Source organism: Semicossyphus pulcher, unplaced genomic scaffold, assembly GCF_022749685.1.
Source record: "Semicossyphus pulcher isolate SPU_LCO1_2020_fin unplaced genomic scaffold, fSemPul1.0.p SCAF_23, whole genome shotgun sequence".
NCBI lineage: Eukaryota > Metazoa > Chordata > Actinopteri > Labriformes > Labridae > Semicossyphus > Semicossyphus pulcher.
Window position 1 is genome coordinate 5,844,525 of NW_027211697.1, and position 216,597 is coordinate 6,061,121.

The 216,597-nt window shown below is 39.1% G+C and overlaps 12 protein-coding genes across 17 annotated transcripts; 7 read left to right on the plus strand and 5 right to left on the minus strand.

Annotated features, from left to right (window-relative positions):
* Window positions 1-18,902: 18,902 nt before the first annotated feature.
* Window positions 18,903-36,177, plus strand: ppl (periplakin). The gene is made up of 22 exons (XM_069674056.1): window positions 18,903-19,159; window positions 23,082-23,181; window positions 23,899-24,053; window positions 24,365-24,485; window positions 25,601-25,726; window positions 25,863-25,904; window positions 26,198-26,359; window positions 26,451-26,558; window positions 26,843-26,938; window positions 27,049-27,171; window positions 27,308-27,454; window positions 28,579-28,730; window positions 28,834-28,943; window positions 29,226-29,383; window positions 29,522-29,700; window positions 29,884-30,022; window positions 30,874-31,067; window positions 31,825-31,975; window positions 32,086-32,169; window positions 32,278-32,394; window positions 32,855-32,947; window positions 33,041-36,177. The coding sequence occupies exons 1-22, from the start codon at window positions 19,110-19,112 to the stop codon at window positions 35,711-35,713; spliced, it is 5,280 nt and encodes a 1,759-aa protein (XP_069530157.1). The 5' UTR covers window positions 18,903-19,109; the 3' UTR covers window positions 35,714-36,177.
* Window positions 36,178-38,044: 1,867 nt separating this feature from the next.
* On the plus strand, window positions 38,045-54,452 carry glyr1 (glyoxylate reductase 1 homolog (Arabidopsis)). 2 transcript variants are annotated; one of them, XM_069674285.1, is made up of 16 exons: window positions 38,045-38,102; window positions 39,470-39,506; window positions 39,619-39,698; window positions 39,791-39,929; window positions 42,754-42,864; window positions 44,526-44,609; window positions 45,877-45,930; window positions 46,359-46,409; window positions 46,555-46,628; window positions 46,825-46,924; window positions 47,937-48,047; window positions 48,157-48,258; window positions 48,524-48,686; window positions 50,435-50,614; window positions 50,776-50,900; window positions 51,300-54,452. In XM_069674285.1, exons 1-16 carry the CDS (start codon window positions 38,065-38,067, stop codon window positions 51,372-51,374), a joined length of 1,524 nt encoding a protein of 507 aa, XP_069530386.1. In that variant the 5' UTR covers window positions 38,045-38,064; the 3' UTR covers window positions 51,375-54,452. The 2 variants fall into 2 exon arrangements, with proteins under 2 accessions (XP_069530386.1, XP_069530387.1); XM_069674286.1 differs by lacking the exon at window positions 44,526-44,609.
* Window positions 54,453-55,515: 1,063 nt separating this feature from the next.
* Window positions 55,516-66,294, plus strand: rogdi (rogdi atypical leucine zipper). Its single transcript, XM_069674884.1, has 12 exons — window positions 55,516-55,642; window positions 57,514-57,585; window positions 58,306-58,388; window positions 58,717-58,771; window positions 58,876-58,956; window positions 59,976-60,071; window positions 60,183-60,281; window positions 60,589-60,702; window positions 60,783-60,832; window positions 60,997-61,123; window positions 63,090-63,191; window positions 64,037-66,294. The coding sequence occupies exons 1-11, from the start codon at window positions 55,556-55,558 to the stop codon at window positions 63,129-63,131; spliced, it is 906 nt and encodes a 301-aa protein (XP_069530985.1). The 5' UTR covers window positions 55,516-55,555; the 3' UTR covers window positions 63,132-63,191; window positions 64,037-66,294.
* A 358-nt stretch (window positions 66,295-66,652) lies between these two features.
* On the minus strand, window positions 66,653-70,332 carry smim22 (small integral membrane protein 22). Of its 2 annotated transcripts, none has more exons than XM_069674372.1 (4): window positions 70,297-70,332; window positions 69,086-69,196; window positions 68,283-68,353; window positions 66,653-67,458 (listed from the first exon to the last, which is right to left on the minus strand). In XM_069674372.1, exons 2-4 carry the CDS (start codon window positions 69,189-69,191, stop codon window positions 67,411-67,413), a joined length of 225 nt encoding a protein of 74 aa, XP_069530473.1. In that variant the 5' UTR covers window positions 69,192-69,196; window positions 70,297-70,332; the 3' UTR covers window positions 66,653-67,410. The 2 variants fall into 2 exon arrangements, with proteins under 2 accessions (XP_069530473.1, XP_069530472.1); XM_069674371.1 differs by having other exon boundaries at window positions 69,086-69,199; window positions 70,297-70,328.
* Window positions 70,333-71,956: 1,624 nt separating this feature from the next.
* cog1 (component of oligomeric golgi complex 1) lies at window positions 71,957-84,906 on the plus strand. Of its 2 annotated transcripts, XM_069674370.1 has the most exons (16): window positions 71,957-72,302; window positions 72,726-72,973; window positions 73,401-73,582; window positions 73,797-73,973; window positions 75,047-75,203; window positions 75,959-76,169; window positions 76,352-76,715; window positions 77,167-77,621; window positions 78,317-78,463; window positions 78,556-78,717; window positions 79,441-79,565; window positions 80,411-80,519; window positions 80,725-80,834; window positions 82,386-82,467; window positions 82,775-82,797; window positions 84,704-84,788. In XM_069674370.1, exons 1-15 carry the CDS (start codon window positions 71,997-71,999, stop codon window positions 82,781-82,783), a joined length of 2,844 nt encoding a protein of 947 aa, XP_069530471.1. In that variant the 5' UTR covers window positions 71,957-71,996; the 3' UTR covers window positions 82,784-82,797; window positions 84,704-84,788. The 2 variants fall into 2 exon arrangements, with proteins under 2 accessions (XP_069530471.1, XP_069530470.1); XM_069674369.1 differs by lacking the exon at window positions 82,775-82,797 and having other exon boundaries at window positions 84,704-84,906.
* A 1,731-nt stretch (window positions 84,907-86,637) lies between these two features.
* On the minus strand, window positions 86,638-101,942 carry rgs9a (regulator of G protein signaling 9a). The gene is made up of 17 exons (XM_069674617.1): window positions 101,874-101,942; window positions 99,072-99,168; window positions 96,557-96,607; window positions 96,340-96,446; window positions 94,729-94,780; window positions 94,457-94,515; window positions 93,803-93,879; window positions 92,807-92,888; window positions 92,586-92,648; window positions 90,520-90,549; window positions 90,219-90,280; window positions 89,872-89,985; window positions 89,396-89,511; window positions 88,676-88,763; window positions 87,919-88,057; window positions 87,439-87,521; window positions 86,638-86,794 (listed from the first exon to the last, which is right to left on the minus strand). The coding sequence occupies exons 1-17, from the start codon at window positions 101,940-101,942 to the stop codon at window positions 86,638-86,640; spliced, it is 1,446 nt and encodes a 481-aa protein (XP_069530718.1).
* A 1,683-nt stretch (window positions 101,943-103,625) lies between these two features.
* gna13b (guanine nucleotide binding protein (G protein), alpha 13b) lies at window positions 103,626-130,131 on the plus strand. The gene is made up of 5 exons (XM_069674062.1): window positions 103,626-103,908; window positions 116,938-117,167; window positions 119,613-119,663; window positions 121,458-121,658; window positions 122,656-130,131. The coding sequence occupies exons 1-5, from the start codon at window positions 103,626-103,628 to the stop codon at window positions 123,025-123,027; spliced, it is 1,137 nt and encodes a 378-aa protein (XP_069530163.1). The 3' UTR covers window positions 123,028-130,131.
* A 1,958-nt stretch (window positions 130,132-132,089) lies between these two features.
* Window positions 132,090-138,437, minus strand: slc16a6b (solute carrier family 16 member 6b). Its single transcript, XM_069674451.1, has 6 exons — window positions 138,211-138,437; window positions 136,483-136,730; window positions 136,196-136,339; window positions 135,396-135,524; window positions 133,824-134,747; window positions 132,090-133,723 (listed from the first exon to the last, which is right to left on the minus strand). The coding sequence occupies exons 2-6, from the start codon at window positions 136,712-136,714 to the stop codon at window positions 133,452-133,454; spliced, it is 1,701 nt and encodes a 566-aa protein (XP_069530552.1). The 5' UTR covers window positions 136,715-136,730; window positions 138,211-138,437; the 3' UTR covers window positions 132,090-133,451.
* Window positions 138,438-141,875: 3,438 nt separating this feature from the next.
* Window positions 141,876-158,415, minus strand: wipi1 (WD repeat domain, phosphoinositide interacting 1). Of its 2 annotated transcripts, none has more exons than XM_069674218.1 (13): window positions 158,072-158,415; window positions 155,254-155,336; window positions 153,536-153,702; window positions 152,994-153,090; window positions 151,115-151,212; window positions 149,059-149,151; window positions 148,284-148,354; window positions 147,856-147,963; window positions 147,512-147,676; window positions 147,236-147,343; window positions 145,411-145,547; window positions 144,518-144,618; window positions 141,876-143,521 (listed from the first exon to the last, which is right to left on the minus strand). In XM_069674218.1, the coding sequence occupies exons 1-13, from the start codon at window positions 158,188-158,190 to the stop codon at window positions 143,471-143,473; spliced, it is 1,398 nt and encodes a 465-aa protein (XP_069530319.1). In that variant the 5' UTR covers window positions 158,191-158,415; the 3' UTR covers window positions 141,876-143,470. The 2 variants fall into 2 exon arrangements, with proteins under 2 accessions (XP_069530319.1, XP_069530318.1); XM_069674217.1 differs by having other exon boundaries at window positions 153,536-153,705.
* Window positions 158,416-160,362: 1,947 nt separating this feature from the next.
* On the minus strand, window positions 160,363-167,559 carry LOC138603113 (actin-related protein 2/3 complex subunit 1A-A). 2 transcript variants are annotated; one of them, XM_069674787.1, is made up of 10 exons: window positions 167,439-167,559; window positions 166,538-166,694; window positions 165,810-165,914; window positions 165,180-165,402; window positions 164,811-164,918; window positions 163,691-163,897; window positions 163,314-163,389; window positions 162,566-162,756; window positions 161,066-161,156; window positions 160,363-160,544 (listed from the first exon to the last, which is right to left on the minus strand). In XM_069674787.1, the coding sequence occupies exons 2-10, from the start codon at window positions 166,599-166,601 to the stop codon at window positions 160,539-160,541; spliced, it is 1,071 nt and encodes a 356-aa protein (XP_069530888.1). In that variant the 5' UTR covers window positions 166,602-166,694; window positions 167,439-167,559; the 3' UTR covers window positions 160,363-160,538. The 2 variants fall into 2 exon arrangements, with proteins under 2 accessions (XP_069530888.1, XP_069530887.1); XM_069674786.1 differs by having other exon boundaries at window positions 166,538-166,699.
* Window positions 167,560-168,289: 730 nt separating this feature from the next.
* prkar1aa (protein kinase, cAMP-dependent, regulatory, type I, alpha (tissue specific extinguisher 1) a) lies at window positions 168,290-180,681 on the plus strand. The gene is made up of 11 exons (XM_069674703.1): window positions 168,290-168,344; window positions 169,973-170,160; window positions 170,778-170,945; window positions 173,941-174,032; window positions 174,118-174,179; window positions 174,267-174,313; window positions 174,913-175,071; window positions 175,258-175,318; window positions 175,450-175,571; window positions 177,564-177,645; window positions 177,932-180,681. Exons 1-11 carry the CDS (start codon window positions 168,338-168,340, stop codon window positions 178,102-178,104), a joined length of 1,161 nt encoding a protein of 386 aa, XP_069530804.1. The 5' UTR covers window positions 168,290-168,337; the 3' UTR covers window positions 178,105-180,681.
* A 735-nt stretch (window positions 180,682-181,416) lies between these two features.
* Window positions 181,417-190,462, plus strand: LOC138602696 (pyruvate dehydrogenase (acetyl-transferring) kinase isozyme 2, mitochondrial-like). Its single transcript, XM_069674230.1, has 11 exons — window positions 181,417-181,546; window positions 183,181-183,322; window positions 185,728-185,799; window positions 185,904-186,091; window positions 186,252-186,341; window positions 186,896-186,973; window positions 187,338-187,414; window positions 187,551-187,649; window positions 189,020-189,130; window positions 189,222-189,335; window positions 190,319-190,462. The coding sequence occupies exons 1-11, from the start codon at window positions 181,417-181,419 to the stop codon at window positions 190,460-190,462; spliced, it is 1,245 nt and encodes a 414-aa protein (XP_069530331.1).
* The last annotated feature ends 26,135 nt before the right edge of the window (window positions 190,463-216,597 follow it).

A 216,597-nucleotide genomic window follows, 5' to 3' on the forward strand; every position in this document is an offset into this window, starting at 1 on the left:
TTCAGGACACCCCTCTACACCTGCAAGTCTACAGTTCTTCCATGTCCCCACAAAGTTAGCCTAAAACTTGCCAACCTCTACCTCTGCTCCAAGAAAACGTTTTCAAACCTTGACTGGGTTAACTAAAATTCGGCTGAGTAGAATCCCCTCACATCACATGTAAAATCAACATCTGATAGAAAAAGAATGCAAACATTCTGTTGTTATATAAGGAATCTTCCTCGATCATATCAAATATGAGCGAGACGGACAGTCTGAGATCTGAAATTCATCATAAGGCAAATATTGGCCTGATGGTTCTGTCCAGCCAAAGCATCTTGTGCCAAAAGCACAATATGAAATTGAATTGGAAGAGACAGAGATAGAAAAAGAAAGGAAAAATGTTTGCACAAGGCAGTACACCATCTGTCGCACAGACTTAACATCCTGTACAATCTGTGTTGGCAGCAGTATTGTGTTACTCATGCTCCATGTATCTTTGTTCAGATGTTTCAGAACACAGAATAAAATTTAGGAAGCATAAAAGCAAATAACTATAACAACTGGAGATTTTGATATCTATAATACTTCAGATAAACACCAACAAATCAAAATATTCTCATCTGTAATATCATGTAGGCTAGTGTGCATATATACATTTTCTTAAACCACACACTAACTTCAAAAAGGGAGTTGGATTAGGGACCACTGACAATCGAGGAAGAGGTCCGGGCCTGCCTCCCTTTGTCCCAAACCGTCTTCAAAATTTCCCATATTGGTTCTGCAGGTAAACAACATTCCCTTCCTCTTGGGTCTCTGGACTGACTTATAAACCAGATTGGTTATTGTGAGCAAAAATCACTGAGGCACCAACTAGGGCAGCAGTTTTCCTGAGGATGTCACAGGCTTTTATAAAATAACAGCAACCTCATCATGTGTGGCCCTGAGGTTGGGCTTAGATACCACTAGGTGGATCTGTTCTCTCTTAAATGCAAGGAGAGTGTTATCTCCTTAATGCCACCCTCTCAACTCACTTGTTTTTATTTTCAGACATTAAGATGATGATGAGAGGATGGAGCCGAGCAGGAGGGCTCTCACCTCCAACCCCAGAAGCCCTCTGCCTGCCAGCTAAAGCTGTAGCTTCCACAGCAGCAAAACTGGATGCAGAGCAGCTGTCAAAACCTCCCTGCAGCTTTAGTGGGGGGCCTACCACGAGGGAAAGCTGGATTTACTGAGCTGCCCAGCCTTCTCCAGAGCATGGCCACAGCAGGGCTGCCAAACCTTTTCATGCTGCTGCCTCTAGCAGGAGACAGCACCTCTGCCAGCCATTATATTTTAAATTAATGGCGGAAATATTACATGGTGAATTTTTTCCTGCACGGTACACTCTGATGCTCAGGTTGCATCAGATGTGCAGTTAACATTATAAGTTTCCCTACTGGGTTGGAGGGGGATTCCCTTTTCCTCCCCATGTGAGGTGGATAAGGTAAATTAGTGTGTCCGATCTTCCTCAGCCTTACGCTTCCTTGCCAAATGGGAATCCTCTAGCCTCACACTGACAGCCAAAGAGTTGTCCTATTGGTTGACTGCCTGCCGTCATCCTTTGCTTTTGGAAACTTGAGCAGAGGATACGTAAGTTGGTAAAGGTTGCCCCCATGTTGACTCACCCACTACAGTGTGGACTTGTGAGCAAGTTACATGATATCCTGCATCCATGTTAGCGATGTTTTCTGCAGAGATAATCATGAGCGACAAGGGTTTGGTTCAAAGCCTTATGCCATTTACTTGTTCAGTGTTTCTGTGAGGGTACAACAGGCCCACTACTCTGTGCTTCTATCCCCCTTAGGACCTTTAAATGGTAATCGATGGTCTTACAGGTCTGTCATTTGATGCACTGGTGAGGGGGACCCGGAGCAGCCTTTCTGTCCTTCCATCATCACCTATTGTTAACTTTCTCAGGTCGAGGATATTCTTCTTCATGCTTCACACCTTGTGTCCATTGCATGCACACTTCTGTTACGTGGCGCGTACAGGGAGGTTTAGGAGGTCCAATCATTTGTCTGCCATGGGGGTCGGGTTGACCCAAGTCAAACACACCCAAGATGTTCTGTGACTGAGGTGCAAGCAGGTGCATGCTGGGCAAAGCAAAAGTGATTCATGCTAAATGCACATTCCGGGATTTCTACATTTGCTGTATTGCTGTTAAACTTCTACCTTCAGTGAGGTATGAGTGCAGAGCCTCCTTCAGCTCACAATGTTTGATAACTTGCAAAGTGCATTGAAGAAGGAACAAGAAGCTAGGCACAACTTAAAGGCAACATTTGATCAAACTACAGGTATAAAAAGCAAATTCACTGTTTTTATTTAATTTATTTAAATGTATTTATTTTGCCAATGAGACTGAAGAGACAGAGGCTGAACTGAGCATCTGCATGTGGGATAATTACAGAGGTTTTTTTGAACTGTAAATCATGCAAAACTAATCCAACCACAAAAGGAAATGTTCTCTTGTGTACTCTAAATATAATTAATATCCATTACATAAGAAAAAAAAAGTATATTACATTGCATTAGAAACATACAGTATAAGCCTGTTATTTAATTGCTGCCAGCATCATGGTCCTTTTAGCAGTTCATTTAAGATTCTATTGTCCTATGATAATTGCTTCATTTACAACTAAAATGTAGTTGTGAATAGTTCACATCATGAAATAAGGTTATGAATTCACACTGTTTAAAAATATTCACATGCTCTATCTGTGTATGCTAACCTTATGCTACCTATGCTAAAGATAATAAATTGAAACTTTACTTGTATTTGCTGTGATTTTGTTTAGATCTTTAGGTAAATGTTATATGTATTATTATAAAGATTATATTTCTGTGCAATCATACAGACGAATAATCCTACTTAATAGTTTCTTGTTGCAGATTTATAACTGTGATTCCATTTAGGTCAGATAAAGACAAGTACAAACCCTGTTACAGTGACCAAGTAGCAGTTGCTGCCTTCTGTCATAAACATCTGTCATCAGATGGAGAAAAAATGGACAGAAAACTGCAAACAAAGCAAGATCAAGACTGCTACCTTTCCATGAAGAGAAAACACTAAACAACTCTCAGGATGAACATGAACTCTAATGCAAAGAAGAAAACGAGAAGATAATTAGGCCGGATGAACAACAACGAGGATGGCGATTACTTTAAAAACGCTTTTTTTCTTTTTTTTTGCAAATGATTAACACCATTCAATAAGACCACAGACATCAAACCACACACCAACCAGCGTGGTCACTGTTACACAGTCTACATGGCTTCAACAACATTAAATGCACCATTGAATTATTGCTTTCATTTTGCGTGATACATTTGCAAGCACATGGCTGACACTGTATATTCCAAAGATGAATCATTTGCCACCCTGTAGCTTCCTGTCTTTACCACCCTCTGCCAATGCCCAAGTTACAAACAAATGTATATTTATTTAAGGATAAATGGTAAATCATGCCAATTTAGAAGTCACTGGTGTTTTCTGATTTTTATTTTCTTTACTAGATTACGACAAATAGACTTGTATATTGGCAGTAGTAAAATTTTAACAAAGAAATTCCTGCGAAACAGCACGATGTAATTGCAAGCCTTTTAGAACATGTCACATATGTGCATTTCCTCCATGGTACTGAACTTAACCTGTGATATATATTAATGTCATGTAAAGTGAAAGTTCAACACTCTGCACAAACATTTGAAAGCAAATCAGACAAACTGGCGGCTCTCCTTAAAACAGCTTTTTCTCAAATGATTATGAAGCATGCATCCACAGCACTGCTTGACTCTACCTGAGCCACACCTACCTTGTTTTTATTGTGGGATTCATCCTTAGAGGAAACAGACCCAGGTCTACGTCGTGGCAGTCAGGATTAAACTCTAGGGCTCCTGAGACATAAATCATAAAGTAGTCCCAGAGCTCAGGTAACTTCTTTGAGGAGAGAATCATGAGGAAAACTTTAGGTATGGGTCTGTTTGGCGGAGAAATGGCTGGAGAAAGACAGGTGCCATGCAGATATGGTGCACCCTGCAGTATTATATCACCTCCCTTCAGCTTGAGCACTCCAGCCTGAGCCAACCCTAACAGTCTACTCAGCACATACATTTAGCTGACTGACTTCTCCCCTCCGGACAGAGCACAAGAACAAAATGAGATTGACCTCTTCAAAATGCCCATGGGGTAACGCACACCCCATCTCTATTTGTCTTTTTCTATTTGGAAATGCTCGTATGATTCCTGGCACAAGTTGTTTAGTAAAAAGTAAATGTATTTACTATTTGCCTCTGAACATTGTGTCATGTAATCCCATTGCAATGGCATGACTAAAAGAATAATGATACACCAGTCCTTATGTAGCCTATTTCTTAAAAAGGTTTCATCCTGCTATTTAAATGTTCTTAACTTACTGTAGGCTACAAATGGTGTAGACATATTTTTGTAATTTAATAAATTTGTTTCATCTACAGAGTTTTATATTCAGTATTACTGAAACAAGGAACAGTTGCAGTAGTAAAGGTTAAGGCAAATCTGAAATAATTTAATCTAACTTTCTTCTATTGTTGTTACTAAGTAGTGAAATTGCTTAGGAAATTGCAGAGTAGATAAAAAAAAATACACAAAATATTTAGATTAAACAAAAAGCAAAACCCACACACATACCACGTGCATCCCTTAACAAGTTAAAGGGAGTTATATCTAAATAAATGTATATTTTCAAAACCCAATTATATTGCATTTTCTCTGTTTATAAAAGCACATTAACTTTAGATCCCAACTGATTACCTTACCATATGGACAATGTTAATGGGCAATATTTTGTCTATTGTTTTTCAGCATATATTCGCTCAAGGAAGAACAAGGGAACCACATTTTATTAAAAGAACAGTATTGATTATGTGTGCAGGATCCATCAGGGGGACCATATTGATTTGGAAGGTTTCAGTCATGCTTTAGCGGAAATACAGGTTCGTATAATCAAGTTGTCTAATGCCAACTGTTTTTCCAAGAGCGAACGCCAGATTTAACCCAATTGTTTTCACGTACCAGTAAATGAGCGACAGTCCGTCGAAACGCTCAAGCTCTCTCCCCCGCTGTTTCAGCAGAGACATATCCCAACGTGGTGAATGTGATCTGCCCCCACTGCTGCTAAGTTTCAGAGTAGAAAAAGAGTAACCCCGTCCCAGAGACGCATCACTATGCCCGCGCTCCAGCTGGCCTCGCGCGGTGAGGCTGAGCGTCGTGCCTTCGCTGACAGCGTGGATGTGTCAGCATTCATTCCCCTTCAAATCAATGAGACAGACACTGCTCGCCGGACAACGGGACGCTCTGATGGTCCGATTCTAATCTGACCGACACGTGGGCTTTTTCCTGCTGACTGACCTGAACCCATCCGTTTGACAAAATTTCAATGTCTCCTCAGCCGCACCAGAGTTCCGACAGTTACTGCACAGCAGGAGAAAGTCAGGTCTGTGTGATGAAGACCCACAGTGTTTGACTCCTGTGAATCAGTGCTGCTCAGTAGGCTTTATAGGCTACATTAACAAATTACACCACCAGGATTCAAACATAAATATAAGCACTGCCATGCTCATTCATTGCAGGGACATCTATTGTATTACAGTGAAAGGATATATTTCTTCAGAGAGTTAAATGAACTTACATGTCCATGGTTAGAGAGAGGACATGGCAGCCCCCCTTGTCAGAAGAGAGCATTACATCGTGGACGAGACAACTGCTACTTTGAAGAATCACAACTTTATACTTCCGCGAGAAATGTAAAGGCATCGTTACCTATAACAACTAGAGAACGTACTCAACTTTATAAATCAAAATTTTAACTGTGTATCTGAGATGTTGTTGTTTACTTTCCAGATAATTATGAATTAACGAATGGTAACTTGCATCATGATTTAGTACCATACATTTTGAAGTAGCCTTGCAATATCAACTTCTGTCAAATCAAATGAAGAAAGTGCAACTAAATAGTTTTACAACAATGTCTATTTATTTTTTTTGCCGCAGGGAACTCTCATAATATAACAATAGTAATAATAAATACGGTATTGGTAGAGAAACATAGCAACTGTTAGTAGGTTGGGGGGTCATTTAAATGTATGTAAATGTAAAGTTATTACAAAAAGTTGTGATCCTCATTACCTGGTTTATGGCTTTATTTTTTTTATCTGAAGATGAAAGTCATATTGTGAGCATATTCATTCTATTATCCTTTGCATTTACAAAAACCTACATTTTTTGAGAATTTACAGCTACCGAAAGAAAAAGGTGGGTGGGGCCTACCCAAAAAAGAAAATGATGTAATGTCAATACATGCCAGAATGATCTCTGTTTGGGAGGTTGAAAAAATTGGATTACATTGGCTTGAAATAGAGGCCATAATCTGTAAACCCTTTCCCCCTGTAACTGTATTAGACAAGCAAGTAAATGAACTGCCTAAGGACAACATGTTAATAACAAGTATAGTAAAGACATGGAAAAGATTAAAGAAAATGTTTAAGGAAATCATCACCCCTTGAATGCACTTACAACACTGATGGACAACCCAGATCTATCAGTGGAGGGTGCAGGACCAAATGTCAAGTCATGGCAAATTGCAGGTTTAAAAAGGGTTTATGATCTTTGCGGTGATTGGAACTGTGAGGAAGCACCAACTACCTCACTAGCTGTTTGCTAAAACCCCTCTTATGACAAGAAAAGTGGACAGATTCACACTCACAATTTTCTTTGTTTTCTTTAATTTATGTGAAATGGTTTCAATATTAATTGATACAAATAGCTGCACTCTGCATTAGTATAATTTAAAGCAAGTTTTTTAAAAGTATAATGAAGACATGCAGTAGTATAAACAATAACCTTTTAGAGTTTGAGTCCTTTGTGGAAGCAATCTTGTGCTGGTGCTAAAAGAGCAAGCACGCCTCAACTACAGCCCTTTTAGGGGATGGGTGAGTAGGTGGGTTCTCTGATTTTATTGGACAAAGGATGAGTGGCGAAATTGACAGCCAATTCAGGTAAATACTGAATGATCTTGAAATTATTTTCTTTCTTTGAATGTGTAATATATATGACTATATGGTGACGAATGAAACGAGGTTTGTTGGTATAAGCAAGCTAAGAAAAACAATGTATATTTGTGTTTAACCATGTCAACTGGATTTTCTACAGTCCTGACCTGATAGGCCAGTTTGAACTGGCAAGGCGGCTCACATGTTATATATGTGAGTGCAATGAGCGAGTGTGGACTGGTTTAAGAAGAGCAGCACCAGAACTGTTTGAGCTGTGTAATGAATGTAAAGCATTGGAGTTTTTTTGGTTCATGTTTTGAGAGTGAAAATAAAAGTCTGCTTAATTTTTTGTCTTCCTGAAGTCTCACTATGCTTACCTGCACCTCACTTTGTAATAGGAACTTTAAAACATTTGAATTTTTAAGAGATCAGTACAATTTACCTCCTGAGGATTTTTACAAATATTTACAAGTCAGGCATTGTGTATTTAAGAAGGCAAATATCCTAAATGTCTTAAGTGGTTCTAACATGTTAGAAACATTCTTCCTGAATCATCCAAAGCATGAACACTTTATATCAAGGTTTTATTCTGAGTTACAGAATTTAAACTTGGACAAACTTGCACTGCTAAGAACATCATGGTGTACACTGCTACATGTGGCAATAGATAAAGACACATGGGAAGAAGTTCTGATGTTGCCCTCGAGGATTTTAATATGCAATAGATATTGGGAAATGCAATATTTACATCTCTCCATATATTTACAATAAGTTTACAACAGGAACCTCCCCAATTTGTCTCTGGGAGTGTGAAAAGATGTAATTATTCTGGAGGGCAATATGTGGACAAATAAGTACAGTAACAGGGGAAAAGCTGCCTCCTAGCCCACTTGTGTACTTGGAAGTCTACTGGATTCTGAAGGTGCAAAAGGAAATAATTCAATTTATTTTAATGTTGGCAAGGAAGGCTATAATGACAAAGTGGGTGGGAGATGAATCTCCCTCTGTTATATTGTGGAAATCTCTGATATCTGATGTTCACTTTAGAGAAGTTGAGATACTGTATTAGAAGAAGGGCTCATCTTTTTAAAAGAAAATGGGAGAAACCTTTGAATCTTCTAAATATTAAGTGCAGTTTGTAACAAAGATAATTAAGGGCTTAAGGATTGTTCTGCTAATGTACAACACAACTCTTTTACATCTGTACTATGCTGGCTTGATGCGTGCTGGATGTGATTCTTGGACCAACTATGCAAAAGTTTGTAAAAGTGTACTGAGCTCTCTAAAAAGAATGTTAAACAAAAAAGTCCTATTTTTAACTGGCCTGCAGGTGGTGCCACAGGAAAGATCAGAAGGTGAGCAAAGTAGTAATGCTTGGAAAACATGAGGGGAAATACTGGATCAATCTTTCCTTTAGCAAACACTAGCTGTAGACTAACTGTAATAAAAAATATAATAGGAAGTATATAATGAAGGAGCTAAAGCTCAAGCTGTCACACAGAGGCAATGGTAAAGAAAGAACGAGAGCAGTTTGAGTCATAAATAAATACAGCTTCATTATTATTTACATGTTTTATAAATCAATTTCACTTCTTTTCTGATCAGGATAGAAGGCTCTTATCTTCTTTCTCATTTCCTTATTCTACTCTACTCCTCACTTTCAAAATGGCCCTTTCACACCAGGTGTAACCTGTTTGATAGTGCATTCTGTAGGTGTCATTGCAGTGAAGTAATTTTCAATGAAAAGCAGCACATTAACATTGTTAATCAGGCTGCAATGTGGAAGAAAGTGTCCTCCCCTTTCTTCTTCACCCTGAGGGGCTGCAAGAAACAGGAAATAAAATGAATGCCCGAAAAAGATCAGGCCAAGAAAGTACACAAAAGCAGGTGCAATTATGCGCACACACACATACTCACACACTACTCTCATGACATACCAGTTAAAGGTGTGGTTCATTCAGTTGAGACGGTGACAGGTTTCAGGTGTACAAAGACAGGGATGGGAATTTTAGGAATCTTATTTGACTTTTCACACTTCACACTCAATATATTTATATGATTTTCACCAAGGTAACACTACTGAAGTTCCTGGGATATGGTCACAGCTGTAAAAAAAGGACAAAAGTCTTATCCTGGTTCAGTTGCCCGGTCACCATAAACATATACATGTACTGTAATCAAGCCAGAAGAATTTTATGTTATTTCTTCACATTTAACAGTTAATTAGTTAAGGAATATTAATCCACGGTTTCCTAATGCAACAATTTATATGCATCGGGTGGCTGGATTTCAGTTACATAATATACAGTTACAACTAGTTCTTTTTTATAAAAACTGGCCACGTTTCGGAGTCCATCTGATCCCAAATTATCATGATGATCTATTAAGTGTGAACTTCTCACATCTTTGTTACACCCTGCAATAATTCATGCATTCCATCACCATGAGTCGTACATTAGTTATGTATTACTTCAACATATATGTATATTTATTGTTAAGTGTTACCGATTTATTATTAAATTTATATAGAATATAACAAATTGTCTAGTAATGCCAGCATCGTTTTGTGTGGTGTTGATTTGGCCACAGACTGTAACCAGGAAAGGCTAACGGTCCAGACAGACAGAGCAGCAGTTTCCTATCAGAGGGGCTTTGCTAGGTTTTGTGGGCTTTATACTCTGGGGTTACATCTCACATACACCAACACACACACATCACATACAAAACATGCTAATCCCATTTCCTGTAACTAAAGAGGATGCTTTGTCTTCTCATAGATTATTTTTTATCTCTATTGTCTTATTTTTCTAGTGAATAGTATTTTATTGGGCAGAAGACCAAATGCCACAATACAATAAGGATCATTTTCATTCAATATTGTTTAGGCTTGTGTGGTTTGACAATGTCCTAATGTTAGATGTAAGTCATTCACAGTCAAGCAGCCACAGGTAGCGCAGTTAGCAGAGGAACAGTATGGCATGAATTGGTTACAGGTCAGAGGTCAGTGGAACATGCAGGAACGCCTGACAGGGATGTTGTAGTGCTTTGGGTGCAGTTGTCTGGGTTCTTCAGAAGTGTGATGTTACATACATGATGGCAGCAAAGGACAGCAGGTTGTCCAGGTTGCTGTTTGAGTTGGAGATACCACCAAGTTCTGAATGGTGACAACAAATTTCATAAAAGACAAAAACCACTGTGTTTCCTGGTGTTCATACTACAGACAGCACTACATAAAAATGTACCTGCACAAAGCAGAGGGCCATAGTTTACAGTATGGTGTTCAGTTTATTAATTGTTCCGCAAGGTAGGGCAAATCATGGAAATGCAAAATAACCGATTACTTTACACTGTGTAGGGGAAAAGAGTCTGCTCGTTCACCTTTTAAAGACAGCCCTGCTTTGTTAACCAGAGCCCATGCTGTTTGTAGTATTTAAGGGCCCTAAAATTAACTATAAAAAGTTTACTATATAAAGTAAATATTAGAGACCCCCCTCCAGTAAAAAAATATTTTTTTAACCTTGTAAACATCTCTATGTAGTGTTTTTCATGTGCTACCAGACATATCAGGGACAACATAATCAGTCATCGCCATGACTGAGCCCGACTGCTTTTAAATTGCAGTGTACCAAGGGCAGGCTGAACAACATGTTTTCAGATTGGCAGGATTTAAGACGTCACAAACCTAAGTAGCCAATCCCGTTAATGGACAGGGTGACTTATGCATATCATGATGTGTGATCTATGGCAACCACTTCGGCGATGAGCGAGCCAGCTGTAACTGTCATCGTAATTTTTGCAAACTCACTACTGACTACTAAAGTTAACGTTACTACGGTGGCAGAGACGTGTTTTGTTTTCGCGACGGAGGGGCCAGTCGGAAATGCGCATAGTGGTTGGGGACTATGCAGATGTAGGAATTTTTAATGAGGGAGAAGGAGGAGATGCTTTGGGAGGATTTTTAAAAGGTAATTAAACTAACTATTTACAGCTGTGGCCATACCCCATGCATATGCTCACCTCACCTAAGAACTGATAACTAGGCTAATGAAGCAGTGGCCTTGGTATCTACAGGAGTCTTTATTGAGTAGATCACATATTTCAGGGCAGGGTGGAGTAGCCTGGTTGCCAACAGTCTAATTATGCTAAGCAGCTAAGGGTTTGGCTTGGTTTTGATGTCTATGTGAGGGAGTGATTGTTGTATAAAGCCTGCATCTGATCGGACTATGGAATGTGTATTTCATGGTAGAAACATGTTTGTTTTAAACCTGAAGAGTGGGACACTCCTGTCATTGAAAGGATGTTGTTGCACACACCCTTCATCTGCTTATTGTGAAACCATTGTATTGCAAACAGGTCAGAGAACCTGCTGCTTAAAAAGGTCTAGTTCACCCAAAATAATAACATCATTTCTAACTTTCTAACTTTAACTCCCTTGAGTCCTCAGTGATTCAACTGTGTAGGTGAATTATTTAGATTTTAGATTATGTACAAAAAATAACTACATTTTATCTTGTGGCCTGTGAGTGTTTCAAGTATTTTTTCTGTAACTTTAAAGCAACCCAAGGCTCATGATCACGGGGAGGTGGGAGTTCAAAAATGTCAAGTATGGCAAAGCAATGTTTCTAAAACACACACAGCATCAAGAGCAATGGTACACAACAAAACAACATTTTTAGTCACCACAAAGACTCCAACAGTGCACCACCCAGTGCAACAATGTATCTAAAGCAGAATGTGTCGTACTTGTCATACCTGCTGTGACCCACCTCCTCCTAGTAATTCAACTCTGGTGACAGAGACGCACCTTAAAACTATCATAGTCACACCTCCGTGGGGAATGTGGACTATGTGCCAAACAAAGGCATGTATACACCTCCTTTTTCTCCATGTCATATCTGCATACATTCATCCGCATAGTATCTCTGCATCATAATTGTCTATCTAAATTTTCAGCATGTCTCTCATCTGGCTGGGTTCCTATGGGAATATAGGGTCTACATGAAAGCTCTGTGGAGAAGACCAGTCATGCTGAGAATGGGTGCCATCTGGATAACTAAGGATAATTCAGTTCCCCTACTGGGAACTGAATGAGGAAATAGTGGTAATGCATTAAGATAGTACTTTATTGATCCCCAGAGGGGAAATTTGGTATTAAATAGTAAATGGACTGTACTTATATAGCACTTTTCTAGTCTTACAACCACTCATGTCACACACTACATGTCACATTCACCCTTTCACACTCACATTCACACACTGATGGCAAAGGCTGAAGTGCCAATCTCCAATCAGATCTATACCCATTCATACCTGATGGCTATGCTACCGAGAGCAATTTGGGGTTCAGTGTCTTGTCCCAAGGACACTTCAACATGTGACTGTAGCAGTAAGGGATTGAATCCTCAACCTTCGTACTGAGAGACATCCAACTCTACCACTGAGCCACAGCCACCCATTTTGTCTTATTACTGGAATTGGAACTGTCGTGTGACTTTTGTTTTTACTTTGCAAATATAAAATATTAAAAATTTTGTATCAGTACTGAGAGTAAAGTGATATTTTATACCTCCACCTCTAGTATCGTTATGAGGCAATATATCAGCCTCCGCTGATGGCTCATTCATGCCTGGGCTCACAATCAGAATGCTGTTGTACCAGTTCAGCAGTACAGCCAGACATTCCAGTCATGGTAGAGTTCCTGGGTCAGCCTCCCTGACAACACCCTACTGGAATGTTTCACCTGTCATGACCGACAGACCTCTCAGCTGCATCAGCATTACCTTAAGAACGCCTCGGCAACTTTCGTATAAATGTATACAAAATGTATGAACATAATTAAACTGGATCATGCTGTGCCGATAGATAATAATAAATAATGAGGCTGAAATTAAACGCAATGATACCTGGAGATGAACAAACATTTTTTGTATTATGGATGCATTATTCTCAATATTGCATTTATTTTGTAAAACAGATTTGATGGTACTAAAATAAGGTAAATACAGATGTTATGCCTTTTTCACGCTAATGTTCTGGGTCCAAGAGTTAAACCCTTGAAGGAGCACATCTGATACATCAGACCTCAACTTTGGTGGAGCCTGGAAATCATGTTTTTTGACCATGTCTTTGTTGGGCCAACCACAACTTTATATCTCATATGTTACAGGTTTAATCTCCATTAAACAAGCCTGGAATTTTCATAAACAAACCAAGATGGCTGCAACTGATGTGTTACATTATGAATCTGCTACCTCGTCAGCAATAAACAAATTGGAGGAAAGTTCATGTTACATACAAATGGGAAGTGTTTTGGTTTTGTGGGCTTTATACTCTGGGGTTACATCTCACATACACCAACACACACACATCACATACAAAACATGCTAATCCCATTTCCTGTAACTAAAGAGGATGCTTTGTCTTCTCATAGATTATTTTTTATCTCTATTGTCTTATTTTTCTAGTGAATAGTATTTTATTGGGCAGAAGACCAAATGCCACAATACAATAAGGACAATTATCATTCAATATTATTTATGCTTGTGTGGTTTGACAATGTCCTAATGTTAGATGTAAGTCATTCACAGTCACGCAGCCACAGGTAGCGCAGTTAGCAGAGGAACTGTTTAAGTATTATGTTGACTTACAAGCCCTATGAATTGGGTTTTGGAGAACTATCTTCCCATCCTAGCAGCCTAGCACTACATAGGTTGACTGGTCGTAGTGTCCAGGAGCAAATTGGTCTCGCAATGCCAAGCTACCTATGGTTTATTATGGATATAATTCAGACTAGTCTCACTCATGTACATTTCTCCTCAATCTCAACATCACAAGAGAGGAAAAGGAAGTTAAAAGGGAATTTCTGGATTAATTTTCATTAATAAAACATGCTAAATTGTGACCGGATCAGGTCTTTACTCCCAAATACCCTTTTACCAGTTTAATACACCAGTCAGCTTATTGTCAGTGATAATATTATTCCACACATATTAGCTTTAGGTTGCATTGTGAGCTGCAGTTCTTTTGCCTGATGTTAATGTTTAAGCAGGGAACAAAGTGACCCTTCTTTACTCCATCAAACCCATTGATTCTCACCCTTCTATCAGTAAAGGAATGCAGAGGGAATTTGGTTAGCTTCAACCCCTGCCAACATCACTGTTGGTTTCGGATGACATGTCATGAGAAATGAAAAAAAAAAAGGTCTTATGCAACAAAACTTCTGTCCATTTGTTAGGATTTGAGATTATGTCTGTCTAAGCCTGTGCTCAGTGGAAGCTGCTCCACTTGATCTTTTCTGTTTCTTGCTGTTTGTGTTAAACCTGTTGTATTTACTACTTAAGATGTCTTTGGACTAATCTCTCATCTATCTCCAGATGAACACCCTGGGTACACCCTGGACTGATCGCCAGTTAATCACAGAGCTTACACATAGAGACAGATAAACTTTCACGCTCACACTCACACGGACGGGCAATTTAGAGTCACCAATTAACCTAACAAGCATGTCTTTGGACTGTGGGAGGACCTGAACCTTCTTGATGTGAGGCAACAGTGCAAACCACTGCACAACCGTGCAGCCCTCCTGTCATCTCATTCTGTTCTTATGCATATTGAAACTCACTCTCTACTGGGCCATACACGGGTCTGTATGTGACTGACCCAGTAACTTAGTGAGTGAGTGAGTGACGGTACTTTCACAGCCGTAGAGAGAGAGAGTTGTGACATTGCGATGGCGGATCATGGAGCATATTGGACCTCAACTGACGTGACTCTTCGTCTATACGGCTCTGGATACTTTGTTCGGGGGAGCTTTGTGCAGAGCTGCTCCTTCGCTGCTCGTCCACAGTCCTAACTTACATCCACAGCGTGCACCTGCTTTCAAACACGTTGTCAAACTTGTTTACATTGACCTGATGCGGTCAGCCACATACTAGGTTTTGACCTAGTCTTGTTTGGGTAGAACTTCAAGCTTTGGTCATGTTATAGTTAGATTATTTTCAATTTCATTCACAAATCCAAAACTGAGCACACAAATCTGAGTGAAAATAAATCTGTATTAAGGGAACCTAATGAAGAAAAACATTTTGTTGTTTCGACCTCTTCGCAAGATTGTGGAGGTGGCCAATCCCATTTTGATTGACTTCTGCCTAACTCAATGGTGGAGGTGTTAATCAGTGAAGTAACCCCTAGAAGTATGATTGAGTCATCGTGTCAGAATTACGTTAGCTGAGATGCCCTTATTGTCCACTTGTTTGGGTTCTCTATGGGTACTCCAGCTTCAGAAATATATCGGTCATGTAATCCATCATAAACGTGTGCTTGCATGCATGTGATTGGCCAGCATCTCTGCTGGATTACATCACTTTGTGTTGAGGCAAAAGTTCAGCCAGGTTCAACTTATTTTGCCGGATGACTTTGCTTTGTTGGCAGCCCTGCTGTGAAAAAAATCAAGGGGCTAGGTTTTGTCACTCAGGGCTACTGTCAATCTGAACAGGCCTTCAAATATAAACAAAAATAAGCCTACTAATGCCGTACTGATCCCCCACATCACTTTGTGTAGATTTGTGAAAGTTTGCCAGATCCAAATCATTTTTTTGCATATTGAGATCCTGTAAGAATGAAGGCATATTGAAGATAAAAGAAACACTTATTAATACCAGGTTTAAATGCAACAAATGTGATCAGATGTGATGATGAAATCATCATTATGAATACAAAAATAGATCTGAGCTGGAAGCAGGTGGAGACAGAGTTTGATTTTACAACTCACAAAGCTGTCAAAGACCCCTGTCATTTAAGCAAATCTACAACATTACTCAATTGCTTAACAGAGCAATGAGTCAGGGGACCTGTTGTTTGTTGTAGTCTGAACTTTATTTAAACTCAAGCTTTCTGTAGTCAAATGTGAAACTATCATGAATTCTGGGGTCACTGACTTACTATGAGAACAAACAAGGACACTTGCTCAAATGGTCAGACACATGAACTAACCCTTACACTTTGAATAAGATTTGTATGTGAGGAAGCAAACATGGAAATCTTTTGAATAGGTTTAATTTTCAGGAATGCACTTACAACGGGCATCATTTTATATCAATTACTATTTGTCTTTGGACACCTTTAAGAAAAATTCTGTGGATTTGCGACATGCCATGGAAGAATAAAAGATCAAACTTAACACTAAATACAGCTGATTTCCTTCACTAGACAAGGGTACATGGAAAGACACACAGACACCATTGTGTGGGATCACAACCACAGTTGGTTGTTCCGCGCTTCCTTCCAGCTGATAGCAGCCTTTCCTACCATGGTTGAGAGGTCATGGCTTTAAGCCGAGATGTTGAATCACACTGATTCATTCTAAGAGGGATGGAAAGAATGACCCTGTTTGAAAAACTTTCCACCCTGGGGAGTCCTTTGAAAGTTTGAAATTAGTAAAGCACTAAAATTCCTAGTGCCCACACAGGCCAGGTCTACATTAAAGTAGGTAGTTTGTTGTACACAAGGGGATGTTCAAGGCAAAACACCACAATGAGGTTTTGCCTTGAGTACAGGTTCTAGTTAGAATATGAAAAACCAACCTTGATGTCAATTTAAAGGGTTATCAGATATGAAGACGCTGCAAAAAAGTCTATACTTTTTTTTGACATTATGTAAAGGTCACTATTTTTAGTTTGTAGGATGTATGATTCTTTCCTCTAAGAATATGGAGAAGCACTGAGCTTCCCACAGTTAAACACAAGACGCAGGGGCAGTGCTTTGTGGGTAAATTGCAACAATATAACATCTTTTTTTTTCTTTATCTGGTAGGTAAATATTTGCACTACAAAGCTCAAGTTACAAAGTAATTCACCAGGAATGTGTCCTTGCATCTCTTTGATTGGCCAGTGCAGTGTACAGCCAGATGACATTTCTTTTTGGTATGGTGAAAGTTGAAAAATTTTCTCAAAGAACAACCCGAATATGTTTTTAGCTGGTACTCTCTGGCTCTGGAGCCCAGCTCTGCACATGCAATGGACCCAAATGGCTGAATGGTTGTTGTCACTCTGTGCCAATGCCAACGATTCAACTTAATGATCATTCCAGTTAAGACTGTTGCTGGCTAAAAGACCTCAAGGGGCTGTGCTGGTGGGTTCTGGTTAGATGATGGAATAGGAAAGGACAGTGTCAGTATTAGATCCATAGTTTTAAAAGCCTTACAGATGCCCAAATACTCTAAATTGTTTTTTAATGTGAGAAAGAAGAAATTACTCTAGATGAGATTTGTTATTTATCATCCTGCATGTTTTTGATTGGCATCCTTTTGTGAGACATAAAAGGCACATGCCTGACAATGAAATATGAGCCAGGGCTTGGACTGAAGACCCACGATGAAGATGAAGTTGCATTATGGGAAATGTGGAATCCAGTTCATTTGGAGCTTGACTCATAGGGACTAAAAGTTGAGATATCTCAGCCTTGTTTATTCAATTTTGACCAGTTGTTTTGGAATCTGCCTCTTGTGAGTTCCTCCTCTTTGTGGAAGTACAATAATTAATTGCTAAAGTTCTCCCTTGAATAAAGCTTAAGAGTGCAACCACAAAGCCAGCAATTTAAAAACACATCTTTTTGTCTTAAAACGGGAGCGGATCACATCGATAGCTCCATTAATCACATCAAACTACCTTTCTCTGTAAGTCTTATGAAACTAGCTCATTAGCTTCAGCTTGTGGAAATCTTAATGCACAATAAGTAGATAGGTATGTAGGTTGGTAGACAGGCAGGTAGGGTGCTCATCCTATGTTTGACTTATTACATGCCTGTGACTGCCACAGACACATTTTTCCGGAGCATTTCATCTATTGATTTTGTTGGAATGTGAACAAAAGCGCAACAAACACAACAAAACATAAGCTACCTAACCTGCCTTTAATAAACCCAAGGAGGGCCAGCAGTGTCACAGGGAGGGACACGTGCACTATCATGCACACACAAAAGAAAACAAAGAATAGAGAAGCTCGGATCACATCACACACAGAGGGTGTGACTTCATTCTCTGCTCAGGGCACTAATACTCCAATGCATGTTTACATAGCAAATAGTTGTTTAATACAAAAATTATCTTCTAAGTCTCATTAATAGAACATTAAAATGTAATGTCAGGGCACTGCCAAGTTTTGTTGATGTGTTGTCTAGTTTGAAGCCCCCTTACTTCAGTTAGAGGTCTAGTTCACCTGGACATCCTGTGAAGAGACTTAATATCACAGTAACACACCTAACACTGAGAGAGATACACACACATGGAAAGACACAGACAACATTCAAATAAAAGGACACAATTCAGTCTGACTGGTTAAGTCAGTGTAGATCTTGCTGCCACACCCTCAGCTACAAAGCAGCTCACCCACCCATCCACCTACACGCACACACACATACACAGAGCGAGTGAGCGAGAGAGAGACTGATGAGGGCGTACCCATGTTGGTCGATGGATTTCATAGTTTATCCGATCTTAATAAAATCTAACATTGTTTAATACTTTTAATATTAGCAGTTTTACAATCTATAATGCTAATAAGTCTACCAGTCACTAGTTACACAACAACACACTAGCATGTAAAAAAAACAAAACACTTTTACTGTTAGAAGCAAAAGTTTTTTTCCAGGCACACAGACACCTTTTATTATGTATGTATGTATGTATGTATGGTGTCATCCTGATACAGTATGTATATTTGCCTGAATAGTATGTGTGTTTGCCTGTGAATTCCTAGGAGCAATGCTAGAGGGCGGGGCCTGGCTCTGTGGCCCCTCCTGTCTTCTGCTGGCTAACAGGTAGGCAGCCTCGATGCGAAATCTAAAAGTGAATGTTCCAGATCATGAGTCCAGTGCTACTGGTAGCCCACGCGAGGGGAAGCTCCGACATTAAGAAGGCTGTGTGAACATATCTGACAGACCATAGCCCACACACAGGGAGGATCGGGACGAATAGAGGACACGCACGCACACACACGCAACTGAGGGTCACCTGTCTTCCTGGGATTGCTTTGTCGTCGGCGGCTGCTGACAGGTGATCTGTCACCATGTTCAAGAAAAGGACCAAGTCCACCCCTATAACGCAACCAAAACCAACGTAAGTAGGAGACTCTTAAAACTAGTCATGGCGTTTTCTGGACACATTTGCTGTGTTTTTGAATCCTACGGAACGGTTCTGTTGTTGGCCAATTCTTTAGTGCACCTGTATAATGTCAAACACCATTTAAAACGACTTTAAAGTCACCTTGCCTCGCGCCGAAGTTACGTACCTTGATCAGTGACTTATACGTGTAGCCTACTACCAACTTTACTCTGTCCTTCAGTCTCTCGTCATTGAAATTTTTTTTAGGCCTATTAAATCTGTATCATGTTATCATTATGTTTTATCATTGTTCTGTACGATCTTCTTCCATCAAATTCAACGGTGATGGGTATAAAGAATAGTGTGTAATGATTCATTGATGAAAACTCCATACGTTTTATATTAATAGCCTAATGGCAAGTAAGCGAACATGTGACTTCATTTTTATTTTTCTTGACGGAGTATGGTCCAAAATCTGCTCTTGCAACAAGAGAACGAGGCGTTCCCTATCGCAGACTCACTTGCTGCATACAAATGACTAAAGGTTGACTGTTTGCCAAGTGAAACTATCATTTCTGGCGATGATTATAGATAATAGAATGTTTAAAAGGAATTTAGTGTGCTTAAAATGACCTGTGTTTGCATGCACTGAAAAGTTGTAAATTAGGTTGTACAACGTGTGCTTTAACTCAAGTTAGGGTGTGGTTGATAGGCAGTGCAGTAAAGTGGTAGTAACTGGTTCGATAAGTATTCTGCTGTTCAATGAAAGACAATGTGTGAGGATTCTTTAGCAGCCTCTCCCACAATGTCACTGCACCAAGCCCTCTGCTGATCAATTTGAGTCTTCAAACTGCTTGAGTAGTCCCACCCTGGAAATGATGAAGTTCATATGTTGAGGCTGTAGTTTGTTTATTGATCATTTTCCCTGGCTTGCTCATTTCAACCAAATGTCTCTTCTTCAACAAGCAGGAGGAATGCCTTTAAAGGCAAAAGAGAGCATAATTCTCCCTGTCACTCAACAGGTATCAGGGGGTAAGGGGCCTCAATCATAACACCCTTTGGCGTTGAGTACCAAAAGATTCACTAATCTGTTTTTCACATCATAATCTTTCGTGTAAGGTGTGGTCTTGCCACTGTCACACCTGCCGTCAAAAGCAAAGGAATGTCCTTTTTTTCCTTCATTGGACCTTTACTCTTTATGGTCTTTGTACTTTGCTGTGCACTGGCATTGGATATATTTGAAGGCCCTCAGTTGAACTAGTCCATACTTAACTATTGATTGCTTTTCATTTGTGTCGCTATTATTGGTTTTTACTCATCAGGAGTCAATGAAGATGCCAAAGTATAGATAAGTCATTATCGTACTTCTATTCCATGATAACCACAAACAGACAGTGTTGGAATCTCAATAATGCAGCTCCACCCTTTTTCAATCTCCTCATGCTGTTCTTTTTATTCAGGTTTTGGTTGGTTCATGTTAAAAAAAAAAAAAAAAAAGAGAGAGAACTAAGCTTGTACCTGGCAAGCTGTCAGCGTAAGCCAGCCTAATGACAGCTTCAAGTTGAAGCACAAAATCAACAGTCAGAACCCCAGAGCTGGGGATTTAAAACAAATATTGTTATTAAGCATTATAATACAATATTTAACCTTATAGTAGAGCTCAGCTGTTATGCTCTGTGAGAAATGCTGCAGAAAGGGCAGAGAGTGTTGCAAACTTGAGAGTAGGGGCATGCTCTGCTGGACTGATAACACTAGGCAAGTGGGATAATCTGACACGGCCATGTTGCTGCAGATGTTTTGCTCAGGCTCTACTTTCTCTTTTCTTGCTATTATTTAGGAGGGGTGGGATCTTTTTAATGTCAGTGGCAAAAGGCCAGTTGTTCCATAATCTGTCCTTTTTATTTGCAAAATGGAGGCAGAGCAGGCAGCTGATACAGAGGCTCAGGGGTTCGCTGTGATGCTCACTGACAGCAGCAGCGCTCCACACCCTCTATGACATAGTGCTGAAGCTTTCTGGTTTCAATTTGACCCTCTCCCTATGTAAACATCTGATTTTTGTTTCTCAAACTTATGCTCCAGTGCCAGTTCTTTCCCAGAATCAACATTACCACACTCAAAACACTGAAGTGGAACCAGTGGGCCTCCCTGAAAAATGGAAAACATATTTGGAGAAGAAAATACATTATTTTACAACACTTATTAAAAAGTACTATCCTGGGAATTGTCTTGGTTTCCAGAATACTGCTGATCAATGCTCCTTGTTTTGTAACATAAGGCTGTCTCCACATGAACACAGTCACATCTAAACACACAAAAGACCAAGGCAGTGTGAGTTTTCATCAGAATTTTGGAACAAAAAAATCTCTCCCTTTTTGTATACATGTTCTGCAAAGCAAGTTGTTTTATCCATTTAATAACAGGTAAAGCAATGTCACATGTGTCACATTTTACAACAAGCTAATGTTCTTGTTGGCCTCATGCATTGAGTCTTGCAGAAGCAATAAAAAAAATAAGAAATGAAGAACACATGATGTCTATAAAGGAGTGTTTTGCTATCACAAGGTATTGTTAGTTTGGCAAACTGTGAAAACAACTGAAGAGATCTGTACATGTTTGGTATCATTAGCTTATGTTCTAACCTGACAGAAAGTCCCTCGGGGTGTTTTTCATTTTGATGGGCCTTGACAGATAAAGTGCAAGCTGCTCCTGCAGAACTTTACAGTATGTGCAAGTTCAAACTTGTCCTGAAATTGTTTCATATCAAAAACAGCAGGGGCGTTGAAATTAAAGTCTGTGTCCAGTGTGCATTTAAGGAGTTATGTAACGTGTGTACAGATGTGATTGGGTGTGCATGTGTGTGTCAAGAGATGGACGGTGGATTTGAATTGACATGAACTCTTGCTTTGCTTTGCTTCGTGTCTTTCATTGACACACCCACACACACAACATACCACTTTTCATAGACAAGACCAGGATTGCGATTGCCATTGTTGTAGTTCATATTTAACATTTGTTGATTATTAAAAAGGAATAGTGTGGTTGGGAAAGCTAGTATAAAACACTCCACTCTCTAAACAACTACTGTAGTGCTATCTGTTTGTAAGTGACCTTAAAAATTTTTGGTGATCTGAGAGATGGTTGGTTCCATTGCTCCCTATTACCTCTGTACACACTCCATGTAGTGAGTTGCACCATGCTTAGCCTGAGCACTTGAACATGCACTTTTGCACACATGACGGTGAGTGATAGTTGTCACGGTGATTGGACTAGGTGTGTCCAATCCAAGATATGAGGCTTTGACTTGCTGGGCTAGTTTTCTTTACTCAAGCTGTGTGTTGACACCTGCTTGGGTGTGTTCAGTGGCCTTACCTGGTTCATTTAACTCAGAGAGCACAGCAGTGACAACATGGAAACTGTTCATTGATTACATACAAATTAAATCCTATGTTTTTGGGTATGTGTTGCAATATATTTTTATGTCTATGTTCATGCTTCATGTTACTATTGTGAGTCAGATCAGTCAGTTCCAAGTCTGTCAGTGGTTTACTTTATGATTCTTAAAATGATTCTCTAAAATATTTGGGTCATATTGGTAGAATAGTAAATAGAAGCATTCCGATGATGGCTCGTCAAGTCATTAATGGCTATAAAACTAGCTCAAAGCTATAAAACTCTTGTAGACCTATGTACTGTATGACAACATCTCATATCTCATGTAGCTCAGACTCAGTTTGCCTTGAGCCATTTGGAACAAATACAAATCGGAAGTATCCTGTCAGAACAACCTGCTTTACAGGCAAACGTGTATGTATGACATTAAAAGTTAAAGACGTGTTATAGATATGATGTCTCTTTTGGTTATTAAGGAGGGAAACAGTGACAACTTGTGGATATAACAGACAGTATCCAAATTCACCTCTTTGTGTTTTTCTTCCAGGGCTCCACACTCAGAGCTGGGCGCTCTGGTTGACAGGTTGCAGAAGAATGCTGATAAAGTGGAGAATTACATCTCAGACGTCGAGCAGAACCTTAACAAGGTACTACCATAAAATAAGGTTTTTAAAAGGCCTATTGTAATACAGACTGATCTCCAAAAAAACAATAATATGCAGGTAAATTGAGGTTAACAGGCCACCATTATAATTAATTGGTGTAAGGGTCTTGTTTTAATGGTGTAATCCATGAGAGATTTCTATGTTCGTTCTTGTTCTGTTCGAAGATAACATGCAGTAATTAAACTAGTGTGTTTACATTTCCAAAGAATGTGGTTGAGGTCCAAAGCCTCTATTTATCCCTTACACTTTTAACCCTGATCCAACAACACAATTAGAAAGTTGTGTGTGGAGGAAGACTGGATATTCTCGAAAGCTCCAAATTGCATTTAGTCACAACAGCATCAAAATCTTATTTTGCAGCAAATTTCAAGGGATACATTTAATTCTTGTTGTTGACTAAACCCATCCCGCATATTCCTTTCCACTTTGAAACATATCATATTATTGAAGACACTTTAACTTCTGTTTCCCTTTTCTTTCAACTCAATAGCAGAATATTTTAAAAGTGGCTCGTAGTTCCATACAATGTTCTCTTGACTCATTGTTAAAATATGCTTTTATTTTTTAGACAGTAGGTAAAATGGAGGGAAAAAAGCAACTTCAGGCAAAAACCCTCACCTTGTGGGTTTAGTGTGCTGCTGTTTGACATGAAATAGTGGCCACCTTTCTTACATTTCTCACAATTTTTTTGTTCTGTAGGATGTGAGCAAGATCAATGAGGGGAAGCAGCCACTGTACCAGGATGACACCAACAAGAGAATCCTTAACTGTCTGGAGCTGCTCGATGGCTTGGATGAGGAGGCAGTCAAGGCGAAGAGCCTCAAGCATCCACAGGCTGAGATGATAGAAAAAGAGTGAGTAGTACTCAGCCCCTTAACTTCTACTAATGCTTAAACCCTATATTATGCTACATGATAAAATACAAAAACTACAATATCTGAAACAAGTCATATATGATAGCGTCAGAAAGCTGCACATGACAAAAGCCAGACAATATATATTGTAAATTCTCAAATATAAAATTTATTTTGATGGCAGCAAAATCAGGCCTTTGTTTAGAATAGGAAATAAAGAAAAAACTGAAACTACTTTTGTATTAAGTGTTACAAAAAACATTACGAATCATATTGTGTCTGTGTGTGTGTGTGTGTGTGTGTGTGTTTAGCATGAGGCAGCTGCGTGAGAGAGTAATGAAGCTTAAAGAGGACCATGCCCATATCTACCACCTGGTCCGCACTGAGGGGAAGCCCAGCATCAACTGGGGCAACATGATGGATGAGAAACTGGTAAGAAGCAGAGAGCCACATAAATGACATGAATGTCTATAATCTGTCAAGAGTTGTTGATTCTGGTTGTAAATTATGAAACCGTATAATGCATAGATGAAGTAAGCATTTTGTAAAAATACATCATGATTTTTCTTGTGAAGTAACATGTTTTCTAATATATTTTTCATGTAATGTATACATATTTTGGCAAACTTAATGCACCAACTACAACCACAGTTATTTTTACAGTAGATAAGACTCTTGGGTCAAATGTCATTTACAAAACAGTCTAGGTCTTGATCAGGTCTTAAGTTACTGCCAGTACTCATGGGCAATTCATGTAGAAACATTAAATGAAACCTGATGCCAAACTGATGTTAGAAATGTATATTAATAAGGAAACAAGAACGGCTTAAGGTAACGCTTAAATGTTGTATTTTGTTCTTGTATTTTTCACCTGTTTGAATATGTAATAAAGGTAATATCGATTCATTGAGTTTATTTTGGGGCATTTTGCCTTCAATAGAAAGTGATATTTGAGAGATGACAGGAAAATGTGACAGAAGAGATGCAACTAATGTCCCCAACACCCTGAAATTGAGGATGTTGCAATTCATCTTGTTGTCTTAGCGCATATCAAGCAGCAGATGGCATCAATTTTCAGAAAAGGACAAACCCACTACTACCTCGCATAGTTGGATAAAACAGAGTTCCATGTGAATAACTGCAATCAGATGTTGTGACTTCAGCTTGTTTTGCTGCCACCAAGTGGCTAAAGTCAATTAATGCATGTTGAATAAATTAACATTACCAAGCTACAAGACAACTGGTTCAATCCGAGGACATAAGGGGTATTATCAGAAACCTGATCAGTTGGCATTAGGTCCAAATGTGAAAAGTAGCTGTTATGTAATGAACAAATATTTGCCTCTCTATATATTCTACTTGGCCATTTGGAATAATCATTTCGACAAGTATTTCTTGACTTTGGAAGTATTTGAACAACTAAACCATTTCATCCTGCCTCAAGTCAAATCTTTTTTTTTTGTTTGTTTCTTTTTAGTTGTAGTCAGACCAAACTGTTAATATGTTTGAGAGTAATGTAAAGCTTACTGTTTTGTCTCCTTGCCCAGGACAACCTGAACAACAAAGGCTTTGGCCAGGACCTGCCATCCGTGGAGAATGAAGTGGAAGAACACAACATCTTCCACAGCGAGGTGGAGGCTCTTGCTCCTCACATTTCCAGCGGTGGAGACAGGGTAAAAACAAAAAACTAGAGGAAGAACTTTATGAGATTAAGCATTTTCAGTGGTGTGCAAAAGCAAAAGTTTGCTACATTTCTCACTGGCCCATTCTCTGGCTTGTCTTTTGTCTCTCTCTTTTCTGTTCCTACAGGAATATGTCAGTGGCCTCCAGTTGAAATACAACAAACTGCTGGTAATTAATCCATACAGACAAATATACATTTCCAAATACAAAGACCCTCTTCATCCCTCATTACCAGCCTGCTTTTAAGCCATTTTAAGAAGATCCTCTAAATAGGACTTTTACTTCAATTCCAAAGTTTTACTTACTTAAAAATAATCTTATTTTTTTTTGTTTTTTCCCTTAATATTTACATCCAAATAAATTGAAGTTGAATTATTAATTTAGCTTAGCGCACTATATTTCAAGGAATCCAAGTTATCAAGGTATCTGCTTGTTGTTAAGTTTTTCCTTCCCTCTGTTAGGCTAGTTCCAGTGCTAGGCAACGCAACTTGCTGAGCTTACGGGACTACATGCAGCGCTGCACTAATGAGCTGTACTGGATGGACCAGCAGGCTGAAGAGAGGATCAACTATGACTGGAGCGACACCAACCTTGACTACCCTTCCCGTCAGAAGCAGTATGAGGTAGCTGATGGCCAAACACAAAAGCTGCGCATTGAAAAAAAGTACATAGAATATTATCACAAATCTTATCACATCTGTCTTGCTCCAACAGAACTTTATCAGTAAATGTTTGGAGACTAAAGAGGCCACTGTCACCAAGCTGAATGATGATGGGGACAAGCTGGTTGTTTCTGACCATCCAGGGAAGAATGTGATTGAGGTACAGGCTCAAACAGATAATTGTTTTCTTTTAATCTTTACTTAAACTTTTTGCCAAATAAATATCTGGGCATCTTGAAGCATATAGTGCCACTTGGGGTCCTTTCTTTTGTCCCTTGTCAATGCTTCCTCTTAGACTACTCATTCATTAACATTTTCTTTTGATGCTATGCCGATAACACGTTTGCCACTTGAGAATTATACAACACTTTGATTAACTTGTTTGAATGTACTTTAAACTTTGTTTTTTCTAATCAAATGCCCACATACATTTGTTTTTGTCAGGCTCATATGGAGGCAGTACATGCTGACTGGAAGGAGTACCTGAACCTGCTCATCTGTGAGGAAAACCACCTCAAACACATGGATGAGTACCACAAGGTTAGTAATAGAGGGCTAGGCAATCACATAATTTTAACCTGGATATGACATACTCCCTTTTCAACTTGTAAAGCTCATCAGTGTCTTTGTGTATCTGTGTTTTTGTCCAGTACCACAAAGAGGCGCGTGACACTCAGGACCTACTCAGGCGGCTGGATACAGAAGTCAACCAGAAGTACAACCCAGAGTTCAAAGATGTGTATCAGATGGAGGGTCTTATCAGGGAGATGGATGTGAGCATTTCTTTATCTGAACATTGATTTATACCTTCAACTGTACCACAACTCTGATTATACCACTGACTCTTTCTACAACACTGGATAACATGCTTCCTTCAATATGTGTGCTTGTGTGTGTGTGTATCCACAGGACCAGTCCAAAGCCATGGAAAACTTTGATGAACGTGTCCAGGCTCTTCAGAAGCGCAGTCTGCAAATTTTGCCCTTGAGGTACCGCCGGGAAACCCCCCAGAAGCTGCTGCCCATTGAGGCTCTGTGCGAGTTTGACACAGATGAGGTATGTAGTATATGTTGAAAGCTGATATTAGAGTGTAGTTGCCATTACATTATTGCACTTAATGTTTATTCTCCCCACAGGCAAACCAAGTCCCTTGTGCCTAAGCTGCAACGTTAAAGTTGCCACTAAAAGACTTGTTTCATCACAGACTTGTTTGTTGGGCCCTGGTAAAAACAAAACCTTGTGAACGATGAACACTGCAGGAATCTTAACCATTACAAGCAGTAGAGCACTGAAAATACATGATCTGGTCTATGTGAACAGCAGCTTGTAGGCTAGCAGCCTCTCCTGATGTGCTGCATCCACATAAGAGGGTCAGAGAAAACACTGATTTTTAGTACGAAGGCTTTTGTTCAGTATGAAAACATCCACTCTCCTTTTATTGTAAGAGACTGACTGACATGGGATGTAAATGGACTGTACTTATATAGCGCTTTTCTAGTCTTTGCGACCACTCAAAGCTGCTTTTACACTACATATCACATTCACCCATTCACACACTGATGGCAGAGGCTGCTAAGTAAATTGCCCAACTGTCAATCAGATACCACATTCAATTTGGGGTTCAGTGTCTTGCCCAGGGACACTTCGACATGTAGCCCAACGGAGCTGGGGATCGAACCTCTGACCTTCCGATTGAAAGACGACCGACTCTACCACTGTGCCACAGCCGCCCCGAGATGTGCATTGCTTTAGCAAATATGACTCATGATAGATAGTCTAGAAGTGTATGATCTGAATTTTCCCCATGGTTTGGTGTTTAGAAAACAAACAAAAAAACCTATTAAATCATAATATTTAATCTCAATACCTAAGAATCACAATAGGTATCAAATCAGGATCATGATAGTAATAAGCATCCCAGCCCTGGTCTCTACCTTGCCTTCGTCACGACAGTCGGCATGCATGAGTCATAACTGAGTTTTTAAATGGAACTGCAACTTAAAAAGGCTTTCAGAGCTCTGAAATGAATGAATACATTTTAGTATTCATTTGAAATTTAATTTACTGTACTAACTACAAACTAGCTGCGAGCTTTTTAATGAAAGCTATGTGTTTTTGTGTCTCAACTGTGGTGATTTTAAAGAATATTTTTTTCAATTGTATTTGTTGCACATGTACAGGGACAGATCTTGCGTGGGGAGAAGTACACTCTGCTCCGGAACAATGGGAATAAATGGGATGTAAAGGACGTAGCTGGACGTAAACTTACTGCCCCTGCTGTCTGCTTCATAATCCCCCCCACCGACCCAGAGGCAGTTGCCACCTCTGACAAGTGAGTGTGTATGAAAATCTGTACAGAAACATTTACTTGATGACAAACGTGATTGCATTATCCCAATGCAGCTGTAACAGTAAGTTATATTGTGTGCTTGCAGCCTGGCTGGTCAGCAAAAAGCTGTCAAGCAGAAGATGGCAAGCAGTAAGGGAACTCTGCTGAAACGCTTCGATGAGCTGAAGAAGCAGAGTGGGGCTGGCCCTGCTACAGGTACAGGAGGCATTACATTCTGCTGTATATGCACATGTGCTTATTGCTAAATTGTGTGGCTCTATCTGTGTCAAAATCTACTTTCATGATCTCAATATTCTTCTGATACCATGCTTTCATTCAGCTATGAAAGGTTTGCATGAAGTCTCTTAAATTCGACATGAAACTAAACAATTAGGTGCTGGGCTTCAAACAAAGATTTCATAGGAAATCATATGTAGAATATAGATAAAGTCAAATGATGATGCTAATCATATTGTATGTGACTGGGTGTGACCTCAGACAAGGAAGAGCAGCAGTGCCGCCAGCTGATGGCCGGTCTGGATAAGGTCGTGAGTAATCTGGACAAACAAGAGAAGGCCATTTATGCCCGAGTGCGCCCGCCATTGGAGCAGAATAGGCCTCTGCAGGACAGCGCTGACCGCCTGCAGGATATGAGGGTAATGCCTTCCACTTCATTTGGTTGTTGGATTGAACCAGTGTTTACACAACCCCTGTTTCTCTTAATTAAGCTCAAAAACTAAAAGACAATGTATTTATGCATTTTGCAACTCACTGACCCATACATTTCCCTTCAGGACATTGCATCTGCTGTCAGTAAAATTGAGCCAGAGAAGTCCTCTAAAGTACAGGAAGCAAAGAACTTCTTGGTCTCAAACCCCAATTGTGCAAGTGCTCCTCAACTCTACAGTAAGGTGGATGACACCAACAAGAAGTACACCAAGATTGAGCAGCTTCTTCAGGTTTCTCAGGACAAGTAAGGGAGCTGATATACAGTATACATGGCGTTTCATCATCTGTGGTAGATGTGATTGCTTTGAATGCTGTATTTCTCAAGCTTTTCTGTTTCTAAATCATTTTTCAATCTACTTTAATTTGCTTTAAATCAAGTTTGTTTAAATGACATGCATTTCTACTAACCTAATAATTGCACATTCAGGCTGAAGAATTCCAACCAATTGGAGACTTCCCTTCAAAATGGAAAGACCTTACTGTCCACCTATGAGAATAAGCTAGCCAGGGAGGAGGTTGCTCCAGCTGACATATCATCACTTGAGAAGACTCAGCGAGAACTTGCTGTAAGATGGCTTTCTTATTCTTTGGCACAAATTCTAATTTCCCACTATGTTACTGGTATGGAGCAATTCAATGATCAGCATGCCTCGATCTTGACTGATGTAGCACACAAGGACATACATGTATGCAAATGAACAGGCAGATACCAGAATTAAAAAGGATACATACAACCGGAAAAATGTCAAAGCTACTCCCCCAAAACTGCATGTGTCACTTTAGGTGTAGGACAAGTCCAGTATAGAGTGTTGAGGAGAAAAGTGCAGCAGATTATTGTCTTCACTAACTGTGACAAACTTCCTTCTCTGGCATTCTTGTGTGAAAAGCTTGATATCTTTAGATTTTATAAAGAGTCCACTCAATGAGCACAATTAGTTCATAGACTCAGGTAGGCAGGCAGGTAGGTAGACAGACAGGTAAGCCATCTAATCATTTTATTTCAGTCAAAGTGAAATGATTGAACAGACTTATTAAAGGCCTCTGACAACCAAAGATAGCACTTTTTTAAACTTATTTTAGCAGAGCAAAATTCAAAAGAAGAATTGAATTATTTTAGTTGAATTAAATAACTTGAATTAAATATAGACAGATTGACACACATTCATTGACACAAAACAAACTCGGGGCCAAGTGACAATTGGGGGGGTCAAAGGGGGCCCTTAACAAATTCATAGAGCAATGTCCCCTGTGTATAAAAGTAAAAGAGGGGTGCCTTTAACCCCAAATATACTGTTTGAGATGTGAGGAATTATCGCTTGCATTTTAAAATTAAGAAACTGTTAGATGCAAGGGAGAAAATTCTACTTAGGGAGAAAGTCTCCCCACACTTCTGACTTCTCCCTTCCTACTCTGGTAGGATGTTGGATCAGACCTGAGGTCCAAGAGATCTGTTATTGCTGAGACAGAGCAGAACCTGCGTTTAGCCAAAGGCAGCTGCGACGACATGACCACCAAATTCCATGAGCACTGCCCAGACATTGAGAGGCAAGAAGCGGACGTCCAGAAGCTCAATAAACGCTTCAACAACCTCAACAGGCAGATCGACACTAGGTAAGAGGGTCAGGACATGTACATTTTTTTAAAGTTTAGAGTGGGTACCACACAGCTCAACTTCAGTGCAGATTGTGGTCTTAATAAATCATTAGCAACTACATGTCAAACAATCTGCATATGAATTAGAAACTTTGTTTCTCAACTGGATGAAAAGTTAATTATCCAAGAGAGAAGAGTGTGTTTTGTTTAATTGTACTCTGTCAAATATTCAATAACTGCAGTGCGGTATTCTTCAGGGCAGTGGTATACAACCTCTCTTTTATTCCATTTTTTCAAAGATCAAATGTTGATGCAAGGCTGTCTCTGCTTATGATACTGCAATGTATGTATCTGCACAAACTGCCAAGGACATAAACAAAATGCTGGAAAGAGTTCATGGTAGTTTCAAAACATGTTTCTGAGAACAGGCAAGAGAAAACAATTAAACATGTAATACTATCCATCCCAACTTAATTACTGTTCAGCAATTTGATCAAGCACCTTAAAGAGTGTAATACTATCCAGCTCACTCAAAACTGTACTGCATGACTTCCTCTTCTGAGAGGGACAGTGTGTAAGGGGTGTAAACAAAGCTGTTATGAATGAGACTGGAAGAGTGGCATATAGAATGGTCCAGTACATTAGAATGGGGATAATAAATTCATAAATAAACAGGGATTGGATTAATCCACTTGGATTTGTGAATCAATAAAAGTTGGAAGAAATAGTCACATCACAAAAACACTTCATAATGGTCTCTTTCACTGTGTTGCAGGTCTCAGAGCTTGCAGAGAGCAAAGATGTCTTACAACAATTACCGCAATGATTATGACAATCTGAACAGCTGGTTGTCTCGTGTCCCAAATTATGATCCCCGTGAAACTGATGACACAAGACAAGTGGAGACCAAGCTAAAGAATCAGAGGGTAAGACATGAGCATTAGGGCAATTCATACTCTGCCTATTTTCTGGTGTAGAAGAAAAATCTGTCAGTGTTGCTGGAAAAAGAGAATAACAACCTATCTGTTCACTACAGAACCTGCTCTCCGATATTGCAAGAAAGGAGTCTGACTTAAACAATGTCTCCAAAAATGCCCAGCTCTACCAACAAGCTGTCAAAGTAAGTCTGTCTACGCAGAATATCTGCATAGATTTGTCCCATATCACTACCTTTAATTTGAGGCAATTCAATAAGATAATGGTTTTTATTACCGGTTCTCCTTTATAGGACTACGAGAATGAAACTGAGAAGTTTAGATCTATCCTTGACCTTGAGGATGGACTTGTGCCTCAAACATACAAAAGAAGCAGACTGGAATCACCTGCATTAACAGTCAAGGCCGAGGTGAGGCACATCAGCAAAACTTTCATGAAATAAAAAAAAACTTTGTACTTTCTATACTTGACAGTAGTGAAATAAGTTGTTTTTTGACAGTACACAGCAAAGACATAAAACTTGTTTTTTATCCATGCGTTCCACCAGGTGGCTCAATAACATATGCCAAATAAAAATTAAAAAAACAGGTACACAGCCTTTAGTGGCTCTTGGGAGCTTTCTAGTCTCACATTACTTTTGACCCATTAAGTTCATTCAGTCAGATATCCATGTTTATCTACAGTTTTTTTTTGTTTTCATTTTGTGGGACTGATAAGTAAGAGGTGCTCCCACTTGCTCTAGAATCTAGAAAACAGACACATTTATGTTCACTCACATAAACATAAAGGTTTTCAGTTTTTCTCTAATCTTTTTTTCTTCACTTATGACAAGACTAATATAACTTGACATGTTATTTAAATGTGTACAGGAAGCTGCCATTGAGGCTAAGTTTACTGAGGTGAATGCTGTGAACAGGCAAAGGCTGCAGAATCTGGAGTTTGCCCAGAGTCTTCTCAACCAGGTGAAATATTTTTTACAGGATGATGATAAGAATGATAATAATTGTATAAAAATGACATTGAATAACAACAACAATAACGTTTTTTTTCTATAGCAACCGGAGACCCCTATGATCCAGGCAACAAATGTCCAGTCAGTCAATGCATCTGCCCAGGGAGAAGAGCCTTGGAGAATCAGGAAGCAGCTTGAAGATGAAACCCAGAGGAGGGAGCAGCTGGAGAAAGAAATTGAGACTATCCAGACTGATATCTATGTCCTTGAAGGACAGAAGCCCCAGGACACAATTGTCAAAAAAGAGCTGATTAAAAAGGTTCCTGACCCCCAACTGGATGAAGAAGTCCATAAGGTACAGCAGAAACTCTCAGAGGAGCGCCGCACTACTCATGTCCTGGTAAATGACCTTGAGGTGCTCAAGTTGAAGCTGCGTGGCCTTGAGACTGAGGTCAAAGAAGGGGCACAGCAGTACACAGTGAAGGAGGTCCTGCGTATAGAGAGAGACCGTGGTCAGGAAGAGGAGGTGCGCAAGCTTCGGGAGGAGCTAGATGAGCTAAGAAGGCAGAAGTTGATGAAAGACAATGAGCTCATTCAGATACAGAAGCAGATAACACTCCTGGCTGAAGAGAAGAACAAGGAACAGGAGGTTATTACTGAGGAGGAGGTGATCAAAGTCCAAAATGATCCCCAACTCGAAACAGAGTACAGGGTGCTCCTTGACAGGAAGCAAAAGGAAATGGATGGCAGGAAGCAGCTGGAGGATGAACTACAATTTCTTCAGGAGAAGCTACGAAGGATGGAGAAGGAGAAAGCAATGGCAGAGGAGAAAATTTCTATCAAGGAGGTGCTGAAAGTAGAGAAAGATGTTGTCTTTGAAAGGGAGGTAGAAAACCTCAGGAGGCAGTATGAAGATGAGAAGGCCAAGCGAAGATCATCACAGAGAGAAAGGGCTGATCTCCAGAGGAAAATTACCAGCCTAGAAGAGGAGAAGTCCAAGGTGGTTATTCAGGAGAAGATGCGCGAGATAGTTCGCCCTGACCCCAAGGCTGAGAATGAGGTAGCCAATCTCCGACTTGAACTTGTAGAGCACCAAAGGCGCTATAAAGATGCAGAGCTCCAGCTTAGATCCCTGCAGGATGAGTTGACAATGCTGAGGAACAGAGGACCTCAAGTGGAGGTTAAAGAGATCATCAAAGAAGTCATCAAATACAAGACCGATCCACAGACTGAAAGAGAACTGGAAAGACTTCGCAATGAGATCGTAGATAAAACCCACCAGACCGAGAAATCTGAGATGGAAACTCGCCAACTTCGTCTTGAAATTGATAGATGGAGGGACACTAAACCCCAAGTGCAGACTAAAGAGGTGGTCAATGAAGTGTTGCAGTACAGAGAAGACCCCAAGACGAAGGAGGAAATTGAAACTCTCAAAAGGAAACTGGCTGATGAACAGAAGAAACGCCTCGACCTTGAGAGAGACCGTTCAGCCCAAGAAGAGAAAATCAGACTGAGGAAAATGGAACTGTCCCAGATCCGTGAGAAAGTTGTTCAGCAAGAGGTGGTCAAGATGGAAGAAGATCCTCTCCTCAGGTCAGAGTGCGACTCCTTCTCACAAAACATCGGCAATGAGCAGAAACAAAAGGAGAGCCTAAAAAATGAGCTCTACCAACTGCAGAGACAGAAGACTGACTTGGATCTGCAACTGGAAGAACTAGAGCGTGAGCGAAGGGCAAGGCGCGATGCAGAACTGGAGATCCAGAGGCTTCGCGTCAGACTTAATGAGCTGGAGATCCACGACAAAGAGAACCGTGAAAAAGTCACTGTTAAACAGAAGGTAGTCCTGCAACAGGATCCACAACAGGAAAAGGAACACTCCATCCTCAGACTACAGCTTGATGAAGAGAGGCACAAACGCACTCTGCTCGAGAAAGAATTGAATGCTCTCATCCAGCAGCAGCTTACCCTAGAGAAGATCGATGTTAAGGAAAGAGTTGTCCGCACTGAGAAAGTCCAAGTTGAGAAGGATCCAGAGGCTGAAATTGAGATTGATAACCTAAGGAGAACTCTGGAGGATGAGAAAAGAAGAAGGCGAGATCTGGACCAGGAGTTGGCCACCCTAACTTCAAGGTTCTCCGATATGGAGTTCTCCAACACCAAGTCATCTAAAGAACTGGACTACATCCGTGATGAAAGTAGTCGACTGCAGCAAGAAAACCAAAGGCTGCAGAATGACATCCGCAAGCTTCGGTCTGAGATTGATATCACCAGCAAAGAGACTAGGCTTATCACTGAATCCGCTCCAAGGGAGGATGGGAAAAACCTTGAGTTGAGACTTGATTCCCTACAGAGGGAACTAGGAGAGCTGAGAAGCATAACCTCCCAGAAGGATGACGAGATTGAGAAGCTTCAAAAGAACCTGTCGGCAGTGAGAATGAAGAGGGAACAGAGGGAGAGTCACCTCCGTAGGTCTATTGTTGTCATTGACCCGGATACAGGCAAAGAGATGCGTCCAGAGGAGGCCTACAAACTAGGGCTGATCGACTGGAAGATGTTTGTCAACCTGCAGAGTCAGGAGTGTGACTGGGAGGAGATCACAGTCAAGGGCCCCAAAGGAGAATCCTCAGTTCTTCATGACAGAAAATCTGGGAAAAAGTTCTCCATCGATGATGCGTTGCGTCTCGGCCACATCACAAATCGAGAGCTTCAGCAGTACAACAACAAAGAAATCTCCATCCAGGAATTTGGTGTAATGGTGTCGGGGCAAAACAAGTGAAAACAAACATGCTAAAAGGTGTATTTTTGGTTTGATTCTTCAATATTTCCTCTTTTTCAACTTTTTGTTTAAAACCTTGTGTTTTGCTGCACCTTCATTCTGACTTTAATACTACGGTGACTTGGCATTATTTTTTACTTTAACCATGCTTCCTAAATGCACTATATATTTATTTTCTTATGCATATTCAATAAAACTTTACTGGTATGATTAAATTGATTGACATTACTATCTACATTGACATTACTAACAGCCTACAGCTACATGGCATTTTATATATTGGTAAAAATGTGCTCAAGTGAACTTCAAATTCTTACAATGGGTACTTTGGTTAACATTTCTTTGGTTTGATATTGTCATTGAAATTCACAAGGGTAAAAATTGTTATATTTTTGTGGGGGTTTACTCAGGTTAATCTGATGTGTGCTCTGTACGTTTTAATAAAAGTCTAATTAAACTGGAAAGATTTTGTTGCTCTTTGTGTAATCTTACTCTGGTAAAAAAAAGAGGTAATTTTTTATTATATTACAAGGAAAAATACATTTTAATTATGTGTACTAGTCCAATTTTTGACGTCCAATACAAAGCATTCAATATCTGACTAGATCGTTGGTCAGAAGAACTCTAAACTTGAGTGATGACAGGGCAATAATAGAGCTCCTGTGATATCACTCTCAGGACATCATAACAATAATAATAACAATAATAATAATATATATGTATATACATAACAAAACATAATCTGTAATCGCAATGTTCCTGGGTTCGATTCCAGCCAGGCTATATTCCATATTATTCCCCATTCTGCCTTCTGTTTTCCTGTCATCTCAACTTTCCCCTGTAAGGTCATAAAAAAAAAGTTTGAAGTTCTTCTCTTACATAGGCTACTGCCTTTTATTTATTGCAGTTGGCCCACAACAAAACAAAACTACTCAAAATAAATCCCATATATAAAGGTAGAATGTAGAATGCATAGAATTTTGTGATTTTTAATATAGTGACTGTATATGGACCAAGACAACATTTATTTTAGGAATATCTTAAACGTGTTATTGTTTTGTAAATAAAAACAAAAAACACAAAAAGAACATACAATGTCCAAAGACATGCAAGTTTGGTTAATTGGTAACTCTTATATGCTCCTGGACTTAAAAGTGAGCGTAATTGGTTATTTATCACCACGTGTTAGCCCTATGATTGACTGGACCATGCAGGATGTACCCTGCCTGTGATGTCCAATGTCTGCTGGGACCCGTAAGTCTCTAATAATAAGCGGTAGGCCTATTAAGACTTCATGTATTGATACTTGGATCAATTCAAAAATTAAGTCTAGCAAAAATTCTTATTTACCACCATAAGATAATGTATTGAAGTAAGTTATAAGAACAACTTAGGTCTGGAAAATATCAGGGGCCTTTTCACTCATGTTGCACACAGCAGGAGATTTACTGTGCCAGATGCATGCTGAGGGATGGCACGTCAAGCAGGTCGGGTAAAAAGCATATGCTCATCCTGAAAGAAAAACTTGCAGTTAGAGTTTAGAAATTGTAAAACTAATATTGATATGTAACTTAGATTGGAGGCAGTTAACCAGGATAGCTTTGGTTATAACAATTGTGCAGTTGGTTTAGGCTGTAGTGATTGGGCCCAATGAGATATCTTTTCATTGGGCCCAGAATTCCTGGCGACGCCCCTGCAAAGACGTGGTCTGATCGCACAAGAGAGCTCAATCAAACATTATTCGACTTTGTGTTTGGTAGCTTGCATGGTTAAAGTCCGTTTTATGTCCAGGTCATCTTATTCGAATTTGAGTGTTGTCTGAATAAATTAAGGGGGTCTGTGTGCTGTTGTTGAAAGGTACAGAAAATCGTAGTAAATTGATCATTTTAACCTAACGTTGTAAAACTGTTATTTTCTTGAGGTCAATGAGGAACATAATGTTAGACTTCTCAACAAAATATATATATATATATTTTAACGGATCCACATTAGATTTAATTTGAAAACTATGACTAAACTGAAACTTTTTTTCAACATTATTTATTAATACAATTTTTATTGATTGTTTGTAAAATGGCTACTTGGATCACAAATGTCTTGTTGTATTTTGATTTCCTACAGCATCAGTTTTTGGTTTGTTAACATTACCCTGTCTTTATTCAAACTATTCAGTGTTTGTATAGCCTATATTGCCTGTCGTATGTGTTGCAAGAGACTACTTTTTACCATCATGCAAATTCATAACAAACACAGAAGCGGATGTTACAGAGGAAGGGCTTGTCCTCACATGTGATTAGTGGGTGTGTTGTCTTTTCCCCTCATTCAGTGCGACGTTATATTAATGTTGTAAGATGGCGACGGTGCATCTGAGGATCGGAGACCTAGTGTGGTGAGATAACCTTTAAACACAGCCGAACAACTCCGTTTCTCCTAAATGATCTTGCAATGTATAGAATAGTGGTGTATTGGTTAGTTAAACACTAATGTTTCACGTTGTTGTTGTTAACCAGACGTAATTTATGTAAGTTAACGCCTACTAGGCTAGTTGATGTTAACCTAAACAAATTGCTAGCAAAGCTGACTCAGCCAGCAGCCGTCGTTAGCTGCAAGCTAGCGGACAAGCTAAAGACAAGATTTAGAAACTGAACGATATACACTCACAAATCTATATATTCTATCAGTTCAATTGTTGCGCCGACGCGTTTCTTTACAAAGTTCCACTTTCTACTTCTAACTTTACAATGTTGTAGAAATGTTGCGTTGTGTGACGAGCTTTGCTAGCACCGTAGCTTAAACGGATACCTTAACTTACTGTAGGTACGTTAGCTTCGCCTGTGCTCGGTTTCCGTGTCATCTATTGCAACTGTTTCTCTTTGCAAAAGAAAAAAAACATAGGTTATTTGAGTAGTTTATTACCCACATTCATTTACAAATATTGTTGCACTTGTGTACGTTTGACCCGATCAGTCCGCGAATTAACTTAACGTAAACGTTACACCAGCAATTGAAGCAGCGACCATTTGTTTTCTCTTGCTACATCGTTACGGCGCCCTAACCTGCTTCTGGACTACATTGTTTCTAAACATTGCCAACTGTCAGTCCACAATAAGAACTGACACATGGTAACGGCAAAGATACATTCAATTTCCTGTAAGACAGTTGTGTGAGCAGTAGTTGTTGTTAGTTGAGTTAGTGTTGCATATCTCAAACTGCAAAATCATGTTACGTATCAGGAGGAAATATTTGTACAGTTCATGAGAACACAATGGCAAACAAGGAAAAACTAAATGATCACGTGGAACTCTTACAGTACTGACTGTAAAAACACCACTACATATTCATTTATTAACACATCTGACAGCTTCAACAAAATAATACATCATGGCTTACACTAGATTAGTTCTCTGAACTTTTTTTGTGTGATACTGTAAGGTTTTTGCTACTTGGCTGTATTCCAGTATATTTTATTTAAAGGGGGTCAATTTTAAAGTGTAACTTGTGTCACCCAGAGTTTGATACAGATACAGAAAATAACTATGATAGCCAATGGTGCAGTGTTATTATAATCTTGAATATTTTAACAGCTGTAACAATTTGCAGGAAACAAGAATTATTCATCCAGACATTTGCTACCAGTTTCTGTGCTTGACAGCTTTTGTTACTCTGTGATGAGGCCATATTTTGGTTAGTAAAAGTGAACCTATTGAATACACATAAGACGCATATCATGCCTAAATACATTACCTTTTCTTTCAGGGGGAAGCTTGGTCGTTACCCACCATGGCCAGGAAAGGTGAGAAGTAAAAAAACAAAACAATGGGAGGTCAGCAGCGGAATAGTATTTCCAACACTTGCAATACAAATCATACGCTAATCTTGGACCGCTATATTTATTTTCATTTCAGATAGTAAGCCCTCCCAAGGATCTGAAAAAGCCAAGAGGGAAAAAATGCCATTTTGTGAAGTTCTTTGGAACTGAAGACCAGTAAGTCCAGATTTAAAGTACCAGTTCGAACCAACCTTGCATTTCCTTCTATATCAAATGTGTAAGAGATTTCTTTATGTGTGCCTGTCCAGTGCCTGGATCAAAGTAGAACAGCTGAAGCCCTACCATGCCCACAAAGAGGAAATGATCAAGATAAATAAAGGAAAGCGTTTCCAGCAAGCAGTTGATGCCGTGGAAGACTTTCTAAAGAAAGCAAAGGGGAAAGAGCAGGTGAGGGATTTTTCCTTTCATCCTTTAGCCATCCTTGCATTTGTAATACAGAAAACCAAATAACTTGATTTTTGAATCATTAACAATTTTTATTCACTAGATAAAGAATGCAAGTACGATGGGTATATCATAAAGGCAACGTATAATACTGGAAGAACAAGATTACTCTGTACTGCTATCAAGTGAGAAGGTTATTAGGCTGGAAATTATCAAGGAGATATTCAAAAGAAGGTGCGCCACATAGTTTTGGAATTAAATGACTAAGCTTTCATCAAGATTAACACCTTTTGATACTTCGTTACTTTTCGATACCTCATGTTTTAAAACGATACAATATCAGTTATTTTTACATTCAATAGTACCCAAAAGCACCAAAGCTTTAAAAACAAACAACAGATCTGCAAGAGAGGGAGCAGCTGTGGTTGACTGACAGAAAGTAAGTGAAGAGCGAGCGTCGTTATGTAAATAAAGCAGTGAAACAGAGAAATAAGAAATTATTTGAACTCCCTGTCACGTGTCATAAAGATGCAAAAGTTACGACAGTGTCTGTTGCAGACAGAGCAGAGCAGAGTGACAGCCCTGTCACCACGATTTAATTTAGTCCCAACCTGCAGACTGTTGGCTGAGCTCCATGCCACTGACCAGCGATTGACGTTCAGAAATGTCCCAAACGCAGCAGAATAACAAGTAAAATAGAAAGGAATGGAAAGTAGGAATATTTTATTATATAATAATATTTTTTTATTATCCTGCTCATTAAACCTTTCATTACTATTAACAGTATGTCACACAAGAAGGTGTGTGTTTAGTGCCTTTTTTTCTGGACCAGCACTGTGTGAAGGTGGCAAGTTAAAAACAAGAAAATGACCTCATTATATTTTCTTAGGACTTCTATTTTTGTTGCTGTGGTATTGAAACCATTATTAAGTATCGTTTTCTTTTTTTACTAGTACATCAGTTTTAAACTCTGGTATCGTGCCAATCCTAGACTGTTTGAAACTCAGATCACAGATGATAATAACAGCCACTATAACTAAAGTCTACGTGGTAAAATGCAAGGTTTAGTCTGGTGTGTCTGCTCTCAGTGACATTTTTGTCAAAGAGAAGGTTTGACAATTAATATACGTTGACGTTCCATTATGGTCCTATGATCATGTGTAAATTGTCATCTAAATAAAAAAATTCTGACAACAAAAATTATGGCAAAATCCCTGTTCATGGGTTGTTTTCCCTTACCTTTCCCCTTTTTAATCATTAGATTAAAAAGAAAAAGAAGACATGCCTTCTCACAGTTTGTGTCAATAACAATTATATATGTTGTTTGATGAGAAATAATGAAATTCCTTTTTATGGCTAGAATTAATTTTAGCCATTCAGTAACATTGTCTTCTTCAAGAAAATGTGAGTTCTTTCGACAAATAAACACTCTCATTTTGTGAACATTTAAGATGATTTTGCACTCATTTTAGCACAAACAACCTGGTGTTTCCAAGATAATGTTTACCTTAACAACAATGTTTACACCTTTTTTAAATGCTTATTTGTTAGATAAGAGTTCTATTGAGGTAAACTTGACACATTTATAAAGTCTTTCAGTTTTTAAGCCAGTAGAAATATCTTTCTGCCAAATCCATTACAGCATAATAAAGCATTTTAAAAACTAAAAGCAAGTAAGACTCAATCTTCATGTAAAACCTTTGTCAACACAAACACCGACTGCTCTATAGGACTTCTGTGCGCTGAACTATAATGTAGTACTTCTCATAGTTTTAGGTGAGTGAACAGTGATGAGTGTGCATCAATTAGTAAGTATTTTTTGTTACCTTTAGGTTACAGAACGCACCAGTCACAAAAAATCAAGATGCAGAATAAAGCGTAATATAAATGCTGTTTGAGTAGTTGTTGCTGCCTTGAGAGGCAACAGGCATTTATTCAGTCACCTGAAACACAAGTATGTGGTACTAGTTTGGAAAAAAGACAGGAACTCACACACCTGCAACTTGCATATTACCTAAATATTGACTTATCATATTACATTGCCCAAGTCAATTTCATCACACATGGATTAAGATGTCTGATGTCTGAAGCCGCTAACGCTAACATGTACTTATGGCCTACATGAGACTAGACTTCATTTTTATTTCAAAGAAAATTAAGCAGGAACTGCAATAAGGAGCATGTGAGTGATTTTATCTATCAAACAGCTTCCTGGAAATGTTACAAAGAACCGTTATTAAAATAACCACAAAAAAGGCACCGGAAACATGTTAAAATAAAAGCATTGCGTACAAACAATGGGAGTCAGAATGCTAGATCGGGCAGATGCACATGCAGTGTGAAACCGGCCATTAATCATGATTTTATTATATGATGTTATGTTATTTTCCAGTATAAAAATAATGTTAGCTAAGCTGGGAATGTTATGTACTGGTGTATGTAAAGATATTTTAAATTAACAAACCAACATAATTATTTTACCACAGCACAACCAGAACAAACAGAGCTGTGGGTCATGCTTGTTTCAAGCAAAAACCCTGGTCAGATCAAATTTAGAGTTCATTAAGTGAGACTTTTCTCAACTCATCCTTCTCAAGAAGTGAAATAATTCCAGATGTCACATTCAGTGTTGGCAAATGTTTATTCAGGTGGACACATGGTCTCTATGGAGGCCACCTGCCAACCAGAATTAGTGTATCTGACATTTGGGAAATCAGTTATCCCTGTTGCTCACTAAACAGCTCAGACATTAAAGAAGTTGTCAGACTGCTAAACACTTTGTTGAAATGGAAAAATAGCATATAGTAATAATATGTGTTTTTAACAGAACTCAGACAGCAAAGGAGAATCAAAAGGAAAGAAAACACCCAACAAGCCACTGAAAATACTGGAGGAGGAGGATGAGGATCTCAGTGCCCTGAAGGACCCGTCTGAGAAGGTAGTAGACCACTGACAAGTTAAAAACACTTCATTTTTCCAAGCCCCCATCATTTCTTAAACTATAATCTTTCAAACTTCAGCAAGAATAGGCCTACAAATGATTGTACATCCCCTGTTTATACATCTCAACCAGTAAACAGTCAATTGTAGCTTAATCTTTTGGCCAAATGAATAATCCAAGCACGTAGGCCACACTTGGGCCTTCAACAAGAAATCAAGAACTCTACCCACCTTTTTATAAAAAATGATGGGAAAATGTTGCTGTCTTAAAATTTCATGGAGGGGTTTTCCAATGTTACACTGATAGAATTGTGGAATAGGTTTGGCAATGCACAACCTGTTAATAAGCCCCTTTTTCTACAGTGTTCTCCCCGGGAAGCTCCGCTGATGCACAAGCTTTGTTTGTTTTATTTTACACTGAACCAACCAATGTCATTATCTTGCTGTCCAAGTGTATGATTTTACAAAGAGTGCTGGTGTTCTAGGAGACAAAAGAGGAGTGACATGTAAACTAACAGAGCAATGTCAAACACACTTCCAGGACTGTCCCATCCTGCTGGATCCCCAACTTACACAGACAGGGGTAACAGTCCTTCCTTCATCAGGCTGTGTAAAACTGATTAAGTGGTGGAAAAGATGCTTTGTTATATAAGCTGCTAACAGTAATTATCCTCTCTGGTGGAAATATTCCGAGGTTGCAGAGAGAGACACCTTGTAGGTCATGTTGACAATAAAATAGCCAGTTTACCGGCAAACGGAGAAGAGAAGAATGCTTTGTATCTCGCCTGTCAAGCTATTCCCGTTTCAGATCTGCGGTTGCCTTTAGTACTCTTTATATGCTGATACATACTACTGCACCTGATAACCAGTATAATTTAAAATCACCCCATTTGTTGACAATTACTACACAAATTTACAGCAACCATAAATGAAATGAATTCTGCTGTCACTAGCCATCACTGAGACTGTGTCTGTCCAAATCCCTATTTGGATAGAATTAAATGATTGGATGACCTACCTGCCAGTCTACCTACCTACCTACCTGCCTACTTACGCACACTCATCTACCACAAGCTAGAGAGCTAGTTGGACAATGTCTGAGAAAGATAGTTTGACACAGTTAGTAATGACAACGATGCGCTGTGTTCATCTCCTCAACAAGCATCTTTCAACTAAAACACCAGACTCATGTTGGCTGATAAAGGTTTGGTGTGGCGCTGAACTAAAAAAAAAAAGAGGGAAAAGGTCTCAAAGCCTCTTATTGAACAGCCAAATCCAATGTTTGATAAAAGTTTGGTATATCCCTAGTTCAGTTTCAGGTACGGTTTCAAGAACGGTCTGCGCTTACTCATAATTACAAGAGCAGTAAACTAGACTCCTTTTGATAAGAAAACAACAAAAATTTTCCAATTAGAGAACAAAATAATAGAAAAAAGGCTCTCGTTTCTTTTTTGTTTTTACAGATTTTATCTTTTAAAATAGGAAATAAATTCAGACATAGGTACACAGGCTCAATACACTTCTGGAGAATGGAATTTTTACATTATGACTTCAATACAGTCACCTTTGTTTGCAACCCTAAAACATCCCCCACTACAGAAGACGTTGACCTACATCAAAAGGGTGAAGCAGTTCATATGTGTCTCTCTCCTCCTTAAGGACTTAACTGACTCTGATCCAGAGCCATCCACTATTGAGAGGCTTGGGGCTGGACCTTGCTCAGGATTCAAATGGGAAAGCAGTGTAGGTGAACCCCCCTTCCCCCTGCCAACAAGCCTGTCTTGCCTTGCTGTTTGTTCTTCTACCTGACCTTGACCTTTGGCTTCAAACTCCAACAACTGCAACCCTTCCCTTCTGACCTGTTTGGTGCTCACTTTTGACTGCTGAAACTGTTTGTTTGGCGTGTGCTGTTGTGGTGGTCACCAACTCTGTATGTGGAGGCTCCATAGGAGGCTTAGGTTTGGTTCAGTTGTTTCCTGCCACCAGGGTTGATGACCACTTGGAATATAATGCTCTTAAATCAGTACAACAACTATGTAGGTGAATGGGTGTGTAACGCAACTGTTGAACGCAGAATAAATGTTAAGTCATAAACTGTTGAACTTTATGTTAGTGGAAACATATTCACACATATCAAAAACAAGAGTGAAGCTAGTTGTTGCTCTTGTTTACTCACTTTACAGCTCACCAGTTTGGAATTCATAAAACTGCATTATGAATTTTGACACCAGAGTGCAAAAAGCATAAATTTACATAATTATATGTAGTCAACATTCACTGGGAAACTTTGCATCTCCCTGATTTGTAACCTTCTGAATGCAGTTGGTGTGGCAATACGATTCAGTCATCCTGATTTAAATAATGCTGACATTTCAACCAACTACAATACTGAGAACATTATGATAATAATCTTCCTGTTGTAAATGTGATGTTTATGGTTGCTGCTTTTAGAAACCGGATAAACATATCTTTTTGGAGGGCAAAAGCAGTTGTAAAGGAGTACTCATTGTATTGTACAAAATGTATTTGTTTCCACTAACATTAAGAGAATCAGACCCTGACTGCCTTTGTGGGTTAAGTTGGTCATATAACTGTAACGAGTTGTAAATCTGTTCTATTAGTTCTTCTGAATTGCAAACTTGCGTCATCCTGCTCTGTATTGGTGTAAGTATTCTAAGAGCCAACCAATGGGAATAACATGTTTTAACATGAATGATTTGTGCTACTGTTGGGGTTTTCATAATTTTTCCTTTTTTTGCTGTATTGTATAGTATTAACCAGAATTGTAAAATATATCCAGGGAAATAGGAAATTAAGAAGTTTGATATGGTTTTCATCAATACCAATCCCGGCGTGAATTGGATTTTTTTTTAGGCCATGGATGGAATCGCATTCAAATGTCTCATCAGAATCTCTAGAAAGTCCTGTGCTGTGTAGATGCTATTTTCTCTGCCAGAGCAGTACATATTCAATGAGAATCCTGTCTCACTGAACTTTTCTTCTTTTGCAGCCTGTGAAGGACGACCCACATTTCCATCACTTCCTACTCAGCCAGTCTGAGAAGGTAAGAGGGAGCATAATTTTTTCCCCCACAGTAGTTATAGACTTTGGTTTCAAATTGTCAATTAGCTTTTCTTATTTAGCTTTGTGTTGTGTTGTGTTCTCCTCTAAAGTCTGGACAATGTCCTGAGATTCAGTCCAAACTTGCCCTTTCACACGTACCACACAGCTGGAGATTGGTTGTATTTCCAGTCAACTACTGGAGATACTCTGTTTGGTTTAGTTGAGGGGTGTCACTTGTGTAGAATGTGCAGGAAGAGGAGGGGGACTCGTTTGTAATGGTGACTGTTTTTGCATTGATTTCATGACTAGAGTGGAAACAATATTCAGGCAACTAAAGCAAGCAGCCACTGTCATACACTTTTTTATCTGTGTCTTGTATGTAGAGTATATTGGTTACCTGTTATTTGAAGGTTTCCCCTCTGCCTACAGCCGGCATCATCAATGGAACCCATTAGCAAGCGCCTGAAGATCATCGAAGAGGTAACGTAACTAGTGAAAGTAAAACAGTCAACACATTGCAGCTTTTATGGATTTTTTTAACTTCTAACTTTAACCTTTAGAAAATTACTTTTTCTATATAGAATTATGTGGTCACTGAAAAAAAATGTTGCTTTTGATTATTCAGGACACAGGGTCAACATCTATCCAAGCAGCAGACAGCACAGCCATCAATGGCAGCATCACACCAACAGATAAAAGGTATTAACTCATACTCATTGCAGCGTGGCAGAATACCATTATTGAAATGACTGACTGAATTTATCTGAAAAACAGATCACAAGGTTAACAGGTAGGATAACTGTTAATGATATAATAACATCTGGACTTTTGTTCTTAATTTCAGCTCTGGCTTGTTTGTGTTTTGATTGTGTTTGTTTTAAATTTTGCCTTCCAGGATAGGGTTCCTGGGCCTGGGACTGATGGGTAGTGGTATTGTTTCCAACCTTTTGAAAATGGGTCACGTTGTCACAGTGTGGAACCGCACAGCAGAAAAGGTACTATTATACAACACACAGTGAATGTCACACAGGCAACTACATCATCCAACTCATAATCAGGGGTGCTGTAAGTAAGTCATAGTTGGGGGTGCTGAAAGAAGAGTCATTTACACGAAGAAAGTAATAAAGTAAAAGCATATAATATCATGCAAATATGAAGTGTAATTGTACGGGTATTTGTAAGTTAAAGCAGTTCTGGTTCCTGATTGGTCGGTACCAAACATTTCATTTTAAAAACTCCTGGATAACACTGCTGCTAATGTTAATTAATATCAACCGGGGAAAAAAAACTGAACATAGCTGGAAAAACTCATAATGCAATAAAACTGAAAACAATCCAACAAAAGCATGTATAACTGCTTTAGTGTCTCTGGCAACTAAGTCACAGGTCTCATGTTTTACCTGTCAGACCTGTTTTGTCACCTGTGATGTCAAAACATTGAGTTAATTTGATCCCAACATACAGCATGTGTCTCCTGTCAGACTGCTGTGAGCACTTTCAGCTGTAGAGTCAATCACGTTGATGGTTGTACCACCTTCTGGTTTAAAAGTGTTTTAGTCGTCTTCACTTCCAGTTATCACTGTATCATAGAGCTTTAGAGCAGTCAAGCAACTGATATCATGCTGACTCCGTTTCTTTAACCCTCCTCAGCTGCTATCACAGTTACTTTAGAGGTTTAATGTAATTTTTAAAAACCTGTATAACACTCACAGCCTACCATGCTGTTGTTCCTGCATAGCAAACCACAAATAGACACAAGAGCAGAAAATCATAGCAATGCACAAAATATGTATACATGTGGAACTGATAAAATCATTTTGGTGTAAGTGTTTCCCAAATAGAGGCATTGGTAAAATGAATATATTTATGGTGGAATTGATCAAAGTTTGGCAATAAGTATTTGATTGTTAATCAAACTAATGGAAGCATACATTGGTAAACCATAGAAGGATTTTGTGGGTGAGCGTGCTGCAGATTGCCTACAAGAAAATGCTTTCTGTGTTCCAGTGCGACCTGTTTATCCAGGAGGGGGCAAGGTTGGGCCGGACTCCTGCAGAGGTTGCTTCAATGTGTGATATCACTTTCTCTTGTGTGTCGGACCCAAAGGCTGCCAGGGATGTGAGTACCAACTTAACAACTCTAAATGGCGTCCTGCAGAAATGTGAATCACAGGCTTATGGGTAAAAAAAAAAAATCCGTCTGTGTATCTGTGGTTGTTGCTCTCCAGTTGGTGATGGGACCCAGTGGAGTGCTGCAGGGCATCAGGCCGGGCAAATGCTACGTAGAGATGTCCACTGTTGACCCAGAGACCATCACAGAACTCTCACAGGTATACACTAACACGCACAAAAATACCTACACACCATAGTAGTCTCAATTATTGATTCGTCTAAATGACCTTAAATACACAGGATAAAATCGTGCCTAATTAAAAAAGGCAGAATATTTAAGCTTTCCAACAGAAACAATCCAAACCCTCAATATTACTGTGACTTGTCTTCTCCTCCTGAAATGTATACAGTAGGAGCTGCTATCAGCATTGGAGTACTGTTAGTATTTCTGTATTAAATCGTAATTGAATATTTGAATGTTAGGTGATCACGTCGCGAGGAGGACGTTTCCTGGAGGCTCCAGTTGCAGGAAGCCAGCAACTCTCCAATGATGGGATGCTCGTCATCCTGGCAGCTGGTGACAGAACAGTCTATGAGGATTGCAGCAGCTGCTTCCAAGCAATGGGCAAGACCTCCTTTTTCCTGGGTATGAAAAGTACACAAGTTGGCTCACAGTTCAGTGTGACACGTGTTCAGGGTTTGATCTTAGATACGCTCACCTCCGTTTTAACAAAGATGAACCTGAAAATCCTCTTAGCTGTGTCTTCGCTCTGAGCAGTTTCCAGGCAACCAGCAGCAACTCCAAGCACTTACTGTTCCCAGCCAAAGAAATTTCCCATAAGATAAGATTGAAGGGATGATCAGTGAAGGTTTTCCCTCAACATTATTAAGGCAATTTTAACTTACTTACTGTCAGAACAAAGATTATGTTGTGATTGTTGCACCAAGCCCAGACATCAAGAGTTGGAGCTGTTGCATGCTGGCATGTCACAGGCATTACCTCCAGACAATCTGGAGTAACTACGAATAGAAGAAATGAAAATATACAATATAGATCACCCAACCCTAGCAAATATTTGTTGTAGAACATTCACATTTCATTTTTCAGGGTCAGGACATTTCTGGAAATTTCTGGTTATGTAAGTAGTTGAAGTTTGTGTAGTTGAAATATGTTCATAAAAATCCCAAAAGATAAATTTAACGCAAAATGGGTTCTTGTACTGCTAATTTATAATCAAGTGCTGCAATGCATTACTGCCAAAACATCAGTAACATAATAAGTAAAAGGAAAAAGGCAGCTTAACAGACTGCCTGTGTTGGCACATATTGTATGCCAGCTGTAGCCACAGAGCTCACCAGTCTATATCATCCACTGTATGTAAAGTCTACTTTTGCTTAACGTCTGTCTAATGAGACAGCACTCCAAAATTTAATCCTTTTTGTTGTGCCCTTTTGTCACTATATAGACCTTCCTGGGGTAAAATTATAGAAAGGTTTTGAAAATCACAAGTAAAATGTATGGGAACCATGATTTTTACGCTTTAGTTTGAAATAGGGATTACACAAATGAGATATGATGTTAATGTTTAGAGGTGCTGTTTCCTTCTTTTTCCCGGTCTTTGTTCTCGGCCAATCAGCCATTTTATCAGCCACATTTATAACAAATTTCTGTTCTTCTGACCGATCTTTTTTATCTAACTCCAGCCAAGAAAACAAACAAGCCCATTTACAAAAATGTCTAAAACTGTTCTTTCCCTACTTTTCTTTATGCAATTAGATTGTAATTGTGCAAATACGGGAGGTTCCTTTTCTGTGGCTGCCCAACATGAGTTAATACAGGGCTATTTAAAATAATGCATTATTTGGATTAATAAACTCTAGAAATAATTACAACAAAAATAACACTGATTCATCACACTATTATGCCCGTTGACCCCATACATCAGAGCAAGCGACTGGCCACAGATGCTTTTCTTTTTTTTTTTTATCTGTCCAAAAGAGTGCCATCGGGGATCGTTTAATTAATGGACATTATCCACTTGCTCGTAACTCCTAAAATACCTCACAAGTGAGATCTACACACATGCTCATCAGAGAAACAGAGTGATGCTGTCTTGTGCGTCGCTCCCGTAATTGCACTGATTGAGGTGTGACCTCCTGGTAATTTAAATCACCTTAAAAGAAGCTGATCTCATTCAGTAACCCATTGATCATGATGATTTCGATATGTAATTAATGACAAGCCTCCCCCACACGCAGTTCACCGGCTGCTCGGTAAACTGAATCACTGGTGAAAAAATGAAAAATTCAAAAACATGCTGCTAATGAGAAAAGTAAAAAAAAATGTCACCGCTAATGGGTCTTTGTGTTTTTTTTGTGTGTGCGTGTTATCAGGGGAAGCAGGGAATGCAGCAAGGATGATGTTGATCCTCAATATGGTGCAGGGCAGCTTCATGGCCACCATTGCAGAGGGGTTAACTCTGGCCCAGGCCACCGGCCAGTCACAGCAGACCTTCCTAGACATCTTGTGCCAGGGCCAGATGGCGAGTACCTTTGTGGACCAGAAATGCCAAAGTAAGTTAGGACAGATGAAGTTTAAAGTCATATTTTTACTGACTTACCTGCACATGCAATTTTTTGTCTTTCTTTAACAGAATTTATTAGTAAGTTTTCTTCCCTTTATTTTAAAAGCTTGAGGATGGGCTTATAATATCTATTCTTCCTGTGCCTTACAGATATTTTACAAGGCAACTTTAAGCCAGACTACTATTTGAAACATATTCAGAAGGACCTGAGGCTGGCCATTTCCATGGGCGATATGGCCAACCATCCAACCCCAATGGCTGCAGCTGCCAATGAGGTACAACTGTGTTTCAAGGATTATCAAAGAGTTATGAAATGTGAATGCATTGCAATCATTGCACATCCAGGGGAATTCCTTATTAGACAAGCGGCTTCAGAAAACACCAGAAGTAACGCAGCGACTTGATGAATGTGCAGTTAGCATAAAAAGCACACTGAAGACGATGCTTTTTCCATTTACACCACACAGATGTTTGACTGACTTAATGAATGAATGTCAGATGTCAGAAATTATGTTTTGAAAAATGTAATATAAGGTAATGTAATATACCGTATATCGTGATATTTTATAACAATAAATGAGTAAATGCTAGGACAGCAATGTGAGTGAAGCATGTGCAATATAACTGAACTCTTATTTATTTTATTTTTTTTGTCCTTTGCTTGTTCTATACAGGTTTACAAGAGGGCTAAGGCACTGGACCAGTCAGACAATGACATTTCGGCAGTCTACCGGGCCTACATTCACTAGAGCGAGTTGCGACATCTCCTCTGGACCACGCATACTTTGAACCCTTATTATTTCTCCTTTATCATGTATTAAGTTGTTTTAATTTTAAATTCTAGCTGTTTTATTTCCTTTTTGCACCAGCGCCAGCCATGTTATTTGCCCACAAATCATGACATAGTATTCCCCTTGTTAAAGGCAACCTTGAGCATTGCACTGACTGTAATGAGGGTATAATGGCTGTATGAGTGCTCCAAATGAGGTTGTATTACTGCAGTGCTGCAGTTGGCTGTAGGGGAAGTTTGTGAGGTTTCTGAAATATAAAACCGCTAGTAGTGGTTCTGGCTGTTTGGTAAGGATGTTGGTTCTAGTGCCACTGTGAAGAGTGGGGCGTCCGGCTCAAGCCAGACAAATTGCTGTCAGGTTTAGTGGATGCATAAACCCTAAATAATTTTTTTTGTTTATGTGCAAATGATGAGTTTATTTAATTGAGTGTGATCTTTGCTTTTCTTTTAAATGCCCAGAATTCTATAAGTGAAAACACCAAGAACCTGCCACTGCATTGCCTTAATATTGTAACCCCTTGAGTCTTTCCATAATAGATGTATTTATTTATGTTTCTTTTTAAGTCTTCGTGGCGACGTTTGGCATGGCTTGTTTCTGTATTCGTTGAGATGATTTATGCTTTTATGTTGGTGTTAATGATCTTTCTTAAACAGGTTATGAACAGAACAACAGTTGTGTTGAGGCCTTAAAATGCAGTAATTGGTATTTCTCTTCAAGATTTGAGATTATTACATTTGAAACCCTTCATTCTTGTGCTTGGAAGAGTTCTCGTTTCCATATTGTTTATCATTTTTTATAGTTCTCTTAAAGGCACAAATCTTTTTGAGTTTTGTTTTCACTGGAGGTTATAATTGAGTGCAGACGTCAGTTGTGTTTCTTTTTTTCTGGTAGTCAAAGATAAAAAGTTGTGGCTGGGTTTTGAAGGAACATTTTAGAACATAGGGGGGGCAAGTACAGGAATAACAAAACTAAAAGTTTTAATGGAGTACGTTGTGGGAAGGGGTTATGAGACTGCAGCTTATAGCTGTAGAATAAATACATGATCTGACTTTAATTTGGATCTTATTATTGATTAACTGCAATATAAGTCTAACCCTTATATACATACACAACTCAGTTAAGCTAACCTTTTTGTTACATTTCCATATTTACCCCACCAGGGCCTACAACTAAATATTAACATGAATTCAGTTGTATTTATTTATTCCTTCATTGGCCCCAAACAGACTTCAGGTCAAAAAAAGGGGAGGGACATTAGGTGATCACATAACAGGTCCAACATGTATGAAGAATCTACCATAACCTTTTATCAACTGATAACAAGTTATGACAGCTTCTTTGTATATGTTGGCTGATAATTAACAAGAAATGTCATTAATAGCTAAAGATATAAGAGATGGTTGGAGTCATTCAAACGATGTCTCCCTAGCACCATTGTCTATCAGAAAGCTCTGACTAGTTTACTTTTAAGCTGTAAAATGTCCCACTTACTACATATCTTTGTCACACAGCTTATGATGGGACAATGTGCTCACAAATAGGCATTTTGTTTCAAATCCTATTTTGACCTCTCAAAAGATGATATTTGTGTCAGCTTAAAAAGGTCAGCAGGCTCTACTAGGATCCATCTTATTGAAGTCTAATCAGGTCAGAATGGGTGGGTTTCAGGTCTGTGTTATGCGTAATGCTTAAATAGGTTCAAGGACACACTTATGGGATCTCATATATCATGATTGCAAAATCAATTGTTAATCAACAGGAAAAAATGTAATGTATAAATGCTCTGTTCTCGTGTATTTTCTTATTTTATCGGGAATCGCCACAATCTGGAATTATACCCGTGATTGGTATGGGGAAGTTTTTATATGGTCCATTTTTGGATTTTGACCCATAAAGAACTCTACTACCTATCTAAAATTATTCCCTACATAACGCATATGTGGATGCAAATGACAATACCAAAAATGCCAAAGAAACATGGCGATGATGTACGTTCACAACCCGAGGTGTTGCGTACCTTAGAGGATGAAACTGTAAAGTTCTTACATCTGTGTTCTAAAAGAAGCACAAATCAAACAAGATAGCTTTAATCTGTTGGTTCTAGTCAAAGCGCGAGCCTGAGTTAGTTTTGGCTTACTGCAGATCTTAGGTCTGTGTTTCAGTGTGTTCTACCTGAGATGGTATTCTGTTGGATTTGACCAACAGCTCCATGGAGCTAGAAAGATATGTCTTCTACACAGTTGGGTTCTCATCCATCCCAGATGGTGACAGGAAATACCTGCAGAAATTATTGAATCAAGATGGCAAATTTGTGAGCAAATCTGTTTTTTGAAAATCAAAAGTAGCCCAACTGTGACCATCTTGGATGTGACTTTGATAGACTTAAATAGAGCAAGTTGTAGCAACAAGTCCTGCTGTTCTTTCACTGGAGATCATACATGAAATTAAGATTAAAATTCACATGAGGAGTGTTCAACATTGAAAATTGATAGTTCCATTGCAGGAATAAAGACCTAGTTATTTTGTGTTTTTAAGGTCCAAGGTTTTTATCAGTTTACACTGTAAATGAATGAGTTTCTCAAACAGAATCATTTTATTGCATGTAAAAAATCCATTGTCCCATGTTGTAAGGTTTTCTGTTTGCCAAATTGTGTTTGTTTTAATTTAGGTTCCCCTTACACACTCTAGTGTAAAGAACTGTTAACAGAAGACAGATGTAAATAGTACATTAGGCCGAGTAGGGTTTCTTTTATATCGACAATAACTCGGATTTATGAGAGCAGCAACTTTTGGTTTCCACAGAGTGACTAACATCTGTGTGTCTTATTAATGTAGGTTCAGTTTAAGTGTTAATGGTTTATTAATATGTGGCTTATATAATCTGGTTTATTATCACATTGAAATGACAATGAGTTGGATTCTGTCAATGGAAGGAGGGGCAACTTGTTTTGGGGGATATTTATGATTTTGTGTACATGTGGAAATATCAAGACTTTTGTGCTGTTAAATAAATTCTCTCCTGATTACTGACATGTATACATGTGTATTCACTTATCAAGCATAATCTTGTTTTTTAACATAATTTAGAGTATTTTATCTATTGAACTAGAGAATATTACAATGTTTCATCTAAATGCCTCAATAAGGTAGTCCACCTCTGAATACCTTCGAAGTTCTGCAGAACTGAAAAGAGTTCACCCTTGTTTGTGATGATGTAATTGAACCAACTGACTAAAGTATGAGCCGATTGAGTGTATAGGTGAGTTGAATGTTTATGCCAATAGTTGATGGAAACGTACGTGAGGCAGAGAGGGAGTATGTGTAAAGGGAGGCTGATAAGAAAGAGCAAGAACTACTGTAAATACAGATACAATTTGAGCACGATTAATTTGGGTTGTTCGTAACATTACATGTTAACATTGTAAAGATGTACATGTAAAATATGTTATGAATGTATGATAAGATGTCTTACATGTTAAGGCTCTTAGAAAACGGGAGTATCCGAGGAACTCATGAATGCAGGGTTATTTAAACCTTCCCGCGAGTCACTAACTTCCTCCTTACATCTCTCTAGCTGGCTTGTCACGTTGGGCAGAAGTTGTATTCCCAAATAGGAACTAGTAGGTGGGGTCTATTTAATAGTGAATGTGTGACAAGCCTAATGCTGCGTTCAGTAATCCTCGTAAAGTCAAAAATCCATTCCCTGTATTATAAAGATAGGCTCGAAATGAATAACAAAAAACTTAATTCGTCGTATAAATACATAAATACATGTTATGGTATTTTATTTTTTAATATAACAAGAAGCATGCGACTGCTTTGAGCCCCAGTGTTTTATGAGAAATTGCACATGCAGCTCAATGAATACTTCAAATAAAAGACAAAACTATGTAGAGCTAAGATGTTTTTTTTTTTTAATCACTGCTTCTATACTACTAGTCCCATTAATTCTGCATGTCAGCATTTCAATATTTTTCATTAATATTTCCCCCTGTTTTTGTTCATTCATGTGGGCTCTCGCGTTATTTCCGACCGCACGTAAGAGCAACAGATCCTCCGCTAAGCTAGCGGGTAGTAAGACACCTTCATCCCAGGGAGAGGACACTGTTTTATCTTAGTGATCGAGAATTTCATTCTCTATGCTGCACAAAATGCTCAACCCGCAGAGATCTTTGTCTGAGCTGCCCAAGATGTCCGCTGCCAGTCAAGTGGAGAGAGCTGTTTTGGTAAGCTGTTTTTCCCTTTGCTCTGCAGCACTGCGCATAGGCAACACAGAAACGCAGTGCTGTTTGGCTGTATGGGTTGCTGATTCACTGACTGACCCGTTAGTTAACATTACATCTATAAATAACTGTTGTAAATTATGTTGTAGAAGAATATTGCTGGAAGTAAATAACGCGCTGTTAGCTGAGAGGGACAGTAGCATCCGCGCGCTACAATGCAGGTGCTGAAGCCAGGGTTTGCACTGTCACAGTCATTCTGATGATGTTGACAATGGGCCTGGTCAATGGACCAAAGCAACAGCCTGTCACATAACTGGGTCTAAAGACTGCCATGAAAAGTGGCATATTGACATAAAACATTTCATATGGAAACATCAAATTCTACAATAAAAAGACCTGTAGCAAGCTGTTAAAATGAAGGGTATAGCAGTAATTAAATAAATAAAGATGACATATTATTATGTGAGTTTTTATATCATAATACATTATTTATTTATGTAATACTTTGGGTCTACACATTCAGTGGTCGTCAGGGCTATCTGAGGAGGGAAAGCTCTCAGCTCTTAGTCCTCAAAGCAGGCTTGTCTGTTTGGCACTGTCTCTTTTGCATTTATATTTTATATTTTCACTTATATTTGAGTTGTTGTTTGCATTTGGTATTATTTTTATTGTACTGTGTTTTTTGGAGCTATCTTGCACTATGATTTCCTTTGGGATTAATATATTTCTTATCTTATCTTATCTTATATTTTGAAATAGCTGTGATGCAGGCCTTCTACACTGACTTGCTTGGAAATGAGTCCTTTTCCATATGTTTAACTTGGTAAAGTAAAAGCTTTGATGAATTTGTTAACAAGTAATTTTCTGTTAAATTGGACTGCTTTATATTTAGTGTACCCTCATCAACACTTGTCCCAGACAGTGTTAAAAGAACTGAACATTTGATACTTCTTTATTGTGCGATATTGCATTATTTTTGTTATGTCAGAGCCATTGTTGTGGCACAAATTATTTTGTGGACTACAATATTGAAGCTCCGACTTTGGGACCTTAGCCGTTACCATCTTGTTTTTTGGAGCCAGGAGTGGATATATTTTGGACAGGAGGTGGAGCAATGCTTGACCTCTATTCTGGTCAGTCACTGTGGTAGCGACTCGACAATCACAGGAAGTTGTGCCCTAAAGCACACCTTGCTTTATTGTCTACTTTACTTTAAATGACACCATAAGTTACAAAATAAACACCTGGCTGTGTTGAAAAAGTTTTGAGACTAGACATTAAGACTTATAAGGAAAATGTGTAAGTTAATACAATTTTTTTTTTTTTTTCCAAACATTGGAGTCCCTTCTGACAACATGAAAGACAGCAGGTTGTAGGTACTCCAGCACTGGCTTCATGTTTGAAACCAAGAGGGTATGCCCAACCGTTTTTTTGAACAGTCTATGTATGAACCTTATAAACGGAAAAAGGAATGTGCATCTGTAATTTGCAACTATTTCTCAACACTTCTCAAGCTGAACAAACAATATAGAGTATGACTATAAAAGTAACATCGTGCTGTATTAAGGGTTGCAACACACAACATGTAGGGGATGTAATAAAAAAAAAAGAGATGTTAACAGCAGAGAGATAAGTTTGACATGATAGCAGTGCATAATATGAGAGAAGGGAGTTGTACAGACTGAGGAAGGATCTTCTGTGGTCTGGCTACTGCAGAGAACCCCCTCTGAAAGCAAAGTCAGCTCTGAGTTTTCTACAGGGTCTCAGTGTTCACAATGGTAGTTTTGATTTTCTTTATTGTTCCACCCTATGTCCCATGTGTTTGTTTTTCAAAGTCATGAAAGAGTTACATCTTTATTTTCTAATTTTTGTAGGAGGAAGAATTCAACTGGTTGCTTAAAGAAGAAGTTCATGCTGTCTTAAAGCAGCTCCAGGATGTCCTTAAGGTAATAGTTACACTTTTATGTATGTAGCTGGTTTTAGGGCTGATTTGGTTGAAATCAGTTTCACAATATTATAGGGTCATCCTTCCAATTTAACAAATTAAGAAGTGTTGAGTTGTTTTTGTTAGAACCACTCAGCAAGAGGAAACAGTTGTGTAATGTCAACTTTAAGTCAGGAGGATCTTTGAGAAACATCCTGATGTCATAATGATAGTCGGATGTTTAGAGAATCTTTGGCGGATGTTACTGACATGGATCTGCTGTGGTGAAATTATGCTCTGAAGATAAACTAAAACTGAAAGTGCATCTATCTTCTGTTGCATTCTTACTATGTTATTTCATGCAGACATATAAACATGTACAACCCAGTGATAATGTTATTTTACTACCAAGGTGCCCTTTCCGAGTATGTTAGTTTTCCAAAGTACAGGACTAAAAGCTCTTGTGAGGCAGCGTTTAGTTTTTCTGCTATGAGATGCTGAAGCAGTCTGAGAGCTGCTGGAAGAAACCTGAGAGCAGCTGGAAGTTTCTTTAAACAAGAACTTAAAATCTTAGAGCTAAGAATGGTTTATTGACATTATTTACTTAATTTTAATCATGTATCTTTATCTCTAGACATCTACAGAAAATCCATTGCATTATAACCCAGTCCCAGCAGCAATGGATTCTCATTAGGTGTTTTACACTTGTAACAGGATTATAGTTCTTTTTTGCCATCAACAGGAGGCATCAAGGCGCTTTTCCATGCCAACGCCAGGTCTGGAGAGTCAGCTTAAACAGGAGAACTTCATCCTCGGCAGCTCAACGTAATACTCCAACTGTTATAATTTTTCTTCTAAGTATAACTCTTGTAATGGTCTGTAATGGTTAAATGGCGACAATAAATGCATAACAATGGTTAGCTCATGTTTATTGAAAGCATAACAATGTCTTCCTGTGGAGGAAGTGGCTGTCAGGTGCTCACTCATAAATGGTTTGAAATATGCTGGGACACTGTGTTCATGTTAAAATCTTTTAGATCAGGTGTTCACCTTCAAACGCAGTAAAGCCTCCTCTACTGCAATTTCTCTTTGCTATTGTTCCGAATGGGGATTGGGAATTTGGTAATAATAAATGTCATGTTTTGTTTTGCAGCATGGATCAAGTGAAGGGGGTGCTGACTATGCAGGGAGAGACTCTGACTCAGGCTGTGAGTTTGTCTACCTCTCATTGACACTGTATTCTCTTATGTGTAAGTTAAACATTGATTTAAGATATTGTGTCCCTTGTTAATGTTTCTGCATTTCTTTACAGGACATAAACCTGAAGGTTGCAAAGAGCAGCCAAGTGCTGCACTTTCAGTTCAGAGAGGACAAGCAGTGGAAACTGCAGCAGGTACAGTTTATCAGTGTTTAACTGTAACAGAACAATGAAAACACAACAAACAAGTTTTCTAACAATTTGTCCATTACAGTGGATATTTTGACTGAGACAGTGTCAAAATATTAGGGAAGGGCATTTTAAGTCATTTGCATATTCAAGTACTTAGGAAACTATTATTAAAGAATAACTAGGTATTGTAAAAAGGAAGCACCGGTTTGCCAACACCATATCACTGTGGTTTCCATGGACACATGCAATAGCATCATTTTTCAGCACGCCTCCGCTCCTCACCATCTGCTCTGAGGAGAGTTTGAATTCTCATCCCATAAACCAAAGAACTCAGTGTATGGAAGTGATTTTCTTTGTTGCAAAAAAACCTCTGCTGGTATACATTCTACAAATATAATCCAAACAATGTCTACTAAAAGCATGAATTAATTAATCATAAGTAATCAATTAGTAATCATGTTCTATGAATGAAATATTTGTAAACCATCAGATGTATGAAGCTGTCAGCTGCTTTTTGATGTCACTGCAGACATTTGGGATGGGCCATCAGTGTTGAAACAGCCCTGTATTCTCCACATTGGAGAGATCTTGAAATTGAATGTTTGCTAGAATGTTAATAGCTCACTGCAAAAAGTCAGCTCTCAAAAACAAGAAAAAAAGCAGTTCCATGGAAAATATGATTAAAGTTGTAATCTCGAAGATCTCAGTTGTGTTCTCTTTGGCGGCACCTATGGCTATAGACAGCAATTGCTCAATCACCATTGTGTCAGCTAATTTGGCGATAGATAGTGGCTGAACAGAATAACTAGTGCCAAAGAGCCCACAGATATCTTAAAATGAATGCGGCCAACTATATGATTGAAGCAAATAAATAAATAACTGATGCAGTCTGCCATACTTTCTTATCTCAACTTTAAATACAACATGTTGCTTTTTCTAAGCAATTGAATTTAATGCTTCAATCCTATCTTACAAGCCTTTCTCAAAATTCCACCTCTCTTTAATCTCTGTTCATCCATCAGATCCAGGATGCCCGGAACCATGTGAATCAGGCTCTCCAGTTGCTGAGTAGCCATGATGAGAGCTACCACTTTAAGACAGGAGCTGAGGTTAATAAGGTCTGTCTCTTCATGGCTACCACGCCCTGTTACAGGCAGAACAGAACATGGATGATATTGCAGCTTTACTGTTTCAGTGACACCAGCTTCATATTCCTCTTATTGCTCTAGCTCATGGATGCAGTGATGCTCCAGCTGACACGAGCAAGAAACCGCCTTACCACCCCGGCCTCCCTGACCCTGCCTGAATTGGCCACCAGTGGTCTGATGGTAGAGGACATAACACAGTACACTCTACACTGCTTTTACACACCATAGTATGACTGAAACACTTTCCACGCTTTTGGGGGGAAAATTGTTCTAATAAAATCTGATAATGAAGGTGAAAAATATACCAGCCAATATTTATGTTTATGATATGATGTACAATGTAAATGTAATGCTCATATGGTTCAAATTAATTTAAATATTAGGTACAAACTATATAGTTAGAGAGTTAATGATATTCAGCTGAGTGGCAGCAGGACCAACCTTCAGACTGTGTTAACCCTTTCTGTTTGTCTCCTTCCATCACCAGAAAATGTTCAGTCCTCCCATGCCCGGGGATGTGATGGTGAACTTCTACATCAACTTAAGCAAACTCTGTCTGACTGTCTACCAGCTTCATGTGCTGCCTCCTAACACCACTAAGGTTAGAACTTGCAACTCTGTAACACTATATGAAGCTACACACACAATCATGTCACTCATGTTTTTCTTTCATCTTGATAGAATTTTAAGCCTGCTGGAAGCTCAGTATTGCACAACCCCGGAGCAATGTTGTAGGTCTTTCCTTTACCTTCATCAATATCTTTCTTTCTTTCTTTCTATATTAAAAAAAACGATTGAAGTATTTAAAAAAAGAAGTGTTTGTATTCAGGAAGTGTATCTTGAGGATCATTCCGAACTCCAGTCGCTCTTTTTTCTGAACATTTTTCCCCCACAGCGAGCTCAACAGCAACCGGTTTGAGGTGAGCCACGTTCACAAGGTCGAGTGTGTGGTGCCTTGGCTGAATGATACGCTGGTATTCTTCACTATCTCCCTGCAGCTCTGTCAACAGCTCAAGGACAAGGTGGGTGTCTCTCCTGGAAGATGGCTTTGGAAGTATAAAAATATGATTTAAATACATACCCACTTGTCATGTCAGGATGAATCCTGAAGTGACATGACTTTTTAAGGCTGCACTTACCAATAGATTAACTACATATTTGAGCAACAGAGTTGCACTGTTGGAAGGGCTGCTGGATCTCCAAGATTTCTCTGGTGATCTTTTCCCCATTCTTTATTTACATTTCAAGATATCCTATAGTGGTAGCCTCAGTGTCACTTAAAATAGAAAATAGGTTCCCCTGAATGATGACATGTCCTATAAGTGTTCTGTAATGGACACAGGTTCTGTCATTTTAGCTGGTAGACGAAACCAGTCAGAGGTGCAAACAAGAGCAGAATTTAAAACCTGTTTTCATTGCAGTTTAGAACAAAAGACAGCTTCATAGTTGCATGATTTCATTAGTGAATAATTAGTGTTGCAAGAAATATGAAGTATGTGGAGCCAATCACAAGGGTCAATATCAGGAAGGGTCCAGGCACAACATAAAAGGTCAGTATTGTCAAAAATATAAAAATTTATACAGTGCAAGCATTTTATTCTGTATAAGTGGGGATGTAAAAATAACACCTGTGGTCACTGATAATGTTTATTCTTCACAGCAGGACAAAATACAGTTTGGATATTTTTAGGCATGTTGCATTCTGCAAGCAGGTGTCTGTATCCTGTTAAAGATTGTTTATGAAAAAGTAAATGTAAAAGAAGCTCCACTCTGTGACAAAACGATACAACTGCAAGTGTTTTGTCTTATTGTCCGATATAACTTTCCTTCTCATTATCAATAATTTAAGGTTATTGTCTTGAACCAGGGCCTCCTGTAAAGAAACTCATGAAAAATTAGGTGTGCTAAAGTTTGAAAGTTACAGCTGCTGTCAAATACATATTCAATCATTATTCCGACAAATCATATTGGACTGTGTATTGGCAGTTTCCCAGTATTAAAGGACATGGATCGAGGTCTTGGCCAAAATTACTCATCACTCCGAGACTAACATTGAGTTGAGCACAGGATTCCAGAATTATCAAACTGGCCAAGTAAACATATACTCAACTATAGAAAACTTAATGCTAAGGACCTCTGACTTTACAAAGTTGTTGCTAGTGATAGGTTTCCCTGAGACTAGATTTGCAGTGGAGAGAGTGTTCTAAATATCTCCTTACATTACTTACAGCAATGCAGTAGTACTTTTGGCTGACCCCCGGGGTCAGCCCTATAAATGGGTCTGTATGTGACTGACTGACTGAGTAACTGACTTAGTGACTGAGTACTTTCAGAGCCGTAGAGAGAGAAAGTTGCGACATATTGGACCTCCACTGACGCAAGTCTTTGTCTATACGGCTCTGGATACTTTGTTCGGGGAGGAAGGTGGGGCTGCTCCTCCGCTGCTCCTCCGCTGCTCGTCCGCTGTCCTCACCTACGTCCGCAGCCCTCACCTGCTTTCAAACACGTTGTCATCGGCCTCATAAGGACAGTCCTTGTAACACAAAAGTGCATATTGACCTGATGCGGTCAGCCACATACTAGGTTTTGACCTAGTCCTGGTTCATTACTCCAGAAATAGAGCCCAAAATAGACATTAAGTGGTTTCAGTCAAACATTATTTCTAAGCTAACACATGAATTTAGTTTACTATTGATAGAAAAGGGACCAAAACACAAGCACCCAGAGAACGATGTTTTTCCCGGGAGTTGGAGAGGAGGAGGAGAGAAACTGAAACAGAGCTAATTGAGACTTAATATATTACACATAAAAAAGAAATGAATGCAGCTTCAAGGTTGTCCACAAGGGATGTAGTAATTGTCAAACTGTGTGTCTGATGTGTAAATGGATGTGATGAAACAACTTATTGATGGCCACATGCCTGAATAATATTAACTTTGCATGTGTAATTGTGTCTAACTATGCTCCTCTGATTTCCCATCATTGCAGATATCTGTCTTCTCAAGTTTCTGGAACTACAGACCATTCTAAACCTCCTGTCCACCTTTCCAACTTCCAGTGAACAGTCAGAACCAAACTCAATACACAAGTGTAAGGGACATCCTGCGAAGGTTTTTATTTCTTTACATATTTATTATCCATTCGTTGAGTTTCAAGTGTTGCATGATTAGCTGAGCAAGCCAATCAAACCCCAAGAGATATCAATGTTTGCCATTCCTAGCTTTGTTAGCCCAGCTAACCTACATTTCTCTGATGTGTATTGCATCCCAACACTGACTTAAATCTTTCAATGAATGAATGTTGCTGATTTATATTTTTGTTTGTTACATAGAAGCAAATTATTACTTAATGAGTATTTATCTGGCTGGTTCCTATCCCAAAGTTTTGACACACTAATTTTATCACTCAGGGTTGGAAGACTAAAGAGCACTAGGAGTTTTTTTTTCTGGAATACTTTACACATTGAAAGTTTCTTCATCTTTTTACATTCCCTCCTACTTTCCTTCTCACAGGCTTCAAAAGGGCATCCATTTTTTAAGGCCAAAGTCAATTTTGTAGTCTTGGTTAGCACTACTAAGGCAGTGTATAGTGTACTGAGGCAAGGTGGAGCTTTTGTTAGGTCTGAGAAAATTACTAATGTGACATCACATGAGGAATATTTAGTTGTTTTTTTTCTCTGGGGTTTATCAGTGGATGAGTTGGTAAACCTTTATCATCCCTCCATCTCATTTTACACTGAAGAATAGTAAAGAGAACCAAGATGCTCCTGTGAAAGTCAGATGAGAACTTTTTCTACTCTCACGAGTTAGATGTGTCTTGATCAGGAGCGAGAAATATTCCCCAAATCTTAGGAAGGCTGCACATTTGCTAATCCAGCTCAGACCTCAGTTCAATCTCCAGCTAGCTCCTAACAACTTGATTTCACTTATCCTCAGCCGAGACTACAAAGCACACCAGGCTACAGAACCAAGAAGCTCAATTGAGGGTAAGAGTACGCCTTGTAATAGGGTAATATAAGGGTCCGATAACAATCCTACCACAAAGGAACCATTTCAGAATTTATTTGGGGCCTGACTGAGACCACTTTTGCTAGATCATCTTAGTTTGGTTGTTTTGATCCGCACCTGAGCACAATTTTGTGCTCAGATCTGCCAAAAGCATCTTACCTAGAGTGAAAAAGAATCTGAATGAGTCTGGACTTAAGAGTGCAGGTTTGAAAACACCCATAGTTTGGTTTGAAACTGGAAGTGTGGAGTTTGAAAGAAGTGAGCATCTACTAGGAAAAGAGGTCAACATTGTTGAGTCGCAATATGTGGTGTGAAAGATCCATAAACCATATAAAAGAAGCCGAAGTAGCCATTGTGAGGTCGACCACTTATTTGTTTGCCATTTTCACCATGGCAGTCTATATTTTTTTGGAGCCAGAACTTAGCTTATTTGAACAACAGTGTGGATAGGAATTGCTACACCTCTACCCTGGTGAACAGTTCACCGTGGAAGCATCTTGTTATCACAAGGAACCAGGCTCTACAGCGCACACTGCTGTCTTCTATTTCCCCCTAAATATGACCCCTAAATGAACATTATGATGTATTGAAGAACAAGAACTAACAATAGAGCCAAAAACTCTTTGGGAAAATGGTTGTTGAGGTAATAAAGCAAGTGAGAATAAGGTTTAATTCCATAGCTACTTCCATAAAATCAGAGTTGCCCCCTGCTGGTCATTATGTGATGACACTACTCACATCCTTTAGAAATAGAGGCACTGTTAATCATAGTATTTGTGTCATTTCTTTCATTTCAAAATCAGTCTTATATGGGTGCTTTTAGGTCATGTTTAAAGGACTGTGGTGCACAGTATATTGACAATTTAATATGACAAAGGGAAGTTTTTTAAGAGATAATTTATTGTATTAGGACATTCATTCCCACTGTGGTCTTTTAGGGTATACAGACACGTTTTTTCCTCATTCACTTAGAATAGAGTGTAATTTGTTGATGGTCCTGCCTCAATGTTGTACTTTCTGGACACATTCCTCATAGGGGTTGTCCCATGTTAAAAAAGGAGGTGCTTGAGGCACAAGTCATGTCACAAAGCGCTGTCAAACACCTCACACACTGCTGAAATCTGATTCAATCAATCAAAATATATGCTGCAGAACCAGAGATTTGGCCTTATTTACACTTTCTTCTTCCCTGTTGGCATCTACATGGCATCTATGTTACCCACAATGCAACATGCCCATCACAACAGCTGGATTTGACATTGGCATGTGGTATCATAGTAGTGGCTAATAGCTGATGTGGGGCTGGCTACAGAGGTCTGGGAAGCTCACTTCATTCTAATTCCACTTAACAGATTTGTGCCATTTTCAAACTTGTAGTCTTCAGCCTAGAATGTTCTGACTCTAGTAACGTCACCTAGGAAATATCTTAGTTCTCACAAAGCTTTCTCTGGAGAATGTAAAGACTCTTTGTATTTTCTTTTACATAAGCAGTAGTAGCAATGAAACACACTTCAGTGGCAGGCATCTTAAGGGTTCAAGGGTTCTGGGATTACGCCACGTAGGGAAATAACACTCCCATGATTAAAACTTGTGAGCATTCATCAATATAGTTGTATAAGAGTTTGTTGTGGGAGTAATAAAAAAAACTGTGCAATGACAACATAACAGCATATCCAGTAAATAGGTTTAAACAATGTTGGGTTTTTTTTGTAATTGTTTTTCAGGCAGTCTTGTGTTAGTAAGTGTGATGTCTGATATATATCAGCTTTCAAAATATTCAGTCGTAATTATGAGCTGTTGAAAAAACTGGTAATTACAATAAGTGCGCATTGACTTGACATTAGGGAAGTTTAAATTAGAGCTGGACCAGTGCTTTCTATTTTCTTTTTTGTTTTGGTGAAAATGACGACAACTCACATTCCTTGTTTGTTATTACAAAAATGCGTCTCAATAATAAGCTACTTGTCATGTTTGTTGATGTAATTTTTGATTTCAAGTGTTTGTCAGCTAAATGTTAATATTTATTTTACACTGTTTGCACATATTGATTCCATGTGAACCTAATCCAATCATGAACAAATGACTTCATTCCAGTAAGTGTTATCTTTTTTGAAAAGCTGTCTATCATATAAGATGTGGAAATTATTTATCTGATATCTCTGCAATAAATATATTCTTAACAATAACATGTTAATGTTGAACTCTTTTGTTATGAGCTCTTGTTGTCTCTATGGATACAATTTGTAAGGTGTGGTCTTACACAATACAATATGTAGAGTTTCTGTTCTCCCCATGTCTGCATGGCTTAGTTTAGGTACTCCGGATTACACATGGAAGTTAGACATTGTAATTTAGAGGTTCCAAAACCTGTCTGTCCATATGTGAAGTCCCTGTGACACACAACTGTCCAGGATGTAATCTGCCTCTTTCCCAGAGTCAGCTGGATAGGCTCTAGCGCTCTCGTGAACCTCTAATGATAAGCGGTGTAGCTAATGGGCAGATGGATAAAGAGCTTGCAGAGGTATAAATTCTTTATTTCCACAATCAGTATTCAATCACATGTAAGGAGACACAAGTTCAGCTACCTTGGTCCAGTTCCCTTAAAGTCAGACTATGACTACGGTTCAGCTCAACATCGGAGGGAAAGTATTCAGAGTTTTACTTAAGTACACATACCAACACCACTTATCAAACACTGCTGAGTTTCACTGGAGGAGTTAAACATTAAAGAGGTGTTGAAGCCTTAAAAAAAATGGGGCAGCAGCATTTTACTGCCCTATGTGAGCCAGTTTGGACTGAGCCTGTTAACCTGCCTGCTGTCCTCTGTACAACAGAATCAAATCTTTTTCCTGTTTTATGATTTAAGCCTTAATTGTGTACTTTGTCCTCTCTAAAATAATTTATTTTTCTTTGAAAGTTACTCCAAAAGACATGGCATTATGAAAAGGAATACACCAATGTATAAACATGTAGCAAAGTTAACATTTTTAGTATTTTATTTACTTGTAAAACTTAAAAAGGTACACATACTTTCAACGTGCAAAATAGGAGGAAGTGATATTAAAATTTACAGAGCCATAAAAACACAGGCAGTTACAGCTCCTCTGTGGTATCATTGCAATAAAACACACATTAGAGTGACAGTCAACATGATCACAAACAGCAAATTAAGCTAGATGTTAAAGGGGTAATGACAAGCATTTCATTCTGTACAGGTTGATTCAACTTGGTTACAAACTGGTGGCTTTATTGGCACCGAAGTCAAACTGGAAGACTCAGGTCAGATCACTGATGTTCAGCTGTCAGGGTTCCAGAGCTACATTGTCAATGCCAACCTTATGTCTTCGAGGCTGTTGAGATAGCATAAGGTATATGTTTTATATATGATGCAGCTATTTATATCAGAGTACATAGTCCATAATGACTTTATATTGATCCTGTCATGAAGTCAAAAGAACTGAAACTGAGCCAAATACTCAGTTTGCTATAAGGTGGTTAGATGTGTGCATGACAGGTGCCAGCGACATTTGCAGGAAATGAGAAGGTAGATTTGCTAAGTTTTTGTGAGGACTTAAATTATTTACTGTTGTGGTGACAGGTATAAAAATCATGGCAGAACACAGCTGACCTCAGAAACCTCAGACTCAACAAAAAACTATTGTCAGTTGGGCATACACATGTATATTTCATAGATACTTTACCTAATTTGAAAGGAAAGACTAAGATCTTCTCTTTTTACTTTTATCCTTTATTTTTCCTCTTTTTACAGTTGGTTCTGAGATACATGAATGAATATGTTGCAGGTCATTCTTGGTTATGAATGGTCTCTCTATAGACTCTGGCTATGATGGCTGTGTCCCTCATTTACTTCTACCTAACCCTAAAACAGACACTCAGCATTGTACTCAATTGGGAGAAATCACACTCCAGTGATATTCCCATCTAGACAATTCAATTTGTACATTGGGCCATTGTTAGCTAAAAACTAGTGTTTACGCCATAGAAACTGCTCATATGCTCCACTGAGGAATTTTGAGCCATTTACACTCAGAATGCAGATATTTCATTGGAACATTCAGGGGTAAATATGGAAGATATTGAATGATTTTAGACAGGTGACATTTTCAAACAATATTCAGAAAATAAATATAAGATGCGTTGAAGCACTGAGTACCTTCTCATTGTCACAGCAACAGCAGCAGCAACAACGTATGAGGACCAGAATGATGAGCAGCAGAACCATACCTGACAACACACACACACACACACACACACACACACACACACACACACACACACACACACACACACACACACACACACACACACACAGCACAACAACAGCAGACAAAGTGCAAGTTGGAAGTTTTCAGAGTACATCGTCACGTTTGTGCACGTGCTGTGTGAACGCATGGATGGAGAATATATGTGGAATTGTTGCATAGAGACGAAAATTAATTTACATCTTTAATTTCTTGTAAAATAACCAATGGTGAACACACAGGGCCAGATGTGGACAAAAAAAGCTTCACCTGTCTTTGTGCTCCTGTTTACCTTATGAGTCTAATGTGAATTCAAGACAATAAGAGAACAATATTTATAGGACAGCTTGTATGACGGCATCTGCCCAGATTGCAGAGGTTATGCTTTGTGTCTCAAGATGAACTGACCTGATGTTCTTCTCTTAACTGGTGTCAAACACAAAGAGTCACATTTACCTTATATTGAATGTATTATAATTACAAAAACAAGCAACGATGCAGCTTACTAACAATACTATAAATAAAAAGTGTAATAATAGATATTGAGACCTATATCTTTAGAAAATCTCACAAATTATGAAATTCTACATAAATTACACGTTTTCATTCATTTTCATAAGGCAACATTGCAAGTTGATTGATACCTATAGATCTTGAAATGTAAATAATTTCTACCCATACATAGGTATAATCCATATCGTTCTCTTTCACTCACCGATGAAGATGAAGAACACCGCGAAAGAGGCAATGTCCCAGTCAGACTGGAAGAACTGCTTGGACTGCAGTCTGGAGACCACATCGTTGAACTGATCCTCAATCATTCTGTCTGCTTTTAAAACATGCACAAAGCTTTGTTTTAAGACACAAAGGACATAGGACACAGACATTTGACTAAAAGAGACATAAAAGTCCCAATGTTGAAAAAAAAGATTTTTATTATTATTTTCATGCCATTTGAATGCAACTTTGGAACAATCTTGTGAATATGACTCTGTTGTTCGCCAGAATCCTACTTTTTGTAATTGAAGTATAGGTTAGAGGTTCCGATTACTTATGTGTAAGTTGAGATGGACTTTAGATGTTTACAAACCTTATTATAATGCAAATTCTTACTAATACTTCGATTCGTTGTTAAACCCTTTATTTAGGAAATTGAGAGTGAACTGGTTTATTTGTGTTTTTAGTAAATTTTAGTGTTTTATTTTATTTTATTCTTTTACTGTGATTTGGGTCAGTATACATTTGGTAAAGTATAATAAAATCTCAAAGAAGAAAAGGGGGAAATGACAAGCCCCCAGCTGTTAGCTTCCATCCAATTTAGTTACAGCTAGTTTAAAAGGCCTTTGTGAGAACACACTATTAACATGTCGTATAAGCTCTGGTGTATATTATCAAATAAATAAATAAAAATGCTGAATTCCTTTAAGCTATTTTTTTAATGTAACATTGTGAGCATTTTGAATTTAGCCATTATTAATGTTATAAATAATTTATTTGCTTTTTCTATGACAGGTCTGACTATTGGGAAAAAATCCTGTTTATTGTAATATAAAATGTAACACTGGTATCTGACATACATAACGTTTAATATTATCTAAATTGGTTAGCTACAATTGTATCATATGTTTTATATGGGCTATTGTGTTGTATGTCACCTTAATACACTTTCTTACACAAAGTACCAGAGTAAATTCTCTGTATCTTACTGTCCCAAATAAAACAATGCACCTGTGCTGTGTTAACTATAGGCGGAAGCATTAGACATCATTCGAGCACTATTGTTTCCGCCTTAATTTACTTTACATTACATTACATTTACTCAAACAAATTAAGGTTAAATGTGACAATAACATTTGAATGAACAATTATCCAAACATATTCATTATTCGTTCGTTCTGTATGGAGATCATTTTAAGGGTTGCTTACCCGTAAACGGTGTCGCTTGTTTCCTTCCGGGTACGAAGTTCTTCCTGACAAGGCGCACCTGTACTGACGCACTGAGTGCGGTGTGTGTGTGTGCTATGATGTTGTCCTGAGTTATAAGGCCAATGCAGACTGATGAAGAGGACGAACGAAACCAAACTCCAACTAGAATAAAGCTATCTAGGTAATAATAACTCTCTTATGTAGGACGTTCCTGTACTTTGCGAGGTTAGTTTATGATCAAAATAAAAATTATCATAGTAAGTCATCTCATCAATTTAGTATCACACAGTTGGGAGTTAAAGTTGATCCGATTTTAAAACGCTTACCATCATATACCTGCCTTATCAAAAAAATAGCTTAATTTGAGGGAAATTGACTCAAATTATTTTATTTAGCTACACTAAATTGATAGATTGATAGATTAATTAGCCTAATTATGTCTAATTTATGAATAAATTCTTTATTGTCCTTGGGACAAAATACATTTTTTTAATGTTAAGTCTAAATTGTTGCCAGTTCTTATTCCCAACTCATCAAATACAAGTTGGGAGTATGATCTAGGTACCATTCGAGCATCAGTTTGGCACATGCAGTGCTCCATGGTCACAATAGCTATGATAATTAGGCAATATCCATTTAGACCTTCATAATAAAGTAAAAGATACAATAATAATAACAATAATTTTGTTAGTTTTCCAAAGCTTTCCGACCAGCAATAATCAGTCTTACCTGGTTAACTTTAGGCACCAAAGCTAGGCAACTTAGTTAGATTTAGATAAAAGATCATGGCTTTGGGGGTTGCATGGTGGTGCAGTGGTTAGTGCTGTCGCCTCACAGCTAGAAGGTTTCTGGTTTAAATCTCGGTTTGGAGATGGGGGTGCGTTTTCTCTGTGCATCATGCATGTTCTCCCTGTGCAAATGTGGGTTCTCTCTGCCCTCCTGCTTCCTCCCACAGTCCAAAGACATGCTTATTATATATAATATAATTGGTTGTCATCTGCAACCTTGCCTATAATGGAAGCATATGTAAGATGAAAGGAAATGGCCTGAGCATAAAAACTTGCATTCCTAAATGCAAATTCTATCTTTTAGTCTTAGTAGGCTATAGGTTTTGATGACAATAGTGCAAAATGCAGCACTAAGATCTAAAACGGCAAGTCCAATGTTTGCACTTGGTAGGTCATTCAAAATGGTCACCAGTGCTGTCTCTGTGCTTTGATGTACTCTAAATCCTGACTTGAATAAACTATCTATGCACTGTGTCATTGTCATAAACTGACAGTCTGTCCATACAACAGCTTTTTCATCAAGATTCCCTCTCAAAACGGACAACTATAATTCCTTTCATATTTAAAAATACAAATAAAAAATCAGACCAAACTACAGGTCCTAAGCTACATTAAACACATGTACATCTCCAACACAATTGGATCATCATGCAATTTCGGGCTGTTTTTAGCAATGAACCAACAACTATAACAAGCTCTGTTTAACAATTTGGAAAGCTCTGATTGGCTCAGCAGTGTGAGTAGGCGGTACCCAACCTTCACGGAAATGCTACCGGACAGACAGCTTTGGTGGCCAATAAACACATCATACTAAGTTGTCGTCGCATATTTGCTTACGTGGAGGCAGGATGTGTACCTCCCGGTCTTCCGGGTTGAAGTTCCTGCTGCAGCTGGAGTTGTTTTGGATTTACAATGGCTGAGGACCCTTCGCTATCTCTCCGGGTCTCGGAGATCAAGGACCCTGCGGTTCTCTTTGAGCGCTACAACACCGATGAGATTCGCCGAATCGAACGCAAAGTCCGCGGAGAGATCGAGCAGAAGAAGGAAGAGCTGAGGCAGATGGTGGGGGAGCGGTACCGGGACCTGATCGACGCTGCCGACACCATTGGAGAGATGAGGCAGTGCTCGGAGAGCGTCGTCCAGTCCATGCAAGATATGCACCAGTACTGCCATAGTCTGAAAAGAGGCAAAGCCAGTGTGGACAGCAGCAGACAGGAGGTAAACAGCGTACCTAACTGTATTTGTCGTAACTTCACACCAGCGTCAAATCCGGATGACCTCCGTCATCTTAGGAACTCCAAACCTGATTTTAAATTATTGCAATTCATCACTATGCAAATAAACACACCTTTTCGAACTATACCGTACACTAAATGCGACTACAAGCAAAATGCTGAACAATTCGGCATGACAAGATTGCTGAACTGTCCTTAACTGTCCATAAAATCCTTAGTTTAAGAAATGCTTTAGCGTCTATTCCCACACCTCTTCGGAACCAAAACACACAGGAAAAAGAAACAAGATACACAAAAACACATCTAGTATAGCACATGTTCAGCAATATTCTATCACACTTCTTTTTCTTGTCCTCTTACCATACTAAGCTTCAATATAAAATGTTTCTGTGTATTCCTGTTGTAGAGCCAGAAGCAGTGGCAGGATAAATTCTACACCATGGCCTCCCAGATTAAGCTCCTCCTGGAGATTCCAGAGCGTATCTGGAGTGCCATGGAGGCATCCCAGTACCTCCAGGCCACTCAGCTCTACCTGCTGTGCTGCCACCTGCACAGTCTGCTGCAGCTGGAGGCTGCTACAGGAGGCCACTACAGCCCCGTCCTGGCTCGTTTCCCAATTCTGGTCCGACAGGTAGCCACCACTGGTCACTTCAGGTACTGGATGTTTTCTTACTAGATAGAAGATTTTGGGCAGACATAATGACACTATATAAAATTCCTGCTTTGGGTAAGGTGATTTTAAAGGTGAAGCTTCAGAATAGGTCTGCCACTATGAAGACTTACTTATTAATGAGTGTAAGTAGACCAAAACAGATCCCCTGAGTGATGTCCTGGAAGTGGACTGAGCAGGGACTTTTTTCATGTGTATGCCTACATGCACAGTGATTAGGATATCACACAGTGTCATGCAGGTAAATAGTCAGTTGAGTTCCGGTGTGTCAAGCTGTCTAGCTGGTTCATCGGTTGTTCCAATAAAAACGTCTAAAGTATGGAATAACATCGTCAGTGTTAATTTGTCAGGCAGTAACCTGAACAAGTGAAAGCTATGTCATAGATCATAATTTAGTCTGTCCCTTTGCAGGTCCACCATTCTCCTTGACAGCAGGTCTCTGCTGCAGGGCCGGGCAGTGTCAGACCAGGCCATTGCTGAGGCCTTGGTGTCCACCATGCTTTTGGAGGGTAGCTCACCACGTCAAGCCTTGGCTGACTTTTTGCTGGCTCGGAAGGCCTCTATCCATCAGCTGCTCAACCAACCACAGCATGGTATTGTACCATTTATACCACCTGTCTACACGGCTGCATTTTCATATAAGAGTGTCCAAGAACCATTTTTTTGCGAGAAGGCATGAAATGTTTGACGTAGATTTTACCGTTAAGCAGTAGAAAAATGTTATTTTGAGTATAATTGTTTTGTAAATGTCTAAGTTAAGTAAAAAGTTCCTATCAGAAATGCATATGAAATGTCCTTTTGTTCCAGGTGCGGGGATCAAGGCCCAGGTGTGCAGCCTGGTAGAGCTGCTCGTCACCACTCTGTTCCAGGCCTATGCTGTCTTTTACTTGCCCCCAGAGGGAGGCCCCAGGCCAGGGGAGGGAATCCTGAGCTGTGGGATGCTCTTCTCCATCCTGGAGATTGCCACCTCAACCACACCTGCAGGTAAACTGCGTTGATGTCCTTCAAGTAAGGTTACATTTAGTGAACAGGCCTCAGACTCTTTATTTTCCATTGAAAACGGCTGGCACAGCCACTACATGTCTCATGTTCATATTCTGTTATTTTAAGATTAAGCTAGGGTACCCGAAATGCCATAATTCATGTCAGTCATATTATACATGAGGAAAGACAGAAAACAAAGCTATTAATTTTTTGTTTTTTTGTTTAAAAACACTGAAATGTTTGTATTTGCATAGACAGAGGAGATTATTGTTTCAGTGCTGTTTTTTTTTGCTGATCTTAATTGACATTTTGAGCTAGATTTCCCATCATGCTTTGGGGGATGGGAGACCTACATGGCAAACGGTGGGCGACTCCACTTGTTACAAGAATTCTGCAAGTGAAAGTGGCCCAACCTTTTACACGATGTATTACCTCAGTAAACATTTTTTTAATGACTTTCTGATCCCAGCCTCTATTATCCATTCTTTGTCAATACAGCATGATGTGTATAATGTTAAATTATGGTTCTATTTAAAAATAAAAAATAAAAAAAAGGGATTGAGGGGCGTGGTTACTTGTGATTGACAAGTCGCTACCAGTGCAAGAATAGATCAACAAGGATAGAGTCCTAGCAATGAAATCACTCGTCCAAATATGGTCCCTTCTGGTTCCAGAAACACAAGTTTGGCCAAAATGGCAATGTGTGTGACGTCATGGTGGCTACGTCACTTTGTTATATACGGTCTGTGATCTGAGGCCCTTATGTAAGCCAACATTTCTTTACATTTTTCTGAATCAGAATCATAAAAAGTCATTTTTGCATATGAGCGGTTCATGTTTGTACAGTTAATAGAAAGAAAATTTTAAAACAGACAGAAAAGGTGTGTTTTGATGCGTCCGTTGGATTCAAAGGGTTTAAATACAGTTTTGTCTTAAAATGCACCTTGTGGGTAGTTGGAAAAATCCAAAGTTAGAATCAGGAGCCTTTTTAAAAGAGATTTCAGTGTATTCTGTTGCACAAAAACTTCAGGATAAAGAGAAAGCGTGGCCATTAATCCAGTTCCTCTCCTCAGCTAAAGGCAAGAGGGTGATGCAGGAAGAAACAAGTACAGGCAGCTGGTTCAAGTACCTGCCTCCCTCCATCACTGAATTCCAGCCCACTCTTCGCACCCTGGCTCAGCCAATCCAGAGAGAGCAACTCAGGGACACCCTGCAGCAGTGGATTGAGACGTAAGCTCCAACCATTCAGGACACAGCTTGTGGTTTTCGTATTCTCTCTGTTTCTTTTTGTCTTAGGTGCTTTTCAAAGTTTTACATAAATGCTTGCACTTTACTTTCTGTTAATTTTTGTTAATGTTCATTTAATAATGTGAAAAAAACAGCAGTTTTTGACAATGTTTTCTATGTCACTGAGGCACAGCTGCAGTTGTTTTTTTCCACCACTTGCAAACATTTGACATAGTTGCGGCCCGGAAGAACCGCAGACTAATTCAGCATAGATGAATACACTTCTGCTAGTATTGCAAACTACCTGCAAACAACGACAATGGCATCTAAAATTATGAGTGCAGAGGATGAGGATACAATTTCGCGTATTTTGGAATACAGCTTATATTCAGCTGTATTTATTTCAGCCAGGACTGCTTAAGAAAGGCAGCCAAGCGAGGCAGGCTCCTGCTCGCCGCAGTGCATCCTTGACAATGTATGCACTGTCAGCATGGTTCCATAAGCAGGAGATGTATGCTTTTTAGGACAAAATAGCATACACTGACAAATGTATTGCTTCAATTGATTACATTTACCATGGAGAATATTTCATGATCATGGTCATATCTGTTTAAGTTAAAGGTGTACATAGTTTTAATAATATTTTATTATCGTTTTTAATTTCCTTTTTTTAGTTGTGACTTAATTATGAGTCCTAAAACAACATTGATTGATTGATTTCTGTTGTTAGCTAATTCAATCTTTTTCTTTGCTCTTAGCTGTAAGGAGGTTATCTGCCGTGGCGTTGGCAGCCTTCTGGTCTATGTGAAGAGCCTAAAGGGGTTAGCAGCCATTAGGGACGCTGTGTGGGACCTCCTGTCCACTGATTCCATTAGTCAGCACTGGAGCACTGTTTGCCAGCGCCTGTTGGAACGCCACCTGGCTGTCTGGGATGACTTCCTGCAACAACTCTTTCTTCAGCGCCTAAAGGTAATTTCACTATTATAATCGCATTATGCAGTTTCCAACATCTAAACAGGTCCTTCCGACTTTGTATAGATTAGTGCCTCCTTTTGCATCTCATCTCAAAGTAATGACAGGCCGACTTGCCAATCCAATAAGTATTTTATATACTGTAATATTCCAATGCTTCCTTCCTCCCATTCCCCAAGGCTATCACCAAAGAAGAAACTGAAGCCATCTCGACAAGCTCCGTCCAGCTCCTCACCTCAGCTGTGAGGGATCTGGAGGGCCAGACTATCCATTCTTCTTCATGCACCAGTCCTAGCTTCAGCCGTGGGGCCCAGTATGAGGTAGATGTGGCCTCCTTTCTGTGGTCGGAGTCCCCGGGGGACCTGCCGAGTGATGCAGGGTGGGTCAGCGTGAGCCAGCGGGGGCAGCAGCACCAGAGGAGCAGCCTTGCCATGAAGACCCAAGCCCTGACACCCTGTGTTCAAAACTTCTGCTCCTCCATGGATGCTAAGCTAAAAGCCAGGCTGGATGACCTGCAGCACTACCTTCCTTCCCAGGACACAGGTGAGGGTAGTTCAAACTTAACTATTGTGTGATAGTCTGCTTAGGCCAGTGTAATGTTAAGAAAGACATCCTGCTTAACGGTTAGTGGGTTGTTAGTCCTTATCTGGTCTTCATGAGGAAGTCAAGTTTGTAAAGTTCCAAATAACTGTTATTAATCTTGTTTATGATTAAGTAGCCTGGGGTCATCATAACTGTGTTCCACTGGAATTGAAGAGGCAAACTGCAAAATTCACTACTCTCATAGATAAAAAATAGTACAGTGTCTTGAGCTCCATAAATGAGTCAATAAGATCAGCATAGGATCACACACTTCAGTGTGTTTGGCTCCTGCACTGTACTGTAGACTCTCGTTCAATGTTAAGAACAGCTATTCAGGAATGTATACAGAGCCAATGTCATGCCAACACCCTCAATAATGCTAAATGTCTATCTTTCATGCTTTCCTTGGCAGGGTCTGACTCCATGTCGGTCACTATCACCTCCTCTGGGCCTACATCTGGCACGTCAGCGTCCTCCTTTAATCGCTTCACCGACTCACCGGCAGTGGAGGAGGCTTTACGTGAAGGCTGCCTGGCCTGCATCCACAGCATCCTGTCCTCGATTCGCTCTGAACTGGCCGCAGTTTCACCGAACCCCAGCCCAGACCACCTCAGTTCAGTGCTTTTCATGGCCAGACTGTGCCAGTCCATGGGTGAACTCTGCCCCAACCTCAAGCACTGTATCCTGGGAAAACAGACTATGTCAGAGGCCACTGCGAAGGGGACACCAAGACAGGGCAAGAAACTGGGTAAAGCCAAGGCGGCAACAGAGGTCAGCCCTGCCCAGGCCAAGTGGGCAGGACTGAAGGAAGAGCTTCTTAACTGCAGCATGGAGGCCTACCGCATCTGGAGCTCCGCCCTCTCCAAAGTCAGATACTGTCTGAAATGTTCATGTATAACAATTTTATGTGTTGGAGGGAGTGTGAAGTTTGTTTTGTGTTAACAAAAGTAGAATCTAGGTATCTGACAGAGACTAAGACAGATTGCAGTGCGGGATAATAAATAGACTTTGAGCATGGATGTAATTATTTGGAACAGAATAATTAACAAAATTGATCCAAGCTCTATAGTACTTTTTCAAGCTTGATTCAGTGTATAACTGTGACTTAGGTTCAAGGGTCAAGCAGACTATAACTACAGATGTACCATCTCCCCCTCTGTAAGACCATTTGTAGGTCACATGATATCACAAGATTTCCCTTTTTAATGCACTTAGGAGCTCCAAAAGCTACTACATGGACCTATGAGACTAAACAGTTGGTTTACATTTTTTTTTAATTGAAAATCTGAGGTAAGCCTTCAACTGTCGACCTTTACACCAAACATCACTGAAATTTAGTTGAGTTACCACCCGATATTTTCATATTTTTTTGTTGGTATAAATTATAACAGTGGAGCCCAAACAGCATTGAAACAAATCATGATGCCTTTTGAAAAATTGCTGTGAACTGTGATTAACCAATACCTAAAATCTGCTCTTAGCCTTTGCTTTAATATTTCAGTGTTTGAAAAATATATTTGGATGGCTTCGAGGCCTGCTAACACTAGTTGGTGTTGTGACAGGTGCTGCTGGATAAGTTTGGCACAGCGCTGCATGCTGAGTCTGCCGGTGCCATCCTTACAACAGCGACAAACTGGGAGGATCTGGAGATCCAAGAAGAAGCTGAGTCGGGAAGCAGTGTTACCTCCAAAATCCGTCTTCCTGTCCAGGTTAGCTGCTTAACACAGACTGTAAACCTAGACAGAAACAAATATTTTTGATTCTCTGAATTGATCTAATGTGAAAACTACTTATTCTGCAGCCATCTTGGTTCGTGCAGTCACTGCTGTTCCAGCTCTGTGTGGAGGTGAACAGGGTCGGGGGCCATGCTCTGCCCCGGCCCACCCTGCAGGAGCTTCTGCAGGCCTGTCACGCTCAGGCTCTGAACTTCTTCCACAGCCTCACACAGCAGGCCCGCAACAAGGTAAATCACACTCAAACGCACACACGCATACATGCATACATGCACGCATACACTCTCTCACTCACTCACTCACTCACTCACTCACTCACTCACTCACTCACTATGGTGACACACATTTTATTTTAAGCACCAAACCTTTAAATTTCTTTGATCTGACGTGACCACGTCATCATGTCAGGTTTTAGGATCGGGATCGGCAGTAACATCAGTGGGAGCTAATCAATGGTGCCTTAAATAATACTGGATTTTTGTCACTTCTAAAATCCCAGGAGAAACTTAAATAGCACAGACCACAAAGTATCTCTGATAAACCTCCTAAAACTTCTTCCAGCACACCAAACTCTTCAGCTGCTGCAGCAGGTAAAGAGGCTGAGCAGCGGGTTTTTAGCCATTGGGCCATGGCTAATGTTAAACCCTGAAACCTTGAATAAGCATTGACATGGAATTAAAACATTTGTTGTGTCACCTAAAGTTTTCTGAATTATATTTAAATATTCAAATTCACATTCATTTTTTTTTTTAGCAAATATGCCTCCGTGTCTATTAATATTATAATCATAATGTGCCTAATATAATACTAATATACAGAAGGGAGAGAGGGGCACCAGCAGAGGAAAATTGAAGAGAATCACCATGAAAGAGAAAGGAGGGCATGAAGGAGTGGACAAAGTTAGAATTTGTGAATTTCTCTGTTTTATTTCTCTCTGTTCCTTCGTCCTACAGGAGGCCGTATTCCCAATGACTCAGAACAGAGCCTTGCAGCTGTTGTTTGACCTTCGTTACCTCAGCACCACACTGGGCTGCAGACTGGAGGAGGGCAAGAGCTCCCGATCCCACCAAGACCCCAGGTACCATGCTTTTGTCACAAATTCATCAATTGCAGCCATTTGGTGTAGAAAACTCACCTGCATTAACACTTTTTTTTTTAAAAACGTGGTCGAATTCAACTCAGCCTCGTCTGAGCAATTGCAATTGACAGAAATATAACAAGAGAACCACACATTTATATTCCAAAATAAGCTTTAAAGATTAATTTATAGATGTAATATAAAGTGCTTTTTGTGCTCTTTTACGAACAGTATTACAGTCTGTAGTTATGATCTTCATCACTTTCTAATCATTCTAAAATCTGGGAATTAAATCATATAAGCATAACCATTAATTAATAATCATCGCCTCCTGATGTGAGAAGGTGTGTTGAAACAATGTCTCTGTGGCTTACCTGTCAGGCACCTGATCAGGATGTACAAATGTCAACGGTTCAAACCCCCCTGATGGTCAATAATATAGCAATGCAGCCATGCTGTCTGTTAAAAAGTGCTCGTTAACACACACATGCCCACCATAAATTAAGAAGACCAAGAGTTTTGCTTTTGCTTTATGATTAGTTCTTGGGATATGCTTGATTAAATTATCTTGAGCCCATGTTCTTAAGAGGATCCTTGAGTAAACATCTAGTTTTAGGATGCCCATTTTTTCTGATCTTTAAACATGTATTCTAGCATGAAAAGTAACTGGAAAAAAATGGCTGCCACAGAGAATTTGATCCATGGCATTCCAATATCAAACGTCTTTATTTAGGTGCCACACTTGCCTGAATTTGGTATTTTTCCCCAGCTTTTAAACAAATATTTTTATTGTTGATATTCTCTTTTTATGTTAATCCTGACAACGTCCGATGTGTGTCCTCCAGATTCCACGAGGTTTGTGATTGGCTGGAAAGTTTCATCGACCCATTTGACCTGGACGTGTTCACACCTCCACTCAACTCCAACCTCAATCGCCTTTCCCAGAGGACCTCGGTACTTCAACAGTGTAGTTTTAGCTTTAACAAAGAAGCAATAGCACCACCACCAAGTATAACACCACTGTTCACATTTGATATATAGCTATATACATAAGATGCTTTTATTTTACAATATCGCCCAGATATAACAGCAAAAACAATTAATTGGGTAGCTTTGTTTCCTGCTGTTGTTCAAAGGTTGACATGAGGCTGTTTTTCAGGTGGTCCTGGGGCTGCTGACAGGCTCAGAGAAACAGTTTTCCTTGCGGAGCAGCAGTGTGAACTCCCAGGAGCCTTACAACATCCTGCCACTGGCCAGCAGCCAGATCAGGTTAGTGGTGAACACTAGAGTACTCTGTGGAATATTAATGACTTATTAAGTGAGATCATAGGACATATAGCCTCTAATGCCCCATAGTCCATATCACTCGGTCTTCAGGGGGGCATCCAGTTCCTAGAAACAAAGATCTGAGCAGAGCTTGAAATAAGTCAGTGGAATACGGTAAAGAAAGCAACGGAATCTTGTCAGCTTCATTTAATATGTCTGTAACTGCCAGGACTCCAATCCTGAGAAGCAGCTCAGCTTAGTTTTGTCAACCTAATGTTTAACTAAAGCTTTAACTGCTACCTGAAATAATATGAGCAACAGAAGAATATGTCTTGCACATTGAAATTACAGCTGTATCTGACTGAATTTACACCATATCTTCTTAAATAACTCGCAAACTACTTGAAAGTCTGATTAACTAACTAACTTATGTTAATCTATTGCAATCTATTATATTAATCTTAAACCTTCTCCACTAAGTAATTGCAATTTATATGGAAGCTTATATGCAAGAGGGAAGTGAGAAAAAAAAGTTTGGCCACAAATAGCATTTATACCATATGTTTTAAACAGGATTGACAGCATTACAAAATGTTTTCCCACCTGTGTCACAGTGGAGATTTTTTTTTTTTTTTGCATTTTGTACATGACATTTTTTGTTTCATTTAATCCAAGCCACATTTGTTTATGTAGTAATGATACAGTTCATATTTGCTTCATTTTAAGAAGTAAGGGTATTTTCTAAGTCCCTAAAGGAGAAATTCATCCTTTAGTTTACTTAAAGTGAGAATCTCAAAGTTATCAATTTTTCGTTCTATTTGGCGGGTTGGCTCCCTTTGTTATGATTGTAACTCTTGATTTTCCTGGCTGACAGTCGCTTTCATTTTTGGTATGTTCGGCTACATCTGAGCGTTGACTTTGTTTCTTTTTCTTTGGAATTTCACTTATTTTGGAAGTTGTATCTGTAGTTATCGATCTTTTCTCTGTTTGTTCAGCCATAGCAGATTACCGTTTACTCACTGTGTACGATTGCTGAGATGGAAAAAGCAGCCGCCTAGCTCTGCCTACCCTCTCTGGTAGACCAACTACTGCTGAGTGATGGAAAACGTGTCACTAACTGGGCTCCGCTTGTGATCTTTTTCCGCAAATGTCGCCACAGACACCCAGTCCATAATAATACTATATACTGCAAATGCAAAGGCTTTCATCAGTAAATTATGCTAGATAGATAGTGACTCAATAGACATTTATTTAAATAAAAATCTTTGAGATTATATCTTTAAAATGTGGTATATTCCAATGGATGGTGTAGTTACTAAATTATCAATTACCACATCTGAAATGAGTAAACTTTCTTTAAAACCAAATTTCCCATAAATGACAAAATTTCAGTATGCATTGAGGTTCTAATGCCAACTTTTACTTGTGACAGTATGAGGTTGACACAGGTTTATAAGGGATATGTTCATCTGTACTACGAATCAGAGGTCATTATTGCAAAACAGTGTTTCGACTTATCTCCCATCCTGACCCTGACTGTTCTGTCCTCTGTAGGTTTGGGTTGCTGCCTCTCAGCATGTCGAATGTGCGTAAATCCAAGTCAGCCTCCAGGAGCTCTGATGCTCCTCTTCAGCCGGTGAGTAACACAGCTGGGGTCTGAGGCGTGTATTACGAAGCTAGTTCAACATACCCAGGATATGTTTTTGTTATCTGTCAACAAACCCTAACAAAAGCAATCACGTTAAGCAGTCACATGACTGATTATTGAATCGGACATTCTCTGAGGACTCATGCTCTCTCAGGCCTCAGGTATCTGAAGCTGCCCTGAGTCTGAGTTTTAGTGTTTTGTTTAATATCCTGACAATCACAGAATGTTTTCATTTCTATGTTTCATTGTTGTGTTCTGGGTTAATGTTGTCTGTTAACACCCTCTGCCCTCCCAGCGTTTTTGAGTGCGAGAAAGCAGGCAAGTTCACCAGTATGGGTTTGTTTTGTGTGTGTTTTGGTTGTGGTGTGAATTGTGCCATGGTTTATCTTTGGTGCAACTGCAGTATGACAGTACATATGTCAGATGTGTTGAAGGTAAAGAATGCTGCTCTCCTGTGTTCTCACTAATCTCCCACATTCTGCTTGGGCTCATTGTATAGCTCATGATAAGACTAATAACTTGAGAATTTCATTGGGAAGCAGCACAGTAACAACTTACGTAGACAAATCCCATCTTGCAATGCACACAGTATTACTAAGTCTGTAGAACCTTTTTATACAAAGAGTCCCACAAACTGTTAAGGCCTGTCCCGTTACTGGCTTTGCTTTTTTTTTTTTAAATTTTTTACACTAAACCAGACAATTAAGGCATATAGCTGCCCGGTTTGTGATCTAACACAGCACTCTGCTGTTACTAAAGCAAACAGGTGGCATGCAACTCCTCTGCTCCGACGGGACGGAGCTCCCAGGCCTCGTTGTTGCCTTAATTCACAGACATTTTAGGTAGCTGTAGGTTAGCTGTTTATGTCTTCATCTTAGTTTTTGAATAGTTTCTCAGTGCTTTTGGGTCGCACACATAAAATATACTTAAAATATTACACCCCTATCCTATCTCTCCGGCTAAATCAAACCTTTTAGAATAAAGGCGGAAAATTCTGGCCATCAACAGGCTGTGTAAAAGGGGCTTGTGTTAAGATCAGCAGAAATTTAAAAAAGCAGATGTCTCAGAGCAGCTCAAGTTGGGATTTGTCTTCACTATCAAAGAAACACTCAAGAAAGAACATTTTGGGAAGAACTTTAATTTGCTGTCTTACTGACTCTTACTTTGTACTGAGCTTGGCAAGTTGGTTCTTCCTACTTCCATTCTTTGTGCTACGCTAGATCCAGCTCTCTGGAAACAGTAAAAGTAGTCCATAGTTTATATCTGCTTTAGAGCTGCTTAAAGTTCTCGCTGTCTTTACATAATGCTAAAAGTCTCCTTTTAATAGACATACTCATGCTAAAGTGTTAGTCTTTAATGTTTCCCTAAATGATTTAACCTTCTATAACCTTTAGCTCTAGGACTTATAGCATCTAGAACAGCAGCTTATTTAGAATATTGAAGCGATAGCATGGAGCACCTGATCCAGACTGTCATGCTATGCATCATAGTCCTGAAATGACATTGGAGGTATGCAGGTATACCTAGTCAACCTTAGAGCTACATGACTGACTTTTTCAGGCAAACTTTTTCAAGGTCTCACATAATCCGCACTTACTGGATGGTCTTTATAATATTTTTAGTGACTTTTAATTAAGAAAAAATGGTTGCCAAGCAGATCACACTCATTACACCAGCAAAAATCACTCAAAATGCAAAATCAAAATCAAAGCTTGAAAATGGAGGAGTTCTCTTTTACTCACAGAATTGAGTTGCTACGCAGCAATGCCCTCAGTGCTGCCTTGGTGGCTTTAAGAATTCTACTAATTAATGTGGAAACACTTTAAACATTTCTGTTTAAAGGAAATCATGTTCTCATTACTTTGCAGCCACCTGTTATTGAAGACTGTTTTTTCAACATCCTTCCCCTAATGAGATTTATGAGACATAGAAATTGAAATATCCACATTATAGACCGTATATAAGAAGTAATCGCTATTGATGTCACCCACTAGTTTGTTTGAAGCACTTCTAATTTACGGTTTATGGTCCAGTTTCAATGAGATGGCTATCCAGGAAATGGATACTTAGTATGATAGTCCTGGATCATGGCTCTTTGAATCATGGCCCTGGATCTACCAGGGTCAATGGGCAATGGTGTAAGGTTGTATTACTTACTAATTTTGATGAATAAGTGGACAATCCACTAAAACTTTAACAAACCAGTTGTTTTCTTTCTCTCCAGCAGGAGGACAGCTTCCGGCCGGGCAGCCTTTTCAGACAGCTGGTGGATCAAGAAGAAGACACGGCCGCTCCTTCATTATTCAAACTCAGCTGGCTGTCTGGCATGGCCAAGTAACCCTTTTCTGCTGAAGACTTTTTATTTGACTCTACAGAAACTTTGTAAAAACAGTATTTATAGTAAAAATAATTTTGTCTCTTGAGAAATGCATCTTGTGTGATTTATTTCGAATGAAACTAAACCGGTGTTTTTATGGAAATGAGTGAAGTGAAATTCATGTGTTTGCAAGCACGGAGGTATGGTCATTGTAAGCATGTCTGCATGCTCCTTTTAGATTGCAGCAGTTCAGCCTCACACAGCCAGTGGGATCACTGGGAGACTTGTTTGTTCAGTGGGTTCTGCAAATTTTACTTCTTTTTTAATCCAAGATGCAAGTAAGTCCCCTCTCTTAACCGACTTGACTGCATCTTGCAATATGTCTTCATTATCTCGGAAGCCAAAAATACATATTTTAGAAAAACATGGGCAAGGTGAGGTAGCAATCAAGAATGACTGCATTGTTAAAAGCAAGAATGTCAGGACCTTTGTTGAAGAGCTATAGTAATTAAGTATTTCCTTTTAAGTACAAGGACTTGTGAAAGACGGATTAATAGAATGGTTACATAGATATACTCTATGGCTATTGCTATATTCCTGCAATGAAACCAGCTGTATTTGCTTGTTTTGACCCTTGCTGCCTGGTACACAGCCTGCCTTATCATTTCTCTTTAAGTCTCAAGACAATTCTGAGATTACTGTAATATCCTCATATCATCGGCCCAGGACATTACACTGCTGTTGCCAAAGCTAAGTCCTGCAGTAAACAGATCTTGTTGCGTACCATTAGTGAAATGCCCCTACATGCAAACATCCCTTATACATTTCATTAGCTGTAGTGCTGTCAAAAAAATCTTTGACACATCTGTGAAATAATTCCCCATCACTGTAATAATTGTTACAACTACATTTGACTAATCGTTAAATAAAGTGAGTAAGTAACTTTTCAAAAACCCTTTCCAAAATGCACACAGCACATTGAAAATAGTCAGCAGTGGTTGATATTTTACACTGTAGAAAGTTATTCAGAGGACACACGTTTTTGTGTCCTGATTAAACACAAACACAATAAAAGTTTGCTTCATCTTAATGTAATTTATTAAATTTGGTCAAGTAACCACATTATTATACTGTACAAACCTCCAATAAAGAAATTAGTTCTCTTTAACTTCAGTGTAGCGGCAAACATCTTTAAATATGATTGGTTACATAGTTTGGAATGAACGGACAGCTTTTTTAGACAGTGGTACACACAGCAATGACCATTCTATTTTAGTACATATTGCAGCAACAAAATAATAGACAATATACACAATAATGAGTCACTTTACTCTCTCCCCAAACTGTTATTTGTATTCATTAATATGCATGAAAAAGTCTATCTAAACAGAGAAACAAAAGACCATCAATAGGCTTGGCTCTGGACAAAATGGCTAATCTAATATTTAATAAAAATAATTCTGTTGTTTTAAGATATTTAACATGATATTAATTTGATGATTTATTGACACAAATTTCGACAACCACTTTACTTAGAGAGACACAACAAACCTCCAGCATATCTTTGGAAATACTGTATCACTTTCTACATACCAGGAAGAATTTTATGTAATATGTAACAACCTAACTCTGGGAATGACTTGAAGTACAAAATATACTGATGATTACATGGATGGATAGACAATGACGGATAGTTTTGAGTACTTGCTACAACAGATGACATTTATTGGCATGCCACTGAGGAGTAAAGTAAATCCTTCTGTACACTATGTATAGAAGGAGGTGGCTGGTTCATTTGCACGTACATGACACACACAAAGACTCACTTTCACTGTATACCTCTACTTCTTCCTGTCTATTTTGCTCATCATGGCCTTGACATCGACAGGAGCAGCGGCAGCAGCAGCCTTGGCCTTTTCCTCCTCCTCCTGCTGCCAGAGGACGATGGGATGGATGCCAAGGCCTCGGTTCTGAGCATTTTGCTCCAGCTGGGCTTGGCTTGGGTGGAAACAGAAACATGATGAACTCAAAATGATTTTGAAGCCTTTTTCTTCAGGGAGTGACAGTGTTCTTACAGGTGGCTTTTAGTGCATTAAAGAAGTATTTTCAGATATATGTATGTTCATTGTGCAGCCAGTTTTACTAAACAACAAAACAACATTTTAGATATGTATCTATTTTTTTTAGATGCTTTGCCATGCTTTTGCAATAGAGGTGAATAGAATTTCAATAGTTGTTCCCTCCACATTGAAAGATTACAAATTCATTGTCAACCTTTCTTCAAAGAAGCACAGTGCACACTTCTCTGACTAATCCACAAGCTAAAAGACTCATTCAGTATCTTTCTAAGCTGCAAATTCCATCGACATGGTTTTATTTAGGAGCTCTGCCAGAATGATTTATTTCTAACGCACTCCAATTCCAGCTACAACTCTCTTGTTTAAGCTGAAATACCCCTTTAGGTGACTAATGCCTGTGACATATTCATTGTTTGCATAAATGGGTATCCAAGTGTGGTGAGAAAATATTTTTATACAGTAGGTGTACAAGGATGCAAAAACGAACACATGGGTGGCAAGTATTTAATTATATGCAATGATTGCTAATGTTATAATAGGGATCAGATGAATTTAGGCACTAACCTGAAGTTATGAGGCTCCGGGTTCTGAACCTTCTTCTGGATGTCTTTGTACACTGGTGACTTGAGGTAACGGAAGAAAGTATCCTGTACCAATGAAATCACAAGAGACTGCAGGTGACCAGCTTCACTACATTACAGTGCCTTTGTCTCAGTTTGACTATTCATTGTCTGGTTGCATTTACACTTTGAAAATAAAACTTGTTGAGTAACATTTTACATTATATGACTTTTGGTCAGGCAACAAAAAATGAACTAATGCTTCATGTTGTTGCTAAATGTTTTTTGCATGAAAGTCCCGTGTCTGTTTGTCCCAATCTGTTGCCCCTGACCACCATCCCTACCAGGTTTTTTGTGTCAAAACAGAAAGCAACAGATCTTCAGATTAATGACTCATCACATACCAGGTATGATTTAACCACCATTGAAGCCCTCATGAATTACAGGCATCGTTAGCCACAGGGTTAATAATTGACAGACCCACCTTCTTCATGAGCAGAAAGACGTGTGTCTGGGCGGCTTCCAGCACGTAGCGATGCGGATGCTCCAGGCCTTTTACTGTCAGACCCATTGTCCTGCCATCAATGTTGATCCAGCGTGGGGCACCAGGGGCCAGGAAGGTCCTGATCGCACAGATTCTCAAGTTTAATATCATATCAATATTACACTGCATGGGTGACATTTAAAATGGTAAATGGACTCTATTTATATAGCACTTTTTCTCTAGTCTTATGACCACTTAAAGCGCTTTTACACTACATGTCACATTCACCCATTCACACTCACATTCACACACTGATGGCAAAGGCCTAGGTGCCAGTTTCCAATCAGTATCTATAGGCATTCATACACTCAAAGCTATTGGAGCAATTTGGGGTTCAGTGTCTTGTCCAAGGACACTTCAGTAGCACTCAGGGATTGAACCCCCAACCTTCTGATTCAGAGCTGACCGACTCTACCACTGAGCCACAGCCGCACCCTTTAAAGCAGGGTTAAGCAGGGTTACCAAGCAGAATGATAGCCATAGTTTAGGTACCCTCATTTCTCACTCAGCGTTTGACATCGAGGGTTTGTGTTCTCAAACTATTTTCTACCAACCACCAAACAAATAATGCAACCAAAGTTAGAGTTTTGTGTGGAACAGAGGAAAGATCAAATATTTGTACATGTGAAGAGTGTTTACAGTAGAGTATCACACACTCACACACACACAGAAAAAGAGTCCAATTTATTTGTCTTACTTGAAGATTGTCTCAGCTTTTGTTGACATGGAAGATGCAGTTCCCAACTTAAGTTCTTCAGCTGCCTCCCAAAAAGCCAAGTTCTCCCCTAGGACACACGCACACAAACATAAAGACACATACATTTGAATACTAATATATATCAGTCTTTTCAAAGCCAGACTGTGGCACCCAAAGACTTTGAGTTGTTATATCATTTAATGGAGGAGCCTGTCCTTTCTATGCTGTTTAAACTCATTTTGTGAACTGAAGGAAGACCTTACAAGGACAGTTGGACAACTCTCGCAAGGAACACAAGGACAGCTAAGCTGCACTATTAATTTTTAGGTGCTGCTCATGTCAAATTGTTTGGAGTGGAGATGTCATATGAAAAAGATTGTTTTTCCTATTGCCAAGAGAAACACTGATTTGTGCCTTGATTCTGTACCTTATATTAATCTTTTCTGCATTTAAGAACTGTAGAAATCAAACATCACATCTCTAACATGGAGAGCATATCAAAGTTTAGAATCTAAAGGGGTAGCCCAGTATTTGTCCTCGCTCTACCCTCCTGCAACCCTGCCTCCTCATATCGGACAATTACATTCGGGTTTGCTACACCTTGTACTTCATTCATCTTATCTTAATATATATATATATCTCATAATTTGTAGAACCCTTTGTCCATTTAGTGTTAGCAAAAGCACTATACACAAATCAGTGAAAATAAAGGTAACATACCGCTGAACTCCTTCTTCAGAAAGATCTTGAAGTCGTCTCTGCCTCGCAGGTCGCTCAGAAGCTCAAAAAAGCTGAAGGACCAGCGCTCCACTCGCATCTTAGTGGGGACATCAACTCTAGACACAAACACAGGCGGAGTCACCTTTTTAACACTCACTTGTAATACATGTGTTCTACAGTCTCCACATTTCACTGTTACAGAGAAACAACCTGTTTGGATTCTGAAATAAAACTCAATTTATCTGATCTCTGCACATCATTCAATCATTAAAAATAATGAAATAACTTTCACACATCACAATATTGGTTTATGAGATGATGGCCAGCACATCACCTCAATCACCATTTATTTTAAGTCACCTGGAAAAAGATCATGATTTAAAATGACATTTATTCAACTGCATATCTCTAAGATTATTACTTTTAGTATCTTGAGGATGAAGCCAGACAGAAAGAGAGAATGCATCAGGCCTCACCTTCTCATGTTGAGAGTCCAGTATGAGTCATTGTCAGTTTGCCAGGGGTTGCTGGGTAAACATGGAGCCAGGAACGGGTCGTGGTTTTTATAGGTCGTGATGTACTTGACCAGTCTGCAGAAACAGAATCATAATGAGACTATTTGAATCCACAAAGCCCCTGTCAATGTTGGCAATCTGGTCGAGCCAATGATCACTGAAACTGATCACTATTTCCTATTTCTGTTCTTGTAATAACAAGATCTGTGATTTAATTTAATTTAAGTATAAGATAATATAAGAATATGCTTAAATTAATTTCAATCCCTGAAAAAGTTTCAAATAGATAAGAAATCAGAGGAACTTACGCTCCAAGAGACACGCTAGATTTGACCTTTGACCTCATGATGGCTTGTTGATAGAACATGTTCTAAATCAAAAGAAGAAAAGAAAGAGAAAATCATTGCTTTTTGTGAAATTATCAATGTAATTTGGCTTCCAAAACAGAAAAAGCTTGTTCACTCTTGATGCTTTTAAAGGCTAAACAGCTTCAAACCATCAACTATAAAAATTGGAATTGAAAGTTGTGTATGTTTGGGCTGCTATGATCAAATCAAAAATAAGTACGTGTATTTTTAATTCTATAATTTATTAAATACTATCACTTACCATGCGTCTGTACTGGTCAAAGCTGATTTTCTGGTAGACAAGAAGAAAAAAGTCAGCACATTGTATATACTGTAGGTATAACAGAGGATGTAGCATCCTGATGCTACCATATAGTTGTCACATCTATAGAAAGGTACTGTAAAGGCTACTACTGATAATGCAGAAACAGACAGGTGGTAATGCAGGGTAAACAGTCCTTCCAGGGTAAAAGAATTTTGAATAATATTTCATACAAAAATCTATATATTGGCATCGCCTTTTCAGGAAAAAATGACAAAATATTTCATAAATCCTGGCGATCGTTCTGTGTAATTAGTTCTAGTTAGAGTAAAAACGCTTTAACAAAGGTTAAGGTTTTATATATGACCATTGCATTGTAGTGCGAATAAAACAAAATTGCAAGCCCTTAAAAATAATGTTGTGTCCAGTTGATTTCATATCAGTTAAAACAATTACAAAATCCCTTCTTCCTGGAGAGACTGACTAAAGACTACATAAAACATTTATATGGGTGTAGTTTACATACAAGAATAACAATCTGGGTAAATGTACACAATTTTATTTTTAACGCTTTATTCTCTTGTCTTCATCAGTGTAAGGAGATCTGTTTGAGAAGAGAAAAAGACAGGACAAAAACAAAACAAAGAATGAAAAGGATTCTCTTTAAAAGAAAACACCATATGCAAGTTCAGGTTGAGCCAACAATTCAGTATGCCAGTAGTGCTCCTCCCACATTACAGCATGATTACTATATAACAATAAAAGTTTATCATGTGTTGGGTGAAAGTGTGTAGGGGTTTCTATATTTAACAAGACCCTCCACTCTGACTTAAAACTGCTGTGTCTAGTGTCCACTCAGGTCTGTGTCCTAGGCAGGGACTGAGCTAAACATACCCATACACGCACACATGCACACACACACACACACACACACAAACACACACACACACACACACACACACACACACACACACAGGATGAAACATAGCTTCAGCCAGATTCACACAAAAGTCTGCCTGTTGGGGATGAAAAGTATGGTAGCATAGTAGTCAACACTATAATTTCACTATTGTCTCAGCAGCAACTACAGTGTATACAGGTAGAGCAAAGTAAAGTGCTTCAATGGAGAGAAGCAGTTACTTTTCCCTCTTCAAGTAAACAACTTTGTTAAAGTGGGAAAGAAGATTGAACTTAAGCTTTCTAGGATTTGATAATCATCTTAGGTCAAATTAGTGCTCCTGCAAACAGCTAAACCAAAAGGATAAGGGAGTAGAATCTGCTGGAACTCATTTGAAAAACAAGTTCTATAACATATGTAACATTACTACAAGTTTTTTTTTTTAACAGCTTGAATATTTGTGCACTGTGTGTCTTATTTTTTTCTTTGCAACTGGAATTTCCCCATTGTGGGATAAAAAAAGGTTTATCTTACCTTATCTTATTTTATTTTATCTTATCTTATCTTATTTCACATTTTACTACAAGGAATAACTTCAGTGTTACCAGATACAGCAACACAAGAATGTCTTACAGGTTTATGGCCGTAAAAATAAAAACAAAATATTTCAGCTTTGTTTTTGTGATGTTGTTTATAATCAGTTTAGCATTAAGTACTACAGGACCAATATGCTCTTGTATGGAGGAGAGGTCCACAGAGCTTTTTACAGTGTTCTTTTGTTGCTATGTAAAAAGTGTGAACTGTTCGAATTGATAGATATAGCCTGTTGTACAAATAGTTCTACATCCCTTATTTTGTTTTACCAATTATTAATGACACAGCACAGATTTTTTATTTCAAATCTAAAAAACAAACTTGCTTTGTTATTTGTTTTGAGTGTTGTAAAAAGTGAGATGGATCTGTGTGAAAATGAACGGTAAGAAGTAAAAGGAGAAAAAAAGGAAGGGGAAAAGAGAAAAGAAAAGGAATGTGAGAGAGGGGAGATTTTTGTCTCTAAGTGGAAATGTCTATAGAGATTATCCGGCAGAACTACAGTTAATGCTAAGCTGCAGGAAGTCAGTGTGTGTGTGTCAGTGCGTGTGTGTGTTTGTGTATACTGACCTGTTACCTCATCTGTGTTAGGATCAATAAGACGCTCTGGGCCATCATCCATAGCACTGTGAGTACGACGCTGGACAATGCAAAGGGAAATGTACAGTGAGTATAGAACTAAGTTTAAAGAACTTCCTGATACGTGTGTGTGTGTGTGTGTGTATGTGTGTGTTTGTTTAAAACATAACATTTCCTGTAGCCAGCAGTGTAACACACAGCAGAGTGACACACACTCACCGGTGGCCTGTTCACTATCCAGTAAGCCCTCTCCTGGCAGTCAAACACAACACGATCTGGCTTCTTCCTCTCCTTACCAGCCCTAACACACACGTACACGCGCACACACACACACACACACACACACACACACACACACACACACACACACGTGAAGACAAACAGAACAGTGGGAAGAATGGATATATTCATAAAAATTCTCTAGGGTTTACAGATTGCAGATTAACTGATTACATTAGAAAGATGGGGCAGGTTCTCAAAAATGTAAAAAATATAATGTATTTAATGTATGGGTAAATGTACAATGTTCATATAAACAGTTGACAAATAATGTTGAAACACCAACATAAAGTGTCTTAGTAAGATGTTGGGCCACTACTTGCCACCAGAACAACTTCAATGCAACTTGGCATTGATTCTAAGAATTTCAGAACTGAGGGATGAAAACATTCTTCCCAAATATATTTTCTGAATTCCTCATAGGCGTATCTGGGTTGAGATCTGGTCACTTTGAACATTATAGCATATGATTCACATCTGTTTCATACTCAAACAAAACATTCCAGGAAAGATCACTCCCATCAGAATAAGAAAGTATTATCAGAAGATAAAGGTGATCACTTTATATTGATTTTTTTGACCTAAACAACAAGTGGACCCAAACAATGCCAGAACAATAACCCCCATGATGTAAGAGAGCTTCCATAGCCATTCACTCTTGCGGGTCAAACAGTCAGGTTTTTGCTTTATTTGTCAGCCGTCTGTATGTAAGTAAGAAAACATGTACACAAAATCAAAAATCTGTGCCAATTATAACTACATGTTGGGGCTATAGTGGCTACAGAAATGCAACACAGAGATAGCAAAAAATATGACTCAGCATGGAATGCTCGTGTTTTCTCCTTCAAGTTCCTGATGCATGTGTGGCTTGTATTGGGGGCCATGTCCCCGGGAAAGGAGTGAGGTTCAATACGAAGCTGTAATGGTTTCACCTACTTGTACTGCTCAGCAGCCTGCATCACGATAAAGTCCCACTTGTGGTTCAGCCATTCGTGGAGGTGGTTGTAATGTGCCTGTTTAAACACAAATATAGCAACAGCATGAAGCAGCAAGTTGTAAAGATCACTCCAAACAGATGTTTCAGAAAAGAAGTATAGCGAAGACACACAAATGCACGTGATTCAAGTGAGAAACTTGTGTTATGTAAATATTGCCATAAAATGCACTCAAGCTGAAGTAGTTGTTATTTACTTATGCAACAAACATTGAAGGGAGAAAGTGAAGGGAAAGATCATATTATTTAATAACCCAGACCAAAAACTAAACAGTCAGGATATCTTGACATATACTGCAATAGTCTAATAGGATTGTTTTATTTGACCATTTCAAAAAACATAAATAATGTGAAATGTTATCAATGAGCTTACACTGAGCTCATAGATACATATGTGAAAGTAGGTTTCAAAGAGCTCTCTTTATGTGGGAATTACATTGGAATACCACTGAGTTATCAATCTTGTCTGGCTGGTCTCCCATGATAGGTCATGGACTAGTACCCAACCTGTAGTGTCCCTTGGATCCTTGTCCAGGATATATTCTGGATGAAGAGTGTAGTGAAGTCAAAAGATATCATAGCCCATGTGCACAAACCTGTTCATAGGGTTCCAGCATGCCTTTCTTGCGAATGTTCCTCTTTGCCAGGTAAATGGCTAAAGTGACAGCCAAACAAATGTATTACTAATGACACACATCACAAAAAGAAATATAAACAATACAAAGAAGTCTGCTTGTTAGCAATTTTATTCACAATGACTGATATGTTTCATATGTGAGTCGAAGACAGGATTGGTTGCTGGCTGCAGGAACAGCGAGAGACTATAAGCCCCGGCAAAAGATACACCGATATAACATATTGTACCCACCATAGTCACTGTCCTCTGCAACCCATTTCTGTGTAGGCCAGAAGTATGGGGTCTGAAAAAGTGCAGATAGGAAAGACAGATTTAGTGATTCGATGTACCCATAATCTGAAGCTCTTTACACAATCACAGAACTTCCAAAGACTTCTCCATTCACACTGCGTTTGCACTTAAGCTTTGCTTTGTTTGTTAAATAACTATTATGTGCTGTGTAAGTGTTGCACCCCCAAAATGAACTGTCCAAAACACGTCCATCTTCACTGTATGTAACTTTTATTAAAGAAAATGCCTACAGCTCAACAAGCATGTTTCCTTTACACATAGAGCATCTCTCCCGAGCTTCCCTTACAGGGTCAGTGCCTTCTTCTTAAAAGATAAGTACAGCATTTTTTTTCTCTTTCAGGTATGTACTGATTCTAATGATATTAAAATATGGATCATCTCATGTAAATCAAATAATTTAACTTGACACACTGATAATATAAAAATCAGCAAGAAATATAAAATAACTTTTAGTGCGCTAAAGTTTAGGCTTGAAATCAGGCTTTGTTCACTTATTTTAGTTAGTAATAAACATACTTAACATTGTTTATCAGATTTATGCTTTAGGAAGTTCCCTGACTTTATGAGAATTACGAAGAAACATGATTTTGAAGTGATGGAATTTTCAGATTCAGTTTTTACAACATAGTCCATATGATTTTTAAACTGTCACACACACACACACACACACACACACACACACACACACACACGCATACACACACACACACGCCATCTATAATAAAAGTAAAAGTCTTCTTTGTGATCACACCCTGTACCCAAGTGTACCACAGATGCGCCATGGGAGCCTGTCCCCGAAAGATATAAAAAGTACATTTGGCACACTTGACCAAAAATTTACAACAATAAAGCCCATAGTGTCAGGTCTAGTTAGAGTCAGGTCTAGGCTCCAGTTTGTGTTTCAGATTCGGCAGTCCCAGACGGGGCTCAAAGATGCAATCCTATCTGGATGCATGAATGAAAAGAACTGATCATGTGGAGTCTGGTTAGATATGATAATAAAGCAATCATGCAAAATTAACACATTTATGGATTCCATGTCAAAGCGGGTACATCCTGCAAATTTTCTGCCAAATGTCACCCTGGCGTGGATTGACAACTCTTTGTCTAACACTGAATCAACATTTTAAAATGTAGAAACAGATGTATTTAAAGTAGTCTAACTCTCAGTTCATTTACAGTCTCATTATTTATTTGCAATTGTAAAATAATTGAAATATTTTAATATAACTTGAAAATATGTTTTAAGTATATTACTTTGACTTGTGTCCTCTCCCATCAAAAGGTTTCACCAGGAAATATACACATACTACCTGATTTTATTATAGAACCCCACAGTGCTCCAAAATCTCCTCCTAAGTGTTCATAAGAGCTCACTATAAGGTCACCAAAACACCAGCAACAAGCTGTGCAGGAACTAGTGATAATGACATGCTGTTGTTGCCTCACCACAAGTAGTGGGTTTATCTTCAGTAAAGGAAAGTCCTCTCAGTGAAGCGCATCATTAATTCCAATAATGGCAGCAAAGAAGAAGATAGGATTTCTTTTTACCTGGAAGCGGTAGAGGCTGGTGTCGTTGCACATGACCAGCTTCTTATGATTCTGCAGGGGGTAGATGTAGCCATAGGCCACTAACATGGTGCCAAAGGCCTGAGCCTCTGGAACAAACACAGGAAGAGGAAAAGAAAGGATGAGGCCATAAACAACATGGGGTTATGTCTTATTTTGAAAAAAACTGACATGTTTAGTAGTATTGTGAGTATTGTACCTTCTGCAGTGTTATTCATCTTATTGACAATCCATGCAACGACATCATGACCTGTGTGGAAACACAGAGCTGAAATACTGCAAAGACACTTGATGAAACTGACTCAAGTCTCATAATGGTTGTGTATCTCTTTGATGCCTATTAAAATTACATTATACTGTAAGTGCATATTTAAGGTCTCTCTCACTCTCACTCAGGACCAAATTATAATCTTGTGACCTCAAATTCCTCAAAATACTTGTGTTTTACAAAATTGTGGCATCAAAATAGTCAACAATCATTGTTTTTATAATGTTTTTCTTCAGGAGTTTAATGCTTCAGGATGTTTGGAGTCTGGATTGGGGCACAAGAATTAGGCCCTTATGCATTAGTGATCTTTTGTTTTGGAAAAGCTAATTTCTTATCATTTCCCTGACCTTTAGTCTGTTATTTAAATCTCTTGTCAGTTATCCAAGGACACAGGTGACAGGACAGGTGACAAAAAAAAATATCCCTTAAACCTGTAGTCAAGTTTAAAAACAAAAAAACAAAAAAACACTAATGACATATTTTTGTGTTAAAGGGCTGCAGACACTTCAATAAAAAAAAAAAACTTTTAAAGGGGACATTTTAGATATGCAATCAATTTTCTATTATTCTAATGTGAAGAAATGTAGAATGTTCTAAAAGAAGGCAGCCTGAGGTGAATGACAATAGGTCGATTTCAACAAAAGCAAGGTTCTACGAAGAAACCTGCAGCTGTTCTGAATGGCCCATTACAGAGGCTACCTTTTTCAAAATGTAATTCCGGAAAAACATGCAATTATGCAGTTTTCATTTTTTCACTATAAATAATAAACACCTCAAAAATCCATGCAAAATATGAGAATATCCATTTAAAAGATATGGCCGCTTTAATTATGTAGAAAAAATTCATGGCACATACACACCCTCAAACACTGGTCTCATGCAGCACTTCAGATGTAAACAGATATTATTTTCTTCATAAACTTTGATCCAGTCTATAGAATTATATAGATGTGTTTTTGCACTGTATAGTCAGTACGGCCTCCTCTACAATTCAGTACCCCATGTCGCTGTTTCACAAGCTATTGTAGCGGTCAACTTAACTCGACCAGTGTTTGTGTGGTTTTCCTGGAATAGAGATGTTTAATCTAAAGTGGGGAAAAGGACAAACATCCTAGCTCAGCTTGTTTCCAGGTGCCCGGCCTATTTTAAGTTAAGGATTCTTGTTCACCATTCAGGAGGTTTTCCCTGGAAGCTAAATCATCTCCTCCTCTCCAGACAGATGGACCCGGTAATTGCAACCGGTAAAACAGTGAATAAAGCAGCTTCAAGTTAAAAATCAGTGTTTTTCTGAAGCTCTTCTGAAGGACTAACTTTAGCTCAGCTTAAATCCCATATAAGTTTAGCGTATATGGTTAAAATATATATTTATATATATATTTATGGTTGCTGATGTATGATGGAAACAATAAGAATGTGTATCTTGTGCATCTTGCAAGTAAAACATGAGTCTTACACAAGCTGATACAGGAGTCAAGTGTAAACTGAAGTGTAATGAAAGGAAGAAACAGTCAAAACTTTGTACAACCAAATCTGATTTGACAGACAGAATTCTGAGTCAGGTACGGCATCAAGGATCAAGAAGAGTAAAGTTAATAATGTGCTTCAACCAGCTTTCACTGAAAAGCAAAGTGGCCATCATGACATCAGGCAAAATGGATAGGATGATGGAAGGACTTAATAACCCGGCATCATCAGCCAGTAGACATGACAACACCAGTGTGTAACTACAGGTAACAATCATTCCACATGAATCACACAGTTTGGCCTTTGCTTCACCTTATCATTTTGTAAACTCTTACTCTCAGCAGAAGGTGCTTACACTGACAGCACCTACGTTCACATGGGAGGTTTGCCCAGTGCATGCTGACCTTTCCCTCACTGGACTAAGAGCGGATTAAAAAACCACTTTGGTTCCTAAAGTACTGGCCAGATCTCATCCAATTGAGGGCTGCCTTATTTATCCTGGGTTAGCAGCTTAGACAGCGAGGCAGGCATTCAGTGTCTTCACTCAGTCTGTGCTTCAAAAAAGTTTTAGAATTACTGTCAAGGGAATTTATTCTAGACTTTTATGTTATATTTTATCTTGATTTTAGGAACTTAAAAATACCTTTGTCAGGACACAACATTAAGAGACAGGGAATGAACAGGGACATTGAAGTTTAAATAATAACAGGCTGCTTTCAATTCAAGGCTTCAATCAATCTAATGTGACCAGCACACCACACCAAGTACACACAATATGGAGTTTTAGTTTCCTTTTTTCTATCTATTATTGTATGCATTAGCTTGTTGAACAAATGAACATAAATATGTTTGGAAATAACAGTATGCTGTCTTTAATATAGAACAAAATGTTTGAAGGAAATCATAAGGAAAAAATCCTAGATATGTTGAGGGGAAAAAACAAGTTTTGTAAATAACTTTTGTTTCTATGTTTCATTCTTACCAGAGATGACGTGTGGGATTGTAGAGACGTTGAGTTTCTGCTCTGAGCCCTTGACACCACTTTTTGGGTCCTGCATCTCCACCACAATGGCCTCCAACTGAAAGCAGAAGGACAATTATCCAAAAGGAGTTTTAGTTCAAAATACAATTTTGTAAAAATGTTTTTTCTTTACAAATTCCATTTCAAGTTTTATTTGATAATGCCAACTTTGATTATGACACATTACATTTCTTGATGCAACTTTTTGTAATGCCACATGTAATTTAATTTCGAGTTTCGTTACAGTTGCCATCTTCACCTTTCAGCCTATCACATGCCTTCTGCCTCAGCAAACCTTTGTAGCTCAACTACTACTAACAGATTTAACCAGTCAGCTCCTGTTAGCTAGCGTAAATATGCTCTATATCCAAACTTTAAATATTACAATGTATGCCAATGGTGTGAAAGTTTATACACTTTCTCCCTATCTGCTGTACCTGACCTGATTACCTTTTCCATTTGAGTGAAAAGACAAAGGACCTGCTGATGATATACTAAAGGAGCTGGGCAGTGGTGAAACCCACATAACAATGGAAATTACTCTGAGTATTCGGCTCCTTCTTGGTCTTCCTCAAAGCACACTATTTCGCCCAGAAGGGCATGGTTTTGCAGAAAGTTGTAATTCACATTTAGTTCCACTATAAATGAATCCTGTTCAATTTTAGGTCAGGTAAAAGCAATTTGAATCTCTGAATATTTTTTTTAATCTCCAGGATGTCTAAGTGGTTGCAGCTGTGCCAAAAATAACATAACCTTACAAGAAACACAACTGGATCAAAAAAGTGTATCTACATAAATTAATGACCTTCATTTAACAACCCTTGAGTTTTTGATTTTGCAAGCTAAATCAAACAGTGACAAGGGGACTCAATGGCAGCTGATGAGAACTGGCATTAGGCATACAAAACTCCTAAGGCCTAAGGGAGTCCTGTCTTCTCAAATACCCCGGAGAAACAACAATAAGTTTGTTATTCTATGTCAACCAACCCCAGGCTGCTGCTGTAAATAAACATTGTATACAAAAAACGTTCTTTAACTGTAGTTTAGCCTAAGCATAAAGAGGCAACTCATGCTAGCTAGCTAGAAAAACTGGGTTGATAGTTCTAAATTGACAAGCTAGCTGCCTCCTCACACAGTCTCCTTACTTTGAATTAGTAATGCTCTCACTTCTGCCTAGTTAGATAGCCAAGTAGGTAAATAGCAGCTAAATAGTAGTAAGCTAAATAAAGATGTTGGCGTCTATATCCGTCTGCTGTGTTTATGAGCAGCAGCAGCAAGGTGGTTGATTCAAAAATACTTTGAAATTGAAGCTCTATCAAACAGGTGCTAGCTAACTATTTCAGGTAGCAGTAGCAGCCTGTTGGCTCGCAAGGAAGGGGGTATTGGCTGGCAGTGTGGTTACTACACCCATTCCTTGATAAGTGATATTATAAAATACATGATTTAAGTCAACTGAAATATTACACTTAACCATTTTCTTAACATCTGATTAGCGTTAAGGATACAATGAGGTACTAGCACTTCAGTATTTCTAATTTTGTACTACTTCATACGACAACTCAAGTGGGAATATTGTCATCTTTACTCCACCATATCTATTTGACAGCAGTAACAGCTATTTTGCAAATCAGTATTTCACATAGAAACATGATCAGCTTCTAAAATATGATGCCACGCTATCTGTATAACAGATCTGTATCTTAGTTGTTATTGATAGTTTAACTATTCATGTAAAATACTGAATTTTACCACCTCTTTTAAGTAGTTGTGGACGGAGCATTATTTACATGTACAGAGACATAAGATAAGTTTGCTTTCACTGTCCCAGACATCATACATCCTAGAAATCCTTCCTCATAGGGTAATGCTTCTCACTCGGAATGCTGCATCCTGCCTTAAAATTTTGATTTGAAGAATTCTTTTTTGACTAAAAACTAATTTGGAACTTTTGCAATTCACTTGATGAATCTGTACCTTTGGTTTGATTGGCATTAAATTATGATCAAACTGTCCAACCTTCTACCCGGGGCCAGCTAAAGACATAGAGGCAGTCACCTATGGTGCCACACTGTATGGGGCAATTATCTTCAGCACTCACCCTGTGGCCTTGGGCCTACTGAATCACAGATGTGGTGATAATCAGTACAACAGCACTTCATCTCATGTGATATTGCTTAACTACAATTAGTATTAAGGCCTGTGTTATGTTCTGCACACAGTGATCTAAGTTAAAGATTATATATACAAATAGTTACTGATTTGTAATGTGATTTGGATTGTATCCCATCTATCTGCTATTATTGTTATTTAATGAAATAATATTTTTTATATGTGAACATCCTCATCTGCAGGTGGACCAAAGACCTCAACCCACCCTTAGTTCAGCAGTAACACCTGGCAGCAGAGCAGAAAAGCTAATTGGCTTTAAGTAGAATTAGAGATTATCTTTAACAAGCCCCTGCTCTTCTGGTGGCACACAAAGCATGTGCAAATCTCATACACACATACTCAATTAAGTCTCTTCTGTAGTCCTACCTAGAAAAAGGAAAACAATATTTCTGAAATTATTCAGTAGAGGATATTTTATGGCGAAGCATCTGTGCTTTAACTTTTTGGAATGTAAATGCCTGTATAGTTCGAAATGTTAACTTAGCTATAAAATAACTTTTACAATCACTGTGTTGGAAATGATCAAAACCTCAACATTTCTGATCTAAATACAACAAAATAAAAACAATGACAATGATGATGATATTCACTCACCTTTTTGAAGCAGTGTATACGGGGACGGAAATGTTGTACCCGGTCTGGACGGACTGTTCTTATTGTCATATTTGCAGATGACTGAAGACCAAATCAGATGTAAAAAACCCCTTAAAATTAAAAATCTGTGAAATATTCCAGTTATAATATCTATAGTTTCTCACAGAGAACTTTGTGCATGCAGTGGACTTGAACACACTGCTCCTGTGGGAAATTGTAAGACAGGATGAGAGGGATAGATTTATCCACCAATCAGCTGTAAGAAGACTCTGCTCTCATCTCTGCGTTTGAGCTACAGCAAGCAGCTTGTTAGCATAGCAAAGGTTAAGAAGATGAGAAAACTAGCATAGGCTAGTCCAGCCTTAACACAGCCACCTCAGCTAGAAAAAGAAAGCATATTTCCTTTTATAAGTTCCTCATCATTGACCAGGGACCACCTAGGGTTCCTGTGTAAAGTGGTTTGTGAAATTTTTCAGGTTAATTTTCATCCTCAAAACAAACCCTGAATGGCCAAGATTGTAACCTATTTTATTAAACACCATTGCTTTGTTTTGTTTTGTTTTATTTTTTCGGTATTAATCCTTACTTTTAGTTTCTTACCCACACAGAGATTGGTTTTGTTTTCTGTCCAACTGACCCAAATATACTGAGAGATGTTGCTACAGGAATCATGCGACCCGCCCAAACATTGAAGCGTGGGCGCGCTCCTGTACTTTACCATGAGCGTGCCTCGCCCTCCAATGTATCTCTCACTTGTGCTGCGTTCACGAAGATTGGAAAAACTGCGATTTCATTTTAAAGCAAATACACGAGGCGTTCTAACCATTCATGTCACTGACGAAAAGGGCACCGTATTCAGCTAAGTTTTCTGCAATATTCCAGCAAGGGATAGACCTGAATATCATTCGTTTGCTTGATTAAGTGATGACACTGTGCTATTTTACATGTTGTGTATGTGAGTCTAGCCAGAATTTGAGTTACTGGAGAAATCATTGTCTTTTTTCTTAAAGTACATTGCCTCACATCAGTTGCACATGATAAACATTTCACATTAAAAGTTTAGTTTTTGTTCAGCATTTTAGACAGGATTTCAATGGTTAAACTACACCAACCAGCATTCGGTACATGCAATCTAATGTAATGCAGTACAAGAGTTTTGACATGAATACAGTTTTACATTTTACATACATTATCATTTAAAACTGGATATTATAATATCTGTAAACACAAATTATGAAGTCCTATACTTAAAATGGCAGAACAGAAATACCATAAGCATAATACAAGAGTAAAACATTCAAAATGCATTCAAAATTATTTACAGTTACAAGATATAAAATAAACAAAGAAATAAATTATAGGGCTCGCTGTCAGAGAGGTATTTATTCAACGACATTATAAACCGGTAGTTTGCAGTGGTCCTAAAAGTTTTTCTTTTCCATTTACATACAGGCATTTAAGAAACACCTTGCAATAGAATGCACACCACCACCACCCACTATCAGCTCAATAATAAACATGAAGTGGAATGATTGCTTTTCTGACAGTGTTAACAAAAACTAATTAATTGTAGGCTAAATAATATAGAAACTGAATGTACAAGTGTAGCCAATAAAAGGCCGGTGACAGACCACAACTGAAATTTAAAGTTAAAGTTACATATAAGATAATTCCTACGTCACTTGAATGCAACAGCGGACTGGAGTGAGCTCAGACCTCCTCGCTGTCTGTATCGATGAAGTTGTTTCAAAGATGGCGGATTTCCTGCCGTCCCGCTCCTTCTTATCTGTATTTTTCCCTAACTGTCTCCTCACAAGCGGCGAGGTAGAACAGTTGCGGAAATCTAAAGAGATAGATAAGTGTATTAATAAAGACAAGACTTATGTAAAAAGGCTAGTTAAGATCTTATTGCTTGGAGCAGGCGAGAGCGGAAAGTCCACTTTCCTCAAGCAGATGCGCATTATCCATGGACAGGACTTCGACCAGAGGGCTAAAGAAGAATTCAAAGCCACGATTTTTAGTAATGTTATAAAAGGTAAGACAACATTGAGCACCCATTGTATCCCACATGTTGACGCTGGCTTATGTATTGCTCAGTTACTTTAGGTTTGAAAGAGTATTGAGTGGGAAGTTGTTAGCCATGCTAGCTGCAGCTGAACCGATTGCAGGGGCACTTTTCTGTGTTCGACAATGCTAGTGTGGTAAGCTGGTTAAGCGACCAAGAAACGCCCGTGTTGTTTGTGTTTGTCTACATGGTGGGGCTGAAGGGGGCGGTGGCGCGTGCAGTGGGGGTCTTTTTTGTCTTTATTGAGGGACTCTCAGATGTTAATTTTCATCTTTCGTTACGCTAAGTCACACAAAACGTAAGTTGAACAATGGTTTTGACATTGTCCCGCTTTCCTCGTGGCTGCACTTCATACGTAAACATGCCACCCTGGCTCGTATGGAGAGAACATGACACCAAAATCCTTTGAAAAATGTGCCTGTTTACTGTAAACTTTCCATCATCAAAAAACAACATGGGCAGTCCTCTCTAACCAAACTACAACATGACTTAACCTTTCCTAAAGAAATGACACATTAGCAATTGAAAACACCTCTGTCAGTCTGGTACGAAATTTACTGAAAAGCAATTATCGTCTGTTTAAGTTCATGTACATATCTTTCAACGTATGTGTTTGAAAATGTAAAATGTTATTTCGTAATGAATGAATTCTGGTTTCTCCGTTTCAGTCCACCTTTCTGTGATGTGTTTATGAAAAGTGGGAAAATTTGTGATCTAAGTAGTTTTTAGCTGTCGTCTAAAATTGACAGCATTACTTCACTTAGCCGTGCTGTAACTTTCAAGTTTACACACAAATTCATACTACAGTTCGCTGGGTTATCTGCTTAGAAACGTTAAGTTGCTAATGAAGGTGTGCATTGCTTTGGGATGTACCCACAACAACACACGTTGTATATGGAACACTTGTCTTTCGGTATTTACTCAAATCCCTGTGGAGGGCAACCACATACAGACACTGTTGCAATACAGTGCATCAGATTTACCCAAGAATATTTAAGTAAACCCATCTTTTTGAGTAGTTTTATCTCAGATTGTGTGTGCTTTTTGTTTATGAATTTGCTCTGCTGGGGAAATGTAGTGATGTTGTATCTGATTGTGCAGCCTCTTCAGAATTGTTTGTTTATCCCACTATTGATCTGTATCACAGAATGACTGTTCTTGGCATGGGCAGTATCTTGTTTTCATACCTTCCTGACATTTTACTGGGATTTATTGTATATGCAGCATTGGTGTAAAAACAAGTCAAACCTGAGCTGCTGCAATGTTACAATTTCATTTAGCAGATTCTTTTGTCCAAATTGACGCACAGCTGAGAGTTAATGCAGCCCAAGCAATGATATAGACAGGAGGAAAGAACGTCAGTAACTGCCAACCAACGGCTTCAAGTGCGATCCCAAATAGACAGAGCACAGGGTGTATAGAAACAGATTTTTTTTCTTTAATTTTATCATCATCATCATCTTCATCATCATCAACCACAACATCAACAGCATCCTCAATATCAGCCTCATCAACATCATCAATAGCTCCAATATCTTTGAGTGCGTAGGTGTTTATGAAAGAGCTGGGTCTTTAACTTTACAAAAAGTCTCTGTATGAATACAGCCTACAATGCTGAGGATCTAATTTACAGTTAGCTTACTCAAACAAGGCTTGCTCGGTTTAATACTTATAGCCAAAAGATTTATGAAAATACAGAAAAAGTGCCTTGTTTCCATAGACTGTTCTGTAGGACCTGATGACACATGTTGCCAAGGAGGATACTGACACATTAGTGGGCTGACAAGGATGATATAATAGTGGTGTGGCCGACTGGCAGTTGATTGGAATCATGTGACAGTGCTGGTGATTCATTTTCAGTGGGGTGTCCCTCAAATAGTCGACCAACGTTTAGTCAGTTAGAACAGTTAACAAGTCTTCATTGTTTGGTGAGTCGCAAAGTGTTACAGAGTGAGCCTTCACCTTTAAGGAAGGTGCCTTTGTGCATGTGACAGTTTATGTTGTGGGAAGTGAGTCTTTTATTTCATATACTTTATCAAAATTATCAATATTTTCATACTTTTTTCATTCCAGGTTTCTAAAACCGAACAACCTCTGTTAATCTTATGCTTGATTGTATCGAAAAGTTTCAAAGCTTTGATAAAGAAAAGGGTTGTGAATGGTGTTTGCTACAGTGAGTGAATATAGCATACTTCTGTTTTACGCACACTTGGGCCATAAGACGATCTTCACTAGGGCATTGCAATGATATTTTCATCGATAAAAATGATCATCTTTGGAAATTTTCACCTAATATGGATAGACCTAACCTAGGCCTATCAAACTGTAGAAAAAGAAGCAACAGCAAGTTAGTTTGCAGTTTTGCTTGTACATGAAATAAACGCGTGAGTACACGCCCACTTTCACTGCTCGCCTCCTGAATACAGAGGACAAAAGCAGGGTAGGAGCTCTCGAGCCACCTAGTCATTTGTGACATTCACCGCTCACTACATCAAGGATTCCTGGAAGCTCGAGTCTCGTATACAAGCGCGAGTGATGTACGAAAGCCACACAGCTGTGAACGTGAATCTGCAGTTGCCCACACATAAGCTGAAAATCGATGTCTCAAAGAGCTGTCAAGCATTATTGCGTGATTGTTGTGAAAAACAACAATCACGCAATAATGTAGTTTAACAGTGTTATTTGTGTAAAGCTATTTTAAATGGCAAGTTAAGTTTATTTAAGTTAAAGTATTTCTTATTTCTTATATAAAAGATGCATAATCTTGAGCACATTTTACTGTGCTTTAATGTCATAATAATTTGCCACTGCAGTTTTCTTAGCACGCAGCAGACTGGAGTAAATCCTGAAATAAGCACCCCTTTGTAACAAATGGGGCAATGATTGTGAATCGAGAATCGATTTTGGATTGAATTGTGACCTTAAGAATCAAATTCGAATCGAATTGTGAGATATTGAAAGATTCACACCCCTGGTAGGGACAATGATATTGTGACAATTACTTAACACAAAGTTCTCCTTGCTGCTTGTTGAGACACGATTAATATCATTACTGTTTAGCATTACCCTTAGCATTATCGTTAACAAGCGTCTTGCTGCATTAGTGCGCGTGGGAATTATATATTTAATGGATTTATTATAATGTTTTTGTATTATTCTAAAATATAGCACAGTCTTAAAAATATAACTTAAGATATCCCTTTAAGCCTTGGAACTGAGCTCGGTGGAGTAGATATATTTTAGATCTTTCAGGATCTAAATCAGTAGCATATTTCAGAATCGAAAAACAACAATTAAAATGTAAATAAATGCTACTCTATAAATTTAATAGTTTAACATTTTGAGAAAATTCTTATTCTCTGTCTGAGAAGAGTTTCTTAGTTTAGCCTTTATTCACTGAAACTGAATAAAAGAGGATCCATCCATGCAACATATGGCTACTGGTGAAATATTCTTTTAACATGATGTGTTCCCTAGACAGTAAAACTGTGGGTCATCACAATTACATTTAGACTTATTTTAAGGTTATTTAACAGCTGGTACATAAATCAACTATAACTGAGCACATGATCAGATGTTAGAGCTACTTTCTCAACAGAGCCAAACATCCAGTGTGGTGTAAGGTGATGCTTAGAATTTAGTAGGTAGGTAGGTAGGTTGTATTTAGAGTAGCATTAAGAACTGAAGCCAAACGCACACAACCAGTTCGTGTTTTGATGAATTCCATTTACTATCTTAGACTGATAAACGGAAGCCATGTACAAAACATCAAATCTGTGGAAAAAGTTGCAGAGGATGTTTTGGTGCCATTTTTTCTTTGTGGTTTACAACTGAATAAAAAATAATTTTCACAAAATTTAGAAGCCGCTCAACGCAGCTTTAAGTTGAGACCTTTCCTTGCATTATACTCATTCTCCTGCATTAGTAGATGGTGGCAATCATTCAACATACATTAAATGACATGACAGCTTTGACCTTTCTATTTGTTTTTGTCAGTTTTTCTCATGCATCCCTGTTATCTGTGACAATGGTAGTTCCGTAAGTACACCACATTAATTTTTTTTTTCATTAGCCTACTTAATGTTGTTAATGCCCCCCTCCTCCACACACACACACACACACACACACACACAAACACACAGACAGTTGCAATCTACCCGCTTGTTGTCCTGTGGTGTATAGACACATTGGTTCGCTCTTGGTCTATTTAAAATGTCAATATTGCCATTCTAACAGTCTTTGACCTATATTTTTGTTTATTTTATCTGCTTCAGAAACAGTTAAACTGATCACAGGAGGAGGTTTAACACTGTCTCCCTCCATTTCTGCTCTCTCTTTCTCACTCACTCACCCCCTTACTCATTATAAACATTGATACCTTTGCTATAGACAGTTGCTGCTACACATTAGTACCTACGGATTGGATTGTATCACGCCTTTAAGTCACGACTAAACAACGATTAACGTTGCATCCGCGTGCATAATCTTTTTTTTATACTTTATGTTGCTACTTTTCAATTATTAAGTCAAGCAGAGTTGAACTCCCTTTTTATAAGAGCTTTTGAAAACAATTTAGAGTACAGCAGCCGGTAATATACAAAGTTTTTTACAGTTCCAGAGCGGATCTCTGTGGCGCTGATGCACACCTTGAAGAACGTCCCCTCGCTGCTCTCACACTTCGTGAAGCACCGTGGTAAAGCTAGTGTAGAGTGCAGCAGCTGCTTAGCTGACGTTTTTTTCCTTTTTTCCCAAACTGTACGTTCTGTCACTGCATCGATACATTGATGTCAACGTCCGCATCACGCTCCATCAAGTCCACACCTTTAATCATCATACATCAGAGTGAAATACATCACTTTGTGTCGTCTCATTTTAATGAAACTCTGCATGTCGATTTGGTGTCAGTAAATCTCTATTTTACACCATGAAGCTAAACTTTGCATCGGTCCATGGATCAAATGCGCTTTGAACCATGGTTGCTGATCCGTATAGATCACCGGTCAACTGATCAGTTTCACCATGAGTACCTGACCATTGCTAGCAAGTGTTTTAGTAAATTATCAGCTTGCATTAACATGGCCCTGGGTAGCCCATGGGTTGTCATCATTAATCCCCTGTAGGTTTGTCTGAGAGGAACTTGTTGATGGAAGTTGATTACTGACAGGTCCCAGGGCTTTATTACTAAAGACCTGGTTTGTAAATCTACTTTTCTTGTCATGATCCATGTTAACATATTACAGATCCATCACGCGCGGCTGTAGAGACTGATCATCTAGAGCAGGGTGTCAAAGATACGGCCCGCCAAGAGGTCTCATCAGGCCCGCGAGAAAAAAAAAAAAAAAATATATATATATAGGCCTATTTATATGAGATTTTTATAGATATATATTTAGAGACCGCCCATTTGATGCTCTTCTATCTGATAACGATATTACCTACGGGCTGCCCTCACACTGAGGTCCACTGGTTGAGCAGGGTTACAGGTTTCAGGTTTCTTTTTCAGTGGACATTACAGAACATTTGAATGTTATAAATGTAAACATGCAGGGTCGCAACAAACTCGTCACAGAGTACTACGGCAGCTTCTGTGCTTTCCAAATGAAATTGACTCTGTGGCAGACACAGCTGTCCCAGCCCAACCTAGTGGACTTTCCCTGTCTAAAATCTCTACCTGTGGATTACGAAAGTATGGACGCATACAAGAACATACTGTTGGGGCTTATAGGCGAGTTTAAAAGACGATTTACTGTCTTCACTCAGCTGGAGAGGGATTACGCACGTTATAGAGGAACTGCTAATGGAGCTGATCAAACTGCAGTGTAGTGCACCGTCAAAGTATGAATCTACATCTGATCATTTCACATTACTTTATCAAAGACAGCATTTGCATCAAAGATAGTCTGTATGTGTGGGACAACATATTTATGTGAGCAGGTATTAACGTGAGGGATGAAGTTCAAACTGCACAGTCAGCTGATGCACAGACTTCTGGGGGACATAATGAAAATCGCACTGCCCAGAAACTAGTTCCTGATGTTGACAGGCTGGTAAAAGTCAAAAAGTGTCACGTGCCGACCAGCAAGTGCAAATGTGAGTGTTCCTTTTCCTTTATCAGTTTCACATATACTGCCAGCCACAAACCTGATTGCAAAAATCCCTCCCACTCTCTTCCTCTTTCTCGTCACTACACACTGGATTCCACAGCTGGTTTAACCCCGATATCAGGCCGGACTTTCTGGACAATGGGTGGCTGTTTTATAGCCTTAACCAGCAATATTTAAAATGAATAATTAATGAATCACAATGAGATTTAAACACTAAATGTATTGTTTTTTAGAGTTGTGTAAATAGGAAAAAGTTTACTATGCCACTTATTGTTACACTTCCCTTCTACAGTACTGTTGTACAGTATTATTATGTACTAATATTATTAACCTACATTCTTTCAAATGTATCGTTAGTGAATAACAAAGACATTAAAATTTTAAATTAATCTCTGTTAATATGTGCAATATGCAACAACATGAAGTACTCACTGATTGGTACAAGTATCTGTTGGCTGTTATTGAATGATTTCAAATAATAAAACTGTAGCAGCTGATATGTCTATGTGTTAAGACATCATGATGTTGGCAAAAAATAGTCTGGCCCCTTTGAGGTCTCATCTGAACAAATTCGGCCCATTACCTAATATGAGTTTGACATCCCTGATCTAGAGAATGTGTCCAGCCTATTTTTTTTGCCACATGCTTCGTGTTAGGCAGTGAAAGTTATCATGTTGAGTCACTTTGACATAAGGGTTTATCATGTTTATCTAAAGAATATGCCATAATATATATACAAATATATATACACTTCTTGTATCTTTTTCGGATGTGTCTAAACTAAATAGAAATTAAATAATAAAGAAAAGAATTGGAACATTTGATTAATGACTAGCCATTCTCAAAGGCAAACCTAAAATAGCGCAGCAACTGAAACACTTTCCTTTGTGGACAGGCATACAGGCATGTGAGCCGTAGCAGTTGAGGGTGTTAGCTGTCACCCACAGGTTGAGGTAGGAAGTGTGTCCTAGGTGTTAAGGACAAGTAAAATACAACCTTGCAAGTAGAAAAACAATTCTTAATCAATTACATGTTAACATGTTATGATAAGATAAGCTTTATTGATCCTCCAAAGGGGAAATTTACTCTAATATTTCAATGTATGTAGGCTACATTGTATCCCATAGGGCTACCACTTTGAGATCTTCTTTACCATGTCAGCGTTTCTTTTGCCAGTACCAGCTAGCTGTTGCCGGTGACAACAATCAGTTGCTTATTCAAAGTAACTTTATCTTAAAGCCTACTGTAGTTCTTAGATGTTCACTTACCAATATTACACAATCTTTGTGAGAAAACTTCAGCCGTGTTGGGCCTGAAAACAGAAGGTTTAAACCTCAAATGAATGCTCACATTTTGCCTGTGACTTACACAGGTGTTACCGGTTAAAATATACACACACATCAAGTATTGGTCACGTGTGTGTGTATCAAGTCACATTCATTACATGTTCAATGTAGATTAAGCTGCTATGAAAAAAACATATTTATATACAACAGCACATTTGTAATGCACACAAGGATGGATGGATTTTTTTGTAGTGTTTATGACATGAGGTGGGTTGTGATGATACTGGTATTGAAAAGATGCAGCTTTTTAGAAAGGGACTTCAGATAATTCTGACTGCTCTGATTAATTGATGAAAAAATAGAGACGTGCAGGGATGTAGAAGATAGGATACATGAGCAATTTTCAAGCAAGTAGTGAAGATGTCACTGTGACAGTTAAGGTAGCAGGTTAATGGAAGAGTAAATGCTACATGCAGTGGAAGGCAAAGTTCTATGTTTTTTTTTTATCACACCCGTTGTACATATTTTGTATTATATGTATTGCTTTTTATATTTTTATTCTTATTGCCTATTTTTTTTAATCTTATTCTATTTAAGATTTACTTATTTTTACTCTAGTTCTGTGTTAATTGTTCTGCACCAAAACCACCAAAACAACTTCCTTGTATGTGTAAACCTACTTGGCAATAAACCTGATTCTGATGTATAATTAAAACCATTATACGAGTTTTCTTTTTCATTGTGCCCCTAATCATGGACACATTGGTTATATATGTGAATGGTGATGACACAGCAAAAAAGTCACACCCAGCAAGCCTGATTCATGAGGCGTTTTTAGTCAGTTAACATTTGGAAGGAAGCAATTTGACAGTGGTGACCTGCTCCATCGTTCCATCCGTCGAGACACATTTTGAATTTAGTCTCAGCTTCATGGCTAAACCGACATTACTCCTCTTCCAAGTTTGACTGTCATGAAACAGTGCTGAGCATTCACATAATAATCTATATTCGCCAATATTTCACATGAATAAAAACTGTCTAAATTCAAAATGAACACATTTTCTGATCAAAGTGACCCATTTGGACACTTTCAGGAATAGATGTACAAGGGTAGGCTTGAAGGTTTAGCTCAGAATCCTCTATGACAACTTTATGCAGTTAGACAATTATTTTTGATTTCATTATAAATCCCATCTGATAAGTCTTGAAATGTATTGATCTAAAACACTCGAACCATCCTCTCTGGATCATGTTTCCTTTCTTCATTTTTCAGGTCCAGTCCTTGGAGCCCAAGCAGATTCCCTATTCAAATGTGCACTTAGAATCTCATCTGTAGGCTATTTGCAGTCTGCACGAATAGCCTGTGTCTCAGGTTGATCCAAATTCTGATCGCTCTGATCCCCTCTTTCTATAATGTTAATTTGTTTCTATGAAAAGTAGTGAATATGTCTTTGGGTGTGATTAGTCAGGCTTGAAATTATAACTAGGTTTATCATTTTGATAGAGGCTACAGTGCAGTGTCATCAGTGTAGACCCATCACTTTTCAGCCTGAGCTGAGAGGCAATTGGCTCTGCACAGGGTGAGGCGAACAATAGGCTAATGACTAACCGGAAAGATGAGCTTCTATTTCTACTTGTATGATGTCACAGGGGTTGTGGGGGCAGTTCCACGTAAACCCCCTTTCAATGTGTGCAAACAGGGAAGTATGACGTTTGAGGCTGGAAATACTTACTTCAGCGTCAGTTAGAGGGAAGTGACTGACGCTTGAAGCGGTTAATCTGAAAAGGAAACTGTTGGTAGCAGTGTCATTTCAGTTTAAGCGTTCAGTCAGGGGTTGGGGGAGTTAAACATGCAAGGGAAGTAGAGTTTCTCTGTGACACACTTTTGACATGCTAGTTACTGTGACTCACTATTGATGTGACATGATGGACACACTGTGGTACTTTGTGTAGTAGCAGAGGAGAAAAAAACAGATGCATGCTGTCATAAGGTGAAACCCCCTGTTTTTTTAGTACCATACTGCATATAGACCTGTCCCTATCATCTATCATTGAATGCATTCAAAAATACATCCTTTTCAGCTGTTTTCTTCCATTGAAAATAGTATTAATGGCAAAAATAAATCAATATTCTTTAGGGTCTCTTTTCTTTCTAACTTTTGGACTAAAGGAAAAAATAGGAGACGCACAAGCTTAGGCTCTTTTTTCTTTTTTCTCTTAGATTATTCTCAAAGTAAATAGCTGGACTATTAGATTATTATTATTATTATTATTATTATATAGATTATTGCCTGGGCTATGCGAGTTCGAGTTATACAAAATATATCATACTTTGTCATAGATAAAATCAGAAGGCTTAGGCCACCTGCCTCTTTATTTATCAGAAAGTTGCCATTTGTAAAAATATGTTTACACAAATAACACTGTAAAACTCCTTGTATGTTTTTTAAAACAATCACACAATAATGCTCAACAGAACTTTAAAATCAAATCAAATTTTATTTGTATAGAAACAAATCCACCAAAGTTAACTCAAGACACTTTATAGAAGAGCAGCTTTAGACCGTATTCTTTTTTTTACTTTGACTTTGTGTGAGGGATTACTGTCCATCAGTGGTAATATCTAGGTTCTTTTGTTGAAAAAGAGGCTGGTCTACATGCTCTGGAGTTCATGCTCTGCTGTGCTGTCACTATATCCCCAGCAATGGAGAATACTACTGGGGATATGAAGGGACGGTATGACATACTTGAACTCAATTGTCTTGATCATAAATGTGAACCCTTCATTCTTGTAGACGCTGTTGGGATGCAGGTCTTTTGAAATGAAACAGGCGGTAGATCTCGCTTTTTTTTTTTTTTTGCCTTTTCAGAATTGCCTGGGAGTTTAAAACTGATGCATTTTGCGTCGGTCAGCTACTTGCCAATCTTCCACTTCTTCCAACTCCAGGTGGTGGTATATGATATGAGCCCGGGTATTTGAAGTGACTTTCATTTTTCAGACTTTACAAATTGAATACATCAGGTCAGGCTCCTTCTTACCCAGATTATTGTAGAATTCGAAGTGCGCCTTCACTTGCCTTCAATGAACACTATCTGAATTTCTGGCTGCTTCATAAACATACATTACTAACAGTGAGAGCTAGCTAACGTTAGCTTGACTGACTAGCTACATGAGCCGGTAAGGGTGCACGGTGAACAATGCCAGCAGTGCGTTTGCCGTGTGCAAACTGGAAGCTGGTTAAAAATGTTTTTAAAAATTTTCTGAAACTTGCAAATCGAGTTTCCCCCGCATGCACATTAAAACCTCTGCAGATGATCCATGAACACCTCCGCATTTAATGATAATGATGCTTTTGATGATGTTGATGACGATGATATTGATGATAATATTGATGATGTTGTTGATGATAAAATAAAAAAATCTGGTTCTATACACGCTGTGCATTGGCTCTGTGCACTGCCTGTCGGCAACTGTGTCCGATCACACTTGAAGCTTTTTGTTGGCAGTTGTTCCCTCCTGTCTAGATCCTTGCTTATGCTGTTTTAACACTCAGATGTGCGTTGGACACAGGGGTCTTCCAAATGAAATTGTAACATTGTTGTCATGTCGTTACTGACCATTAAACAGAAAGCCAGTCAAGTACAAGATGCAGTAAAACCCTCCTATCATACTGAATATTTCAGCACCAAGGACAGTGCATCTTACTTACCTGCAACGTAACTGGTGAATGGTTTGAAATGAAACCTAATGCAAAATGATCTCTGTTGTGAAAGATGCTAGCTAAATCAAACATTGATAGTGCAGCTCTGTATTGTACCTCTTTAAATAGCTTTTTTTGCTCCAAAATTTTTTACCCAGACTCAAATATTCCAAATAAATTAATTAATGTGTGTTTGAATAATAAACATTGTTCCATATTAGTATAAAGTATGGGTTAGCTCAAAAACGTACAATAGAGACTCAACACACTCATCCTTGAGCTGTCAGCCCTCCCACACATGCACACCTTGCATGCCTCAGCTTGCTACTTATATCTGCCCATTTGGTCTGCATGGGTCAAAAACTTTTTTTTCTCAACCAAACTTTCGTAGGTTTTTATCAGTATTTCAACAGCTTCAACAGATGTGATACAACATTTTCATATTTTGATATTTGGACGGCTTTGTCTTGGAGAGACAAGTATTCTGTCTTCCTTCTGCAATCCTGTCAGCACTGAAACAGTTTAAATATATCATTTATTGGTAAAAATATTTCATGGCCCCTGGGACCACCTCAGGGACCCTGAACTGAGGGTTGTTTTTCAGAATGTTGCGTAGTAGCCTAAGCCAGTTGAAAACCAATACATCTGAAAACAATGACAATGGCAATGCCTTTAAACTGAGCTTTAGAAATAGTTACCCTAACCACAAACCCTGTCTGTGAACAGTTATTGACACCACACAGCACAACAATCCAAAATCGTTTAAAAAATGAAAGCAAAATAAGGAGGCTGATGACAAGGCTGGAAAGAAAGTTGATAAAACCAGTGCTACTATTTAGACAGTGAGTCTAAGCCCTAGGAATAAACAACTAGAATTGGATCAACAGCAACAGTCCAGCAATAAATCCTACTGTAAACTGTAGAGAGGACTTGATTCTTGATTGTTGTATTCTACCCATATTTTTATACACAGGCATCATGTAAATGATAAAAACACAGTGATAAGAAAAAAACTTATTACCAATATTGTGATGTATAAACCTAGTTTCAATGCTGAGCAGATGTGGATCTTTTCACTCTATCCCAGTGTTAAATCATGACTGTAACTATAATTGTCTTTGATACTTTAATACTGCCCCCAGGCGCATATATAAATATGTTTAGCTTTATTTTTTAGGTCTCTCTAATAACACCAGATACAATGCATGTCCACAATACTCAGTAATATGGATGTTTTATTTTTACAAGTATTTATTGTCATTAATTTCCTTTCTGTGAAACATTTTACAATCTCTCATTTGACATGAGATATCACATGACATCTGAGGTGTTCATATGATGAGCTAATTTCTTGAATTATGTGAACTGGGAAACCTAAATAAAGGGTTATGGCCCAATCCTGTAATAAGCTGCTTTACCCTTTGTTATTTTAAATATGTAAGGTGTTTGGTCTCTGTACATGCTTGACCTCAAATTGAAAATCTGCATGTGATTTGGATATCAAATTATTTTTTGTAATTGCACAGATTAGGCTACCATAATTTGCCAAATCAAACAGGCCCAGTCATTTGAACCAATAAATACACTGAATGAAGCAGTTTCATGTTAAAAAGGAGGGAAAGCTTCTATGACGCTCTTTGGGGGTTTCGGGTGCTGTGTGTAGAGCTGCAGGTGTTTTTTGGGGTCTGCCGTGGCTCAGTGCCAGGCTGCTCTTTGAATAATGGATGAATAGTTCCAAGTGAATATTAAATGGTATTTTTGATGGGCAGTTATTTTTTATAAAAGAGCCACAAGTCACCCTGTATATTAAGGATATGTATGTCAAGAAAATGTTGGCTGTAATTTAATCTGTAAAAAAATGATAAATTGGACTAAATTTCCATTCTGAAATGTGTTCTCCATCTTTAGGTATAAGAGTGTTGGTGGATGCTCGAGAGAAGCTACACATCCCATGGGGCAACCCATCCAACCAGCGGCACGGGGACACCATGATGGCGTTTGACACTCGGTCAGCAATGGCCCACGGTCACGGTATGGTGGAGCAAAAAGTTTTCCAGCACTACCTGCCATCCATTCGAGCCCTGTGGGCTGACGAGGGCATCCAGAACGCCTACGACCGCCGCCGAGAGTTCCAGTTGGTGAGTCAAGAGTGTGAAACGGCGTCCATGCTAGCAGCTTGGAAAACTGTCCTCATTGCATTTCTGCTGCCATCTTTGATGCCATATACAAGTTCAAAAGGCGAGTGGGTCTATGTATCCAGTGCGTCAGTGGCATCTGGTAGAGAAGGATAAGTTTTACATAGAATACTGTTTTGGTGTTGTGTTAGGGCTGGGCGATATGGAAAACAGTAAGATAACAGTAATGATTTTTTATTGACCATTATTGATATTTATCACAATATATAATTTGATTATGTTTTCAGATTAAAAAGTACCCTGACAATGAGATAGGGCTGAAGAAACCAGAAGGTTCTTTAATAAACTTTACAATATAGCTTATAAGCATACGCTTTTGAATTGTCTGACACATTTTGAAGGGTGTTTTAGTTTATAAAACTGGTAAAAACAGTTAATACAGCTGTTTCTTGCTTAGCTCAGCTAAAATCAATTTTGTTCAAAACCAACAAGATTATGTCACAAGTAATTGTGACTTGACCTGCACGGTAAGACAGTAGTTGAGGTTGATGTTTTAATGTCCTGCATATTAGATAAAACTGCAGACTGACTGGCTGATGTATTTTTTCTCCGCTGTCATCGGCTGTCAGTTCTATCCATATAAAGTAGGAAATCAATTTAAATAAAATCAATTTTATTATGATCCTTTGAGATAATTTTATCACCCAGCCCTATGTTACGTGTTGATCTGGCCATTTCTCTGACATTGATAAAGTTTCCCATAAAAACCCCACTTCAGTGTTTCCGGTATTGCATCCATTCTTTGCATGTGACTCTGAATGCCCAGTGAGTAGGTTTAGTAAGCTTAGAGTATACAGAGGAGCATTGACTGTAACAGAAAAAGGCTCCTCCTCACAGTTGATGGAGCAGAGCTGCAGCTGCTGAATGCACACAGACGGATACAGACAAGGTCATGAGGGGCTGCCTTTTTTTGCTCTCTATTCCTCTGCCTCCAGTCCTTCCTGCATCTCTCACTCACTGCTTTCAACAAGATCCATGTCCCCAAAGCCTCATGGTTTCTTCCACAATGTGTTGACATACTTGGGCCTGTTGGGATACATTTGGGGAATTCTACAATTATTCACAAAGTATATTCTTCTACACACAACACTTTTTTGCAACTTAATCAGGGGACTGAGGCATCAAGTGAGAGCTGTTAACCACTCCCTAAACAGAGTGTCTGAAAGCTGTGGACTTGCTTGACTCCCTTGCTACAATAATTAATATTAGTCATATACAGTATATCATAGACATATTATAGCATTGCTCTTGTTTCTGTTGTTATCTTTTTGCTCTCTCTGTGTATGCCTGTCTGTCTGTCTGTCCCACTTTCAGATGACTGTTCACCAATGAGTCTGGCTCTGCTCCAGGTGTCTGTTATAAGGACATTTTTCCGTGACACTTTGCCAACCAAGTGCCTGCTCATTAGTGGATTAATTTTGGAGATCTGTCAATAAGATAACAATTACTGCTCAAACTTTTGTTGCAAATTTTATTAATGTAATTTATCAAAAAAAGATCCATCCTGATACTTTTACTGATACTGACAATTTTTACACAGCCAGGTTTTCTTTGCCGAAGTTGTTTCAGCAAAACCTACAGCCCCAGTAAGAGATAGGATAGGCACTTTATTGTCATTGCATAAAAGAATATAACGAAACCGTGTGAGATAATAATATCCCGAAGCTCTGTGTGTTCACACAAAAGGGGGCGTTTTACACATCATTTGACACCTTTTCCACACAAAAAGGAGCCATTAGAGGTTGCCTTCTTCTGTCAGGCAGTTCTAATTACCAGTCATTAAATAAAAAAATAAAAATAAAAAAACATTACTGCCTCAAATAAGGCAAGAGAGGAAGATTTCAGTGTCAGTTCACAAATGATTATGCTTATTTTACCACACAATGCATTGTAAGTGTCTTTGTGTAATTCTACTTTGAACTATGACAATGATACACACAATTTCAACAGTATAGTGAAGAATTGCATTAAGGACTGATACTTTCCCATTAAGAAGAATATATGAAAAACACTTTAGTATTTGGTTAAATCAGAGGGAAGGGCTGGGCTCAGACTTTGTAAATCAATTACTGAGTTTTTCAAAGAGTGTATGAATTTGTGTGTGAATGGGCTGAATGTAATGTAGTGTTAAGTGCTCTTAGTGGTTTAAAGACTAAAAAGGTTTTTATATAAGTCAGCATTAAGTTTCCAGAGAAGCCCTGGGCCCTGTGGTGTTATTGCAGAGCGAAGCAAACACAGCACTAGCTATGTTGCCTTCAGTGTGTGAGTGGGTTTGTGAATGAACACTTTGTTAAGGTAGAAAAATGCTACATATGTGCTGACTATTTTTCTTTCTTTCTTTCTCTCTCGCTCTCTCTATCTCTCCCTCTCTTCCTTTCTTTTTCTCAGGGGGAGTCAGTGAAGTATTTCCTGGACAATTTGGAAAAGCTTGGACTGTCGGTAAGTCCCACCCACACTGTAGAGGCTCCACCAATCACAGATCCTCAGCAGGCGGGATGCAGGAGGGTGTGATAGCTTTCAGCTTGTTTGTTGAAAAGAGAAGTGAAACTGTTGTATTCCTGTCCTTGGTCACGTCTCCACACTGGTTTGTTCCTGTGTGCACTCTCTTTGTGGAGCACTAAGCTAAGCAAAACTGTCCTGCTCACTGTGTATAATCCACTAGTCAAGGTTCCTACTTTGCTAGCCATGCCTTTTCTAACAAACAAGGCAAATTGTTTAAAACATTTTAAACTTAAAACTTCTTTAAAGTTATCTACTGTATATCGGAGAAACCTTAACCTGTCAGGGGCATGGAGACAGAGCACAATGTGTAACTATGCTCCCTTTAAACCTAGCCTACTAGAAGAGAAAAAAATGGTGCCAAATTATGCTGCCAAGTGCTGAAATGCTTAGAAAATGCCTCTAACTGCCTAATTATTGAAACATATTACTATGTAAAGGATAATTTTAGGACCGCATGTCCACCAGAGAGGAAATAGTAGATTGACATACTAAATTCTGTGGGTCTGTCTTAGTGTCCCTTCTCCTTAGCTAACTGAATATAAAACAATTTTGCTGTGATGTAATTGAAATTGTAAATGGATGGAAAGGATGGAGAAATAAGTACATCATGATGCAGATCTGCAAAAATTAAAAAAAAAGTTAAGATTTGTTTTGCCAAAGCCACACAGAAATCCCATAACATCGCTGTAATGAAGTTCCTCCGTTATGCCGCCTTAATACTTTTACACAGAACCAAACAGCTACTTCATATTGCTGGCCCAGTGTGGGATTTTACATAGCGTTATGGTGTTGCGGAAGCAAAGAGGCGCAACATGTAAACAAACAGCACATACAGCTGCACATACTCACACGCAGTGTTGTTCCCTCCTGCTAGCTCCACCATTTGCAGAAACACTTCTTCGCTACCTCCGCTTCCGGCTCAAGGGTGGAACAACTTCGCCCAACCATTCCGTCTCTGTGACTTTTACACAGATGGCGAGCCGTGACAGTCCTAACTTCATCCAGCATTGTAAAAGGGGCTAAAGTTTGTCCTCAAGATGCATGAATTTCACTACACAGCCTTTGTCACTTTCTTAGCTTCTGCTTTCTCAGTGCTGCATTTCTTACTTGATGAGGTTTCTGTTGCTAGTGCTCTTTTCTTGTATGCCCATCAACACACAAGTGCATTGGGAGCACTTGAAAAAAAGGGGGGGACTCTGGGAAATTGTATCAATACTTGTCAGTCTGTGAGCAGGCCCACACCAGCAGAGTCTGTCAGGGATGACTCGTCACCCCAGGAATGTTATGAATTTGGTTCTGGTGTAGCCAGAGCACAATAGCACAAGAGCTAAAAAATTATGAGAACAATTTAGCATTATATTTGGTCCATCACAGTTACAAATGCACTTGTTTTATTTGCTTAGGCTTGATTGGTTAAGCTCTATAACTGTTAAAGAGAACTAACCACTCCTGCTTTCCTCACAAACACACTAACACACACTCTCTCCTAAAGCCCCACTTTTGTTTAGACTCTGTGGTATTTAAGGAATGCAGAAAGTTCAGCAGGGATGTCCCCAAAGCAGCAGCATGAGAAGTGTGTACACTGTTTTTATGTATGGAATAAAACAATGTGCATTTCCTTTCCTAACCTGTGTGTGTGTGTGTGTTTTTGGGTGAAGATTGTTTACTGGCAGCTTGCAACAATCTGCCAAAGCCTGTAAAATAATCACAATCTGGATAATGTGCTTGCAGGAGTACCTCCCCAGCCAACAGGACATCCTTTTGGCCCGAAAGCCCACCAAGGGCATTCACGAATATGACTTTGAGATCAAAAACGTGCCCTTCAAGATGGTGGATGTGGGCGGTCAGCGCTCAGAGAGGCGACGCTGGTTTGAATGCTTTGACTCAGTCACTTCCATCCTTTTCCTCGTGTCCTCCTCTGAATACGACCAGGTGAGTCAGCTAAGTAACTAGTCTGAGTAACTAGTCCATAAAAACACTTTCCTGACCTCCTCAGTGTTGCAGAATTAACAGTGCGGTATTCCACATAAATAGAGCAATCTTTCGGAGGATTTATATCATAGGTCTAGAGAAATTCACCATTAATGGTACAGTGGGTTTTGCTGCAGTTCAACAACTTGTTTTCCCTGCTATATATTTGCATTTGAAAGATTTCTTCTAAGTATCTACAGTACTTTGTTATTATGGCCCAGGCTTATAAATATTTTAACTTTATTTCTGAGAAATAACATTTTTCCTCTGGCAGCCAGTAAAAATTTTTGTCTCTGTCGCAACTCCATCCGGATGAGTCCTGCAAGAAAAGTGTGTGGCATGCAAGCTAACATGGTGTAGAAAGTAGCCCCCTTAACAAAATCAGATAATAGATGCCATTCTGACAGCAGGGAACTTTAAAGATAGGTTCACAATTTGTCAAGTTAACTTTAAAACCATAGTTAGGTGCCTATAATAACATTGAAACAGGTTGTGTTGGTTGTAATCGTAACTTGTTTATATAAGCAATTCAAATATCACCTCCTACTGAGCTTCGCATGTAAGTGATAAAGGATAAAAGCCACAGTCCTCCTGCAGAAATATATGTATAAGTTAACTTTTAAATGCATTAAAGTTATGTTAATATGAGGCCTCAGCAAGTAAGATCAATCAAGAGGATATCTAGTTAGTGTTCTTAGAAACAATTTCCTCTTTTTGTTACTATCCCTCTCCTGCAGGCAAACAGGGAAACACAGCCTTTGAAAGGTGGTGCACAGAATAAGCTCCTGGGTTCTTATAAGTGTTCCTGGAAAAGTTGCTTAAGCGACTTTTCCAGGAAGGAAAAAAGTTTTCCAAAGTTGTCATTGTGCAGTTAAATAAATGTGCTGCTCATACCAGACAAACACTGTCACAATCACCTCTGACCCAAGCACACATATTTGCATTCTGACACCTTCAGGTGCTGATGGAAGACCGGCTGACCAACCGGCTTAGCGAGTCCCTCAACATCTTTGAGACCATCGTAAACAACCGGGTGTTCGGCAACGTCTCCATCATCCTGTTCCTGAACAAGACGGACCTGCTGGAGGAGAAGGTGAAGCAGGTATCCATCAAAGACTACTTCCCAGAATTCTCAGGGGACCCCAGGAGCCTGGCAGACGTCCAGCGCTTCCTTGTGGATTGCTTTCGCAAAAAGCGCCGTGAGCAGCAGCAGAAGCCGCTGTACCACCACTTCACCACAGCCATCAACACTGAGAACATCCGGCTGGTGTTCCGCGATGTCAAGGACACCATCCTGCACGATAACCTCAAGCAGCTGATGCTGCAGTGAGGGGACTAACCAAGAGGAGGAGGAGGAGATGGCTGGAGGAAAAGGGGGTTTCATGGTGCCTTTCTTTACACACAAACACCCCAGCCCGCAGGGGGAGCAGGCAGTGATCTTCCAACCATACATCCTCCTTCCTTGACTTTGATTCGCTCCTCAATTTTGAACTTTGACTGTGTATTAAACCCACCACTACTATGGCCATTCCCCCCATGCTTGCTCTTTGCCTTATTGAGCTTGTTCTTGTGACTTATAACAGCGGCCTTTGGCTCAGAGCCCCAACCACCCCTTGAAACCACTGTAAATGACTTCTCACCGCCACTCTCTTCCCCCTGTCCACACTCTGCAGTGGACCTCCCCAATATCTTTTATGGTATTTCCTCCCTATGTGTTCCCCAAAATCAAATCCACACACTGTCCTTTTTTCTTTGCTGCTCTGACCACTGTTGCTGGGGAGGGAGAGGGGAGGGGCTTGTTTTATTGTTGTTGTTACTGTTTAGCCTTCAAGGCTGCCTGCAGATGCTGGCGACATCAGCGACTGTTGCCAGGTATTGCCTTTTTTATCCTTATTTTTTTTGTTTTGTCTCTAGTTTCTGCCCTCTACTGACGCTTGGTGATGACATCACTGGGCTGGGGTGGGGATTTCCTCTGAAGGCAGTGGAACAGGAAAGAACAGCGCTAACACTCACACACAAACACGGATTGGAATTCCTGTTCCAAAGTACACTTAAATCTAGTTTTCTAATCATTTTGTTCTTTTTTCTAATATATGAATATACTGTGCGACCTATGCATTTTTCTTTAACTTATATTTTATAGGGGTTTACACTTTGTGGATTTGTGACTGCTGATGGACTCTGTTACAGTTACATTGGTGGGGGAGGGGGACAGACACAAACACATAGATCACTTGTAAGACTTAAAACACCATGCTAGCTAGTGCAGGGTTAGAAGTGACACGTCGTACTACACTGGTTCTCAGGGCACATTGTGAACCACTTTGCCAACTAGAACTCACGTGCCTCTGCCCCTCCTCATAATTCAAGTGACAGTCTTTATGGTGTCTTTCTATGCATGGGTCAGCAGAGGAGGGCGAACTTCAACCAGGACTGTTTTTTACTTTCCAGAGGGCCCTTTGATTTCAGTGATTTGGAAAACAGAATTTGATAGCTGTTGAACACCTTTGAGTAAAATCGAGTTTATTGATATTCCTTCAATTTTGAATATTTTTTTATTGAATTGTGGATCCTTCATTCACCAAATGATTAGACTCTCTCTGATGACATAATGTGTTATTATCATAAAAAAAACACCTAATTTAAAAGAGTTTAAACTGGAAACACAGAATTTGGAAAAATAAAAAAGAACTGATTTCGTATGCAAGCCTGGAAAAACAGAGCTAAAGACCCATTTTCGTCTTGTACTAAAATGTGATCTTTATCAAGGTAGTTATCTGGATAATTCCATATGCATACACGTGATATTCATAAGCCCAGCTGTTTCCTCCGCAGACCAAAAATGTTGTTTGGCATGTCAAAAAGCATTCCTACTGCCAATTTTTGTTGTGAATGTGTCTCTTCCCTGTGCATAAAACACAGTGAATATTTTCTCAATTGAAAAGTTTAACAGTTTCTCAAAGAGATCTTAAAAACTGCCTAATGGCCAATTAGCAGTAGAAAAATGCTTGGTAAAAACGGTTGAAACTGGCCCTAATTGAAATGAAGCCCTATGAAATCTCACACTCAAACCCCTGGATTCATCTTTACAATACACGAGTAGAAAGCAGTGTTATGTGTTAAATAATACTATGAACGATGTGATGGCTTCGTTTTTCTTCATTTATCTTGGATCATGCTTTTTTCCTAAAAGGTACCAATTCATGCTGTCAGTCGCTCCTTTCCATGCATACTAAGTTAAAAAAAAAGGGATGAAGTATGTCACTATTGAATCTCTGCCTTTTTGCTCTGCTGGCTGCCCTTAGTGTTGTGTTCAAGTTATGTACAGTTCACAGTGTCCTCTTAACTCCTTCTGTAATGTCGAATGTATCAGTATGTATTTCTCACACCGAGCTTTCTCTCGTTTCTAACACTGATATAACCTCCCACGCAGATTTGTATATATGACCATAAGTGTTATATTTTATTTTCCTTCATTTTGAATCCTTGGATGGTGTTTATTTAAAGCAAAAGCAGCCGTCTGGTGGCCTCTTTTAAGGTGTTTAATGACACAGTCCCATTACTCAGCTTTCTCCAGATTTGTTGAGACCATGAACACCAATGTGCCCAAGCAGATAACTGGCTCCACTGGTCCATGCTAACATTTCACATATGTAGACGGATAATGATCAAGGTGATAATTGAATGTTTAACGCAAGTTAAAAAGTATTACAGTTGGTCTTTTATTGAGCTGCTACACCTACTTGACTTTAAACTAGATTCATTGAACTGTTGTGTTGTTTTCATTTAAACGACATAGTCTTGTGTTTATGTAGGAACACAGACATCTACATACATCAGTATAGCTATATGAAGTAAGTGTTTTGCTTTGATGATTAATAGCTGTAGCTTTTATTTCCTAATGGCAGCTAATCACTGAAAGGTCGCTGCCCCAGTCTCCCCCTATGTTACCCCTGTATACACTAGTGGCCTTTCTGTCCTCTGACCAATTTCGTCAGTAGAGCGGCAATACAGGTTGATTTTCAGTGTAACTGTGCCCTTTGGAGCCTCTATGAACCCCAGAAATTTGAAAAATGTCTTTTAATCATGTGACACAAAAACTTGATCACTTTCTTAAATTACAAATCAAAGAGTGACAAATGGTTCTGTGAATTCTGGAAACTCTCCCATTTTATAACTTTACATATGATTTTCACACTAGCGCTCGACCCATATTTAATTTTAAATGCCATTACAGATATCAATTTTAGAACGGGGAATTTACAGATTACCTTTACAGGGAATTTTTGAGCTGTAATGAAATTAGACCTTTCTGTTGTGCACCAATGTTTTCATCTTTATAGCTAAGCAAATGTACTCAGAAGGCGTCTTTTTTAAAATTCATAATTTTGTGTCTGGTGCAGACCACTGTCTGCTCAGCTGTGTTGCTCTGCTATTTGGGATGCAGACATAGCTGAGAGAATTGGAAACTTATTGGAAACCACCATCCTGGACAAACTTTGTGATGATATCATTCATAAATTCCCCATAGTATTCTTTTCCGCGTCATATGCTCTGACAAAATTTGATTAAGAGAAGCATACCAGAAAACATGTATGCTTATACAATATGCCCGTTATAGACCCATATCTGCCAGTAATATTAGCTGACCATATATATTGGTTGAGCTCTTTTACCAACCCAAGAAAAGCTTATTTAATGGTGTTAAACTTTAAGTGCTTTAATAAACCTTAGCACTGCAGTTGAAAGTTTCAGCTCCTGAATTACAAATCATTTCTACTTGACATGTCTGTTTTTTTGTTTTTTTTTAAATGCGTACTACATTACATGTCACATTAGCTTCTTTTAATGCGCCCCACATTACACTACAAAGTTTTAGGTGTGTTTTTCCTTATGTTTTATTGGTTTTCATCCATTTATCCACGAAAAGAAAAAAACGTATATTATTATAATTCAGAACTCGATAAAATGATTTTTAATATTATTTATATCATTTAAAGAATGAATGGAAGCCAATGTAACAGCACCATGGTTTGCAAAATGGTTAAAGGTACTAAAATATAGAGGATTTGAAGAAAACATAAAGGCTTAAACAATCAAATCACTTTTTTTCTACAGCTAATATATGAGGCTGTCACCTACAACTACCACCTACAATTAGATAAGTGTCACATGATAAGTTGCCTGCTCTTAGTCACATATGTCACACGTTTGTTCCTCTTTCCTCCCTTAATATGCAGAATGAATCCATGTGAGACCAGACTAACTGCTTTCAACTTGAGTTTTAAATGAATGAAAAGAACATCTTAAGAGAAAAAACGGATTCTCTGTGTGTATTTATGTGTATCAGTGTTGTGAATCTTGTCCCCCAGACCAACAAAGAGCCCTCTGTCTCTCAAAATGTATGTTAGCATGGAGCAGTAAAGTCACATGGCTGATTTTGGTGTGTGTTCCCAACTCTAAAAGAGGAAGTTGACTAAAAGGGCTGTCTACTCAAAGCTCTGTGAGTTCCTCTTACTATGCATTGCTAGTCAGCATGATTGTCCCTCCGCCATTCTGTCTGCATCTGGATGAAGCAGCCTGTGTGTCTGTGTGTGTGTGTGTTTGAGAGAGAGAGAGAGAGAGCGAGAGAGAGAGAGAGAGAGAGAGACAAAAACGCTGTGTATAGACTTCTCCGAGAGCCTAAAGCGAAAGCTAGGCTGAGGCCTCTTTGTCTGGATTCTGACAGTTGTGTCATGTTATCACTTTGGCCTGTAGTTGGACAGACACACAAGAACACACTATGAGGTCATAGCAGAACCTTTACCCTGAGATGGTCTTTGTCCACACTGAACAAACTTAGTGTTTTTATCAGAGTACAGGCAGTATATTGTCTCTTATTGGCCTACATGCTGTTAGACTGTGTCTGCTCTTAATGGAACCTCTGTGATGTCACACTCCACCATCTTTTAAGATCAGGAACCTCACTAGAAAAAAAAATGTTATATGCATGTCCTATTGGTTTCAGAGATAGGAAAATCCTGTTTTCCTAATACAGAAGCAATTTCTTAACTCATGGCTGTGTCATGTCCAAACTCAGACCTGAGACCTAAATCACTCTATATAAGCTGAATGAATACTGACGTCCAAAACAAGTGCTTAAGTTGTCAAGCCCAGCCCTAGTTTCTACACAGCTCTGGCTCTGTAAATAGGAAATAGACGAAAGTCTTGAAACCAAGCCACACAACAGGAATCAGACCAGTAGCGTTCATGCACTGTACTCCAACCATTGCCTCTCCTACTTCAAACCTCTCCCTTTCTCATCCTCACCCACAAGAATGGGGCTACACCATGACAGGGATTACAATTGCTTACACTATTAAGGTCAACTTACCCCCAGCCAATGCCATTTTCATCATGAGACTTCATTAGAAGTGAACAATTATTTATTTAACAAGTGCATGATGTGCAAGTCTTTGGCGATTAGACCCTATCAAGGCGTGATGTGATATCTGGTTAGTTAATAAGGACACCCATGACCAGCTGAGCAGAGAAACAGAGAAAGAGAGTGATATGAATGAATGATGAGGCATAAAAATAGTCCTGGTGAAACTTACCTTGAGCTTCATTAAGGCATGTATCAGGATTCATGTTTCCTCTTCAAATAAGAACTTTGGGCTAAAACCAAATTCCTATCCTAAAATAAGATGATTTTTCTTAAATGCAGTTATGAAAGATAAGACAAGATTTCAGACTAGGAACTTCCTGTAATGAGGCCCCGGAGCTCCTAAGTGACAGGCCAACATCCTTCCGAAGCCCCTGCTTTTAACTGTCTTCCCTGATCTGATGAGTTTGTCAGGGGTTATGTGAAATCGGAAGAAGACATCCGTTTTGAGATATTTCAGAAATCTGAAGAAGTCCATTTCTATTTTCAAATTGAGACATGTTAACCACATCATTTTAAATCATCTAACCTCAGTGATGCATACCAGCATTTGGGCTTTTTTCAACTACATGTCTTACTCATTGAATAGAACTCGCTCAAGATGCCATTCAGGTCCGATGCCATAGACTTTCCTTTGAAAAAGACCACCTGCTGCCAAGGGATCAAAGTGGCCTCTGAATCTGCTCCAATCACTGATATGTCTGAAAGAAACAAAAAGTCACAGTCTTGGACCTCTCAGAGAAATCACATAACTCTTACTTTATTTTCCTTTTACCCTAATTCTCGTAGACAAAAATAGACCAGTGGTGACTCTACTGTAAAAGACTGTACTCTGCTGTCTCTTAGCCTGAAATATGCCTTCAACAAACAAGCTAGCACCATGTGTTAGACAAGGGAAATTTCACACTGGAAGGCAGGGTAAAACCGGTATCTGAAGGCTTCACCAGACTGCATCACATTTCCCTGTCCATCACTCAACACAATACATTGTGCAAATGACTGTTAAACCTTGAAAGCATTCATGGAGTTGCACTTAGTTGTGTACATGACAAATAACTAGGGCTGCCCCCGAAAAGTCGACTATTATTTTGTGCGTCGGATATCTGAATCTGACGGACAAAGTTTTGAACTTGACATTCCAGAAGAGTTTCTCTCAGTTGTCACCTTGGTGTGCTGTTTTTGTATGTAGTCCAGCTTTTGTGATAGTTGATAGTCACGGTTTTGTTTATGAGTCGGTGTAGTCACATTGTCACCATCTGCCTTCCAGCACCCACACCAGATTTGTCACCAGATCCCAAGGGGACATGCGGAAAAGAGTGCTAGTGACAGGTCCCATGTGATGGTCATCAGTTTCTCTGATCTGGGAATAAGGAAGAAGTGTTCCTAAGTAAGAAGCCTTGTTTGATTTCTACCCCCAAAGCTCCATGTCGAGCAGTATTTTACCCATGATGAACCAGATTCTCACTTATCTCAATCTCTGCCTTTGAATTTGCCTTCTAACTTGTCTGTCATACAGGTTTTGTACACTGCATCTTGTGTCTGTTCTGTGAATCTGACATTACTGTTGTGACTGTAAAATGATGCATCTACCTGCGATAGGAAACAAGTGTAACCTTATGTAGTCTAAACTATGCAACAGCTTTGTTCCACAGCCATAACTTGCTCTAATGTGTTAAATATCATCCTGATTGGACTGACTGATGATTCTCTTAATGCCAGTGTCTTATAGAAATTTGTCTTTAATCAAATCAGGAAGAAAAACAGCAAATGATCTGCCAAATGTACTGATATTTAGTGCCTCCTTCTCCACGCTCTGCCTCTACTTTCCAGTCATGTTAAGGTTTTTTTACTGTGTTGTAGGTTTTTGGAAATGATGCCATCTACACAGTTTGATGTCCTCATATAAACAATGAACATGAAACATTTCTCTTCCCAGTTTTGTTACATTCAGATATACAAGCTTTCTATGTACAGTCTAACTTATGCTGTTTGTCCTTCTAATCTCCTAAAAAATACAGTTTTATAAAAAAAAAGGTGTCTTTTTTTATTAATATTTACTCACAAAATACAAGAGCACAATACAAACACACAAGAAAAGATACACAGTACTGACAACGAATGAACTGACAAGTGTCCTACCATTTATAGACTCCTCTTAACCAAGTTACAACAAAAAACAGAGCTAAACAAATTCTTTTTTCAATAGCACCCATCAAACAATATCAGTCACTTGGTGATTTTTTGTTTTTTAATGATTAGTGACCAGTTGGGCCTATTTAAAAAAAAAAAAATAATAATAATAATAATTTATGTAGCTTTTGGTAATGATAGATTTTAAACAAACACAAAGGAATTTAGTAAAAAAAAATAACACTTTTGAAAAGAATAACATGTTATTTGTGATTTGCTTCAATATTATATTCTTTAACTACCACAACGCACTCAAATAAAACACATTGGTTTGTCATTTGAAGATGGTGGTAAAATGAACAAGTATTATCCAGTCCAGGCAGGGTTAAACTGATGGTTTTCATTGTCAATTTTACAATTCAGGGTTGACAGAGATATATATTCAGTAGAGAACTTGCCTGTGCCTGTCAATAGCCAAATGTTTTAAAGCGCTACTAGTGTGGTCGGACTAGTGTCACATGAGAAAGTGTTGATTTGTGAAAGATATCCTGATTGTCTGAATATGTATCATGCTGGTTTTGCTTCCTGACAGATACAGATTTGAGACCATGCTTGCAGTGCTGTAACTTTCAGCTACAACATTGATATTGACAAATATTTTTTATGAAATTATATTACAATAAAATAAATATTAAAAATAGCTATTAAAATAGCCTATTTAATTCAAGCTTGCTGGGCCACATGGATGTTGCTTTTGAATATTAGTTTATATTCAATTTTGTTTCTTGAGATTTCATCATATTTCATTTTTCTTCCACAGCTAATTCCCTGTTTTATCCATTTTTAAAAAAAAAATTCAATAAGCTAATTTCTGTGTGCAATCTTTTATTTTTTCTTTGGCTTACTTATCTTAATGAATTCCTGTCTAATAGAATGCAATATTTGAACATTTCCCCTATCAGTGGAACATCGGGAATGGAGTTCTTGTTAATTTGCATAAAAGTATCAATGTATTTACTTACATGCTCTTTGATTGCTTTATGCACCTTAAAGGCATTTTCAAAAGTCTACATTTGACCTCATCATCAGTATATGCTAAACGAGGTCTTAGAAAGAAAGCCACAGGTCAGAGACAATACTGATGTTCAGCCAGTAGAGAACACTGTCTTTCTACTTTTAATACCACTGAATGAGTCAGTGATCAGTGAGTGCTTGAGCTTTCACTTATTCTCTAACTCTTCTATCGACAAGTCATTCAGAGGAAATTTGTTTTGTTTTCTTTTTATCCTTAAAGTCTGAAAGTTTGACTGACTGACTTCCCCAGATCTTTTTCCAACTTTTCACTGAAAGAACTTTTACTTCGAACAAGCTTTAACATGAGCAGTTGACAACTGTCAGCATGCAGCTTACCAAAGTTACTACCTAGTTTGCATTTCATGTTAACACATTGTAAAGTCCTACTATCAAGACAAGATTTAATGGGCTACTGAAAATCATAATTTGTTTGTTTTCTTTTGTATTTCTAGAAAACCCTTAAACAAAGTATGCTAAAGTTGATGTTTTCTAAAAGTCAAGTTTGTGAAGTTTCAGTTTCTCAGTTTCCTCAGATGTTGGCCATGACAACTTGGTGACTACTCTTTCTGTATGTGTGACCTTTCAACACATCCCTTTTTTTCTTTCTATTGAAAATACCAAAATACTTTTTAGCCCATTTATTTACACTTACATTGCTGCCAAGACTCTCACACACCCATACAGTCCTTGTATACTGTTGACTAAGTCTCTGTCTCTACACCAGTTAACATCAGCATACACCAGACACAAAATACAAACTGAATTTTATTTAGAAAGTACAACATGAAAGCAGAACTCCTGTTCTTCACAGGCAGGTGCCTGCCAGTCATTCAACAAGATAAAAAACTGAAAAAGTTATATTAAAAAATGAACACCGATCATCATTATAAACAGTTTAAATAAAGGGTATACAGTGATTAGGAAAAGGTTTGTGAACTAAACTTCAAGTCATGTGGTGGATAGTAGAACATCGTCTCCCCGGGAGGAAGTGCTTCATGTGGAGTCTCTCTCCTGTCAAATGTCTTTCACACTTAAGTTTACAAATAACACATGCGCCATAGTCACAGACTGAATATTAGAAATGGACAAAGCCTCTTGCTTTCAAATGTAAAGTCAATGCAGAAGGGCCTTAAACCTACATTCTCTGTAATCTCCAGCAGTTGGCAACTCGGCCGGCTGCAAAAAGAAGTCTGATTGTATAGAGCTATGAGGTCAGGAAACATTTTAAAAATAACTTTAAGTTCTCAGTTGCTACTTTCAAGTCTTCTTCAGTACAGCATGGAATTGGTTATGTATGTTATGGTCCCATTTTGACAAAAAATGACAAAGCAGGATCAGCTTCAAGGTATTGCTACCTGTGATTGACATGTCGCTACCACATTAATCTTTCAACAAGAATACAGGCGTAGAAATACATATCCTTCTGTCACTTCTGGTTCTAAAAAAAACAAGATGATGACGGCCAAAGTTGAGGCTTAAAAATCTATAGTCTATAATCCAGTGGTCCACTCATTTAATGAGCCATGGCACCAGAATTTAACTCACTGTTAACCAAGTTCTTGTATTGTAACATGACTGCTTTTCAGTTTATATCATGAAAACACGATAATAGATAGAAGTCAATGCTTTTACCCAAAGCAGTACAGAATTAAGATGAATAATTCCCACAACATCCAGTATCACAGAATCAGCTTAATTCATTTTAAATGATCAGTTAACAGTGCTGCAGTATTGCTTTTGTTACCATTGTGACAGGAATTAAATATTAATCACAAGAATGTGTGCAAGACCAACAAATTGACATAAATAGACAGTCGTGAAATCATTCTTCATGCATAAAATACATAAAGGGAGATCATGTCCTGTTCATTTTGGTTTTTACAACAGTCTCCGTGTACAGACTCCGTCTAAAGTCTAAGACACCATGGGCTCAGCATGGATGTGCCTTTGGTGTCAGAGGAGAGACTGCTTCCTGTCCTGAAGGCTTAAGCTCAAACTTGTCTGAATGTTAGAGTGGCACCTGAGATTTGGGACCAGTAGCAGCTATAATGGTTTAGTACTTGACGCTGCAGCCTCTCCCAGTGCAAGTCATTGGTTATGAGGTTATGTCATGGTGTGGTTGGGTTTCAAGTACAGAAGCCTTGTCCTGATCCAAAGCCTCCAGAGCCTCTGTCCTCCGGAGCCAAGTCCACCTCCAAAAAGTCAGGCTGGCCGCTGTCCTGAGATATTTTCTCCTCTTCCTCTTTGCTCCTTCCTACCTCTTTGTTTCTGCTTTGTCTTTGGCAAAAGCCAGACTTGGCCGGTCCAACCAGAGCCAGGCAGATAGCACTGAGGCCCATGCCCACCGCACAAGAGTAGAAGGCAGCACCATAGTCCTGTGTTACATCTACCAACACACCTGGAAAGAAAACAAAAAAGTTGTTAGGATCTATGGAAAAGTTAACAGAAAAGGGAAAGCAGAATAGAGTCAAACATCAAAGGTAGCAGAAGCTTTGTACCTCCCAGCGGTGGACCTGCCAGGCCAGCAAAGCTCTGTATGCAGACGTAAACTCCCACAGATGAAGCCATCTTCTGGATACCCACCACGTCCTCCTCAGCCAGCATGGGGATGTGAGTGGAGCCGACAGTGCCCATGAAATAGCCGTAGAGGGCGCAGCAGACCACTAGGCCCCAGAACTCCCACACTTGAGTGAAGGCCACCAGCACCAGGCACAGCAGAACCACACAGCCCAGCAGCACCAGGGTCTTCCTGCAGCTGACTTTGTTTAACACCACTCCGATGGACAAGCGGCCAACAATCTCAGCTACAGCCATCACAGAGAGCATGTAGGAGGCCATGTCGGGCTCCACTCCCTTGCTTTTGCTAAGTTCAATGATGTAGAGTTGTGGGGCGAAGAAGCCCAGCGTGGCGAACAATCCGAAGAGGGAGTACCAGATGAAGGCACAGTCTTTAAGCACAGAGAAGTCCAGGAGTTTGGGGCTGGAGGGCCGGAGAGGACCCGCCTCTACCTCTGCAAGTTCGCCCTCATTCATCCCCTTGACTGGGGTTGGAGGTGCGGACAGGGATGGCTCCTTGCCCTCTTTGTCCAGCACCGCACGCTCCACCAGAGCCTTGCCTTCAGCTCCTCCAGTCCTCTGCTCTACGTTCGACGCAGAGAGGGAGGTGACACCTGAGTCCTCTGAGCCAGTGGAGCCTCCTGAACTGATTGAAACTCTGGTTTCTTCGTTCTCCAGCTCGTAAACAGTCGGCAGCTGCTTCAAAGAGAGAGACTCATTTTCTGATTCATTGTCCTCTTTTACAGGTCCCGGCTTGATAATGATTGGACGGAGTAGAAGCCCACAACCAATCACAGAGGACTGAATTATACCAAGGATAACGAGACAGTAGCGCCAGCCAATGTGTTTCTTCAGTGCAGTAAAGGCTGTGGAGACAGGACAGCATAGGTTATGGTTGTTACTATACTCATGGTCAACAGAAAGCTTTTTCCAAAGTTTTAACTGCATTTTAATGTGTTACTTATACCCCTTTCCCACCTAAATTTAGTGTGTTGATGCAGGTTTTTTAGACCCGGGAAGACCCGCTTATAGATGCCGATTGTCTCCCATTGCCTATGGAGTATACTCCTGTCAGTCTATTCTCTGCTGTGTCACCGTCTGACGTCATAAATGCGCTGGAGACAGGGTTAGTTAACAGTGAAGATGCCACGGTGGTTAGGTCTTTATTGTATCTATTACTAATTCAGTCTTGTTTATCAAACTCGGCGCCCACAAATTTGGAACGATGTTCGAGCGCTGCTTGGACGGAGACGGACGGAGTTTGTAGCTGACATGACAAGGAGTCGTAGAAGTTACCGATGGAGCATAGCATGGCAACGGAAAGGGGTAGGAGATTAGCGTGTCAACAAGGGTTTTGTGTTCCCATCATTGCCAATTTGAGCCTATCTACGTCTATTGCAGAGTAATTTGACCCGGGTCTGAATGTTGATTGTAACCTTTCCCATTAAGCATAAAAGCCGGGTGTTTTTTAACCAGTGGGAAAGCGGCTCAAGTTGATGTGACTGAGTACTCACCTGGAGCAAATGCCAATATGGCGAAGGATTCCCCAGAGGAAGCAACTGAGGTGACGAGAGCTCGCCGTCTGGAGAAGTACTGGGCTAGGATGGTGACAGTAGGCAGGAAGGTTAGGCAGTAGCCAAAGCCTGTAAACAAAGGGAGAAGAGCAAAGGGGGCATAACAGCCACTGGTCCGCATGGTAGGGACACTGCATGGCTAGGGGTGTGGGTCAAAGATCAAGGTGTCAGGTCGTGGGTGGCAGGGCTGCGTTAGATGATTCAACTTTTCTACAGCCGGTGCTAAAAGACAAAATGCATGTAAAGACAAAAAAAGAGAGGGGGAGAGAGGAAAAGAAGGGGTTGTCAAATTAGCTGTGGTCCATCTCAGCAGCAGACATGGTGGGAGAGCTAGCAGTGCTTTCTGTACAAAAAAAACAGTTAATGTGTTCTGATTTGTTCATCATCCAATATATTTCTTTCTTTCAATTAATTTATTTCCACATCCTCTGCCACTTCCTGTTCCGTCAATCCAGATCTGTAAAAAAAACTGAGGACAATATCTTAACTCTAAGTGAGTTAAGATATTGAAAAGTGAGTTAAGATATTGAAATAGACCTCACTTAGCGTTTAGAAGAGGCTGATTGCCTCTTTGTCATTGGGCAGTTCTGGAAGAATCAGATTAATGCAGATTTTGTAGTTGACACTGCTAGGAGTCCCTACAGTTCTTTTATTACAGGCTGTAAAACAACACATCAGCAAGAGCAAAACAGAGATAGATTGACAGATGATAGCTGTGGTGGTGTGAGAATCAAAAGTACCTGAGACAATGCCTATGGTGATGTACATCTCATTGATGGAGTTGGTGAATGCGGAGGTGACGGTTCCCAGGCTGATGAGGAAGCCTCCCACCATCACCACAGTACGATAGCCGAAGCGGTTGCTAAGCATGGTGGACAAGGGGGCTGTGATTGGGGTTAACAGAACAAAAAAATTGTTATTAGTCTCTGTATGTTAGTATAAATGCTGAATTTTGATGAAATTAATTTTGTTTTTTGGCAAATGCAGTTAGGACTATAAGAATATAAGATAGAGAAACCTGTCTGACCAGTGAACGTAAAAATGAAGACACAGATGGAGATGACCCATGACACTCTGCTGTTGCTCTCCCCAAACTCTCCCATCAGATCCTGGAGGAAGATGCCCATGCTCTTAAGTGTCCCATAGGTGCAGACTTCCACCAAGAAGAAAGCAACAGCCACAGCCCAGCCCCAGCCGCCATCAGGCACCTCTGGGTAAACATTTGGACCCAAGCAACCCTTGGAATTGGGGAACCTCATGGCTATAGCAGGCCGCCTAGAGGAGATATAAAGACGATATTAGTGACCTGATAAGTCCAACTTCAAGTAACAGTATTCATGCTGTTAATCCAAAACAAAAAGCTTGAAGGCTCTGTTGTTAAAGGGAAATGCTTGGCCGATAAGCTGGTAGTTCCAACAGACTCTGCAGAGGCTTGGACGCGATGCAGCTCTTGGATGGAGTTTAAGGCATCCTTTGCTGCGACTAACCGAACACACCTTGGTCGCCAAACCCTTCAGTCTCTTTCCTGAAATCTGGTTATTTGGGGATGCATTTGTGCAATGTTACAAAATCTGAGGTACACAGCTACAAGATGATGATTGGTCTCTCAAATATGTATTTTCAAGATTATTCCTACATGACGAGTTCTACCTGTTATAAGTCAGGTACAGTGTTGCCAGGAGTGAGTTTTGCTTTACCACAGACACTCCAGAGCCACAGCAAGAATGCAGTCAGTTTGAATAATTCATGTTTACAGGGGGACTCTCAGGTCAGCACTGAAAGTGAGTGTACACTGGAGAGGAAGAAAAGTTCAATGTTTGCTGCACAGTGTAAGACACATAACTACTGCACCACTATGACAAAATTGTTTTTATAATTAAACTACAGTTTTCACAAATAAACTGTATATTACACAACAATTTATTGTTAAAAATAATTTTAAAAAGTCCAATACATTTTTTGATTTTAAGTACTTAAAACAACTATATTAATATTAAACATTTTCCTAAGAAAATCCCGTTCCAGGCTACAAATCTAAAGTTATCATATGAGCCATAGTCTAAATAGGAATGGAGGCAAGAATCCAGGAAGTGACATTTGAGTGACTTAGAAGGGGAAGCATTACTTTTACCTACAGACCTCTCTTCAAGGGTATTTTCACTTGCTTTTCCATGCCTGTTGCCAAATAAAGGTTTTAAATGACAGACGTGTTCTTAGACCATTTCTTAACTCCTATGCGATTATTAACGCAGGCTACTTCTTGCTCGAGATACATTGTTATTATCATCATCCGGTTGTTGATCCTGTCCGGAACTCTCACTTCATGTGTGTCATTATAGGTCGGGATATCCGCAGTGCAGAGGAGGAGGTGTGATGTCAATGTTCGCATGGCTGGGGTTTCTTACCTACCGGCGAGGATAACACGACAAAACGTGAAAGTGCAGCTAAACATTGTCTTGGGTTCTCCCTGATCCCTTTTATTTCATTGATAGATTACATTTAAACTTATGTATTTGTATTGTTACTCAATTTGACTGTGTCCCCGTCTGGCTCAACAGCTGATTATTTAATGTGTCAATAACATAATGTCGACAAAAATGTGGCAGGTAATTCTCTGATACCAAAATAATATAATTAGTTTTCATCAAGACTGCCATTAGCCTACTAACAAAGTGGAACAGCTTTGATTGCAGCTGCTTTGCCACAAAGTGAGCTGAGACTAGACAGCATCCACAGCTGGTGCCAACTTACTTACCGGCAGAGGAGTTGACGAGGGAGGAAGGAACAGCAGCCTTTTGGTGCAACGATCTCGCTGTCATTTCATCTTGGCATCATGTAAGCCTATTTGCCGAGATGGAGCGAGCAATAACATACATTATAATGTCTACGCCACTCACTTTTCCTGGTAAAAAATAAATAAATAAACACACCATTGAATATCGGCTTTACTTTAATTCTATTTTTGCTTCATAACAGCCAGCTGCATCTTTTGTCTGCCGTGAATAACTGTCTGCCAGTTCTGGCAGCTCTTTACCGGCTCAAGCCGGTATTCAGACACGGACGCGCAACTCCTCGACTTCATGAACGCGCAGGGCGTCACTGATGACTTAGAGCCTCTCTCACGTACTTAAACTGCACCACATGCTATGCAGCAGGTACCTAATAAACAAACATAGATACATAGCCTACATAAAAGAATATAAATATGGTCACAATAGGCCTATGTTATGTAAATTGTATAGTCAACCTAATACTCACAGGTTTTTACATTTAATAAAGGCGAAGGGGCAAAGCATAGTGGGTACAACAGAATGCTACAGCATGAGCGATATTTTTACAAGTAATTTCTGTCTTTTTCGCATTATAATGGTGGACATGAAAGTAACAGCACGTCCTGGCGTGCTGGTTAGGCTACAACGCACATGTATGCACCGGGCGCGCGGCTCAGATGAACAATATTTATGTTAGGAGGGGGGCTATTCCAGTAAAGAGGCAGCACCCCGTGTCATCGGCTGTGTCAGCGCGGAAGTCTTTCTTTCTCTCTGTGTTTGTGGTGTTTGCTTTGACATCAAGTAGGCTAACGTGAAGATGTCGGCGGACTGGAGAGAGACTAAATTATGTTATTCCATTTAAGCATGTAGGGACTTTTAGAACTCCCTTCCCACATTATGTTAGATGGTGTTTTTTAAAAATAATTATTTAATTTATTAATTAGATTAGATTAATTAACCCCCACAAAACCAATGAAAGCACTCAGGTAATTATATCTATTCAATTAAATTGCATTATAATGTAACTCACAGTTGGCTTTTGGACCAGCTTTTATTGACCAATGAAGCCCATAAAAGTCCCTCTGTTCAGTCAGGCAGCAGGATAAGCATTAGAATATTCCTGCACTTGCCTTAGTACCAGACTTTGGGGAAATAAAAAGGTAGCACTGTCAAAGCAGCATTATAAAACTTAATGGATGATGATGATGATAATACACTTTCAGAATGAAATACATTTTAAATATAACATTATTTAGACATATATACAGTATATATATATACATATACATATATTTACGTATATGTTTATATAAGAAGAATATACAAATAAGCAACTTACCAGTCTCTCAGCAGTTGCTTGTGGAAAGTGTACCAAAGTGTCCTAACCTGGAGCACTTTTCACTTTGAAGCAGGGTTGTGTCTTAGAGAAGTACCAGAGAAGGTCCAGCCCTGAAATCTGATTGGATCCTCAAGTGTCACATCAAATTCAGTTGCTATAATTGGTTGTGAATGTTGTTAGAGGTTCAAGGAATGGTTAACCTGCCTCTCCATCAGTCACACAGACACAAACTGTTTTTTCTAAAACATATGTATTTGGTTGAAAAGCTGAGACACTTGCTATTTTGAGTCAAGGTGTAACAATAGTTAATTTATTGCAATTAAACACTGTTATGCTGATTGTTTGCTTTTCCAAAACTGGGCAGCGGTGTATGTGTGAGGGGCATTGTAGAAAAGTTGAAGTCTATATCTTTGTGTTGTGTACTCTTGGTATGGGCAAGATTCATTCTTTGTTTGAGGTAATTTGGAAGCTTAGTTCCACACCACACCTTTGCTATCCTATTCTAGTTTATTATGTGCTCAGTGATAATAGATATGTAAGTCCACAATCTTACATAACCAGGGTGCGTAAAGAACAGGAGTCTTACCAATAAAAGCCAGTCAATGTGTCAATGAGTACTGGCGGATTGGATAGGTAAACTTGCCCTTTAAACCTCAAAGGACATTTTGACTCACATATCGAAGATTTTGTTTAGTCTTTTCTGTGAGCTTTTGAGATTCCAGTAAAAACCCCAAACTGTTTTGTTCTCTCAGACTGTCTTGGCTTATGACTGAGAATCCCAATATTAGATATATTTATAGTGACCACCCCCCACATTTGGTTTCTTATACTTGACCTCCACCCCAGAGACCTTCGTTCTGTTATTCTAGACGTTATGTTTAACTGTCAGAAATTGCTTTCCTTTGTTTGTTTGTCTTTGTTTGCTTCTCCTATTCTTCTCTTCCCCTTGTGGGATCATTTGCCTCCCTTAGGTGGTGCATTTTCTCTCTAGGTGTGAAATTTGAGCTGGTTATAATAGTTTTCCTAACCCCTGAGTTTCTTAAGGTTATCAGTACAGTCCTGTGGTTACAAGACTCAACTGAACAAGGAAATAACACAGTGAGAAGACGTGCTACAAAATAACCTGTCACTACGATTTAATAGTACACAGTCTTTTTAGAGTTAATTACATAAGTGCCTCACAATGTTTGAAATAAAAAGGGGACTGGTGGACTTTGACTTTCAAGTACTGATGGAAGGATAAGAAGCCTTAATCTTTGGATCACACAAGACCAATACCTGAACAGTGAAGTAGGCCATCAATGGCGCCAATGCTATAAGTAATGATTGAACGAATGAACACCTTGATGAATTCTCCACAACTTATGAGACCATTTGGTGCAGAACCTAAACATTACAGTTATGGATACAAAATTGTGTGTTGTTGTTACATGCATTCCCCCTACTGGTTATTTGTGTTAAGGTCTGTTCTCACCCTGTTAATTCTTTCAGGTGTGGGTGATCCACCTGATGGAGGAGAGACCATAAAAGGGAGGGGCAGAAAGACGACAGTCTCTCTTCCTCTTTGTCTGATGGCTTCACAGCAGCAGCAGGAGCAGCTGGAGCTACTCCTTTGTTAATTTGAGTGTTGCTTTGTGCTTTCTTTAATTATTTTCTGATGGGACCGGTAGTCTAGTTTTCGGTTTTGTTTCTTTACTAGGGTTTAGTTTTTGGTTAAGTTTAGGGAAGGAGGAAAGACACCAGATCCAACGGCCCTTTGTGGGCTGGTCTGAGTGTCTTCCTGCCTTTGTTTGGTTTGGCCGGCCCATCAGTATTTGTTTAGGTTTGATTTTGAAATGGGTTGTTTTGTGGGTTATTCTGATTTGATAAATAAATTCTTGTTGTTTTTGGCAAACTCTGACTCTTTTTTATGTTTGGCCTCTTTGATTTGAGAGCCTTTGGTGAGGTCGTAACAGTTGTATTGATAGCTTAGGGGTTTTAAACAAAATCTTGTTGTCCTCACTTTAAAGAGAGAAAGTTAGTACGCTGATATTATTGGACTGATGATCACACATATGTATTCTGAAATGGGCCAATATAAAAAACAGAACATATAATTCAAACAATGCATGGGCCAATTCAGATATGGTGTCATCACGTACAATGTATAGCAAAACATGTTCGGACTCCATCCACCAAATTCACACAGTGGGAATTTTTCTCTGACTCCATGCTGAGGATGGAAAGCTATAAAATAGATCATCTATAATAAAGAAAATCCTGTATTAAGTAAGTATGTAAAAAATAACAACATATATTTGATACCTCAGAAGCTACATTACCAGCGTTTACATCACACAACTCATCTGACAAAAATATGACATTGCACTTCCAAACATAGAAGATAGATCCTAAATACATACACTCATGCATAATCATGCTTTAATCAAATGTTAGATTTCATATGTTGCCCTGTGTCCAAAGGCACGAAAATCAGATTAATTTGCAACTGTAAATTTCCTCTAGGTGTAAATGTGAGCATGAACGGTAGTTTGTCTCTATGTGAAAAGCCCTTGATTATATGCTAAACAAAAACCTGAGACTTTAAGATGTCAAAAGTGGATTTAAGCAATAAGACGTCAAGCGTCAGCAGGGATCCTGACACTCACACTTCGGCTCAACAATACTGAATACCTTTCTTTGTCCTTTGTCATGTTAAAAACGAATGTTACTTATAGCTAATTAATTAATATAATTGCATTGTGAGGATGTTTCTGAAAGAGGAGGAGGATACAAACATTTTTTATCATATTACTATTTTTGCACTGGTTTAGCTTAGAACAGTTGGTCTAAAGGCAACACCTCACATTTAAGGTTCAGAATGACTGTTTAGCAGTCAGAATCTTTGACGTCTCCCTGAGGACGGTTGTAAAGGCCGATCACAGTGATCTTTTTTTCATCATGATTAAAGTCTAACTTTCATCTTTTGCCCCCAACAAGTAGCAGTACTTTTGCTTTTTTGTACTTAATCACAGCCTAGAATGGTCACAGTATTTAATAGATCACTGTGTACTTAAGCACTTATGCAACATTTTGAACACCTTAACATCTTTTAGTGGCTGTAAATATTGTGAAATGATTTACCTGTGACCTTGTTTATGTAACCATACACAAATGCGTAAGTGAAAAAATGCATTAAAAAAATTAAATAAATAAAATTAAACAAGCCAAAATGTGTGCTTTGCATAGGTTCATTCTTACTCAATAGTATGAGTTTATTTCTTTCACTTGTTTTGGTCTTGTGCTATTTGCAAAATACTTAAACTACAAATGATAATAGGCACCAACAAACATACAGTACGTACACACCTTCTGAAATGTATCCATGAGGCATACACAGACACATGTAATACATGACAATGCAGTAAAATACAGTACAGAGTTAAATTGAAACAATTCAATTCTTTATCATATGTAAACTAAGATATTATTAATGAGAAAAATAAAAATGTTGCTACAACAATGCAACTTAATAAAATATTTGTCAAGTAATGAAGCTATGGAAATTGTGGTTATATTTCTGATCCAAAATGCACCTCATACTTTCATCAAAACACCGCTTAAACTCTCTGATTGTTTTAGGTAGCCAACTGTACAAGTTATGAAACTTCCTCACAGTTCACAGCTGATGTTTTAAAACTCTAAGATTAGAGGAAAGTCAGAGGTTCTACTGGTACTGTGACAAAATCAGAAGTGTACCATTACACAGTCAATATTTAACATGAGGACCAGATTGTTCTAATAATAATAATAGTTATTTTCTCTCTAAATGAATAAATAACTTGGCACCCTGACAGACTTTTTCTTTTTGCTTTTCATCCCATTTTTCAGCACCTGTCTGTTTGTCCTTCTGTCCCTTTACCCAATCATGAGCGCCGCGCCTGGCCACCTCCAGTCCCATCGCGGCACCAATTAATCTACCAAAACACACGAACAGACCGATTAGTGTTGTCCACAGAATTTGTCAAAAGCAGCTCGCAAGTTTCTGGTACACAGTTAAAGGGAGATACAAAGCAATCACAATCGTTTAGAACATACAGTATATTTAATATGTTCAGCTCTGCGACATTAAGCCACCCAATATATGTCAAATAATAAGTATTAAATGATTTTTTATTAATGTACATTAGTGAGAAACTAGTAGTCCAGTTGTCCTGGCATTAGAAAAGAATAACTAATAAGGTTAATAACTGTTAACTTAAATGGTTAAAAAGACTTGTGCAAAAGTTAAGTAAACTATTTTATGGAGGCATTGGCTTCTTAATTTTCTTATTCTCAACACAAGTCAGCTTAACCCATGGTCAGAATAGCCACATAATGTGAGTAAGACCTTGGTTGAAAAATACCACAATTTATTTGTAATTTAAGGCACGCCTGTAATATGAACCAGAAATAACCACATTTGTCACTCTATTAATATAGTAAGGTAGCTACATTTTAGAATTGAAAATTACCAATAAAGAGGAAGTCTACATCCCACTTTTCAGACATGGGACAACAGCTACCGTTAGCATTTAACCACTATCTAGCTAACATTACCGTTAGCTAGGAATTTAATTATTAAAACTGAATCAAACAATAATGTTGGCATAGAAGTGGCTAACAACAAATAACTATACATTTCCCTGCCTTTATACAATTTGTAACCTGGAATACAGCAATATGACATTATACTTTTGATAAATGGAAACTAGGTTAACGATTTTATAAGTATAAAGACTGTGCTGGTGTTTAATAGGCAAACCAAAGTGATAATGGGTAAGTGAGCTAGTCATTTGTTGGAACTGTGTAAGAGAATTGGTTAGCTTGCAAATACAGTTTTTCTGTTTGCATTAATGCTTTGTCATGCCTACAATTACACCCGTTGTAGTAGAGCTAGCTACACATGAGAGTTAGCATTTCTGGTTGCTCACAGGAGGGAACTCGTTTTCATCATCCAGACACACAGGTCCAGCAGCAAACTCGTGTTCTGGAATGACTTCACCTTTCTTTGCCCCACCATCTTCAGAGTAGCCTGGGTAGAAAGAGGTGAAGGAGACAGACAAATCATTAGGAGACTGATTTTTATTTTACACAGGCAAACCTCATTTTGTTTCTATAACTAATGTAATCATTTTAGAAGTTCCCATCGGTTCTACTTAGATTCAACAGCACAAAGTCTAAGTATAATAGAAAATAATTTCCATGGACAAAAGTGTTTATATATGTTGCAACAGAAGTTCAAATCATGTCTACACCTCAATTGCTTCATAGAGTGATTGTCTGTCTGTCCCTTCCTACTGCTGAAAGATGGTGACAAAGGAAACTGTTTGCTTTAGTGTACACAACGCTAATGCTTTTTAGAGCTTCCCGGGACAGCAGTTGGTGAAGGGAGCAACTGTGTTCGTAATCTGGCAAATCACCAAAGAGCATTGACAGATAGAGATCTTCAGAGTTTTGGACCTGTGGGAAACCTACCTAAACCTTACAAGTATACCTTCCTGAAAAATCGCATCACAAGAAAAGATAAATGTTATTTTGAGATATCACAGTGTTCTTTGACCACCAAAATGTAATCAGTTCATTCTCGGGGGAATGTTTGTCCTAAAATTGAAGAAACTTTGACAAGGATATAACAAGTATCATGTCTTGGTTTAGGAACCTATAATGGACCATAAGGACCTCAATTGATTGGTTAAAGAGATAATTTCTGTCTGAAAAAAGGAGTAGTTAATTTTAAAACAAATCACACCAATCATAAGAAGTTGTCAGTGAAGTCAAACCCTTTCTGTTACACACAGGTGGAGGATTTTCTGCGACCACTAACCAGTGAGGGTTGCAGACACAGGACCAGAGGCTGGTAAGGCAGCAGTTGCAGCGTAGGATGGAAAGGCCTGTGTTGGCCCGGGGACCTCTGACCCTTCTGACTCTGTTCCTTCATTGTGGTCATCATCACCAAAAAGTCTAAGGGAAATTAGAGAGCAAGGACACAACAGGTTTTTGATAGACTGTTACTGTGAATATTTCTGATAAAGCAGAGTTTTTAAATTTGTCCTAATCCTCTAATGCACCACATTGTTCAGCTGCCATACACGAGTAAAAGATGTGAAAACATAAGACATTGTGCTGGTTTCAGTGTGTCCCATAGGATCTGTAAACAACTTAACAGCTTATGGATTCAGAAGCACAGACATAGCACCCCATTTTCCAAGTACTAACATGCAATCTATATCTGGATACATTATGTTGATAGGGAAATCTCATCTCATGCTGTGAAAGTATGACTGTAGCTAAGAAGGTATAGTGGGTAATCTGTAAATCCAAGTGTTGGTTCTCCAATCCCCAGCTCCTTCTATCCACAAGACAAACTGTCCACAGGCCCCAAAATGAACTCTTAATATTTAGAGCATTTCTAGACTGTACTCTTTACAAGCTCATGTACATTGGCCAAATAATTTCAATGCAAGCCTGAACCATCCAGAACTATAAACTCTATGTAAAAGGAGAGTTTAGGCCTTCTCTTAAAAACTGAAATATGATTCCACAAGAAAGGAGCCTGGTAATTTAATGTTGTGCCTCCCATACTAGTGTTGCAGACCATAGGAAGCGCAGGTAAGCCTGCATTCTGTGAGGGCAGTGTTCTAGTGGGGAAAAAGGGTAGTATGAGATCTTTAAATTATACAACACCTGACCACAAAGGGATTGTAGGTGAAAATTTTAAATGACATCCTAGGTCGACATACATTTACAGTACAGTGTATGTGACATTAAGGTAAGCCCAGCCTCGGATTGACAAAGCACATCTGATTAGCCCTCTGTCGTCTGTGAAGAAGTTAGAACAAGCCATGCAGGATCTATTTCATCAAATCTCCGTTATGAGCGCTGATCTCATAAGATCTTTCAATTTTTTTTTACTGCTTAGGGTACAAAAAATATAACCCTTTTTTCCCATAGTGATCAGTTTTAATATATTTATTAACCTAGCACAGTAGCCAATCAGCACTTGAATAAAACCTTTTTGTTAAAAACAAAACAAAAAACAAAAACTTAGATGTTACTGTGCCAAGCATTCCAAGGCTGATGAATCAGTAGCAAATTACGTTTTTCTTTTTTTAGTTTTTGTGCAGTATAATTTTTTTTTTTTAATCACATTAAATGTAATGTTTTCTTTGTTGTTGTAGAAAACAAAGCATTCTGAGACTGTATCAGAATGTTATCAGTATAGTACGTACCTTTGTAGGACTGTGCTATAGTTGCCGTTTCTAATATGTACTAATATATACTACCATAAAAACACATTATGTATTTCATATTTTCAAATCTTCAGGCAGCTTTAAGTATTGACCTAATGTAAGGCCCAATGGACTTGTTTGATGAGATTTCTTATTAGTGAATCATTTTACTAACCTCCATCCAATTAGTCTATACCTCTTATTTTACGAGAAAAAAAAAAACGAGGTCTTCTTCCATTCAAATAATGTAAAACTTTGCTTTGTTAAGCAGAGCTTAAGGTTTATAAATGAGTCTTGAAGATCATCTGTTTTGAGAGTTAATTTATGGATTACACGGTTAGCTCCGAGAATTCTCCTTCCTCCTTATAAGACTAATGATTATCATTCCCTCCACTCCTGTAAAATTAGTTGTAGCCTCACCTGTGTTTGTGGACCAACATGCACTCGCCTCCATCCAGTGGATTCACGTTGTAGATAAACAGCTGGCCGTCAGCTGTCGCCACCAGCAGACGCAGAAGCTTCTGGATTCTGAAAGATCAGATTGAGTAACAGTTTCAGTTGTTATGAAACATAAAGAGCCACTCACTCACGTCGAACCCAACCCTGAGAGTGTTTAAGGCTTACAAAACCACAAACACAGAAAGAATGCAATGTAACTGTGCAGCCCCTGTTTATAAGACGCTAGGAGAAGCTCACATAGCCAGGGTGCAAACATTCTTCTGGCAGGACGTGAGGAGGTGAACAGTGGCGAAGGCCCGGTCCTGGCTCATCATGCCGGATACCTGAGCAGGGAAGTAGCTGCTGGCTGCTGAGAACATCTTCCCAACATAGGCTGTCCAAGTGGCAGCCTCGTCCCCTTCACTGCAGACAGGGGAACAATTTAATTTAGATTAAGTTTATTACTTATACTTTGGGATCTACATAAATATAAGCCAAGCTGTAATAAATATGCTTAAATATAGCACCAAATAGGCGACAGAGCTACAGGTTCTTGTCACACTATCAAGTGACATATTGCATTTACAGTTAACAGTGTGTACCTTGGTCCAAGTGGCTCCAGTTTAAAGATATGCACTGTTTCTGTATTGCTGGAGGCACAGAGGAACTGGCCATCAGGGCTGAAGGATAAGGAGCGTATATTGACGTACCTGTGAGAGAGAGTGACAGACAGACAAACAAATTCAGACACACACATACACAAAAACAAGCAAAGACGCTCATCAGTCTACTCAGCTCATGTGTATCTCAACCAACACAGATCATCTGCATTTTAAAAACTGTTAATCATCAGTGTAGAAAAACTTTCAGGCACAAGTGCATGAATTCCACTTGTTCCAAGAATGACTATAGGTATTTGGATCATGATCTAGGATATTTAGTGAGGTTTAAATCATAGCTTTCCTCATACATTGGACTCTTCATCTCTCTTACAGAGGGTCGATATTATATGATGTGTTCGAACTCTGACCTCTTCATGCCTCGGCGGAACTCAAACAGACGTAGGCCCTCGGGAATGGAAAACACTCGGATGACAGTGCCCTGTAAAGACATACAGCCAGTTAGTGCTAGCAATTGTTTATAATAGTTTAAAAAAGCTACATGATTCTCCCAGGTGCTTCCCTGACATGCAAAAATAAAGATATTTGTTAGCAACGTGGTGGTGAATAGCAGCTGTTCTTCCCATGTTACAACCTTCAGTGTCCCTACATTTAGAATCTTACATGTAACAGGAGTAAAAATCCAAAACGCTGATATCCATCCCAGGGGCTTCGACTGTCTTATATCCAATAATATACAAGGTTTGAAAGAAGCAGTGCCATTACTAGCAGTCTCTCAGTTACTGTCATTGTAACCTGCCTGTAGCTGCCCATCCAAAGCTGGGGGAAAGTTCACACAAAGTTATCAGAGGGTCTGAAGCCCCCAGGAATGCATCAATGGTTAACACATTTCATTTGGTGGTGGCACTTGAAGGAAAGTCAAGTTTAATCTACAAAAAATCATATTTTCATGCTAAAAGGAACTTGAATATGTAAATCAAATTTAAAGAAATTAAAGCCATGACTTTTCTCTCCCTTGCCGCGAATGAAAGTGTAGGAAGGTCAGGCAGTCCTTACAATAACAAGCATTCATTGTCTGGGAACAGTGTACATACATACCAGGACAAACTACTGTCTCATCTATGGAACTAAATGTACAATAATTCCTGTCAAGGTGGTCAGAGTCTTTGAAAAGGTCTTTCTCACCCTTTCTGAGGCACTGGCAAGTTTGGTTGCAGAGGAGTTAAAGGTGAGAGCTGCCAGAGGACTGTCATGAGCTGGGATCATTGTCACTGTGTTCTGAAACCACAAGGATGATAAGACGGACAGGATGAAACCGTGTTATTTCACAACGATAGACAGTGATGCTCATGTCACTAAGACCAGTTGCACTTCCATCAAGCTGCAGTATTTTAATTGCAATGAACAGACATCAAATTAAGTGGAAAAAGTTGAATCCAGAAATTCCCAAAATTGAAATTATTATTATTACTAACGCTATAAGGCATTTGTGAGGCATTTGTGGTTATTTCTTTTTGCATCATTGTGTGGCCTTCCTACCATCAAGACCAACATAAATACTGTATATGGGACAATAGAAAAAGCTGGGTGACATTCATTACTATTAACACACAACACACTAACATACTAGTCCAACATACATTTCATGCTCCCAAAAATACTCACTAGGTGTGCCTTACACACCTGCATTCTTTGGCATGGCCAGCAGCAGGCGACTCCATTGGTTGAAAAATGTAAGGCCTTTTTAAGATGTTACTGACAAGTCGCTACCACCAGGACCTGAAAAACTCCTTGTTTAGAGTTCCATCCGTTCTGTACCAAAACAAAGTCTCAGGGAACGGCTGGAGGTGTGAGCATTTGCTGATGACTTAGCGTTTGCTAACCATTAGTTTCTCTCCATCGCCACCCTTTTGTCCAAATATAGTCACTTCTTAAAACGAACATGGCAATGAGCATGATGCAAAATAGGTGACTTCATTGTGGCTACTACTACTTCCTATATACAGTATATCCCTATTGCTGTTTGGTATGGGTATAAGCAACAAGAAATTTCAGTTACTAACACAAATAGTCAGATAATAAAGAATATGTATATAAAAAAACAGCAGTTGATTTAACCAGCTTGCTGGGCTGTATGACACAACACAGGGTGGAGAGGTGTTTTTTTAGCCTGTGTTTTTTGGCTGAGTTTCGCATGAACAGCATGTGGCAGAAATCAGCTGACATGTTTCTAGGTAGGAAGAAACTTGAACTCGTCTGAACCTGAGCAAAATTAAAGACATAATGTTTCACTTTGCAATGGAGGAACAAAAAGAGTTAAATGCTGTCAGAAAACAGCAAGAAAATAAGGAGTTCAACACACACCGGATGCCAAAGCGCTGCGAAGCGCCGCGCAACAAAAATCGCGCGCGAGCCGGAGCACTTCCGTTCACACCAGACGCGCATATCTCCCGACGGTCGACAAGCGCCTCTGCTCCTCAGCTGTCGTTTACTCACATTTGGAGCTGTTTTCATGTTTTCATCATGCTCTCTCTGTTTGCGTGTGTGTTTTGACGTGTGCGTAAGGGTCCTAAGTCAATTTTGCCTGAGTGACATCACTAAATCAGACATAACCCCTGTACAAGAGTTTAATAGTGATCCATATCCCAAATATTCCTTCCAGTTTACTGTGTATTTGAGGACACTGTGAAACGTCAGCATCAGTTGTCATACATTGGCTTATTGGGAAAAACAAAAAGGATTCAGGTAACAAGGAAAATATCTTGTATTCCAAGATGTTTTTTAAACAGTACAAACAGTCAGCTGGGAAGGTGATATCAGAGCAAACACTGTCAGACAAACATTTATCAATAGACAGAGAGGAGCAGATGACCTCACATGAAACATGTTCGGGAAAAAAATGAAAATTAAAGTAAATATTTAAACTTATATAATTTAAACTATTTTAAACTAAAGTAACTAAACTAAATTAAATGTTAACGTTTGTAAAATCAAATTGTATGTAAATGTTTGTGTAAAACTATTTCAAAGATATCTGTGAAATTATGTGTTCAGTTAAACCAATTTTTTTCTTGTTTAAACAAGGAATGTTAGTGTAGTGCAATAACTTTTCATAATATAACATGATAAAAGATTTTATTGGAATTACATTGAAATATTGGCTTCAATTCACTGCCATACAAAGGTCCTAAACACGCTTTGTGTGGTTTTTTTTTTCTTTATCAAAAATCAATTCTCTTACCAAATTGTTGGCATCATACACTATGATCTCCCCAATGGTGGCACTGCCGGGGTACGCCAGGTATGAGTTGGAATGGTTGGTGGAAAGAGCACAGAGACCTATAGCAGGAGAAAATAGAGAAACAAATATTTGACAACTTCTACCTGAAAAGTGATTCATGGAACATGTGAGAAAATACAAGTATGTTACATTATTATGTATCACCTTTCAATAGTAGAACATCACGAACAACAGGCACTGTCTAAACTGACATTACTGAAAATTACCACTCATTGATGACAAGTGTCACTTGTAACAAACGTGATACATTTCCCATAGATATACTATACCTGGGCGAGCCATAACTATATATATTAGCCCTGAACAACTAGCATATCAAGCATAGCAGGTAGAACAAACTATGAACAAAACAATGATATATCATCAGATTTTAAGTTGTTTAACTTGTGAGTAAACAGTTTCCCACTTAATCATCCAGCACTTACAGCATTTGCATTCACTGCAGACGTGTTAGCGTTGCAGTCAGTCTCTATCTTAGTCCTCTGCAGACACTTTCTCACTTCCCAATATCGCTTTCCATTCTCCACCTCTCCACCAGATGTCCTCTGACTTCCCTCCTCTTTCTCCCTCTACACACCTGCTCCCGTTTAATCAGCCCATTAGTTTTCTGACCTTCCCCACCCCTCTGCTCACCTGTCTCCACTTCACTAATCAGAGTCATTCCATATACTGGACTCTTTCCTTGCCAGCTCATCCTCTTCACTCTGCCTGTCAACACTGATAGTTTGTGTCCACTTGGCAAATGTAGGTCTATAATCACTCTCTTTAATCTCCGTGTTTGACTCCACCATTTCTGAGGGAACTGTTCAGCTCTTTGCTTTTAAATGATTCACCATCAGCTGGTCTCTAGCTGTGTCTGCCTGCTGTTTGATGCTGAGCATGTACATTGGAGCTCTGGCAATGGAAACAGCTGTCTGTTTGGGCCAAAAATGAATTTATGACAGTGGAAAACCAAAAAAATGTCTGAGCAGTGCGTGACAGCTGCCTTACTGAACTGCTGCGGCTGCACTTCCAAGTGTCCACACAGGTAGCCTGTCAGTTGCAATAATCCTCCAGCCCTATCTCATTACATTGAGTTTGCCCCTGAATATGGTCATATACATTTAGCAAGGTAAATTTCATTTATACTAAGCTAAGAGAGAAATCTAAAACGGACAAAGGCTGTTTTGACAAATGTTTTTTTGTTGCCCATGACATATTTCCAGATACTGACCATGGAACTGTAGGTATAAAATTGCTGGGATTATCGAGTCAGTGGTCAAGTGGGCAGCTAGGCTCGGTCTGTGTGGCTGCTCTAACCTATTAACATGGGCTTTGAAATGAAAAGCAAGAGGTTCTGCAACGCACACCCCCTGCTCTGGCTAAGTAAGGTAGTACAACAGCAGTGTATTAAAAACAGGCATGCAGCTCACAACTGACATGTGGCACTATGACACACCAAAATTAAATGTTTTCAATCTTGGCACTCAGGAGGGCTAACATCTGCTGAGGCAGTGACTTTACCCAGCCAGACAAAGTGGGAACAAGCTGGTAAAACAAAATTCAACTGATAAATACGTTTGGGATCAATATCAAGTACAAATTCAAATGATAATTTGGGTTAATAACAACACTAATTGTGTTACTGCCTGTGTTTCTTGCCCCTTCACATGCCTTTAACAATGTCCCCGTGTTTTCCCAGATCTCCATGTTTTTAATAAACTGGAATTGTTCTTTTAAAAGTTGTCCCAGTCATTTAGACTTAGCTATCACAATACCACCGAAATAGTGTTTGCGTGTGTGAGGCAAGCATTCCAGTCTCATAGTATTTATGACTTACCTGAGGGGTTGGACGGAGTGTTGAGCAAAGTTTTGAGCAGCTTCATGTCTTTGATGTTGTGGATATAAATGGACTCTTCAAGGCACACCACAAGCCTCTGCAAGACACAACCGACCTCAGGTCATTACACTCCCATGTTGTTCCTTGAGCATTGAGACAGTGCAAATAAGTGCTGCCCACAATGGAAGAACACAATCATTGCTCTCCATTACCTTTGTATTGCGTGAAGGTGCCTAGTTGCCCCTTTTGCTTGTGAACACTCAAAAGTAAACTTATTCTCAAATGTCCTCATCTGTGAATTGTTATATGCTCTAAAACATCTCACATTGCGATTGCACACACAACAATGTGAGGATCGGTGTGATCCTAAATGCAAGTTATTAATTCTAAAAATATTGCACATATGTTTTTATCTTGCATTTATCAGGTTGGTGCCTGAAGCTGTTTCCTTTTATACAACACACTGATCTGTCATGTGATCTCCATAGATGTCATGCAGAGTAATATTTACACAGTTGTGGCTGTAAAATGTGGTAGCTCACCTGTCTGTTTAGGTTGACAGCCAGGATGTTGTTGGGGTAACTGTAATTGCAGATCTCTGTCCCCTTCTTGAAGTGGTAGATGTTCATGCAATGCGGCATAGTGGTGCTCACCACAACTACCAGACTGCTGGAGAACAGACGCTCCACAATGTAGACATCTGGAGCCTCTGCTAGCGGAGAATAGCAGGCAGACAGCAAGGCAATTATGAAGTTACCACTTTCATGTTGACTTTACTAAACTATCACTTACATCCAAGAGACGGACATTAAACTACCACAAACATTCCCTCGAGAGAATAACAGCTATTCTAACCCTTTAAACCCTGACTTTCACTTTGGCCTGTTTGGAGACCCATGAAGAATTTCAACTGGAGATTACAGACAATGTTTGTACAAATGTTTCTACCTTCCATCAAATAACTTGTTTAGTTGCTGGCAATAAGAATATTCCAGCACAGCTTTAACTTCAGGCTGAATGTAATGGTTAAATTGAACAATGTCATAAACCACAGCAGAATCGACCTGACTGCCGACTGAAGACCAAAATCACCCATTCTGTGCAAACTATGGGAAAAGTTTGGCCTTGTTTGAGAATCCAGCCATGAAACACCCCAAAATGACCCAGTGAGTGCAAGTATGTGGAAAGGCTGAGTATGCTGTGGTCTCCGTTCTGGGATAATCACTGCTTCTGTTTACATGCACAGAGAATTCCCTTTCATATCCTGGTATTTGTGTAGTCTGGTTGCAGGTCAAAAGATATACATCATAATTATGTTGAGTTCATACTGTGATGAGGTCATACTCTGATTTAACAGAAGTATGTCTGGCTTCACCTTTTTTAAACTGGTAGCTGAAGATGTGTTTCAACCTTCAGGAATGAGGAGTGAATGTGGAGGTTCTGAAAACTGCAGTTTCTCTATTGAGGCTGAATCCAAAAACAAGTCATTTCCCATGTCAATTTTTCAATTTGTTTAATAGCTTGTTTTATGACCAGATACCTGCAAAACTAGTGACATTCCCATTAACTTCTTCTGTAATAAAACACTAATCTGGGCTGGAAACTGGAAAAAGAGTTCTCACTTTCCCTCCCACCTCATCATTTTTATGTGGATTGAATTAAACTGTCAGCACGAGAGCAGGGAGTTGGGGTCGCTGACAGCTCCCTTCCACAGCCACACGCATAACAAGAACTAACTGCACTGAGCTGCAAAACTTTATGAGCGTGTTTGCTCTGGAATATCCTCAGCATAATATCCTTTGTTCGACTTTCAAACGGAGCAGATGCTGTCACCTCAGGTTCCCTAAAAGGAAGCTGTGACGTGGCCTGGTAGCTCATCCGCAGCAGATGGGTTATTCTGAGACGGATGAGTTGATACAACAGCTCAGTTTATACAAGAGTATAAGCTTTCATCCTCTTCCTCACAAAAGTGGCAATAATAGAACTTCACAAACCTCCAGGGACACACGGATATTTTTGTGTTCATGAGGTCTTTTCTAATCACTAAGCAGGAAAATGGGACTCATAGAAGAAAATCGCAGTGAAATGTCACTGTAACAATAACTGCTCTGAATGGGCGGAGTAATATGATAAGCCATTTTGTAAAGATATCAACAGCAGGTATTAAATGACCATTACCATGTGATGTAATTCCCAACTAAAAGTGGATGGATGTTTTGCCCACATTGATGGAAGGTGCAGAGTAAAACTTCATACTGACCACTCTCGTGGATACAGTCCAGTTTTTCCACCGTGGTCAGAGAAAACAACTTATAGCCAGTATTTGTTCCCAAAGCCAGGGACCTGCAATACGAAAAACACATAAGATGCACCATCAGTATAACTGGACAACAAATGTAAGTTTATTGAGTTCCACATCATCACCCTTTCTTTCCTTTTCTTTCCCATAGGGTGCCCTCTAGTGGTGATACTTTTTAGTAGTGAGACATTTTTGCGGGATCATTGGATACTTGCATCTGTGTATGATGTGTAGGCCCGAACATCTCTGCAGTACAATATTTAAATTAAAATGGTATTTTGACACACATTTCACCTTTCACAAATATGGCACCTCCTGCGATTTGAATATTGTAGCAGGTCATATTGTGTTTGTGATAAAATTGCGATTAATTGTTCAGCCCTACAGTATATACTGTATATGTATATATAGAGAGAGTTGTATACATACACCACACACAGTTTATGCTTACTCAGCTAACACTGTAGCCTACAAGCACAGTTAAACCTGTTTGAGACATCAGGTCTTTTTAACACAGTCACTTTCTTAATGGCTACTTGTGCTTTTACCACCCCCATGTTCAATACATTCCTTTCCTGTCTCATCCTGTTTCTGAGCAGGAAGAAACATGCAGAACACCAGAGAAAATAAAGCATATTTTCACTGTCCCTTTAGAACAAACTGATTGTTTTCTACATGATATTATCGAAATTTTGAACGATAAAAAGTTGAATGCAAATTAGGGAGGAGGAAATTGCTCTGTACAGGGAACAGGTACTTGTATGCTGGAGACAAGGTGTTGGCGCAGTGAATATGAGTGTGCATTCTTCTGCTGTATGAAACTATTACTACCAAATGGGCTAAGGTGTTGGGCAAGGGCAAGTTAGCACATACCCTGACTGACAAAATACCAACAACCTTTTCTTTCACAATGTCCTGCTCTTATCTGTGGATAACTCAGCACTTTAACGTGTCGAGCAGACTTTCTGCAGGGAGTCTGCATGGGTGCAGACTTTTAATTACCTACAATTCACTGCAATACAGACACAGTTTTTCTTTGCCGTCTTACCTGCCCCTGGCATTTCAGGCAATCGGTTTAACTGATAAACTGTCTAATTAATAGACATAGCCCCCATGACATCACCCATTGGTTTGCTGACTGCCCTTTTGAAGCCTTGAGTTTTGCAATTTGGCCCAGTCCATGTTAGTGTGATGGGGCCAGAGGTGACCGTATTTAGAACGGGAGGTTGCCACTAGAGGAGTGAGGAATTGGCAAACATTAAGTTATCAAAGTTAAACAGTCTATCCATTAGCCGTCAAATGAGCTATTAACCATCCTGTTTCCCACAGAATTATAGAGATTAGAGTTATTAATTCATTAGACTAAAGAAGCGAACATATTGTGTAGAACATAATGGACTTCCTGCTCACTTGCAGCAACACTTAGCCGGTAACTTATAACAACCAGTCTACTCATCACTTCTCCTGCTGTCTCCTCTGCAGGGAAAGCCAACAAAATTCCTGACTCCTATGCATTTGCTGTCACATGACAAAAACTGAACATAAACACAGCAGAGGGGTTACATTCAGTGACTGAATTAGCTGACACCTAAAGGACAGCTAGCATCACCAACCTGTCACTCAAAGCAGCCAAGCCCCTAAGTGTTGTTTTAATTTAAAAGGTTGTGTTATAAACATTTTTCCGCCATAGTTGTCATGAATAGACATATTACTCATAGATCAAAGCCTCTTTTTATACCAGGCTGTGTGTATGTTCTACTGTAAAGTATGGCATGCTAATAATGGGCCTAGTGGGGACTGAGTTGCTTAGGGAGCTAGCCTTAAGTGGCTGCAGTGTTTAGGCACTTCTGCATTTTTTTCAGCCATTTTTCATAAACTTTCAAAAGGACATTATAAAACTGTTTTTACAACCGTACACAGAATTTGTTACGATGTAAAACAAATAGAGTGTAAGGTTTACTTTCATTGTCTTTATAGTGCAATGAAAAGGTTTGAGAGCAAAACCTTTCACATAGCAAATCCACCTGCAAATCCAAAAGTCTTGTTTGCAATTCAAAAACCTAACCTTGTGGGCGGGACCTAAAATGAAACATGTGACACGACTCTATTGGCCAGTCTCGATCTAATTGACACCTTGGCATCATCCCCTATTAAGAGTGAGTGACCAAAGATACTTAGGCTATTTGAATACCAAATCGCTGAACAAAAGCAATCAACATCCACTTGTTTCAGTATAACATTGCTGCTACTACTATAACAGAAAATTATAAATAACACCACTGATTGATTAATTTTTTCGTTCCGCTTTGTCTTCTCCATAGACTTCACAATTAATTCCCTCCAAATTGGCAGGGAAGGTTGCCAAGGTGTCGCTGAGAGACTGGCCAATAAAGGAGTCTTTGCCTACATCTTTCAGTGTTGGTCCCGACAACAAAATTCATCTGCATGTAAAACTTTTGGATCCCAAATCAAAACTTTTAGATTTGCAAACAAAGGTTTATTTGCATTAATATAGTTTAATCACAAATGTATTTCCCTTGCACTAAAACATTTTTGATAGCATATTTGAAATTCTAAACCCATTCTTTTTCATATCATAATACAAGACACACAAGTGAGGAGTGCCCCTTTAATGTCGTGAATTCAATGTTTGAAGTAGGCTATTATCTTTTATGTAAACACCGTTCTGTTAAATACTTAATAGTCTGTCAAATTTCAAAAAGACTCAAGCTGGATGAGTCCCTTCACATTTACGCCCTTAATATGTTTGCTTTCTTACGTGGAGTCTTGGTTGAAAGAGGCACAGCCGAACAGGAGCCCATGTCCATCCGGTCCGCCAGGCCCGCCAGCACCCTCTCCGGTGTCCATCCCGATTCCCAGCGACCTCCTTTCCTCCATCCGCCCTGGATTGGAGGCCTGGGATCGGCTGCACCTCTTCGCTCGATGTCGGCGGAAGACGGAGCCAATTTGGAAGAAATGTTGACCGTGTTGGATGTGTAGGCTGAGTGAGAGCTCGACACGGAGCCAGCGGGTTTCTCTGCTAGAAATGAATTCAAATTCAGTTTCAGTTCGGTTATTTTAGCGATCGGTTACCTACAGCCCGGAGGAAAAGAAGGGGAAAAGAAGCAAAACAAGAACAGCTGACAGCGTGACGTCATATTTCCGCCTCTTACGATTGGTTGGTAGTGAAACCATGTTGTCAATGGCTTCTATTTTGATTCGTCAGGCCTGCGGAGTGGGTTTTGTTTTTGTCCGCCCATTCATGTGGCGTACACTTCTTAAAAGATTAAAGGAGCAGATGGAATTTTAAGTTAATTTTTTAAATTGTCCAGCCCAAATAAAATAGGGCTGGGTTATATTTGTTCATTGCAAGACCAGAGAAATCATCAAATCACATTCCTTACAGAAAACATCGTCATACTTCAGGATAACTTGTATGGTGGACAATACATTGGCCCAATGTAAAATGCCTTCATATAATCTTCTCTGCAGAGAAACACAATAATACATCAGATACAATGTTATGTTTTTGCAGCAGTCCTTAGGATGAAGTAAATATCTCTTAATAACATGAAATTTGTACAAGTAGCTTTCAAAAAGGAATCATAACCGTTTTAATAAATGTCACCTTGCATAGTTTAAAGTTTGTCAGGCTACTTGTCATTTTATGTTAACTTAGAATAACATAATCTTAATTGAACCAATCCTGGGAAAAATAACTTGTTACACCAGCTCAATATTCTAAGAAGGGAAAAAAAGTAATCATGCAATACGCCTAAATAAAATAGTAATAACATTTATAAAATAAGAATAACCATAACATAATTTGTACTGTGGGGGGAACTGAGCAGTTGGATCATGATAATACATTGTAATTTTAATGAAATTCAATACAGCTTGATTGCTGATTTTAAATGCAGTATATATCGCAATTCAATTAAATCTGTTTCATCTTATGTTGAAGAAGTCAAGGGGCCAAAAATCCTCCATCAACAAGTCCCAATAAAAGCCCTTTTTTCATCCACCGTTATTCCAATAAGCATCAAGAGGTGGGCAGTAGTGACATGGGTCAACAGAAAATATATCAACAAACCTTATGACATCAAAGAACTGCAGAGGTCCGTAGACTGTATATAAGAAGAGGACTCTCTCCTGATTTCAAAAGTCAAGCCAATGCAGCTGTGATGTCTCTATGCATATCCTCCCTCTCTTCTTAATATGATCTCTTTTGGCTCTAAAAAAACACAAGGTGATGACAACAAAAAGCCCAAATTTGAAGCTGCAAAAAGACAGTTCACAGATTAACTGTGACTATGTGCGCTTCTTATACACATTAAGACATTTAAAAGCTCAGTATGGATATGCCAATACTTAAAAATATTTGTAAGGCGAACTGTATTCATTGGCTGGGTAGCAGGCATGGTGTTGTGGGTGAACCTAAAGGGCAAGGCCCACTCACGTTTACATCTTGCCCATCCTAAATGACAAGGAAAAAATAGATTTTCCTTTTTTTAATTATGAATTCAAATGTTCAAATACACAATACGGACTATAAAAATATTTCCCTTTTCAAAAGAGTTAAAAAAAAACCATGTTGTTTCATTACTCTCATGTGTGAAGTCTGGACCTATCAAAACAGACCACTTAAAGCTGACCCAGGTTTGTTAACCTCGTGTGGGCATGCTTGCACACACGTCACATTGCTTTGGTTACTCAATAGCAGGTGGTTAAATGCAGGACTTAGGTTCTGTAGGACTGCAGAGGCGTGATAAAATTACTCTTTTGTCAATGGAGCCTCACATTAACAAAAAGGTAGATTTCTGTTGCGATCCCTCGATACTGTTGCCAGATAGTTTTAATATTAATCAGAGCCGGTCAATGGCAAAAACAAGTACTTTTAGTGGATGTACTTTGATCCAGCACATTAGACTACAAAGATTTGCTGCGTGGCTGCTGGCTAAAGCTATATCTGCTTAAACAATTTTGTACACATTAGTCATTTAGTCATTTAGCCCAAAATATGTTAAGACAAGTGTAGTAGAAACCAGTAACATGAACACACAGCAAACATCTGAAGAATAGTAGTTTTATTGACAAATATCACAAAGCACAGGTGCAGACATTGTTTTCCAGTTACTTAAAAGTACACAAAAAGCTCCATCTTTATGCACACTTTATATTCCACAGAGCAGTGGTTGATGTGTTGTTTGGTCATGTCTGTAACACCTCTGACAGCCTGTGGTTTCTCAATGCTGAACAACAAGAGAACAAAAAGGTTACAATTGATCCTACACAGTTGTCCTGACATGGTGTTTAGATAGAACATAGCAGATTATGTAACAACATGTTTGCATTGCAGCTGATAGCTGATACAGGTTGCACTGCAGACATTGCATTTATTTAGTGCATCCTTCATAATATCATTATAAAAAAGTATTTAGTTAGAAAAACATTGTAAATGAGGAACACCGAAGCTTCCTATGCTTCTGCTCTGGCATCGCTCTATGTACAATGATGCAGCTAAAAACAGAAGTTCATAGATTTGACTGAGTTAGTCAACTTGGGTTCTTCTGGACTGATGTGTAAAATTGGCCATCTATTAATGTGAGCATTTGCAGAATGTCTATACCCTCAATCAAAATACCACAAAGAGTCTATGTCTAAGATGATTGATTAAAATCCAATTAAGTTCTTAACCTTGAAGTGAAGTAAATAAATAACAGCTCACTTTTCTATAGAAGTCACGTCTCTCACATTAGTAATACACATGTACCTTAAAATCCCAGATCACCATGGCTCCATCCAGACCCACACTGCTGTATTTCTCCACCTTGGCTAACTCCCCAGATACAACACACAGCTGCCTGCAGGACACAACACATGCATTTAAGGCTTACAAAATCTGTACTGTAGATGTGTTATATTGCCCATGTCCTATTATACTATACATGTTAATTATTGAATACAAAAACTATGAAAGAGTTGTAGTGTGACTCTAGAGATATAAACAGATGTTCATGAAGCGGCAACCTCCAGGGCTAAGAAATATGGAAATGCCTAAAAAAGCAGTTCCCTCAGCAGTGGCCTTTTGAGGCTGGATCCAAAAGCAACTTAATCCCCATCAGCTCCATATTAAAATGCTCTACTTTATAGTCAAAATAAACATATTAACAGTATGATACATCAAAACAGTTTTGGTCACTCTATATTTAGTTTTATATTCATGAAAACTGTACTGGGGAGTTTTTTTTTTATAACTTACCTGTTTAAATTATACTCAAGGCTTTAGAATTGCAGTCAACAAACCACAGGGTGACATCACGGTGGCTACGGCCAATATTTTTTTACAGTGTTTGTTGTGTAAGTATTACACAACACAACACAATCAAATGATTCAAATATGGCTACTGAAGGGAGTCTTTTGCAATTGTGATTACGTTAAGGCAGTATGGTAACTGATGTTCTCCTATGAAAAAAGTGATGCATACAGCTTTAACATTAGATACTTCAGGTCTGTGGTATTGTTGTAAAGTTGATCTGTTGTAAAGTTTCCCATAAATGTCTTTAAAATGAAGAAACCTGAGAGCTCCTGGATTTTTGTCAATGTAAAAGGTAAACAGAGGGCACAAACCTTCTACCAGGCAACAAACTTGTTTTTTAAATATTCCGTTTGCATGTAAATGCAGTCTAGATTTCCATCAAACATCAGACAACGACACACACTTGATAGACAATAACGCTGACAGAATTTTTAAGAATTCCCAGGATATGCCTTCTAAATTTGGTTACAAAAACATGCATTCAAGATTTATGGACATATGTCAAAAAAACATTTCTACAAAAAAACAAAAACAAAAACAAGTTGGGTAAACTGCACAGCAAGTTAGGAAACAAAATTTAAAAACCTGTGGCTCACCAGATTATGTTGTATCAAATTTGGGAAAGATTTGATGAAATTTGTAACACAAGTGCCGATGTCACTTATGCTGTTAAACTGAATGGTTCTAGAGCAAAATACCAAACCACGAAGTGAACACAAGGTGGGGAGGTTGGATCCAAATCCACCTCAAAAAGGTTGTGTATGTAGTCCATGGCCGATATTTTCACAATGACAGCAAAAGTACTTAAAGAACTGAGCCTTTCAGTTCATGGACTTCACCTCTACACCACCAAGTTGCATAAACCTTTCTTTTTTCCCCCTACAATCTGTTGACAAATCTTTAAATGAGCCTGCTACAAGTAGGATTTTGAATGGTATAGCAATGGCCCTTACGTGATGCTATTCTGGTGAAGGGTGTCGAGCTCACTGCTGTCCTCCTCAGTGGCCTTCTTGTCCAGGTTGCGGAAGTGTTGCATGGCTGACATGCTGCCCTTTGAGGTCTGCTTGGGGATGTCTAGCTTCTTCACGAACTCCAGAGCACCTGGACCCTTATAGGTGAACTGGAAGGGGCAACAGTCATGGCCCTGACAGAGAAAGAGATTAAGCATGAGAACAACGAACGATATAAATATTTAAACTAAGTGTGAATCTATGCCGTTTAAGTTGTACAAATTGACAACCTCAACTAAGAGCTGTGTTCAAAGGAATGCTTTACACTTAAATAAGAGACAAAAGGGAGGATTGAGTCAAGAAGGACATATGACACACATGAGCATAAAAGGCAATCGTATGGGTAAATTACTGCCTTTTGAGATATTCTCTCCTTAAAAACATTATTTAATCATAATAAGATTGTGTAAAGTTACAAGCTAATAAACCCAGGGATGACGATGATGAACGTGGATATTAAGTCGTGCAAATGTTTGTTGGACCAAACAGGGATAAGTTGTTAAAAGACATTGTATTCAGAGCACTACAGGGCTCACATTGATCTATAGTTGATATAAAAACATTGATATTTGCAGGTCTACACAAGTAATTTGAATACTTGAATTAGTAGTTAACAAAGTCTTGCTTTTAAGATCCAAACTTTTTCTTAGAGTTGCTGGACACACGCAGACAGACATCAGGGGGTAGTTACCGCTGCAACAATCTCAGTAGGGTTGACATAGAGCACACTCAGCAGTGGAAGATGTTCAGTGATCAGCTGGGTTACTCTGGGTGGACAGAGGTTAGAAAGAAAAGTGATGGTAATACAATGTTAAACTCACTAGAACACGTGAAAAAAAAGAACACAGCTTAAAAGGAGGGCTGTGTGTGTCCATATCCAACCTTTCTTTGCCATTAGGATTGCATATATCTTTTTTTATTTTGTCTTTAAGATTAGTTTTTTGGAATATAAAGACAATTTCACCAACATATGACAAAAAGTTTTTCTTAAAGAAAATAGCTGAAGGGAAAACATAATTTCCATTTTAGCTGACTTTTAATACTGATCTGTTTGGTAGCAGTACTCACTCCTTCCCCTGGGCAGCATCAGCTACAGCAACGCTGCTGTTGTGAGCCACCCAGGCCAGCTGGTCACCACTGGGGGAGAAGGAGACGCTGTGCACCCAGCCTCCACAGTCTTTATGCTCCAGCAGCACCTCCGCAAAAGGCATTTTGGCCCCCCAGGCAGTGGGTCCAGGCTTGTCCTCAATGTCCTTGATGTAGGCGGAGAAAACCCTGAGAAGCACAGCATGGAGATCTCTTATAGTTTCTTAGCTATGGATACAGCATTTAGTTGCTCATTATGCAGTTGGGCTAGCTGCTAAGACTGATGTTGTTTGATAAGTAATTCAACTACTTCACAGCAGATTAATTCACATTTTTTGTTCAAGGAAGTATTTCAAACAGCAGTTCAACATATGTAGGATGGAGTCAACATGCCAATCAGTGTAACAGTATAGTTCAAACCTGTTTTTAATAAGAACACACAGTGGAATGAGATATAACAGGCTTTGGATACATGCACTATACTAGTTGGCAGGACATGTTCATTGTCTGCTCTCTGCACAAACCTATACTTACGTAAGAACATTAAAATGTAATCCCTGATTATATTATACCAATTGATGGCACTCCAAAAACCCATTACATCCTACTTCACACTGAAAACAAGAGCCATGTTCAAAGAGTGAGATTGCGAATACAAGTGGGTTGAGATTGCCTCCAGGGTGCCTTTCTATTGCATTTTTCCGTGCACCTACAACTACCGGGAGACCCTGGGGTAGACCCAGAGAACGTTGCTCAGGAGAGAGAAGTCTGGACTTACTTGCTTAGCCTGCTGCTACAGCAACCTGGCCTTGGATAATCGAAAGAACGTAAATGGATGGATGGATTGTTACAAAAGCGCGAGTTACTATATTAAACCTGTTGGTAATTATTAACACATTCTACAAATGGAGGATTGAAAAACACAATGGCTTTTTCCCTTACTTATACAATTGCTCTTCTCCTGGGAATTCAAATGCTAACTTTCTTAATTGACAATTGAGAATTAGGCACATCTCCAAAGTTTCCTTTTCTATCTGTTTGTAAAACCAAGACTCCCATCCGCTTCCCCTCCTCTACATCACAGTTTTACTAGTTTTCTCACCTGCAATTGAAGTCTGCAGATCCAGCCGCCAGTAGGATATTGTTGGGATGCCAGTCCAGGCTCAGGACTGTGGAACGAACAGACTTCTTGATGTGCTTACTCAGCCACCTGAAAGGAAGGGAGAATGGTTAAAAGCTGTATTTGACTTTGCCCAACTAATTTAATAACAATCTGCGTATCAGGTTAGAGTGAGGAGGCATTTTGTGTCAAGAGTGTTTGGTTTAACTTTTTAATGTAACGTCTTGACATGTTCACAGAAATCGTCATCCTATCACTCAAAAGTTGGAGGTTAAAATTCTTGGCATTTAAAACCAGTATGAGTTTAAGTCTTAAACTGGAATAGTTTAGACTTGATCGCTTATTGCTCACCAGTCATTCTCCTTCTCAAAGTAGCAGACAGAGATGAGCCGAGCTCCACTTCCCAAGGCAAACTTATTCTCCAGTGGTGACCACTTTACACAGCTGGCTGCACGGTTGATGCGCACCAGGACCAGGGTGGGCTTCCACACGCCATCCTTTAAGGTCCACACGTAGGCGTTACGGTCCGAGGCACATGTCACTATACGGTTGGACTCTGGGGCCCAATCAATGCCTGTGGAAGTTATTGTAAAGCTATAATCAAGTGTCAAAGGAACAATAAATGATGCAATGTTTACAACTAGAGAATATTTTGCTGTCAAGTAATATATTTAACTTGAGTTGTTACCACTTCCACTGATGCAAACGTTTGTTGAGTTTTTTGAGTTTTACAGTATACAGTACAAATAAAGTACATGTACACGTTATATAGTTTATAGTAAAACTATATCTATCTTGATACTTTGGTTTTGAAACGATGGTCACCAAACTGATGGGTGATGTAACGGTGGTTACGGGCCATGGTAAAGAATGTGAGACATTGTTTATATATCTCTTATTTTCTCATTTGATTTTAAGTTTTTCGGCAGGATACATCCCACCTCCACTTCAGCCACTATTGTCTTATATAAGTTTCAGTACCTGTGATTCGTCCACTGTGCTCAGTCAGCTCATGGATCTTGACCCACTCTTTGCCTTTCTTCTCGTAGACGTTCACCACATTGTTGTTGGGACTCACTGCAATCTCTGTAGAGAAATCATGCATACAATCATTTCAGTTGGTGTGAATCAAAAGATTGGAAAGACTCATTACAGTCCCAGTCTGTGAATTTCATGTATTGATTACAGAAAAAAACACAAGAAAATGTTGAAAATTTAACAAGTGCATCCGAATAAATTACCAATCTATTAGTATGACCTGTCTCATGTTTAGAAATCTTTTCATGCACCAAAGTCTACCATCCAACTCAAAGACTGCTGACGGTGATCATAGGGTAATTCCTGCAAGAAATATAGTAATGACTTATGTGAAGTACTTAAAACAAGTCAGTGGCATGCAAACAATAAGAGCTGTAGACATCCTGCAACTGAAGTGTAGTCCCATGATGAGGCAATGCACTTTGACTCCATTTCCTGTATTGATAATCAGATTCCCTACTGTTTTCCAGGCAGCTCTAATGCATTAGAGGAGGAAGAAAATGTATCTGCATTCTGCTATACAAGTGTAGTCCCAGCCTGTATCGAACCAAAATGCTATGGAGAAAGAATACAGGATTGTGATGCATTCATACCTGCACACAAGTGTACATAAATAAGTGTTATTCTATAAGGAAATAGAGCTAGGTGATTATGCTTGCTGTTTTACTTACGGGTCCTATCTTTGTTCCAGGCGTGGCAGGAGAGAGGCTCCAGGCCAAAACTGTAGAGCGACATGCCTGAACAGAGGCTGGCAAGGCTGCTGGAATGTGGCTGTTGTCACGGCTGATCTGCAGATGTGCTGCTGTAGGTCTCAGGATGAGATCGGGGCTATGCTATGTAGAGAAACATCATTTTTTAACACAACAAGCTAGTTTTTTGGATTTGGGTTAAAAGATTAAAAGGACAATGAAGTTAGTGGTGTTAGACATTCTTAATTCATCTTATAAAATTCTTTACTAGGTCGACCTCACACCAGATTGCATTACTTAATGTGATGAATTCTTGGAATTTTTGTCTGACGAAAGTGTGCAGACAGAGTATGTTGGGATGAGTTGACTGTCTGTAACAATCCCACTTATTGTTAACTACATGAGTAAGAACTGTAAGATAAGAGCACACCTTTATCAGGTGTGGTGCCACTGCACAAACATGCTTTAACTGTTATGTCAGTATTTTTTTCTTCACCTAATGAGAACCTGTTCCTTATCTTGGATTTTATTATAAAGGTGTCAGTTTGTTATACATTATCATGATACAGTATGGCAGTGAAGAATTTACTTCCCAACAGTTGGGACGGTTTTGAGCCCAAAAGGGAACTACCTTCAGAATGTAGAAGTAGCCCCAAGTATAACTTTAGTTGTTGTATTTATTTACTCTTAAACAAAAGAAAGCAAAAAGAATAATGAAGGGGCAAATTACATTAGATGGATAAGAATGTCTGTGATAGAATGATACTGTCCCTAATGGCTGTAAGGACCAGATGTAAAGCATAAACCAGTTTTACCAGTAACTGCAAATTGGGAAAGCTGACTAGATATATAAAAAACAAGGACAGCTGAGATCAGTGCTTACCTTTGCTGTATATTTGTGGTCAGGTTGAGTTTGAGGTTGTGGTGAGGTGCAGGGCTGTATCCGTGGACTCTGGGCAGTCGACACGAATGGAGCTGTGCAGTCTGACTGGGTAAAGGAAGTGACTCTGGTATTACTGAAATGAGAGAAAGAAAGGTGGGTGTGTCTGCTAAGTGCTGTTGGGCAAGAGTCTCCTCAAGAGCAAGTTTGTTGTGATTAACCAGATCTCTTATTGGCTATTACCATGAGGTCAGCAACCACCAATGTAAATGCTAATACACACAAACAACAATCAGGCAGAAATACCTACACGTGTTTTAATGGCTTAGGAGACCATGTCAGCTGCTCTGACTGGCCAGGTCGGCCTCCAAGACAGTGGTGGGGTAAGTACCTCTACTTTCAGTGAATTATTTTAATAATATAAAAGAGAGTGTGGTCTTAAGCTTCTCTTTTTGTGTGTGTCTTGAGATAACTTTGGTTATGATTTGGCGCTATATAAAAAAAAATGTATTGATTAATTCATTATCCACTGTATTTTGGCTACAAATCTTAGCGTTGTAAGATAATTTTAGTAATAGTGCAAGATTTGTAATTAAACTGTCAGTTGGATAATCAATGAATTGTTTTTTGGTATTATACATCACAAAAAGACAAAGTTAGAAATACTCATGTAATTTTCCAAAGCAAAGGTAAACGACCACTGGATTGGAAGAAATTGCACTAATGCAACTCCATAGATGCGAACTGATGTAAAACCTCCAAGGAGAAGAAAAAGAAGCAAACAGGAAGGTACTTTGTCCTGTATGCTATTTTTAAGGAGATAGCTTTACTGTGAAAGAATCCAGGCGGAAGTGGTTGTTATCTACTATCAAGAAGAAAAACAAGCAAGCCCCCGTCATTTCATGATTGGTAGGGATTTTCGTGTACTTTACAGAATGAATACTTATTTGTCTCGCATTAAAGGACATAATTGACCGAAGGTTGTCACGCCCTTTATCTGACAAGTTAGGTTTTTGATCTTGTTTTCATGCGGGACTGTGGATGGCTAATAGCTAGCTCGCTAGTTCGCTCGCCATGGCTAATCATGAGAAATGTTCAGGTTCAGTATTAGTAACTTTTAATTATCATAGCATATGCTGACGCTTCATTTACAGCTTATAAGCCAGTAGCGTTTGCTAGGTACCGTGTTAACTTTTATGTTAAAATTGCACAGAAACAAAACGTTAGCCAGTCAGACATCACACAGAATTTTCAGCAACTTACACTTCGTTTCCATTTTAAGTCAACTCGACAAATATACATACAACTTGTATGGAAAACTTGCAGAGCGAATGCTTTACACACCTAACTGATGTGAATGGGAAAGTGTGTTTGACAGTCTAGGTTAAGTCCTGACGCTGTCTGAAACAGCATTGAAATTGTGGCAAACCTCAATTTTATTTGTCTAAATGCTGTGGCCTTTGATCAGGTCTTTGTCCAATGTGGTCAAGGTGTGAACATAACGTGAGTGAAATTATTAAAGATATACAAATCTCGAACTGTGTTGTAAATCCAGTGCAGATTTGACCAGTATTCCTTTTTAGTGTATTTGTTTTGTATGTGTATGTTCCTTTGTGCATATTCCCATCAAGTGCATGTGATTAACAATATAAAAATAACAAATATCCAGTGATGTACAAACTGTGGACTTGGGTCACTGGTTGTCTGGGGTCCAAGCATTACCTACTTCTCTAGGATCTAACCTTTTTTTTATTTTTAAGTTGGCATGCGTTGCCATATAAATTTGTTTCGATACAGACTTAAATAACAGTGATGTAATGGTACACAAAATTCACGGTTTACTATGTACTGTGGTTCTGCATGTTTTTGATACAGCAGGTAAAAGTAATGTTAACATTCAACATTGTCTTTGTGGACACACTTCTTACTGACAAAGTTACAGCACTCAAATACTGGCATATTTTCAATTATGAAAAATAGTTTGAAAGATAAATACAATGTCAGTAATGCGCAACAGAATATAAAATACCTTTGTGGGGGCACAACGTGGCAGGGCTCAAGTACTTTGACCATATACTTAAATCCTGTATTGTCTACCACAGAGAAATCCTTAACACAGTTAACAAGTGTTCATGCCCCTTTTTTTTTTCTAGTTGCGCTTATCGACACATACATGCAATGCCATCATAGATGACATATTTGTAGTTTTTCCACAGCCATACTCAACTTCAGTTAAACAACCTCATCATAAAGTTTGACACCATAATTTTTTGGTGTTACTAACTGGGAAACCATAATTTTTCAATGCAGTTGATCTAAATGTTGGATCCTCTATTTCTGGTTTCTCATTGGTGTTATTTGGAGTAGGGACACTATATGAGTTTGGCTAGCCTCTTCATACTTAGCATCCTATTTGTAATCTTACAGTGGTAAACCCCCAAGTTCTAAGATAATTCGACTACAATAGCATATCAATTTAAAATGGCAGGGGACAACTTCCTAATATTTCAGTCTCTTTCCCTCTCATCTCCTTCCAGGTCACAAGATAAAAATGGCATCAGCCAGTACGAGCAGTGAGGAGGAGCGTAGCCTTCAAGTGTGTGAGCAGTATGTCCAGAAGCACAATGTCCAGCAGCTGCTCAAGGACTGCATCATCCAGCTATGCACAGCCCGGCCAGAGCGGCCCATGGCCTTCCTCAGGGATTACTTTGACAGACTTGAAAAGGTGGGTGCTGACAAATGAGCAGTATTTCACCATCTGCAACTTGCAAATTGCTCTTTAACACTGTCCAAATTTATATATCTATAGTCAGAGACATTGTATTTCCAATATCAGGTCAGCCATGAGTGGAATATCTTCCTTCTTACCTCCCTTCAACTAGTTTATCCTGTCTCTTAGGCATTTAAGTAAGCTAGGCTGTTGGAGTCAAACTCCAAGGTCAGTTATGCATCTCTGCCACTATCACTACCTATATGAAATAATATGAAGCTAGCGTGGTCCAGTTTTGGTCAGATATAATTAGCTCCTATGCCAGGAACCAAATTTAAGTCATTTTTAAATGTTCATCGATAAATGCAGCTAGCGATCTTCCATCAGCCATAATCTGTGTCATCTGTCAATAAAATGTATTCATCCTTTTACTGGTCTTTGGGAAAAATCTTCCAACCTAATGTTTATGGCAGTGTTACCTTAAGTTTGAGTGCTCAAAACTGTACTCATCATCTAATTCTGACTGACACTGAGCTAGAGATGCTTTGCTAAAGCAACAGTACAAACACATTATTAGCGATCTTTCATTATTGCTCAGTCTAAAACTTTTTTGTGTACCTTTTTCACCGTAGGAGGAGGCCCAGCAGATGGCTTTGCAGCAGAGGTCTAGATTACGGTCAGACTCCCGTGAGGACGAAGTTTCTCCACCCATAAATCCTGTGGTGAGGGGTCGGAGCCGGAGAGGAGCCATCAGTGCTGAGGTTTACAATGAGGAAGATGCTGCGTCTTATGTCCGAAAGGTCAGTGGTGATTAGTTTGTTTTTATTCACACACCTTCATAAGGTCCCATATTGTATTGTTTATTTGAAGATTGAATATCCATACGAAAATATGTGATTTTAAGTTCTTAAAATGATCTCAATATTGTTTTACATCTCCTCTGTCACGCCCCTTTTTGGAAAGCAAAAATAGAGCACTTTGATTTGATCTGTAGCGTGTTCGAAAAGCCTGCATTGTATTGTCCTGAATACAGAAGCAGTCAGTGATGAAATTAGTCAAACAATCACATTTGAACAAAATGGACTGTACTTATATAGCGCTATTCTAGTCTTCTGACCACTCAAAGCTGCTTTGACACTACACTCTGTCAGTGATCGAACCCCTAACCTTCCGATTGAGAGACGACCAGCTCTACCACTGAGCTACAGCCGCCCAGTAGAGAGCAAGGTGAGATCTTTCCCTAGTTGACTGATGCGGTTGGTGTTATTATACAGAATAAAAAGAAAAATGCTTAAATGTCCCACAAATATACTTGACATAATAATACCCAGGTACAGTCTATGTTTGCCATACACTGCACGGGAAACTCAATTTCTACACTGAAGCTGCACAAATCCATATTTTTATACTATCTACTGATACACTTTGTAATGTTTAGGGGGTTGTTGGTATTCATGAACCAACAGAGAACTCTTTTCTACTCTGCAGTGACCCTCACCTCTACAAAATATTTTAGCTTATTTCAGCAACTTCTTTTGGTTATCTGGCTTGAAAAACTCTGCTCTCATCAGCATGTTTCCAGCAGCAGCAGCAGGCAACTATTTTCAGTGAATATTTCTGAGCCCACTTCAACTACCTGCTCAGCACCAAACTGCAGGCAGACACGCATAGAGAGGTAAAATAATAATAAACAACATATTTTCCAATTTTGTATTCACAAATAATTTTCCTTACCTCATCAAATCTTATTGAAGGTCAGGAAAACTTCCTACTAAATGCAATGCAGCGCTGATCAACGTTAATGTCTGTTATTTGAAACAAACATTTTCTCATCTCAACGAGATAAACCATTGGATTTTCTCATAGAAACATACTCAGAAAGTAAACGCACTGAAATGAGGGCCGGACAATAGTTATCTTTACACATAAACTTACAACTTTAAATGTATAATAAGTAGGATTTTTCCTTGCATTTTGTCAACAGCACATTCAAACTGGGCCCTTCCTCCTGGGCTCTTCGCCACCAGAAGCTTATTCTCACTCTCTCGTGCGAGAACACGCCCACTCCGACAAGCTAACACAGGACAGCATCACAGTTACCTTTACGCTAGCATGCTAACCTGTCCTACCCGGTTTGAGGCACTTACCTGTCCCACAGAAAGAAGGCCAACTCTGCATCGCTCTTTCGCCATGTTTGCGGGTCTGAATGGGGCCCAGTTGCTAAGTTGAACCACTCCCACACTCACCTATACACTGTGATTGGCTCGGGGAACCACAACAGCGCCCCCCCCTGAAAACGTCCCGTGCGAAGCAAAACAACAGAATAGATGCAGAGGGAAGGGTCTCACAAGGGTCTGCACACACACTCACCAACACACATGTATAGAGGCCCATAAGTGATGATTTATATTATATTATATTTGTAAAAGTCTATATTTTATTTTTCTAGGAAAATCCTACTTATTATACCTTTAATAAATGTGATACTCTTAATGTTAGTTTCTTTTTCTGCTGAAATTTGTGGCGTCAGTGCCAAACACTTCTCCCACTTACATCTCTCTTTGAGATGCTTGAATGTATTAGTCATGCAGCTACTCTTTGTTACCACCGACTTTAGACCAATTTCACAGCGGACCACATCCAGGCAACTGAAAAGACTTTTATGGAAACAAACTCTTTACTTTTATTATCACTCGGCCATGTTGACATTTTACCTGTGTCAAAAGAGAACTCTGGCATTACAGTGGCTGCCCAGCACCATAATTACCCTGGTTAAAGTAAAAAAAAAACTATAATGACAAGACAGATAGGAGATGTAGGTAACATCTGTAGAGAGAACAAAACTTGGAAACCGTGTTGACAGTAAAAGAGAGAATGTTGGCTGCAATGTTGACATAAAACACACAGACATAGACAGAGGCCCAATCCCAATCTCCACCCTAAAGCCTAAGCACTCAACACTCACGGACTTAAATGGCGTCAGGCATCCAGTGCGTGAGTGCGTGAGTCCGTGAGGGTCTGAGAACTACATAAAAATGACGAATGGGACGCACTATCATGGCATCACGCGTTGCCTGGAAACCAGATGGGCCATTCAATTTAAAGTAAAAAAGCTGACCTGCAGCATGTATTTGTGTGTCTTACAGTGTTTATTTTAAGTTAAGATAAGATAAGATAAGCTTTATTTAACAAACTATCAAAAGTCAGAAAGGTATTGATATTAATCATTTGCGAAATTTAATTGTTGTCACTTACAGATAAACGTATTTGCAGTTCCCGTCACCGTCCATGCTCAAAGTATTTACATTTATTATTATTTTTTTGGTCAAACTTTATTAAACTACTTCAATGTACAAACATTTGTTTACATTTAGTGGGGGGCTGGACAATCACGTTTGTATACGTCGCCAAGTTTGCTATGAACCCTGGGTAAATCCCACAGGAAAGTCTGCAGATATGCGGACCCACGGAAAGTCCGTAATATGGCGTTGAAAAGTCCGTATCAGAGCCCTCACACACTTGCTGATCTGACAGTGGGACAGCACTAAGCACTCACGCACTTACTGGGAACGCGCCTCAAAGTCCGTGAGTCAGTGAGTGTGGAGATTGGGATTGAGCCAGACAGATGTCCTGCCACATTGTTGTGTGATAGCAGAAGAGGGTCGTAGAAGAACATAAATCCGCTATTGCCTTGTGGAATCATAGCCATATTGATTTTGATTTTAGTATATGGTACTCTCAATATTCATTGAAATACACCAGAGGATCTTAAGAGAGAATCTTTTTCCCCCCAAGGTCATCCCAAAAGACTACATGAGCATGGCTGCCCTGGCCAAAGCCATGGAGAGGAATGTGCTGTTTGCCCACTTAGATGACAATGAGAGGAGGTAATGGCACCAATCAGTTACATGCAGCAGTGGTTTAAGAATTATTTCCAAAGCAACTATAATCACCTTTTTTTTCTGCCCCCAGTGACATTTTTGACGCAATGTTTTCTATCAACTACATTGCTGGAGAAACAGTCATCCAACAAAGTGAGTTCTAATACCATTTTCTGTTGAAATTATTTTATTTTCCTTGTGTTCATTCTTTCACGGAACTCCTCACTGCTCCAATTCCAGGTGACGAGGGAGACAACTTTTATGTCATCGACCAGGGAGAGATGGATGTAAGATCTTTCTAAGCATTTTTTTCTCTGTTACTTCTGTGAAAACTTGTCTGTCTCTTAATTTACTTGACTAAATATGCTTTAGTGGGTCAGTGAAGGGAAACGTAAAGGCATGACTAACAAGACTAGAAACAAACTTGATATAGTTTGATGTCTGTGGAGTTTAATTTCAGCAGGTTCTGCTGCCCACAAGTGGACAAAAGATATATTAATGTAGCTTTAACTACTACTAGTGAACTCACTTTGTGTCCTATTTTTATCGTATATGATGTGTGATGGAAATCGTTACCAGTTAAATCATGAATAATTTTGTCAGGGTTTGTTAGATGGTTGATAGAATAATTAAATAGAAACACCTTTACATGGCGATATACACATTTAATATTTGAACTTTCAGAAACATGTGACCCAATGTGGCTGCTCTAACCTGTTAACATGCACGCTAAAATATAAAAGAAAGAGGTTCTGCCAGTTTTATGCGCATTATGGCCCAGGTGTTAGTCCTCCACCCAGACTAGCTTTGCAGCTATATTTGAAGGATGTAAAATGTGTCATTAGAAACCTAGCCAATCACAGGGTTTTTCTCTTTCTCCTTGCAGGTTTATGTGAACAATGAGTTGGTGACAGGCATTGGTGAGGGAGGCAGTTTTGGGGAACTGGCTCTGATCTATGGGACGCCTCGTGCAGCTACAGTTCGGGCAAAGTCCGACGTCAAGCTGTGGGGCATAGACCGAGACAGCTACAGGAGAATACTGATGGTAAGCTGTTCAGACCTGGAAAATACCAAACCTGACTAAGATCCTATAGTAAAAAAAGACAAAAAGAAAAAAAGAGTTGTTGTGGAAATGTTTTTGATTGGACAAACAATGTATCTGTCTTCTTACATGTAGCCTATATATAAATATAAAATGATGTATATAACTGTAACAATTCTATATTTTTAGGGGAGCACCTTGAGAAAACGAAAGATGTATGAGGAGTTCCTTAGCAAGGTGTCTATTTTAGGTGAGAAAAAAAAGCTGTTTTTATTGTGTTGACTGCCTTGACCATCTTGATTATTTTTTTTAACATTAACTGTCATTGATAAATTTATTCAGAGCAGTGAATGTGTTTACATTTGGGTTGCTCCTCAACAGAGTCTTTGGAGAAGTGGGAGCGTCTGACGGTGGCTGACGCCTTGGAGACGGTGCATTTTGAGGATGGTCAGAAGATCGTGGTGCAGGGAGAGCCTGGTGATGAGTTTTTCATCATCTTGGAGGTACACATAAACTCCTGCATGCACTATGCACACATGCACTAACCCAAAGTGCTTAGTTTAGGACATATGATTCAGTATTGCTGTGGTACTCCCTACAAGTGATACTTTCAATTTAGCCCAATACTCTTTTATAGAGATCTACATCCTTTAATTAGTGGAACATTGGTTGTTAAGCTCAGTTTTTATCTGTCAGATAAACCTGTTTGTCAGGTTAGTCCTTGGCCCTGAGTGTCAACTCCATGTCATGTACAGGTTTGTATAACCACTAGAAACCTGAAAAAGTGTTTAGGGACAAAAATATAAAAACCCTTTTCCAATTTGTGTGAGTGTTTTGAAAAAGTAATGTGAAATCGTTCTATTACTTATAAAATAATGCTGAATGGGCAGATCACACAGGTATAATGAAAGGTAAAATAGGCTCCAGTTGTATGATGTCTTGTCTGGAGTGACATTCATACGTCTTATTTTCCTGGTCAACTTGGACTGTGTTACCTATAACCTCGATAAATCTAATGATTGATTGATTATGCCGAAAACATTTTGCCATCTGATTACTCCGATGCTTGGACAGAACCACATAATTTGATAATTAAAACAGAATTAACTGTAAACTGCCGAATGTTGTGGGATTTTGCAATATGCATATGTTGTGTTTTGGTGTCAAACCAAAGATTTGCAACAAGAATTAATTGAGTAAAAGTTGCGGGGATATAAAATGACCTGTAACTGCTCTCAAGCCGCTGAGCTGAAACTTGCCGGTTTTAGAAGGTAAAATAGCTTTAACAGCCAATCAGCTTCTAGCAAAGTCAAATGGATAAGTCAGTTACAAACTACTGGTGAAAATGACATTAAAAAACTATTGAGATCTAAACGAATCGCTAAATATAGAGCAGAGCAATAATTAAAGCACTTTAATGAATCAGGAAAACAAAAGGAGGGAATGTTTTTATTTTTTAAACAATTAAAAGATTTCTGTGATAACAATATTGAATTGTTGTATTACATCAAATTCATTAATGCTTATGAAATTAAAATAGAAAACATGGAAATTGAGAAAAAATAACACAGAGTTGCACTTTTTTTGTCTTCCTTGAACCTTCAAAAACGTAAGAAATTCCCTTTTAGAATAGCTAATCAACACCCTCATAACAATGCAGCTGAAAAAAAATGTATGAATATTATTCACTAAAGACCGTTGCCTTTGTCTGTACAATAACCAGAGTAAAATGATAAAAATATGACAGGGGGATGCAGATTTTGTGTGTCACTACACCCAAAGTTGACAGTAGAAGTATAAGGATGTCAGGAGACCAAGGAAAAAAGACTGCCATCTCACTGTCCTCTATTCCATTAGCAACTCAATTTGACTGTATATTAGCAAATGCATTGATGTGTAACCATGGAGTAGAAGTGTTGCTGCGAGTACCTGTGTGTGACAAGCAGAAAGGAAGTGCTTTGTGAACCCCCCTTATGACGGCACACACATACTATCTTGAGCAGCTTTGACTTTTAGACCAGGTTTTTGTTAGTCTCTTAGGGCTTCCTCAAGATAGCAATGTGCCACCAGTACACCTAAACACACCTCACTGTAAAGAAAACACCCCTAAAGTTACAACTGATGAGCAATGACAGTTGCTGTATGGTAGGGCCCAATGAAGTGCACTTATTTACATGAGGAGTGACCTGCTTCTTTGATGTTTAAAAGGGCATCGGAAAGGAGGTAAGGCCTGTTTCTAACTGAGGTTATTAGTTTTACTAGTGTTGGGAAGGGATTGGCTTCATCAATACTTGGAGGTTAAAAATAGTTCTAATAATTGCAATATTTTGCATGGAAAAAGGGTTAATTTTAACCTTCAACTGAACTGAAACCTGCTTCTTTCTTCATCAACATAACAGCTACAGTGGATATTTTCTGAAGAACTTATATAATCAGTTAAACTTTGATGATGATTTTTTTGATGTGCAGTTAAAGATTTCTTTTTGTGGTGTTAGGGGACGGCCGCAGTACTTCAGAGGCGATCAGAGAATGAGGAGTTTGTGGAGGTCGGCAGGCTTGGACCATCAGATTACTTTGGTAAGTCAGATACACAAAAGACCCTAAAACATCTGTCATCTACAGTACAGGCAACTTATCACACGCTTTTGACTAGATAAAGGCTGACATTGTTTTAGCAGATGAGAATAAAGAGTATAGCAGCCCCTTAAGTGTATGATTCTCGTCATCAGTCCAAAAGACCTATAGGTGCATTTTGAATGGCTCATTTTCTCTTTGTGGGTTTATTTTACAATTCACGAGCAATAGCGAGGAAAGCTGTAAACTGAGTGAACTTTTTATGACTGTTTGTCTTTCCTATGCGCAGGTGAGATTGCTCTGCTGATGAACCGGCCTCGTGCTGCCACTGTCGTTGCATGCGGACCCCTCAAGTGTGTCAAACTGGACCGGCCGCGGTTCGAGCGAGTCCTGGGTCCTTGCTCTGACATCCTGAAGAGGAACATTGAGCAGTACAACAGCTTTGTTTCCCTGTCTGTCTGAGCTTGTCAGTACAGAGACCCTCCTTTCTTCTACTGCAGGTCTCACCAACTCAAATGAGCTTTATTTTCTTACTTATAGTCTTTTTCACATATGTTACCACACCTTCAAAATCCCTTCAATACACCTGTACTCCCTTTTTTTATAATTTTTTTTTTTTGTTTTTTTTTTTGTATGTACTCAAAAGGCTTGTTTTGTGTTAAGGAAAGTTTTAAGGTCAGATGATGTCACAGGTTGTCAGAGGACGTTTGCGCACGATTTGAAGGTACAGATTAAATTAGATGATAGGGTATGCATGTCTGACTTTGTGCTCGCACTTTGATCACTGGTACACTGTTACAGGAGAAAATCCTTTAGGTCATTCAAATGGTAATATTTATATCGAATACACCGATGATATTAAATAGTATTAATATTAAATAAGCAAAAAGCATTATATGTTCACAGTAAAATTTGTGTAGATGAATTAGCTGAAGTTAAAAAATTGTGGTTGAATAAATACAGGATTTAGTTTTTGCTGTATGAAGTCAGAAAGTTTGACATTGACATCACAGATGGGTAATGAGCTGGGAGCGGAGGGGGCTGCTCTTTTTTCAGGTTTAATTTGAAGACCAAACCCAATTTAATGTGATAACAGTTTCGCCATCTGTACCATGGCTTCCTCCATGAGGCAAGGCAGCAATAGCAGATGTCAATATTGAATAACTCTCTTATGCCCCTCCTGCCTTTTATGGCTCCAGACCCATTGCTACACATCTTGAAAAGATATGCCCCTATTTGCTGGGGTTAAGCTCTGTACGGAGTGAACCAAATTATTTCAGTACAGTCAAATATTCTTAACTGACTGTATTTGAAGAAGGTCACTGAAAGGTACATTACATACTCTATGTCTTATATGTGCAGGTTAAGTGTCTGCAAAAGCCACGCAATCCATTGACGAATTCAGCCCATTCAGTGTCGACAAAGATGCCCATCCATGCCCTCTTTGTGATCCTCTCATGATCCTCTGACTTTATCATTTCATTTGTGACCAAATATCTGCAAAACGACTAACATTCCCATAATCCTGAGCTGTACGTTGTGCTGATTAGCAAATTTTAAAACATTTATCTAAGATAGTAAACATCTGCTAAACAACGTCTTGTTATATGTATTTATAGTATATATTACACTGCAATGACACTGCATCATGTCACACAGTGTGACAGAAGTACCCATGCCAGCCATACAACTACAATAGGGAGGATGTTTTTAGCTGAAACGGAAATGATAAAACAAAAAACATTCTTTCTAGTTAAAGGTTTCTTTTTCTGTCACTTCCTGTCTTGTTACCCGTTACTGATTTAAAATTGTGCTTTTAATTTGAACATCACCAATTCAGCTTTTTATTTTCCATCAGTGCAGCTTATGAAGCTGCGCTTGCTGGAAAGTATCCAAGCTTGAAATAATACTGACTTTCACTTGGCTAACCTTTTTTTCCTTTTACTTTCTACCTTTTTCTTTGATAGATTTTTTTGTTTTTTATTTCTTTTTTCTTACGTGTATTTGATAACAGAATAAGTATCATTTGACCTTCGTTTTCCTTTTGCTTTTTAATTTCAATAATATTTTAGGTCAATTCTCCTCATATTGAGTTGGCAGTGTGTTACAGAATAGTATAAACACTCACTTTCCAGTTATCCCTTTAACTCTGCTGACATTTTTCGCTCGTGTTGTTTTATATACAGCTCTGTTACAGATGAATTCAGATCTTTTTTTTTGCACATTTTGTGATAAACAGAACTATTTAATCAAAAGGAAAATGTTTATATGCTATCAGGTTTACTGTATCCCATCATTTAAAGTCTTAAAATCTTTGAAGATCACACGTTCCACAGTAAATATTGAAGACATGATGCATCACAGCCAAGCTGGTGCCAAATATGACGCTGCTGACATTTTTCAGATTTCAAAGTCTTAATAGGAAACTTAAAATGAAAGTGTTATGGAGATTTGCATTAGTCAGTTGAGAGCGCTAGTCAACATGCAACTTCAAAAAATATCCAGGGTATTTCAAATTCAGGAGGAAAGTAGACAGGAAAATCTACCATAAACCTTTCATTGGAATCTAAACATTAATTAATGCTTGCAGTTTATTAGCATTTTTTTTCTTGTGATATACACCCATCATCACAGTGGGTTGTATATGATTTACAAATATTTCTTAACTCCGTAGGATTGCACCCATCTGCCATATGAACAGCATAGTGTCCTTTTGACTTGATACTGTACTTTTAATAATCAGCTGTGTGTTTTGGCTTTACTGCATTTCTTACTGAACATGTGGTCAAAGACAAATCAAGAAGAGCCAACCTTACGTGTTGTTTATTTTCAGTTACTCTATTCACTCAGACCATCAGTGTTTGTAAATCTGAAAAGCAGATTTCTGCAGCGGAACTCTCCGGAACACTGTTCTTTTCTAAAGTTTTGTGCCTTTCCTCACATTGATTGGTGTAAATGTGATTAAATGTTGAGGTGTTTTGGATTTCTCTGTAGGATGTTCCTACAGCAAGTCAAGCAATAAAGAGATCAGTGTTTTCATTGAGTCTGATTGATTGCATACCTCAACCATTTCCCATATATAAAACTATTCTTACTACCCAGCTGTGTCTGCACACATTAGATCTTGCATTTCATTTTAAAGAGGGGGTATTTCTTTCTAGAACATGCGCTTCAACTGGTAGCAGCAAGTCTAGTAGCTCTGAATTTCTCTAAATCTTTATTTTTGTTGAATTTTTTTCCTGTTTTGTCAACTACTGATGGATATTATCATTGATAAATGTTAATTTTAATATAGAAAAAAATGGTTGTTCTTGTCCAAATGGTTTTTAAAATAGGCCTAACAGAGCAATTGTCCCCAGTGTCCCCAATGTACAATTTGTGGTGATATTTTTGCTGTTTACAGTTTGTACTAATGTGATGACAACAGACAGTAGTCACACGCGCTGTTTATCAGACAGAGGAAACGTTATGTAATACACGATTTGACCAGGTCACACGCACATGCAACAGACACACACGCCTACTTATTTACTATCTTCCCACTGTACTAGTAGGTGGGATTCTTGGAATCCATTGCGGCCGCCCACCGCGCTTTCCCATTGGCTGAGATCGTCTATTAAATAAGAATGCCATGTGTACAGTTGCAGACTGCTATCATCTCCGTGACTATACTTTACTGTATCATCAAAATTAACGTTTACTTTTTACGCGAAATCATTCGATATCATTCCTTTACATATATTTTTTCCTAATATGTTCATTTGATCTTTGAAGATGACCAGTAAAATGAAGTTTGTTCGGTCTCTGGTGAAAACCGCAGCGCTGGCCAACGTGCCCAAACACATCGATCATTTCTCCAAGTTCTCCCCTTCTCCTCTCTCAATGAAGCAATTCTTGGATTTCGGTGAGTGCTTTGTATCTGTTATCTCTATATTCATCGCTGCGGTTGATTTGGTGAAACAAAAAGTTGCAGTTTGTTATCGGAAACCTTCTTTGTAGTTTCTAACGTCTTGTTTTCCTTTTTATTTATTGATACTTTTAGTATTTCACTGGTTATGGTTGGTTCGAATTCGAATTGTTCAAATGTAATATATATTTTATAGACACGGTATTGAATTAAGAACATGAAGCGTTGCAAATCACTGAAGTTGAATTGCCTCTTAGTACGCATTGTTAAGCATAGGGCAGAAGATGGATTGTGAAGTCCTGTTATGAATGCTTTCCTAACATGTCTGTAGGCTGTACGCTATCTGACCTCATCAACAAAGGAGAACAAGCTGTTAGTAACATGGTGTCTGCCTATGACTTCAGTGAAACCGTTCAGATTGTGTTCATGATGATGTTGATAGTGGTAACAGCTGTCATCAGTGATTTTGATGATGACAAAAATGACAGTGACATCAAAAGATGATGACTTATTTGTTTTTTAGGGGACTTTAGAAACGGGGTCAAGGAGTCTGAAAAGGGGAAAGGATATCTGCCATACTGTGTTTTCTTTTAGCTGAAGGTGGGGCAAGGATGGGTCTTTTTTTCTAGTTATAAATATGTTTTTTATTTAAGCCTAAATGTGCAAAGATGAATGTGACATAACTTGCTACATCCAAAAGACAACTTTTACTTTGAGACGCAGATGTGGGGATGTTTTTTGTGCCCAGAGAGCTCATGTGTTTTGGTTGTTCTTACATAAGTCTGTCTTACCCTCTGGTTCTTGTCAATGAGGAATGCCCAGAAGGAACAGTTTCAAATCTGGAACAAATTTCCACCTGGACTGATTAGAAAGTGATGGTCAAAAGTCAAGGCCAATGTCATTCCCATTCTGGTAAACAACATGTTAGTGAAACCTGAAGAGAATTACACACACATTTTCCACAACTCAAAAATGTTTAAAAGAGTAAAGTAGTGACGTGATGAGATTTTGTACCTATTCTTGTGATTGAAACATCTCTGCAATGCCTGGAGAGAATTTTATCACATCTGCTTTAATTTGACTTTTTTTATCCAATTGAGAAAAGGATGCCATCTGTGATCAATTTGTGGACAGTTTTCCCTCACACCTGTCCATTCAATTATTAAGTTGCAACCTCCTGTTTAATGTAGGCCTTATGAAGACCTTATGCCGTTGTTTTGTAATATACTGGCCCCCCATCAAGGTCAAGATTTCACTGTCACTGTTACACTGATGGATGTGGCTGCAACTTGTTGATGGAGGCACAAAGCCAATAGGCAGTTCAAAAGGAGGTTCAAAGAAAAGTTTTAGTCATGCTCGGGAGGGCCAGCCCCCCTCTCCACCCTAATACATTTTGTACTGTCCAGTAGTTATATTTTAATCACAATATAATTAAAGCATTTCATTTGGCAATTCTTTACCTACGCTACGTCTAATTAAGAGTTTTGGCAGATTTTCAGTCACGTCTCGTGTATGACAGCACCATTAAAAGCCAGTAATTGGACCTTGTCAAACTTGTTTCACGTCCTTTATTTGGTTTGATTTAGTATTATTTAACATTTAACTGTAATCCCATTCTGTCTATTCTCCAGGTTCAACCAATGCCTGTGAGAGCACATCGTTTGTCTTCCTTCGTCAGGAGCTTCCTGTCCGATTGTCCAACATCATGAAGGAGATCAACCTGCTGCCAGACCGGCTACGTGCCACGCCTTCTGTCCAGCTGGTCCAGAGCTGGTGAGACATAGAGATGAAACATTTAATATTCATTGAATGATTGATTAATAGGATATCTAATTGGTTATTGGCTTATTCACTGACTTGTTAACTGAATGACCTTACATGTCCCTGCTTCTATTGTTGCCTATTAGGCAAATGTTGTAGAGCTATGACATCAAGGATAATGTCAGTCCTGTGAGAATGACCGTACCATACACATATGTGGGTGGGTAATTTCAAATCATGTGAGGCCCAGAAGGTACAACTATTCCTGTGCAAACAGGGCTTAAATGACATTCAGAATAACTTATTTTAACTTATTTTTAAAATAATAAGAGCACCCTTGAGATTCCAAAACTCTTTCAAAGCTCCTCAAAAGCTTCCTTTTTCTCACATCGTGGCCCCCTAATTTTTAAGAGTTTAAATTTCATTTATCTGATTGCAATGAAAAGCAGTCCAACATTGCGCTGCTGGCCCAGATATTATGAGAGATTACATTACAGAGCAGAGGGGTAGGAGTGGGGGTGGGGGGTGGCTGAACTCTGTTCCAGTTACTCCTCTAACCCCCACCTTTCTTCTTCCTTTCCTCGCCTGCTGCCTGCTTGTTGTTGCAGCTGAAGAGCACAGCATGTTCAGAATAGAACAGCCTCCTCGCTGCTGAGTGACAAAGTGATAAACAAAGTCCCAGCTTCATTTCTAGGAATACAGTTGCTTTGAATGGTATTAAATTATAGTACTCTATCAAACATTTTTACAGAGTGAGCCCTTGAGATTACAAAACTCTCGACCATTTTGCAAGGCATAGTTTAAAAAGTTTAAAAAGTTTGTTGCATATGAATAACTAGAGAAAGGGCTTTTAAAACTGACATTATCTTGCAATAATAAGTTATAAAGTTTGACCTTGTTTAAAACAACTAAATATATAAAAATAAATATAAGGCTATTGGGTTTAGGCCAGCCCTCTTTGAGTTTTCCAAAGTCCTGACATGCTGCTCTGGTGACTCTAGGAACTTTCTAGGAATAGCTGACAGGAAATGCTCCATCACTACGCTCATATATCTTCTTTTCTTCCTTTGGGTGGACACATGACAGGAGTAGCTGAGGGGAAAAGAGACATATTAAAATTAAGTGGCTTTCGTGGAATATTCTAAAAAAGATTTTAGAATATTCTAGATACAGAGGCTTAAAGGTCCACTGATTGGTAGATAGCTTAACCTCGGACTCTGTCAGAGCACTCTCAGGTCACTCACAGGGAACTGTGACAGATATATTCAGACCGAAGACAAACACACTTTATATATTACAACCACCTTTCTCAAAATATATTTTCTTATGTCTACTCATGAAGGATAAAAGTCAGGAATGTCTAATTTTTATTTTTTATTTTTTTTAATGTTTATTTGTATAGGGACAAGTATGAAGCAAGTAAACCGATGCCACACACTGCAGCATTTATAGCCTTGGCTAATTTGCAATGCCCGTCCCTAGATGGGCCTTTAAAATACGTGAAATCAACAACAAATACACAGGAGAAATACACAGACTCAACAGCAAAAAGACAGATAAAACAATACAGGATACAAAAAACACTCCTCCAATAAAACTTAATGTAAAACAGGGAGCACAAAATCATACATGATTACAAGACTGAGCCCTCTTCAAAAACTGTTTCAGTTTGAGTTTAAAATGCTCCAAGTCCGGGTCTAGTTTGAGCTCTGCAGGTAAGGCATTCCACATATTGATCCCCTGAACAGAAAAAGCGGTTCGTCCAAGTGATAACTTACGAAAGGGCACCTTACAATCTCCATTAGATGCTCCACGTAATTTAATGGAAATGACAGCATATTCTGTAGTCATTCAATCAAATACATTTCTAAACAGAATAAACTCAAGTCTGAATCCCAAACTTTTATTCCATATCCATCCATAAATAGAAATATACTTGTATTGGCTTTAAACAAGATATTTATGGTACTTATGTTACATAAATAGCAGGTGTTCTGGCCATTCTTTTAAAGTGTAAGTATACTCTGAAGCAGAAACACATCCTACTGAACATCCATTAGTCCCTAATAAGATACAGCAACCTGGACTAACTGCTTAGCTTCTCGTGATCTGCTGGGTGGTGGGTCGTCTCAGGAAACAAGAGTCACATTGGAGTTATTTTCTTTGCATTGCATCATCACACACATGGTGATTGATGGATGTGTTTTCATTCTCCGCACTGTTTTCTCCCCCTCCCCTCTCTCTCTCCCCCTCTGTTTTTCATACGTGTTCACCCAGTGGAATGTATCCATAATAATACCAGGCTGCAGGGGGGTTTAATGTGTATACATGTTTGTCTGCCATGCTACTACCTCTATCTCCTGCGATAACAGGCATGCTGAATAGTCAGTGACTCTTCTGTGTTTGTATTCTCTCAGGTACATCCAGAGCCTGATGGAGATCCTGGAGTTCCTGGACAAGAGCCCAGATGACCAGAGTGTCCTTGAGACGTGAGTGTAACACCTATTTAAAAAAACAAGAACAGAACAGAACAGGACACGTGACTTTCTCGTCCTTCTTTTTAAACCTAACTTCCTCTGCCCATCAACCACAGGTTTGTGGAAGTCTTGGAGTCCATCAGAAACCGGCACAATGAAGTGGTCCCCACCATGGCTCAGGGAGTCATTGAGTACAAAGAGGCCTTTGGTAAGCAGGATGCTGTAACTGACCACAACATCCAGTACTTCCTGGACCGCTTCTACACCAGCCGGATCTCCATCCGCATGCTCATCAACCAGCATAGTAAGCTTCCACACACATACACACCCTCTCAAAATTCTCTAACTAAAAGCAGACAGATTTGTCTCAATTTAGATTGTACTTCTATTAATCCAATAAATTACAAGAGGTTATTGTAGTTGGAGGATTAATGACCTGTTTTGTCTTCCTCCACTTCCTTCAGCCCTCGTCTTCTATGGCAACACAAACCCCGCCCACCCAGACAGCATTGGCTGTATTGACTCTGTATGTGATGTGACAGAGGTTGCACGAGGTAAGAAGAAATAACAGAGAAAGAGAGGTTGTTTGAACAGTCAAATAATAAAGGTCTTCAAACTAGATTATTAACACACAAGGTTCCTCTAAACTCCTATTGCTTACATTGTCCTTGATATAAGTTACACAGATGATCCACTGAATTTTCTGTTTCATGTATATTCATAATTAAAATTTCTTTTACAAAAAAAATAAGAAATTAACACACAAAGCAAAATTAATTTTCCCATCATGTGTTTTCATAGAGGCTTATTTTTTAATGAGTTCTATTTTACCTTATCATGTTGTGTATCTATGATCGAGGAACAAAGGAGCACCTTATGTCATGCAATAATTCAGGTCGATAACTGGGACAGAGCTGGCAGGGCAGTCATACAGTCTGGCCCAGTTTCAGTTTTCAAACAGAACAAGCCCGGGCAGCTGGTCGTGATCCAACACACTTGCTGTTTATTCTCATGATGACCTCGTATTTATTACATCTGTTTATCTTTATGTCTGTTTTATCATGTCCACACAGGGCAAAGAATAAAGGTTTTTCTTTAATCTATCTAGATGCCTATGAGAGTGCTAAGTTGCTGTGTGAGCAGTACTACCTGGGAGCACCAGAGCTGGAGCTCAGGGAGATGAATGGTGAGACACAAAAACACAAGAGAAAGGACATGTTTGCATCAACATGCAACATTGCAACATGTTATACTTATCAATATAGTCAGTGTTTTGCCTACAGTAGATTCTGGAACTGGAATACATTTTTAATGTTTAAATTGCAAACGTACATTTTACTCTAAACCCTATTCACAGCTAAACTTCAATGTCAGTACTCTTGTTAGATTTTTCAAACAAATGCCTGCTGACTGGAAGATACTGCAGATAATACTTTTGACAAGTACCTCATACAAGTAGCTCATGCAACTCCATGATCTTAACTATGTAAACTATCCCTTATATGTGTTTGTGTTTAGAGCCTTGACTGTTGTTTTGTTTCCTCCTCTAGCCAACAACATCAGAGAGCCCATCCATATCTCTTATATTCCATCTCACCTGTACCACATGCTCTTTGAACTCTTCAAGGTAATAAATAATATTGCTGCAGCAGACATAACCCTGAAATAGTAAAGGAGCCTCCTTGATAACATTAAAAGCCAGTCCTGTGTTTTATATTTCGTTCCCAACCTACTAGCTGGTAAACATTGTTTCCTCTCTACAGAATGCCATGAGAGCAACCATTGAGAACCATGAGACCAGCAGGACCCTCCCACCTATCAAAGTCATGGTTGCTCTTGGTAAAGAGGACCTGTCAATCACGGTGAGTGGCTCCCCTGTCAAATACAAGAATAACAAGTGTTTCATTATCATATTTAGGTGATTGACTTCAATATTTGAGAGTTTGATTAAAAGGCCACCTCTTAGAATCAAATAATGTTTACTTGTGGTGCTTTTAATTGAAGGCAGTTGTTTATCACGAAAGTGTCCTGTCCTATGGGAAGTTGAGGAAAAACTACATCAGGGAATACTAATTCTGTGTTCATGTTTGAAAGGAGTGCAAGATGAGGAAAGAACCAGAAACCTTTAGCACTAATAATTACAGCATTAACTAAGCTTTCTAACACGTCACAAGTTGAAAGAACAAGAAAGGTTTTATTCGAATGCCCCAAATTCTCAAACCAAGAATAGAAACAAAGTTGGCTCCACTAAAACTTCCTTACTTCTAAAATAAACCCCACAGTAATCCTACTGTACCAAAGCCATACTGAAGTATGTTACACATACATTATGTACACACTGAGATGATTATGTGAGAAAATGACGTGTTTGACCCTTTGCCCTGAGGTTTCCGTTACCCTGACTCACCTCAATTTCAGCTGCTTAATTTGGTTATGTAAACCCCATAAACACTTGTTATCATCAAGAGATCATGCATCCACGTATAAAACTTATTTATTGACACTACTTGATAAAAGCACGCCTTAGACAGGATTAACTCAGTGCACTATTATTCAGTACTTGAAACCTTTGGTAAAACTCTGTGCGAAATTAGGTTGTTGTTAAACAAATACACATGTATAACAGACAATCCTTTCTCTGTATGTGATCATGCAACAAAATTTAAGCTGTTCTCCCCAAATTGGGACCTCCGCCTGTTCATAATGATCAGAGAGTTTCTGTTTCATGTAAAATAAATCCAGGTTACTCCGACAAAGCCCGACAGGAAGGGCTGGTAGTTGAGCCGCTGCTTACTTGCTTGTAGGTGCTCAGCTTGTTTTTATGTCAAGATGTGTTCAAGAGGTTAATAGACAAACAGATCCGGTTATTAAAAAGCATTGAATAAAGCAGTTTCACACATAAAAAACGGCATCTCGACAAAACTTATCAACCAGAAGTAGGGGACTGCAAGCCTAGCTTCCACTAAATTCAGCTTCTTGTGATTTTTAAAATAGACAGTGACTCTACTTACCCACTAAGAAAGTTGTCTGCTGGATATGTTTTATTGAAGGACTGTGATAACTGAGTCTTACAGGTAAAACAAAAGACTCATATAGGCTGATACAGGAGTTTGGTGTGGCGCTGAACTGAAAAATAGTCCAAGCTTTATTGTTAAGTTATTCTTGTCTCCATCATGGCTGCTGAGCCCTCACTGCCAGGTCAACGTCTTCATAATTTCTGCTTCCTCTCTAGATGAGTGACAGAGGAGGTGGTGTTCCCTTCAGGAAGACCGAGCGTCTGTTCAGCTACCTGTACTCAACAGCTCCCCGACCCTCCTTCGGAGAAAAACACAGAGCTCCACTGGTAAGCAACTCAAATACAGACTCACACAATGAAAGTGTATTGAAACATGAGAAGAGCTAACACATGTGTGAATGTGTCGGTGTGTGTGCAGGCAGGGTTTGGCTATGGTCTGCCCATCTCTCGTCTCTACGCTCGCTACTTCCAGGGAGACTTGCAGCTCTACTCCATGGAGGGTTATGGCACTGATGCTGTCATACACTTGAAGGTAACACGCACACAGACTCACACATATTCACCATTTATTATTATCAATCTATTAATAGAGTGATAATATAATATTTATAATATATAGTTGTATTATTAATTAATGTATATATTATTAATAACATTTTATTAATTATATATGACTTGATCTATATAGTCTTTTGAGAGATGGCCTACTGGGTTATTGGATCAAGGCCCCATTTAAACAGGTTTTAATTAATCCATGCTAACATCATGCTAGTTAGTCATTAAATTATCTTACAGGATGGATTTGTCAGTTTGTTTGTGGGTGAAGTTCCTTCTTATTTTAAAATAAAGGCAAAAATATTATCAGTGCTATAGCTAAGACAACAAGTTTTTACTGAAGCTGAATAACTGAAGCTGCAATTAAATAATAGCGAATAAATTAATTTTATTTTACAGTAAATCAGAATGAATCCTATTGGCCAAGTATGTGTACACATACCAGGTATTTGACTTTGGTTTTAAGTTGCTCTCATTGTACTTACATACATTGGAGTAACAATGCTCAGGCAAATAGAAATAGCCCTAGACTTTAAAAACAATAATAACAAAGCTGAACTCATTTGGATGAAAATTCACATTTTATTGTAGGTTTTATTTCTCATTCTATTCATGAAATGAATAAACATCACAGATAAAATTGTATGAAAAATCTGTTCAGGAATCAGACTTGGAATAATTTAATTTATTAGAAAATAGGACAGTTCAAAATTTTTGGAAATACACTTATTGGCTTTCGTCTGAAAAATGTCTACTATATATAGAAATATTTAAGCTTCTAGTAAATGGTCTCGTTTCCTTTTGTAGGTCATATAGAGGCATCAGAGTTAATGTCAGTCTGTTTCATAACCAGTTAAAAGAGAGGGTAAAATAAAGATAATAAAAGTTAAGATGCATGTAGAAAAAACAACATGTGCTTTGTTATCCCTGTATTAAAGTAAATTATCTATCTGTCTCTAGGCATTGTCCACGGACTCTGTGGAGAGACTGCCAGTTTTTAACAAGACCGCTTTGCGCCACTATAAGCTGAGTTTGGAGGCAGATGATTGGTGCATTCCCTCCAGGGAGCCGCTGAACCTGGCTGTCTACCGCGTTGCCAAGTGATTGAGTCTGGACCAGCGTGACTGCTCACACAACACACCGCACTTTGAGGCCATAAAATGTCATTGAAATGAAGGGCATCGCAGGAAAAGAACATTAGGGCCGTGTCTCCATGGTAACTTTAGATTTGCGAAAGTCTCACACATGAATATTTGCTCTTTCCCATCATTCAAGAAACTGCTGTTCGTGTCCCATGTGCACGTTTCACATGTTTAACCTACATTTAGAAACGTTTCGCACGGGTCACATTATTGTCTTTAAAAAGGACTTTGTGTCTCTTTAAACTACAGTAAACATGAACAAACACTGTGTTGAACAACACATACAAATCTTCATCGTCAGAGTTTTGAATATCCAGGGTTACCTTTTAGACACGACCAAATATTAGCCTGACAGTGGACAAACGCTGAAGTTACCAGAAGAGATTAAAGAGAAGGGTCCTGATTATCTCTGTGTATACTTGATTGGAAGCTTCCTGCTTCTCCCCCTGCTCTCACACATGTGCTTTAGATAGAGGAAGAGAAGAACCAGTTGGACATACAGAGTCAAGATCACTAACAACCACGCAGTAGTATAATCCAGAGAGAGACAGAGAGAAAGAGTTAAATATTTTAACCAGTGGTTAGAAACATTTTGAAACCAACGCAGATGTAACAATATGCACTTAGTTAGGCTTAGGAAGAAAGCTTGGTGTAGGCTAAAATTATACACCAATGTTAGGCTTTGGTTTCAACTGGGACTCCATGAATAACATTTCATAGATTGGCCAGCACAGGAAACAAACAGTCTTCCAGCTTGAATTTATTCCAGCCTGAAAATACATTTCACTCTAATGTAGGCAATCAGTTTTGCTGATTCCATAAAAATAAAGATATTTTAGGGCCGTTTATAGCCATTAAGGTCTGAGGTTGCAAGTTGCCAGCAGAAGCATTTCTTCAGAAACAATAAGTGTTATTTTGTTTGTTTTTTTGCTACCAAACAGAACATTTCCTTTTCTCTTTGTGTGCTTTGCCTGCTGTAAGGGTGAATCATGGGAATATTACTTGTATTGTTTTACTTTTGTTTGTCTTGAGCAACTTCAACGCCAAGTAAATTCTCTGTTGAGTTCTTGTTTTATGGCCTTGTGCTGATTGAAGATGCAGAACAAACACATGCTCAGCTGCTTAGTTACTGATAGTGAACGAGGATTAAGGATCATTTGGTTAGCGATTAGAGGGTGCTGTAACTTGTCAAAGAGTTATGTAAACTTGTCTTCTGTTGACAGGATACAGGTTATCCATTAATTGCTTTGCTTAATGTGTGCAATGCTCTGAAATCAGTTTTTTGTGAAGGCCTGTAACAGGTCCAAACTGCAATGTGTGTATTGACTGATATGTTTTACTGTTTATTATGATTCACTGTGTTTTCATGAGCTCAGACACTGTTATTTGAAGTGCCTTTATTGTATTGTATATTTGAACTGAACTATTCATATTTGAGGACATTTATTTTTTATAAGGAAATGTTGGAAAATAAATCATCCAGAAAATAATTTAACTTTTGTCTCAATTATTTATTATTAATTTATTATTATTACTATCGTGATGAATGTCTGTGTGCATTTTTGCTCTGCAGAAGTAAGTCAAATTTTGCTGACTGAGGGTTTGTGGCAGAATGTCCCTGTTAGCCCTGCTGTGAACTGTACAGAGGGAAGTAACACATCTGAACAGGGACCAATCAGACACTGAGTTATATAACACCATTTTGAAAAGACGTGGCATGTTTGTGTGTGTGTGTGTCTTTGTGTGGATGACCGGGATTTACTCATCACAGTAACGGGTCAAAGCGGGGACTTTGGCCAGCAGAGTGTAGGGTGTGTTTGTCGGGACTTCAGATATCATGCAGTGTGTGTGTCTGGTAATAAACATCATTTTAGTACCTTTATTTATATATTTATAAAGCCTTTCAAATTAGGTTACAAAGAACTTTACATACAATAAAAAACAATAATGACACATTTATTCAAATGTGTCAGCTCACATCAGTGAGGGCAGTAGTTAAAAGCAGTAGTTGCAAGTGTTTTTGTACCTCACTCTAACAGAGATTTAAACACTCATGATGTTTGTTGCCTTAGTTTGTCGAATTTATAAGTTTTTTCTCTGATTTGCACTTGTTTGAAGTAACATCATCTGAAGTGATCGACTTTATCTGTTGTCACAGTTACTATTTAATCTCCCATCTAAACAGAAAACGACCTTGAAACTGGACTGAAGAGATTATTGCTGTGCATGACAAAAGTGTGTAGCAGAGCAGATCACTTTGGACCTTTGCAAGGAATGGCATTTTTGAAATTGGGGGGGGGGTTAGAAGTGGTTAGAAATGATACAAAGGGAACAGGGGGAGTTCTTCATTGTGGCACTGATCTCAGTTGTATTTTCAACTGTTGATTAATCAAGTAGGTTTACGTACAGTTGATGCAAGGAGAACAAGTTAGGTGTGAGGTTATAAGTGGTGGCCGAGGCTCTGTGTTCAAGTATCCTCCAGTCGAATGTGGTGAATGTGTGGCGAATGTATGTACAGTGCTTTGAGTGTTTGAAAGACCATAAAAGCTCTATGTGGGACTAGTCCATTGTAAACAATTGGGTGGGACGATGGGGTGAAAGTGGGTTGTTGCATATGTGCTGTTGATCAGCAAGAACGTTGCAAAGGTTTGAAAGCAGGTCAACCAGCCTGTACCATAATGAACTCATGCCCTCTGGTAGTGTTGGGGCTAATTGTCATTTATTATTCTTGTCAAAAAATCTCACTAAAATGTCAAAACCAACATCAGTTAGTCTAAATTCCTGCTGATACATCTTTAAAAACAGATCACAAATGAATATAATTCTTTCATTTCATTTGAACTGGCTCTATGTGTTACAGTGTCAGCTGATCATTTTCACTTTTCTAGTATTTTAAGACACTATAAAGTAAAAGGGATTATCAAAATGATGACAATAACTTCCTCGCCAAATCACCCCTGTATGTGTTAAATGTCTATTTTTTTAATCTAAGTGGAAAGATCAGTAAATAATTTATGACTGCTTACAGTAAATCATCTATAGGACTTGAGTTTAGTTGTTGCAGATGCATGTTCATAAGTTGTTAATGAATACATTTGGGTTACATGCTGCACAGCTCTCCTTAACATCCATTAATTTACAGTCTTCTTGCTCATGAATCTATTTATTTTGTGTTATGAAGTCCACACAGTTTGTAGGAAAGAGTACAAACATTAGTTGTTGGTTCTTTTTGGAAAGTCAGACAGAATGTCTTGTGAGACAAAATTAATTTTCAACCTTGTTTGAAATTCAAAACTTTATAAGCAGGGCACATGATGTATTAAATGTTTGAGACAGCAGCACAGTGCTAATGACCTCAGTGTGATATAACTTTTGGTTGGTTGACAAATGTACGGGGCATATTTAACCAAGACAGGTTCATTACAGTCCAGCCCTATCCAGACAGTTTTGTAATGAGCAACTGAGCCAAAACTTGGTCCCAGTTAGAGCCGTGCACAGTCCAGGTCGCCCCATCATTGTTTGGCTTTTACATAACTGTAACGCTCTGTTTATGGACCTGAAGAAACTGGGCTCCTAATGAAAGCTCAAAAACAAGACATAACATTGTTGTATCACCCAGATTATCCATGACTGTCTCGTTTTAAAATAAATGCTTGTAAGTTTTTAAACAACACTGCTTATTCCAGTTTCCAAATCATTCCAATTGTGTTTCTATTTTTGTTGTTGTTACAGTTTGTTAATAATAGATAGTTCGACCTCCCTTAAACCCTTTTGGATAACATACTGCATATTTACCTGAATACATGTGTTCATATAAGATACAACACATGAAATTTTATCGTATCTGTTTAGGAGTTGAAGACAGACTTCTCCTCTGAAGAAATGAAAGCAAGAAAAACAGGCCGTCCATTAAAGGTGTCAGTTACATCATTATTGACTGAGCAGCGACCCCTTGAGGAGAAATGTAAGAATTACCATTAAAATATGTCTTAAAAATTTGGAAGTGGATTTCCTGTCCATCACTGCTGCATGAGTACAGGTGACATAATATTACAATTAGATACAAACAAATCTAAATAAAGTAAAATATCAGAAATGAAGGAAATATATGATTCTTTATGCTTGTTGAGGTTGTATTACTGGTTCTGTGTAACTGTGTCATTACACATACAGTAACTGCTAATATATACTTCCAGTTGAAATAAATGAGCTTGCATTTTGTGCTGGCCTTGCTTAAAAGTGTATTCCACATGATACCTGTAAGGTGTTTTACAGTCTATATGATAAAAGTATTTCTTATAACAGGAAAAGGAAATATTTTGAAATACCAGCTGTGTCCAGTCCACAGATATGGTGCAGACGGACTCCCTCTTGTGTTCACTGTCAAAACTACATAATAATTTAGTTCTTATCAAAGTGGCACGTTGATTATTTTTCCTTCTAGATCAGGCATACGATAATTTAATGCTAAACAGTCCAGTTATGAGAAACAGGCACACAGCTGGTGTAAACAACCATGCATTTCAAAGATGGCTGCCAGAGGGCATATTACATCTCCTGAGAACTGCACATAGCAGAGGATGCCCCTACCAGTGATTTTCCAGCTCACAGCCATAATAAATGAGGGGAGTGGGATTAAAAATGAATGAACAGATAGACAGAGTGAGCGAAGAAGAGTAGGACCACTGGACTTACACACACACACATCCCCACAACCTCACATACACACGCACAGTTTACCACAAACTGCATCTGCAAAAAAGTAGGCTACCTTACACTTCTCACACACGCATACTTGGATGTGAACTCATACTTTCACATCATCGACTGCATATTAAAAGGGCAGGTTGCCACCAGACAGTTCGCCAATGTTGACTACCTTTTGAAGCCTCCAGTTTTGCATTTTGGCCATCACCATCGTGTTTTTTTGGGAGCCAAATGCGATGATATTAGCACATCACAGTGGAGCTGGAGAGGAACAAGGGATTTACAAGCACTGTTCAAACCCTCAAGCTGGCTTGTGACTTTTAATGCAACCTAATGCTGAACGAGAAATATTTCAGCTCCCCATGATAGTGACTTGTCAGTCACAGGTAACCACACCCTGAACACACTCTGCTTCATCGCCTATTTCATTACTAATGGGACCATGTTTTATAAAAGGAACATCCTGCTTTATTAAGAAAAATGAGAAAAGAAAATGTATTATTGATGCTTGGACATGGAGAGGTCGAAGTTCTTGCAGTCGGCGTTTTTGGGGAATCTTCACTGGGGATCCGACATAACACCCTGGCACAGAATGTGAGAGCGAAAGAGGAGGAGAGAGGTCGGTTTGAATTTATGGGAATGCCGGAAAAGGCGCGGCTGAGGTGTGGTCCTGCTCCTGAAACTTTGTAGCATCAATTGAGAAAAGAATGCAGGTTTAAAGCGCTTCCGCATTGGCATTTCACATACATGTACTGAAATAGTTACCTCTACTATTCTTCTTTAAGGAAATTTGACACGTCAGGAAATGTCAGTATGTGTAATTCTTCTTCATCTGATTATCACTAACAGCACTCCTGTCCGTAGTATGATCTGTTCTTGATCACAATAGTACTGATTTTACAGCAGTTAACATGTACAATATTTCTTTCATACACACCTCTCATCCATCACGTTACATCCATTAATCAGTCCCTCTTTTGCTCATCCCTTGTTACTGGCTAATTAATAAAACTACCCTACCCTGCTAATTGTCTACCGTTTATAGGACCACCAGAGACACCAGGGAGAGAGAGGGAGCGGGAGAGTTAGACAGACAGAGATAAAGAGAGAGGTAGCGGTGTAGGGGTATAATTATGTTAAGCCAAATCACACAGGAACTTGATAGAGCTTATTCTTAGTACAGGGAATGTAGGAAAATGACAGGGAGAGGGAGGAGACTCAAGTTTATTTCAGTTCAAGGAGCTTTTCACAAAACTGATCTAATGCACTTTGTAAAGAAGAACACAGAAGATGTAGAGAGAGACTGGTAACTGCAGTCCAGTAGCTCTCTGGCCTTTTATCCAAAGGCCTCTCCACACTGTACACTTACAACCATCTTATAGGTTCAGTACAAAAGGCCTGCATTTCATCACAAGATTGGGGGTATTATAAAATATTAAATTCTGCAGGTCTAGCCCTATAAAACAGAGATCTTCAATAATGTCCAAACAGTAATGTTTTATAATGCTCCCGTAAGTCTCACAGCTATTGTTTGCACAGTTGCGTTGCACAGAGCGTCCTGAGGCGCCGCATTAGAGGTCTAGATACTGGACTCTGACCCAGCTCTCTCTCCCTCTCTCTAAATATTTGCCAGATTTTTATGATTAATTTGGACTGGTATGCAGTGTATATAGGGGAAGTAACTGCCTGATAAAAGTCCACTGTACCTAACTTCAGCACACATGCAACCTTCATGTTTTTTTCTGCAGGAAGACAAATCTAGTTATGTGACGTCAACATGTATGTTTATTTAGAAAACACTATTTACATTTTTAAACCCACATGCTACAGATTTCCAGATTTGCAGCTCCAAAATAGACATCATTACCACCTCTAAATGAACCACCTGATCTGAGTGACGTTTGCTCTGCATTTGCTCTATGTTCAACCATGGAGACACACGTTGACGTTATTTATCACACTTGAAAAGTTAAGAGAGCTTGTGGAAAGTAATAGCCTTTAGCGGACAGATAGATCTATGTTGGGAGATTGAGCAGCTGGCCAACAACTGAAGTGGCCCTCAAGGTAGATTATTAGATTTTATATTCAGCAAAAAAAGCTGGAGCACAAACTTCTTGAATGGCCTGTTTGTACAATGAACCGCACAGCAAGCCAAATATTTTTCCAATACTTCCAAAAGGCATCAACAACACAACACCAAGTGTCACTCAAAGCGGCCAGAAAAAATAGGTAAATTATAAATCAATTCCCCCCCCCCCATACTGTTTAATAAAAAAAGAAACTAGCTACAGACCAAAACTGTTCCTTTGTACCACCATGTAAACCTGAAAATACATTTGCCCATTTCAACATGGGGCCTAACGGGGGTTTCCTCTCATTTGTAGCAAGCCTCAACTGGCCATTTGAGGAACTGCAGGTTTTGCCAATTCTGCGTTGGCTTCATTTTCAGCCCTGGAGGTCTTATTTTAGAATATATTCTTACCTGTGGCTAAGGTTAGTGGGAAAGCTAAGACAATGGACAATGGACTAACTTTTATGAGTTTATAAAGCTCTCATGTTGACTTCAGTTAACTAACATTTTCAACAAAGTAAAGAAACTCTTATTCAGCCAGCTCTGTGTTAAACCAGTAATTTTTCTTGTTTCTACATAACTCTTGTTATATTCCCATCAATGCATATACAAGAGAAATATTGGCTTGACAAATTAGGATTGACCCATCATTGTTTTAAAATGAATTCGGGGCACATCCTAAACTGTCAGATTTAATTGCAAAACAATACAAATCAAAAAAGGACAAAGAAGAGGAGGTAAAGTAGAGGGTGAAGGAAGGAAACAAGGAGGTCAGAGGGGGCGAGACAGCTAGGGTGCTTTTTACTACGCTAATTTATGCTTCTTGCTTCCTCTCTACTACAGTGACTAGAAAATTGTTCCCCCTCCCCCATCATGGAGGATTTTCCAATCCCTTAAATGCATCTGGAGGAGCTGAGGACAGATGGGAGAGAAGAGGCTTCTGGTGGAGCTGGAGCCAGAAAACACAGGTGTATCCTACGCGCATCCTCAAACCGTGTGACATGATTTGTGTGGATGCTGCACATTCATGCCAGTCACTGTTTATTCACACAGTTTATTCTCACAGCAATGATCTACAGAAGATATAACAGAATGTGCCATATATTGACACACATTTCAACAATATACAGGATAATTTATTAACAAAGTGTTGTGGCAGTACGCAAAGCACTATCTTGTTTTCACAGGGGTGTGGTTAATTTTTGTGCAGAGAACAAAATTGGGAGTAAATAAAAACGCCTAAGTTATCATACCAAATAATACTGATCTGTACATTTAAGAACTGATAACTCTCACCTGCTCTCCTCGCTGTCTCTCTCTCTCTCTCTCTCTCTTGTTGTGTTGCTTCCCTTAGCTACAGATCTAGCCGCGTAGCTAGCTTGATGATAGGGACTAACGCTTACATTACAGTAGCCAGGATATTTACAGTGTGGCTAACCTGGACTCTGACAATGAGGGGGATTAGGACACGGTGGGGGAGATGAGTGAGAGAGATGTCAGGAATCAATTTGTGCGGGGTTCAGTTGGGAAAGCCCGGGCAACGCGACAAGAAAACCACCATGCTACTGTCTTCCCTGAGCTCAAACTGAGCTCTGTTGGTCCCTGACTGTAAAAGTAGCGTATGTCTTCCCCAGCGGGCCTGATAACCCCAAACTCCCGAAGCCCCAGAAGAGGTAACACCTACACTTCCCTGTGCTCAGAGCCCGACACAGCGTCATACTCTCAGCAGTGGTTACTTGTTATAAAGTTGAAACTTGTAATAATGGATATTTAAAAAAGGCCATCAAAATTAACTCAGCTTGAAAAGCATATTTCTTATATGTATTAAAAGAAATAATAACAAAACACAGGCCTATAAGCGCCAGTTGAATTACAAAACCATCATTGTCCTTATCCATCTTTAGCCAGGATGAATCGGTGTGGCGGTTGTCACAGCACTGCTGCGGCGAGCTAGCTGCCTGCTGGCCGCTGTCCTCTTCCTGCCCGCTGCCCCAGGCCAGTCCCGCCTGCCCCTGACTGCCTGCGCAGTGCCGCTGCACATGGGACAAGAAGAGAGAGGAGAGAGAGCAACTTGGAGTTGTTGAAGTATGATTACTCTGAGTAGCATACATAGGAATGAATTACAATATAATACAGTATATTGTACTGGTCTGAAGTGACAAAATTTGTCGCTGGTCACTTTTTAGAAAACAGTTGCGAGGGTCTGAAAAGTAGCGAGAAAGTCGCTAAATTTGCAACACTCAAAGGAATTGCCAGAGGAAGTAAACACAGCTGAGTTATTTTTTTTACGTGTTAGATATTTCTAATTAATCGCAAAAACAGCACTATTAATGATGTGATCTGTGATCTGTCTCATCGCCCTCTCTCTCCAGTCAGTAACAAACCTGTTACAGTTAGCGCCCTACTAAAGGCCTGGAGCACTACCTTCGTGTGGACTGGATTTGCAGTGTTTTTTTTTGTATTTTATGGGTTTGTCTGTTTTTGACTTTGCATCGTCTCTGTATTTGCAGTTTGATATTAATGCATTTGTTTTGGCTTACTGCAGCACGTTTTATTCATTTGCAGCGCGTTTTAATTGTTGCATTTGTTTTGGCCGTTTGCATGTGGGCCTTTGCAGCACTATTGCCCTTGTCGGCCACCGTACTATCCTCTTTCTCATCATGAATCAAAAACCAGACTCAAGTCTCTTATCTTTTACTCTCTTAGCCTCTTTCTTGTATTTTTGTAACACATCTCTTTTGGTTTTTCTTTTGCTGTCTTTTCCACATAAAGAAAGCTCACTTCTATAGATTGAAAGTATTATTGTTAGGACAAATGGAATCCTTTTGACTTATTTTGATGAGTTAAGTAAAGATTTTTTGTTTCTCAAGCCTTGCCTTTTGACCAACCAGCATCAGAAATAAGTACCAGAGCTCCTGCTTTTTAAACTTCATAGACTTTTTATTGATCTACCGCAGTGTATACTGTACCACAGACTGTAGAAATAATGGATGTAGCCACCGTGACATCATCCACTGGTTCCCTGATTGCGCAAATTAAACTTAAAGTTCAAGTTTTAGCCACGCCATGTTTGTTTTCTGGAGCAAGAAGTGACCATTTTCGGATGCGAGTGATTCGCTGAAGAGGAGCAATTGGTTGGTAAATGCCAAGTTATCAAACAGTCTACACCAGTGGCTGATTTATAGTGGATGAATGAAGTCTTTTTATGGCTTTGACTGGTTCCAGTAGTTTATTTATCAGACTAACGAGTAGCTGCTGGCTGGCCTAAATCTCTGGGAGATCGGCGGGTGAACGACACGAACCGGGAAACTTAAAATAACCAGTCATTCCCTCTCCCGGGAAAAGACAACAACAATCCCGACTCCTATACACTGGACGGTGAATGAATAAATGTATGATAAACACTGAAAGAGTGTATAGTAAGTGTCGTACACCTGCTACTTAGAGCAAATATATCAAGGCAATAACATTAGAATTTCACTCACCGAAAAAGCTGGAGCTCAGACATTTTGGACAGCCAGTTACTTCTGTCACACAGCAAGACCGATTATTTGTTTGACTTTTGCATGTTTTTTTTTGGGCTCCTGTAGCCAGCCTCAAATGGACACTCAAGGAACTGCACTTTTTTGGCACTTCTGCATTGGCTTCATTTGCAGCAGGTTGCCGCTTGGTGGACACCTTAAGGCCAGCTAAGAGCAACACTTTTCATCTCCATCCCCGGCAAACGCAGCCTTTCATTGGGCATTACCCTGCTGGAAAGTGGTCGTCTCGGTAGACTGGCCAAACAAGTGGGCTTAAAATGGTGCTTTAAATTCTCACAACCTCAAATTTATAGGGCTAAGATCACCATCAGTTCGTTAACGTCTTATCAACCGAAAATCATCTTAATCGCAATAACCAGGCCAATCTCGTCTTTCACATATTTGATATTGTCTGTTTGTATGCCTATTTACTCCTTCATCTATTCATTCACTGGTTATCATATTACTGTAAAAAAAGGCTTAATTTATTGCCAAAGTTGTGGTCTGTATATACATTTCTAAACGGAAACTACAATCAATTTATTCGGTACTTGCAACCAGACTGATTATTACCAAATTTGTATTTGTTTTATTTCATTCCTATTGAAGGTGTTACCTTTTTTAACAAATGCAATTTATTAATTTAAAGTATTTATTACAGCTACAACTGATAAACCTGAGAGTTATACAGAGTGACATCAGGTGTCATGATTGAATGACCACCTTTTGTTTTAAGTCCACACTTCTGTCCATATGCAAGTGTGCTCTCTCTCTTGTTCTCTCCCTCTCTCTCTGCCCCGGGGCCATCGGACTGCAGTATGTTTAAATATTATTAAATTAATATCCACTGCCCTCACGACTTTGGTTACAGTTGGACACTTGAAATGATAATACCTCAGTGTGTTAGCATTTGATAGGTAAATTCAGACTTACAGCAAGACGCATCGCTGTGCAGGTACTATAACAGACTAATACATACTGAAAAACAAGGTTTGCAAACAGGTTTGCAAACAGGTTTATATATATGCAGTCAGGATTTCTATACATGTAATATACAATTCTTTCTCGGGGCAGGGAGAGTGCAGTGAAAGTCAAAGAAGCTTCAGGGATGAAATTACCACATACATGTAATATACAATTCTTTCTCGGGGCAGGGAGAGTGCAGTGAAAGTGAAAGAAGCTTCAGGTATGAAATGACCACATGAATAATGTCATTTTATATCTTGCTGGAATGTGAACTTCACTTTGAACTAGTTATTAGAATGACTAAATATTGTGTATTTCTCTACATAAATAAAGACATTTCTACCACAAAATAGTGCAAAAAACATACCAGAGGGTTTATCCTCAAAATCACCGCAATGTGACCCAACAATGTGTCCCCATTAATGTTAAAACAAAACCTACCCCGTTATATCTATTTCACTATCTATTAAAGATACGGTTTTTGAAATGTTTTTAAATGAAATGGTTCTCTCTACATTCTCTGAATGTTTGACAGGTAAAACAGCTGTGTAGTTTCGCCTCCGCCATCCTCTCGTCTCTTCCTCGTCCTCATCTCTCTTTCAAATCCTCGCTGGGAGGAGCCAAGAAGCAAAGGAAGCGAGGAGACACGTTAGCATAATGAACAGCACCCAGCACCCCTACAGTAGAGAGAGAGAGGAGGAGACAGAGCGGGGAGGAAGAGGGAGGGGAGACTGCAGTGTTTTTGGTCTCCTGCAGTTCTCTCTTTCGACCCTTAGATGTCCCCGTGCACCACACTGCAGTATAAAAGACCCCAGAAAAAAATGCAGAAACTGCACTGCACAGAGGGTGTGTGAGAGTGTGTGCAGGAGAGGGCAAGAGAGACATCCAGATAGACTCTCTCTCTTTCTGTAGCAACAATGCAGCTTTATGCCCTTGTTCTTCCCTTGGTCACTGATGTAATAGCACCGTAAGTAAGGAAAGCTTTTTTCTAAAGGAGATCTGAACACACCTTAATCAGCCCAAGAGGACGTAAAAAATATCCGTTAAAAATTAAAAAACAAAAGATGAATAGCAGCAAAGACAACAAGTGAGAAGCAGAGACAAATACAGAAGACAACACAGGTTAGTGAGCAACAAGGGACAACGAGATAACCTGCTTCCTTTCACTTGGTCAAAGGAATAGTTTTAGCATTTAAGGCAAAATGCTTATTTGCCCTCCTTGAGTGATGAGAATATGGAAACCAATCTCATGTGTGTGTATTACTACACCAGCCTTCACACTATAGAGCACCAGCACACAAACAGATGGGCAACACATCATTCTGTGTGGAGGACCATGCAGAGCAGGGGACAGAGTCATGCTCGCAAATACATGCTCGACATCATACTTATAGTTCAGGTTTTTTTAAGGTGGGGTTGAAGTCCACTATTGACCAATCACATCCATCTATACCGCTTATCCTGTTCAGGGTCACGGGGACTGGAGCCTATTCCAGCTGTCATTGGGTGAAAGGCGGGGTACACCCTGGACTGGTCAATCACAGGGTCTCTGACACATAGACTTTCTCACATTCACATGGGCAATATAAAATCTCCAATTAACCTAACGAGCATGTGAGGAGGAGAGGAAGCCAGAGACCCCAGAGAGAACGCACACATGCACGGGGAGAACATGCAAACTCCACACAGAAAGGCCAACTTTGCCCAAACCAGGGTTTGAACCAGTGACCTTCTGGCTGTTAGGCAACAGCACTAACCACTGCACCACCATGCAGCCCTTGACCAATCACATATCAGCAGATATACCAGAAGAACGCAATCCACCGCAGCGACATCCAGGCTCCCATGGTCGGTATCTGGTGATGATTTCTGTGTCGTCAATCAGCATTTGTTGGAGCCAAAATGTGTTTTTTATTTTGTGTTTTTATCTTGGCATGCACTTTGTAACACATATTGTTATGTATTAACTTTAATTCAACAATGAATACAGGGTGGAGCCTTGGTTTAATGTGCATAAAGCCGTGGCTCCAGGAGATTGCAGCTAGGTGTGTAAATTGAAGCAGACAGTTTTTTCACCGTGTCTGCGTGCAATCAAAGATAATGCTGGTGATAATATGAACTAATACTGTTAATAAATTGATCTAAGCATCCATAGTGGAAATACACATGTGGACATGGTGTTTTTGCTTCGAACTGAACCTGCCAATTCTCCCCTCATTGTCTTGTTTAGAGAAAGATTAGTATTGTTGAAATTGTGGCAGCATTTCAATTTCCCAACAGGCAACAAGCATTTGAGAAATTGTTTTCAGGACAGAGCTGACAAAGCTTCACTTTTAGTTTTTACACAATCTGCTTCATGATGTTTGTTCTTCGGGTTCATACCGCTGCAGTAAGCAATAGTGAAGATGCTGTGTAACCTAACTATTTACAGTGAAACTGAGACTTACCACGGGCCTTCCTGTGGGGGATCTAATGAACAGAGAAATGATGACATTTATTTTACAGACACATCCTGAGGGGCAAATTTCGCTTCACTTTGATCTAAACACACTGTTGCTTCTCAAGTTGCTAATCGGACTGCAAACAATGCAGAAAATGGAAAAGGAAGTCCTTTGACTCTAAGCTCTAACCGCTAGCTACAACGGAATGCCTGAAAAGTTTGGCGTCACTCCCATGGGCTACATCGTTTTCAGATGATAGCCTGTTTTAACCAAAATACAACTCTCTCCTCAGTTTGAACATGTCAACGTTTGGTTAGGTTTAGAAAAAGTATAATCTGAGTAGATTTTTGTTGTTGGACATAGTTAAGGTAATGTGCATGTGCAAATATTGGAGCATTATTTAGGTATTTTCCGGGCCAATTTTAAAATGGTCAATTTAAGAATTTACAGTCAGGTTAAAGTCAGGTGACAAGGAGCAAACATCTTAGTGTATCATCATTAACAAATATAAAGTTAGTTACAATCAGACACGACACCTCCTGCAGGATTAATCTTCAGGATAAAGCAAATATTATTTAATTTACAATTTTTAAGAATACAGATTTGCTAGTTTATCCAAAAAAAGAGGACAAAATAGGAAAATACAGGCAAAGGGTCTGATTTTTATTTTTTAAGAAAGAACTCTGCTTTAGCTTTTTAAAGTAACAGTCGGCCTCGCTCTGTTGCACAATCTTGCTCTTCCCCTTCAATGTAAATATAAACTACAGCTCTCTCTTCTCTCTCTCCCTCTTTATGAATGCTGTAGGCTACCAACCAGTGTTCTTGTGCTTTTTGCTTAGTGCACTGTTCCCATCTTCTACCCAGATCCCTCATATACACACTTTTTCTCTGTCTTTTATTTCGCTAACTCAGCACACAAACCAATTTATCACTGTCTCTTTCTCTCATCCATCTCTCCTCTCTTCCCTTCACTTTCCCCTCTCGTATTCAAATAAGATGTATGATTAAACAGTATTACCAAAGCAGAAAAAAGATAAACAAGTGGTTTGCAAATTATTACCCCAATATATACATCATATACACAAATCCTCAACCAAATACATGTATTCTTTTGATTTTCATACAAGCATGACTATTTGACTTTTTTCCACAAATGGCGTTTTAACTTATTAAAGCAGGAAGGCATGAGTAAAACGTTACAACATTTAAATTCCTATTGTCCCAAATAAAGCACCAACGTATCCCTCCCCAGTGTGACCCGATTGGCCAGTTCTTAAGTGCTGTGATATGCTGTAAATAGTTGCCTCATAGTAGAGGAGATCTTTATGTGGGTGCCTACACTTCACCAAACTTTTTCTGACAAGTTTAGTTTTAATTAGGTATTTGATGCTGTAAAATTGATGATTGACAGGTCTGTTGACCAATAGGGCTCCTGCCACCAATGATTCCGGATTAGCAGAGTGGAGGACGATCTGCGAGAGGAAACCTAACAAAAACAATCACTACAGTCATTGAAGTTTCCATACCTGTGAACTTTAACCTCAGACCAACACAAAGAAGCTGCTCTGCTGTTAAACACACCGGTGTGCGGGATCCTTGCTGTTTTTTCGGTAAGTTAAGTATGTGTTTTGGTTAGCGGAAGTGGCTACGGGCGCTTCACCTGCCGCTCTCTACTGCGCAGACTCTGGCTCCAAACGAACTCACCGTCGAACGATGGCAGCGGCTATCGCGGGGGCTATTTTGGCATCACTTTCGTACAATGGGAGCGGATGGAGACGCATCGTCCATCTATATATACAGTCAAAAAACTGCAGTTCTTCGAGTGGCCTCTTGAGGCTGGCTTCAGAAGCAAAGACATAACATTACGGCAGATGGGAAAATGCCCATTATTACAGCAGAAAATAAACATGTTTACAGCCTGGCACAAAAAACAGATTTGTTATAAATAGCTAATTTTACGATTGAGGATAACTGTACGAGGGGTGAATTTTTCTTTTATAACTCACTCGTATTCAAATTGACAGGTGGATACTGCTGGCTGTCTGCTAGACTTCAACACAGACACACAGTCACTGAAGACCGGTGAAAAGTCGTTTACCTGCCGTTCTCTCACTGGAAGAGCAAGCGGGAAGTCCGCAACCTCTTTAGTCTGAAAAATAAACAACCGCTGTCAGTCATTCCCACAAAAAGAATCCCCTCTGTGGAAAATTAAACTAACTCATTCACTAGGTAACTGATTAGCCACAGGCACAGACTGTTTAGCTTTGATAACTTGCCGTTTGCCAACCCATCGCTCCTTTACTGCACCACTCTCTCATCCAAATATGGTCACTTGACAAGAGAAAACCAACATGGCGGCAGCCATATCTCGACTTCATGGGTGACGTCACGGTGGCTTCGTCCATAGCCTATGGTTGAGGCACCAAAACTAGTTGCTTATAGGTTTAGGAAACAATCCTGGTTGGTATAAAATATAATAACGTAGCACTGGGTTTCACACAGGAACATTGGTTTCTTGGGTGGATGTTCTGTCTTTGACCTACTGGCTTTCCTAACCAATCAGAGCACAGTTTTACTGGCCTGTGATAGCACAGTATGTTTGGGAGTTGAGTCAAACTTTATTTAAATTCAGTGTTGTGTACAGGGAGTTTGAAGTGATGAGACATTGACATTTTTTCAAAGAGGTCTTGGTCTAAATGAAACGAACGTCTGACTTTGACATGTAAGATGACATGATAGATCTTTTTCCCCCTAGATTCCTACCAAAAATCAAAGTTGCTTTCTTCTAAACATGAACACAACCATACCCTAAACCTTAGCCAAGTACTTTTTGTCTCAGAACGTAACCATACCTTGACCTTGGGTGGCAGATCATTAACAGTAATGCAAATGAACACCTATAAAGAACAAACAATAACGGTGTCAGATCAGAAAAGGCTTACGTGGGTCATTTTAGAAGGTAGTGAAAAGTGAAGTGTTTTGTCACTCTCTCTCTCTCTCTCTGTCTCTCTCTCTCTCTCTCACACACACACACACACACACACACACACACACACACACACACACACACACTGCTGCAATGTCAAAACAAACACAGATCTCTCCAGGTTGACTTTGTGTCATCCTGTCCATGTGTGCACTTTGTATGTGTGTACTTTGTGTGCATGTGTCCCCTCGTCTATCACTCTCATACTGCAAAGAGCTCTGTAGCTCCTTAGTCAGCATATTGACTTAATTAACTGAGAGTGTGTGTATGGGTGTGTGTGTTTACATGTTCTAATGCATTGTCCATCTCAGTGAGGATTTGTGCATAGGTTTGTGTTTGTAAAAGTGGGTGTGTGTGCTTGTGAGAGGTGTGTGTGGAGGAGAGTACATTTTACTCTAGTATGTCAGCAAATAACAAGTACAAGCAAAGATGACTGATAATCAGAGTACAGATGAACATTTACATTTTTACATACTGGTCTGCATTTCTGGAACATATATAAAGTATGAAATATAATAAATCAAACAATCAATATTTGAGTCCATGTGAAAAGAAACAAAACAATAATGAGGCCTGATTAAAACGAAAAAAACCTGAAACCGAAAAACACTTGATATTTCACAGTTAAAGACATATCAATCAGGAGACACTTCATTAATATTGAACAATTATTTATGTACAAGTTTGGAAAGAATGAAATGTGCATTAGAATCCATTGTGATGTCTTCATGTACTTGAAGGTGTAAAGAGGCCATGAGCAGGATAGGATACCACCCGATGGAGTCAAGACACTGGTGGTGGTGATGATGGTGTAGACAGGATGAGCTGACAATGTGATCCGGTCTTGGACAGTGATGCGATGGATTGGAGGTGAACAGGGGTGGAGGAGGGTTGCAATGATTGAGCTGAAATGACAAACTGTCTGTGGAAGAGAGGAGAACAGCTTTAAAATTTGACAGCAGAGGGATGATTGGTCGACTGACGTTGAGGCTAACTCTGGTTGGTTTAGTATTTAAATAGTATACGCCTATAATCAGCTGATCACCAGACAGTGAGGACAGAGAGGGGGAGAGAGAGAGAGAGAATGTGACATGATGAATGATGGCTAATGGATGAATAAATGAGTATAAACAGTCTTCCTTCTTGAACTTACGCTGAGCTACATAACTTGCTCTACAGCAGTCAATATTCCAATGTTTATAAAAGGAACAATTCCTTGTTGAAGGGAAGTTAAAGAGACCAGCAAGTGTCAAAAGTGTGCAAGTTTGGATCCCAATGGCACTGTAATTAGAAAATGTAAAGGTAATTAACTAAGCTTTTGCTGCATGTCAAAATTATTCCTCAATATTAAACATTTGTCAATATCAAAGCAAAATCACAATTTTGCACACCTCAACCAGCCTCAATTGCTTTGAGCCCCAGAACAAAACCATAATGCGGCATACATTTTTAAATACCATTGTCTGGTTGAATACTCCATTCTGATTCACTGAAGAGTGTCAATTAATGCGAGGTAGAGCTACAAGATAGTCAAGCCAATTTTGGGCCCGATTTCCCCCTTCCAACAAAGGTAAACAAAGTTGGATGGTTCTAAAGATTATCTTGCCTGATTTGCCTGTTGTGTGAGGTAAGATAAGAGTGATTTCACTTACTTAGATTAAATTAAATATTTGTATTCCAGTATCCTGTTGTGTGTGTGTGGGGTGGGGTGGGGTGGGAGGCTGTGGGAGAACCCAGAGGACAGCCGAGCATGCACTATGTAGATTGTCACATGGAACAAAAAAATTGCCAACATGGCATATACTTGCACATGCAAGTATAAGACAAATTTCTGCCTTTTGCATGCAAAAAGTAGACAAAGTGTTTTCCATTCTGTTCTATTCAATTGCCCTTCATCCGTCATGTTTGTTTACTCTAAGTCAGGGGTTCTCAAACTTTTTAGGGCAAGGGATCCCTTACAGGGCAGAACATTTTTCAATGACCCCCTCATCATCGTAACACCGATTAAGCATATGCTTACTTACCATCTGCACTCTTAGATGCCATTGGAAGTATTTGTAGTGTACATTTTTACTTTATCCCAAGCGTAACTTCACACATTTCCACAGCAGCTGGAAGTAGGCTATGAGCTCCTGTGCAATTGTGTGTGGCTTCTGAGCCACCAAATAAAAAGCTTTCTGTACTTTCTCTGAAATTGTGGCCAAGTTCACCATCTGTGTTTTCTGGCGGGTGTATTTCTCGCTCTTAAAACGGAAAAAATCGTTTGTTTTGTTCTTTTATTCCAGGGGCTTTGTTATCAGATGTCACCTTAGCTTGGCTGGCTTCATAGCTTCGTTTGCTAGCACCTGAAGACACATGATGCATTTTTGTCTCCCGTCACTATTCTCAATAAAACCAAACTCTATACTCTCTCTATATATACTGTATGTCATATTTGCTCAATTTAGCTAGTTTGGGCTTAGCATCACTTGACGATGTGGACTGATTCAAATATTTCTCCATGCTCGCCAGCTAGCTAGCTGGCTAATAAGTCAAGCTAAGCAGCTGCAGGAATGATTCATTGCGACCTGAGAGAGTCATGACGGATTGATGTCATGTGTCACAATCATATCAGCTTCTATTGGCCCAAAGCTAACGTAGGTGGGAGTAATGGACACAATGTGCTTGTTTCATTGGCGCAAATGATGCATTCGAGGCTTTTGTGACACAGCGTCAAGGGAATTCATCTCAACTTAAATTTTAGATCTAGAACAGAGTGTTAGCTGAACTTACATGCAGATGTCTGTTTATAGAGATTAATAAGAAGCTAAATCTTTGTCAGATCAAGCTGATGGGAGCCTTGATGGCATTACGGCGGATTACGTTCTGCCTGCTTTTGCTCTCGTCACAGACAGTTCTTCTTGAATACGCCGCAGTATGCATGAAAAACAGTCCGTATGCAAGTCTGTACTCGGACTACAAGCTAGAGGTCTTCACAGGCCCAAAATTTCGTGCCCGAACCCTAATAGACCTGTTACTGTGCAATCCGGAACCGAACCGGACCCGTCTATTATTTAAATGCTGGGACCTGTACCCGTGAAGAACCGGGAAATGCCCGAACCGGACCCGTCTATTATTTGAAAGTTGGGACCCGGACCTGTGAAGAACGGAGTTATGTCGGACTCGACCCTGGCCTGACAAAACAAACCCGATCAGCACCAACTTCACAGCTGATTAATATTAACAAGTTACCGTTAGTCAGCTGTCAAAACAAACCTTTTAGTCCTACCTGTGTGACGCAGCCTTCTCCCCTGTGCCTGTCCGTGCATATAATCCATCCTCCGCCAAGAAAGTTCATAAAACACATCCAGGTTTCCTGGTATCCATGTCATGTTGATAAAAACAGAGATGCTAATCCACTAGTTATTTCAGATTAAAAATCCACTTGCTGTCACGCAGACAGATGACAAACGCGCGGCTCGTTTAGAAGCCACACACGTGTTACACGTAACTGCGCTTACTTTCTTTGGCTTCAACTTTTCGCTGAACCTGCAGGCACGTGACACGTCACTCAACTCGTTGTTGCTCTTTCTTATGTTTTTTTCAACTTTAATTCCCGCACGTTCTAATGCGAATGACGCATTGTTGCAAGTTAAAATACACACACAGACAAACACAGCACTTTAATCATGAACACTTTCTAATCACGGGTCTTCCCAGATCCATTCAGGTATTACACATAATGTTGAACAGAACCGAGGATTATAGAAGAAGTACCGACCCCAGCCCATTTGACTACGTAATATGTGGACCCGAACCCGTCCGTGTCCCGGGTCGGGTTCTGGTAGACCCCTGAATACCTCTACTATAAGCGCTGTTCAAACGGAAACCAGAACACTTGTCTTCCCGGAAATCCATGTCCCTGCCTACAGATTCTACTATGTAGACTACTCTACTCTTTAGAATCTGTAAATAGAGATTATGGCCACTACTTGTTAAAGGCTTCCAAAAGAAAAAGAAATATTAGAATTAATTTGTGGATCAAGGACACAAACTAAAAAGGGGAAATTCCTGTCCAGGTACACAAATTTATACAATACAATTAAACAGAAAGTCATGGCTGCCTGACATTACAATTGAAAGGCATTTGAGTCTTAGTTAACAATCTTTAAATCCCAAACGAAGTCAATAATGAATCAATCAATCAATCAATCAAAATGTTTCTGTCTCAGGGATTTTTAGCACCACATTGGCAACCTCATCGCTGTGATGGTCTTGATTGCATTTCCAAAGCAAGAGAAAATATAGCATGTCCTTACACAATGCTGAGCTTTACCTATATCACGTATGAGATCAGGTACATGTGGGTGGTTGAGGGTATTCCACAGTATCAGTCCTCAGTACAGTCTGTGTGTGTGTCTGTGTGTGTACCAGTGACGTTGTAGTGGACCTTATACGGCAGAGCACATTGCTGCAGACTGTTCTCAGCACATTCTGCACTAGTGAGAGAGAGAAAGAGAGAGAGGGCGAGAGAGAGGACAATCAGTAGAGATGATAAGGAGAGGTGGAGAGAGAAATGGAGAGAATACCACGTGTGAGAGAAAAAGAGAGAAAATGGGAGAGCACTAATGATCTGAAGGTCTGCAGTCTTTTTTCCCCATTTTGTGGAGCTCAGCAAATATCGCTCTGCTTCTGGACTCTCTCTCCCCTGCTCTTGCTGCTGGTGGAGGGACTATCTCGGAAAGGAGCAGAGAAAGAGAGAGAGGGAATGGGCGGTGGGCGTGAAACACTCTATCATATCCCTCCTGCTCTGCTCTAATTGAGCCAAGTGTTTTAGTAGATTGAAAGACGGTGTGGAGGGAGGGAGTGATGCAGCAGCAGAGAGAAAGAGGACAGATGAGACCTTTGGTAAAGGAGACTCATTTTCATGCAGGACACAAATTCAACTCTAAAATAGAGTGTTGAGGCTCTGACACTCAGATGATTGCAATTCTTTTGAGATCTTCTACTTTAACATGCATGTTTACTTGACTACAGTCTCTGTGATGGATGTTTTATTACCTACAACATTAAAAAAATGCTGACACACAATCACATCAATAATTTACTTCTGTTTTACCGATTGAGCAGCTTTAAGTACATTTTAATGTTTATATATCTTGACTTAAGTTAAATGTATCCGTGCATTTTCTGTGCCTTCTTGTAGAGTCCAGTGGCCAGGTGTATAAACTATGCGTACACACGAAAAAAGCATGCATGCAGACTCATTGCAGTTCCTGAGATACTAAGGAAAATATAAATAAATGTAGGATCAGGTACATGTAAAAATATTCAACGTTTTTATGTGTCAGTCAATTTATTTCGATAATGTATTTATCATAACCTGTGTTGGAGTAACGCGTTACAAAGTAAAACATACTCTGATTACTCGGAGTACTGTAACCTGCTAGTTGTGGAATTCAAGTAATCCGTTATCTAGTTACTTTTTCATAAAAAGTAATCCATAACTGAAAAAACAATTTGGTGTATTTCTCTTCTCCTGTTGTCGGCACAAAAAAAAATGCCCAAAGCTCTGTTTCTGTTTCTCTCCTACTTCTTGGCAGGTAGCTGCGTACCAGCAGGGGGTAATCACAGTTGTGTCAGTGTGCATACGTAGCTAGCTAATTCAACTAGCGAGATGGCAGAAAGGACAACATTTCATTTGTGGAAATATTTCCATAAGTTTTTGGTGAAAGAACAACATCACGTTGAAATCTAAGTTATGTCTAGAGGATAAGTGCTTGTCAGCTGCGAAGAGCGGAGTTTCAAATTTGAAGAAGAATCTGCAAGCACACAAACAGCTCCATAACACTGGTGGCTAGAGATGTTTCGGTCATCAATTCATGCATTGATTTGTTCCTGCCGTTCATTAAATTCTCTCTCGCTTGGTGTTAACGTCCAACGGAATTGCGTCTGACTCTGCTCTGCTCGCGGCTTCCCAATCCCTTCCTTCTTCCTTTTACAAAACCAGACTGAATGATGTTAGCATGTACCAATAGCCTTTTTGAGGGTACTGTATTTATCAAATGACCATGTCATTGGTTAGGAGAACTACAGAACGGACCACTTGACCAAATGTGTCTCTTTCTCACTCACTCACTCGTCCACAGAACGAGAATGGTCCTTGTGAACGATACGACCCATTTACGAACGAAAGTTGGCGGAAGTATTTCAGGCATGCATACAAAGCTAATTCACAGCTGTTTCAACCACTAACAGATAAACACAAGCGAAATTTTGTTTATTTATTAAGACATTATAAAGTCAGAAATTTCAAAGGTAGACGTTCAGTAGGCTACATGCCGTCCTGACAATATAACCCATGTGTAACAAGTTGCAAAGGGGGTTTAATATTTGGTAACGCAAAAGTAATCTAATGCGTTACTTTTCTCAGTTGGTAACAGTAATATAACGAGACTTTTTAATGACAGTAACGTAGCAAGTTATTTTTAAAAGTAACGTTACCCAACACTGACTATAACGAGAGATGCTGCCAGAGAGGAGTATCTTTGAGGGCCATGCACCACTGACTACTACACAACTTCATTACACGTTTCCCCAAAAAAGCCACACAACTTTAGTTAAGCTTTCCTGAGCTTTTTCTTATAGAAGGATAGCTTTGCTAAAGTTATCACTGCTAAGTGTAGTTTTCGTTAGCTACGGATCTTAGTTAGCCGTGCAGCTAGCGTTACTAACAGCTGTCTCTGATTGTTGTCGGGGCTCTCAGCACAGGGGAGTGTTGGTACGTACACCTCAAACTAGCACAGGAGCTTCGGACCACCAGGAGTTCTAAGTTGTCAGACACACAGGAAGACAGGACTTGCTATATGGTCTGATAATCAATAATTATCTTTTGTATGTGTTTTCAGGATTTGTGTTTTTGACTTTGCTTTGTTAACATATTTGCTGCATGTTTGCTGCAATTGTTTTGACTTTTTGCACATTTTTTTTTCATCTGCAGTGCATTTCTGTCATTACATTTGTTTTGTATTTTTTACTATTGTTTTTGGATTTACATGGTTTCTGAATTTCCCTGGCCTTTTTCCCAAACGGAAATCTTCTGAACAGTTGCAGCGTGTTTGCAAACAAACTAAAAAGGGACATTCCTGTCCACCTAGCCTACACATTTCTATATATTATGTCACGACTACAGGGTTGCTCAATGCCAAGAATGTGCAATGAGAAAATGCACAACTTACCCATATTCATAATTCAGAAGCACGCATGAAACGTTGTTTGTTCAGGCAGTTTGTTTCTTCCGTTTATTTCTGATGGTATTATTTTAGCAGTCTACACTGCGTTGTGTAAAATTTTATTTAAAGATGGTTAATAAACTAGATTTATATTTTTTATGATTGATAATTTTTTTTAAATTACATTTGTTCTGTTATTTTTTAATCATTATCTTTTGATTTTATCCTGATTTGTGAAGCAATGTGTTTGGTATGAGCTAATCACTGCAGAGGTAGCCAAGAAGTGACTGGGGGCTTTGGAGTGGGGAGTCGTTAACAAGCTAACAGCAGCAGCTGCTCTTCTTTATTCTGTTCAGTTGAATGCTGCCTTCATAAACAAGTGTACTGTGTTAATGACAAAACAATTCATAGGGATTCTTTGTTGTCCACTGAACTTAAAAGGGATAACTCAGATTTTTAAAGTTGGTTTGTATGAGGTAGTTATCAATAGTAAGTGTGCAACGTACAGTAGAGACAGTCAGCACGTTCGGCAGCTGTTAGGAGAACCTGGCCGGAGTTCCTACACAGAGGCTAGGCTAAGCAACGCTGCAGACGGCGTCAAAAGTACCACGTACTTTAGCCAGTTAAAAGGGTCAAAACATTTAATTTCATGTGTACGCTGTGTTTTAATTTTTTTGTAAACGCTTCACATTGACGTCAGACAGCCCTTTGCCTCAGCACTATGTCTCACTCTGCACAATGGCCCTGTATATGCATCCAGTGCACGGTATCAGATCAGCTGTTTGGGTCAGTGATTTGTAGACGAGACAAGTTAAAGAAAATACAATATTATGGAAAAGACAAGGTGCTGTTCAAGATAGGGAATATAAGATATTGTTTTCCTTTGCAAGCTGTGAAGTGTATTATGCCCTATGTCAGCCGTTTGTGTGAATACAGATGATGATTATAATGGTTATTCACTAATGGAGCGACGCCTGCAAGCTAGTTCAGGCAGGCAACTCGAGCTGCACTCATTTCACACTTGACATGCGTCATTTTCCACAATCAACTGACAAACACTTCCTCCCACTTTGGCACTCTATTTAAGCTGCAAGATTTCCGGTCTCTCTCTCTGCTCTGCCATTGCCATCGCTGCCTAGCACCTTAATTATAACTTATTTGTAATGTCCTCGTAAGTAATTTTTAAAAATGAAATTACAATATTCTAAGAGTTTGGCAACAAAACAATTGGCTCACATGTTATGTCATGAGTATATCTGCAGTAAAATGAGCAGCCAAAGCCGGGAACTTGCAACTCACGTTATTGCAGGAGCCAACTGGGCACACTGGATGGTGGGATGGTAAAATTCTTAGAGGAGGGATGCAAAAATTTTGAAATATGGGGATTGTGGCACAAACTAAAACGGTCTCTCCTGGAGGTTATTCATAGTGAGTCACTCCTTTGTGTGCACAAAAGGTGACAAAAGAAGTTACCAAAAATTAAAAAAGGAAGCTAGAGAGAGATTCATCCCTGGCTTTTGTCATTACAGGTGATTCAATGCTGTTTTTGCATGTTGTTCTTCCAATCACTATTGACTGTGGTACTGAGAATCATCCGACTGCGGCAGTGTAGCAGCTGAGGGTTACCAAATTGCAGTGAGTGCTAAACCGGAAGAGTGATTACGAATGTGTTCGAACCAGAAGAGGAAGGATAGGAGGAGGGGCAGCAGAAGGTGAATGGGAGCTCGGTGTTGCGCTGAACTGAAAAAAGGGAGCTTCATATTGAACAGCTAAACCTGATTTAACAATAATAAGTATCCAACTGCATTTAGTTAACGTTAGCTTTACTAGTTTGTGCCATGTTGGAAGTCCACTCCATGTTCATAAGTACAGGCAAATTCTAAATATTTTAATGATTAATAATGTTTTCTTTATCATTTAAAATATGTTACTACTGTTGTCTGCAATGAAATGAAATGAAATGAAATTTTTTTGGCTTTAGATTAAGGACCTGGAGGGAAATCCTCAGTCGTTTTGCAGCACTGGGTGAAGCACACATACAAGCAGTTTAGAAGTAAGGCAGGAAACCGACATCAGTGTTGGACCTCGCGGATGCTGAACATTGTGCCTGAATGGGAGCAAATCCCTGTCGTCGGGTTCAACATCTAAAGGAAAGACCAACACGTGAAAGCTTTTACAAGACCATTGGGTTTTA

What these genes read in the sequence shown, in the direction of transcription:
- ppl (XM_069674056.1), top strand. Translation starts at nt 19,110, where the DNA reads ATGTTCAAGAAAAGGACCAAGTCCACCCCTATAACGCAACCAAAACCA. An exon ending in CAGGGAAGAATGTGATTGAG is followed by an intron (nt 26,559 to 26,842) that starts GTACAGGCTCAA and finishes TGTTTTTGTCAG; the next exon opens with GCTCATATGGAGGCAGTACA. An exon ending in GCGAGTTTGACACAGATGAG is followed by an intron (nt 27,455 to 28,578) that starts GTATGTAGTATA and finishes GCACATGTACAG; the next exon opens with GGACAGATCTTGCGTGGGGA.
- glyr1 (XM_069674285.1), top strand. Translation starts at nt 38,065, where the DNA reads ATGGCGACGGTGCATCTGAGGATCGGAGACCTAGTGTG. An exon ending in ACCCACCATGGCCAGGAAAG is followed by an intron (nt 39,507 to 39,618) that starts GTGAGAAGTAAA and finishes TTTTCATTTCAG; the next exon opens with ATAGTAAGCCCTCCCAAGGA. An exon ending in AAGCAAAGGGGAAAGAGCAG is followed by an intron (nt 39,930 to 42,753) that starts GTGAGGGATTTT and finishes TGTTTTTAACAG; the next exon opens with AACTCAGACAGCAAAGGAGA.
- rogdi (XM_069674884.1), top strand. Translation starts at nt 55,556, where the DNA reads ATGCTGCACAAAATGCTCAACCCGCAGAGATCTTTGTCTGAGCTGCCC. An exon ending in TTCATCCTCGGCAGCTCAAC is followed by an intron (nt 58,389 to 58,716) that starts GTAATACTCCAA and finishes TTTGTTTTGCAG; the next exon opens with CATGGATCAAGTGAAGGGGG. An exon ending in GTCAACAGCTCAAGGACAAG is followed by an intron (nt 61,124 to 63,089) that starts GTGGGTGTCTCT and finishes CCATCATTGCAG; the next exon opens with ATATCTGTCTTCTCAAGTTT.
- smim22 (XM_069674372.1), bottom strand. Translation starts at nt 69,191, where the DNA reads ATGATTGAGGATCAGTTCAACGATGTGGTCTCCAGACTGCAGTCCAAG. An exon ending in GGTGTTCTTCATCTTCATCG is followed by an intron (nt 68,354 to 69,085) that starts GTGAGTGAAAGA and finishes GTGTGTTGTCAG; the next exon opens with GTATGGTTCTGCTGCTCATC. An exon ending in GTTGCTGTGACAATGAGAAG is followed by an intron (nt 67,459 to 68,282) that starts GTACTCAGTGCT and finishes CTATCTCAACAG; the next exon opens with CCTCGAAGACATAAGGTTGG.
- cog1 (XM_069674369.1), top strand. Translation starts at nt 71,997, where the DNA reads ATGGCTGAGGACCCTTCGCTATCTCTCCGGGTCTCGGAGATCAAGGAC. An exon ending in CGATCCCACCAAGACCCCAG is followed by an intron (nt 79,566 to 80,410) that starts GTACCATGCTTT and finishes TGTGTCCTCCAG; the next exon opens with ATTCCACGAGGTTTGTGATT. An exon ending in CTGGCCAGCAGCCAGATCAG is followed by an intron (nt 80,835 to 82,385) that starts GTTAGTGGTGAA and finishes TGTCCTCTGTAG; the next exon opens with GTTTGGGTTGCTGCCTCTCA.
- rgs9a (XM_069674617.1), bottom strand. Translation starts at nt 101,942, where the DNA reads ATGACAATAAGAACAGTCCGTCCAGACCGGGTACAACATTTCCGTCCC. An exon ending in AATCCCACACGTCATCTCTG is followed by an intron (nt 96,608 to 99,071) that starts GTAAGAATGAAA and finishes GTTTCCACACAG; the next exon opens with GTCATGATGTCGTTGCATGG. An exon ending in TGCTGGAACCCTATGAACAG is followed by an intron (nt 93,880 to 94,456) that starts GTTTGTGCACAT and finishes GTGTTTAAACAG; the next exon opens with GCACATTACAACCACCTCCA.
- gna13b (XM_069674062.1), top strand. Translation starts at nt 103,626, where the DNA reads ATGGCGGATTTCCTGCCGTCCCGCTCCTTCTTATCTGTATTTTTCCCT. An exon ending in TTTTAGTAATGTTATAAAAG is followed by an intron (nt 103,909 to 116,937) that starts GTAAGACAACAT and finishes CTCCATCTTTAG; the next exon opens with GTATAAGAGTGTTGGTGGAT. An exon ending in TGGAAAAGCTTGGACTGTCG is followed by an intron (nt 119,664 to 121,457) that starts GTAAGTCCCACC and finishes ATGTGCTTGCAG; the next exon opens with GAGTACCTCCCCAGCCAACA.
- slc16a6b (XM_069674451.1), bottom strand. Translation starts at nt 136,714, where the DNA reads ATGAGGTTCCCCAATTCCAAGGGTTGCTTGGGTCCAAATGTTTACCCA. An exon ending in CTTCATTTTTACGTTCACTG is followed by an intron (nt 136,340 to 136,482) that starts GTCAGACAGGTT and finishes CCCCAATCACAG; the next exon opens with CCCCCTTGTCCACCATGCTT. An exon ending in CACCATAGGCATTGTCTCAG is followed by an intron (nt 135,525 to 136,195) that starts GTACTTTTGATT and finishes CTTTGTTTACAG; the next exon opens with GCTTTGGCTACTGCCTAACC.
- wipi1 (XM_069674217.1), bottom strand. Translation starts at nt 158,190, where the DNA reads ATGGAGGAAAGGAGGTCGCTGGGAATCGGGATGGACACCGGAGAGGGT. An exon ending in TGTATGATGCCAACAATTTG is followed by an intron (nt 149,152 to 151,114) that starts GTAAGAGAATTG and finishes TTGTGGTTTCAG; the next exon opens with AACACAGTGACAATGATCCC. An exon ending in TTCCGCCGAGGCATGAAGAG is followed by an intron (nt 147,964 to 148,283) that starts GTCAGAGTTCGA and finishes TCTCTCTCACAG; the next exon opens with GTACGTCAATATACGCTCCT.
- LOC138603113 (XM_069674787.1), bottom strand. Translation starts at nt 166,601, where the DNA reads ATGTCGCTCTACAGTTTTGGCCTGGAGCCTCTCTCCTGCCACGCCTGG. An exon ending in GCACAGTGGACGAATCACAG is followed by an intron (nt 165,403 to 165,809) that starts GTACTGAAACTT and finishes TAACTTCCACAG; the next exon opens with GCATTGATTGGGCCCCAGAG. An exon ending in TTTGAGAAGGAGAATGACTG is followed by an intron (nt 164,919 to 165,179) that starts GTGAGCAATAAG and finishes CCTTCCTTTCAG; the next exon opens with GTGGCTGAGTAAGCACATCA.
- prkar1aa (XM_069674703.1), top strand. An exon ending in CTGCGTCTTATGTCCGAAAG is followed by an intron (nt 170,946 to 173,940) that starts GTCAGTGGTGAT and finishes TTTCCCCCCAAG; the next exon opens with GTCATCCCAAAAGACTACAT. An exon ending in TTAGATGACAATGAGAGGAG is followed by an intron (nt 174,033 to 174,117) that starts GTAATGGCACCA and finishes TTCTGCCCCCAG; the next exon opens with TGACATTTTTGACGCAATGT.
- LOC138602696 (XM_069674230.1), top strand. Translation starts at nt 181,417, where the DNA reads ATGACCAGTAAAATGAAGTTTGTTCGGTCTCTGGTGAAAACCGCAGCG. An exon ending in CATGCTCATCAACCAGCATA is followed by an intron (nt 186,092 to 186,251) that starts GTAAGCTTCCAC and finishes CACTTCCTTCAG; the next exon opens with CCCTCGTCTTCTATGGCAAC. An exon ending in TGCTCTTTGAACTCTTCAAG is followed by an intron (nt 187,415 to 187,550) that starts GTAATAAATAAT and finishes TCCTCTCTACAG; the next exon opens with AATGCCATGAGAGCAACCAT.